At 33.6% G+C, this 211,575-nt stretch overlaps 21 protein-coding genes, 4 long non-coding RNA genes and 1 pseudogene across 64 annotated transcripts; 9 read left to right on the top strand and 17 right to left on the bottom strand.

The window, feature by feature from the left end:
- Positions 1-864: 864 nt before the first annotated feature.
- LOC7459551 (MDIS1-interacting receptor like kinase 2) lies at positions 865-38,723 on the top strand. 7 transcript variants are annotated; one of them, XM_052450297.1, is made up of 4 exons: positions 865-3,391; positions 21,672-21,721; positions 37,124-37,859; positions 38,035-38,723. In XM_052450297.1, the coding sequence occupies exons 1-4, from the start codon at positions 865-867 to the stop codon at positions 38,406-38,408; spliced, it is 3,687 nt and encodes a 1,228-aa protein (XP_052306257.1). In that variant the 3' UTR covers positions 38,409-38,723. The 7 variants fall into 7 exon arrangements, with proteins under 7 accessions (XP_052306257.1, XP_024451484.2, XP_002303118.4 ...); XM_024595716.2 differs by lacking the exon at positions 37,124-37,859 and adding an exon at positions 22,579-23,030 and having other exon boundaries at positions 21,672-22,457; positions 38,487-38,723; XM_002303082.4 differs by lacking the exon at positions 21,672-21,721 and having other exon boundaries at positions 865-2,989; positions 36,666-37,859.
- Positions 1,130-35,372, bottom strand: LOC127904964 (uncharacterized). Its single transcript, XR_008058451.1, has 3 exons — positions 35,108-35,372; positions 19,547-19,705; positions 1,130-1,272 (listed from the first exon to the last, which is right to left on the bottom strand). It is a non-coding gene; the product is annotated as an uncharacterized LOC127904964 (long non-coding RNA).
- LOC127904965 (uncharacterized) lies at positions 26,415-27,300 on the top strand. The gene is made up of 2 exons (XR_008058452.1): positions 26,415-26,537; positions 27,134-27,300. It is a non-coding gene; the product is annotated as an uncharacterized LOC127904965 (long non-coding RNA).
- Positions 38,724-38,902: 179 nt separating the features above from the next.
- LOC7459550 (cellulose synthase A catalytic subunit 4 [UDP-forming]) lies at positions 38,903-43,926 on the bottom strand. Its single transcript, XM_002301820.4, has 12 exons — positions 43,760-43,926; positions 43,461-43,662; positions 43,254-43,378; positions 42,892-42,958; positions 42,645-42,795; positions 41,953-42,565; positions 41,641-41,778; positions 41,423-41,548; positions 41,123-41,335; positions 40,488-40,997; positions 39,843-40,193; positions 38,903-39,712 (listed from the first exon to the last, which is right to left on the bottom strand). Exons 1-12 carry the CDS (start codon positions 43,808-43,810, stop codon positions 39,131-39,133), a joined length of 3,129 nt encoding a protein of 1,042 aa, XP_002301856.3. The 5' UTR covers positions 43,811-43,926; the 3' UTR covers positions 38,903-39,130.
- Positions 43,927-45,874: 1,948 nt separating this feature from the next.
- Positions 45,875-52,926, bottom strand: LOC7459549 (protein PHOSPHATE STARVATION RESPONSE 1). Of its 8 annotated transcripts, none has more exons than XM_002301819.4 (9): positions 52,729-52,926; positions 51,080-51,146; positions 50,340-51,000; positions 50,029-50,239; positions 49,866-49,942; positions 49,703-49,742; positions 49,003-49,060; positions 47,434-47,503; positions 45,875-46,529 (listed from the first exon to the last, which is right to left on the bottom strand). In XM_002301819.4, exons 3-9 carry the CDS (start codon positions 50,991-50,993, stop codon positions 46,161-46,163), a joined length of 1,479 nt encoding a protein of 492 aa, XP_002301855.3. In that variant the 5' UTR covers positions 50,994-51,000; positions 51,080-51,146; positions 52,729-52,926; the 3' UTR covers positions 45,875-46,160. The 8 variants fall into 8 exon arrangements, with proteins under 8 accessions (XP_002301855.3, XP_006386914.2, XP_024451486.1 ...); XM_006386852.3 differs by having other exon boundaries at positions 50,340-50,995; XM_024595718.2 differs by having other exon boundaries at positions 50,038-50,239; positions 50,340-50,995.
- Positions 52,927-54,737: 1,811 nt separating this feature from the next.
- LOC7459548 (acid phosphatase 1) lies at positions 54,738-56,604 on the bottom strand. Its single transcript, XM_002301818.4, has 3 exons — positions 56,061-56,604; positions 55,219-55,428; positions 54,738-55,039 (listed from the first exon to the last, which is right to left on the bottom strand). The coding sequence occupies exons 1-3, from the start codon at positions 56,438-56,440 to the stop codon at positions 54,862-54,864; spliced, it is 768 nt and encodes a 255-aa protein (XP_002301854.1). The 5' UTR covers positions 56,441-56,604; the 3' UTR covers positions 54,738-54,861.
- A 4,546-nt stretch (positions 56,605-61,150) lies between these two features.
- Positions 61,151-64,223, bottom strand: LOC7461495 (60S ribosomal protein L23). Its single transcript, XM_002301816.3, has 5 exons — positions 64,075-64,223; positions 62,712-62,826; positions 62,339-62,623; positions 62,215-62,256; positions 61,151-61,389 (listed from the first exon to the last, which is right to left on the bottom strand). Exons 2-5 carry the CDS (start codon positions 62,722-62,724, stop codon positions 61,307-61,309), a joined length of 423 nt encoding a protein of 140 aa, XP_002301852.1. The 5' UTR covers positions 62,725-62,826; positions 64,075-64,223; the 3' UTR covers positions 61,151-61,306.
- On the bottom strand, positions 63,752-70,248 carry LOC7461492 (probable inactive histone-lysine N-methyltransferase SUVR2). 6 transcript variants are annotated; one of them, XM_024594659.2, is made up of 11 exons: positions 70,072-70,247; positions 69,646-69,835; positions 69,533-69,559; positions 68,914-69,448; positions 68,481-68,692; positions 67,464-68,276; positions 66,262-66,536; positions 65,944-66,010; positions 65,792-65,842; positions 65,283-65,379; positions 63,752-64,375 (listed from the first exon to the last, which is right to left on the bottom strand). In XM_024594659.2, exons 2-11 carry the CDS (start codon positions 69,826-69,828, stop codon positions 64,353-64,355), a joined length of 2,283 nt encoding a protein of 760 aa, XP_024450427.1. In that variant the 5' UTR covers positions 69,829-69,835; positions 70,072-70,247; the 3' UTR covers positions 63,752-64,352. The 6 variants fall into 6 exon arrangements, 3 of the variants coding, with proteins under 3 accessions (XP_024450427.1, XP_024450426.1, XP_002301851.2); XR_008058450.1 differs by having other exon boundaries at positions 65,676-65,842; positions 67,464-68,692; positions 70,072-70,248; XR_002980144.2 differs by having other exon boundaries at positions 65,286-65,379; positions 65,676-65,842; positions 67,464-68,692; positions 70,072-70,248.
- On the bottom strand, positions 64,834-65,276 carry LOC112326511 (uncharacterized). The gene is made up of 2 exons (XR_002980146.1): positions 65,104-65,276; positions 64,834-65,073 (listed from the first exon to the last, which is right to left on the bottom strand). It is a non-coding gene; the product is annotated as an uncharacterized LOC112326511 (long non-coding RNA).
- An 8,669-nt stretch (positions 70,249-78,917) lies between the features above and the next one.
- Positions 78,918-80,877, top strand: LOC7459545 (plasmodesmata-located protein 1). Of its 2 annotated transcripts, XR_002980132.2 has the most exons (3): positions 78,918-80,068; positions 80,241-80,381; positions 80,592-80,735. XR_002980132.2 is itself a non-coding variant. In XM_002303078.4 (2 exons), the coding sequence occupies exons 1-2, from the start codon at positions 79,312-79,314 to the stop codon at positions 80,732-80,734; spliced, it is 900 nt and encodes a 299-aa protein (XP_002303114.3). In that variant the 5' UTR covers positions 78,928-79,311; the 3' UTR covers positions 80,735-80,877. The 2 variants fall into 2 exon arrangements, 1 of the variants encoding a protein (XP_002303114.3); XM_002303078.4 differs by lacking the exon at positions 80,241-80,381 and having other exon boundaries at positions 78,928-80,068; positions 80,592-80,877.
- Positions 80,496-84,436, bottom strand: LOC112326502 (uncharacterized). 2 transcript variants are annotated; one of them, XR_002980133.2, is made up of 3 exons: positions 82,660-84,431; positions 81,094-82,554; positions 80,496-80,967 (listed from the first exon to the last, which is right to left on the bottom strand). It is a non-coding gene; the product is annotated as an uncharacterized LOC112326502 (long non-coding RNA). The 2 variants fall into 2 exon arrangements; XR_008058620.1 differs by having other exon boundaries at positions 80,496-82,554; positions 82,660-84,436.
- Positions 84,437-85,505: 1,069 nt separating this feature from the next.
- LOC7461491 (mitochondrial import receptor subunit TOM9-2) lies at positions 85,506-86,085 on the bottom strand. Its single transcript, XM_002301814.4, has one exon. The coding sequence runs from the start codon at positions 85,991-85,993 to the stop codon at positions 85,667-85,669; it is 327 nt and encodes a 108-aa protein (XP_002301850.1). The 5' UTR covers positions 85,994-86,085; the 3' UTR covers positions 85,506-85,666.
- A 7,011-nt stretch (positions 86,086-93,096) lies between these two features.
- LOC7461490 (pre-mRNA-processing factor 39-1) lies at positions 93,097-102,976 on the top strand. Of its 7 annotated transcripts, none has more exons than XR_002980273.2 (15): positions 93,115-93,378; positions 93,573-93,988; positions 94,867-94,976; positions 95,370-95,599; positions 96,223-96,390; positions 97,829-98,192; positions 98,680-98,823; positions 99,103-99,255; positions 99,340-99,456; positions 99,664-99,744; positions 100,741-100,890; positions 101,416-101,718; positions 101,879-101,992; positions 102,336-102,506; positions 102,639-102,976. XR_002980273.2 is itself a non-coding variant. In XM_024595008.2 (14 exons), the coding sequence occupies exons 2-14, from the start codon at positions 93,592-93,594 to the stop codon at positions 102,741-102,743; spliced, it is 2,439 nt and encodes an 812-aa protein (XP_024450776.1). In that variant the 5' UTR covers positions 93,097-93,238; positions 93,573-93,591; the 3' UTR covers positions 102,744-102,976. The 7 variants fall into 7 exon arrangements, 5 of the variants coding, with proteins under 5 accessions (XP_024450776.1, XP_024450777.1, XP_024450778.1 ...); XR_002980272.2 differs by having other exon boundaries at positions 102,636-102,976; XM_024595008.2 differs by lacking the exon at positions 102,336-102,506 and having other exon boundaries at positions 93,097-93,238; positions 102,636-102,976.
- Positions 102,977-103,976: 1,000 nt separating this feature from the next.
- Positions 103,977-108,790, top strand: LOC7459544 (nuclear transport factor 2). Its single transcript, XM_006386846.3, has 9 exons — positions 103,977-104,232; positions 104,340-104,474; positions 105,071-105,422; positions 105,730-105,986; positions 106,353-106,536; positions 107,042-107,163; positions 107,240-107,308; positions 107,804-107,885; positions 108,301-108,790. The coding sequence occupies exons 1-9, from the start codon at positions 104,188-104,190 to the stop codon at positions 108,435-108,437; spliced, it is 1,383 nt and encodes a 460-aa protein (XP_006386908.1). The 5' UTR covers positions 103,977-104,187; the 3' UTR covers positions 108,438-108,790.
- A 1,371-nt stretch (positions 108,791-110,161) lies between these two features.
- Positions 110,162-112,304, bottom strand: LOC7461489 (uncharacterized). Its single transcript, XM_002301813.4, has 4 exons — positions 112,100-112,304; positions 110,909-111,781; positions 110,537-110,709; positions 110,162-110,449 (listed from the first exon to the last, which is right to left on the bottom strand). The coding sequence occupies exons 2-4, from the start codon at positions 111,767-111,769 to the stop codon at positions 110,296-110,298; spliced, it is 1,188 nt and encodes a 395-aa protein (XP_002301849.2). The 5' UTR covers positions 111,770-111,781; positions 112,100-112,304; the 3' UTR covers positions 110,162-110,295.
- Positions 112,305-114,879: 2,575 nt separating this feature from the next.
- LOC18096566 (hypothetical protein At1g04090-like) lies at positions 114,880-116,705 on the top strand (annotated as a pseudogene).
- Positions 116,706-117,361: 656 nt separating this feature from the next.
- LOC7461487 (uncharacterized) lies at positions 117,362-120,092 on the top strand. Its single transcript, XM_024594582.2, has 4 exons — positions 117,362-117,594; positions 117,676-117,813; positions 118,985-119,172; positions 119,647-120,092. Exons 1-4 carry the CDS (start codon positions 117,536-117,538, stop codon positions 119,838-119,840), a joined length of 579 nt encoding a protein of 192 aa, XP_024450350.1. The 5' UTR covers positions 117,362-117,535; the 3' UTR covers positions 119,841-120,092.
- A 5,463-nt stretch (positions 120,093-125,555) lies between these two features.
- Positions 125,556-130,770, top strand: LOC7459543 (auxin-responsive protein IAA11). 4 transcript variants are annotated; one of them, XM_024595370.2, is made up of 5 exons: positions 125,556-126,189; positions 128,652-128,962; positions 129,551-129,686; positions 130,184-130,266; positions 130,371-130,770. In XM_024595370.2, the coding sequence occupies exons 1-4, from the start codon at positions 125,834-125,836 to the stop codon at positions 130,251-130,253; spliced, it is 873 nt and encodes a 290-aa protein (XP_024451138.1). In that variant the 5' UTR covers positions 125,556-125,833; the 3' UTR covers positions 130,254-130,266; positions 130,371-130,770. The 4 variants fall into 4 exon arrangements, with proteins under 4 accessions (XP_024451138.1, XP_002303110.1, XP_052306378.1 ...); XM_002303074.4 differs by having other exon boundaries at positions 125,558-126,189; positions 130,184-130,255; XM_052450418.1 differs by having other exon boundaries at positions 125,560-126,189; positions 128,655-128,962.
- A 500-nt stretch (positions 130,771-131,270) lies between these two features.
- Positions 131,271-135,081, bottom strand: LOC7461486 (MDIS1-interacting receptor like kinase 1). Its single transcript, XM_002301812.3, has 2 exons — positions 132,022-135,081; positions 131,271-131,909 (listed from the first exon to the last, which is right to left on the bottom strand). Exons 1-2 carry the CDS (start codon positions 134,672-134,674, stop codon positions 131,503-131,505), a joined length of 3,060 nt encoding a protein of 1,019 aa, XP_002301848.1. The 5' UTR covers positions 134,675-135,081; the 3' UTR covers positions 131,271-131,502.
- A 2,622-nt stretch (positions 135,082-137,703) lies between these two features.
- LOC7459542 (photosystem II reaction center PSB28 protein, chloroplastic) lies at positions 137,704-139,008 on the top strand. The gene is made up of 2 exons (XM_002303073.4): positions 137,704-137,940; positions 138,155-139,008. The coding sequence occupies exons 1-2, from the start codon at positions 137,865-137,867 to the stop codon at positions 138,622-138,624; spliced, it is 546 nt and encodes a 181-aa protein (XP_002303109.2). The 5' UTR covers positions 137,704-137,864; the 3' UTR covers positions 138,625-139,008.
- Positions 139,009-139,117: 109 nt separating this feature from the next.
- Positions 139,118-142,041, bottom strand: LOC7459541 (subtilisin-like protease SBT1.2). The gene has a single exon (XM_002301811.4). The coding sequence runs from the start codon at positions 141,775-141,777 to the stop codon at positions 139,468-139,470; it is 2,310 nt and encodes a 769-aa protein (XP_002301847.2). The 5' UTR covers positions 141,778-142,041; the 3' UTR covers positions 139,118-139,467.
- A 4,145-nt stretch (positions 142,042-146,186) lies between these two features.
- LOC7459540 (xyloglucan galactosyltransferase MUR3) lies at positions 146,187-148,875 on the bottom strand. Its single transcript, XM_002301810.4, has 2 exons — positions 148,755-148,875; positions 146,187-148,450 (listed from the first exon to the last, which is right to left on the bottom strand). The coding sequence occupies exon 2, from the start codon at positions 148,317-148,319 to the stop codon at positions 146,523-146,525; it is 1,797 nt and encodes a 598-aa protein (XP_002301846.3). The 5' UTR covers positions 148,320-148,450; positions 148,755-148,875; the 3' UTR covers positions 146,187-146,522.
- A 10,736-nt stretch (positions 148,876-159,611) lies between these two features.
- Positions 159,612-167,367, bottom strand: LOC7459538 (NADH dehydrogenase [ubiquinone] 1 alpha subcomplex subunit 9, mitochondrial). 11 transcript variants are annotated; one of them, XM_052450412.1, is made up of 7 exons: positions 167,223-167,367; positions 166,723-166,893; positions 166,395-166,645; positions 165,661-165,994; positions 165,303-165,435; positions 164,513-164,589; positions 159,612-164,385 (listed from the first exon to the last, which is right to left on the bottom strand). In XM_052450412.1, exons 2-4 carry the CDS (start codon positions 166,840-166,842, stop codon positions 165,937-165,939), a joined length of 429 nt encoding a protein of 142 aa, XP_052306372.1. In that variant the 5' UTR covers positions 166,843-166,893; positions 167,223-167,367; the 3' UTR covers positions 159,612-164,385; positions 164,513-164,589; positions 165,303-165,435; positions 165,661-165,936. The 11 variants fall into 11 exon arrangements, with proteins under 11 accessions (XP_052306372.1, XP_024450111.2, XP_052306368.1 ...); XM_024594343.2 differs by lacking the exon at positions 167,223-167,367 and having other exon boundaries at positions 166,395-166,436; positions 166,537-166,645; positions 166,723-167,213; XM_052450408.1 differs by lacking the exon at positions 167,223-167,367 and having other exon boundaries at positions 164,513-164,678; positions 166,723-167,216.
- Positions 167,368-168,169: 802 nt separating this feature from the next.
- Positions 168,170-172,713, bottom strand: LOC7459537 (NADH dehydrogenase [ubiquinone] 1 alpha subcomplex subunit 9, mitochondrial). The gene is made up of 12 exons (XM_002301807.4): positions 172,512-172,713; positions 172,329-172,425; positions 172,097-172,161; positions 171,806-171,891; positions 171,579-171,663; positions 171,421-171,491; positions 171,065-171,196; positions 169,565-169,680; positions 169,350-169,473; positions 169,209-169,277; positions 168,626-168,746; positions 168,170-168,533 (listed from the first exon to the last, which is right to left on the bottom strand). The coding sequence occupies exons 1-12, from the start codon at positions 172,603-172,605 to the stop codon at positions 168,394-168,396; spliced, it is 1,200 nt and encodes a 399-aa protein (XP_002301843.1). The 5' UTR covers positions 172,606-172,713; the 3' UTR covers positions 168,170-168,393.
- Positions 172,714-174,145: 1,432 nt separating this feature from the next.
- On the bottom strand, positions 174,146-182,991 carry LOC7459536 (ABC transporter C family member 5). Its single transcript, XM_024595799.2, has 12 exons — positions 182,508-182,991; positions 180,004-182,278; positions 179,554-179,874; positions 179,391-179,477; positions 178,203-178,898; positions 177,889-178,053; positions 176,983-177,277; positions 176,666-176,880; positions 176,121-176,426; positions 175,663-175,726; positions 175,327-175,566; positions 174,146-174,768 (listed from the first exon to the last, which is right to left on the bottom strand). The coding sequence occupies exons 2-12, from the start codon at positions 182,107-182,109 to the stop codon at positions 174,656-174,658; spliced, it is 4,608 nt and encodes a 1,535-aa protein (XP_024451567.2). The 5' UTR covers positions 182,110-182,278; positions 182,508-182,991; the 3' UTR covers positions 174,146-174,655.
- A 22,210-nt stretch (positions 182,992-205,201) lies between these two features.
- On the bottom strand, positions 205,202-208,175 carry LOC7459534 (MADS-box transcription factor 3). Its single transcript, XM_002301804.4, has 2 exons — positions 207,848-208,175; positions 205,202-206,563 (listed from the first exon to the last, which is right to left on the bottom strand). The coding sequence occupies exon 2, from the start codon at positions 206,553-206,555 to the stop codon at positions 205,338-205,340; it is 1,218 nt and encodes a 405-aa protein (XP_002301840.2). The 5' UTR covers positions 206,556-206,563; positions 207,848-208,175; the 3' UTR covers positions 205,202-205,337.
- Positions 208,176-211,575: the final 3,400 nt, after the last annotated feature.

Genomic DNA, 211,575 nt, shown 5'->3' with positions numbered 1-211,575 from the left:
CTATTTTATAAATATATATATAAAATAAAAATATATTTGATTTGAAGAGATACATAAAATAAATTTATTTTTGAATATTTTTAAAGTAAATTTTATATTTTCAAAACATAAAATATAAGAAAACATGTTATCTTTACCATCTTTATTTATTTTGTAATAATAACCGAACACTATATAAAGATTATTGTTAATTAACCAAACATTATGTACTAAATATTCGTTAAAAAAATGGGTACTAACAAAATTAATGTTAATTTGAATATTCATTTAAAAGTGTTTTAAGGCAAATAAAAACATCCACCGGGTTTGATATTGAATTTATTAAAGAAAAATAAAAATGCTTTATGTAATACATATAATAGTTCATTATTTTTAGACTATACTTTTATTTTGCTTTGAAGATTCATTTAATCCAAATTATTAATGATTTCCATAAATAAAAGTGTTTTACCTATATTAACGAATGCGTATAAAAATGAATTAGACTTAAAATATATTATTTCTACCACCATTTAACCATACAAGGGCCCATGTAGGCATATAACATAGACTTTTCAGAGTGCCTTTTTACAGCTTTCAGTCAATTTATATATCGGTAGCTGTTATTTTGTTATTTTTTTAAAAGTATTTTTTAATTAAAAATATATTAAAATAATATTTTTTATTTTTTTATATTAATACATTAAAATCTAAAAATACTAATTTAAAATATATAAAAAAATAAAAAATATAATTAACGAATGCGTATAAAAAATCAACGAGACTTAACTATATTCACACACACACCCCTACCACCATATAATATAGTTGCAGCTTGAAAGCAATTCCTCACTCTAATTGCTATATAAGATCACTGCCCAGATCATGTCCAGCTTGCATAACCCAAGCATGGCAGCTTCTCAAAAGCTTTATGTTGCTCTCTTCCATGTTCTCCTTCTTTCCTTGTTTCCTTTGAAAGCCAAATCATCTGCAAGAACACAAGCTGAAGCTCTCCTCCAATGGAAAAGCACCTTGTCTTTCTCACCTCCTCCTCTTAGTTCATGGTCTCGTTCCAACCTCAACAACCTCTGCAAGTGGACTGCTGTTTCCTGCAGCTCCACCTCTCGATCAGTCTCTCAAATAAACCTCCGCAGCCTAAACATAACTGGAACACTCGCCCATTTCAACTTCACCCCATTTACTGATCTCACCAGGTTTGACATCCAGAGTAACAATGTCAATGGAACGATACCATCAGCCATTGGCAGCCTCTCCAAGCTCACTCACTTGGACCTCAGTGCCAACCTCTTCGAGGGCAGCATACCTGTGGAGATATCTCAGTTGACAGAGCTTCAGTATCTTAGTCTTTACAACAACAATCTCAACGGTATCATCCCCTTTCAACTTGCCAATCTTCCCAAGGTAAGACACTTGGACCTTGGAGCAAACTACCTCGAAAACCCTGACTGGTCCAAGTTTTCCATGCCTTCTTTGGAATATCTTAGTTTTTTTCTCAATGAACTTACTGCAGAATTCCCCCATTTTATAACCAATTGCCGGAACTTGACGTTTCTGGATTTGTCACTCAATAAATTCACAGGCCAAATACCAGAATTGGTCTATACCAATCTGGGAAAGCTTGAGGCCTTGAATCTCTATAACAATTCATTCCAAGGACCATTGTCATCCAACATTTCGAAGCTTTCCAATCTCAAAAACATTAGTCTACAATATAACCTGTTGAGTGGTCAAATTCCCGAAAGCATTGGTTCGATATCTGGTCTTCAAATTGTTGAGTTGTTCAGCAATTCTTTCCAAGGAAATATTCCATCTTCTATAGGCCACCTTAAGCATCTTGAAAAGCTTGATCTCCGGATGAATGCATTGAACTCAACGATCCCTCCTGAGCTTGGTCTTTGCACTAACCTCACCTACTTGGCCTTGGCTGATAATCAGCTAAGTGGGGAATTGCCTTTGTCTTTGTCCAATCTATCTAAAATAGCAGATATGGGTTTATCTGAAAACTCTCTCTCCGGTGAGATCTCACCTACCCTTATATCCAACTGGACTGAATTGATCTCGCTTCAGGTTCAAAACAATTTGTTTTCTGGAAATATTCCTCCAGAAATTGGGAAATTGACAATGCTTCAATACCTTTTTCTGTATAATAACACATTCTCTGGTTCCATTCCCCCGGAGATAGGAAACTTGAAGGAGTTGCTAAGTCTAGACCTTTCAGGAAACCAGCTTTCAGGCCCCCTTCCTCCACCATTATGGAATCTCACAAATCTTCAAATCCTGAATCTTTTCTCAAATAACATCACCGGTAAAATTCCATCAGAAGTTGGAAATTTGACGATGCTGCAAATTCTTGATCTCAACACCAACCAGCTCCATGGGGAGTTGCCACAGACCATTTCAAATATTACTTCTTTAACTTCCATCAATCTGTTTGGCAATAACCTCTCTGGTAGCATTCCAAGTGATTTTGGGAAGTACATGCCTTCTCTAGCGTATGCTAGCTTTTCAAACAATAGTTTCTCTGGAGAATTGCCGCCTGAATTGTGTAGAGGTCTGAGTCTTCAACAATTTACTGTCAATGAAAACAGTTTTACAGGGTCACTGCCAACCTGCTTGAGGAATTGTTCGAAGCTAACACGAGTTCGGCTTGAAGAGAACCGATTCACTGGAAACATCACTAATGCATTTGGTGTCCTTCCAAATCTTGTTTTTGTTGCCCTCAGTGACAATCAATTTATTGGTGAAATCTCACCAGATTGGGGAGAATGTAAAAACCTCACCAATTTACAGATGGACGGAAACAGAATTTCTGGTGAAATCCCTGCTGAGCTTGGGAAGTTGCCCCAGCTGCAAGTTCTAAGTCTGGGCTCCAATGAACTGACTGGGAGGATTCCTGCTGAACTGGGAAATCTGAGCAAGTTATTCATGCTCAATTTGAGCAACAATCAGTTGACAGGGGAGGTACCTCAGAGTCTAACCAGCTTGAAAGGTCTTAATTCTCTCGACTTATCTGATAACAAGCTGACTGGAAACATATCAAAAGAGCTTGGGAGTTATGAGAAGCTATCAAGCTTGGATTTGAGCCACAACAACCTTGCTGGTGAAATACCTTTTGAACTGGGCAACTTAAACTCGTTGCAGTACTTGTTGGATCTTAGCAGCAACTCACTCTCAGGAGCCATACCTCAAAATTTTGCGAAGCTATCGCGGTTGGAGACTCTGAATGTCTCACATAACCATCTCTCAGGAAGAATCCCAGATTCGCTGTCTTCCATGCTTAGCCTGTCTTCTTTCGATTTCTCATACAATGAGTTGACAGGTCCTATACCAACTGGAAGCGTTTTCAAAAATGCATCCGCAAGATCTTTTGTTGGAAATTCTGGATTGTGCGGTGAAGGAGAAGGACTATCACAATGCCCAACAACAGACAGCAAGTCCTCAAAGGATAACAAAAAGGTTCTTATTGGTGTTATCGTTCCGGTTTGTGGCTTATTAGTAATAGCAACTATCTTTTCTGTTCTGCTATGTTTCCGAAAAAACAAACTGCTTGATGAAGAGACCAAAATAGTCAACAATGGTGAGAGTTCCAAGTCAGTGATATGGGAAAGAGAAAGCAAATTCACATTTGGGGATATTGTCAAGGCCACTGATGACTTCAACGAGAAGTACTGCATTGGAAGAGGAGGATTTGGTAGTGTTTACAAAGCAGTATTATCTACAGGTCAAGTAGTTGCAGTCAAGAAACTCAACATGTCAGACTCCAATGACATCCCAGCAACCAATCGCCAGAGTTTCGAGAATGAGATTAAAATGCTGACAGAAGTTAGGCACCGGAACATCATAAAGCTTTATGGGTTTTGCTCCAGGAGGGGCTGCTTGTACCTGGTTTACGAGCATGTTGAAAGAGGAAGTCTGGGAAAAGTGTTGTATGGGATAGAAGGGGAAGTGGAGCTTGGTTGGGGCAGGAGAGTGAATACAGTGCGAGGAGTTGCTCATGCAATTGCCTACTTGCACCATGACTGTTCTCCGCCCATTGTGCACCGTGACATATCACTGAACAACATTTTGCTAGAGACAGATTTTGAGCCACGTCTTGCGGATTTTGGCACAGCAAGACTCTTGAATACAGATTCCTCCAACTGGACTGCAGTTGCTGGGTCTTATGGCTACATGGCTCCAGGTAAGACAACAATCCTATGTTGTTGATTTTTGTTCTTGTCATTTGAGTATCTGCTCTAAAATTATAAAAGCTATAACATGTGTACAACAAGGAAATGAGAAACATGGCATGATGTTAAAAACTTTCATACTGGATGTTTCAAATGTTCATTTTGATTGCCTGGTGATTTCAGAACTGGCACAAACAATGCGGGTCACAGACAAATGCGATGTGTATAGCTTTGGGGTGGTTGCTTTGGAAGTCATGATGGGAAGGCACCCGGGAGACCTCTTATCTTCATTGTCATCAATGAAACCACCTTTGTCAAGCGATCCAGAGTTGTTTCTAAAGGATGTGCTAGACCCGCGGCTCGAAGCTCCCACAGGCCAAGTAGCAGAGGAAGTTGTTTTCGTAGTTACAGTGGCCTTAGCATGCACACAAACCAAGCCAGAGGCACGGCCCACCATGCATTTTGTGGCACAAGAATTAGCAGCAAGAACTCAAGCTTACCTGGCTGAGCCACTGAACTCGATAACTATCAGCAAGTTGAGAAGTTTTCAAAAATAGAACAAGATGGACCTCGTAGGATAGGCTACTTTTGATTTTGGTTTGACAGAATTCCATGGCTTTCACGAATTACAATTCAAGGAGGTGGGCTTTGCTTCCTTGTGGCTGTCTTAGTATAAAGATTATAGTACCAGAGTACGGATGCATGTTCCGTATCATGTATTACTAGTGGATGCCCGTGCTATCTTTTTATTTTTATAAAAAATACTGTAAAAATTTATAATATAAAAAATAATATATTTATAATATTAATAATATATTTTTTTCAAATTTATTAATTATTTTATTAATAATATTAATTATAATAAAAATAATAATATTTATAACACAAATAATAATATTTTTTATATGAACACTTTGAATTATAAGAGAAATAATAATATTTATAACACACATTATTATATTAAGAAAACTGAAGAATATTTATAACACAAATTATTTGGGTCCTAGCGAGGACCCAAGCGAATTAAGTCTTGAGGTAAGATCCATTATCATTGGATTCTGCGGAAGACCCATTGTCATTAGGTCCTGCACTAGACCCATTACCATTAGGTCCAGTGCAGGACCCATTACCATTAGGTCTTAGCGCAGGGTCTAAGCGAATTGGGTCCTGACAACAGCCAATTACCATTGGATCCTAACACAGGCGCATAGGCAGGGCAGCCCAAGCGCCAGGTCTCGCCACGCGGCGCACGGGTATGGGTGTGCGCTCTTGGCAAGCTAGCCCCAGCGCCACGTAGCACTCGGGTCTAACCCAGCGGAAGGGCGGGCAGCCAAAACACAAAACAAATTTGCAGAAATTGAACGCTTGGGTTGCCCTGCCTGTGCGTCTACGTTATACGATTAAGATAAAAGGTTATACGATTGCAGAAAATATTATTATACGATTACGCTAGAGATTGTAGAAAATACCAAATTGCAGAAACTGAACAGAGATTGCAGAAACTAAACAAATATCTTCTTGAATTTCTACGATTACGCCAAAACACAAAACAAATTTGCAGAAACTGAACGCAAATACCAAATTGTACAAACAGAAGGGAAGATGAAATACCAAAATAAATATAGAAATTGAACGCAAATATCAAATTGCAGAAGCTGAAGGAAAAATGAAATACCAAATTTTGTAGAAGCGAAAGACAAAATATCACTCAAAAAAATTTGTTTATAAATACGCGAAAGTTGTGTTTGAGATTAAGTCTCGTTCTATAAAACCAGCTCTGATACAAAGAATTCAATTAACACAAAATAAATACGAACACGAAAGAGAGGGAGGCTAGAATTCTCCTTTTGTTGATATGTGAAAAGTATATTATTTAACCTAAATACAAAGAGCTTATATATAGGTTAAGCTAAAAATATTATTCTACCATTAATAAATAAAACAAGATAAATGTATTATTTAACAGGAGGCTCTCTAAGATTATTAAAAGAACTCTAAAACGCGTGGGGAAAGCACTGTAGCTTTCCCCACAAAACATTTTTTTTATAGTTATTATTATATTATTACTACACTGTAGCTAGCTGTCTGGTTTTTTTTTAGCTTGGAAAGTATTTGACTTACAGAAGCGAGATCATCATATTGATGCATTAAATGCTTTGAAAATTTACATTGTCTTTTGTCTTTCTCTGCAATTGGGTCTTCCCTTATTCTCTACAGTTGAGGGGGTTGCTAGATTTTCTGACTTGCCATCAGCTTGAAAATAATTAAAGGAACATGCCAAGAGACAATGAGCTTACACAACTGATTTTCGCGTCTTGGAAGCTGTGTTCACCAATGGTTTAGGCATGGGGATAAAATATATGCATAGCTAGCCGTGGAGTTGTGCATTAAATGAATATGACATTGACATCATTATACATACATACTTGCCCTTACCTCTTCATTATTTCTTGTTATGATTTAGTTAGCACTTCTATTTTGGTTAGTATAGTCGGCAAGCCTTTTTTGTTTTTGTCTGTAATTGCTTTATTGCATGGGGTGGTGCTCTTCTGGAGTGTTTTTTAGTAATTCAATTCTCTCGACTCCTAGCTCTCTTATGATATTTTAAGGTGATTTTTGTGCAACTTTTATTCTTTGGGTTGGGTTAGCTTTTACCAGCAAGTAGCGTTTGTTGAGGGTTCAGGTGGGATGTGCTTTTTTTTTTAGTGCATGCCAATTTGTCATGCTTTCTTATTTTTCATTTGCATGTTTTTTCAGGGTAGTACTTTCTTTTTACCGTGCATTGGTTCTTAGGTTCTTCATCGTTTCTTCTTTTTTATTTCACTCATAGTTACCTGTTGGTTTGTTGTCGATTTTATGCATTAGTCTTTTTTCCATTCCCCTGTTATTTATCATTGGTTTTTCTTAGTTGCTACTGTTCTTCATTTCCTCTATCAGATCATCTTTCAGGAGAGGACTTAAACTTCAAGGTTAGAACATGCCTCTGTTTTTTGCTTTTAAGATTGTGTTGTGAGGAATTACTATATTCATGTTGTTGTCTGCATCTCAAATTCTTGTGCATGGGAGGGCTGGGAGGGCACTTTGTCGCATTTTGTTTCCATAATACTTAATATGTGGCTTTCGACTTTTAGCACATAGAAGCTATTGGCCAACTATTTGTTTAGTGCATGAGGCATTTGTTATGACAAGCAAATGTTGCAAAGATTTTATCTTGCCCAAAAAATGTTAGCCGTTCAAGTCATCCCAGTTTCTTTCAAGAAAATAGGATCCCGCAAGATATTTTTGTTTTGTTCCTATTTTATGCCTCTCCATGTAAACTTATTTTTCAATGGTGTATTTTACAAGTTTTAATCCTGCATTCATGCACTTTTCCTTATAAACTCTTAACATGCAAGCTCTGTTGTTTATATTTGATGTCTCTTATTTTTTTTTTTCCTTTTTGATGTACAGAGATAGTGTTTATGTTGTCAAAACAAAACTTAATGAGCAAAGGTTTTTTTGTTTTTTTGCCTGTAATGGATGGTCATGCAAATCGTTTAAAAATTAGTACGAAAGACCACTTAATGAGCAAAGGTTGCTTCTTCTTTTTTTGGCATAATGGGTGGCCATACAAATCATTACAAAAATTAGTATGAAAGATCTGTTGGGCTAATTCTTGATTTTTGTTGTTTCTAACCATTGATTTATTTCGTATACTAATTTCACCTCTGCGATGTTTCTTGGCGTTGGAGAAGAAAACAAAAAAAGAATTCATATCCTTTCTAGGTTTTTTCGGTCTACTATTATCTTTATATTTAGGAATTCAAGGTCCATTTATGAGAGATTATTTAATTGTCATGAAAAAAAGACACATATGATTCATGATATTGTATATTAATTTGTATATGTTTCTCAACATCACAATTAAAACTTGAGTTATATATTTATTAAGACATGTTGTTTTATTAGATATAATTAAGCATTGGTTTTTATGATGAGGTTAGGTTAATTATTCTTCGTTTAAGAACATGAGCTTACAACGAATTTGGCATGCCTGAAGATCATATAAAGGAGGGAGGTCATAATTCTCTTTTTTTAGCGGTGTTTATATATGTCAATCTACGAATTATAATTGGGTTTTATCAAAAAAAAAATCTTACCCTATTTTTTTAAAATCTTTTTAAAGATGACAAAACATAAGACACTCTCATTAAAAAATTACAAAAATTATTGTCCTTCTTCTTTGCAGATTTTGTTTTTGTTTTCTTGCCTTTCCAATATGTCCTTGCATATAGCATAACTTCTTCTTCTTGGCGCTTGCTAGGATCGTCATGTTTCTTTCACCTGAATATGCCTTTCCATTTCCATTTCCTTGCATATATACGGCATAACTTATTTGCTTTATGCCTTTCCATTTCCTTGCATGCTTAGTCATGGTTATGGTATTTCAATGTTTAACAACACGTAATGTTCTTTTTTAGCTCCTTGATCTTTTATTGTTGTATCTTCATCACATTTGTTCAACTTATTTCTTCAATTATATATCCTTTAGAGCGAGAAGGGGGTTTGTATTTCCAACTTATTGTTGTCAAAACAAAACTACTTAATGAGCAAAGGTTGTTCTTTTTTGGACGTGATGGATGACCATACATGACCCTTGGAAGATTATGCAGGCTCATCAAGTGAACATCTTTGTGGAGATATTGATGTCGGTCCTGCACCAGCACTTCCAAAGAAGCAACACCTCTCCATTTCATCACCTGAAAAGATTTGCATCTCCAATATCATTTAGTTAGTTCTCTGTAATGCTTCACCATCTCTTTGTTTAACAAACAATCATCTATATCATTCTCCTTTTCTAATTGCCTTCCTTTCTTTGTGAACTCATGTACTGAGCAATAATTACATCTTTATTTCTCATTTCTTATTTATCTTCAAGAATATTTGATGCTTATTGCTTTAAGAATAATTTATAGCTTAGGAAAAAAATTAACATTTAGTTAATCAATGCTTTCTTATCCAACATCGGAAGCTGATTGAACGTCTTCATCACGTGCTTTTTTATTACAACCTGTTGCTCATTGACGTCTACTTTTCTATCTATATGTATAAATTAAGCATAAAATATTTAGCTTAGGCACTTTTATTCTACTTGGATTTAATTGCCTTTACTTAACTTTTGCGATTCACTGCTAACTTTATAAATATCATGTCTTTTGCTGTTGTATAATATTTCTAATTATTTTATCACTGTTTATTATAATAATTAGAACCAAATTTCACTTAAAACACTCGCAGCATCACGCGGGTATCAAAACTAGTAAAAGCTATAACATGTGTGCAACAAGGAAATGGAAAACATGGCATGATGCATGTTAAAAACTTTCATACTGGATGTTTCAGATGTTCATTTTGATTGCCTGGTGTTTTCAGAACTGGCACAAACAAACAATGCGGGTCACAGACAAATGCGATGTGTATAACTTTATAAATATTATATTTTTTGTTGATTGCATTATGCATGTTAAATTTATTTTTAATATAATACATTAAATCAATCTAAAAATTATTTTAAAAAAACTAATTTAAAATTAAAAATAATTATGTTTTTACAAAAACCACTTTACAACTACGAATACGAAAACAAATGGAGCCTAATTAATTCTGTCACCATGCAGGATACTTCTGTTATTTGTAACCTCACATAGAAATGTTTTGCATGTGTGGATGTGCGGTGTGTAGCATCTAATAGATATAACTAGTTATTTCATCTGTTTTTTTTTTTTTTACCGTGATTCAAATATTTTTTTTAAAAATTAAAGATAAATTAGAATATTTTTTTTAAAAACTAAATACACACAATACTATTAAAAAATCTCTATTAAAAAAAGATTAAATAAGAAAAAAATATCACAAAAAAGAGATATTAATTGAAACATAATTTAAAAATTATTTAAGAAAAAAGACATTACAAAAATATCATTTAAAAATAACAATATTAGAAGAAAAAAAATAGCTCAGATATTGTGGTTTAACTCGTCAAACCTATGCTCTGGGTTGTGGACTCAACTAGGTTCAATAATTTTTTCTTAAATTTATATTTAACTTTTAAAAAAAACACCAAAAAAAAAAAACAAAAGAGAAAATATTTAAAGAGGTGGCCCTCGAGCCTATGGCTCAGTGCCCCTGGGCCATTGTAAAGAAAAGCCCAAGTATGTGGGTGACTCTTTAGGGGCCTAGGTCTGTGTGCCTAGACTTGGTTTTATTTTTTTTATATATATATTTGAAAAGGGTGGATGACCTCTAGGTAATGAGACTAGTTGTCTATGGAAAGACGATGACCTCTAGGTAATGGGGCTAGTTGTCAATGGAAAGACGCGTCACCTCCAAAGCATCCTATCTAAGGTAAGTTGCATTATTAATTGATTTTTTTAAGGTCATTTTCTATGTGTTGGTCTGTCTAAAGTTCAAGAAAGGTCATTCTCAGTAAGAAGATTATTTTTTTTTCAGATTAAAACCTAACCATTTTAAAACAAAAACAAAAAAAAAATTCATATCCCAAAAAAAAATCAATTTGATTTTTATGGTGTTTTTGAAATTTTGTTCAAATCCTAATGAATAATCACAAACTTGTTATGATACTAATTAATTAATTTTTGAGTTTTTCAAAGTATGATAAAGATGCAATTTTTATTATTTTTTTAAAAAACATATACATGAAAAGATTTTAGAACTTGGTTATATGCATACAAATAAAAACACATTTTTATATTTTTTTAAATAAGATTTTTTTTTTGTATTTTTCGAAATTTTTGAAGAAAAGCGGGTATATTTAATATTGGATCGGTATCTTTTAGTGTAAGTTTACAACCCAAATATTAAATGAAAATGTTGGAAAACACACGAGAGACCCACAAATAAATTTAAAATAGTCTTTGATTTTTTTCAGAAATTTTGAAAATCATTTGAGATTTGTTTGGAAAAAACATAAAAAATAAAAAAATAAACATTGCTGAGAAATTATTAGGACGTGTTTGCCAAACATGTCCTTAACTAAAAATCAGAGGCTTAAAAAAACATTTTAAGATCGTGTGGCAAAGACGTCTTAAGAACAAAAATATTGTGTTTTTTTTTTCTTTGATAAAATTAAACATGTCTAACATGGTCTTAAACTAACGTATTCAACCCAGCCAAGAAATATAAATTCAACCCAGCCACGTGAGCTAGGTTCCTAACCCAAAGTCCAAGCCTAGAAATATAGTCAAGAAATATAAATTAAAAATTAAAAATAAAAAATTAAACAAGGTTTTGTTTGCTTATATCTCATTAAGAATAATGAGAACAAAATGAAGAACCCAAAAACATAAACTTTAATTTCAACCATGTTATGTCAAATTGAAGGCATGGAGACATGTAAAAAAGGCATTATTGAAACAAGAATTTGAGACTACATCATTACAATGAATACTCAATCATCATAATGAATTGATTTTATGCACACAAAAAAACTGAAGAATAAATTCCTTGATTTCAGTATTTTTAAGTCATTAAAATCCTAAATTAATAATCAACAAGCATGCACATACATGTAAAAACCAATAAATAATCAAAAAATTTGTAAATCAATTACCTAAGATAATCTTCATCGTATGAACACTAAACCCAGGAAATGATGAAGCTTGGAAACTCAGCAGTAAGCCTAAACCTAGAATACGTGGGCTGACAAGATTTAAGACATGAATAAACGGCCCTCTGCAGAGGGGGAAGTCATGAATATGTGGATTGACATGATTTCCTAGGAGCCAGGCCGAAGCATCATCGCTCATAAATTCTTTAGTGTATGCTAGATTATTCATTAGAGTTTATTCAAATTGTTTTTTAGTACTTTTTTTTCAATTCAAATATATATATATATATATATAAACATGCATGTATTATTAATTTTTTTTTAGTAATTTTTTTAATTCTAGCTAAGGTTAACTTGATGTGATTTCATCGATTTGATCAATTAAAAAAACAACATCAATAGCCATAAAGAATATAGTTCGACTTGCAAAAATTTAAGACAACATTTTATTTTAAACAAAATATTGAAACAACAATATATTGGATAGATTGAGGACAACTATGGTTAATCTATCAAATCTACAACTCAGATCATGAGACTATGATATTCCATATAAAGAAAATCAAAGTAAATTACAAAACTTAATTCTCAATCAATCTAGTGTTGGAGAATGAAATTAAGAAAAATCAATTAAAAAATCATCCTGTTAAACTCGTAACTTAGGTCATGAGATTGAGATATCTTTATAGAAAGTAAACATAAAAAATAACTTGAGTTTAGTCCAGGTTGATCTACTAAACTCGCGATCAAGATCATAAAAATTTGATAATTTTATAAAAAACAAATCAAAACAAATAAAACTCAATTTTTAATATATTTATTATTAAATAATAAAATAAATAATATTTTATGAGGTGATGCTATTAAAATCACCATCCTTTTAATTCATTGTTAATAATAATAATAATAATAATAATATATTTGCCTGGAGAAAGAGAGAGAGAGGTGTACATAATAAATACTATAAAATTTATATTCCTAGAATTTATACCATCATCTAGGCCTTTTTTTAAAAAACAAATCCTTAATACATGGTTTTTTTCTTTGAAAAAAAAAAAACTCTGGGCTGGCGACTATACCTGCATTATGCATAGTTAAGTTTATAAATCTTTCAATTTAATTTTTTATATTTGCAAGGAATATCTTCAAACTAATTTATGTGCAAAAAAAAAACTAAATTTTTTTACTATATATTTATTTTTATTTGAGGTTAATGAATATCTTCAAACTAATTTATGTGCAAAAAAAAAAAACTAAGGCATATATTTTTTATTCTTATGTAATTTTAGACTCGCGGGGAAATACATAACAAATAAAAATTAACTATAACTAAAAAGGATAAGTGTTTTACTGTAGCGAGAATTACTATGGACTATGAGTGCTTTCACTGTGGATTGCACTGTTATGCACTATAGCGGAGGTTGCTATGAACTGTAAGTGCTTTCACTTTACACTGCACTGTTTGGTAGGGTCATGGTGAGGTTGCAGGCTAGAGGCGCCTAGCTGGAGGCACACCTCCTGAGGTTGCGGACACCTGGTGCGAGGCTACTAGGCCTGGGCATTGGGCAGGCCACCCTCCCCAAGCCACAACCACCTGGCTCTGTGGCTAGCCGAGGCCATGGCATGTAGACACCTGGCGCAGGGTTTGCCTAGCCTTGGGCACTCCAGGAAAACCCGTGAGCCTGGCTGCAGCCTTGCGACCCTAGGGTCTACAAACCCGCGAGGCTGGGTCTGTAAGCTCGAGCGCATAACCTGCAGACCCGCGTGTTGGGTTCAGACATGACCACCGAGGTCTGTTCTGACTGCCCTTGGGTTTAGAGGCCTGCGCTGCTGGATCGGCAGACCTTGTAGAGAAGAAAAATTAAAAAAAAAAACATAATAACAATTATCATTATTATTATTGCTAATGATTTTTTTCTAAAAACATTCTTTATGTAGAAACTTTGGCCATGCAAGTTTAATATTATTATTAATATGGTAAATAGTATTATTTATATTCTAAATAGTATTATCTTTATTGTAATTAAAAGTATTGATATTAAGAATAGAAAAAATTGAAAAAAAAATATAGTAACAATTATCATCATCATTATTATTGTTAATAATTTTTTTTAGAAAAAAAATTATTATTGTATAAAATTTAAGTTTAATATTATTATTAATATGATAAATATTATTATTTGTATTCTAAATATTGTGATCTTTATTGTAATTAAAATTATTAATTAATTAGCTCAGGTTGTCAACACCTGACGCTAAGGCTGACAAACTAGAGCGTTAGGGCCATCACGCGCGTTTGGCCACGACCCTAGGTAACAAACACCTAGTGCGGGGTCTGCCGAGCCTTGGGCACTGGGGGCAGATCCGCGTGCCTGGCTACAGCCCGGGAGGGGGGGCATTCCTCTACTGTGTTTTTTGGCAAAAATTACGGCTAAGGGTATTGTCTTTTTTGTGAAAAACTATTGGGGCTAGCTTGGTAGCGAGACCCAACGTTGTTGGGTCTGGCAGCCAAGTCAGGTCCAAAACACTTTCAAAAGGAGCCACCAACGTTGAGTCATGTTGCTTAGCAAGACCCAATAGTTTTAGGTCTGGCTCAAAACTCTTCAAAAAGGGGTTTGGTCTGTCTGCCTAGCCAGACTCACCGATCTTAGGTTTGGCTTACAGTGAGACCCAATATTCTAGGATCTTGCAGTGTAGCCATACCCAAGGATATTAATATTTGTATTATAAATATTTTAAATTTTATTATTATTAATATTAAAAATATTAATATTTGTATGCTAGATTATTCAGCAAAGTTTATTCAAATTGTTTTTTTAGTATTTTTTTAATTCAAATATATATATATATATATATATATATATATATATATATATATATATATATATATAAACATGCATGTATTATTAATGTTTTTTTAGTATTGTTTTTTAATTCTTGCTAACGTTAACTTGATATGATCTGATCGACTTGACCAGTTAAAAAAACAACATGAATAGCCATAAAGAATATAGTTCGACTCGTAAAAATTCAAGACAATATCTTTTTTAAAACAAAATATTGAAACAATAATATATTGGATAGATCGGGGACAACTAGGGTTAACCTATCAAATCTACAATTCAGGTCATAAGACTATGATATTCCATATAAAGAAAATCGAAGTAAATTACAAAACTCAATTCTCAATCAACCTAGTGTTGAAGAATGAAATTGAAAAAAATCAATTAAAAAATCAACCTGAATTAACATGTTAAGCATGTGATTCAGGTCATGAGATTGATATATTTTTATAGAAAATAAACATAAAAATAACTTGAGTTTAGTCCAGGTTGATCTACTAAGCTTGCGATCAAGATCATAAAAATTTGATAATTCTATAAAAAACAAATTATAACAAATAAAACTCAATTTTTTATACATTTATTATTAAATAATAAAATAAATAATATTTTATGAGTGATGCTATTAAAATCACCATCCTTTTAATTCATTGTTAATAATAATAATAATAATAATAATAATAATAATATATTCGCCCGGAGAAAGAGAGAGAGAGAGAGTGTTGTACATAATAAATACTATAAAATTTATATAACCCTTAATACATGAGTTTTTTCTTTAAAAACAAAAACTAACTCTGGGTTAGCGACTATACCTGGATTATGCATAGTTAAGTTTATAAATCTTTCAATTTAATTTTTTATATTTGCAAGGAAATATAAGAGAAAATATTTTTTTTATTTGAGATTAATGAATATCTTCAAACTAATTTATGTGCAAAAAAAAAAAACTACATTAATTGTTACTAAAAAAATACTTAATAAATAATTTTCATATTAGTCTGATAAGTTTAGAGGAATAGATTCTTCCAAGTGTTGATATTAAAGTTTAAATCCTAAAAATAAAAAGATAAAATATATTTTTAGAGTTAATTATTGACTCTAATCACTATAGGACAACTAAAAAGCAATTAACTAGGAGTTGGAACTTCAAATTTTAAATTTTATGGAAATTGTGTAATTATAAATTTTGCTATTTTTTTACTGTGATGATAGCAAAATTATAATTTTTGAGTTTTTTTTAAATAATAATTTTTTTATACTTGATATTTTTATTATTTTACACCTCGTCAATTCATCACTATTTTTTTATATTTATTCTTTTGTAATATTCTTTATTTCTTTTTCTTTACACTTTTTTTTTTGTAAAAACAAATAACATAAAAATGGCACAATTGAAATTTTAGACTAAGGCATATATTTTTTATTCTTCTGTAATTTTAGACTGGCGGGGAAATATATCAAATAACTATTAACTATAACTAAAAGGGATAAGTATTTTACTGTAGCAAGAATTACTATGGATTGTGAGTGCTTGTACAATGGATTGCACTATTCTGCACTGTAGTAGGGGTTACTATGAACTGTGAGTGCTTTCACTGTGGACTACACTGTTTGGTAGGGGCATGATGAGGTTGCAGGGTAGAGGCGCCTAGCTGGAGGCACACCCCCTGAGGCTGCGGACACCTGGTACGAGGCTGTCAGGCCTGGGCGTTGGGCAGGCCACACGCCCCAAGCCACAACCACCTGGCGTTGTGACTGGCCGAGGCCATGGCATGCAGACACCTGGCGCAGGGTTTGCCTAGCCTTGGGCGCTTCGAGAAAACCAACGCGTCTGGCTGCAACCCAAGGGCGAGTAGGTCTCCAGCCCTGCACAAACCCGCGAGGCAGGGTCTGCAACCTCGAGCGCCTAGCCTGCAGACCCACATGTTAGGTTCAAACACGGTTGCCGAGGTCTGTTCTAACTGCCCTTGGGTTTAGAGGCCTACGCTGCTGGATCGGCAGACCTTGTAGAGAAAGGAAAAAAAAAACATAATAACAATTATCATTATTATTATTATTGTTAATGATTTTTTTTAAAAAAAAAATTCTTTATGTAGAAACTTTGGCCGTGCAAGTTTAATATTATTATTAATATGGTAAATATTATTATTTGTATTCTAAATATTATTATCTTTATTGTAATTAAAAGTATTGATATTAAGAATAGAAGAAAATTGAAAAAATATATACTAACAATTATCATTATTATTATTGTTGTTAATAATATTTTCTAAAAAAATTATTGCTGTATAAACTTTGGTCACACAAGTTTAATATTATTATTAATATGATAAATATTATTATTTGTATTCTAAATATTGTGATCTTTATTGTAATTAAAAATATTAATTAATTATAATTAATTAGCTCAAGTTGTCGACACCTGGCGCAAGAGCTGACAAGCCAGAGCGTTGGGGCCACCACGCGCGCCTGGCCACGACCCCAGGCAACAAATACCTGGCGCGGGGTCTGCCAAGCCTTGGGGCACTGGGGGCAGATCCGCGTGCCTAGCTTCAGCCCGGGAGGGGGGCATTCCTTTGCTGTATTTTTTTGGCAAAAATTACAGCTAAGGGTATTGCTTCCTTTGCGAAAAACTATTAGGGCTAGCTTGGCAGCTGGACCTAACTTTGTTGGGTCTGGCAGCCAAGTCAGGTCCAAAACACTTTCAAAAGGAGTCACCAACGTTGGGTCATGTTGCTCAACATGACCCAGTAGTTTTAGGTCTGGCTCAAAACACTTCAAAAAGAGGTTGGGTCTACCTGCCTAGCCAGACTCATTGATCTTAGGTCTGGCTTACAGTGAGACCCAATATCCTGATGTCTCACAGCGCAGCCATACCCAAGGATATTAATATTTGTATTATAAATATTTAATTTTTTTATTTTTTTTATTATAATTAAAAGTATTAAAATTAAAAATATTATTTTTTTATTATAATGAAAAGTATTAATATTAAAAATAGTAATATTTGTGTTTTAAATATTATTATTTTTATTATAATTCTAAATATTCATATAAAAAATATTATTATTTGTGCTAGAAATATTCTTGGGTTTCTAAATATTATTATTTTTATTATAATTCAAAGTATTAATATAAAAAATATTATTATTTGTGTTATAAATATTCTTGGATTTCTTAATTATTTGTGTTATAAATTTTTAGTTTTGATAAAACCCTAAAGTCTTGACATGCTTTCTAAAGCTTATTAGTTTCAGTCAATTGATTCACCAAAGTTTCTCCAAGTTCATTTAATTTTGATTTTGATTTTTTTTTTGGAAGTTCAAAAGTTGACTGACTTTGTTGGGCAGTTTGACTGGCTTAATTACGTAATGTAAACACGAACTCCCTTTCAGCAGGCCGAGAAAGATCGAAGAAAGCACTGTAAAGAAAAAAAGCATAAGAATTTGTTTCATTGTTTGACTGGCTTAATTTTAAATATTTTTTAATATAAAAAATAAAAAAATATATTATTTTAATATATTTTAAAATAAAAAATAATTTTAAAAATAATCTCCGGTTTTAAAATTAAAAATATTATTTTGATAAATTTTTATTTAAATCACAATTTGAAAACCCGGAAAAAAGCATCAGGCCCCTCAGTAGAGGTGGGAAATCATGAATTTTTGTTGCCTGGAGATAGACAAGAGAGAGAGTCCGTAATAATATATGAACACTCCAAAGAAATCATGACTTCACACTCTCTTGGTTCTCTGAATTTAACCTTAGTTAGATCCACCCTGAAATGGACAAATGAGATCAAGCTGGAGCCAATCCTTTTTTTTGTACCGGGTACTCCTTTTCGCAATTGCATTTCAGAATTATTTTTTTAATTTAAATTAATATTTTTTTATTTTCAGATTATTTTCATACATACTATGTTAAAACTAAATTTTAAAAAATAAAAAAAATATTATTTTAATATATTTTAAAATAAAAAATACTTTAAAAAATTACTATTATTATAATGCGTCCTGAGTGGAAAGACAAAAATAATCCCAGGTTATTATATAGATGAAGGTCCAGAATCTTATAATGTAAGGGCTTAGTGCAGCTGCTCCAGAGATGGGTCCATGAAAAAATTAATATTTTTTTAATTAATGTCCGACCCAGTAATTTTTTTATTTAAATTCTCGGAATGGGTCCATGAAAAAAATACTGTTTTTTAACTAAAACTTGAGTTAACCTGAATGAGTTTTTGAAGAGAATATTTAATAGCTTGGTAGCTTCTGTTTTTTTATATTTTTAAACATTAAATTAATGTTTTTATGATTTTTTATGCTTTTTTAAAAAATTATTTTAATATATTTATTAAAATAAAAATCACTTTTAAGATTACTGTTGCAGAGCAATAACAAGCGCGCATTTAGACTTTTGTGCTCTTATAACCAATGCCATGGCCAACGTATCCAAACAAATAGTTGCAGCTTGAAAGCAATTCCTCACTCTAATTGCTATATAAGATCACTGCCCAGATCATGTCCAGCATGCATAACCCAAGCATGGCAGCTTCTCAAAACCTTTATGTTGCTCTCTTCCATCTTCTCCTTCTTTCCTTGTTTCCCTTGAAGGCCAAATCATCTGCAAGAACACAAGCTGAAGCTCTCCTCCAATGGAAAAGCACCTTGTCCTTTTCACCTCCTACTCTTAGTTCATGGTCACGTTCCAACCTCAACAACCTCTGCAAGTGGACTGCTGTTTCCTGCAGCTCCACCTCTCGAACAGTCTCACAAATAAACCTCCGCAGCCTAAACATAACTGGAACACTCGCCCATTTCAACTTCACCCCTTTTACTGGTCTCACCACGTTTGACATCCAGAATAACAACGTCAATGGAACGATACCATCAGCCATTGGCAGCCTCTCCAACCTCACTCACTTGGACCTCAGTGTCAACTTCTTCGAGGGCAGCATACCTGTGGAGATATCTCAGTTGACAGAGCTTCAGTATCTTAGTCTTTACAACAACAATCTCAACGGTATCATCCCCTTTCAACTTGCAAATCTTCCCAAGGTAAGACACTTGGACCTTGGAGCAAACTACCTCGAAAACCCTGACTGGTCCAACTTTTCCATGCCTTCTTTGGAATATCTTAGTTTTTTTCTCAATGAACTTACTGCAGAATTCCCCCATTTTATAACCAATTGCCGGAACTTGACGTTTCTGGATTTGTCACTCAATAAATTCACAGGCCAAATACCAGAATTGGTCTATACCAATCTGGGAAAGCTTGAGGCCTTGAATCTCTATAACAATTCATTCCAAGGACCATTGTCATCCAACATTTCGAAGCTTTCCAATCTCAAAAACATCAGTCTACAAAATAACCTGTTGAGTGGTCAAATTCCCGAAAGCATTGGTTCGATATCTGGTCTTCAAATTGTTGAGTTGTTCAGCAATTCTTTCCAAGGAAATATCCCATCTTCTATAGGCAAACTTAAGCATCTTGAAAAACTTGATCTCCGGATAAATGCCTTGAACTCAACGATCCCTCCTGAGCTTGGTCTTTGCACTAACCTCACCTACTTGGCCTTGGCTGATAATCAGCTAAGGGGGGAATTGCCTTTGTCTTTGTCCAATCTATCTAAAATAGCACAAATGGGTTTATCTGAAAACTCTCTCTCCGGTGAGATCTCACCTACCCTTATATTCAACTGGACTGAATTGACCTCGTTTCAGGTTCAAAACAATTTGTTTTCTGGGAATATTCCTCCAGAAATTGGGAAGTTGACAATGCTTCAATACCTTTTTCTGTATAATAACACATTCTCTGGTTCCATTCCCCCGGAGATAGGAAACTTGAAGGAGTTATTAAGTCTAGACCTTTCAGCAAACCAGCTTTCAGGCCCCCTTCCTCCAGCATTATGGAATCTCACAAATCTTCAAATCCTGAATCTTTTCTCAAATAACATCAACGGTAAAATTCCACCAGAAGTTGGAAATTTGACGATGCTGCAAACTCTTGATCTCAACACCAACCAGCTCCATGGGGAGTTGCCACAGACCATTTCAAATATTACTTCTTTAACTTCCATCAATCTGTTTGGCAATAACCTCTCTGGTAGCATTCCAAGTGATTTTGGGAAGTACATGCCTTCTCTGGCGAATGCTAGCTTTTCAAACAATAGTTTCTCTGGAGAATTGCCGCCTGAATTGTGTAGAGGTCTGAGTCTTAAACAATTTACTGTCAACAGCAACAGTTTTAATGGGTCGCTGCCAACCTGCTTGAGGAATTGTTCGGAGCTATCACGAGTTCGGCTTGAAAAGAACCGATTCACTGGAAACATCACTGATGCATTTGGTGTCCTTCCAAATCTTGGTTTTGTTGCCCTCAGTGACAATCAATTTATTGGTGAAATCTCACCAGATTGGGGAGAATGTAAAAACCTCACCAATTTACAGATGGACGGAAACAGAATTTCTGGTGAAATCCCTGCTGAGCTTGGGAAGTTGCCCCAGCTGCGAGTTCTAAGTCTGGGCTCCAATGACCTGGCTGGGAGGATTCCTGCTGAACTGGGAAATCTGAGCAGGTTATTCATGCTCAACTTGAGCAACAATCAGTTGACAGGGGAGGTACCTCAGAGTCTAACCAGCTTGGAAAGCCTTGAATCCCTCGACTTATCTGATAACAAGCTGGCTGGAAACATATCAAAAGAGCTTGGGAGTTATGAGAAGCTATCAAGCTTGGACTTGAGCCACAACAACCTTGCTGGTGAAATACCTTTTGAACTGGGCAACTTAAACTCGTTGCGGTACTTGTTGGATCTTAGCAGCAACTCACTCTCAGGAGCCATACCTCAAAATTTTGCAAAGCTATCGCAGTTGGAGATTCTCAATGTCTCACATAACCATCTCTCAGGAAGAATCCCAGATTCGCTGTCTTCCATGCGTAGCCTGTCTTCTTTTGATTTCTCATACAATGAGTTGACAGGTCCTATACCAACTGGAAGCATTTTCAAAAATGCACCCGCAAGATCTTTTGTTCGAAATTCAGGATTGTGCGGTGAAGGAGAAGGACTATCACAATGTCCAACAACAGACAGTAGCAAGACCTCGAAGGTTAACAAAAAGGTTCTTATTGGTGTTATCGTTCCGGTTTGTGGCTTATTAGTAATAGCAACTATCTTTGCTGTTCTGCTATGTTTCCGAAAAACCAAACTGCTTGATGAAGAGACCAAAATAGTCAACAATGGTGAGAGTTTCAAGTCAGTGATATGGGAAAGAGAAAGCAAATTCACATTTGGGGATATTGTCAAGGCCACTGATGACTTCAACGAGAAGTACTGCATTGGAAGAGGAGGATTTGGTAGTGTTTACAAAGCAGTATTGTCTACAGGTCAAGTAGTTGCAGTCAAGAAACTCAACATGTCAGACTCCAGTGACATCCCAGCAACCAATCGCCAGAGTTTCGAGAATGAGATTAAAATGCTGACAGAAGTTAGGCACCGGAACATCATAAAGCTTTATGGGTTTTGCTCCAGGAGGGGCTGCTTGTACCTGGTTTACGAGCATGTTGAAAGAGGAAGTCTGGGAAAAGTGTTGTATGGGAAAGAGGGGGAAGTGGAGCTTGGTTGGGGCAGGAGAGTGAATACAGTGCGAGGAGTAGCTCATGCAATTGCCTACTTGCACCGTGACTGTTCTCCGCCCATTGTGCACCGTGACATATCACTGAACAACATTTTGCTCGAGACAGATTTTGAGCCACGTCTTGCGGATTTTGGCACAGCAAGACTCTTGAATACAGGTTCCTCCAACTGGACTGCAGTTGCTGGGTCTTATGGCTACATGGCTCCAGGTAAGCCAGCAATCGCATATTCTTGATTTTTGTTCTTGTCATTCAAGTATATGTTCTAAAATTATAAAAGCTCTCATACTGGATGTTTCAAATGTTCATTTTGATTGCCTGATGTTTTCAGAACTGGCACAAACAATGCGGGTCACAGACAAATGCGATGTGTATAGCTTTGGGGTGGTGGCTTTGGAAGTCATGATGGGAAGGCACCCGGGAGACCTCTTATCCTCATTATCATCAATCAAACCATCATTGTCAAGCGATCCAGAGTTGTTTCTAAAGGATGTGCTAGACCCGCGGCTCGAAGCTCCCACAGGCCAAGCAGCAGAGGAAGTTGTTTTCGTAGTTACAGTGGCCTTAGCATGCACACAAACCAAGCCAGAGGCACGGCCCACCATGCATTTTGTGGCACGAGAATTATCAGCAAGAACTCAAGCTTACCTGGCTGAGCCACTGGACTCGATAACTATCAGCAAGTTGAGAAGTTTTCAAAAATAGAACAAGATGGACCTCGTAGGATAGGCTACTTTTGGTTTGACAGAATTCCATGGCTTTCACAAATTACAATTCAAGGAGGTGGGCTTTACTTCCTTGTGGCAGTCTTAGTATAAAGATTATAGTACCGAGTTTTATATTTTCTTTGATAATCCTTCTGTGTAATTAGTTACTAGAGTACGGATGCATGTTCCGTATCATGTATTGCTTTTGGTTAGGGTATAGAGAAAAATATATAAAAAAGATAAAAATATAGTTAGTTGGTGATGTAAAAACAAAAACATCAAATAATATGTCTTAGATATAGTTTTACAATGAATTTATATATTTTCAAAGCAAAAGTTACTAAAGACACTAACCAAAGGTATTAAAATGGAATTGTGATATTTTGAAAAAATTAATAGGAAAAGGCAACAAATGTCGCAACCCGAATCCCGGGTTTATAACCTGCAACGCAGAAACGATGTCGAAAGAACATCCCACCTAAATTAAGTCTCAAAACAAGCATATCAAAAGAACAAGTTATTTAAAAATACAAAGCATTTCATAATCTTTAGAAATACTATAATATTCAAAACTAATGAAATCAAATGATAATTGAAAACTTCTCATCAGAAATTAAAATGAAAATAATAATCCATAATACGCATTACACTGTTAAAATCCAAACTTAATTAAAACATGGTAATAGTGGAGCGTCTAAGATATCGAATCAAAATTAAAAGTAAAGCCTCGCAAAACAAGCAAGGCATACCGACTAAAACTGAAGAAGCAGGAACACTCAACAATGTCCACCTGCTATCAAAAACTAAGAACTTGAAATAATATTAAGAATGAAGGGTGAGTTCAACCAACTCAGTAAGGGAATAATATTTAATATACATTTTAAATATTAATAGTTTGCAAGTCTATTTATCTTGATATACATATACATATACATACTAAGCATATTATCATAAAGTAGTGGAATACATATCAGAGACCAGATGACCCCTGAAGGTGACCACTATGGGAGGATCAGTCGCCACAGACTAATGCCTCTCTCACCAGCTAGGTATATAGAATAGTATGTGCAAATAGGTCAACTACTCTCTGTTAGCATAGAGTTACTGTCAAGTCTTATATCAATGCATAATAGATATTCGCAGAATCATCAAAGAAATGTATATCATATCAAATAGAATTTATTTCAACAGAAAGCGAGTGCAAATTCAAGAATAAATGAGTACTCGAAAAATACAGCAACATGTATAAATATTCAAGAGATTAACTAGTTGTAATCATCATATAATCAACATACATATTTATTTATATTATATGTATATTAAATATTATTCCACTCGTCCGAAAAATATAAAACTAAAAGGAATATCAGATGAAAATCCTATTAAGGATCGTTAGGAGAACCTACAACAAATGTATGAATTATACTAAAAAAACCCAAAACAATACAATTTAAAGATTCCAATGCATAAAAGAAAATCAGGTTTAGTCTCCTATGTTTAAGGACTACAACGACAAATTTCCAAAACAGGGACCAAAATATAATTTTACCAAAATTAAAGGACCAAACTGTAAATACATAACCATATTGAAATTTCACCCATAAACCATCCTCAATTCTATCTAGAACGCGCCAGGGATCAAACTACAATTTTCAGGGACTAAAATGTAAATTCTTAAAATTGAAGGACCAAACTAAAAATATTCCAAATCAATTATCAAACTGAGATTCATCATCCTTAACCTCATAATAACACTGTTTAGAATCTCAAAATACATTTAGGGGTCACATTATAATTTTTTCAAAGTTTAGGGACTAAACTGTAATTTTTCATAAATCAAGGACCAAAATGAAATTTCATCATTTTCAACCTCAAGTCTATTTTGTCCAGATTTTCCAGCAAGGTTGAAATGAATTTCTTAACCCATAAAAATCAATTTAAAAACCAACTCACAAATCCTTATTTCTAACAACATGCTCAAAATCAATCACTTAACATTAAACCCCTAATAATCATAAATCAATCTTAACAATATAAACTTCAAATTCTTATAAACCAAAATCTCTTCTTTAATCCTTCCATAAACAAATCAACATGAGAGAGAACCACTTACTTGCTACTTCTACCTTCCTCGAACCCAAAACTCAAGATCAAAACTAAAATTCTTGATTTGATGAGGTGACGGTCACGACGACTACCAAAAATTAGAAAGAGAAAAGTAATTCTCTTACAACTTTTCTTTATATACCTAGGTTAATTTAGGTTGGGTATGGGTTGACTTGGGCTTGGATTTAGGCCAAAAGTTTTGGTTTTACAACAAAACCTGTAATGTTTTGAATATTAATGAGTTGGGAAAATACAATAAAGCCCTTGAAGGCTTAAAAGTTGGAATAAATGAATGAGGGGTATAGTAGTAATTGAATAAAGAGATGATAAATATAAATAGAAGGAAGAAAAAAAAAGAAAGAAGAGATCTGAATATTTTGAGAGAGAAACGGCAGGAGAGAAGGGAGAAAGAAGAGGAAGAAGAGAAAAGAGGGAAATAAGAAAGGAAATAGAAAGGAGTTGGAGGAAGTAAGTAAAATGGTAAGATTATGTATAAATATGTGTTAATTAAGCTTTAATTTTGATTTTGATAAATGTTAGGGTTATGAAATTTGTGTTTTGGGTTTGATTAATGATTTAATTTGAATGTTATAGAGTTAATTGTTGTGGGTATTTGATTATTTGGATGATTTTGAGAGATTGAATTGAAAGATGATGATTTTGAGTTATGATTTTGTTTGAATGGTGAAATTGTGTTAGGAATTTGGAGAGAACAGTAGGTTTCTGTTAAAAATTCTGGGTTGGAGGTTGAAGATGACAAAATTTCGGTTTGGTCCCTTAATTTTGGAAAATTACAGTTTAGTCCCCAAACTTTGGAAAATTTACAGATTGGTCCCTGGATCCTATTCCGAGAATCTGAACAGAATAACATATGAATTATGGACAGAATTACTGTATAGATAAGAGAATTTAACACTTTCAATTTGGTCCTCCAATTTGACAAAAATTACAATTTGACCCTAAAAATTTGATAAAATTCTAGAATGGTCCTTGGAGTATAATGAGATGATCTGGACAGAAATGAGGACTAATTATGGTCAGAAATTCAGTATAGTAATGGATTTATGACAATTTCAGTTTGGTCCTTCAATTTGATAAAAGTTGCAAATTGACCCTTAAAAATATGATAAATTACAGATTAGTCCCTAGCTGTAATATTAGCCTTTGCAGATTGGTTTGATGAATAATTGAGGGTTATTTAGTGAATTATTATCAATTTTATTATTTGTTTTATTATGGATTAGATTTCGGGAAAACCGTTAGATTTTGGGTTTTTAGAAAAATAACTAGTTTAGTCTAAAAATATATAGGGTTATGGAATATACCTTTAGATAAGTGTGTTAAATAGGTTATATGTTCTTTTGAGTCATTCTTGAATATGTCTCCTTTATATTCAGATAATCCTGATATTCTACCGGCGGGACGTCAGTAGGATTTCCTTCGATATCAGCTTTGAGTTTTGTTGCTTTCGAGTCAGGTGAGTGGATAATTTTCCATATGCATGAGAAATATTATAAATATTTGATTTGTTAATATGAATTGGATCATGCTTCTTGATAATATATATGTTGATTATTATCCTTGTTATGATAAGCAAGATCAATTGTTGAATCCGAATTATTGATATGAACCAGTATATATATTTTGAATTGACTTCTGAATTGATAGATCCTCATTTGATTGATGTCATGAATTGAGCCTTGAGATATGAATATGTCTGTTTGATTATGATTATGAACCTATGGTATGTCAGTTAGAATACCCATGCTAACAGGGTAGTGTTAGTCTTTGTGCACATCGTATCTGAACCCTAGTTGGTCGGGGGAGTCACCAACCTGTGTGGACTGATCATCCCACAGTACGGAGCCTCATGCTCATTGCATTTTGATTTTCTGACGAGTTTTACCATATGATATTTTTGTTATGGCCTATTTGAGAAACCTTTCTATAAGAATCTAGAGCCATACTTGTATATATATATTTCTCATTGCTGTATTACCTCGTGTGTGTATATTGAACGTTATCTACTCACTGAGTTGTTGAACTCATCATCTCATTATTTATCCTTTTCAGGCTTATAGCTTGATAGCAGGTCACTTTTGTTGGACCTTCAGAACCTGCTCTTTGGTTGTATTTTGTACCTTTCTTTTATGTCTAGTTAATGCTCCAAAACTCTGAACTTATATAAACTCTTGTATTAAGACAATTCAATTATATTATGAAGTTGATTTTGTTATTAATGTTGCGTTGAACTCTAATTGAGTTAGGATAAATTTGTGTGTAAGTTTTGGGTTCGCATAGGTATGGAACCTTGGAGGGGAACCTTGCCTATGTGCCGGTCATGGATCCGGGATTCGGGTCGTGACAAAACCCTTGGAAGCTTAGACAATAAGTATAAATGGATAATCACAAACTTGTTATGATACCCATTAATTGATTTTTGAGTTTTTCAAAGTATGGTAAAGATGCAATTTTTATTTTAAAAAAAAACACATGCATGAAAATATTTTAGAACTTGGTCGTACGCACACAAATAAAAATGTATTTTTATATTTTTTTTAAATAAGAAATATTTTTATTTTTTTGTATTTTTCTAAAATTTTGAAGAAAAACAAGTATATTTAATACTGAGTTAGTATCTTACAGTGTAAATTTAAATGTCAAATATTAAATAAAAAGGTTGGGAAACACACGAGAGACCCACTAATAAATTTAAAATAGTCTTTGATTTTTTTTCAGAATTTTAGAAATCATTTGAGGTATGTTTAGAAAAAGCACAAAAAATAATAAAATAAACATTGCTGAGAAATTAGTATGACCTGTTTTCCAAACACGCCCTTAACTATAAGTCAGAAGCTTAAACAATATCTTAAGATCATATTAAGCAAAAATGTCTTAAGGACAAAATATTGCTTTTTTTTTCTTTGATAAAAATTAAACATGTCAAACATGACCTTAAGCTAATGTAATCAGCCCAGCCACATGACCTGAATTTCCTAACCCAAAGTCCAAGCCCAGAAATATAGTTTGGAAACATAAACAAAAAATTAAAAATCAAATAAGATTTTTTTGGCTTGAATCTCATCGAGAAAAGTGAGAATAGCATGAAAAACTAAAAAACTAACGTGGATTTTAATTTTAACCATATTACATCAAATTAAAGGCATGAGAACATATAAAAAAACATTATTCAAACAAGGATTTAAGGGTAGATCATCATAATGAATATACAATCATTATGATTAATTGATTTTATAAAAACAAATTTAAAAAATGAACTGGTTTTAATTTATTAAAATCCTAGATTAATAATAAAAAAACCATTCACATATATAAGAACCAATTAATAATAAAATAAATGTAAATCAAGTACCTAAGTTAATCTTCAGCGAATGAACACTAAACCCAGAAAAGATGAAAGCCTGGAAACTCAGCAGTAAGCCTAAACCTAGAATACATAGGTTTACAAGATTTAAAACATGAATAAATGGGCCCTCTGAAGAGGGGGAAGTCATGAATACGTGGGTTGACATGATTTCATAAGAGCCAGACTGAATAACTTCTTTAGTGTATACTAGATTGATTATTCACGGGGTTTATTCAAATTGTTTTTGAATATATATTAAAAAACATCCATGTATTATTAATGTTTTTCTAGTAATTGACGTAATCTAATCAATTTGATGAGTAAAAAAACAACATAAACAGCCATAAAAAAAATATAATTCGACTCTCAAAAATTCAAGACAATATTTTTTTAAAATAAAATATTAAAATAAAAATATATTGGATAGATTGGGGAAAATCTGGGTTAACCTATTAGATTCACAACCAGATCATGAGATTATGATACTCCATATAAAGAAGATTAAAGTAAATTATAAAGTTCAATTCTCAATCAACCTAGTGTTAAAGAATGAAATTGAGAAAAATCAATTAAAAAATCGATCTGGTTTAACTTAAGTCATGAGATTGAAATATATTTATAGAAAATAAACATAAAAAATGACTTGAGTTAGTTTGGGTTGATCTGTCAAACTCGTGATCAAGGTTATGAAACTGTGATAATTCTATAGAAAATAAATTAAAATAAATTATTAAATTTAATTTTTAACTCTTTTAATTTATTGTTGATAATAATAATAATAATAATAATAATAATATATTTGCCTGGAGAAAAATAAAAGGAGAGAGAGAGAGAGAGTTGTACATAATAAATACTACAGAATTGATGAAGACTCCAAGGATACCAAGAGTTCACAGTCTCCTTGTTCTCTGAATTTACCTTGGATTCCTCATAAAAAAAGGATTGATGAGATTCAATATGCTTTTTTTTTAAGCCCTTGACACATGGTTTAAAAAAAATCATTTACTGGTTAACCCTGACTATTCCTGGATTATACATAGTTAAGCTTTCAATTTTAATTTTTCATATCTGTAAGGAAATATAAGATAAAATATATTTTTTTTATTTGAGGTTAATGAATATCCTCAAACTAATTTATATGCAAAAAAAAAAAACTAGATTCTCTTTTAAAAAAATATTTAATAAATAATTTTCATATTAGTCTGATAAGTTTAGAGGAATGGGTTCTTCCAAGTGTTGATATTAAAGTTTAAATCCTAAAAATAAAAAAAAATACACTTTCTTAGTTACCAAACTGATTTTTTACTGTTAATGTAGGACTTGTTTATTTTATCTTGGCATACACAAGTAAATTATCAAATCTTTTAAGGTTATTAATTACTAGATATATAAAAATAATATTTTTATTATTATATTTTTAAGCTAGCAAAAAAGCAATTAATTAGGAGTTGAAAATTCAAATTCTAGGTTATTATTATAGGAAATGATGTTTTCACGTAGAAAATGCATAATTGTAAATTTTATGATAGATATCAGTAGCAAAATTGTAATTTTTGATGTTTTTATTTAAAAAAAAAAACAATTTTATTTTTTTATTCTTTTTCTCTTTTTATACTTGATATTTTTATTATTTTACACTTCATCTATTTATCACTATTTTTTATATTTATTCTTTTGTAATATTGTTTTTAGTTTTTCCTTCTTTTTTTCTTTACACTTTTTTTTGTAAAAACAAACTGTTGTAGAAATGACACAATTGAAATTTTCTTCAAATTTCTTACTATAGTAGTGATAAATTTGTAATTTTTATTATTATATTTTTTTAAAAAACAAGTTTTTCTTAATATTTATCTCTTTATACTTGAAATTTTTATCATTTTATAATTTACCTATTTATCACAATTTGTTTTTCTTATCTTTATTTTTTTAGTTTTTTTTTTCTTCACACTTTGTTTTGAAAAACAAATTCCTTACATTTGACATATTTATCACTTTACAGTTGGTTATTATAATTAAAATTATTAATATTAAAATTATTTTTATTATTATTCTTATAAATAATATTATTTTTATTATAATTAATATTCAAAATACTATTATTTGTATTATCAATATTATTATTTTGAGTACAATTAATATTACTAACATAATAATTAATAAATCAGAAAAAAATATTATTAATATTGAAAAGAAATAATAGATTTGATTTGAAACGTAAAATTAAGAATTATTTTATTTTTATCTTTATTTATTGTTATCATTAGCAAATTGAAAAAAAAATTATTATTTATTGTTATCATTTCAGGTGGGGTTAAATTTCCTTATTAAAGCATGTTTGGTTTTGGTTTTAAAAAATGCTTTGAAAAAAAATTGATAATTTTTTATTTTTTTTCTTTACTTCAAATTAATATTTTTTTCCTTTAATTCATGTTAAGATGTTTTTATAATATTTTGATGTGATTATATATAAAATAGATTTAAAAAAATTAAAAATATTATCTCAATATATTTTTTAAAAATATTTTAAGATATTTCTAATTTTATTTTTTTTACCTCTTGAAACTTTTTTTCTTTTCTTTTATTGAATTTTTTTTCATAGTGTAAAGAGAAAATAAATTAATGTGACTTTTGTTTTCATATTATACAAAATTGGGTGATGATAATTTTTTTTCATTTCAGATGGGGTTGAATTTCCTTATTAAAGTATGTTTGGTTTTGCGTTTAAAAAATGCTTTGAAAAAAAATTAAAATTTTTTTATTGTTTTATTTATTTCAAATTAATATTTTTGATGTTTTGTATTTTTTTTAACTTTTTTTAAATATATTGAGATTGGGTCTGATATTAAGTTGGGTCCAGCGGAAGCATGACCCATCAGCTTGGGTCCTATCTCTCCAAGGACCCATCAATAATTTTTTTTTCATTTTTTTTTCTTTTCTCTTGGGTCAGGCATTCTCTTCCAGACCCAAAAAACTTGGGGTAGGAAAAAGAGACCACACCTAAGGGAGCTTGGGTGTGGCTAGGGCGCAAACCCAAATCCATTGGGTCTGCAACCCCGCCTGACCCAATATTATTGGTCCTTCGTCGGGACTCAATCTCTTGGGTCCTGCATCAGGATCCAAGGCTAATAGGTCATGTGTCAAGATCTAATTCCCTTGACCTATGTCAGGATTCAAAGCTCTTAGGTTTCTAAATATAATTATTTTTATTATAATTATAATTATTTTTATTATAATTAAAAGTATTAATATCAAAAATATTATTATTTTTGTTATAAATAATATTATTTTTATTATAATTAAAAGTATTAATATTAAAAATAGTATTATTTGTGTTGTTATTATTATTATTATTATTATAATTAATAAATTGGAAGTATAAAATTAATTATTATTATTATTATTATCATTAATAAATTTTAAAAAACAATTATTGCTATCAAAGAAAAACCATAATGTTTTTTGAAAGATTAAAAAAAATAAAAAATTTGACAGACAAGTTAAAATAAAAATAAATATTATTGTTGGGTTTTGTGTTGCAACCAAACTCGATGCTCTTGAGTCCGATGTTACAGCCGAATCTAATGTTTTTAGATATTAAATTTTTATAATATTTTTTTATTAAAATGATAGATGAACCCGCAGCGTAACGTTACCTAACTACTATAGACTAAAACAAAATCTATTACGAGTGTTTTTTTCCTTTTTTAGATAAGGCATGGCTACAGGCCACCCACGGAGAAGAAATTGATAGTGGATGGAATTATTAATTAAGATCATAATTACTTTGGTTTAAGTCAATAGAGTTATTAATTAATATCTTCATATGTTGCTTTGATCAAGCCATTCATTCACAAGTGTTTTAAACGTGCGATGGCTTTTATTTTTAGAAGCATTTCAAAAGTATATTGTACTTAACAAAATATTAATTTGGTGTTTTTTTAGTATTAATTTCATGATTTTAGCTTTGAATCTTTAAATTTTATTTTATATATGATTTCATATTTTATTTAACAAAGCATGGTGTTTTTTTAGTATTAATTTAAGGTTTGGCCCAAAACTTGGTTTTTTTTTATTAAAAAGAAATATAAACTAATTTTATTTTGAATTTCTTCTTCTAAAACCAAAACTTGAGTTAACTTTAAATGAATCTTTTTGGACTATTTGAGAGTGTTGTGGCTTTTATTTTTTAGTATTTTTTAAAAATATATACAATGTGGAAAATCATGAAATCGATGATTTTTTTGGTGTTTTAATATGTTGGTATTAAAAATAAAAATAAATTATTTTAATATATTTTAAAATAAAAAACACTTTTAAAAAGTATGGAGAGGCCTAATGAGTTTTTTAACGAAAAAAATATAATTTTATCCTGTTAGCACCATTGAAAGTCAATATCAAGCCAAAATTAGGTTTGAAAGTTGTTGTTTAATAATTTTATTTATTTATATGGTTATTTTCAGATTCATTTCTTAGTTAGGTTTTAAAATTTGTTTGACTTGATTTGATTTTAAATAGGAAAGTTTATTTAGCTATTACTTAAATAGTTTAGTGTGTTGATTTGGTATTGTGATAGTTGTTGTGGTTTGAAAAAATAGGTGTTTGGTTAAAATTGTGGTTGAAATTGAGGTTGAAGAAAAAGTAGTTTAATGTGTTTGGTTAAGAATGCTTTTGAAATTGAGGTTATAAAATAATTTAAAAAATATATATATTAATATTGATGATTTTTAATTTAAATATTGTGGATTTAACTATTGCTATTATATCATGAAATAAATCATACTTTATATTAAAAAAATTTATTGTTCCATTAAACTATCTACAATTCCATTACGTACAAAATTCATTCGACAAGAACTATAAAATTAGGTAAAATATTATCAGGAATAAAATTGAGATTACAGTACGAGTAAATTTAATTCACCTTAAACTAATTTTTTTAAAAAACAAAAAAAAAATTATTGTTCACGTTCACGTTCACGTGAACAGTGTGAGTGAAATCAATTAACTGCACTGGTTTTTTTTTAATATTCATATAAAAAATATTATTATTTGTGTTAGAAATATTCTTGGGTTTCTAAATATATTATTTTTATTATAATTCAAAGTATTAATATAAAAATATTATTATTTGTGTTATAAATATTCTTAAATTTCTTAATATAGTTATTTGTGCTATAAATTTTTAGTTTTGATAGAACCCTAAGGTCAATTGATTCACCAAGTTTCTCCAAGTTCATTTAATTTTGATTTTGATTTTTTTTGAAAGTTCAAAAGTGGACTGACTTTGTGGGGCAGTTTGACTGGCTTAATTATGAGCTCAAATTAGAGTCAATCTTCTTAGCTTTATACTATAGAGTGGGTCCATTAGTGGGAAGACCAAGATAATCCTTCACTTTTTTGAAAACCCTAAACAATATTTAAAAAAAAAAAAAAAGTTCAGTATATTTTTAGTATTATAGTGCAGAGAATTTAGTAAAATTATTTTTTATTTAAAAATATATTAAAATATTTTTTATTATTATTTTTTATATCAACTTATTAAAATCTTTAAAAATTATTAAAATAATATTATAATAAAAAATAAAAAATATCACAATTCTAAACACTCACTCGGTTCAGGTTAGTCCAATAACAGATAAATATAGACAAAGTTTTATAACTGAGTTTTATACATCTATACCTAGATTATACATAGTTTAATTATGAATCTTTAGGTTTTGATGTTAAATATCTACAAGAAAGGTAAGGAAAAATATAATATTTTTTTATATTCAAGGTTAATGAATATCCTCCAAAATCAAAACTAAATTATTTTTTCTTTAAATATTTTAATCTACCATCTTCATATGATTCTAATTAATTTAGAGGAATAGATTCTTCCAAGTGTTGATATTAAAGTTGAAATTCAAAAAAAATAGTTCATAAATTAATTTAAAGTGACCATCATTATCAAAGAGAGGTCTTGGTCATCATGTGATGGAATTAACGAATGCGTATAAAAAATCAACGAGACTTAACTATATTCACACACACACCCCTACCACCATATAATATAGTTGCAGCTTGAAAGCAATTCCTCACTCTAATTGCTATATAAGATCACTGCCCAGATCATGTCCAGCTTGCATAACCCAAGCATGGCAGCTTCTCAAAAGCTTTATGTTGCTCTCTTCCATGTTCTCCTTCTTTCCTTGTTTCCTTTGAAAGCCAAATCATCTGCAAGAACACAAGCTGAAGCTCTCCTCCAATGGAAAAGCACCTTGTCTTTCTCACCTCCTCCTCTTAGTTCATGGTCTCGTTCCAACCTCAACAACCTCTGCAAGTGGACTGCTGTTTCCTGCAGCTCCACCTCTCGATCAGTCTCTCAAATAAACCTCCGCAGCCTAAACATAACTGGAACACTCGCCCATTTCAACTTCACCCCATTTACTGATCTCACCAGGTTTGACATCCAGAGTAACAATGTCAATGGAACGATACCATCAGCCATTGGCAGCCTCTCCAAGCTCACTCACTTGGACCTCAGTGCCAACCTCTTCGAGGGCAGCATACCTGTGGAGATATCTCAGTTGACAGAGCTTCAGTATCTTAGTCTTTACAACAACAATCTCAACGGTATCATCCCCTTTCAACTTGCCAATCTTCCCAAGGTAAGACACTTGGACCTAGGAGCAAACTACCTCGAAAACCCTGACTGGTCCAAGTTTTCCATGCCTTCTTTGGAATATCTTAGTTTTTTTCTCAATGAACTTACTGCAGAATTCCCCCATTTTATAACCAATTGCCGGAACTTGACGTTTCTGGATTTGTCACTCAATAAATTCACAGGCCAAATACCAGAATTGGTCTATACCAATCTGGGAAAGCTTGAGGCCTTGAATCTCTATAATAATTCATTCCTAGGACCATTGTCATCCAACATTTCGAAGCTTTCCAATCTCAAAAACATCAGTCTACAAAATAACCTGTTGAGTGGTCAAATTCCCGAAAGCATTGGTTCGATATCTGGTCTTCAAATTGTTGAGTTGTTCGGCAATTCTTTCCAAGGAAATATTCCACCTTCTATAGGCCAACTTAAGCATCTTGAAAAGCTTGATCTCCGGATGAATGCCTTGAACTCAACGATCCCTCCTGAGCTTGGTCTTTGCACTAACCTCACCTACTTGACCTTGGCTGATAATCAACTAAGTGGGGAATTGCCTTTGTCTTTGTCCAATCTAGCTAAAATAGCAGATATGGGTTTATCTGAAAACTCTCTCTCCGGTGAGATCTCACCTACCCTTATATCCAACTGGACTGAATTGATCTCGCTTCAGGTTCAAAACAATTTGTTTTCTGGAAATATTCCTCCAGAAATTGGGAAATTGACAATGCTTCAATACCTTTTTCTGTATAATAACACATTCTCTGGTTCCATTCCCCCGGAGATAGGAAACTTGAAGGAGTTATTAAGTCTAGACCTTTCAGGAAACCAGCTTTCAGGCCCCCTTCCTCCAGCATTATGGAATCTCACAAATCTTCAAATCCTGAATCTTTTCTCAAATAACATCAACGGTAAAATTCCACCAGAAGTTGGAAATTTGACGATGCTGCAAATTCTTGATCTCAACACCAACCAGCTCCATGGGGAGTTGCCACAGACCATTTCAAATATTACTTCTTTAACTTCCATCAATCTGTTTGGCAATAACCTCTCTGGTAGCATTCCAAGTAATTTTGGGAAGTACATGCTTTCTCTGGCGTATGCTAGCTTTTCAAACAATAGTTTCTCTGGAGAATTGCCGCCTGAATTGTGTAGAGGTCGGAGTCTTCAACAATTTACTGTCAACAGCAACAGTTTTACTGGGTCACTGCCAACCTGCTTTAGGAATTGTTCGGAGCTATCACGAGTTCGGCTTGAAAAGAACCGATTCACTGGAAACATCACTGATGCATTTGGTGTCCTTCCAAATCTTGTTTTTGTTGCCCTCAGTGACAATCAATTTATTGGTGAAATCTCACCAGATTGGGGAGAATGTAAAAACCTCACCAATTTACAGATGGACGGAAACAGAATTTCTGGTGAAATCCCTGCTGAGCTTGGGAAGTTGCCCCAGCTGCGAGTTCTAAGTCTGGGCTCCAATGACCTGGCTGGGAGGATTCCTGCTGAACTGGGAAATCTGAGCAGGTTATTCATGCTCAACTTGAGCAACAATCAGTTGACAGGGGAGGTACCTCAGAGTCTAACCAGCTTGGAAGGCCTTGAATATCTCGACTTATCTGATAACAAGCTGACTGGAAACATATCAAAAGAGCTTGGGAGTTATGAGAAGCTATCAAGCTTGGACTTGAGCCACAACAACCTTGCTGGTGAAATACCTTTTGAACTGGGTAACTTAAACTCGTTGCGGTACTTGTTGGATCTTAGCAGCAACTCACTCTCAGGAGCCATACCTCAAAATTTTGCAAAGCTATCGCAGTTGGAGATTTTCAATGTCTCACATAACCATCTCTCAGGAAGAATCCCAGATTCGCTGTCTTCCATGCTTAGCCTGTCTTCTTTCGATTTCTCATACAATGAGTTGACAGGTCCTTTACCATCTGGAAGCGTTTTCAAAAATGCATCCCCAAGATCTTTTGTTGGAAATTCAGGATTGTGCGGTGAAGGAGAAGGACTATCACAATGCCCAACAACAGACAGTAGCAAGTCCTCGAAGGATAACAAAAAGGTTCTTATTGGTGTTATCGTTCCTTTTTGTGGCTTATTAGTAATAGCAACTATCTTTGCTGTTCTGCTATGTTTCCGAAAAACCAAACTGCTTGATGAAGAGACCAAAATAGTCAACAATGGTGAGAGTTTCAAGTCAGTGATATGGGAAAGAGAAAGCAAATTCACATTTGGGGATATTGTCAAGGCCACTGATGACTTCAACGAGAAGTACTGCATTGGAAGAGGAGGATTTGGTAGTGTTTACAAAGCAGTATTGTCTACAGGTCAAGTAGTTGCAGTCAAGAAACTCAACATGTCAGACTCCAGTGACATCCCAGCAACCAATCGCCAGAGTTTCGAGAATGAGATTAAAATGCTGACAGAAGTTAGGCACCGGAACATCATAAAGCTTTATGGGTTTTGCTCCAGGAGGGGCTGCTTGTACCTGGTTTACGAGCATGTTGAAAGAGGAAGTCTGGGAAAAGTGTTGTATGGGATAGAAGGGGAAGTGGAGCTTGGTTGGGGCAGGAGAGTGAATACAGTGCGAGGAGTAGCTCATGCAATTGCCTACTTGCACCATGACTGTTCTCCGCCCATTGTGCACCGTGACATATCATTGAACAACATTTTTCTAGAGACAGATTTTGAGCCACGTCTTGCGGATTTTGGCACAGCAAGACTCTTGAATACAGATTCCTCCAGCTGGACTGCAGTTGCTGGGTCTTATGGCTACATGGCTCCAGGTAAGACAACAATCCTATGTTCTTGATTTTTGTTCTTGTCATTTGAGTATTGCTCTAAAATTATAAAAGCTATAACATGTGTACAACAAGGAAATGGGAAATATGGCATGATGCATGTTAAAAACTTTCATACTGGATGTTTCTGATGTTCATTTTGATTGCCTGGTGTTTTCAGAACTGGCACAAACAATGCGGGTAACAGACAAATGTGATGTGTATAGCTTTGGGGTGGTGGCTTTGGAAGTCATGATGGGAAGGCACCCGGGAGACCTCTTATCCTCATTATCATCAATAAAACCATCATTGTTAAGCGATCCAGAGTTGTTTCTAAAGGATGTGCTAGACCCGCGGCTCGAAGCTCCCACAGGCCAAGCAGCAGAGGAAGTTGTTTTCGTAGTTACAGTGGCCTTAGCATGCACACAAACCAAGCCAGAGGCACGGCCCACCATGCATTTTGTGGCACAAGAATTATCAGCAAGAACTCAAGCTTACCTGGCTGAGCCACTGAACTCGATAACTATCAGCAAGTTGAGAAGTTTTCAAAAATAGAACACGATGGACCTCGTAGGATAGGCTACTTTTGGTTTGACAGAATTCCATGGCTTTCACAAATTACAATTCAAGGAGGTGGGCTTTACTTCCTTGTGGCTGTCTTAGTATAAAGATTATAGTACTGAGTTTTATATTTTCTTTGATAATCCTTCTGTGTAATTAGTTACCAGAGTACGGATGCATGTTCCGTATCATGTATTGCTTTTGGTTAGTGTCTAGAGACAAATACAAAAGAGACAGAAACATGTCTGGTTGGTGACGCAGAGACGAAAACATCAAATAAATCTGTCTCTGAGACAGTTTTACAGTGAATTTAATCTAATGTTTTTGTCAAAGATGATGGACACTTCCAATTTTGAAACAATCTACCATGTTTGGTTGACTTTGATCCAGAGGGATAGATTCCTTGCCTTGACCTGGAAAATATATATATATATAGTCTGTGGATTGTAAATTTGTAATTGTAAGGATTCCTCCCTCAAGAGTGAATGTTTGGAACAGCATAATTTTTTAGTAATTCTTAATTAATAAAATTCTTAAAGTTTGCGTGCATATGCTTGCTTGCTAACAGAAAAATCTCACTGATAATCCATACAATGACCACTCCACTCCCCCATTAAAAAGGAAAAACAACTGTGCAAAAGTGGGATAACCTGTGAAAGACTCAAAACACAGAACAGAACAGGAGCTGACCGCAAAATTCAAAAGGCATTGACTAGCTAGCACTCCACCCCACATTGTTTGAGAATTGGGCCAGTTTGCTTGGGCAAGAAGGGATCAATTCTAACCCAAATCAATGAGAAAATAGATGCAAGAAGTATAGACCAGAGGACAACAATTGTAGGAGTCCTGTTTTGCCTTCCCATCAGACCTTTGAGGAAGGGATAGAGATGGACAATGACCCAGAAAGCGAAAAATAGCTTCCCAAATAAAGGACCCCATGATCCATATCCGTTGTTTATTGCATCGGATACTCCTGCTACAACTCCAACCATATTCAAGATGATTAGAGTGGTTGGTGGGATGAGGAGGGTGGTCCATTTGAAGAGGTACAGCTCTCCAAACTCGGCATCGTCTGCTGATTTTGATGTAACAGTGAAGTTAGTGTCTACTCCTCCAAGGACCTTGAGGAGGCCTTGGAAGACAGCAAAAAGATGAGCTGAGACACCGCCGATAACCCAAAATTGCTCATTACGCCACAAGTCCTGGATGCTGACTCCACTCCATCGAAGTTCTAACACAGATGTTGCTATGATTGAGATGAAAAGGGCTAGGAACCATATGCTAGCAAGGTTGTTCAGCTGCAAAGAAAAAAAATAAATTTGGTTAAAATTAATACTATTGGAAGAGACAAAAAAGAATAGCTGTGGATGGAGGAATGACATTGTTTTCAATGTGTTAATCTCTGCAATACAATTCAGTATCACTTACAGTAGGGATGATAAATTTTCCTGTCAGAAGGCAGACTGCTGGAATAGTACAGTAGGCAAGTAAGGGAATGGAGGTGAAAGGGTAAACGATGGTGTTGATGTAAGCAAGCCTCTCCAGCAACTTCAACTTTCCTCCATAGCCATACCATAGAGGACAGTGATGACTAAGGAAAATCTCAATAGAGCCTAGTGCCCATCGCAGAACTTGGTGCAACCTATCTGATAGATTAATGGGAGCAGATCCCTTAAAAGCTGGTCTCTGGGGAGAACAGTAGACAGACCTCCACCCTCTACAATGCATCTTGAAGCCTGTCAGGATATCTTCTGTAACAGAACCATAAATCCATCCAACCTGCGATTAAGAAAATTCTTCATTCAGTAATCTTTCAACTCACCCAGTTATGATGATGATATGAACATTGACTTTGCTTAAACATTAATGCTTCAGCTTTTGAGCAGATAAGTAAAAGGAACGTAACTTTGGCCATTTATAAACAAAAACAACAGGAAATTTGTCAAAATGCTGATGTTCTTCAGACTCCATAAATATACGATTTTTCAATAAATGAAAATTGAAGCCAATGTTGCAAGTCTTGAAAGATTCGTTAAAAACAAAGGGCCTTTCGAAATGCTACTCAGTACTCACCTCTTTACCCCATTCGGTTTTTTCTTCATACCCGCAACTTATAACATGAATGGCTTCCTTAATGTGTGATTGAGAGTTAGTTCCTTCAGGCAGGCCACCATTTTCCATGAGGGTAGAGGCAATAAATACCGGTGATTGCCCAAACCGTTTCTCGAAACTTTTTTGTGACATGAGTGATGATTTCTCCAACTCTTCGTAGCCTTCAAGCCCTTCTTCAATCTCTTCAAGATCAAAGACTGGTGCAGATGCTTTCCTTGTGTACTTCTTCCCCATCATTTTCTTTTTCATGGGGTATAGTCCTCCAAGAAGACTTCTTTGCCCTTTCTTCTTAGACTTTTTCCTTGAACCACCACAGCAACAGCAACACCATGAAGGCCAGCAATCGCATGTCATCTTGGGTCTCTTCTCAGACACTGGAGGATCATAGCCATACAAGGACTGCCTGTTGAAGACACATCCAGTACCAACATATACTGGCCCTTGAACCCCATCTAGACCTTTCATGTTTATCTGTCACAGAAAATTAAATGAATGCATCACTCACAAATTCGTTAGATTGAAAAATCAGAAATTGCTGCTATGTTATTTTCTTAACATCAGAGAATATAAGAGTTTTTTAATCCAGCACAACTTACATCAAAGAACACAACATTGCGATTAGCATATCTATCATGGCGATCAATACCATCAAACCTCTGCGGAAACTGGACATAGCAGAGCTTCTTCCCAAGTTGGGGATCCATCAAAAAGCACATGGCTTCTCTTACAGCCTTGCTGTTATTGATGTAATGGTCACAATCCAAATTCAACATAAAAGGTGCATTGGTGAGCACTGCTGAGACTCGAATCTAGAAATGGCATACAATGATGAATTCCATTAGTTATTTGAATTCTCTAGGATCAGAAAACTTGAGATTTAGTAAAGTTTTACTCACCAGAGCATTCATGGCACCTGCTTTCTTGTGGTGGTTATATCCAGGTCGTTTCTCACGGGAAACATACACAAGCCTCGGAAGCTCCTTGCCTTCCACGTCGAGCGCACCCTCACTTCCTAGATATACCTGCAAAGCAAAGCAGCTTTCAGTTGCACTGTAATATGATATCAATTCTGAGGCTAAAAATAATGAGACATATACGGATGATGTTGTTAAACCTGAATCATTCCAGGATGATCACGTGTGATGTTTCCAGGCCATGGGGTACCATCCTGCATCACCCATCCTTCTTCTGGTTTCTTTTGGGCCTTTGACACCAATGCGTTGATCCTTACTTTGAATTCTTCATATTCTCTCTACAATATACCACACGATCAATCCCTTAAAACAACATCTAATGATCATAGAACTTCCACTAAATGTTTCATGCAGTAGAGTTAAGGAAAGGATTATATCTGTTGGAAGAGTGAAAAGCAACACTAGTTATAGAAATATGCAAAGGAGACTATTTGGAAGTTGGTTCTGCTTACTTTCATAGCTCTGCGCTCCTTCACAAAGTTGGGATGCACTTTGTCTTTCAAGTAGTCAATCTTCTGAGTGAAGTAGAACTCAGGAGCCCTTGGCTCAATGTTATGCTTCTTGCAAAATGGAACCCATCTTCTAGCAAACTCAGCAGTTTCTGCTAGGGAGTCGAAAAGGAGCATGGATGCACCATCATCTGATACATAACAACTGACCTTGTCGACAGGATAATCAACGGATAGGATTGAAAGGACTGTATTTGCAGTTATGATTGGTGGTTCCTTGAGAGGATCCACAGTACTCACAAACACATCAACTGGGCCCAGACGATTAGGCTCACCCTCACGCTCAAACCTCATGGATAGGCGATCAAGATAAGTTTCACGTTCAATGGGGTTCCATTTTGGGAACTGGTCAAGGATCCAGGAGAGGCCAAACCATACCTCACATATTACAGAGATAAGCCACAATGCATAAGCATCGTATGCTGGAGTTAAGATCCGAAAACGGAAAAAGAAGCAAAGAATGATAAGTCGAAGGACAATGACAATTCGATACGGGTTGATTCTGCTTGAGGGAATTGGGATTTTTCTCCATAGTGGTTGCCTGGCTTCAGCCATGCTGTAAAAGTATGTTGTTAGTATCGATAGCAGAACCATCTTAATGCAAAGAAGAAGATGAGGATGCAAAAAACACTCACAGGTACTCATCTTCTTCTCCTTGATCATTTCCTCCATCATCTTTGCTCACCAAACCTCTCTTTTCTTGCCTAACTTTCCATTTCTCCACCCTCTCTTGCCATTCTGCATTGCTATAACCCTCTTTCTCGCCTTCAAGATCCTTACCAGCAACTGATCAATCCATACGAACATGAATATGAATGAACAAATAAAAAGCTTCTTCCAAAGAGATCCTAATGTGAAATCATATCATCAAAATTCGCATACCACTTCCTGCTGACGAAAAGGCCGGACGAATGGGTTGCATTTCCTGTTCATTGTAGTGCTCAATTTCCTGCAAAACTCACCCCCACAAGCTTAAAGATCTTCCTACTCTATTAACAGATGGTTATTCTTTGAATTCAGTAAGATATCAACGATAAATTAAACAATAATTAGAGTCTAAATTAGTTTAATTAATTTATGATTAGGAAGCAAATCACTCAACAGGTTTTGAACATTAGATGGGGACAATAATTCTTGTGGACAGGTTTACTGATAACTCCATTCACTGAACAGACATCAATCAGCTAGAAATTCTAATTTATGCCAACAAATTAAGGAGGTTGGTTTCTGTTGAATTGATTTACCGTGTGACTAAAAACATTTTTCTGATTGGATTCGTCATGATCATGATGCTTAATCTGAAATTCGTCTTCAAAATCATCAAAATTGGCATCCTCATCGTCATTATCTCCAGGAACTCTAGGACAACCTGCACAACACTAACCATAGTTAAGAACTAGATTGACATGACATGTTTACTTATAACAAACGAAAATGCACCTTTGACAAACCTTTGTGACGCTTATATCGAGTGTTGCACTGAGGACAGGACTGGTTGCCTTCACTCCTCTCATACTCATAACAAGGCCTACAAACAGGAAAGCCACACACATGACAAGCAACAAACACCTCTCCATCTTCCTTAACTCCAATCTCATCCCCACAAACTCTACATTTTTTCAACGTTGCAGACTGGCGAGTTGGAGGCCTCAGCTGCCATGCACGTACGTTACAAGTATAAAAACAATACTCATTAATTACAAGATTATGATAAAGAACTAACAGGTAAAACTAAGAAGATGATACGCACCTCATCTTTGGCATGCAAGGTCTGTGAACTGCCCGTGACAAGGCCAGCCATGGACAACAGCAAGAAAAAAACTGATGAAGAGAAAGTGAAAGAAGGATGGTGAGAGGAGAGGAAGGAGAGGTGAGAGGGTATTAAAGAGGAGGTGGTTGGAAGCTGATATCAACTGTGGCTTTGAGTGTGTGTAATGCTGCGAGAGATGTAATGCACCAAACTGTGAGTTGAGAAGTCGTGGGTTTGAGTCTAAGAGACGTCAAGTAGAGGGTAGGAGAAGGATAGAGAGAGTTTGCTTGTTCTGTCTTAGCTCGCTTAGACTCAAAGGTGTTTCAGATACCAAACTACTTAATTTCAAAAAAAAAAAAAAAAGCATGCACATGCACATGCATGTAGTGGTAGTTTCTATTTGTTTTTCCAGTAAAAACTGTGATTTACAAAATTTTGATTTTTTTACGTTTAAAATTAAATTTTTATTGCTTTGATTTGTTGATATGAAAATAAATTTTTTAAAAAATATATTATTTTCATGCATTTTCAAGTAAAAAATAATCATTACTTAAATGTCAAATACTACATTGATTCAAAATAAATTTTAAATTAAATAAGGTTAGAATTGATTTAGATAAATCAACTTATCACCTGCAAAATTCATTTAAAATTTAATTTGATTTTAAAAAAAATTAAAATTATATTATTTTAATATTTTTAAAAATAAAAATAAAAATTAATTTAATTTAATCGATTTCACTCGAGTTAATCAAAATATATTTTTTTAATTAAGTTATAGAGAGATCATTTTCTTTTACAATAATTGCATTTGTTTGGTCAAGTGAAGTGTCTTGTTTTACCAACCCCACCTGGCCGGAGTCATAAGTGAATGGATCAATTTATAGATCGGCAGGTTAACTTAAATTTATTTATTTATTTTGGATAAAAAAAATTAAAAAAAATATTTATTGAATAAATCTCACCAGATCCTCACAGATCTGTGAGATCAACTCCCTAATTAATTAAAAAAAAAATCATGACCTAGGCCAGGCTCGGTTTTACAACCAAGTTTATTTCTTACGCCCTGATTTTGAAGGCTTAAACATCATGCACCTTCCTGCTGTCACACTCCACAGTCTACACCCACCTATGGATGCTAACTTTCAAAGAAAGGTCTCGACAAAGAAATTGTAGAAAACAAGATAAATTTAGGAATATTCACATCATAAAAATACAGCCTGCCATCGATATACCAATAAATTCTTTGTTTTTTCCTCCTCTTGTTTTGATTTACTGTAAACTGCTAATCTCTAACAAAACCTGCAAATACCCTAAAGATCGAATGATCTATGATACCTCCATTCCACTTTCGTAAAATTTGTCACAATCCATCGATCCAATGAAGCCCACTTGGGCACAGCCCTCCTTGAGGACAGCAAGGAACTCTGTGCATCAGAAATTCAAGGCCAATTTGTCATTCTTACAGCTGATATCACCATCAAGAAGCGCTTCAATCAGCTCTGATACTAAGTCTCTGATAAGGTTCTGCTTTCGTCAGCGCATGCACAAGAAGCTTGTGCATTTCAATACTTCATAAAAATGGAGTGTTACTTGGCGAAAAAGGGATCACTTTTCAAGCAACTTCAGCTTTTTGATTGGCCATTCTTCTGACACTACTCTTCCCATATGCCTACAACAGAATGCTTCAAACCCAAATGATGAAGATATCATATTGCATGTTTAAAATGGTTTGTTTGATCGGTCTCCTATATGGCTATGTCTGACAACAAGGTTCAAGCTTTGCCTCGTAATCCAATATTTTTAAAGCAACACTGCATTCTTCTGTCAACTGATAGTTACCTATTCGAATTTGCATAACCACGGGTTTTCAGCATATTGAGTGGTTGACCTATACGGCACAACTCAATTGCGTGAAAGGTCATCTCCTGTGCTTAATCCACATGGTTACTCATCAAGACCAGAACAGCTTTCCTTGGTGCAATGTCAACATTCCACAAATCTATCTAAACAGTGGCAGGGGTTGTGTGTACTGAAAGCTGGCCAAAACCGACACTTCTCATGTCCAAGCTTGAGCTAGAAGATCGTTTATAGCTAAACAATAGGAGACACCAATTCAACACAGAAAGAGGAGTCCATTCTCTGCCATTAATAAAATGGTTTACACAATAATTATACACCCTCTAGCCTCATCACAAAAAGGAGTACAAGACAGGAGGACAAAGATTTCGATAAAAAATCTCCCATCTACCTTGTTTATGGACTAATTAGAGTGTGCATGAGGCACATAAACAGAAGCAGGAGAACCTCAAAGTTCTCAAGATCTATTTATAAGTCTGTCCTACTCAGGATTAAACTCCTCCATGAATCACTATCAACCTGTTATTTCAATGCTGTTGGCCTAGGCATCTGTTCTTGGACGTTTTGCAGGCTGCAAACTTGAATCAGTATTGTATGGCTCAGAATTTTCAGGAGTTTCAGTTGGCGATACCTTGTGCTTTCTATTCAGATCCTGTGATCCTCCTTCTAGTGCAGGGTTGGCATAAATTGTGTCAGTTGGTGTCTTGCCACAGTCTACCTGGGCGGTTTCCAAATCATTTTTGGCAGGGGAGTCCTGGATTGCATCTGAGGACAGAGTAGAGGGATTTTCCAAAGCAGATGAAGCTGCCTTCAACTTGTCAACGTCAATACCTGATTTGCATTGTTTCTCAAACATCATTTGAAGGTGCCTCCCCTGTTCTTCTATTCGTAACTGTAAATTTCGTTGGATCTGCCAGAAAGATTATAGAATTATAAATGATGAACTGTAAATCATACACACAACCTGAATCATGTCTTCATGTGCGCATGACATGATTTATACAGTAACAATCATATCTACTGATGTGCAGACTGCATACAGCACTACAATAAACCGAACCAGTTACCATGCCACACATTATGCAGTCCATGGTCCTAAACCACTATGCAATGGGTACATTCTATATTAGACAAGTTCACAGCATAGCATCTGTAGGTTGTATAAGTGAGCGATAACGTAAAGCCAAATCGTAAAACATTTCTAACCAAGGAAAAATCATTTTTTTAGCTCTCAGTATTATATACTTTGCTGCATTATAGAAAAAGTGAGTGCTTTATAAACAAATTAATTCTTTAAGGAAACAATGCATATGTATAAATCTTAAATGCAGGTAACAACAAAAGAGAACTTCATGGAGCTTCTTTGCATCATTGAAGTCTTGATACCAAGGAGAATGTATGGATAATTGTAAACATTTTCATGGTCTAGGCAATTGAAAAGTTGCAGACATTTATTACTTCTATGACGTAAATGCATAATGCAACTTCTATGCAGCAAAGTTAACATGCAGCAAAGATCCTGCACTTGACCAGAAACTTCTAGTGGAATATCTCTCTCACTCGATCAACATGGAATGAATCCCTCCATTTTCAGATCCTTGCTCCTTTTTTTACAAGTAGTGCCTTCATGAAGATGATTTGGTTTTTCAAACAGAATATAGAAGAAAATCAAGACAACCGATTTTCATCATAAAGCAAAAGAACCCTTGTTAAAAGCTGCCAAATCAGGTCACGGAACCTAATTTTTTGAGGTTCCAGAGTCAAAGCCACTAATCAAATCCAAACATAGATCCATTTTCATGGAAAATGTATACCTCAAGCTGTTCATGCAGTCGTTTCTGAACTTCCATCTGTAATCGTAGAGCTTCAGTGATTTCAATGCCTCTGTTGTCCAACATAAAATAGAAAGAGTTTAGCAGGATAATTCAAAATGAAATAGAACACAGATTGAATAATTTAAATATGCAGCTCTTTTCCCAAAATATAAATCATTCAAGAGACATTTCTAGGTTATAATCATACCATGGTGCCAGCCAATTTTCAATCTGAGACGCCATATGTAGATTGAAAGGGCATTAAACAAGTTTTTAACCTAACCAAGTTTCTTCTGGAACTACCTGAATCTCCCAGGAAGTCAACTAACGTACTGAATACCTTCCAAGTTAATTTTGTTGCTAGGTCTTTTCATCAATAAATGACAACCCGTGGTCATTATCAGTAGAGTGATTACAGAAAATGAGACTGTAAACAAAAATTCAACAGATATAGTTTAAAATCCAATCCTTGTATGGTAGGGGAACCACACTCCTCAATCAACCTACTTTAAAGGGAGGTAAAGCAGCAAAGGGAAAAACAAGAGAATTATAGTTGTAGCATAATCCATAAGCAAGTTTTGTTATCATGCGGAAAGTTATTCTCCTTACTTTCCACATGCATAAATCTTTAAGAAGAAACTGGGAAGCAGGCTAGTAATATAAAATTCACAACTTTAGCATTCCTGCCAAATTCTATTACTGAGGGACAAAGAATGCGTCTTGCAGAGTGAAGCCTAACAAAAAGATCACATTCATCTGTTTCTACTCAAGTCAACAAGTCAAGAGTTATTTTTTTCCAGACTTGTTGGAAATTCTGGAAATCAGCAGGTCAAGGTTTCTATTTTAAATTTTAGGTTCTCTAAATGATTGAATGATGTTGAAATTCTTTTGTAATTACATGAATAGTTCTGTTCTTATTTACAAGTCTAGATCCTCATTTAAGTAATGATAACAAGAACTCTGTGTATAGCCCTGTAATCTTTCAATGAGAAGGCATTATTAATTTCAGAAAACAATGATGATTTTTGATGTATGAATTCAAACCTTTGAAAGCGTGATGCTTTCTTCTCTCTAGATTTAATTCTATAAACTTACAGGTAAGATGCTATTCGTCTCTCTCTCTCTCTCTCTCTCATTAAATTTTAATAAAGGAAGAGGACAAAATGGAGGATAAGACACCCTCCTATCTCTTTGCTTGTCTGCTAAAGTGATGTCTCTACATGTATCAGTTGTAGAACACCAAAGCGAAGCTAGAAAAACTATTTTATCCAAAAGCAACAGGAATAGTAGATGCATATCCTGAAATATCCTAAACTCTGCTCGTTCCAAAAGTACAGAAGTAAAGCAAGAATAGCACATTGCCACAATACCTTGCCACCTTGAAAGCTGGTAGTCTCTTATTTCTCAATTATGTGTGTAGACTTTTACAATTAGCCTAATTTTGAAACCATAGAATTTCTTCTCTTTCTTGTCCTTTGTCAAGTTCACAGTTGCTCAAAGCCAAAGAATAAATACCAGCTGATGATGCAGTAACAAGAGAATCAAAATTAATAAATGGTGTAGACTTACGTTTTCAAGTCAAGAGATGATATTTCATCAATAGATGTCAATCTTTTCTCAGAGGATCCTGCAAGCAAAATAGAACAGCTCGTTAAAAAATATATAAATAGGAAATTCCTCATACATGTTTTGATCCATGCAGTAAAATAAAGCAAAGAAATCTCGAGCAGCTACAAAAAAACTGAGGGAGAAAAAAGATGGTCACAGGAAATTTAGGTCATAGTACAACGACAGTTAGGAGTGATCGGAAAATGGTATTAAAATAGGCAGATAGAAAATTGGTGAAGTTAATTTAGAGAGCTTACATTAAGACAACTCAACTGAAGCCTTGAAAAAAAGTATACTTGAGCCGCAAAAAATAGCAGAAAAATGTCTTTTTCATAGATAGGGCAATTGACTTAAATCACAGAAAGGATTGAATAAACAACATAGCATGCAGATCATAATCATGCTTTTGTGGAAAGACTAGATTGAGGTTGATTCAAATGAAAAGGAGATATTGAACAGGGGTATGTGTCATAAATTAATACATTGTCACAAGTTTGCACAGTGCAGCTTAAGACTCAAGTTCATGAGTGAAGATAAGCAATTCAACGAGTTAAAATGCAATCTCCATCCTCTCATTCAGGTTAAAATTCTAAGGTGGAAGAGCAACACAAAATTCAGGGATATGTTAAAGTCTTGGAGTCACTGATTAGTTATTACATACCCTCTGATGACTCTGGTCTGTATCTGGCTGTTCGGTATTTCTGAAATTCAACAAAGAATATTCTCCAATTAAAAACAAAAATAAGAATCCGAAACCATGCCACACAAGAAATGATGCTGACGCATAAAACCAGCCTCGCTTTTAAAGAAACAAAGGTGCATACCTGCAAGTGGCTTTTTACATGATAAATAGTCAAGCTGTCAACTTTCATCAGCTTCAGCACGCCTTTTGGAGTAGCTCCTGCACGTAAGAAAAAGGAAATCAATTGAAGAAGAAGCCTGGGAATTTTTGGCTAGCAATCAGTTAAGGCAAAGATAGTTCCACACTTTCACTACCACCAAGGTTGTTGACAGCCTCCACAAAAGCTTCATGAAGTTCTGGTGTCCAACGCATGCGTGGCTTCGTTGGTGCACTGTTTGCTGAGGAAGTGGGGGTGAGAACTGGGCGAATTTCTGCAGATAGGGATGGAAGCTGCAGGTGACCTTGGGAGTGTTGAACTGGAGTGTTTGAAGATGGTTTGGAGACCTGGTATGCCATCTGAAGCAACGAGATGAGAACAGGAGAAAGCATAAAGGAATATTTCACCATACTTTTGCAAGGGTATCTTATTTGTTGTGTGTTGTGAGAAGATACCAACCTTTGGTTCCATGTCCACAATGCTGGTGTCAGCCAGAAGCTCATTCCAATTAGTTGTCAAAGCATCATCATCAGTAATTAGCTGGTCTGCCCATTCCTGCCAATCATTTCGTTTACCAAATTCTTCTGATGCCATGACACCAGCACAACTATTGCTTTCTATCTGATTATTTTGAACAGTAGTGTTAGTGGGAAAGTCAAGAAAACCCGGCGGTGATTCTGGACACCATGAAGCACTGTTTTCATTTACATAATGACTAGTTGTTGTTGATTGAAGTAATGCTGATGGAGAAGATTGTGACATCAGCAAAGCTCCTGCATTTGCTGATGACTGGGAAATAAATGGAGTATTTCTTGAATGTTTCTCCCGGGGTGTGACAGAAGAGTACTGAAGGTCTGTTGAGAAGCTCGCAGAAGAAGAAAATAAGTGTCCAACTACTCCATTGTTAGAGGGCAAATGACTTGCATGCACAAGAGGCCTGGTCATAAGCTCCCTTTCCATGGAAACCTGTTGACAGCCTGGTAACTTGGAGTATGTCTCTTCTAGAGGTGTTGGAACCACTGGTAAAGATGAAGACAGTGTTCCAGACACCCCAAGGTTACCAAGCTGCTTTGCACCTGCTCTCTGAATGCTAAAAGCTGGGCGTCCCTCCATTGCTATGCTTCAATCAGCACAAAAATAGGGTGTCGGTTATTCAATCAATTCACAGCAGTTTCCCATTTTGACAACCAAGTGAATACCTTCTGAAAGCACCCTTCTTATTGGTTCACAATAGTGGGACACTGGAAAGGTCATCAATTAAAACATCTGTCAACAGGAATGAATACATAAATACACGATGTCACCAATAGGGAATATAGAGATACTCATAGCAATGATCACCATCCTTTCTAAACCTCATAAGTTCACCTATAAACACCGCAATTTTTTGGTTTTTCTCAGAAGAAAGTTCTAGCCACCCATATCATTTCCAAAACTCCCTATTTCTAAATCCTTTATCCCACTTGTAATGACCAGCTCCTCAAGGCATCAGTCCATCTCCAAACTCAACACTACATTCAGTTACAGGCATGAAATGTTTCTACCAGAGCAGAGTTGAAATGCTCATACTAGGAAAATAGTCAAAAGCATGAAAGCTACAGTGAAACATAATGACTTAAATGTTAATAGCAGGCAGCAAGAACATGTGAGGTTGGTTTTCAGCAAATTCCACAGTCCCTAGACAGTTATCCAAAAATTGAAACAAACAAAAAGAAAAGGCAAGCCTTGCAATAAGAGGACTAATAATAATGATTCAAATTCTCATTCCCAATTCTCATAAAAACTTCGTATTGGATAATAGACGCAGGACAGCCATTGTCTAGCATAATACTAAATTCTTGTAATTGCAACAAAGAGTCAATAGGTTGTCATGTTGAAATTATTGACAGGCTCAATTGTTCAAGGCGTGAGAGCATTTAGTTCATGCAAAACTGTTGAAGGGTAGAGCGAGTATGATTATAACAAACCATCAGAAGCAAATTCTCCCCTTGTTGGCCATTACAAATATTCATAGCAAGTACAAGGATTCTTTAAGTCTAAGGCTCTGCCTATCAGTGCGCCATCCCCATCCCCGACCAGTGGGTACTCCTTCCAATTGGTATGGAGATAGGAACATTAACTAAGATGAAGAGTTGTTTAGCAAACCATAATTATAATATTGCGAACCCGTTTGCAGAATGTGTTTTTTCTTCAATACCAATTGGTTCCACGAAATTCATATTTTCAGTGTTCAAATAAATTCTCCTCAGCATCTCAAGGCATACCAACTGCATCAAAAAATCTTCCTGACCACTAACACAAAACCCTAAACAAGCTAGATGCTACATATCATTACTCTCAATCATTAACTATCATGAGCGATGCATTGCGCATGGATCCTGACACCCTCGTCACCGGGACGTCTAAAAACCATATGCTTGTCCTTGGTCAGTTAACTCTAGCTAACTTCATTCCATTGATAAATTATTTATTCAACATCCAAGTTCCAACCTTTCAAAGTCCATGTCCTTAGCTTCAATTCAATTGTATCTGGGACCCCCTACTAAACTAATTTCTTCTCCCCATTTCACAGAGAACTCATGAATTCAGAAATATTAAGCTCAAAAAACCAAAAAAAAAATCCAAGCGAAAAATTTAAAAAAAAAAAAAGGACATGCACCCTACGATGCAAACCAATTATCATTCAAGACCAACTAAACCAAGTCCGATCACCGACGACGCAATTCAAGAAAAGCACCAAAAATTCAATCAATCAAGTAATTATTACAATCAAAACAAAAAAATTAGCTTCAGATTCCATCAAAACAAAACAAAATTACCAAAACGGGGGAACATATAAATTTCTCACCTACGACTTCACATAACCTCGCAGTATTGAAGGCCCTAAATGGCTAGAAATCAATTCTTTAGGCACAGAAACAATTCTCTAAAGGTGTTATGGAAAATTCGGTCACCGGCGTGTCACCCCGAAGAAGTGAACGGTGACAGAGAGTGCGCTTTGCTCTCTTTAGCCCCTCTCTCTTTTTTGGCTCTGTTAATAAGGAACAGTGAATTCCTCCAAGCCTTAAATATAGCGCGTGTGGAATAAACTCCAGAGAGATGGTGGGGTAACAGTGCGTATCGTGTGGGTGTGTGGGACCAGGTTTGCTATTGGTGAGTAGTGTAATATCTGATGGGGTGCACGTGGGGATTGTGATTAGCATATTACGGCCCTGTTTTGTACAATTGCGATTTTGAAAATTTTTATTTTAAATTAATTTTTTTTATTTTTAAAATGTTTTATGCGCTAAAATTAAAAATAAATAAAATATTATTTTAATTTAATTTTAAATAACAAATAATTTAAAAAAAAAACAATTTCTACCACACTTTTAAGACTCTATTAAATAATTTTGGAAATTTATGTTTTATAATTAAAACAGATATTTATATTAAAATCTATAATTTAAATTTCCTTGGAAAAAAATATTTTATTAAACAAACTACTCATTTTTTATTCTATGTATTTTCTATTAATAACATGTTTTTTGAATTAAAAATAAAGGCAATTCAAATAAATTTTCATGAAAACTTTAATAAAAAAAAGTAATCTAAACTATTATTTCTTATTAATGCATTTTTCTATTGTTTTCATTAAAATATGTTTATTTTATCAGAATCATTGTTTTTTAAATAAAAGAAATATCATAGTATAAAAGGCAAGTTTTAATTAAAAAAACATTAAAAATCATGTCTCTAAATTTTGTATGTAATTGAAGAAAAAAATGAATAATTAATATGAAGAAATTATGTAAAATAATTAATAATAATTAATTTTGTATTATTGAATAGTCATTATTAGAGACAATTCATTTGTTTAGTTACTTTCATGAAAAGCCATTAATATTATTATCAGGTTTTGTGTTGCTGGATTATTTACTTTTACCACCAAGCTACACGTAATGGAGACAATTCATTTGTTTAGTTACTTTCATGAAAAGCACTTGCTTTAATTGAGGAGAAACTATTCATTGTTGAAAGGTATATGAAAAAATTAGTTCAAGATTAGATTATAATATTAAAATAATTAGGGATCAAAATAAAAAGAATTTAAAAGTTTAAAGATTAAAATGAAAAAAATTAGTGTTTGAAAAGGTATTTCAAACTTTGTCGGAACATATAGATTTAAGTGTTGATCATATCTTGTTTAAGATATTGTTTGTTTTTATTGTTGCGGTTGCAAAGTGTTTTTATAAAAATTTAAGTATTTAATTTATTTTAAGTTTGACTAAGATTTTATTGATTATTGTAACAGCTGTTGTTTTTTAAAGTATTTTTTATTTAAAAATATATTAAAATAATATTTTTTTATTTTTTAAAATTAATTTTTAACATCAACATATCAAAATAATATAAAAATATTAATTTTAAATAAAATAAATAAATAAAGATTTTCAAAAATATTTTTAAAACGCAAATAAAATCAAAATTCTGAACTACATTGGGTAAAAGCCTAGACGTTAAGTTGGATTCTAAAATTAGTTTATTCATATTCTTTCGTTTAAAAGTCAAGAAATTCATTGATCTTTCTGGAGAAATAACTGAAAATATCAGCTACGATCACTCGACGCTATAAACACAGGTTATTTTTTAAACAGCATTTTCTTTCACTCTATTCGGACGAAATGCCAACCAAGTTCTTCAAGATTTTCTCGAAACAGAGTCTCATGCATCGCAATCAAAATAACTCTTGATGGCTTTATCTATCAGTGGAGGTAAGACATGACAACAACTAGACCTGCCCATTGTAGTGTTCGAAGCATCAAAACCTGCTTCCTTATTCTGAAGCATATTTCCTTTACTGAGATATTTGAGATATCTGATCGAAGCTGAGATTTTTTTTAACAAAAAGAAATCATAGATTAACATGGTTTTTTTCATCAGATAAACAATGACAATGCCTGGTTGAACATATGGAATAATAATGTCGGTAGTGGAAGCTTTAGGAAAGGTAGTACATGGAATTTGGCAACTTGAATGTTCTTTTGGCACCAGGGAGTCCCTCCACACTGCTCCACTGATCTCCTATGATTCCCCATATGCGGTATCCTTCTTTTGTCAATGCTCTCCTTGCCTCGGATTTGTATTGCTGCACTTTCATGAAGTCGTCTTCAAGACCCCTGTATTTATACAGTAAAACCAAGGAAAAGAAATGGTAAATTGCTTGTTTACTCTGGTGCCCGTTTCGGAATATGGGCGCGGCTGTGATGGTTTTGGTTTGGGAACGCGGATGCAACCGCCCACGTTTCCGAACAGGCTAGGCCATTGACACATATATCAAATAGGTCAAGTCATGTACCTCAATATGAGGCTGGACCATCCATGGTATCCAGCATTGATAAGATTCTCGACAGTGGCTGATCTAAGGGTTTCACTTCTGGAGGAAATAAGAAAGATTTTGACCCCTTTGCCTTTGATCTCATGGAAGAACTTGAGTGTATGGTCTAGAGCAGGCGCTTTGCCTTGCTTCATCCATGATTCGAATAAGGTTGCATTGAGCTTCTCTCCCCTGGTTTTATTTCCATTTCACAACCCAAATTGCATTAGTGACTGATTGATCAAAACAGTGAAAAGCAGGCATAGTCTAGCAGTTGTATATTTGATAATATCATTTGATTAAGATATTTTTTGTGGATGCGGTTTGAAAAATCAAGCTCTCAAACCCAAGTTTTTACCACAATTTAAAATGATAAACAGGTTTAAGCAAGTAATGAAAACCAAACAACTTTTGAAGTTGTGGTCAATCTAAAAACATCCTCAACTGCACCATAACGCACCAAAACAAAGCTCGAGAAGATTTGAGTTTCAATTGGTCGAGCCATCTTAAGAAGTGTTTAGAAACGCAGTTGAAACCGTGTTCCCATAAAATTCAAAAAAAAAAATTTTTGCTAAAATTTAATACGGTTTGTATATTTTGAATCGTTTTGATGTGCTGATGTCAAAAATAATTTTTAAAAAATGAAAAAACATCATTGGCATACATTTCGGCACGAAAAGTTATTTGAAAAGCAAACACTACCACACATACCCTTAGAGAATAAAACACTGATTTTTCTAAATTTCCAACAACATCAGGATGTCTATAACAAGTGGAAATGTGATAACAAAAGAATACATGATCTAGTAAATAAACAAGCTTACCCAAAACCATGTTTCTTGTAGTAAGGTATGGTGGACAAGAGAGTGTCATCAACATCAAAAATCCAAGCATCTTTGCCATCACCTTCCAAAGTACAGCAACTGCTGAGGTAGAGCCTGACTTCCTCGATCGCCCTCTCGGAGTCTGCTGTGTACTGAGACGAGGTCATGTAATGTTTGACGTGATCTACACATTCTTGTGGCACCACCTCAAAATCCTTGATGTTGTTTAGCTCAACATTGATCCTCCAACTCTCACAATAATTCTTCAAGCTAGAGGCATCCCTATTTTTCGATTTTTTGTTCAAGATATTCCAGTCTGCGGCTGCTAAGCCAATGTAGAGGCTTGTCAGAGCTAGTATGAACACCAAATTTCTTGCCATTTCTTGCCCAGAGAGAGGGGGGAGGGGTGATTGAATTTGTAGAGCTGGTGGGGGGAACGCGTCACATGTCTGTGGGGTATGGGTGGCCTGTTCTAGCTTTGAAAATCACATGGAATATTTATGTTAATGTTTCACAGCTCATAATCTCAACTCTCATGTGACCTTGTCTAAACCCTGTGTGTGTGTGTGTGTATTAAGATCATTTGGAAAAAATAAGAAAAAAAAAATCATATATGAGTTGATCCGAAGATAACTGTTATTATGGAGAGAAAAAACTAAATCATTATATTTATTTCATAAAAACAAAAACATCAATCATTTTGGCCGATGACACATAATTATAACCACCATTAACGCCACCAGACATGGATTTCTCTTTTCCCTGGTTTCAACATCGAATAATGTCTTCTTCTTTACTCTCTCTCTCTCTCTCTCTCTCTCTCTCTCTCTCGCCCCTTTCCTCACAGCATTGCTGTTTTTACTCTTTCTCCATGGATTGCTATCATGATTGTTCCTGTCTTATCACTCTCATTTTGGAAATTGCTTTTTTCTTTTTGTTTGTTTTCTTCAGTGCCTAAGATTATTTCACTCGGTTTCGAGGGTAGGAAGTCGGTGTCATTACAGCTTTGGGCTGCATTAAACTGCGTGCTGTGGGAGAGAATCTGAAGTTAGTAAAAGACTCGACAGCAATGGCAACAAAGCAACAGTAATTATCGATTTAAAAAAAATATATAAAGAAATAATATTTTTAATTTTTTAAAATTTATTTTTCACTCTACTGAAAATATTTTAAAAAATTATTTTGAAATAAAAATAAATAAATAAAATTTAATTTTAAAAAAATATATTTTTAAAATACAAAAACAAAGCTAGGAGGGTTTTCTTGAGCGCCTAAGATTAGAAAAAAATAACAAATTTCAAAATTTAAATTTTACTGGATTTTACTCTAAGATTTGAAATTATTCCAGGGGAGCCAAGAAAAAAAAATGTATATACATATCATGCAGAGGGATCTGAAATTGAATGATTAGTTACAAGCCAGCTTGTAGGAAGTAATAATTCCATTTTAAATAGTTTTTTTTTTAATTTCATTTCGAATAATGTTTTATGAAAATTTAAATATTTTTTTGTTTAAAATTAATATTTTTTAATATACTAAAATAAAAAATAATATTTTAAAAAATAAAAAATATTATTTTAATGCGTCGAACAAAAACATTTTAATTAAAACTATCACCAAGACACTCTCAAATATCCTATAAATGACCTCTCTCTCGATGATTTTAAAGGAATATTTCTCCCGTCTATCTATATGTTGTATTCATAAAAATTTAATAAATTCTTCCAAGTATTGATTGATCTCAAAATCTAAATTTGAGAAATCAAGAAATTGAACTTAATTACCTCCTTAACCATCAAGTCAGCTCTTAATTAAGAATTGATTTTTTATGTTTTTTTTTTTCTTATAATTTATTGTTCTTCGTATTCATTGTTTTACGATGAATAAAGTATAGTCTAGCTAGCTCACAGAAATCATAGCAAAAACGAGTGGGAGGGATGAAGAGGAAATCAGAGGACCTACCTCCTCCTCTCTTTCTCTGTCAAAGAAGGTAGGATTATTGCTGTTTGGTTGCTGAGCTATCACCTAATTTTCAAAAGAGAATTAAAGTAGAGGTGGGTTGCATGATCTATGTTTTTTTTTTTTTGGTTGGGCAGAAAGAAGAAGAAATAAGTAGTGGGGTGCCATAATCATGGCCCTACCATTAACTGAGCACTGCCCTTTTTCACAAGAATATCACACAGTGCTAGCTAGGCGAGATTGAAAAAGAAATTCACCAGTCATGTAATTTTTAAGATACTTTTTACCATGTCCTAGTATTTGTTTGTTCATGATATGGGGTGGGTAAAAAGTATTAATTTGATGTTTTTTTATATAAAAAGTATAGACTTGTTAGTGCGTTTTATTTTACTTGTAAAAATATATCTTGAATTTATCGATTGTTTTATGATCGGAGTGCTGCTCGTGATATCTTGGTCGAATTGAGAGAAGTTGTTGGTATTATATCTAATAGTTTTTTAAAATGTTTTTTATTTTAAAATATATTAAAATTATTTTTTATAATATTTTTATTTTTAAAACTTACTCATCAAAACAATTAAAAAACATCTAAAAATAAAGAAAATAAAAGCATTTCTTCTTCTTTTTTTTCAAATAATCATAACCATAAACACATGGATATCTAAAAAAGCACTTGAAAAATAAAAAAGTTCTTGCCCAGTGGCAGTTCGAAACACGGTTGATCTCTTATAGACTAGACTAACGGGAAACAAATTCAAGATACAATATTTATATCATTCAAATATTCCAGGGAAATTAAGCTTGATTGTAAGATTGCCTCCCCAGATAATGTAAGGTATTTTTCTCCTAGCTAGGGTCTAGAACTACCAGGTACGTACGTACGTACGTAGAGAATTACGCGAGCATGCAGCATGATTTGCACTAGCATTTGGAAACACAGTTTTACAGAAAATGAAAATGATAGTTTGAAGCTGCCGGGAGGGATGAAAAGACAGAGAGCTCAGCTCAAAAATGTTTACGACAGGTTTCAACAAGCAAGAAACATGAGTGAAGAAGCAATAACTAACGTACAGCAACTGGAGGATATTGGAATGATGAAGAAATTAATACCCCCAGTATCTTATTTCTGTATGCACAAGACGGCTTCTGAAGCGGCAGCGAAGAGTCCGGTGAGACATTGCTGGGAGAGAGGATTTTATTCAGAAACATTCCGATATTAGAGTTGGTCAAGAGTACTCATGGGATCGAGAGACCATCATCAAAGTTCAAAGAGTAGCTGTAAGGATCATAGCTGCACTGTGCACTGCTCCTTTTCCACCCGAAAGCTTGCTTCCATTGAGCCCTGAACCTCGAAGCTAGCTGCATTAAGAAAGATGATTCACAACGTCGACCAAACGGCACTTGTCTTTTCAGACTAACAAGCTTGACTGCAGACCCAGTGCTTGAGATTCTGCTCCCCCACCTCAAGAACCGGATTCTCTTCATTCTTCCCTCCACCATCAGTACTGTACCAGCTGCACCTGGACACAAGAAGACGACGACCTAGCAAGCAACCAAGAGGGAGTGAAACACTTGAAGCAGGACGAGTGAGAGCAAAGCAGGAGTTGAGCTTTAAAGCATCGATTCCCACTAACAGGCATCACTATCAGTGATACACACAGTGTCACCCTCTCATTAGCGGGAGACCATACAATACTGCCTTACCGGCAGTCTTCGGTCAGATTATTCCCAACTTGGAGCAGCGATTGAGACTTGCAGGTAGTGATGTGATGTTAACAGGGATGATGAGACACTTTTCACATTAGATGTCTTGCAAAAGAACAAGCTACTTAATATTCTTAATTACTGGGTTTCCTTGGGTTATACTCCTAGTTGGTGAACCTTCCCGGGAAGAATCTGTGACCAAAAAGTGAGATAAGGTTTTCTCTAGCATAAAAGTCCACACCGTCCATACCTAAAGAGTGAGAGGGGGACACAATACAATCACCTTCGTCCATTTTTGAGAGCTAGCTTTAAGGCCATTGTCCATTCATAGTTTTACACGCCGTGTATAAGAAATTTTATTTATTTAGCCAAATACGTATCAGTTTTCCATCTAATACATCATAATTTTAATATTTTAAAAAATATCATTTAATACACATTAATTTTTAAAAAAATATTTTGGTTATAATATAAACAGGAATCGCTACCTTCTATTACATACCTGTGAAGCACCACTGGGCACCATGCACAGCACGAGATCCAAAAATGTGAAAGGTAGAAAGGCCCGCAAGTGGTGTCCTTTCCTCACTGCAAACAGATGTTTTCAAAATGTTTTAAAAAATGCTCCTACACTTCAATGAAGTACTACAAACCTTCATTGAAAGCTTACATAAAAAAAAATATGTTTTAAAATTTAAAAAAATAAAAACAATTTTAATTTTTCTTTAAATACGCTTTTAAAATATAATAATAAACAAGTTCGTTGACATTACATGGCACCGTTAGAAGTCTAACATTGATTTTTTTTATGTTTTTTATAAGCTCATTTTAAAAATAAAAATATAAATTATTTTAATATATTCTCAATTTTAAAAAAATAAAATACGATCATCCTCTTTACTTTTTAGAGTATGTTTTTGTGATTTTTACTTGTTATATTTTATTTTATTTTAATATTAACACAATGAACTCATCCAGTGGCACACTCTCACGGGCGTGCATTTCATGCAGAAAAGGTGCTTCGAAAATCGTAAATTATATACATGCCTTATTTGCTTTTATGTTTTAAAAACATTTTAAAAAATATTAAATTTTTTTATTTTAAATTAAATATTTTTTTAGTATTTTGAAATCATTTTAATACATTGATATAAAAATAATTTTTAAAAAATAAAAAATATATTATTTTAATATATTTCTAAATAAAAAAACATTCAAACAAGTTAAATGTTAAATGCAATTTGAGAGAGAAAAAATTTGGGAGTCCAATATCAGACGTACTGCAACAGTGATGACAGCATCACCCATGACATGAATGTAATGCAATCCTAAAACAAGAACGATTCTCACTCCCTCCTTGTCATCCATTTGTTCATCTCTCTAACGATCTTGATGGGACAAAAGAGAATTGAGAGGAGAAATAGACAGGGCTCAAAACTTAAACATCTGCAATTTATCAAAAACATAGACAGGGCTCATGAAGGTCCTCCATTCCATTTAATTCTGTCTGAACATAAAGGTAATAACATTCTGAAGACAGCATCAAGTTCTGAAGCCACGAACTATCAAAAACCAATCTCCATTCAGACGATGGCATTGGCAGCACTGGCAATTCTTGGCCACAAATCAGCACATTCCTTGCCGATGGGTCCAGTGATGGCGGATCCTACAAGCAGCAAAACAACAACAATCAGCAACATGAACCATTGCAGAAATATTACGGCAAAAACTAGATGAACCCCGAATCCCCACTTATGATTCTCATGAGGGTATCAAAAACAACAGCCGGGCCCAAGCAAACAACACGTTCCAAAAAAATATTGAGATTGGTAATAATTCGCTCTTCGAACATAAAACCATCATTATACGACATTTGACAACATATTAATTCTTGGAAACTAAACAAACAAACCTACAAAAACTCCAAAACCACATCTAAAATGCCTTATGCTAATCAACAATCATATACCACCCTCCCTTGTTAACAGAGAGCAAAAAACAATTCAAATCTAAGGTAACCATTAATGATCAAAAAACTGCAAAAAAAGTCCTTGTCCCCAGAGAGTTGTGTTCAATAAATGGGTGAAGGGACCATAATCATCCAAATGCTTTCATAATTGGGGCCTAAAAAATATGGGTTAGACTGCTATAAACTCGAGCTTACATGAGCACGTGCTTCCAAGCCATCAGATGGGAATCATAACAAATGGGAAGTCAACATCACCGAGTAGTGGGATTTTCAAACTCATCAAGGGCTAAATATGAGAGAACCTTAGCCTTTCCCGAAAATCAAAATTCAGGGAAAACGCAACCCATTACATTCATAGAAGATCTCAAAACCACAAGCTACTTAATTATATCTCAAGCAAACCACAACAAGTTTCACCACAGCAAGATCACTCATCAGCTACAATAAATGGAGATTTGTAACCCAATTACAAGCTAAAACGCACCAAACTTAACACAGATGAAGTTTAAGAAATAATTTCACCTTTCATTTCTCCCTTGGGATTGACAATAACACCAGCATTATCTGCAAACGCAACAAATAAATTTATATATATATGGTTTTAAAATCTGAAAATCAAAATTGAAAGGAAAATTACTAAACAAACCTTCAAAATACATGAAAACACCGTCCTTTCTGCGCCAAGGCTTTCTCTGCCTAACAATGACAGCAGGCATCACCTTCTTCCTGAGATCAGGTTTTCCTTTCTTCACTGTAGCCATCACCATGTCTCCGACGCAAGCCGACGGCAAACGGTTGAGGCGACCTTTGATTCCTTTCACTGATATGATATAGAGATTCTTCGCTCCAGTGTTGTCAGCGCAGTTCACCGTCGCCGCCACCGGAAGACCCAGCGACATGCGGAACTTGTTTCCGGCCGATCCTCCCCTTCCTGAAAACAGAAGAGAAATAGGTTAGAGCGTTTGGTGTGATTGACGTGTCGTTACATTACTCGGAGAAGGTAGGGTCAGTGGCTTTACCTCGCTTCGACATTTTTTATCGCCTTCTTCGCTTCCGTCTGCGCACCCGCCTTTCCCCCTTCAGCAATAAATTGCAACGCTCTATCTATTATATATCACTGAGTTTCTAGGCCTCCTAGGGTTTTGCAATATTTGCAACCGACGCCGTTTTGATCCAACCAATAAAAGGAGTTAGTTACAATTTAGTAATTGTAGTTTATAAAAATAAAGAAACTAATCCTGATAGTATCAAAACTAATAAATAATTGCTTAAAGGATGATAATTACATAAAAATTATAAATAAATAAACTAAATCCTCTAGCAACAGCAAAAACACAATAAAACAACCGGTATATATGTAATTTACTGGAATAGTATTTTATTTGATTTAATTTAATTTAATGGTTAATATTTTAGGCTAGGAATGGGTATTCAAAATTATTACCTGATAAATAATTAATAAATTTTAATATTGTTAAATTTAATTAAACTTGTATAATATTTATAGTTTTTTAATTCAGTTCCAGGAGCTATTTTCGAAGCAACCCTTTGAATGATTTTTCTTTTAGATTTAGTTTTCTTTTAATTTAACTCTCCTTCGATTTTTTTTCACTTTTTTAATTCTCAACTTTTTATTGTTATTTTTTAAAATATTCTGTTAATAAAATTAAATTTTCTTTTTCAATTACATCCCTCTATATTTAACATTACCCTTTTAATTTATTTGTTTTTCAATTGTATCCCTCTAATATTTTAGTTCATGGTCTTTACTTTTTTTATTTACATTTTTTTGTTTTTAATCATTTTTATTCAAACTTGTCTTTTCAATTTCATCTCTTTATATTTTATTAATTAGAATTTTATTAACTTTTCAGGTCACAAGTTCAAAATATTTAACCAGGTTGGCTAGATTTTTTTTATGTTTTTTTTAAAAATTAATTTTTTTTCTAATTCCACTGAACTTTTTATTTCAGGTTGAAAAAAGTCTAATCCGACCCGCTGCGCTGAGCGAGCGTGCCTAATCTAGTAGCTTCTAAAATTATTAGGATTAATTAAAATGTTTTGATAAACTAAGGAACTAAAATATAATTCACTCCAAATAGCAGAGTAGATGCCAAGGCCAAATAGCAGCAGCTTGTGCAAAAACAAGCCATGCTGCGCTGAATGGCATCTTCTGCCCACCCAAATAGCAGCCGGTGGCCAAACCGTGCTGCCCAACATCGACGGGAAGCAGTCAAAAGCAGATAAAGCAGATTACAAAGACAGCCATAAACCTGTACAATAATAGGAATAGACACCAACCAACATACATGACCCAGTTTTTGTTGCCCCTGCACCACAGAAACACTTCAGCAAAACTAAAAAAAGATCCACAGGAAACACCTGACATAGGGCCCCCTTCCTCCAAAATGCAGCAAAATGTCCAGGATTTAGATGCATAATCCACGGTAGAGACGGTAGATCATGCAATCTGTGCAACCAAAACCAGATTTATAAGGCCGCTGCTGATAAACCACTTCACTTAACAAAATAATTACATGACTTTGACAAGATTACAGTAGGACCAAGAAAAATTAAGCAAGTCCACTTGAAAGCTTTCTTCCCTTGTCATGGATGGGATTCTAACAAAATATCAGCAGTCTCGTCATCCGCGCTCCCAATCATCTTGCTGCTGAATTAGATCCTGCCCCAGTGCAAAAGGTGATATCATTAGAAGGAAAAGGAATACCAAAAGAACAGAAGGCGGGAAGCAACAGGATCACAAGAAAAAAGTCATCCAAATATCAGCACTCTGTGCTCCCCAAACCTGAGTCTTGATAGGAGAATATTACAGGAAATAGGGCAAATAAGCCATGCAAAAGAAATTATTTGAAACTAGAAAATCTAGGATGTATATTATCGGGCTGCCAAGATATGTGGACATCACCGACACACACCTCTCTGAAATATAATGTTGAGGATGTATGGGACATCAGAGTTCTTAACAATAATAATTTCTTTTGATAACTTCAATCCACGTGTTCATTAACTGACAACAGCATATATGGGAAAGCAAGAGGAGCAGAAGCCACTTTAAAAATATTCTGGTTGGAGAACAAAACGAATTTTGATTAAGAAGGAAGAAGAGATACAAAAGTAAAATTGAAGGAAAAAATAAAATTCTAATAGAAGTGCTATTCCATCCTGGAAAATATCAGCTAAATATATCCCTAAGAAATCTCAAATGCGAACACCATATGTGATCAGTGAATGGTTTGAAAAAACCTGCATCACTATCTAAACTAAAATTAATTGCCAACTCAAAGACATATGACCAAACACCAGCGCCTATTACTAGGCTATCCTTGAGACCTGAAAACCATAATAGGCTATCCTTGAGACCTGAAAACCATAATAGGCTATCCTTGAGACCTGAAAACCATAGGTTTTTTATCATAAACATAACGAACAATACAGCTTCCAAGGAAAGCTTGGAGACGTCAAAAGGGCACATGCTCGGAGATTGCATCTCAATATCACTAAAAAGTAAAGAGGTCAAAATAGTTCACATTGCTCAACTCATGCCTCAAAAAGATTTAGAATAAGCTTACTACTTGAACGTTTCATGTTCCTGCAGAACTTGCTGCCACATCGGCAATGGAATAACTCCACAGGTTGATCAGTATCATCAAAATCAATGCCATAATCCTGCAGACATGTCAGACACCAATTTTTAAAACCATAGAAAGATTGCACATGATAAAAAATTTAAAATTGAAGAGCATGGAACACGGCATGATGTGAACTGCTAACTAAGTATAACAAAAACAAGTAGTATATAGAATTTCCAATTGCAAATGTCATAGCTACAATAAATAAAGCTCTCGATCACTAAAGAAAACAAACATTTAGACATACCATCTTTGTAATTTCAGCAGCAGTAAAGGAACTGATATTATTTCTCACAAACAACGACTACAATGTTGCAACACAATATAACTTACCGTAAAACAGTGTAATGTCAACCATGCCTCCTCATTGGAAAGCATCAGAGCAACGATGCTTACATAACTAAGCAAAAACATGGAAAAAATTCATAAACTCGAGTGACATTGCTCACCCAGGTTAACTCTTCCGAAGCATTCACTTCTCTAGTCGTGAAGAAAGCAAGCTGCATGAAAATTAATCCTATGAGAGAAGTACTGTCATTGAGAATATAATTGTATGTTCAATATATACATGGTAATAAGAATCCAAATGAAGCATCCATACATGATAATAATGATGATCAGGGGTCTCAATCTTCACCGGGATCTCGATCATGTTAGCATCGAGACATCTAACAAAAACAAAAGAACATTTATCAGAATGCATCAACTCTCTGATCACCAGCACAGGGAAGATTACTTATGTAGGGCTGAAACTTCATATCATCATTTTTCTCTTTTCTTTTTCTGATAGAAATTAAGAATTTTTCCGGTGCATGTGAAATAAGGAAAACCAACTGAAAAGTTCAAAAAGAAAAGAAAGAAAAAAAGTCTATGGGAGATCAACTGCTCAAAGCAATATGCATCAGATATACAGTCTTACCTGTGGTTGATAAACCTAGCAACATTTCCATAAAATGTCGCATCCAAGCACAGAGCTTCTTCATCATTTACAACTCCTTTCAAGCACCAATCTGCATCAAGTACAGCTGGATAGGCATGCTTTTCAGTTTTGTTGCTAGTTGCCCTTTGCATCTTCCTCTCGTAGAACTCCTTGTTGGTTAGGATCTCCCCTACATACTCACATACAAATGTACCTTTTGGTAGCAATTCTAGAGTTCTGAGACCCCACCCCTTTCCTTCAGGAGTAAAGAAAACCTGACGCACACAAAAAATTAGCAATGAGAAAAAATTGTGAAAAAACAAGACATCGTAAAGAATACTCAAGGAACAATTTATATGATCGTATTTCTTATATTAGGAACCATAAATCAATAATTGTATATATAAGTATGAACTCTGTTGAAACACTTGATTTGACTAAAATACCATTAATCTTTTTCTCATGTGAAGAATTACATACCCTTTATTTATTTACTTATGATTTTATGACCTCTATTACACTTCTATCTTTTTGTGATGGCATTCAATTTTTAACTAAACTATAAGACTAACAAAATACTCACTCAACAAGATTGCTGTTTGTTTCTTTAAAAACAAAAACTACCTTGTAGTTACCTAGCTAATACAACCTGTTATAACTAAACAAATTTTACTAATTCATGTATTTACTTTGTCTTTTTAAACAATAACATGTCCATTAAATAATTTATCTATATTAAACTTTACTAAACTTTATTGCCCTTCCATATTTAAACTAATAGTGTGTTGTGCAAAACCCTAGCAAACCAAATAATAATACAAAAAAATTTCATAGCTAGATAAACCATAGCTAGAGAAAAATAAAAAATATACAAAAAAAAAATGCTACTAAAAGGAATCGAGTAGATTTGAGCCCCTTTTTTTTTCAAGGATATGATTTTAGTTGTTTAATTAATTAATAGGGATAATGAACTATTTTATTATTCCATAAAAAATTTAAAATAAAAGGTCAACAACATGTAGGTTTAGCTAAAACTGGAAAAATGTTTCAAATAATTTTTTTCCAATCATAATTAGCATAATTTGATTAATTATTCTTAAACTAAACCTTAACTTTTTCATAATAATATAAATTTCCCACGTGCAAAGCCCATGCCATAATAACTAGCTGGCGAAAAATGCAGTAGCATATTCTACTCATACCTGCAACTTGCACATTATACCTCGCTGCACGACTCTATTTCCACACTGTTTGTGGCAGCCACATTTGCTCCAACATTCTTTAATATATTTCCTCTTCAAGTGACCCTTGCATGGTTCCAACATCTCATCATTTTTTGATCTTTCCAGTGGGCAATCTCTACAGTAAAAAAGAAATTGTCTTTGAGGATTCCGAGTTAGAGAGATACAATCTTCTAAGAAGTCCTCTTTGACAAGGCCTTCTAAAGTATATGCAAAACCATGCTCACTGTCGCTGGAGCAAACACAAGGCGTAGATGACGACAAACAATTACCAATACAAGCCGAGCAACAATTTTCAGCCCTGATTTGTGAGAGAGAGAAGTTGACATATGCATTTTGAAAAATCAAATTTCGGGGTATGTAGTTAAAAACTGGGGGAAACTCGCTGTTTACTTCATTCGACCATGGAATCTCAAACATTTCTTCTCCCTTGGTAATGTCAGAATGGTAATTAAGGAACCTAAACTCATCAGCAGTCAATTGATGCTGTGGAACCACAATCAAACTACCATACTCAGCATCTTCAAATTCCTTTTCTTTGCCACTTCCAGAACACCCATTCACAATAACCTCTTCACTTGACTGCATGACCTCCAAGCCATTCGAAAGTTGTAGTGGTCTTGGAATTTGAAGAGCGGCCATCCCATCAAAGCAACAGGCATCAACTGATCTGTTTGCAAAATAGGCTTGTATACGGTCATTTTGTTTAATGGCACCAACACCAGCAGATTTCTTCAATAGATCAAGAGCTGGAGTTACATTCAATATCCTTTCCTGCGATTCATGAGAGGAATCAGTTGCCAAGTCCAAGAAGCATTCACACATATCTTTCAGTATTTGCATGACAGAAAAGTTTGGATCGATGATTTTGTAAGATCGGAGACATTTCTCCTGCATTGATTTCAGAAGTTCATCTTGGCTAGGCATATGAAAATTTGGTCTTCCAAGCAAAGAGTTGCAGCTCAGAGAAATCTTCACCTCTCCCATTGCTGAGGTGGCGATCTCTAAGTTAGCCTGAGCTTCCTCTGGAATGGTTGCAAGTTCACGGCTGTCTCTTGTCAGACTTGATGGGACTGGAAGGTTCTCTTCCCTACCTTCACCAGCTAATACTTGGGATGCTGGACGTTCTTGTCGATGCTGTTTGAGTGAAGAAACTCTCTGATTAAAATATTGTTCTTTACTTGCACAATCTGTGAAGGTTGAAGAAACCAAAATCAGCCCACAGGAAAAGCACTAATTGCCATGTCGACATTAAAATCCTTTACATAAGAAGAAACAAAATAATAAGAAAGACATTAATTGCAATTTTGATATTCAAAATAAAAACTTAGAGAGAAAAAAAAAACTTCATCATTTATGGTTACAAACAACACTCCCCGATTCCTTTGCCCCAATGATTGAATCAATTTACCTGGTCGGATTATTGCGATAGGTTGTGGTGCGTTATCAAAAGGCACATCATCAGTAAATGGCTCATCTTTAGGCCTGATAAGAGGCATTTTTTGTTTGGGTGAAAGAACAATGCCTTGCTGAACTATGGGGTCTTTAAGGTGAACTGCTTGTGACGATCCTTTTAAATTAGGTCTTTTCTGTTGTGCAGTAGCCTCGGATAATAAAGGATCTTTTCCCTCGTTGGAACGCTGCTTAGAGTGTTCCAGCACTGCCAAACGACGAGGAGAAACAGTTTGTGAACTTGTGTTTCTATTAGGACTCCAAATTGCAATTGGCTTCGGTTGTGAAATTCTCATGTCCGATGACTGCTGCTCCGATGTTTCACCAGCCAGTCCCTTCCCCTCAACTTTACTCTTCTTAAAAGGGCTTCCACCCAATCCAGCCTCAATGTCACTAGGAGATCCAGAAACTTGCCCATCTTGCCCTCTTCGCAGCCGCTTTAATGGCAACTCAGGTTCACTAGATGCCAAAGTTTCTTCCTCCAAAGTCCCCTCCTGCAAACCAAAACAGCCAATATCCACTTCAGAAGATACAGGCAAACAACACAACATTACCAGCAAAACAAATAAATCACTCACAGCAGCCTCATCCTTCTCTTCCGGAACCTGAATTCGAAACAAATATCAAACACACAGTCACAATATTAAAATAAAACAAAAAAACAGAGAATAAATAAATAAAAGAAATGCACCTTAGCCTCCTCCTCTTCAAAGATAGCATCCGCAAGAGCTCTATAATTTTCCTCCTCTATAAGCTCCCAATTTTTGTCATAGAGCTTCAGCATCTTCTTCAATACAGGCTTAACTTGCTTCTCTGTTATTCCAATCGCTCTCATCGCCCTGAACGCGTTCACCACTCTCGGGTTAGGAGCCATCGGATACCTAAAAAAAATCGCAAGAAAAACTCAATAATTACATTTCTAATTAGGTTTCTTTTTCCTAATTTGATCTAAAACTCAAATGCACATGCAGATACCAAGGAATAGCCAATTTAATTAGTGTAAAAACAAAAAAAAAATCCCCAAAATTTAACGATCATCGAATTCCTCAAACGATGATGATCAAGAAGACGGCGAGCATTATTGATTGATTGGTGAGGTAAGGTGACAGCAATGTACCTGATTATGGAAACGGAATACGAAAAACGATAAACCCTAGCTCATTCGGAGAGGAGAGAGTGGAGATAGTGGCTGCTTTGCGTTTTGGTGTTTTTGAAACAGGAAAGCAGAAATGTAAAATGGATATTAGTGATTCACTAGGTAGCTTGCCAGTGTTCGTTGCGGGCGGATCAATTTTTTTAAAGCGTGAAAAAAGGGGTGCAAGAGTATTTAAAAAAAATCATTAATGACTCTATATAATTAAAAAAAACTCAACAAAAAATAATTATTAATTTCTAATAATCAAAATAATAAAAGATAAAATCAAAAACAATATTAGCATAATTGAGTGATGAAATTGAAAACAAATTAAAATTTAATAAAAAAACAAGCAATAAAAATTAAAAATCAAAAACGTCAAAATCTCAAATATTATCAAATATTGAATTGAAGGGCGGGACTAAAAATTTCTTTGGCATCCAAAACAGAAATAAAAACCAAGAAAGTGAGGAATTATTTTGAAAAAAATCAAAATTAAAATTAAAATACATTGTTTTAAAGATATAATTGACCTAAAGGGTTGACACGTGATCCAGAAGATTCAAGGTTTAGACCGGGCCTAATTTTTAAATGAAATTGAAACAAAGCACGAAAAACATTCGATGCTTATATTTAATTCAAAAGTAAAAATTCTCATAAAATAAATAAATTGGACAACGCATGAAAAAAAAATCTTGGTAACACATATTTTTTTCAAAACAAATGGAAAAACCTATAAAAAGTATGGGGAAACTCAGAAAACAATACGAAGATGAAACAAAAAAAAATTAAAAAAATGAGGGGAAACGAAGCAAATCCAAGTCAACCTTCTAGACCCAAATCAATCCCTCAAACCTCAATATAAAACAAGTTTTAATGTTTAAGGTTTAGATAAATTAATTTAATTAAAAAATATTTTTAAGATAACAAGATCTAATAAAGAGCACAAAAACAAAACCGAGGCAATAACATGTCAATTTAATATTGAATGATAAAATAAATTAATATATTATAATTTAAAAGATTTCCTTTTAAAAGAGGTAGATTTAGAAAAGAAAAAAGAAAAAAAACCTCGATGCAATTCGTGTTACTTTTAAAAAGTCAGAAAAATCTCATCAAAAGTGGAAAAAATATTGGATGATGAAACAAAAAAAATATTAAAAAATGAATGAAAAAAACTAAACAAACCCCGGGAGAACATCATAACCACAAATTAATATCTCAAGTTCGTAATCTGTTGAACTCTTTACCCGACTTAATCAAGAAGTTCAACACAAAACAAAAATGTTGAATGATGACATTATAAAATACAATCAAACTAGAAAAAAAAAATTAAAGTTTAAAGATTCAATAGGGGAAAACCCAAGGAGAATAAAATAAAAAAACAAACTAATTATATAAATCATTTTAAATACAATAAATATAATTAAAAGAATGGAGACCAAATTAAACATATGGAAAAAATCCACGAGGTGAAATTAAAACACAATCTAATTTTATAAATTATTTTAAATAAGAAAAATACTAATCAAAAGACTAGGGTTGAAATATGAATAGAAAAAACAAGTAATTGAAGGGATGCATTGAATTTTGTAAGGACCAAATTTCAAAGATAAAAAAAAATCACTAGGATGAATTATTTCAAATAAAACAATACTAATTAAAAGACTAGATATCAAATATGAAGACAAAAATAATTAAAAGGTTGCACTAATTTTTTTCACGGACAACACGTTTCCCTAGGTAAAGAGAGAAAATGAGAGAAAAAAGAAATGGTTGTTGATAACAAACTAGAGGCGGAGAAGAAATACGCGTCGCCTAGTCATGGAGGCACCGCTGAGAGGATTCAAGGATTTTATCGCTACCTTGGAAGCCACCATTTGGCCACATATCTTAGCTGCATGAGATGCCATAAATTCTTTAGAGCCCCGCACGCCTCTAGTTTAATAATTTAAATAACAATATATGACTGGTAAAAGACGCAACAACCCCTCCTTCAATTCAATAATCACCCGAAAAACCAAAAGAAAAATACATAAATGTCCTAGCACACCTGATTAAGTCATATATTATTATTTAAATTAAAAATACATTAATATTAAATGCCCGCGCGATGCCATGGGATAATAATTATTTTTAATTATATCAAAAATACAAACTAATTATTTTTAATATTGAATACAACAATGGATAATAATTAACTAGATGTCATGCCCGCGCGATGCCGCGGGCTTGTGGCATGCTTGTGCGTTGTCATGGATTTGTGGAAAAAATTATATGGAGAAAAATTGTTGCAATCTATAATATTTTTAAGGAAAAAACTACAAAGCTGAATTCTTAACCAGCTTAATATTAAAAAATAAAATCAACAAAGATAATTTTGATAAAAATCATAAAAAAAAGATGAAAGGAAAAAAAACAAAGCAGGGAAACATTGTAGAAATCTATAGTGTTTCATGAGGAAATCTAAAGTTGCAATTCTCAACCAGTTCAATATTAAAAATAATAAAATCGAGAAAGATAATTTTAGAAAAAATTATGTGGGGGAACACTGTAACAATCCACACTCCAAGGTGTTTTAAAGAAAAAAACTACGAAACTAAATTCTCAACCAGCTCAATATGAAAAAAATAAAATCGACAAAGACAATTCTAGAAAAAAAATCATAAAAAAAAACCATGTGGGGAAATACTGTAGCAATCCACAATGCTTTAAAGAAAAAAACTATAAAGCTAAATTCTCAACCAACTCAATATTAAAAAAATAAAATCAACAAACACAATTCTGAAAAAAAAAAAAACAGAAAAAAAAATGAAAAGAAGAAGAAGACAATTTTGGGAAAAAAAAAGCAAAAAAAACATGTGGGTGAAGTTAAAGCTCAATTCTCAATCAGCTCAATATTAAAATCATTTAGGAAAATATCGTAGCAATTTATGGTGTTTTGTGAGGAAATATACAATTGTAATTATAAACCAGCTCAATATTAACAAAATAAAATCAACAAAGAAAATTTTAGAAAATATCACAAAAAAACGAAAGGAAAAAAGAATCATGCAGGGAAAAACTATAGCAATCTATAGTATTTCATAAGGAAATCTGTAGTTGTAATTTTCAACCAGCTCAATATTAAAAACAATAAAATCGATAAAGACAATTTTAAAAAAAATCATAACAAAAAAAATCATGTGGGAAAACATTGTAGCAATCAACGATGTTTTAAAGAAAAAAAACTGCAAAGTTAAATTTTCAACCAGCTCAGTATGAAAAAAATAAATTCGATAAAGACAATTTAAAAAAAAAATCAATAAAAAAACATGTGAGGAAACACTATAGCAAGGCAAAAATCATGTGGAGAAACATTGTAGCAATCCACAGTGTTTTAAAGAACTACAAAGTTAAATTCTCAATCAGCTCAATATGAAAAAAATAAAATCAACAAAGATAATTCTGAAAAAAAACAAAAAAAATCATTAAAAAAAATCTCAACCAGCTCAATAAAAAAAAAACGATAAAAACAATTATGAAAAAACAAAAAAGAAAGAAAATAAAACAAAAAAAAAAAAAGACAATTTTTTTTTTTAAAAAAGAAAAAAAATGGAAAAACAAAACATGTGGGGAAAGCTAAAGCTAAATTCTCAACCAACTTAATATTGAGAAAATAAATTCAACAAAGATAATTTAAAAAAAAAACATGTGAGAAAACACTGAAGCAAAACAAAAATCATATGGGGAAAACACTATAGCAATCCACAATGTTTTTTTTTAAATTATAAAGCTAAATTCTCAGCCAACTCAATATGAAAAAAATAAAATCGACAAAAACCATTTTGAAAAAAAAAATCATAAAAAGAAAGAAAAAAAAACCATGTATGAGAATATTGTAGCAATCCATAATGTTTTTTTAAAAAATTACATAGCTAAATTTTCAATCAGTTCATTATTTAAAAAAATTGGTAAAAATAATTTTGAAAAAAAATTAAAAAAACAAAAGAAGAAGAAGAAGAAGAAGTCAATTTTAGAAAAAAAAAAGAAAAAAAACATGTAAAACAATAAAAAAGTAACAAAAAAAACAAACACGCGGGGAAAGTAACAATAGTTTTCCTGCACCTTTTAGAGTAATGATTAAATTAATTAATATCATTAAATGCATTGTTAGCTTTAAAGAACGCACTGGGTAGTTATATTTAATATTAATCTCCAATTTTAAATTTAGAAAATTAAAAGAAGGAACCCACATTATGGAGGAGAAATAAAATAATATAGAATGCAAGTTATTTAATGCCAAAAGATTCGAGCGAAAGGGAAATTTGAAGAGACGATGAATAATTTGCAAAACAATTCTAGCCCGTGGGCAAGCATGGTCGTGGGTGTGGGTCAATAGGTCTAAGGAGACGTCCATAGATTTTGCCATTTAGAAAGCATAGTTTTAAAATATGCCATGGGCTGGACCGGTTGCAAGTTCCAGCTAACAATCAACATAATTTTTTAAAAATAAATTAAAAAATATTATTTTAATAAAAAATTTAATAAATTAATAAATTGTTTCTGATTGGATTACTCAATTAACTTTAATTTTTAATCAAATTAATATATTTTTTAATTTTTTTAACTTAAATTTATTTAAAACTTCAACTGTTGAATTTTAAATTTGACTTACAGGATCAACAGGTCAAGTTCAAAAAAATGATAGAAAGGTTTTTTTGGAAGCAAGAGTGGCCATGAGTAAAAAGTGGCTCAAGCGGGTCTGTTTGAGATTGTAGTAGCGGTTGCGGTTCAAAGTGCTTTTTACTTGAAAATACATTAAAATGATGTTTTTTTATTTTTAAAAAAATATTTTTGAAATTAACACATTAAAATAATCTGAATATATATATATATAATAATTTTTAATAAAAAAATATAATTTTAAACAATATATTTCAATCATGTTTTTAAATAATATATAATAATTATTATTTTTCAAAATATTTTTTATTTACGCGAGCCGATATTGTACTGCGATTCCGTTGGAAAATGGGGTTTGAAGCATTTATGTGCAAGAAAACACAGAGCAAGAAACGTCCATCACCTACCGAACACGCATACACGTCTCAACTTTAGTTTTTTATCCATTGAGTGATTTATTTTTTCAATAACAATATAATAAAAAGTATCGATTAATGTTTATTAAAAAATTGTTTGCGTGTCCGTTAAATAATGATACAAAAATAAATATTATACGAGAAAGATCTTCAATGATGTGAACATGAACATTGTATTATATTATATTATATATATATTATTTATTTATTACTTATTATTTATAATTTAAACTGTGTAGGGTCAAAACTGTGAAACTGTATAATTCACCCTTCATGTGTTTGCTGTGCATGTACTGTTTTTTTTTTTATATAAATAAATTTAAGAGGAAAATGTGTAAGGTTAACACTGTATAGTCACACTATTCACCCTATCATGTTTTACTATAAACGATATTATTAATTTTTTTTAAGGTTTGCTATAGATTTAAGGGGAGGAAATATTGAACGTGATTGAGTTCATGGTCCGAGTTCATCCTTAATAAACTATAGCGTGTGGGGTTAATACTATGCACACGCACTGTTCACCCCCTCATGTTTTATTGTGGATGACACAATAAAACATATTGATTTACACCTTTTTTTAATTTTTCAAGTTTTTATTTTTAGTCATCGTTTATGAGTTTTTTTTCACTTATTAACACACATGATTCTCAATTTATTTGTTTACATGTATGTGTAATTTTTTAAATTTTCACTTATAATTTTTTAAATACAAAAACGTGTTGAAAAAGTCTATATATAAGTTTTTATGTTGAGAAAAAAATATATAACCCATGGTGAAATATGAGTCAAATATCTAGTAAAAAACTAAAATGAAAGGCTGTTTTGAACAATGTTAATCGTTGTTCATACACCCATAAAAGCACTTTGGACATAATCAGAGTCTTTTTTATTTATTTTTAACTTTGGTTCCTTAGCTATCTCTTTTTTTTTTATTATGTCCTTTGGCTGCAAAATTTACACCCGATTGCTTTAAATTTATTGTTTGGAGACAAAATTGAAAGACAAAAAAGCAGCTTAAAAAAGACGATGAAAATGGGTGGTGTTTTAGAAGTTGGCATTAAAAACACATTTTAACCTTCAATTTATAAAATTAGACTTTTTTATTGTTTTTGTTTTTCTAAATTCAATTTTGATACACAATTTTATTTTTGTTATTTTTAAGTTTCTAATTTTGAAAGGAGAGAGAAGTTTTTGTTAGATTCCAGTATGGAGAGAGAAAGTCGTCATTCTCATATATTTCGATCACCAAATTAATTGATATTGGTGTTCACGAGTTTCATTTGATGAAAAAAGTTGAATAGTGGTTGTTTCAAATTTGATATTACCTAAAAAAATAGATGAAGGTTAATGAAGATAACTCTAACCTGGTTTGATTTCATATTTTTGGGATATTTTTAAAGTTTCTTAAGTTGATTAATTGGTTTTTAAGTGTTGCGAAGGTCTTTATGAGGTGTTTTTTTATTATTATTATTAAAATGGATTGAAAAAAAGGATTTTAGGGTAAGAAAATCTCTGCCCTAATTTTCCCGCCACCACTGTGGTGGCCGGATTATGGACAGACAGGCGACGTATCACCTGCCCTTAATTTTTTTTAAAGAATATAAGGCCCAAGTAGGCGGGCCTCAACCATTAGGTCCAAGCGTCTAAGCTCTTTTTTTCATAGGCCCGCGCACCTGGGCTCTTTCGTGAGACCTTTTTTTGTAGTTCTTTTTAGTCTTTATTTAGGTGCAACATAAATTTATTAAAAAAATTATTAGATCTGGTTGAGTCCATGACACGAATCGTTGATGTAATAATTTGTGAGGCAACATTTATGACTGCTTTTAATGCATCCCCTTTATTATTATTTTAAAAAAAATACAATTTAGCCATGTGCTATCATTGATTTTTTTTATTTAACTTCAAAAAAAAAATGCAATTTAATCATTTTTTATCATTTAGCTCAAAAAAATCATGCCCAACTAGAATCATATTTTGACATGGGTTCTATTTTTTTTTGTTGATTAAATATGAGTAGGATCAATATAACATGACAGACTTTTAAAGTTTTTGCTTAAATTCTTTCATTTCACTTTTATTCACTTTTAGATTTAATTTGAGGAGTGATAAATTAAGACCAAGTGAAGGTCCAACAAGAAAGAAAATAAAAAAAGAAAAAATAAAGACAAATTATCTAGTTGGACTAACTCATCATGATCGTATTCATTACTTGAGTTATAAATTTCGCGTGTCAACTCGGGTCGATACAGTTTTTCATCGTCTTTTCATTTAAGTTAGAATTAGACAAGACTAAAATGGTAAAGGTGTTTTTTTTTTAAAAAAAAATTAGATTATCATTTAAGTAAGGCAACTAGTTTTCTGTTTACTCGCTTGGTTGAACAAGTGATACTAACTTTTTTATTTATTTATTAACAATTAATTTATTATGATATATTGGTTTTGGTTAAGTTTTTAATTATAATTTCAAATATTTTATCATACACAATAAAAAATAAACATAATATATATATATATATATATATAATTATACGTTTTTTTATCCAACTCTCAGCAAAACACTTGCTAACAGCCTAGTAAATATGAAATACTCGTGGTGGGATGCAACAGGATTATGAAAATATGATTTTTAAAACAATTGATGACATGATAAATGACATCAATCCTGATAATATTATTATTGTTATAAGATTCTAGACTCTCATGCCTTTTTTTAATATATTTTATTTTTTTAATATAGTTTTAATATAATAAATTCCATGTAAAACTATAGTTTTAAAACACGAAGGAGGATCATTTTGGGGCAAGACTATTATCATAAGTTGGAAGGGCTCATCCAATTTTTTTTTAGGATTAAAAAGATATCATTTAGATAAAAAAAAAGGGTTAATATATTTTACACTAGTATTTTGTATTTTTAACCGGGTTAGACTTGATTAATTTCTCCCTTATTTTTTTTATTTGAACTGATTTAAATTTTAGATCGGTCATGTTTTAGGTGGGTTTATCGGGATATTTGAGAGTGTGGTAGCGGTTGTTTTTTAAAGTGTTTTTTGTTCGAAAATATATCAAAATAATATTTTTTTTTATTTTTAAAAATCACTTTTAGCACTAAAATATCAAAATGATTTATAAAACATAAAAAAATAATTTAAAATAAAAAATAAAAAAATTAATTTTTTTAAAACCCTAAGCTCGTCCGGTTTTATAACAAGGTGTAAAACCAACATTTACCATCTGCATTTGTATCCAAAAGCACAACACAGCATCCATGTGATTGTGAGTGCACATTTAATGTTCTTTTTACTGCAGTCAAAAACCAGTGCAGCCGCCCTGCCCTGGTCAAAATTCTCCTGTGTTCCAAAATCATGCATACACAATCAGATCTTTATGTCTTGTCCTTTTCGTTTTACAGTGACATTTAGTTTATATTTGACACTGTTCAAGTTTTTACTTTGCAGTTTCAAGAAATAGATCTTTTTAAAAAATATATCTTCTTTTAAATTAAAACTTTTTAAACTAATTTTATTGGAACTTGTATAAAACTGTAATATATATTAACTAATCCAATATTTTCAAATATATGATTACCTGACTGTGGCAAAACACTATATAAATACATTAAAATTATCATAAAATATTAAAAACATATTAATTTATTTTTTTTCAAACTAAAAATACTCTTAAAATCCGTGTAAACACGAAATCAAACAGCCTTTACACTGTAGAAACAGAAGGAACCTTGGTATTATTAGCAAATATTTAATATATTAACTTCTGTTAATGAACACCTAACCCCTGATTTTACCACTTGAACATGATGTTTGAAATACTTGTTCATGTCTTATCATTATTGTTTAGGTGTCTGTGCAAAGCAATTAAAGCAGGGAAGGAAAGGTAGTGAGTACAAAAGAAAAGAAAAGAAAAGAAAACCAAAACCAACCCAAAAAAGCTACTTCCACCCCAAGTCTAGAGGAAACCTCAGGCTGGCATAGTCAGTCCCTTATATACCAAGCTTCTCTCTTGTTGATTTTAGCCTAAACCCTGGAAACTTCCCAATTCTCACACTCCAAGAGGACCAACCTTTCGTGTTTTGAAGGCTTGGACCGAGAAAAGAAAAGAAATTAGCCTACAACCTCAGATGGGTTTATTCAGAAAACCCTCTTTTCTCCTGTCTAATACCATGTTTGTGATTGCAGTTTTTGGATTTTTAGTGACAGTCGTAGGTGCTGCAGATCACACAACTCTGGTTTTCAAGGGGTGTGCTGACCAAAAATTTCAAGACCCATCGGGGATCTATGCTCAAAACCTCAGGAACCTCTTGAATTCTCTGGTTTCACAATCTTCACAGAAAATTTATTTCACAGCAACATCTGGTGATGGTCAAAATGTCATTACGGGTCTGTACCAATGCAGAGGGGACCTCTCTAACAATCCCTGCCATGCTTGTGTTAGTAAAGTCCCGGACTTGATCGACAAGCTTTGTGGCAAAGTGGTAGCTGCCAGGGTCCAACTCAGTGGGTGTTACCTGAAGTACGAGGTTGCTGGTTTTAAGCAGGTATCAGGAACTGAGTTGCTGTACAAGGTTTGTGGGTCAACTAAGGCGAGTGGAACCGGGTTCGAGGATAGGAGAGATGCGGCTTTTGAAACCATGGTGGATGGTGTTAAAAATGGTAGCAATGGGCTGTTTTACACTGGAGAGTACCAGTCAGTGTTTGTTCTGGGCCAGTGTGAAGGTGATTTGTCAAGCGGGGATTGTGGGGATTGTGTGAATACTGCTGTACAGAGTGTGAAGAGTGAGTGTGGTGACTCAATTTCTGGGCAACTCTACCTCAACAAGTGCTATCTTAGCTACAGCTATTACCCCAATGGAGTGCCTAGCATTTCTTCAACTTCAGGTAAAGTTAAAAAGACAAAAACATCAATGTCTTTGGATCTTGAAGGCTCCTTTCATTTTGCATTACAATATGTATATATCCCTAATAAGTAATGCTATCTTCTACAAGGAGCTTCTTTGTATATTTATTTATTTGCTCCCACTAGGAAGCTTGAAAGGTGTGTTTTTTGCAGAGAAAGAAGAGTGGGAAAAGTGAGATCCTAGACCCTTAATATAATAATTTTGATCGATGATGATGGTGAATAAAAGTAAATAGATGAATACAAGAAATAGGGCGCATGTAGATGGAGATGCTTTTTGTGTGATTGAGACAGGTGATTTTTTTGACTGATTACCTGGTCAAAGTTGCATAGTCTTCTTAGCACTGATTCAAGGGGGCTGGGGATTTTTTCTGTTTTATTAGATTTAGAGATGAAAACCAACCTTGGTCAAAGAAAAAGAAACCTAGGGTTTTATTTATTGCCTCATAAATCATAATACAATAAAAGTCTTCTAATGCTAGTGATGTGTGTGGTGTTTTATAGATGTAGGGACCAGGCAGCGCACACAGAGGACAGTGGCCATTGCAGTTGGAGGAGTGGCAGCTTTGGGGTTTGGAGTTGTTTGTTTGTTGTTTGTCAGGTCTATCTTCAAGAAAAGACTTGGTAAGCATGAAGGTTGGCATTGACTTGTTCATCATCCACTCCTTCACCCTTTCCATCACCACCTTGTTTACCACACAACACTTTAGTCCTAGCTGTGTTTGCATGTAATTGTATGTATTGATTTCAAGGGCAGAATATTAAGAGGATAATGAGCTGGGTTTGAACTTCTCTGTTTGTTTTTGCTGTTGATTGCGGCCGGAGATGTATATTGAGCCTCGTTAGACTTGAACTTTTCAAACCACAACTGCAAAAACTGCTGCAATATGGAACACAATATAAGAAATTGCAGAGAAAAAATAAAAGTTAGGCAAGAATTTGTCTTGGGATTGTGAGGGAAAAAGATACATTCATGTCCCCATATATATATTATTACAATTCTAACCTGAGGAGTTCCCTTTTCATGTACATCCACAGATAGCAGCAAGTCTCCATGCTACTAATCAATCATACACACAAGTCTCCTTGTAGTTTGCTTCTCTGCTCGCCACATGTATAGTCACATTGCATTTGAAGAATCTCAGAGGACTTGCTAGTACTATATGATATTGTTGGCCAAGCCTGCTGGGTTATTTTTTAATCTTTTTGATTATTTCGTTTCTTTATTATACTTCAGAAAGGTGTTAGCATCAGTATTCCAATTAAAACACTCCACTTTAAAAAATTGGATTAGAATGTGTGCGGTGAAAAGTATCACTCGGTGCGTTTCCTTTTGCCTCGCATTGCAAACCACTTGCCACTGACGTTGCTCTCGGCCAGTGTTTTCAAGAAACATGATGGTTATAAAACCACTCGGTCTAAGACTCGATTATCATGTATTAAGTGGATTAATTCTAGTTAATTTTAAAAAATTATTGTCTTAAGATTGTATTCTTTAGAAAAGGGTGAAATAAACTCGGCCACGTAACGGGTTGATCTATCAGGTTTGACTAGGTTAGTTTTTAACATAGTCTGATAGAAAACTCAGCTCAAATATTAATGTGTTAAGTGAAATTAAGTTTAATAATATTGATAAATATATATATTATGAGTGTTTTTTTTTTTATATATAAAAAGATACATTTGAGCTAAAAAAGACTTTAGATTTGATGTTTTTTCATTATCGCTAAACTTGATCTAATAAAATAACCGTGACTCGAAGACTAACCTATGCTAGATAATAAGTTAATTGAAAAAAATCACAAGGTGAAACCAGTTAGCCAATTCAACTTTGAGAATTTTTTTTAACAAAAAATAATTAATCTGGATAAATCAATATCTATTTTTGGATCAATAATTTCTTCACTTGTTTTTTTATAATTTTAGTTTTTTCATAATAAAATCACCTAATATATATATATATTTTTAACCTAAATGTGTTTTGAAAAACTAATTTCAGCTATAATTTCTCATCAAAGACTCGAATCCTAATTGCTTCCAAGGAGACTTTTAGGTTCACCCCATTCCCAAAGTAGAAGGGTCACCTCACCTTATCTTTACCTTTCTTCTGTCGACGATCTCTTTATCACGAACAAGACATAATCATACCACAAGAGAGAGAGCCATTGTCTCCTCCATGCTCAATCCTTGTCATTCTAGGCTATTTTCAAATTAGCCAATACGCCTAAACCCTACTTCCAAATCATGCATAAATCTGTCAATCTTTACCATTGGTGTTGGTGTTACCTTACCACACTCTCTTCTCGTCATCACAGCATTATTCTTCTAAGCAAAATCATCACATTATCATTACTCTTTAAGAAAGATGGGCCCTGTACCACCTTTGATCTTGCTCCTCCATGAAACACAAGCAAAGGCAAATCTTATGGAGGCTGTCACAGGGGTCCAACAAAGTGAAAAGATATCCCTTTAAAAAAAAAAGAAAAATAGAGTTACAAGTTTTAACACAAGCTGAATTAAGCTAAAATCATGGAGTTTTTAAAGAAATGGACACGCATAATTGTCAGCTCACCTTAATTAAACACTAGTTTCTGTTGCAAAAGCCAACAAAAATAGCCTGTCCAGTTCAGGAAAACATTATGATCAGCAAAAGGACAAGCAAGCACAATATATCTGGAATTGTCTTCTTATGAGATAAGGTTAACGAGATTTCTATGAAGACAGGGACGCCACTATCAAAATCAAAAGCTTTCAAGTTTCAATGCACAGTCTTATGGGCTTTGGAGCTCCTAAACCCACTACCAAGTCCTAGGGCCTCCCTGTCGCTTTCAACCCTCTTTGTAATTGATACTTTTTCTAATCTCTTGCGTAAAAGAAATGCTCATTTTAGGTCAGCAAGTTCTTTTCTCCGAATTCACTCTTCAAAAAATAAAAAAATATATTTACTTAAATAACTTAAAATATAATGTTGAAAGAAATTGATGGTGGAACCCATTTGCATAGATATCAAACCAGACCGACCAGTCCAACTAATGAACAGGTGAGCCAAATCTTGGACCAGTTCGGTCTGAGGATATGGTTTGTTTGTGCAATTAACCTAGCAAGCATCGCCAGAACCGGCTAAAAATTGGCTTGAACCAAACAAGAACCGGTTCATATGCAAGTGCAGCAGACTATTAATTATTTAAATCACTGTCTCTTCCCGTGAGCAATCTCGACAATATGTGGTATGGGCATGAGACTTTTCATTGGGTGGGGTACTTAAAACTTCTAAGCCAGCCAGCAGACTTCACTAATACAAACAAATTAAGAAGATTGAATGGATTCACAGAACCCTAAAAAAATCACATCGATTCATAGAACCCTTAAAAAATCCGAGTTAGATTGATTCATTAAGACTGTAAGAAAACCATTTGATAAAAACAACATTTTGATGTGATCCCCTTTTAAAATATGAAAACTCGGGCAAACACAAGGAGAAAAGATGGAAATATGTGCAAATGCTAGCATATATCGGGGAACAGGGGGGGCTTAGCAAATCTGAAAGTAGTTAGATGCTAATAAGAGCAATTTTCATGTTCATGATCTGTGTGTAAAATAAAAGCCATAACCAGAACTTGAAAAATATTATGCATCATAACATAATCAACATTGAAGATAAGAGCAGAAAAAGTGATTAGTTTGGATGGGGGTAAAGGTCTCTCACAAAGTCGCAATGATCATTTTCCATATTAATATATGACGGGAAAATAACATTAAAGATCACCTATGCAAGCAGAGTCCGCTGACAGCACTATCAACAACTACAAGCAGTGAGGCAGATTTACAAAATAAACAGGGAAGCATATTCGAACAGAAGATAGACCAACCACAATGGACTTTTTATCTTCACACTTAAATCCATAAGGTATGTGTGATTCGAAGCAGTGCATCATTTTAATGACAGTATTAATATAAGAAATAATTCAAGTGTGTTTACTCCATTCATTTGGGTGAATCAGAGTAGCCATACTAGCAATTCTACAAGTGAACAGTGGAACCCTATGCATGAATGCTATACCAGCATCAAAACAGTTTTAGGTTGAACGTTCCAGAACTGCACAACAAAAGCTAAACCCAGCATTTAAACCAAAAGAAACCAACCAACAGCTAGTCATCTCTACCTGTATAATTTGAAAGCATCACCAGCCACTAGCTAATATCCCTTACAGCCCTAACCTTCCCTAATTCTATATCCCAATAAACTATAACTTCACCAAGTAAGCCTGGGCTCACACTTGGCTGCCTCCAAGATTTTCAAATCTCAAATTATTGTATTCAAGTAAAAACCAACCTTAGGAGACGCATGAATATCTTATAGGTAACGTTTGATTACTATAACTGAAAAGACAGAAAAAATTGAGACAAAGGGGACATATCTCCTTGTCCTTCTTGTTTTGATAGGATATAAATTTACTCCAAAACTAAACTAGAGATGGATCTATTTTGTCTCTGTCTCCATCCTTGCAACCAAACATGTTTCTATCTCTTATGCATTTGTCACTTCTATCCTAAAACACTAACCAAATGCAACCATATATTCTCTTAAAAGTAGGAACTAAAGTCACCTTCAAGGAAATATATGAGAAACCAAACTCTAGAAAAGCTACTTTACGAACACATTGTGCTTACAGCTTGGCATCTTCAATTGGCTAGATGACCCAAAACTACTTTGAATGCTCGTTTACTTATGTTTTCTCATATGAATCTCTTGTCTCCAACTATCGAAAATCCCATTTCCTTACCAACTTGAATTTTGGGTCAAATTGAACTTAGCCTCTAAAATTTATTTTTATTTATTTATTTGAGTACCTCAAACTAATTTTGATTAAAAAAAACAGACCCTTCTGCTAATTTTTCCTGAAGCTAATAGTCTACAAATACAACAAATATTTGGTAAAAAATCAGACCTTTCTGTTAATTTCGACAGTAAATAACAGTCTAGAAATACAGCTAGTGTAGTGAAAGCATGCAATTTGGAGGGGCATATTTTGTACCAAAAAATAATTATAAGTACTCAAATAAAAAAAAATATTAAAGTTTATACCCAAAGTTGAAGATAGTTTTGCATCATTTAGCCTATTCAATTTCAGTTTGGTTTTGCTTTCACTCGTAAATCAAAAGGTTTCTTACTTGATAAATTACCAGCTTATTATCCATTCAAATTAGTTACATATCATCAACAAATGACAACAACCATCAAAAGTATCAAACAGACATTCAAATCTCACAAAGATAAACCCTAACAATCACAAAATCCTATCACTAATCACCAAAATCCACTTTAATCATCAACAAATGACAATAAACATCAAAAGTATCAATTAGACATTCAAATTTCACAAAGATAAACCCTGACAAGTCACAAAATCTTATCACTGATCACCAAAATCCACTTTAATTATCACTGTAATTGCAAAATCAAGACATTCAATTTCTTTTCCAAGGAGAAAGAGAGAAAATTGCCTTACATCAATTATTATAACAGCTCAAACTCCAGATCGCACAAAAAAATCAAGCACAAGATAATGTAACAATCTCTACTTGGGTAGAGGAGGGCCGACGGGCGGGGCTCCGAGAAGGCTTTGCTGCTGGAGCTCGAGTTCGTTGAGCTGCTGCTCACGGTCCATCTCGATAATCAAAGGAACAGCGAGGATTAAGAAAGTGGTGCCAGCAATCCAGGCGGCCTTGCCTGTGCTTTTAAGGAGCTTTTTGGCGACGAAAACGGCGTCGCATGCTGCTTCCTTTCCTTTAGATACGATTTGAGAGTTGTTGATTTTAGCGAGGATGTTTGGTTCCTGCTTTGACGAGCCTCGTCCTCGCCTCTCGGGGAGTGAGATTCCGCCTCTTCGTGACTGCGAAGCCATGGTGGATGACTGATAGTGTAGGGGTTTTGGCTTCCTTTTAAGGGTTTTATTGAAGCGCTCGAGACCCTATTCTTTTCGGTCTAGCGAACGATCCGAAAGGATACCTGAATTATTACGTCATTGGATTAATATATTTATTTTCAAGTCAATTAAATCCATTGTTTTTATAAAAATAATAATTTCTTAAATTATTTTTTTTTATGGTGACATGCAGTTTGGTATGGTTAAACAGGCAGTTAAAAACTTGGTGTGGATAATCAAGTCATAAAAAAAACCTTGTTAAGTTAATTAACTTTTACTATATCAATGTATTTTCATATTAAATTTAAAAGTCATGTTGAATTAAGTTTTGAATTAATTTTTTTTTAATTAACCTATTGAATCAGGGTTTAATAATTATATTTTTAAATTCTTAATTTACCAAATTACTTTAATATCTCTCAAAGGTGATCGGGGGATAAAAAATAAGGAATTAATAGAGAATATTTAATATATGTTTGGTATTGTAGTATAAAATATTTTATATTTAAAAATATATTAAAATAATATTTTTTTTATTCTAATACAACTATCCAATCTTTTACATCTATTTCACTTTTTATGGGCCTACAAGCTCAAAACATTAATAATGTTTAATCATGGTATATTAGGTAGTATTGCATAGGGGAACCACACTAAATTGCGCCTATTTATTTTTTTTTCTAATAAAAAAATACTAATAAAACAAAAACATTAAAAAAAATTAATACATGAGTCATTGACTCAACTAGATTTAATAAGGTTGATTAATAATAATAAATAAACTGGCAAAAACACTAACACTAATAGTGTAAAAATTATCCAAAAAAATAACCTCAACATATTTAGCTAAGCTACAAAGCTTAATCACAAAACAACTCAATATTAAAGGGGAAAACAAAAAAAATAATTAAAAAAATACAAAAAAAAAATCATGTTAACTCGGATTAACTAGCTAAATTCATAATTATAGGCACATGGTTGAGATATCCACATAGGAAAAAAAAAAGACCTAAGACCATGTCATAGTAAATTAATCATTAAGGGGATGAAGTTGAAATAATTAAAAAAATAATATAAAAAAACAATAATTAACTTAAGTTGACTTTCAAATCCAATAATCATGATCACGAGCTCAAGACCAACTATATTAAAAGGAAATCTTTAAAAAATAGCAAGGTTATAAATCAATAAAATATTAATGGATAAAATTTATAAAAAAATATAATAAAAGAGAACTAAATTTGATATAAAAATAATTTAAAATTAAATATTGAATAGTGAAATTAAAAACAAAATTTAATCATGAAAAAAGATAAAAAATAAACTGGAAATAAAAGAAACCTTTTTAAGTTAATTAACTTTTACTATATCAATGTATTTTCATATTAAATTTAAAAGTCATGTTGAATTAAGTTTTGAATTAATTTTTTTTTAATTAACCTATTGAATCAGGGTATAATAATTATATTTTTAAATTCTTAATTTACCAAATTACTTTAATATCTCTCAAAAGGTGACCGGGGGATAAAAAAAAAAGGAGTTAATGGAGAATATTTAATATATGTTTGGTATTGTAGTATAAAATATTTTTAAAAATATTTTATATTTAAAAATATATTAAAATAATATTTTTTTTATATTAATATAACTATTCAAAAAAATTACCTAAACACATTTACAAAGCTCAATCACAAAACAACGGGATAATTAAAAAAAAAGGGCCCTACAAGCTCAAAACATTAATATTTAATCGTGGTATATGGGGTAGTACTGCATAGGGGAACCACACTAAATTGTGCCTGTTTATTTTTTTTTTCTAACAAAAAAAAATTAATAAAACAAAAAAATTAAAAAAAAATTAAAATAAACTGGCAAAAAAACCTGAAAAATATCCAAAAAAAATTACCTCGACACATTTAGCTAAATTACAAAGCTCAATCACAAAACAACTCAATATTAAAAGGGGGGAATAATTAAGAAAAAATAACAAAAAAATTTTTTTGTCAACTCGGATTAACTAGCTAACCTTGTAATCATAGACACATGATTGAGACAACCACATAAAAAAAAAAACCCAAAGACCATGTCATAGTAAATTAATCGTTAGGAGAATGAAATTGAAATAATTAAAAAAAAGACATAAAAAAACTATAGTCAACTTAAGTTGAATTTTAAATCCAATGATTATGATCATGAGCTTGAGACCAACAATATTAAAGGAAAATATTGAAAAAATAACAAAGCAAGGTTATAAATCAATAAAATATTAAGGAATAAAATTTATAAAAAATATAATAAAAGGGAGCTAAATTTGATATAAAAATAATTTGAAATTAAATATTGAAGGGTGAAATTAAAAACAAAATTTAATCATGAAAAGGGTAAAAAATAAACTGGAAATAAAAAAAAGGACTAAATTCGATATAAAAATAAAATGAAACCAACTAACAAATGACAAAATTGGAGAATTTTTTATAAAAAAATGATTAAAATGAAATAAATAAATGAATAAGGATCAAATTGGATGAAAAAAAATAAATAAAAAGACACATTCATTATTCGACAAGGAGAAAAGATGGAGAAGAAGAAAATATTTGAGCAGTGTTCATCCGCTACTATGGCAGCCACACGCGTAACATCACTGAAAAGAAGAAGATGAGTTATTTTCAATGTCGCTCGAAAGGTGACGTTTGGATATAGAATCACACCGCAAACGCCGACAACTTTTTTAATTAATATTAAAATTATGAAAAGAGCAAGTTGCCCTTGGTCCAACTTATTAACTACAAAAATAAATAACTTAAAAATACACAAATGCCTCTAGTTGTAAATTTTATTTTTTTGCTTCAAAGGATATTAAAGTCTTTATATTGTTACTTGAGAATGTACCAAATCGACCTAATCAACCCGTTGATTACAAAATAATCAGCATGAAAATACATATATCCTTGATTGCAAGTTTAACCTTTTTGCTTATAAGATATTAAAATCTTTATATTGTTCCTTGAAAAAATAAAAAGACCAAATTTATTATAAAAAAACTCAAACAATTATGAATTATCCCTAGTTGCAAGTTTTAATTTTTTTTTTGCTTTAAGAATACTTAACATCACTTATAAAAAATATAAAAAGATCAAATTAACTCCTGGCAACTGATAAACAAGTTTTGTTTTTAAAGGGAATAAGACAATATAATCTAAAAGGTAAAAATACCAAATTATTAAAAAATAATTGTATAAGGACTAGTATCTCATATGAAAAGATCAAATTATCCCAAGAACAAGTTCACCTATTTATTAAAAAAAAATGAAAGCCATGGAGAAAAAAACAATATGGAATATTATTGGTTGGTCGCAGTGGTTAATATAACTCGTAACTACTCCAACTCATGGCAGAAAAAGAGAATCAAGCTGATTCTTGCAAAGCCTTGTTTCGTCACGAACTTGAAAACACAACAAGTTTCTGCATCCAAAGGTTCAATCTCTCCTACATTATTCAAAGACATGGTTCTGCAGCAAACGTATAGGAGAGAATAACAAACTTGAATCCAAGAACCCCTGAGACTCCTAGCAGTCGTGTCTAGTCCTCTGGTGTCTTGTTTACATCGTTCCTGTCAATCTGTCATTCTTGAACTTCTTTCAAGATTGAACTTAGTTTTTCAACTGCATATTACTAAGATTTATATGGATTTGCTTGCGGATAATGACTGGATGATTGGAAAGAGAAACAAACGGAAGGATGAAAGATCCTTCACTTTGAAAAGTTGTAATTCTGGGCTGAAGAAGCAAGCTAAAATCAAGGTTATGGCAGATCAGGGTAAATCAGAGAGAGACACTCCCCTGAACATAAGAAAAGGCTTCAGGAGTTCATATACATCGTAAACAAATACGATTTTCAAGTTGCGTGTGTCTTGAAAAGATAAAAATATATGTTTGATTCTAATCATGTAAGATAAATTATTTTAAAAAAAAATTAATAAATTTATATCTTTTAAAAACATAAACATTAATATATTTTTGATCTTTAGATAGTAGCTCATAGCCAGCCGAGTCACAGAAAGTATTCGTCAGGATATAAAGTATGTTAGGTATCACGCAGTTACTTTTTAAAATGTATTTTTTACGTAAACAAGATAATTATTACAGGAAAAGTTATCTTGAAACAAACTTGTCTTCCATGAAATAAAAACTAAGGATTAACATTGAGGCAACACAATTCATCTGAAGACTCTAATAGCTTGAGCAAAGTTCAAACTGGAAATACACCGCCTCTATTGAAGATGATGTACCTCAGCCACATCGCCCTCTGCGCGGATCTGTTTTGTTCATCCTCTTCCCAAAGCTTCCAGTGCCTTTGCCCTGATTATAAAAGTACCCAAAGTTTCAGCCATTAATCAATTGTTCTCTTTTTAGCTAGCTTTGTAGAACTGGGTTTTGCTTGCTTATCATTGTTCTTAATGTCCGTGTTCTCTACTGGTCGCCCCTTCTGCGATCGGAGATGAAGACTCTTCTTCTATCTGCAGCCGCAAAAACCTTATTTCATTATCACTTTCGGGGAAAAAATGGATGGACTGTGTTTGGGCCTTGTAGTTTAGTAGTTTAGAAATGTTTCATTTTGCTTCCATAGGTTAAAACTTATTTCAAAAATTGAAGATGGTGCGGTCATGACAATTACTAAACTTGACATGGGAATTGTTTGTAATTGTAGTAGTGATTATGGTTTAAAGTATTTTTTATTTAAAATTATTTAAAAAAATTATTTTTGAGATTAACACATCAAAACGATGTAAAAATATAAAAAAATTAAATTAAATTTTGACCTATGGTCTATGACCTAACCCAAATTTTTAGTTAAGCGAGTTAATTTAGATTGATTAGGTCAATCTAAAATGTTTTGTTTAATTTAAAAAAAAAATTAAAATGATATTATTTTTAAAAATAAAAAATAATCAAATTAAGTTTTGACTATGTTGCGGATTGACTTGTCATATCAATCACATCAACTCTATCCAATTTAATTTGAACCTAGATTAAAATTAGGTTAATAATTATTAAGTTATCAGGTTAATTTAAAACAAGTTTAATAACACTAGTTAAATATTAATACGTAGGTACTCATAACTTTATGTCAAACAAATAAAAACGGATGCGCTACGGTTTAGCCCTGGTAGTTTATAAATGTTTTCATTTTGTTTCCATAGGTTAAATTTTTCTAATATTGACCTTTTGACTTTAAGAGCCCGTTTGGCTCTGCGGCTGCGGCTGCGTTTTATTTAAAACGCAGTTTGTAGCCGTTTGGTTAAGGAAAAAATCAATATACTGTTTCACTGAGGCCCATTTAATTTCTGTGTTAGAAACGCAATAAAAAAAAAAGCAGCGAATTCTTACTTTTTTTCACTGTTCATGTTAATTGCATTGTTCAATGAACAGTGCAATTAACATGAACAGTGTATAGTGTACACTGTTCATGTGAACAGTGCAAGAGCATTGCACTGTTCACTTGCCTACGTGAACCTCTTTTTTTTTTTTTTTAAGTAGTGTGTTAATTTTTTTAATATTTATTTAAAAAAAAAGTAGTTTTGAGTGAATTTTATACCAGATAATATTTTATCTAATTTTATTACATGCTAAAAATATTATGGAAACTGTAGTTTTTGCTGGATGTATTTCGTACGTAATGAAATTATAAATGGTTTCATGGAATAATAAAAAATATTTTATATAAAGTATGATTTATTTCATGATATACTAGCAATAGTTAAATCTACAATATTTAAATTAAAAATCATTAATATTAATATATATTTTTAAAATTATTTTATAACCTCAATTTCAAAAACATTATTAATCAAACACATTAAACTACTTTTTCTTCAACCTCAATTTTAACCACAGTTTTAACCAAACACCTATTTTTTCAAACCAACCTCAACTAAAAATACTTTTTATAAAACAACTTTTTTCAAACTACAACTACAACAGCTACCGCAATACCAAACACACTCTAAAAATTGAAGATGGTTGGTCATGGCGATTAAAACGTAGTTGAGTGATTGATCTGGGTTGATTACGTCAATTTAAAATGTATTTTTTTTAAAACAATTAAAGTTAAAATAATATTATTAAAAAAATAAAAAATAATCAAATTAAGTTTTGACCATGCGATTATCATATCAATTAAATTAGCTCCATCCAATTTAATTTAAAACTCAATCAAAATTAAATTAATAATCAAATCAAATTAACCTGTTAAGTTTAAAACAAGTTTAATAATAATAATTAAACATCGAGACATAGATAATTATAATTTTATGTTAAACAAATAACAACTGATTGAGTTTATACCGAGTGTTACAAGATTCATATAATAAGAATTAACCTGGACGTCGTTTATATGTCATAAATGTATAATTTTTATTTGAATTATATATTTTAACATCTTTTTTTTAATCATTAATTGATTTTATATATATAACAAAAAAATTTCATATTATTTTAAAGCTACATTAACTTGAACCATTATTCTATATATTATATTACAGCTACAATAATTATTTTATATTAATTTGAACCATTATTCTATATATATTACAATTATATATATTCAAGCTATAATGATTTTAATTGTGTGGTTAGTATTGTGATGCAAAATTCTTTTCAAATGAATTTTTTAATTAAAAATATATATTTTTTATATTTTTCATTAATATATTAAATTTATATAAAAAAAATATATATATAAATATTAATTTAATATTTTTTTAAAGTTAAAAGCGATGGAAAAGGTAACAATGCAAAAACAATCACCACTTTGTCGAAGCTGATGGATAGTTTAATCGGCCCATATTCCGGCCCATAAAGTGGGCCCACTTGGTAAGTCGGGACTTCCTTTCCTAGCAACGGCAAACAGGGAACCCTAACTCATGATGACGTGGCAAGTACCTCACAAAAAAGACCATGAAATCACACGGTCAAGATTACACCAATCCGCACTCAACAATCTAACGGCTCAAAGTTAGAGCATCACGGAAACTAGAATCGACAGCAACACACGTCACCCTACTTTCTCAACTGTATAAAACACTGACCGCTAGCAGCTCTCTCTGCTCTCTTGGCGTCCCAGGAGTTTAGTTACCCACCAAAACACGAAACTCAAAACACACAACACAAAACCCAAAGCTCTCTCAATAGAAGACAGAACGAGACGTCGTCTCTGCACCACCAGGTTCCTCCATTCGCTCTCTTGCCTCTTCCTCTCCATTTCCGCGTCCTCCTAAGGTCTTGCGTTACAAGTTCGTCAAATTAGGGTTTATCCATTGTTCTTATTGCTTATTAACTGCGAAGCTACTAGCGATCTACTTTTAGGTCTGTAACTGAATCGAACGGTGGTGTAGTTTTTGCAGTCTTATCTTCGAATGAACTGTTAGTTTAGCAATTAATTAATTGCTGTTTATGCTATCGTAATAATGATTATGGACTTGAATGCTTTGATTAAATCCTTGTGATTTTAAGGCCGAAACGAATTGACAATAGAATGTGTTTTGTTTGTATCACTGCAGACTGTATAAGCTGTAGAGTATGGGAGATAGTGAGACAGTAGTAACTGAACCGTCGGCAGTCATGGATTATCCGGCAGCTGGGTATGCGTCTACTGGCTACGCTGATTCTGGTTCAGTTGTTGTTCCTGGCCCTGGTGATTTTAATGTGGAGGGCACTGGAAATTTTGCTGCTTCTACTGTTGCAGCACAGGGAGGTCATACGGGAAATACGTATGGTGCGGACTCTAGTTCTGTTGTACCAGAGGCTCGTGTTGGAATGAACAGTAGTGCTGAAAACGCAGCTGCTGGTGGTTATGATTCGGCTGTGAATGGAAATGTTGGAACTGAAGCTGGAGTTGCTGTATCAGTTGAGAATGGAAATGCTGGAGAGGTTTTGGGTGGAGCTGCTGCTGAGCAGCATTTTGTGGATGGTTCTGGTATGGCTTCTCTGGCATGCTTGTTATCTGTATATGTGATGGTTGAGGTTGTAATATAGGCTTTTAAAGAATTTAGGTTGCACAACATGGTATGCTTGCTATGTAAGATCTTGTTGTGTTGATCTTGTTGTGTTGATCTTGCTATATGAAAATAGGAGGGGTTTATTGATTCATGGAAATTTACATGATTCTGAAAAAAATCAATTAGGTAGAATCTCCTTTGTTTTTCATTTCTTGAATAAGCTCACAAATTACTGGTAATTTTCCTCATAAGGTCATCCAATCTCAAGTAAAAGCAAGGTTTTTATGATTTCATGTGACACTTTATTGGTCCATGCGTCTTTTTACTCGCACTGAGACACTTAAGTATTATCTTTTCTTTTTCAAATGCTCTTAGGCATTTCAACTTTCTTTTCTTTTCAAGGCATCTTGGTGGTTTACATGATGGGTTTGTTCCCATGCATGAAACATCGTGGAACTTGGCTGGTCACAAATGCTTCAATCTAAAATTAAATGTGAACAATAAATTGGTTGTTGAGCACAGGAAGCTGTTCACTCATATCTGGTTGACAGGTAGATGTAACATAGAATCCTCAAAAAGTTTGTGTAATTTTATTTAGAGTTTATGACAAATTTAGGAGTCCTTAAATCCTTACTCCGATAATCAATGATGAATGATTTTCTTGAACTCATAATCTCGACTTCCTTACTCTCCCTTTAAGGGTTGACTGGAGTGTCTGTTTCCTTGTGAAGTAAATGTTTGTGATTGTTATTGTTTTTCTATTTCCTCTTCTCCCCTCCCCCCACAAATCTCTATGCAGACGATTCTGTTTAGCAGTTCTTAGGTGTTACCTAATCAATTTCCCCAATCTCTTTAGTGCCAGAAATGTCAGCTGAAGAGGACCACCTGTGGAGCATTGTGAAGGCTAATTCTTTGGATTTTGATGCATGGACTGCCTTAATAGATGAGACAGAGAAGGTGGCTGGGGTATGAACTTTCAGACATGTGATGAACTGCTGGTTCCTGTGCACATATTTTTACCTCTATCATGTTTTCTCATGAGAAATAAAGATATTTTGATTTTTCTGGAAAAATTGTGTTTGTTTGATCTTCCTTAAGTTGGATGAAAAGCAGTTGACCTTTAAGGCATCTTTTTAGTTAGATCCCAGCTGTCCTCAAATGACTGAGCTATCAATAACTCTGTAGGATTCTAGCATCTGACATTTGAATGATGGAGGAAAATGAATTACATGCTACATCATTTATCAATGGAAGCTAATTTCTATCCTTTCTGAACTTACTTATTCTTTGACGTGTATGTATCTGCAATCTGATTTCTTGTTCTAGTGGAGCTAACATGTTCACCTATAAACTATGCAGGACAGGATATTGAAAATTCGAAAAGTATATGATGCTTTTTTGGTGGAATTTCCTTTGTGTTATGGTTATTGGAAGAAGTATGCAGATCATGAAGCACGCCTTGGTTTTATGGACAAAGTTGTTGAGGTATATGAACGGGCTGTTCTTGGGGTCACATATTCGGTGGACATTTGGTTGCATTATTGCATGTTTGCCATATCCACATATGGAGATCCAGAGACTGTTAGAAGGTAATAGCTGTTCACATATTTGTTTTTTTATCTGCCCACATTAGAATCATGGTCATGCGGTTTCTTGTGTCACAAGGATTTGGTGATTTTTTTTGCTCTCTAACACTATTTCAGTATGCCTGCAACAGTGGCTTCTCACATAATGGCGAAAGGTTTGATGGCGATGCTTTAGAAATACAATTATTTTTTGTGCAAACCTTTTGATTTTAGGCTGCTCTATGGGTAGCTATTTGATTTTTAAGAATGTCAACTCTATTTTTTTGGTCTCATCATACCCCATCTCTCCTTCCTCCTTTCAAGGGCCCCGTCATAGTAATGTAGTTAGTTATGAATTATGGCTGTCTTAAACTGAGACTCTGTGGTGCATCAATATGCAAAATGCTGCTGGGAAGATCTCATCCAGTAAGGGCTAAGATGGCCTCATTCAGTGCTCCGTTTTCAGACATTGTGTGGTTTTATCAGGAAGGTAAATGCAGCATTTGGAAGTGTCATGCTGTTAAGAGTGAATTGTTCCTTCTCCTTCAGCATATTCCCGGGTCTCCGATTTATGAATATGTCTGCATTGGCTGTATTGCTGTCCATATTTATATCTTAACCACATGTTCACTTTTCCTTGGCTTCAGGCTTTTTGAGCGAGGATTAGCTTATGCTGGAACAGATTATATGTCTTATCCCCTCTGGGATAAGTACATTGAATACGAAGAGGTGCATGCAGAGTGGGGCCGTGTTGCCATGATATACACACGGATATTGGAGATTCCTAACAGAAAGCTGGATGATTATTTCAATAGGTAATATTCTGTTCCGGCATCTGCATTGTACTTGCTGGCCTCATTTATTGAGTTGTTGATTTGCATTATATAATTATCAGATCATTATATTTAACCACTTATGCTAATAACAACTTTTTCATGGTGAAGTATGTCTGTAGCTGGCATAGTCTTTTTGTATTTGTTTGAGCAGACAACTCTTTGTGTTGTTATGCATAACTTTTAGTCCAGGTGTCGTTTGTACTCTATATCTTGTGGTAATGACTGTGCAAGACACGGAATAGTCTTCTGATTAGGTTCAACTAGTTTGGGTGCTTAGTTTTGTTCTTTTTAGCTGCACACAATGAAAGTTTGTGTGCATTAGATTCGATGTTGTCCCATATTTTGAACTTGACAATTAGTGGGTTTGGTTGCAAACTAACTTTTGTAAGACATAATGGGTTCTTGTTTCTCTCTTTGTGAACTTCTTCTTGAATTGAGTGATGTCCCTAGACCTGTATTGTTAGCTGCATGAGCATTTTTTTGTGTTTCAAACAAAAAGGTCTTTCTCAAGAAAGCAAATTCATGCTGTTTTTTTCTTTAAATTATTGCTGCATTTTACTGGGAAAGCAGGTGGATGTCAACTCTTGGGGAGTTGCCATGACTTGTACTTACCTAGATGTACTCATGTCAGAAATATATGGATGCCTCAGGTTGACATGGATGCTCGGGTTGATCCTTCAAATATTAGAAACTCAACAAAAAAATGATATAGTTATATCTGGTTTGGATGTTATCCTACTCCTATATTTGAGTATGAGTAACTTGCCTTCTTGCTCTGTGTCCAAATTTGCACTTCCTTTGGTGTTTGAGGCCCTAGAAAAATGTTTGCTTGTATGCTTCTAGTAAAGTCCACGTTCCTGCATAGCATGTAGCATTTGTGGCACATTTATTATTTCAACTTTGCACTTTTTTATGGGCGGGCATGTGAAAGGTCTCTGGGAATGGCAGACTGCAATTCCTCTGCATTAAATATCAAAATTTTGCCAATTATGATATTATTGGATTTTTCGACTGTGGCTTACCAAAAAGTCTGCTGATTGGTTAGCTTTGATATAGAAGTGCTTTTTGTTAATATCTTCAGTTGCTCTACAAGGTTCTTGTCCGTTGCAGTGGTTGTTATGTGTTGCTAGATGCTGATAAATTTCAAATCCCTTGTTTTATATTTGTTGGCGATCTTCTATCATGGATTGTAATTATGCAATGCAAATAATCTGCTTTGTTTCTTAACATGGATTTCACCTTTGTGCTCTTTGACAAGGTTTTTTGGCTTGTAAAAAGAAAAATAAAAAATGAGAAGCGATGCTTAAATAAGAATGTTGAATGCAGATACACGACACAAGCATGACATCTTTTTTTTTGTTGTTGTGCAGCATGATATTTTTGTAGTTTTATATATATTCTTTTTGTTGGTTTTCAGATTTAAGGCTTTTGCTGCAAGCCGGCCTTTGTCAGAATTAAAGACTGCTGAGGAAGCTGCTGCTGTAGCACCTGTACTTTCGGAGGATAGAAGCCAAGCAGACGAGGGAGAGGTTCATCCTGATGCAGCTGAACAGCCTTCTAAACCTGTAAATGCTGGCTTAACAGAAGCAGAGGAGTTGGAGAAGTATATCGCCATTAGAGAGGAAATATACAAGAAAGCTAAAGAGTTCGATAATAAGATCTTTGACTTTGAAAATGCTATTAGGAGGCCCTACTTTCATGTGCGGCCCCTTAATGTTGCAGAGCTCGAAAACTGGCATAACTATCTGGATGATATAGAAAGAGAGGATGACTTTAATAAGGTATTTGGGTTTGTTTACTGTTGTTCATTGATCTTTTTGGTTTTTAGTTTTTAGCTGTACCTTGTTATACGTTGGCTTACAGTTAAATAATATCTGCTGCATCATATGCTTCATTGGCTAAACCATTGGATGAAGCAACATTTTTAACGGGAAATTGAACTGAGACTAAAGCATGGGCCTTCGATTTGGTTTCTATGAGGCTAAGTACTTCAAACCCTCGTTTGTCAGTGGACTAGGTTCCTGTATGTGATCAAATTTTATTATTCTTAAAATTCATATGTTATGCATGCAGGTATCTTCTTGCCTTCCTAACCATCTTCTGTCAGGCAAGGAGGGTCCCTCCTTTCGTATTTGAGGGGCCTTTTTGTTCCCCAATGGAGTATTTCTTATGCATAGCTCCTTTGTGCTTTGTGCATTTCCTTTTGTTAATAAGTTGATGGATTCAGTTGTACCTTCTAGACCGTGATGACATGTTTTCTTGAGTCAGGTGGTCAAGCTATATGAAAGATGTGTAATTGCATGTGCTAATTATACCGAGTATTGGATACGCTATGTCTTGTGCATGGAAGCCACTGGGAACATGGATCTTGCAAATAATGCTCTTGCTCGTGCAACTCAAGTATTTGTCAAGGTATGAAGTTTTTGAGACTTGTTCTTTCACTTTGTATTATCTGTTGTTTCTAGTTCAATTGAATGTCATGGTAAACTTTTGGTAATCACCACAAGGAGTTGATTCTGCTTTTATGTTTCTTGTACAAACCTGAATGTTGAACCATGCTATTTGTCTAATACATTGATCAAAACAAGCTTGCATGGCTGCATGTTAGCAGTGTTGTTTGCTTTGTCCCTTACATAACTTTGCCAACTTTCATAGTTATGCTTTTAACTTTATCAACTGAATATCTAACAGAGACAACCAGAGATTCACATTTTTGCTGCCCGTCTCAAAGAGCAAAATGGAGATGTATCTGGTGCTCGAGCTGCTTACCAAGTTGTACATGCTGAAATTGCACCTGGTCTTCTTGAAGCAATTATTAAGCATGCAAACATGGAGCATCGATTGGTAAGATAGTTTTAGCAAGTCTTAGGTCCTGTCAATTTTGATTGAGATGGCACATGTTCTGACTTAGCCATTTCTCCTACCCAGGGGAATCTTGAAGATGCCTTCTCCTTGTATGAACAGGCCATAGCCATTGAAAAGGGAAAAGAGCATTCACAAGTGTTGCCAGCATTGTATGCACAATATGCTCGATTCGTATATTTGGTAGGTCCATATTTGCTGTGCACATTGTGAGGCCTTTATCCTTTTTTTTTCTTAAAACTTCTGCTTCTAATGATTGTGTATAACTTCAGAAATGATTGCCTTACATGCCAGTTGTTCTCTTCTCTTTACCTATTATTCTAAATGCCTGATGTCTCGGGCCAGTATTTTGAAATTTTCATTCTCTACAATGCTTTCTTTCTAATGCAGGCATCAAACAATGTAGAGAAAGCCAGGGAGATTCTATTAGAAGGACTTGAGAATGCCCAATATTCAAAACCACTTCTCGAGGTTTGCTCTCTCTCTCTCTCTCTCTCTATATATATATATATATATATATATATAAGCCAGTGTTGTCAAGAGGTGCTCCAGGCGAGGTGAGGCCCTAGCACCTTTAGTAGCCTCAGGCGTTGGATTTCAATGAGGCGCTGCCTAGGTGAGCGTCTTGTGAGAGGGTGCAAGGCGCTAAGGCTAGCGCCTGCTTGAAGTTCTTCCTTTTCTGTTGGGTCTTTTTTTAAATGATTTATGTTTTGACCTATTTGTCTATTTTTTTTAATTTACCACAAGAAACAACTTGGGGGTATTTTTGTAAAAAACAAAGATTAGGGTAAAAAAAATATCATTAAAGTGGGAAACAAACAGACATTGAAGGACACTTAGAGAAACACCAACTACACTTTCTTTTTTCTACAGTGGGAGTTGAAGAACAACACTTCTGTACAGCTAATACTTTAATTTTTTTCTAAACAAGTGCAATATAGTTTGAAAGATAAGGATTTCGATTATAATCATGAAATGGAGGATATGGAGGATTCAAGTGAAGGAGAGGAAAGCATGGATCGAGATGGTTTTGAAGATTAATTAATAATAATGATGATATTTAATTTTGCTTTTTAATCTATTTGGCTACGTACTACTTTAAATTATCTTATTTTGTTTTAAGGGTGAAAATATAACTTTATATGACTATGTTATGGTATTTTATATTTGCTTTTTAATGTTATGGTATTTTATATTTTGTTTTGATTTTCTAGTGATCTAATCTTAATCGGGAAGATATATATTTTAGATTTATATAATATAATATACATATTTTAATTTATAGCATATCGCCTTGGTTAGCGCGCGCCTAGCGCTTTGGGCATTTTACAGGCTTGTTGCCTTTTAGCGCCTTTCACCTTTGACAACACTGATATAAGCATGAAAACACTAACTTTTTTCAGCTATAACTTCTACATTGATCTCCTGGCGCACTAACATGCTGTCTGTTGTTCCATTTATATGCAGGCTCTGATACATTTTGAGACATTTCTGCCACTTCCAAAGCGAATTGATTATCTTGATTCACTGGTAGATAAGTTCATTTTGCCCAGCTCAGACAGCGTCAATGCTGCTAGTGCTGCTGAGAGGGAAGAACTATCCTGCATTTTCTTGGAGGTAGTCTATATTTTTCTTTTCTGTTTTTATCTCTTCTGATACAAGAATTTAATCAGATGTTTTGCTTGCAGTTAGCCTTATTGTTAACAGTTATACGACTTTATGCTGCCATGTAGAATCTCACTCCATTGATATGAGTCCTAATGTGTTAGAAATTAGTGTTCCACTATTCTGTTGAAGAGGATGTTAAGTGGTTCTTTGTGGTATTGTGGTGTATGTTAAGGAGATATAAATAGACTCTGTAATCTAATTTGGTTTTCATTTTGTCAAACTACAGACTTCCTTCTGTTATATAATCTAGAATACTGTTCTATATTTATTATTTTATTGAAGCATACTCTAGTTCAGTTGCTGCACAATGAGTATACGTTGTCTTGATTTCAATTTTGCATATGTTTTGGCCAATGACTGTCCTTAAAAGATAATGAGTGTCAGAGCTGAGAATTCTGGTGTTGGAATGGGCTGAGCCTAGTTACATTTCTCATCACATCTCTTTTATGTTTTTGTTGGTTTTTGCTCCTTCAGTTTTTAGGTATATTTGGAGATGCTCAATCTATAAAGAAGGCTGCTGATCGGCATGCCAAGTTCTTCTTACCCCACAGGAGCAAGTCAGAGTTGAAAAAGCGCCACGCGGAGGATTACCTAGCTTCAGACAAGGCAAAAATGGCCAAACCTTACCCTGATGCAACTTCACCTGCACAGTCTCTGATGGGTGCATATGCAAGTGCACAGAACCAATGGACAGCTGGTTATGGTGTACAGCCTCAAGCTTGGCCACCGGCTACCCAAGTACAGACTCAACAGTGGGCTCCAGGCTATAACCAACAAGTAAGCTGCCTTTTCTCGATGGTTTTATTGAAGTTTTAACTCAAGGACACAGTAATTTGATAATGAACTCTCGTCTCCAATCATTTAAGAAAGTTTTTTGCAAGCAGTATTATAGTTTACCTCAAGAAAGTGATCTTTCAAATAATTTTCATGTAAATAGGCTGCATATGGCGCATATAGTGGTTATGGAGGCAGCTACCCGAATCCCCAAGCTCCTACATCAGTTGCACAAGGTGCAGCTTATGGTGGCTATCCTCCTACCTATCCTGCCCAGGTTTCCATTTAACTATGTTTTGAATTCATGTTATATTGTTGCATGTTCTTTTTCTTCACTTTTTTCTTACTCTTTTCGCCTTGTAATTCGTTTGTTGTTTCAATCAGTGATACTAGTGCTAGTAATTACTTGTTTTATTATTTGGGCATGGAAGGGATTAAGGTCCTGTCTTTCCTTGTCCCATCAAAATTCAAATAAGTTAAACAGTGGGTTGTTACATAATCCTATTAGGAGACACTTCATTACCATTGCTTTCGACCTCGCCTCCCTCCTGTTATTTGGCTACACAACTATAGGCATGATCGAGAGTTCATTTTTTATTGTTTACCCTGCTTGTCTACAGTAACTTCGATCTGGACTTTGAAGGTCATTTGCGTTATGTTGCTGCCTTTTCGGCATGGATTCACGTTCAACTTTAATAGTCCAGACAAATTGACATCGTCTACCTTCAAGTTTCTTTGCAAGTGTCATATCCTGTGTCATTGAACTTTGTTTACGTTCTCAACGGGCCTGGGTATACCTTTTTTCAGTAGCCTCTGTGTTGTACACTCGTCTATTGTTATCAGGGATACTGCTGGAATGGAAAAACTGCTTTTCAAACATCCTACTGTTTCTACTGCTGACAGTGTTTTTCTGATCTCAGCAGGCCTTCCCTCAACAAAGTTATGCACAACCCACAGCTGCGGCACCATTGACTCAGCCTCAGCAGCCCGCTGCTGCTCCACAACCTTACTACGGGACTTACTACTGATCTGGCAGGAACTTCCTGCGTGTAATTTATCTTTGCCGAATCTATTTGTAACTTGGGGTTTTTTCCCGGAACCACAGACAGCATGGTGTAAGCAAGAATGCACACAAGGGAGAGGAAGATGAGAGAGTAAACTTGTAGGTGCAATGGTAGCAGTTGTTCTTCAGTGAATGATTAAATCTTTTGCCATTCTTAGGCATTCTTTAGTAGATTCTGCTTCTTACGTTCTTGGTTCACACCACAAGTTCAGTTGATAGTGGCTGTGCTAGCAGTGCAAGAGTAACTGGAGTGATTTTAGTCGGCTCGGCCGTGCTCACTCCATCGTCAGGACATAGCACTGCTGTGCTCGAAATATCGATTGAAATCTCTCTGATTTGGTTCATATGATCCCGATTTTAAAATTTTCGAAACCTGTCTTGAAAAGCTATAAAGTTTGAAATTACACCAGATATTTTGTAAGAAATAAAATAAAATACTATGGCATGATAAATTGATAAGCTGGTCGTTCGAAGCTTGCAATTGTTTTCTAGCACAATTTAAATTAATATAATTAATCTATTTTAATAATAGCACATGGCGATCACGTGGTAATTAGGTTTTGATTTCAAATTTAGAGCATGTTTATTGAACTTTTTTTGCTTTAATCTTTGTTTTTTATATTTTCAGATTGATGATTAAATAAATTTTAAAAAATAAAAAAAATTATTTCAATGTATTTTTAAATAAAAAGTATTTTGAAAACAATGAATATTACAATATTTAAATCTTCACTTGAAAAAACCAAATAAAAATTTTAAGCGCAAAATCACCTACAGTTTACAATTATATTCTAACATGATGTAAATTAATTAAATTAACCTGTTATAATAAACAAGTTTACTTAAAATATAAGTCATGTTAATTAACAAATTTGTAAATTCAAATTTATTTCTCAACCATAGAAAAAAACCAAATAAAAATTGTAAGCACAAGAAACAGCAATAATCAATACAAAAATTGTAATGGATGTAAGAGTGTTTTTTAATTAAAAAATGCATTTCAACATTTTTTTTATTTTTTAATATAGTATTTTAAAACTATAAAAAAAATATATCTAAAAAATATTAATTTTAAAAAAGAATTTTTTAATTTGTTTTCTTAAAAAAAACTGAAAATTACTTTAGCGGTAAACGGGCACAAAAACCCAAACCAAAACACATGTACTCATCCTACACATAGGATGAACGGTCGCGACGGCTCAAAGTGTACATCTATGATTTCCTGCGGTCATCCCTATATCTCTCTCTCTCCACAGATCTATCTATCCAATCTAATCTTCTTGAATCAAAATCAGTAACATATCTATCTCAAAACCCTAATAAAATCCTCTCGCTCTCTCTCACTCACTTCTTCTCCTCACCAACATCAATCATAAACCCTGATTCGCTAAATATCACTCAGTATAAAAATGGCGAGTCCATATCCACCGCCGGTAACCGTAAAAGCAGTTCAGGTACGTACGTACTTACGGTTCCATATTTCTTCTTGTAAATATTTATGCTTATAAAACCCTATCTTCTCTTCATTTTGATGGATAGTTTCTTGGGTGTGGCTCGTTAGGTTGGTTCGTACTTTGTTGGGCAGTATTATCAGGTACTTCAACAGCATCCAGATCTCGTGCATCGATTCTATGCCGATGGCAGCACCATCATTCGTATCGATGCCCATTCTACCGATTCTGCTAACACAATGCTGGTACCTCTTCTCGTTTTTTGGTGATTTGAATTTTCATGGTCTTTTGTTTTTTTTGATGGACATGAGCTGTTCCTATAAAAAGCCCACACTTGTTTTTTTTTTGTTTGTAGAACCTGATTTGATTTGGGTAGATGTGCGTTTAGCTTTCCATGAAGGGTTTTCTTTACTGTTTATATTTAATAGTTGGTGCCTTAGTGGGTTCACTACTTCACTTGTATTACTCTACTGGGTGGCTGCTTTTTTTTTTTTTTTTTAGATTTTTCATCTTTTTTTGCTTTCAATGGATGCATACGCTGGCTTTTTTTGTCTATTTTTTTCGTTTTTATTCAGGGGTTGTCGGGCACGACCTTTTTTGAATTGTTTAGTGTTTCTGTTTTTTTATAGCAGAAATGTTGTGTATGTTGAATGGAAGTAAACACATGTATTATTGTGAATTTGTTGTTGAGGGTAAATGTTTTTTGTAGGATGACCAGTGTTGAAAATGAGCACGGGAATAATTATTTATTATGCTTGGAAATTTTTCTTACCAATTATGGTGCTGTCTTTCCTCCTATTGTAATTATTCATTGAATTGTTTTTGCTTTATTTCTCTCCAGCAAATTCATGCGCTTGTCATGTCTTTAAACTTTTCTGCTATTGAAATCAAGACTATCAATTCGCTCGAGTCGTGGAATGGAGGTGTTCTGGTTATGGTGTCTGGTTCTGTTAAGACCAAGGATTTTGTTAATAGAAGGAAATTTGTTCAGACCTTTTTCCTGGCTCCACAGGAGAAAGGTTACTTTGTTCTCAACGATATCTTTCACTTTGTTGATGATGGAGTTGTTTACCAACAAAATCTAGCACCCAGGCCATCTGAAAACATGTACATGCAACATCCAGTGGCTGTATCATCTGACGAGACTTTTGATGCGCAATTAGATTCTTCTCACTCTCCTCCAGAGCCTCCAGGTAACAGGATGATGATGAGTACAGTGAAGTATTAAATTTATATTGGTGTGGTGAATTAAAAATTTCCCTTTTTTCATTGTCTGCTTCTCCTTGGGCTTTGGTTTGAGCTGTGAAAGGGTGGGGGGAGTTTATAAGTTTGGATCTAATAGTTTAACTGAAAAAATAATCAGGATTGTATGTGTGTACACTTGTTTGTTAATTTTAAAGTCAATGAACTTTTAATCTCTCAGTTTGTAGTTTCTGAGGGTCATTTGATATTACAACATACTGCCTTGTATTATTTGGTCTAATCTGTGAGTTTTGGCAGTTTCTGACTATGTTTTGGAGGAAGAAGCTAGAGAATATGTGAACTCAGTTCGCATAGATGATGATCCAGTTGACAAGTACAGTCTCCCAGAGCAACAAGAGCAACAAGACTTTGAGACTGAAATTGTAGTAGATGAAACTCCTGTAGTGGAAACACCTGCTTCATTTCAAAGTGCTGTAAATGTTGGACAAGATTTTCCAACTGCTGCTCCAGAAGAACCCATGGAAGAGCCTCAAAAGAAAACTTACGCTTCAATAGTAGGCATCTATTCTTTGCTTGTGTTTGTTTCTTGTTTTGTTTTGCATGCACATCTGCATCTTTGTGGTTTTGGTTTTTAGCCATACAAGGCATATCTAAAATGATTTAGAAGTGGTTACTTTAAAATTTGAGTACAATCAATTCTGATGAAGGCCTCTTTGTTGATGCCTTCTTAATATACAAAGCTAGGCATAAAAGTTGTGAAAGATCAAGGTGATGATAGTATTTGCATAAAATATTACAGGAACATAGTTGTTTTTATTTTCATGTTTTCCCTGTGGTATCTCTTGCTGTTAACTTATTCTTGCTGGGACATGGAAAGTAACTTTTAATCTGTATTTTTTCTGATGGTGGACATGTGATAGCTACTAGTTTCCAAGGGGCCGTCTTCTTCATCAGTTGCCACCCAGCCACCTGTTAACAAGAGTGCCCCTACAACTTCTGATTGGAATCATATGCCAACAACCACTGCACTGCAGCCAGAATCTGTATCATATGCAACAGAAACTGGAGTTGAGGCTACAGAGGAAAGCTTTGGAGTAGACGAAGGTCAAGCATGTGATTCTATCTTAAAAGCTCATCCTTATAACATGACTTACTGTGCTCTGGTGATATTGTTCTCCCTTGTCTGGATTTTTCAGTGATCTTGCTTAATTTATGCATTCTACCATTTTTTACTTTTGGATGGAACTTTTGAATTTTGTAGCTAATTATACTCCGGATATGACTGGTGCCTTGGAAGGAGTTGATGAGCTCAATGCCAGCAAACACAATACCTTGATTTCTTGTTTAATTGCCACACAATCTTTATACATTTTGCAAGTTTTTGTGAGAAGTTTTCAACACGAACTATTTTGTTGGCAGCAGCACAACTGCCTGGGCAATTTTTCCTCACTGCACAGTGATTTTTGTAGCTGATCACTTTTTTCCCTTGAATGATATTTATATTTGCAGTGTTGCATTCTATATATTTGAAACCTGGGAGAACATATTCCTGTAGCAATTAACATAGTTGGAAAGCATCAAGTTGATTCTTGATCATCCTCCCATACAGGTGAACCAAAATCTGTCTATGTGAGAAACTTGCCCTCTGATGTTACTGCTGCAGAAATTGAGGAGGAGTTTAAACACTTCGGTAGAATCAAACCTGATGGTGTTTTCGTTAGGAATCGCAAGGTGAACCTTCTGTCTTCTCCTCTATATATTGGCATGTAACGTTCACAGTGGCTGAAATAGCAATTGATTCATGCAGGATGTTGTTGGTGTTTGCTATGCTTTTGTTGAGTTTGAAGATCTTCTAAGTGTTCAAAATGCAATCAAGGTTTGAATTTAATATCATTTAAGGATTGTTTTCTTTTTATCGTATTTGCTTGCCAATTTATCTCTATGCTTAATGTCAATGCATTCCCCTTTTTGATTGTTCGTAGCCTTCAGCATCTATAAGGATGAAATTTCTCAATCATTCGATTTAATTAATAGTTCTAGTTTTGTTCAAGTTTCATTTGATTTTCTTTAGTCCTTGTAAATATTTGGTAAGATGCTATGAATTGGTTTGTCATGTTCCTATGATTTGCTTTTGACGTGCAAAACATGGACTGACAGCCATGGGAAACCTTCTAAGATGAATTATAGAATGAAAATTAAATCCATGCGTGTTTGTATTTCGGAGAAATATAGACATGTTATTTGATAGTATTGCTTTTTTTTTTGTGATGCAAACAACAGGCACATTCATGTCTGGAGATTTCAACATTTTCTGATGCTGTATTTTTCTTACAGTATTTCTTCTGCTCAACTGTTTTTTTTTTTAATGCAGGCATCTCCAATACAGCTGGCTGGAAGGCCAGTCTACATTGAGGAGCGAAGACCCAGCACCAGTATTGCATCTCGAGGTGGAAGTATGTGCATTCATTCATTCCTTCTCTCTCTCTCTCTCTCTCTCTCTCTCTCTTATTTAGTTGTAATTGTTAAGTGGAGAAGTCTTTTTTGTATTGAGATCAAATCCATACAATAATAGGACAAAGGTAGGTATCTGATTGATGATTGTTTTTTTTAAGCAGTGGCAGTTTAAATAGAATTTGACGCCACAAATAAATGTTTATGTGGTGGTTGTGAAGTTATCCATTACAAGTGCGCGACAACCTCAATGGATAGGACATGGATTATTCCATGTTGCTTTTGGAAAGCAATATTACTGTCATAACATGCCATATCCTTGTGTTTTGTATCATGCTTAGGGCAGTCAATCAATGCTTTTGACCTTTGTGCTATTGTAGCCCTGTAAAAAAATTGCTTGATTTGTGCTCTGTGCAGGAGGAAGAGGGAGAGGTTACCAAACAGATGCACCAAGGGGGCGTTTTGGTGGCCGTAGTTTGGGAAGGGGAGGCAATCAAGATGGTGGTGACTACAACAGAGCAAGAGGCAATGGTTTCTATCAGCGTGCTTTCTGATAGGACGAAGGTTATCAGGGAATGAAGTGTGAAAAGGATGAACCACTCTGCCTGGACCTGGGTTTTTTGATCTGAAGGTTATACAGGTTTTTTGAGTTGTTGATTCCTGATTGAATATTTTCCTTTGATTGGTTTCAGGAAAGATATGTACTTTTTAAAGTGTGTCATTTCACGTGAAAGGAGTTTCAAGTGTATTCTGTGTTATTTGTTCTTGTTTATATAGATACGCTTCGAATCCCCTTGAATGGTTTTTATCACACAGTTCGAGTGGGAAAATTTTGATTCAAGCTCAATGTGGTGAATCGATGTGATCTGCTGATTTTATGGTTTAGAAGAGCAATTTTTCTTTTGAACGAACGTTTTTCTTTGTGGGATTGTTTGTCCTTCTGCTATATGCAGAGCCCCAATTAGCCCTCCTCCCAGCAGCCTAGCTGTGAGTGCTCATATACCTTTCAAGCACACACTAGTGTTTGTAAGCATGTTCATAACTTCATATGTTTGATAAAATTAAACCCATGTCCAACTGTAAGGTCTCTTCTATGGTTTAAGCGTAATAGTGTATGAAAATTGCATTAAGCCCTGAAAATAAAAATGAAACCACTGTAGCATTTGTTACTTTTCACTCTCTTACAAATTGGAATGGTGATATTTAAAAAAAATCGAAGTTTGGTCCTTGTATGCTTTTTTTTATGTACAATTGAGTGTTTTTTTTTAATTTTATTTTAAATTAGCATTCATAGCATTTTTTTAAGATATTTTTTTATTTGGAGGAGGGGTTGGATTAAAAGGTAGAGGATCAAAAAGAAATTTAGGGGTAAAATTGGTGGTAATTCTGAATTTTGTTTGGAAATTTTATTCTAGTTTTTTATTTTTTGTAGTTATTGGATGGTCAATTCCTTTGGTGGATCTAAATTTAATTTTAGTATAAAATATTATTTTATTTATATTTCCTAGTTTTTTAATTTTTGAGAGGTGATTTGAATTAAAAAAAAGAGTGTTGAAAAATGATTTTTTTTATTGAAAAAACTAAACCTGTTCAGGCCCAGGCATGTAAACCGGAAGCTTCACGCGCCTGGGCTATTTTCTTTCAATACCAATGCCCACACAGCTAAGCTTCTTTTGTTTTCAGTTTTTTAGTTTTTTGCTATTTTATGTTTTTTTTTTAAAAAATCAAAATTGAGAAAACAATTTATTCAATCGAATTGAGTGTATTAGCGGTCACAAATTTAAAGAGTTAATTTATAATATCCAGATTATTATTTGTTTTTTTTGTTTGCTTGATGCTTTTTCTATCCTTCAATTTAAAAGAAATATAATTTTTTTTTTTATTAATGATATTTTTTTTTATTTAACTCAAACTAAAAGAATATAATTTAGTTTTTTGTTATTAATGATTTTTTTTGCTATCTTAGCTTCATGTGTCTTTTACAATTTTTTTTTCACTTTTCAAAAAATATTTCATACAAAATGCATTTTATTCTCATATAATTAAGAATAATATGAAAATTTTATTTTACTAAATAAAAATAATATTCTAAGAAATATAGTTGCTAGTAAATAATTAATTTGTGATTGAATTTTTTTTTATAACTAAAAATACATTGCGCCTGCGTTTTCATTTTTTTTAAGCGCTCCGCGGTGTGGCGCTGAGTACAAAACTAGTGTCTACCAACTGCTGTCATTCACCACAGTTGACAGAGTGCTTGAATGTTGAGCAATTCTAGTATTGGAATCGAAGCCATTTATTGATAGACACGATGATCTTGATTATGATACAGTTTTTACATAGCTGGTGCTTTTCGCCATGGATTCTCTTCTCTTGTACCTTCCTCCTCTCTTTTCCATAACCACAACGCCTTCAGTTAACAGCTTGACCTCTGGCAAAAGCCACTGCTCCTTCATGGAAATGTGGTGGCTTAGCATCGAAATCTTTCGGCGGCACCTTACATTCGACATCATCATCATCATCCTCTGTTTCCCATAGGAAACTAGCATATGCTGCGTGAACATGGCTGTAAACAAAGATCGAGAATTTGTTAAGCTGAAGCGCCTTGATGATCATAATCTGATTCTAGGACATAATGTTGTGCTTTTCTTACCAATCTTCTGGAGAAGCTTGAACTCCACGCTCGAAGTAGCTCGAAGCTCTATCTTGGTCTTGATGCAATTCCCATACTAACTTTCCATATTGTGACAGTATTTCACCATCTTTAGGATCTGCTAAGATAGCTCTGGAGTAATACTCCTCGGCTCCCTGAAGGTCTCGCTTTGTCTGCGAAGTATTTGTGGTTTTAGCATCAGTTTTGAGCAAGTAACAATTAAAAAATTCCATGTGAGGGATGTGTTCTTAAGATCATCCGACAAAGAGAGAGACTGATCGATTGACGCCCAAGCTGATTTAAACTATACTCCTTACCATTGAACCAAATAAAAAGAAAGAATTAGACTTGAAGTAATGGAACAGGACTCACCTGATACAAAAATTGAGCATAGTTCCTCAGAAACAAAGGGTTGCCGGGATTTTCCTGCACCATCTTCTTATAATACTCCTCCGTGCCATGCATGTCTCCACCTCCTGAATCAAACTCATCACCACTACCACCTCCACTTCTGCCACCATAACCTCCACCACCACCATTTCCATTACTACCATAATCAATGCCAGGCCCTCTTGCAAGGTGCATCTCTTCACTAATCCACTCTCTTTTCCCTTCAAAATTGACGCTCCAAATCCTATCCATGACTCTCACCTCCTCAGTCAAAACCATGTTCTCCATCTTATTACTTAAACCAAAGTGGCCATTTTCCGCCGCCACATTCTCTTCTAATTCTGCTCTCTCTTCCTCATCTTGGACGTCACTCTGATCTTCATCTTCCTCATCCTCATCTTCATAGCGACCTCGCAAAGTACTATAAGAAAATGATGGTATAGTTTCTAACATCAAGCACTTTGATCTCCCGGAGACTTTCCTGGTTTGGTTCGGATTGTAGTGCTGTGCATCGTTGTTGTTAGAAGAATAGTCTAGTAGCCCTTGAAGGTTTCCCTCAGACTGAGCACGACGAAAGCCTTGATGGGAACGACCAGAGAATTCAGAAATGGAAGGAGAGATGGGAGAGGAGTTGCAGGAGATGGTGCTGAGACAGAAGCAACCAGTTTGGTGATATGGAAGTTTGTTTATGCTTTGGTGGTGAATTGGGCTGTGCTTGAATGTGGGGTTAATATCATGGTGGTGATTGCTGCTGCTGTTGTTAGGGCTGTCGGAGAAAGACGAGAGCAGGGATCCAAGAACTGGTGTTGAAGAGCTCCTTAGCAACATGGTTGCTTGTGACATGTAGCCCTTCAGCTGTTAAAACCAAGGGTAAGATTCCGTGAATAGATCAAGAAAAAAACAAAACTCACATGGAAGATAAGATTTCAAAGGCTCAGAACAAAAGCCAGAGGCCTAAGCTAGAAAGCTAGCCATGCTTAAATGTCCAACCCCCAGAAGACAAAACTCAATACAAACTGCTTTACAGTTGAGCAAATGCCCTGAAAGTAGTGTCCTATAGGGTGGGTATTGGCTTTACAAGCCATGGTGTCTATGGACACGGGACAAAGTTAAATCAAGCCAAACTACACCCTTGAGCAAGAGCATGACAAGCAAAATGAGAAAGCACTGTACCCTTTTGAGATGCAATCACGCAAAAGCGAAACAGTCCCTTGAGCTGGAACACCTCGTATGAGATTAGTCGAAGAGAAAGAAGCTAGCTAGTCCAGAAGGATGACAAAGACTAGATGAACAAAACCATCTAGAACTTCGTCAACAACCTGCATTTATAGCATAGTAAAGAGGGAGGGAGGAAAAGGTATTTGACATGATAGATTATTTATGCGGTGGAGAAATCTTTGATGCTGTGAGATGGGCTGGCATGGGAAAATATCAAGTCGTTTTCCTTGTACAAGTTGTTAAAGCAAGTCCATTCATTCTAGAGGGGCAGGACACATGGAAAGTTCTCGTCTTTGAACTTGAAAATTAGGAGGCGGATGCCTCTTTGGATGCCACCACCGTATTTGAAAAGTCTACATTGCTTTTTCTTGTATAGATCATTGCTTCGAACCGGGCGGGTGATTGACTCGGAGTCTAAACAGGTTTGAATTAAGAAAATAAGGTGAGAAACTGACCCGATTAAAAACTGGAATTGACTCTTGATCGGGTAAGAAACTCATTGATTGTTTTTTTAAATAAAATGATCAAAAACCATATATTAAGGTTTTTTTCTTAGAAAAAATATATTAACTTGTTTGATTCCTGATTCGAGTTGGGTTTTAACTTTAGACAAATTTGTTTTAAGTTTAATAAAAAAAATATTATAGATAGTTGAGCTATTGTCATTTTTATGATATATTAAATTATTTATTTTTAATTTACGGTAGTTTTACAAGTCTTTATTTTAAAAACTTTAGAACCTATTTTGAAAACTATAGTCTATTGATTGAAATAGATGAATTATTCATCCTAAAATTTTAAAAAACAATTATTAATAAATTATCAAATCAATTATTCAAGATTTACGAACTAGTAGTATTACTATTATAATAAATTTACATTTCAAATTTATTATTTAAAAATCATAAAAAATTTAATAATTTAAATTTATAATATGATAAAACTATTAGCAACCTACAACCTCATGTTAGCAACAATCACATGAGTCTATGGAGTGAGAAGGAATCCCACAAATTATGAAGTGATTATGGTGAATTATGGAGTGATAAGAATGATTATATTCACATATATATTAAAAAAATATGACTGGTGAGAAAGTGACCCGATTAAGAATTGGAATTGACTCTTGATCGGGTAAAAAACTCATTGATTTTATTTTTAAAATAAAATGATCAAAAACTATATTTTAAGGTTTTTTAAGAAGAAATATATTAACGCGCTTCATCCTTGCTCCGGGCTGAGTCTTAACCATAGGTAGATTAGTTTTAAGTTTAATAAAAGAAAAAAGACATGATTGATAGTTGAGATATTGTTATTTTTATCATATATTAAATTATTTATTTTTAATTTACAGATAATTTTATGAGTATTTATTTTTAAAAACTTTAAAACCTATTTTAAAAAGGTATATAGTCTCTTGATTGAAAATGATGAGTTATTCATCCTGAAATTAAAAAAAATTAATTATTTTTAAATTACTAAATCAATCATTCAAGATTTACGAACTAGTAGTATTACTAGTATAGTAAATTTACTTGACATCACGATGATTTCGAATTTATTATTTAAAAATGATAGAAAAATTAATAATTTAAATTTATAACATGATGAAACATGGCACGAAAGAACACGCCGCAGCTGTGTCATGTTTAATGTTTTTGAGTCTAGCTTGACACGTGTTCTTTACTAGCTATTGCTGTCTAATTTGGCTTGTTCTTTTGCTTCTAGCCGTCCACGTGGCGCTCACGGTTGGATTATTCCATGCAGAACGCGTGCGTTTTATCGTTTGTCTGGGTGTAGACAACTAGCAAGTTCATCTTTTGTCCGGTTACTGAATTTCTCTTGGTACATTGTCGTGTCCCATGCTCTCAAATTTGTGTTTGCTTCTCATTTCTTGATGGGTATAATTGCATTTGCTTAACGTTTTTTTTTTATATATAAAAAATAGATACTGAAAATAGAAAAACGCGTTAGAATTTAAAAGATATGAATAAAAATGGAATTCTAGAATATATATATATATATATATATATATATGTGTGTGTGTGTGTGTGTGTGTTCGTTTTATATGTTGCCGACGGGGCAGAAGTAGAATAGAAAAAAAAAATAAGAGAGAAAGAGAGAAAAATAAAAAAAATCATAAAAAAATTTAAAAAAAAATAAAAAAATAAAAAAATAACCTTGTAAACTTACAAAGTCTAACATATAAAACACTAATCTAAAAAAGAATCAACTGAAGGAATGAGGAATTGAGAGAGGGAAAAAAAATTAATTACTTTGTTTCTCAGTTGACATGAAATTGTTATTTTATCCCAGTTGAGGGCTTGTTACAATATAAATTCAGATTTAATTATAAATAAATTATATTTCACAAAATATCAAAGGATGTAACTTTAATAATGAGTTTATTTTCACTTTTATTTTAATTTTATGTGCTTTTAAATTTATTTTTTAATATTTTAAATAGTGTATTTAAATTAAAATTTTACAATTAACTTTAAAAATTCATGTATATAAGTTAATAATTAATCTTAAAAAAAATTATATATTTATTTTATAGTCCAGGAATGGAAAAATTCCTGGCTACACCCTTGTTGATATGTACAGAAGCATTTGATCAAGCCTGAGCCTGATTGCTGATGTTGCATTTCTCATTTGGATTGGAATATAACGAAAAAGAAAGAATTTTGAGAGTGGCTTCTCATGACTTTGCCTTGTCATCTTAACAGTGCTAATTTGTTAAGTTGGACTCTGTTGTTTTGTTTATAGTCTTCTATTTGTTGGCTAATGTCTTGAAGAAACGTTGTCCTTCATGCTTAATTTGTAGTTTGAAAGAACCTATCAATTGCTTTAATGGTGTGGTCTTTTGTGCAAAGATTTTTGTCAACTTGTCTCTAGAGGCAAAACAATGCTGCCAATCTCTATTTCCAACTCAATTAGAAGCCCTTGAGGGGTTTTGTTCTCGTTTTGAGCCAGAGGCTGCTAATTCACCAGCTCTTCTAAAGCCCCTAGACTATACATTAGTTTGGAGCACAGATGATGGAAGTGAGGAGAGGTATGGCGGATGTGGTTTCTTCAGGCTTCCTCAGCTTCCTGAGGATTATAAGCCCTTGGGGTTTCTAGTCACCACAGACAAACCAGGTTTGGATGAAGTGCGATGTGTTCGAGCTGAGCTGGCAGATGAATGTTAACCTCATCGCCTACCGCTTGAATCATACTCTGAATTTTTTAGGTATAACTGTTCGAGTTTGGAGTACAAGGCCCAGCCAACGAGGAATGCGAGGGAAAGGTGTTTCAGCTGGAACATTTTTCTGCGGCTACTGGGCCTCTCAAGAGGAGATGAACATTGCTTGCTTGAAGAATTTTGATCTGATCATCAACTACATGCCATGCCAAACCTTGAGCAAATCCATGCACTCATCAAGCACTACGGCCACGGGCCTTCGGTTTTCTTTCATCCTGATGAAGTCTATTTGCCATCTTCTGTGTCACGGTTTTTCAAAAATGGAGCACTCTTGTACAGAGCTGGGGATTTGTCCGGCGAACCCATAGATGCTGGGGGCACTAATTTTCCAGGCGGGGGGGAAAATGATGGGCATTTTGGAGAGACTTGCCTTCCAATGACAGAAGACATATTGTCAAACAGGGCAACTTGGAACGTGCTAAACTTTACGTCCATGCGAAGCCTTGCTCTAGTTGGGACTTTCACTGATCTTGCAATGTGGGTTTTCTATCCCTTCAATGGACCAATTGAATATTGCTCTAGGCAGAATTGGGCAGCATGTAGGCGATGGGGAGCATTTCACTCCCGCGTATGCAACTTTACTGGACAGCTATGGAACAGTGGCGGTGAAAGTGTTGAAGCTTATGATTTGGAGTACATAGCGGGGAACAGAGCTACTGTTTACTCGTCAAAAAGTGGACATGCTAGCTTCCCTCATTCCGGGTGTTACATTCAGGGTTCCCCTAAACTTCGGACAGGAATAAGGAATGATGCAGCACGTAGTAGTTTATACGTGGATTCAAGCATCCATTATGAAAATATTGCAGCAGAGTATCTTCAAGAACTGAGCTAGATAAGATTATTAATCATTTGCCTGAGAGGATAGATATTCAGTGAGAACATATTTGATAAGTTACCAGTGGAGCTCTATGGAGAAGAAGGTCCTACTGGGCCGAAGGAGAAGAACGACTGGGTGGGAGATGGAAGAGGCTAGCTGTCCTCCTCCTTATTGCAGACTCTACCTCATTGGCTCTCATTACTCTCTGTCCTATTTTACACTGCTATAGAATGATTGACCTTCAAGAGGTATCCCTTTGTGTGTTTATATCTCATTGTTGTATAGATTTATAATCGAGTTAGAGTATGGTTCCTCATCAAGCAAAATTTTTCTGGGACACAGAAATCTGGCTGACATATATCCTGTGTGCAGGTGCAGCAGCTCTTCCACATGCATCTGCCCTGTATGTTGCTGTTTTTTCTGTAATTGATTCAAATGGCCAGGTATAGGATCATGAAGGCTTGTGATTTGTGAATGTAATAGATGCATCATTACCTGGATTCTTCGTGTAGCTTCACTTTTTTTTTTTTATCCTCAAATTTTTTTAATAATTTTCTGGTTAACTAAGTTGATTGAATTATATTAGAGTAACTTTTATGTGATTTAAATTTAAATTTGGGTTAGTTAGAAAGTCGGTTCAAGAGATTTTTTTCTATTAATTTTATTTTTTTAATTTTATCATCATATTTTTTTTATAGGGTGGTCGGGTTATCTTTATATTGGTTAAGTTGACTAGATCATGTTAAAACAACCCTTACATAATTTAATTTTAAACATAAATTTAATTTTAAATCTAAATTGAATAAAAAGATAAATTAAAAGGTTACAAATTGATCTATTAAACTACGGTTAATAATAATATCAGATAATTTTATATAATTTTACATTAAAAAAAATCAAATAATTTTTTATATCAATTAATATCTTTAGCGTTCATGAGTTTTTAATTAAAAGCTTTTTAATATTCATGTTTTGTTCGAGTTCTAATTTTTTTTTAATGAAAAATGACATCATTATTATATCATGATATAGAGAATTTAACCGTTTATGTTAAGTGATTCTGAAAGAAATTAAATTAAAAAAGCTTTTTTAAAAAATAGTTTAGGTGCAAACTGACACTACCCTGCAAGCTTGAGGGTCTATTTAATGCTTGCCCTTCTCTCTTTCTATATGCGTTCCAATCCAGTCCATGAAAAGCTAAAGCTCTGAGTTCGCTGCAGTCTCTCGGTAAAACGGTGTGAATGGCGGCTTAGACAAATCGGTGCAGCTAATCCACTAGCTCTAACCCCAAACAGCACTTGTGCAAATCCTAACAGTGACAGACAGACAGATGTTGGCAAGAAGATTTATTTCTTTGTTCAAGAACTCCCCAAGTTCCCAAACTTCAAGGTAACCGACGCTTCTCTTCTACCAAACCAAGAATCCACCTTTTAAATTTTAATTTAATTCAATTTAATTTTGCATAATTAGTGGAGGGAAGTACTTGGATGAAGGAAAGAGCAACAAGTCTTTTGGTCGAAAGGCAGTTACTTTTGTGTTGGTTACGGTTACAGGTGGTGTGGCCTTGAGTGCTCTTGATGATCTTGCTATTTATCATGGCTGTAGCAGGTAATTTACATTTTTTACTGCGTTGATCAGAAAAAGTTGATTTCTTTTTTCTTTTTTTGTTGTGGGATTTGGGGAATTGATGCCTTGATGGGGTTGCTTTTGTTAGATGAAGATAATGTTTGTTTGAACTAAGAAATTAGAATGGTCCTTAAAATTGGTTCAAATGGAGAAGTAAGATGTTTTGACCCCCTCTATTGGCAGTTTTTACTTGAATATGATTATCAAGGAGGATTTTGTAGATTTAATGTTTCTTTATTGGTTGCACCTTCGTTAGGCATGATATCCATTTAGGGATCGTCTGTGAATGCAAGCAAATCGGTTTGTCTCTTCTTAGTTTCTTGGACAGAATGAATAGATATGTAAAGGTTGCAATGTTAGGGACCGGTGAATCTTGTGATTTTCAAGCTATTTTGCTTCAATTGTTAAAGATTGAATAGATACGTAAAGATTGCACCTTCTTTAGGCATTATCCATTTAGAGATTGCCTGTGAAAGCAGGCATGTTGATTTGTCTCTTCTTAGTTTCATGGATGGATTGTGTGTGTGTGTGTGTGTGTGTGTGTATAAGGTTGCGATTTTGAGCACTGGTGCATCAAGCGTTTCTTTTGCTTCATTTGTCAAGCAGATAACCTGCAACATTTATTTCTGGTTTTATGCATTCCTAGAGCTTAAGAAAGAAACCTTTTTATCATGATTGAAACCCAAAGTTGCTTTAATGTATAAGTCAACACCACAGCCATGCTGAGATCACCAATGCCACCACAAACACACCACTGCTGGCTTTACTGCCCCCTCAACTAGCACAAGAGTACTGTTACCTGTATCAACATCTCTTGTATCACAAACATGTTAATGATGCGTCAGTACTGGACTGTGTTGATTATTTAAAATCAAGAAACAGCCAGCAATCTAATTGATAGAGAATTTCACTAATCATATTTAGCGTGATTGAAGGAAAAGGGCAGTTAGAGGAGGGTGGGTTTTTATGTGGATGGTGAGGGTTCGAGGGTTGGGTTGGAAGGAGGATGCTTGGGGAGGTTGTCATAGAATTGTCCAATCAACTTCGGAAATTCAAACTTTTCCTGCAGTATTTGATTGCTGCTTGGTCAATTGTTGCCTTGTGTGATTTCTCATTCTGGTAACATTTTTTTAGTTCACTATTAAATTTTCAGCAAGGCCATGGAGAAAGCCAGTAATAGTCAAGCAATCAAAGATGCTATTGGGGAGCCGATTGTCAAAGGTCCATGGTACAATGCATCTCTTGCTGTAGCTCACAAGAGGCAGTCTGTGTCTTGCACATTTCCTGTGTCTGGACCACATGGCAATGGAGTATTCCAATTGAAGGCAGTTCGTAATGGAGGTTTGTGCATTAGTGATCTACTATTTTTCCTTTTACAGTCTTTGTGTTTGATTTGTACTTTGAGCTTTTCATACCTGCCAAGCTTATCCTACAATGCTCAAAGACTTGACCTGCATATATGCAACCCTTGCTCAGATATGTACATCATTGCTAGTTTTTCGCTGCTAATCCTTTAGAACTCTCTGCACTGATCCCAAATGTAAATTCTGTCGAGGGGCTCTTCTGCTACCACCGTGTGCGAGTGCATACCTTAGGATGGACTGTCCATCACCTCCTCCCATGCTCATACTGGGGCTAGCTGCCAAGACTACAGGCTGTCAGCTGTTATATTTCATTGAAATAAGAAAAAAGTTACATGCCCCTTTGTTGTTGGAGTCTCCACACACACATCTGGGGCTGCCTATGTATTTGGTATTTGTAGCTTATACCTTCTATTTCTAAGCTAACAGGCAAATAACTTTTTTTCTCTATCAGATGACAGTTGGTTTTCATTTTTCCTTCCTCGGGACTGGGAAATCCTGATAATGGAAGCTCTCCTTCATATCCCTTCTAATGAAGAAAGGCAGCAAACCATGCGGATTAGTCTCTCAGACAGCTTCTCATCTCCAGCTTGTAACACATGCACTGAATGCCCGCAGCAGGAATCCCAAAATCCAGAGAAGAATTGAGAAGTTGAATCCTATACAAGTCCCTGTTCTTTCTTAAATCGCATCAAATGAATGAAGCTAGATCTCATGTGCTCATAAGAATTTACGCTGACTGTCCTAAAATTTTGTAATTTTTTAGGGCAAAACGTTAGTAAATTGTAGTTATGGGGTTAAGTTATTGAATTTAATTTATTCTAGTTTGTAGTTGGTGGAATTTGCATATTATTTTGATGTATTTTTAATTAAAAAATATTTTAAAAAAACATTACCGTACCTTTAATCTTGATACAAGTGTGTATAGGATAGTCTACCTAATTTTTCACTTTTGTTGGTAAAAAAATCCTTTAATCAAAATTGGGTAGTTGCAAGACTTGGCATAGCCAAATGGCTCTAGATTTTTTTAAAAAAATGATGTCATTTAAGGGTTTTAAAAAAAAATTGAGTTAATTTGGGTTAATTAACCTGATTTATGAATCTAATTATATTTTTAATTAGTAATTATATTTTTGTAAAAGTATTTTTTAATTTAAAATATATTAAAATGATTTGGTTATTTGAATTCTTTTAATTTATTATTTGGTTATTTTTCTAAACTTTCTCTAATATTTAATACCCTTCCTAGTTCAATTTCCTTTCTTTATATACAAAACAATCCTTCGAATCATTATTTATTTTTATTAGAATAAAATTCTCATGATATTTTATTTATCTATTATTTATTATTTTTATAAAATATTTTTGGGGCTATTAATATCAAAATAATCTAAAATAATAAAAAAATATTTTTAAACAACAAAAAATTGAACTTAAACAAATTTCTATTTGGCCGCACTGAGGGCTTACTTTGAGTAATGTTAATATTAAGAATATATATATATATATATATATATATCCAACTATCCATTTGTGTTTTTAAGCTCTTTTTTTATAATATTTTCTTAATATTAAACATGACTCAAACTAAGCCCTCAGTGCGGCCCAAACAGAAATTATATATATTCACAATTAATTATGAAGAATAAAATTTAAAACATAAGTATCCGACTCATAAAAACATCTTATTAATAATTATGTTTGTTCATATACATGCATCAATAATAGAGTTTGAATTTTGCTAATACATAATTAAATAAGTTTACAATTCATCTCAAAATAATAAATATTATTATTTATAGTCTATAATAATAAAATATTAATAAAATAAGATAAGCAAAAGACTACTAGTGCAAATAAGAAGGCTATGCAAAAAAAACATAATTATTATGAAAATACAACAATTATAACAATGTTTAATCTTATAAATTATTAGTTATACATCCTTGTTTTATTTCTATTTAATTATTATTATTTATTTAATACAATTATATTATTACAACTTCTTTGATATCCAGTCCACGTCATTTCTCTTGGAAATCTACAATCTCCTAATGTTGTATTTATACTATTATTTTTCTCAATTCCTAAATTTAGTTAATGCAAATCCCCTTTTGTATTTTTCTCCATCCTTGAAACCTTGTCTATGCTAGTAATCTTACCAACATTATTAGTCTTTCTTATCTGGGATCTACTAATCAAAACTAAAAATTTATGCCGATATCAATATGTTCTATTGATATCATTAGTTGTCTTGATTCAGAATAACTAATCAACCACTTTCCGAGCATCTTAAGTCTATTATTTGAAAATGATGATGTCAAGAAAACCCCTAGATATAATTAGCCTCTCTTTAAAAGCAACTAATCAAGTTTTAATAAAAATATCGATATCAATATAATTCATTGATATCATTAGCTATCCAAATACCTAGAATAGCTAATCAGGTTTTTTTAAAATGCTTTAATTGTATCCTTCCTAATGTCAATGCCAAGATTCCCTTGACATCATTAGCTCCCGTTCAGGAGTAGCTAATCAAATATTCCTTTCATGTATTTTCTTTTTTTTCCATCATTTATTTATTTACTTACTTACACAATAATATTAGAACAAATAAATAAATTTCACGATAACAACATTACCATCACATAACAATGTTATAAGTATTGGACACCTATCTGCTGTGTTAGAAGCTCCTTCGGTTTGGGTTAGTGACATAGGTGCCAAGATATCCCATGCGAGTCAATTTTCTCATTAATAAGCAATACTCTTAATAGACTCGATAATAAAAATAATCACTATTATATTTAACTTTTTATTTTCAATGTTCTATTTTGATTTCTAATGGAATAACATATAACTTCATCATTTAAATTTCTTACTAATAATCTAAATGATTAATTACACATAACCATTTCATCGTACTTTTATTTTTATTTTTTCTTGTATATTTATATTTTAATTACACCATATATCATATATTGATAAAATCCTCTTATTAACTTAAAACATGACTAATTTGACTTTCCCTTCATCATTGTCGGCCAACCCTAAAGAAGAAAACATGAACCTGTTGATTTCTACATTTTTTTTCTTGTTTAGGAACCATTTTCTTTATTCTTTTGTCTAATAATTTCTTCAATTATACTAAATTTTTTATTTATTTAACTCATCATCATGAGGTGAAATTACATCAAATACTCAAAAATCATTATTCATAAGATAATTACAACACAAACGGAACACAAATGGATTCGTTGGATTATATATATATATATATATATAAATTAGAGTAATGTTAAATATTAAAAAAATATAAAAAAAGAAAAAGCTTAAAAACACAAATGGATTGTTGGATTATATATATATATATATATATATATATATAAATAAAGTGAAACACATGGGCAAAAAATAAATAGTGACTTAGCAAACATGATTACAATTACTAAATTTATTAATATTAAATTCAAATTTTACGTAACATATGTTTAAACATGACTTAATATTAATGATTTTCAAGAACACATGTAATTTAATAGAATTAATAAGCCTCCAATCACTCGGACACGTGTATATATATAAAAAGATATCAAACCCAACTTGGCTAATAACCCACTCAAAGATCTAGTTCTTAAATTACATGGATTAGTTAGGATCAATGCAAAATAATGTTATTTCATATATTTTAAGAAAAAAATTAAAAAAAATCAAATTAAATTTGGACCGGTTCACAAATTGATTTGATCAGTCAACTAGATTTGACCAAATTAATTTTTTATTTTTTTAAAAAAATTTAATCGGAGTTAAATCTAGATTTATGATTGTTAAATTAACCTGTTGGGATAGATCAGGCGAGTTTAAAAAAAGTTAGGCATATAATTAAATTGCATTACGGAAAAGGAAATACGAGACTTGTGTCTGCCTGGTGGACGACATAAACTAAATGGGGTCGTTGTTTTTAAGAGGAAAAAATTGTAAAGAAAGGGTCGTCGTGGCACACGGGAAAGGTGTTAGTGCTCATTACCAGAAGCAAAGCAAGCCACCATTTCTCTTTTCGGACTCCAGAGCCTTTTATTAACCACGGACCTCAAAGCTTGCTCATTTCTATTTACTATTTTTTTTTTTTTTTAGAAGCATTGATCTTGTTGATTCGAGGTGTTCTTAGAATATTTCACGTGAGAATTAAGTCTTTTTTATACTTCTGCGTGATATGTTTTTTTATATTGGCTTTAAAATTTGAATTAAAAAAATAAAATTTAGTTTTTTAATTATTATTTTAAAACTCAGTCGAGTTTAATATGATTAATCAGAGACTCATTTAAATCAGATTTTTTTAAAAAATTAATTTTTATATTCATCTGACCATGACTTGATAAATTAACCATCTAAGCTGAAACCCAAAAACCCAACCTAATCTTTGTATTTTTTTTATATATATTTGTTTCATGGTATGCATGCTTTGAGGCTTGGCGTAAATGAGATTTCTCCAAAGCACCACTTCTGTGTTGTTGGTCACAAACCTGAGATTCGGGTTGTGACAAACCCACTGCATGATTGACCTGATCAAGTTAAAACCAATGGTTTAGAAAGAAAAAAAAAACTGAACTAATGTAGTTTTGAATAAAATTAAAAGATTTAGGTTAATATAATAATACATGATTTAGTGAGTGTTTGATAGCGCAATAGCTTATACTTCGGGATGCATTTTAAAAGTATGTTTCACTTGAATAAATATTAAATTAATATTTTTTAATTTCTTTTGACATTATTAATATGTTAATTTTAAAAATAAAAAATTATTTTAGTATATTTTTATGTGGAAAATATTTTTAAAAAGCACTCAATATTAACAAACAGACATTAAGATGATGTAATAGCCTATTTGTTTTTGTATTTCAGAAGTTTTTTGAAAAAAAACTTTTTTATTTTTCTCTTTACTTTAAATTTTTATATTATTTTGATGTGTTATTATTAAAAATAAATTTTAAAAATAAAAAAATATTATTATAATATATATTCATATAAAAAAATACTTTAAAGGCTTTAATAATCTATCCTAGACCAGGCCCGAGACGAGATGACAAGTGGCGGTCTTTTGTGGTGAAAGCTTTGTTGATGGGTCGCCATAGGGACGGTCTTAGGTGGTCACAGAATGATCGTTCGATTTGATTAAATTTGATTTGATCATGAATGAGGGCGGGCCCCGCGTGGTCCTATCTCTTACTTGTTGTTGAGCGGTGGGATGTTTGGTCCCACCCTTGTCGGCTTGTCGTTTGGAGGAGCATCACCAATGGGTCCCGCTTCTCAACCCACGATATTAAAGCTCTTGATAGTAGACGCGTTCCACAATTTATCGTGATATGAGTGATAACAACACTTTTGGGCTTCATGGGCCGGAAGGACTTTATATATATATATATTATTAAAAAAAATAAAAAATAAAAAATTAAATTGACTTGATAATTTGTTTAAAATCTAGTTATTAACCCACTAAATTTTTTTAATTAATCTAAGTTAATTCAATTTTTTATTATTTATAACTCGAAGATTGTCGGGTATCAAATTTCAAAACTATGGTTAGTATCTGGCCACTTAAGGAATTATATTATTATTATTATTATTATTATTATTATTAGTGGTGTATTGGGAATAACAGATAGATGGCAATAAGCCTACAAGAACGAAAAAATAAAGAAGGAATAAAGGGATTGCAGCATGAAAACCAGGTGTTGGTATAAGATGATAAGACATGGAAGAATAGTGTTTAAGGATTGTTTTACACGGTTTTTCTGCTTTTAGGTTTTTTTCAATAATATTTTTTGTTTTGAAAAATATTAAATTAATTTTTTAAATATTTTTTATGATTTTGACGATGTTAAAAAAAGATTTATGAAATAAAAAAAAGGGTATGAGGATGTGAAACATTCCCTGGTGCTGCTAGGTGTGTGTGACGAAGGCCGAACAAACAATCATCAAGAACAATGGGAATGGGGTTGCCTTGCCTCTAAGGCTCTGGAAACTTTCCTAAGAACATCATTTATTGCACTGCTGTGTTTTGTTTTTATCAGGACAGTCGACAGAAATGACCAAGTCTGTTTTTCTAGACGATTCCCTTTTCCTCCTGGGTTTTCAAATATTTCATCATATATAGCTGTTATCTTTATGTGTGACCGACCGACCACGTTGATTCAATGATCTACAATAGTTTTTCTTTTTTTTTCTTTCAATTTGAATATTAATTTGATAAGTTAATTTACGATTCAATTGATCCTCAAAAAATCTTGGGTCGACCCTTTGTACCGTGACTTGAGCCTTTTCCTGTCGACCCCGCTCGGGTTTTAAAACAACGGGAAAGTGGAGGAATTTTCGAGGGGCAAGAAGGTAGAGGGAGGCCTAAAAGCAGACAGGGAGGACCCACAATCATCATCAAGCTCTCCTTCCTCGTCCACCCCACCAAACTAAACTAAAAAAATGTTACCTTTCCCCTTTGCTACTCTTTCCAAGCCAAGCCAAACCAAACCAAACCAAATATCAATATCAAGCCTTCAATTTTGTTGTTTCTCCTCTCATATATTTACGATTTCTTTGCTTCTAAATTAACCCTTTCGTGAACCTCTTCTTTCCCTTTCTTTTCTTTGATGCAAGGTGGTTTTCTTGGTGGAGGAAGTGGTGGGTCGGTGTGTATGTCGACGGTGTCAATGGAGGATAACGTGTTGATGTCATCTGAGGACTCGTCAAGCCCGGATGAGGGTGAACTTGAACTGGGTCTTGGTTTGAGTCTTGGTGGTGCTTCTGGTTTTAAGGATTTTGGTCAGCGTAGCAGTCAACAATATGCAAGGATTTTGACTGCTAAGGATTTGCCTTCCAAGGTTTCTTCTTCTTCTTGTTGTTCTTCAACGACTTCGTCTTCTTCTTCTACCTTGAGTAGAGCTAATGCTACTGCTGGGACTAAGAGGGCTGCTGATTCTGTTTCTGCTTCTAATGGTGCTGCCAGGTAGCAATCAACACCCTAATAATCTTTATATATATATATATATATATATATATATATTTAGATATTTTGTTGTCAAGTATTTACCTTTTTTTTTATTTTCTCTGGTCTTGGTATTGTTGACTTGACTGATTTTGATGTTGAATTTTGCTTTGTTATGTTCTTGTTTCCTTTTTCCTCTTGCTTTATTTGCCATGAAAATTTGAGGTGTTTATGCATGTGCTGTTGATCCCATGATTCTTGTGCCTAGAATATTACTGTGAGTGTTCGTGTTTTGCCTTGATTAGGATCTTTTTCTATGTTTTCTTTAAATTGTTTTTTCTTAGCTCCCACGTTGGCTTGAATGAGAGACAAAGTGGAATTTACGTTTCAGTTTTTTGGTTATGTAATTTGTGGAATTAATGAATCAAATAGATTAATACATAATCTCAATTGTGAAATTTCCCCCCTGAAAAATGATTCCTAGTTTAAAATGTAAAAAGAATTATAGATTGTGACATCAAGTTGATTCTTAGTTTAACGTACTAATACATGGTTTTAAGAAATGAAGGCTGGTTTCACACATCCAGATCTTTTATGTCTTTGATGTATAATCTTTAAATCATCTGTGAATATTCTCATACCTGTACGGATGAAGGTTTGGCAATGGTGCAGTCAACAAATTCTCTGCCTTAGCAAGTGACTATCATTTTTTTGCTTTTTAATAGAAATTGCATAATATGTTCATGTATATGCATAAATATTCACGGGCATCTTGTTTCCTGGAATAGATCAAGCTCAAGTTCGAAACTTGTAGTTGATGTGATGTCCACCGCTACCCTCTTATTGTACCTTATAACTAAAGAAGTCTCACATTCCTTCTCAGCCATACTTGATTTATTTGTTTTTCTTCTTGCCTTGCTAAGAAGACTCATTTGATGGTGCTAGAGTAACGATTTTAACTAGTGTTAGTTGTTGTGCTGATGGTACAATAATGGTTAATTGAGATGTTGTGTGGATTAGATCATACAACTTAACTTGCTGTTTTTGCTATCAAAAACTCTTTTTTTTCCCCCTTTATAATCTTCCAAACCATTAAATTTCTCGGGTTCCCCTACGCATACCCTATCATTGTTTAAACACTGCCAAGTTATGTGTTGGAATTTTGTAGATTGACCGTGGAGCCATGTAATTTTATTGTTTTGTTTCCCTTAGGAAAGATTTATACCTAGACTGATCCCAAGTCACTCACCCCTTATCATTGAGCCAGGCCCTGAGACATGTTTAATATTTTTTTTTTATACCTACAACATGTATAAGAAGCTATTTGATCCCATTTTTTTTTATGGCACCTGGTAATGCAAATATTTTCCTTTCTGTTTTGGTAAGGTACCCTTGCCTTTATTATTAACTATACTTGTTCCTGCCTGCTGGGCAGGTTAGATAACTTCAGTTTGTGCAATGTATTTAAGTTTTTAGTGTTTTAATTTTTGATGCTATTATACTAATGATTAAAATATAATCCTTAGATGTCAATTATATGCATCTAGCAACAATATTTTATATACATTTTTCATTTTTTTGTAGTAGCAACAAATCTAATTTACATACACTGATATTTTTTATATAGAAAAGATCATATTTGTTGATCTCAACTAAAAAATCCCCACATGCATCATAAGTGGCTCACTGAATCTGATCTTTGAGCTGTTCTTGTTATCTTTATTATTAACGTTTTGCATCTATATTCCTGACTCAAAATTTAGCCACAATCCTATGTGTGGAACTCTTATCCGAGTACTAATCTTGATAAAACAATAAATAGTTCTTTGTAAAGCACTATTATGTTCTCTTCCAAACTATACAAACAATCAATTAAATACTATTAAGTCATAACCCAAAGTTTTTTGATGAGAAGTTGAGAAATTAAGCTTGATGAAGGAGATTGAAAATACATAGAAAAATACATATAATTTTTTTTCATAATTAAAAGTGCCTTAATGATTTAGAGATGAAAGAGAGATGATAGATAGCTTGCAACTTTTATCTGCAGCTCAGGTAATAAGAAAAGTTATAGAAAGAAGAAATACACGAGACCACATTAATTAAAACAAATGCATTACTCGAAACATAAACTATCACAAATATACTATATAAGACTTGTTGTTCTAGTGTCTATATAATTAAGATGATTTCTAGTCCAAGCATCTTATAGAAAGTTGGTCAAATTTAAGTTATAAATATGATTCATATTCTTATTGGTATGCACAATCTTATTGAGATTCATTTGAATACTATACCACATGTAAATTAAATATTATGTGAAATGTCTAACAGAGGCAGTGACTACATTAATTCTAGATTGCTTGCTCTCGTGCCTCAATCCTTAGAATTTATAGATATATAGATGTAGATATAGATATTCTAAATTTACTTTCAGCTACTGATGGCTTTGTTTCTGTATCATTTCATTTTGAATCTTGAAGCAGTCAAGTTGTTGGGTGGCCTCCAATAAGATCTCATAGAATGCACATCATGGTTAACCAGGCAAAGTCACAGGCTACTGAAGAGTTCAACTCAATGAATAAACGCAAGAATGCTGTGGAAGAGAAGGTGGGCAACAAAAACATTAATATTGGTAATACCAAGACTAGGACTTCCCTATTTGTCAAGGTGAATATGGATGGAACCCTGATTGGTAGAAAGGTTGATCTGAATGCTCATGGCTGCTATGAGACACTGGCTCAAGCCTTGGAAAATATGTTCCTAAGAACTACCACAACTTTGAACATGGCACGTGAGTTTCTCTCATCCTTTCATCTGAATCTTATAAATGATGACTAAACCCTTTTAATGGGACTTAATTCTGGATTTTTAACCTATGTTAGTTGGAACTAACTAGTGGCATTGGTCTTTCGGGAAATTTGGGATTATGATGCTCAACCTGATTTGAAATATTACCCAATGTTACTTTTATATGAATGCTTCGCTAATTGCAAACCTGACTTTGTTGGTTAGATACATTTTTTCTCATTTTAGATGCCCATTATAGATTTTGATGACTGATAATAAATGTATGTGAGTGTCTCATTTGTTTTGCTTGTTCTATGTGGAAAAATGTCTAGGCGTCACTTATAAGCTTCTGCATTCATACACGCAATAAAATTCTTTTTGATTCCAAACTTGATTTTTGAAGGATCTTCAGCAATATCAAGTTTCTTGGGTAGGGAAATTGAATATTTTTCAACGCAGCATATAAAAGTTCTAAAATAGCTGATTCAACTGTATGTCCAATCATAGAATTGCATTCTTTTATTTGAGTAAAATCATTAAGGTAGATACACCATATAATAATCTAATTGCTGGTGATTATATGTGTTCTTAGGATTGAGCACACCTGAACATAAAATAATGATAGATGCAAAAAGACACTCACAATTGCTGGGCGGGTCATCTGAGTTTGTGCTCACTTATGAGGACAAGGATGGGGATTGGATGCTTGTCGGAGATGTTCCTTGGGGGTATGTACCATTCACTCAATATGATCATTTTGTACTTGATTGCTACAATTAAGGAATTACGAGGAAAACAAATTATTCTGTTATTGGATCAGACATTGATTGATACTTGCATGACATATAAATGTATCCATTTACAGAAACTGGAAGCCTAAGCAACAAATTATTCTGTTATTGGATCAGAAATTGATTGATACTTGCATGACATATAAATGTATCCATTTACTAAAACTGGAAGCCTGAGCAAGAGAGGCCTACTGATATTTTAAGAGTGACCAGATGGCTCTGACATCTTATTTGCAGATTATGATGGAAAAGTTTTCAACTATTTAAATTTGAAAATTACATCTGTTGGTGTTCTGTTTTCCTCCCCCCCCCTCTTCATGCCTCATTAACAATTCATTGTCGTGCACTTTTGTAGTCTAACAAGTCATTTTATATGGCCTGTTGGTGATGTGAATAATCTTCTTGCTTTTAACTTGTGTTTTGCATTCATTCAGGATGTTTATTAGCTCTGTGAAGAGACTCAGAATCATGAGGATGTCCGAGGCAACTGGACTTGGCAAATGAATGTAAAATCAACGTTATGATTTACCTCTAGAAGTTTCATTTTTCTTTAAACTTTTTTTAGATAATACAATAATCTTCACAAGTACTAATTATATTCTATCATTTCTTCATTTACAGCTCCAAGCTCGCAAGAAAGGAGTGGAAGACAAAGAACCAAGCCTATCTGGACATCTATCCCTAAATATAAGTAATGAAGAAAAACTTTGGATTGAAGAGTGATATACAAAGGAAAAAACAAAGAGTGTTTATAGTCAAAACATTTTGATAAAAAAGTAATTAATGGTCCTCAGCGGCCTTGTGTTGGATTTGGTTGCTGTATGGTCTTATTATACTATTTGTTCATTCTTGTTATACCTCTGAAAATACCCGCCTTACTGTTTTGGAAGCAACAAGCACCTTACCTTTTGCTGTAATATATACATGCATAGTCACTGAATGGCACTTACTGACCTGTAAATTCCTGAATGCTTAATCTTTTTCTCATCGTTAAGGAGGTGAAGAACCTTTCGCTCTTGAACGTCTTGAATATCATGTGTTAAGCTCATAGAATTTGGAATGCTTAGCCAATTACTTAGATTTATAATTTAGTGTTCATGATTATGTGGAATTAAACTCCTCGGAGAATAAATGGAGTTGGTTTAGCTTTGCTGTAATATCTGATCTGATCTTTGTTATGATCTGGTCCTCGGGATATCACTTTCAAAGTAGTTCATATACTCAGCAGGTTATTTTTGAAGTTGCTCTAATGGGAAATGCTTGTAGACAATTAGTTCAAAAAGATTTATGGACTTCAGAGTGATGAGATTTGTCCCTCATTTTTGCATCTGGGTGTGCTTTGTTTGCAGGCTGGATCCGAAGGTAACGCCAAAAAAATAAGCTCTTGTAGTTTTTTGAGATTGATGAGAAAAAAAATTCTCCCTTGGAATTTTAAGCTTTTGGATTTGCTCTCCTGTTGTCATTTACTAGGGAATGGTGCACCAGTGTAGTAATTCATCAAGAGATGATGGGTTGTGAGCATTTTGTACTACAAGAAATTGATTGTTCTTGATACTCGTTGCTTGATTAATTGAAACCTTGGCTTACAGCACAAAAATGACTGTGTTCTACTGGTTGTGTGAGTCAAACTTCATATACCCATTAAACTTCTGGGCAAATAATTTGAACCTTTGAGTACAGACATTAACAAAGACTAGATACAAAAGAAGAATGATGAAACAAAATAAACAGCAAGGGAACTCAATTAATGTTCCTATACAAGGCCATTTACAGGTGATGTGTTAAAGACTGGCTTATCTTTGTTACTATCATATCCACTGCTGTTGCTACTGCTTTTTCTCCTCGGTTTTGCCTCTCCAAGCATTGTTATCACATCTCTCATTGATGGTCTGTCCTTGGGGAGCTTGGCAGTACAAAGAAGTGCTATTCTAAGAACCAATAGCATCTCTTCTTGAACATGCTTGCAATTTCCTACATTCTGGTCTAATGCTTCTTCTAATGATCTGTTGTCTCTAATCTTTCTCCGAATCCATTCAACGATGTCGACAGATTCCCCAAACTCAGGATCTAAGGGCCGCTTTCCTGTAAGAAGTTCTAATAAAACTACTCCATAGCTGTAAATGTCAATCTTTTCATCAACTTTCAAGGTGTATCCATATTCTGCAAAAGGATGGTGTAAGAACGTTGTTATTTACAGAGAAAACATCTTGAAGCGAATTGGGATTGTTTAAATGTTCGTGGGAGAATATAAGAGAACATTTCTCTCACTTACCAGGGGCAATGTATCCGTATGATCCTGCCACCATGGAAACTGTCTCGTTCTTCCTAATCATCACTCTTGCCAACCCGAAATCAGCGATCCTTGCTTCAAGATCTGTATCAAGCAGTATGTTATTGGACTTGATGTCCCGATGAATAACTGGTGGGCGGCAATCATGGTGAAGATAAGCAAGTCCTTGTGCAACTCCAAGTGCGATATTATATCGCGATACCCAGTCTACAAGCAATCTTCCTGCTTGTTTGCCATGCAAGACTTCTCCAAGGCTGCCATTGTGCATATATTCATATAGTATCATCATGTCGGAATCATTATGAAGAAAGCCTAATAACCGAACAATATTTCGATGCCTCAGCTTCCCCAAGAGGTTCACCTCTCCGACAAAATCACTGCTGCTTCCTGTTTCGATGTCTGCTCCTGATCTCCATAGCTTCTTTACTGCAACAACCGTGTTCGACCTAGGCACCTCAGCTTTGTAAACAGTCCCAGTTGCTCCCATTCCAATCACGTTTGATTCCTTTAAGCAAGCTAGAATGTCAGAACTAGTGAAACCAAGCCTCTGGTAAGCCATCAATCTCCATGGCCACTCTCCACTGCCCATTTCATAACTTTTTTCGAAGCAGCTTCCATTTGAATACCACCTTTTATAGAGAAGTTGAGCACCGACTAATGCAATCCCAACTGCAAAAACTGATGAAATCCCAATGAGCCACCCGGCAACTATGCGCTTTGTATGCACATTTCTTTGCCCCGATGCATTTAGCAAACTGTGGCTACATGGAGGCAGGACACCGCCACAGAGACCCACATTCCCGACGAGATCATCTGGATTGATGGCTCTTAGCACGCCATTTGCAGGAACAGGACCTTGTAGCTTGTTATACGAGACATTCAGCATTTCTAAGGCAGGGGAGGAGCCAAAATTCTCAGGTAATCCACCAGTTAAAGAGTTGTTTGATAGATCAAGAACGGCCAGTGCAGGCATCATTGCAACTGCTTTTGGGATTTCTCCAGTCAATCGGTTGTTCTTAAGATTCAAATTTACAAGTTTCTCACATGAAGCAATGCTAGCTGGAATGGAACCAGAGAAATGGTTTGAAGAGAGATCAAGCGCAGAAAGTGAAGGACGGTCCTGGAACTGGTCAGGGATCTCACCTTCTAAGTTATTGTTTGAGGCCATGAAGGTTTGTAGATTTTGAATGGAAAGAACTGTGGAAGGAAGAGAGGATCGGAGTCGGTTTCTTGAGATATCAATGAAGGAAAGTGATGAAGAAAAGGCTAGATCAATTGGGATTTGACCAGTGAGGCTATTATTTGCCAACTCTAACCTCTGAAGCTTCCCTAATTTGCCAAGTCCAACTGGAATTGCCCCAGAAAGAAAATTGTTTTGCATCCGTACACGAACAAGAGAGAAGCATGTTGATAAAGAGTCAGGAATCGGACCTGAGAAGGAATTGTTGAAGAGAATGAGCTTGGTGAGATTACCACCATTACACAAGCTTGCTGGAATCTCCCCAGATAATGAATTGGATGATACGTCCAACCATTGCAATGGTGAATTCTTGCCGAGATCTCTTGGCAGTGGACCTGACAATGAATTGCTCCACAGCTCAAGCACTGATAACTGAGTCAACCCTCCAACTCCAGCAGGAATTGAACCTGAAAGCTGGTTGGACATCAGATTCAAGAGCTGCAGGTTTTTCAAATTAACAATCTCAGCAGGAATTTCTCCTGATAAATTATTGTCAGACAGGTCTAATAGTTGCAGTGAAGTGATGTTTCCAATCGCCGCTGGAAGTTTGCCTTCAAGATTATTCTGATACAGGAATACAGTCTCAAGTGCCTTAAGTCTCCCCAATTCAGCTGGAATCTCACCACTAAGATTTCCAATTGCCAAATCAAGATACTTCAGATTAGTGAGATTTCCAAACTCTGCTGGGATTCCACCTTCAAACTCATTGTATCCTATAATTATTTTCTCCAGTGATGAAAGCAGCCCCAGCTCTGCTGGTAATTGACCAGTGAGACTATTCCCAGAAAGGCCAAGAAACTTCAGCTTTCGCAAGTTCCTGAAAGATTTTGGAATGGAACCTTCAAAGAAACTCCCTCTGAGATCAAGAGTCTCTAGTGAAGTCGCATTGCCAAGATCCTCAGGAATAATTCCAGAGAAATTATTGCTTGAAGCATTTAGCAAAGTCAGACCAGCTGCTCTTCCAAGACCAACAGGAAAGCTACCAATAAAGAGGTTCTGACTCACATCAATGTCTTTCAGTGAAGTGAGATTGGATATAGCTTTTGTCAACGATGAAGAGAACCCATTGCAGCACAAGTTTAGAGAAGTCAAACTCTCTAGTCTTTGGATGTCATCGGATACATGTCCAGTGAGATTCATGTGGGAGAGATCAAGCTTTTCAACAGCTCCATTAGAGTTGCACCAAACTCCAGCCCAGTTACAATGAGCTGAACTGTTGGACAGTTTCCAATCTCGAAGACTATTCGATGGATCTAGAAGACCAGCTTTTAGAGACAGCAAAGCTGACACTTCATCACCGAACACATTTTTCTCAACCACCACAGCAGAACCAATCCCAACGCAACAGTAGAACAACAAAACCAGGACTTGCAACCGCAAATTGTTCTTGTCCATTGGCTTTGTAGGCAGCTTATCAGTTCTCCACCATTTCAGTGACAGCAGTTAGTGAAGGTTGGAGTGCCTCAGAGAGAGGCAGAGAGCTTTTGTGGGAAGAAATGGAGAGGAGATTAATTTGCGTAAGAGTAGTTATATAAGTAGCAAAGAAATGGTGATTAGTATAATAATCATAGAGGGAGCTCATGAGCTCGTGAGATCTTGGGTTCCGCAACAGCTGTTAATCAGCAAGTAATGACAGGGAAGCTTTTGGACCCATTGGAAGCTTCTCCGACATTAAACATGGCTAGAGAATGTGTTTTTTGATTCTTACTCTTGTTATATGTAAGCACATTCTTCTACTTCTGCTGTAGTAATAGCCAACAACTTGAGGTGGCAAGTCATATTTTTTTCAGGTGTGGATATCTTTTAGCTTTACAGGTACTTTTTTCCACCATTTTAAACCATTTTTATTGAACCTGCTACGAACTCCGTCGATTAACCCGGGATCCGGTTAACTAAAAACCATCTCGCATCGAGTTTTACAACTATGATTTATCCTTTGATTTGGTGCTGTGGAAGGGTAACTTTTAAGTATTGACAAGAATGTAGGAATCATGGTATTGATGTGCATGTGAACAATATTTTGCCAATAAAAACCCACATGGTGTCTACTAAATCATGCTGCTCTCTCTCCAAATAATTCATTCAAAGAAATCAAAACCAACCGATGATCACATTGCTTGGCTCAATTATTATTCTGAAGGCTTCAGATCAACATCACAGTTCATGGATTAGTTAATTAATTAATTAAGTGGCTCTAATTACACCTTTAGTGGGTTAGTTATTTGTTATGATTGAGTAGGAAAGAATCTTTCCATGTTATGTGGTAATCCCATCACACAAACAAGGCCAATACCACCAAGGCCTTTGTGCAGGAAACTCTCACCGGTTCATGGATGACCAATACCCGACTCGATTTTGTTTCGAGTTGGATTAGATATTAATCTACCCGATTCTTGAAACCCGAACGCGGATACTATAATTTATGTTATTTAATATATAATTAACTTGGTATACATATAAATTTTTTTGAACTAGTTACTAGATGGGTGTTTTCTATTAAGAAGATTGACTATGGAAACGAAAAATGTCAAGAGGAGATAATTAAATAGATAAAACAAGGGAAGGAAACATGAGGAAATGGAAAGAAGTGATCGACATTACCCCACCAACAGCCAATTCTTTTTAAGATAAAGTTTTTTTTAATGACAACTGAAAGAGAGAGTGGGGAATTATGTCAAATTTCACATGCACACATGTGGAAGTAATTTTATTTTTCAAAGTGGAGACAGAGAGTTAGTGACATAGTAACAGCATTGCTTTTATTTTTTAATTTGTATTTGTTAAAATAAAGTAAGAAAATGGGGGCCATGTGAAGCAGCAGCTTCCTAGAGAGAGAAGCCTATTCCCTGCTTCCTATTATTAGAGAGAGAGGGGGGGGGGGGCATAAGCAAGAGCAGCACTGCTCATATTTATTTACATAAATAAATGGAGAAGAATACAGACAGACATGTATGGATTGAAAAATGCTAGAACAGTGAATATTTGGAGAGTTCATGGGAGTGAAGGGCATGAGGTGCTCCACATGGATTTATGCCATGGCTAAGCGTTGCCAGCCCTTTTATGATCCTGAAATACAACAAGGATGGGACAAGGGGAGGCTGCCCATGTGCCACATGCTTGAGGTGGATGCTGTGCCTGGCATTTGCCAATTACATGGCATCGGAAACCATAGCCAATCAACCATATATCCTACTTGCTATCAGGGACGAAGACGAGAGCATGGTTGCAAATGTTTTTTATTTTATTTTAAATATAGTATAATTATAACCGTAACCTTGTTTCAAAACAAAGTTAAAGGATAGATATTAAATCTGAACTAGTCTTGCATGTCAACTTGGAACTCGGTTAACTTGGTGATTGAACCGGTTTGAATAAAGTAAAAGACCAGCTAGTGTAAAGACTCGGCAAAACCCGGTCGACTAGGCGAGTTGACCCATGACGCGAGCAAACCCAGACGAGATCTTTTTTTTTCAAATGTGATTTTCTTCCTAAACCCCTATTTTTCATATTTTTTTAGCTGGTTATTAATCCTTTTCAAAGTTCATTATATAAATACTAGAAGAATGTTTTATTTTTTCAATGTGGAATTTGAAACCTTTTAATATGTGTACTCTATGTTCCCAAGAAAAAAGTTATTTTTTCAATACGAGATTCAAAGTCCTTTAATATATAACTCTATGTTCACAAGAAAAAAAAGTTATGTTTTTTCAATATGGGATAAAAAAAATTTTTTGTTTAAATACTTCAATGTAAAAAGATAACATAATATTTTTTCAATGTGGGATAAAAAACTTTTTAATATATTCTTTTAAACTTTATTATTTACAGTATATATAGCTTATATTCACATGAATTTTTTTCATATGAAATATTAAAATTTAAATATTTTTTTTTTAATTTTTTCAGATTGACTTGTGTAACCCGCAACCCGACCTCGAGGGTGGTCAACCTCCTGTTACATTTGATACCTATGCTTTAAAGTAACGAGAATATATATATATATATATATATATATATATATATATATATATATATATATATAGTTTTGAAGTGAATTCTCATGATACACAGATCATGAAGAGGCGAGCACTATGATTCAAAGCACCCTATCTTGTGTTTTAGACTTTTAGTACCATCAAGAATGAAATATTTGGGCTAAAATGTAGAGATAGAACACGATAGGGTGCTTGTGGGCAATATTGTGTTGCAAGAGATGGGCATGCAATTAAGTAGATTTTTCCACCTCAAGCAAGCCCATGATTTTAGAATGGCTTACATGGCTTGATCCACCTCCAAAGCAAGCAGACCCATCAGGTATCAGGCCCGAATTAGAAGCAGAGATTTTTCCACCTCTGCATGGCCAGGCTCAAGCTGCAGTACCTAAGCTAGGAAAATCTTAACCATGTGTTGGCGACCAGTCCTTGTGGTTTTGGTGCTAAGAATGTGAATGGCTGTCATTGATACACACCATCTCTCCTCTCTTGACACCATACCCATACAGCAAGCACTGGTCTGAGGTCTCTTTATTATACTCTTTCTCTTTCTCTGTCTCTATAGAGTCTATACGTTCATTACTCGCACTACAATGGCAACCCTGCAGTCTCTTGCATTAGCCTCTCCTGTGGCACAGCACTTGCAGCACCAAACCCGTTCTTTCTCAGGTACTTGGTTACTTGACTCTTGCAAAAATGCTTGAATTCATCCATCTTCTTTGTTAGAAATGTGCAATACGGTAGAGGTAACTTCGTGGTTTTCCAAATCCAAAACTGTAAGTTAAGGGTATCCTCGAGTCAGCTTGAGACTAAGTCATCGTATTTCAATTTGCTAGTATTTGTGAAACCTCTAATCTCTGAGTCTATCCTGTTTTTTTGGCAGGCTCAGGATCTTGGGCTGTGAATAAGAGTTCCTACTCCCTATTCAATGGCCAATCGTTGTGCTTGCCTCGCCTGCGGTTGCCCTTGATCAGGCGAAAGTTGCGGACCTCTGGACTTGTTACTATGATGGTGAAACCAGCAATTCAGTTTGTTCAAGGAGCTGATGAACAGACTGTACCAGATGTAAGGCTTACTAAGTCGAGAGATGGAACGAATGGTATGGCGATATTCACCTTTGATCAACCTTCAGTTTTTGACTCATCTGCTGAAGTTGGTGATATCACTGGTTTCTACATGATCGATGAGGAAGGGATTCTTCAATCAGTTGATGTTAATGCCAAATTCGTCAATGGCAAACCAGAAAGAATTGAAGCAAAATATATCATGCGGACTCCTAGAGAGTGGGACAGATTCATGAGATTCATGGAGAGATATGCTAATGCAAATGGCTTACAATTCGTCAAGAAATGAGGCAATGCATATCCTTTCCCTTTCCCTTCTTTCGTTCACCTGTCCTCTTACTGTTTTCTAAATTACTCAAAAGCAAAACTTGAAGACATTGGTTGATGCTCTGTTAGGTTGTCTGCAACATCACATTCTGCCTCTCTTTAACAAACTTTGCAGTTCTTAATTAGTGGTGTACACTTCCACTTCCTTTCACTACTAATTCATATGCGTAAGTGAGATGGCTAGGGTTTTAGAACCTGTGTCTCTCATGTATAAAATCTACTGTTTCAAATTCCAGTTTGAGATAAGATGGATGGATGGATGGTCATTAAGGTAAAGTTTGTAATTGTGGGGTGCAATTCAGTGATTGATTAGCCATGGATATGTATCTTCTTTAACATTGTTTTACTTCCTCGCATCTCTTTGCAAGTCACTCCCCTTCAATATAGAAATTTAATGGCACAAATTCATAGTCTCTAGGCCTGTTTATCATGGATAATCTGCTTCGTGTGTGTGGTTTTGTTCAAGAATGAAGGGTAGTAAAACTTTATTACCTTGAAAAAATGCACTCAGAGTTCAATTGTACATTAAACTTCAACTTAAAAAAGACTAACTTTCTTTATCAATGAGAACTCCAGCAATTCTCGATGATCATGATCCCCTGAGGCAATACTAATAGCAAATAAAAGCAGACTACTGTAGTTCACCAAACGCCCATGTCACTTCCAGGTCACTGCAACTTATAAGAGATTAACTTTCTTCATTAATGCAAACTGCACCAATTCTCAATGATCATTATCCTCTGAGGCAATACTAATAGCACGTAAAAGCAGGCTGTTGTAGTACACAAAACCGGCACCGCCCATGTCACTTCCAGGTCACTGAAATGGGGCTTCTAACCTTGTAAAGTCCATGTTGAGAGTGCACCCATGTCAAATGCCCTTGTGCGAAGTCTACCTCCCCTCTTCCTGCTTTCTTTCTTGATATGAACCATACTTTGTAACTCAAACTTTGATTTATGTGCTTGAAAATTAGCCTTTGAGGTCTTACTCTCACTTTGACTCCTTCAGGTGCTGTAACTTCAACTGAGTAGATGGAATTAGGGCTTCCAACATTCGTTACGTGCCTCTTTATCATCTTACTTCTTGTTCCGTGCTTGAAGATTATGGAAATGGAAGGATAATTGAGGCTGAAACCCCTATTCATCTGCAATAAATCATTGCAACTAACATTCCTGTGTGTGATAGCAAAAATGTCTGATCTTGTGTATCTAAGTGTGCATAGATGAGTGACGTAATCATCTGGCCTGATATCATATATTAGTCCTGGACTCAGGGCTCTTTCTGGGTTTACATGTCCAGCTCCAATGGCGAAAACTCCTGCCGGTTTATCTCCATCCATTATTGGGTGTCCTGAATGGTCAGTTACATCTGCAGTAGTCATTATTGCAGATTTAACAGCTGCAGGAGTCCATTTGGGGTGAGCTGAGCGGATGAGTGCAGCAATTCCACTAACATGGGGACAAGCCATGGATGTCCCTGACATGACTGTGAAATTTGTCCTTCTAGTATCTTCCGGGAGACTGGAGGGACCCAAATTTTGAGGCCAAGCTGCAATTATGTTGACTCCTGGTGCAATTACATCTGGTTTGAGGATTGAGGGGTTGGAATAACTTGGTCCTCGAGCTGAAAACTGCGCTACTGCTGGTGCTCTAGATTTCCCAATAACAGTTCCTCCATATACAATTCGAGCTTGAGGTTTACTAGTAGAGTTTAAGTAAGCTTTCAAGCGAACTGCTTCATTAAAACCAATTGATGTTGCAGGCAAGACATGGACATCAACCGAGTCCTCCTGCAGATTGATTGCGGTATTGGCTAAGATCATTGCAGCCCCACCAGATTCCTTCACAGCAAGTCCTTTTTCTGTCCTCCCATTAACACCTCTGTCACAAACCACCATTTTCCCGAGAACTTTTTCCCTTGGGAGTGAACCTCTGAAACAAAATTCGCTCCCATTGTCCCCGCCTGTTACATAAACCAGTTCAAGTTCTTTTGTGGTGCTTGATAACCGGTTCCCGGGATACATGGATTGTCCATGAAGGAATTGTCCATTGTCCAACTGGACAAAAGCTGGAAATCTCCTATCAAGTGTACTTGCACCAATAGTAGCAATCCATGGAGCTTCATTAGCAACTGAGTTTTGGATAGGGCCATTGTTCCCTGCTGCACATACAACTGAAATTCCATGCTCCATTGCCCGAAAACTGCCAATCGCAATGGTATCTGCAAAAAGTGGCAATGGAAAGCCACCCAGAGAGAGGGAGAGGACGTCAACTCCATCTCTAATCGCAACGTCCATTGCTGCTAGGATATCAGAGCTGTAGCAACCGCTGAACCAGCAAACTTTGTACATTGCAACGTGTGCTCCAGGGGCCATGCCTCGAGCCACACCAGAACCTAGACCAAGCACACTCGCCATCGGGACTGAGACTCCTCCAGCTGTGGATGTTGTGTGAGTGCCATGTCCATGCGAATCTCTTGGTGATGCATATTCCTGGACATTTTCTGGTGAGGCTGAGGTAGAAGCCATACGGTGACCTTTAGTGAAGAACCTTGCACCAATGAGTTTTCTATTACAGTTCGACGAATTAAAGTCTTGTCCTTTTTGGCAAATCCCTCGCCACTTCTTGGGAACCGGAGGCATTCCTTGATCATTGAAACTTGGACTCTCGGGCCAAACTCCAGTGTCAAGCACCCCAATTATCACTCCACGACCAAACCCAGACTTGTACCAAGCATCTTCTCTTGTGGGGCCAAGTCCCAAGAACTTGTAGGAATATGTTGTCTGGACTTGGAACCTCATGTCCGGTCTAATAGCAACAACATCAGGCAACTTTTGCAATGACTCCATCTCTGATTCAGAGAGCATAGCCGCAAAACCCTCCATGGCAGAACTGTAAGAGTAAAGAAGCCGAGAGGAATGGTGTTCTTCAGACGAAACAGTTCTTTTAAGAAACGAGAGATGCCATCGAGACTTGGAGGAGAACAAGGGCCGTGTGGTGCCATGTGGATGGAGCTGAACAATGTAGGTTTGGAGTGCTGTGTGTGCATGGAGGAAGGCAAAGAAGTTGAAAAAAAGAATGGAAAAGAAGGGATGTATTTTGGATTCCTTAGACATGTTAAGACCACAGTTCTGCAAGGATTCTGATGCATGATTTGGCGATAGAATTGCGGGGTATTTGAAGGAGCTGGAGAGAATTCAAAGATGAGAGACTCGGGCAGCAGTTCTTGGCTCTAAGAATACGAAACTCGTGAAATTTAAGAGCTCTTCATCACGAGGATCCTTTGTTTATAGACAATAAGAGCAAGGCTCTCTTGTTTCCTGAGGATCTATACATGGAGTCCATATCCTCTGGTTTCACGAGATGTTTTTGCTAGCTTTAATGCATGTTATATCCGTTAGATTCCAAGTCTTTGAATCTTGGTCTGATCTTGAGTTTATTGGCTTTGTCTCTGTCCTTTTGGTTCGATGATTTTAAGCCAACCTGCGTGTTAACTGAGACTGGGATTTCTCATCAGACGACCTTAAAAAGTACCCAACATCGACTCGATGCATTCAAGGGGAAAATACTTCTTAATCACAAGTTTAATCCTTGAACATATAGAATTTGTAATAGATAAGAGTAAGAAGCTGCAAGAACGTATTAGGAAGGCGAGAAAATGACAAGGGACTCATTAAATGTCGTTCGAAGTGCATTTATGCACACGCTCTATGCTTGCTTTCTCTGGCTTCCCTCTCCCCGTGCAGCTTGTGCTTGACTGCATTTATTGATTTCTTCTCTCCATGCTCTTATTTTCTTTTATTTTGCTCCTTATTAGTTGTGTTAGGGAGCGGGAGCTCTTTGTATTGATGTTGGGATTCTATGTCCCGAACTTGCGTGCTCGAGAATTTACATACAATGACAAACATGTATTCATGTTAGGATATAACATCAAAATATGGTTGATTTTTATATTTTAAAAATATTTTTACATTGTTTTGATATATTAATATTAAAAATAATTTTAAAAAATAAATATATTTTTAAATAAAAAATATTTTAAAAAATAATCATTACCATACTCACAAATACTTTTTCAAGTTATGTTTAAGTTATATGATGAGGTAAGCATCTAATTAATTTTCATCTACAAAATATGCTTGCTCGTATTAAATTTCCTACACCATCTTCTTGAATAAATCCCAATAACGAGGGTAGAGGGTGGTCTCATGAACCGGACTGTACCTGTTGATTTGATCAGAGAATCGATGAACCGAACCTAGAACGGTTTAGTCCGTCGCAGGGGACAAAACACACATTACAACTGACCTGGTAACAATTGGCCTAAACCTACTGGCTAAACCAGGTTGGACCGGAGAGATATAATGGTGGCACATTCGTGCTTGAAGATAAAATAAAAATGCAGTGCTGACGCTTGGTGTCAAACCAAGCAGCTCTCACGATTTCGGCTCAAATAGACAACCATTTTTCTTTGTAATTGTCAGAGGGAAGAAAGGCTGACGGATGCCCCTTGCAGGACTTTAGTAATCCAACAGCTTGTTTGCTGGCACAAAACAGTAGAGCAAAATTGTGATAGGACTTCGTCTCTTTACTTTTTTGAATGACTGAAAATGCTAACAAATCATGGTAGGACTACATCCTATTGGGTTAAGCTTGGTCTTACTATAAAGAATGTATTTAATCCAAATATTTAGAGGAATTATTTAAAAAAAATATCACTATATATCTCTACTTATATATATATATATATATATATATATATATATATAGAGACATAATCTATATATAAAAAAAGCTTTTATTGTTAAAAGAATATAGTTTTTTCTTTATCTTTTCCTATCTTGGATTCTCTGCATTAACTTGACAAGATTTACATAAATATTTGTATTGTGAAATATCTTTTTAGTTATAGTAACAAAGTAGTACTGAAGCATTTGAACCAGGAACAATAAAGCGAATTCTCACGTCACAAGTAAGTTTTATTTATATCTACAATAGTATCAGAGCTTGGTTTTAAGATGTGTTTTCTGTTAGATTTTATGCAATATATCTATTATTGTACAAACATTTTTTTTTGTGATACATATGAATACATGTTAGTTCTTTGTTTGTATTGATGACTGCACCATGTATTATTTACAAGAGAGATTCTAAAAACATTTGTTAGATTTGCATTTCGAAGATAAAGAGATTGACTTTTGACTATATTGATTATATCATAATTTTTTTTTCTCATTTTTTTAAAATGATTATGATGGCATTTGAGATTATGTAACATAAATGCCTTTATTATTATTTTGAAATTCATTAATTTGAGATAATTAATTAAATTTTTAGAATCAATTAATCTGATAATTATGCATGACACCTCCTGCCAAATTGTTCAAATAATTTGTTTGAAGAGGTGTGCCTTTTAACTTTACATACACATTGGTCTGAAGAGGTGTGACTTGTAACTCTACAGACATATTAGTTTGAAGATGTGTGTCTTTAAACTCTATAGATACATTGGTGTAAAGAGGTGTGCCTCTAAACTTTATAGACATATTGGTCTGAAATGATGTTATTTTATTTATTAATATTAGTTTGATGTTGACAAAAAAAAATATATAAGAAACAATCTTCTTCTCTCCCTAAGTTTTCTCTACAAACTCTCTGTTTATGTTTATCAGAAACAAAACAGAACTTCTTAATAAACTTATAGAAGTTGTTGTCTATAAATTTAAGGCTTTGTTGTATCCTAAAATTATATTGCTTTAACCCTATAACAAATACAATGGGGGCAATTAATATCTTAAAGATAGTCATTTTCACGCCTTAAAGTCTATTTATTATACCATTGATTGTTATATTTATGTGCTTTTGAAATATTTTTTGTTGTAGTGGATAGGCAACAACAAATTGATTTATTGGGTTATATCATTAATCTTGTTCACAAAATTCAAGAGCATATTGATCATATGTATCATTGGATGAGTAGATTGGCTATGAGTGGTGTTTATGAGTTCTACATAGAACATCAAATGTTAATTGTTCTCAATTCTCTGTCTGATGAATAGATGTTGGTGCGACTATCATTGGAATATAGGCTGAAATCCTTAGATTTCAATAATCTCGCTGATGTAACGTTACTTGAGAGGGAATGTCAGTAACCAAAAATGTTATACGATGCACTAGAAGAAGCGCATGTCGTTTGGATGCTACTGCTAAATTCATTCCATGGTTCGAGTAGAATGAACTTGGAGGAGATGGCTTTGATAAAGTAGATGACGTAATTGGAGACCCTACTTATATACCTACAATATAAAATAATTCTGAAATTTATTATTCTTAATTTTTTTATTTCAATATTATTTTTTTTATTTTGCTCCTTATTAGTTGTGTTAGGGAGCGGGAGCTCTTTGTATTCGGAGAGACATTGGGATTCTATGTCCTGAACTTGCGTGCTCGAGAATTTACATACAATGACAAACACCATCTAATGTTTTGATGTTAGGATATGTCACTAAGATCTGTTTGTTTTTGTTTTAAAAATATTTTTAAAAAAATTTAAATTTTTTTTATTTCAAATTAATTTTTTTAAAAATATTTTTAAATCGTTTTAATATCTGATATCAATAATAATTTTTAAAAAATAAAAAAATATATTATTTTAATATATTTTCAAATAAAAAATATTTTAAAAAATAATTATTATTATACTCATAAACACCTTGTGCTCTTGAAGTTGTATATCTTGGGGTAAGCATCTAATTAATTTTCATCTGCAAAATATGCTTGCTATTATTAAATTTCCTACACCATCTTCTTGAATAAAATCCCAATGACGAGGGTAGAGGGTGGTCTCATGAACCGGACTGGACCTGCTGATTTGATCAGAGAATCAATGAACCGAACCTAGAACGGTTTAGTCCATCCGAGGGGACAAAGCAAGCATTACAACTGACCTGTAACAATTGGCCTAAACCTACTGACTAAACCAGGTTAGACCGGAGAGATATAATGGTGGCACATTCGTGCTTGAAGATAAAATAAAAATGCAGTGCTAACGCTTGGTGTCAAACCAAGCAGCTCTCACGATTTCGGCTCAAATAGACAACCATTTTTATTTTTTTTTGTCATTGTTCGAGGGAAGAAAGAGGCCAACGGATGCCCCTTGCAGCACTCAGTAATCCAACAGCTTGTTTGCTGGCACAAAACAGTAGAGCGAAATTATAATAGGACAATTATCTAGATAGTGATCCAGTGGTAAGAGTTTGAAATCAAGAGATTTGCTCCTTCTGTGGTCTCAGATTCGAGCCCTGTGGTTGCTCATATAATGGCCACTAGAAGCTTACATGATCGTTAACTTCAGGGCCCGTGGAATTAGTCGAGGTGCGCGCAAGCTGGCCCGAACACCCACGTTAAACTAAAAAAAAAATTATGATACGACTGCGTCTCTTTTCTTTTTCGAATGACTGAAAATGCTAACAATTTATGGTAGGGCTACATCCGATGCCTATTTCCCACACTACGGCTCAAGATGTTTATCAACACTCATTTATTATTTCTTGTATTTAATAATCAGAGAAACAAAAAATATCGATATTTCACTACAATACAGTAAAAAAATTGCTGCTAAGCAAAACAAATAATGCAGAAGGTGAAGAAAACCTGTAATATATGTATATTAGAAGCAGTGATTGTATATTTTGGATTAAAACAAGGATCTGTGCCTGATAAACTTCATTATAGTTTCCACAAAGTTTTCATCACCAGGTCTTGACAACGGTCCATACCTTAGCGGGGCCGGCTTGCTCTATGCTATGTGGCATCCATTGGAGATTACTCAGACTTCTATTGCTATATCATCAGCTCTACATCATGACTGACCTCTTCGCTCATTCTCCCATGAATTTTTTGCAGCTTCAGCAGATGAACCACCAGAATCAGCATTGCCATCCTTTGGTTTTGAGAAGAAAGGATCCCACTCATGACCCCCCACCTCACGCTGTCCTTCATCTAGCAATGCATATTTCCAACTGTTCTCCTCCACAAAATTATCATATTCTGTACGGCCTTCAATAATGTTCTTCCTCAACCTTGTAACTTTGTCAATGACTGCCTGTACGGCGACATCAAAAGCATCTTTAAGAGTCTCCAATTTTGAGCGAGGATCTGCATATATAAGCGATGGAATGAGGTTTATAACATTATCCCTCATGATCTTGACCTGCTCAGGAGAAATTTGACTAAGCCGTTCTTCAATGCTAACATTTCTCTTACGGATATCATCCTCTGGAATGAACACTGAATATGTCGTATAATTCTTTGGAAGATGCCAAGTATACTGTGTGTACGCCGAACCAGGATGGAAGAAGACAGGAATGCAACCTGCCAGCATTGAGTCGAAAGCTGACCTCCGCGTGTAAGAATCACCTTGAGGCTGGAGACAGAAAAGAGAACTCTGAAACATCTGCATTATGCTGCTTGGTGAATGACACTTGCTCTCCCCAAAATCACATTCCAACAGCTTGCCCACCTTTGACTTCTTGCACTGATCTATGATCTGCCCTCTGATTGATTTGGGGTTATCAGGGCGTGGTGCCCCGGCAAAAGAAAAGAGCCATTTCCTCTCTAATTTCCTCATTCGGTCTTGCCAAGTAAACACATCAGCATCCTTTGCGGGATGAAAATAGGTCGGATAAGGAATGCCAAAATCATTAGCATTCCATGGACTTGATTCGACCACAAGCATTGACATATTTTTTGCAGCTGGCAAAAATAGAAGCTTATTACCCCAATCCGATTCTTCATCCGTTAGCCTCCTGAAATCCCATGTAATCCTCCCAGCAACCAAAAAATGATCCCTGCCTTGCATAATCCCCCACTCTGGCCTCTTCATGAGCCAGTCAACCAAATCAAGCGAAGCAGCATCCCTCCTCGAAACATTATGCCCCCAAAGATACCTAGCAATATCAAACCCCGCATAAAATGGCACAAAAATCGCAGCAGCAACAGAAGAATCATTTGTCAAGCACTCGTACTGCTTCATCCTATTACTGAATATCACATCTACTGCGAACTGATTTGTGGCATACCAACCTGTATTTGAAAACACCCCTTCAACATTCTCCAGTGGGGGTCCCATCCCAGCATTAGTTGTGAACTTACACATATTGGTCCAAAGACTCAAACTCCTACACTCCTTCAACATATCCTCATTAAACCTAGAAGGCAAATCATGGACATAAATATACCTCCCTCCACACGGATCACTCTTATTTTCCACCGTTCTCAAAGCTCTCGTAAAAGGGAACTTCTCAATCTTTTGACTACTAGTAGAGGTAGTTTTCAATGGGGTGGTTTCAGTACTACTAGGAGTAGCATTTGATGGGATGGTCTCACTAGTACTAGGGCTACTTTTCAAAGGGTTGTCTGGTAACCGATTATCGGTTACAAAAGCAGGGGTTTTTGATTCTGGGTTTAACGGGGTTGGATCCAATTTGACAGATTTATCAACAGTGCTACCTGCTAGAACAACAAAATGAAAATACAATAACAAAATCCAAAAGAAGGCAGAGAGCGAAGCCAACAAACAAAGGCGGTTATGTTGATTCTTTCCTCCCCCTTTCTCCATCAGCTCAGAAGAAACATTTGTCGGAGACCGGCGTCTCATTGCAAAATCCTGAACACTCCAAACCTCAAACCCTAAATCAATCACTACCTAAATTCAACATTTTTAATCTCACAACCCTCTAACACAAGAAACCCGGTTCTCAAAATCCCAACAGTAGAAACCAGCTAAAACTGAAAAAAAAAATCTAAAATTTATCAGTACTTATGCTGCATCTAGTACTGATAGAAGTACAAAAATTGAAGAGAGATCACAATTTGAGCCCAAGCTATGATTACAAGAACCCAAAAAAAACTGTGTTTCTATCCTGAGAATTCGATTTACAAATAGAATAAGCATGAATCACTCTATATCACTGATCAAGTAGACAATCTTTCACCATTTTTCGCAGAGAAAAAAATAAAGGAAAAGGCTTTTTCATTGGCAAATCAAAAGGGAAGAAGAAGCAGCTTTGGTGAAAGATAGAATGGGACTTACAGAGATTGGATTGGCAGAGAATTGAAGATGAAACAGAGAGTGGAGGAGAGGGAGGAGAAGACGAAGTGGGAACTGGGAAAACAGGAAAACAGAACGCGTAAAATAAGACACAGTGATGGAGGCGCACGTTGGATTTTATGGTGAGACGAGGAAGCTGTCTTTTGTCGGTAGCCGGTGGGATCTTGCCACGTGGAAGTAAAGAGTTGATGTGTCGGTTGATGAAATGTGATTTCACTTCCTGGAATTGCCTTGTATGGAGTTGAATTGAAATCATTTTCCTTGTATGTTTAATAATTTGAGTGTTTGATTTCTAGTTACAACCTGTTTTTAAAAATATTTTAAAAATTATTTATTATTTTAAAAAAATTAAATTAATTATTTTAAGTTTTTTTAGATGATTTTGAATTATTATATTGAAAATAAAAAAAAATCTAAAACAATTTAATCTTTATAATAATACTACTCCTCTACTCCTACTAATTACTAACGTCAACTCTTCAATTATCAATTTTATAATAATATGAATTTTTTGCCTGATATTTGTTTTGGTGGTTAAACTTATGTTTTGCCTCAACCACATATTGATCCCATTTAGTTATTAGTATCTATTGGTTTTGCTATAATTTATAGCTTTTTAAAACCTGTTTTTTTTATAATTACTAAAACTATCGAATGTCAAATACACAATATCTAATAATGCTAACTCATTAATTGCTTAATTAATTAAAAAAAAAAACTAAACCATGTGGGTGTTTCACTATAGCTCAGTCCATAGTAAAATAATTCTTGAGTTACAATGAAATTATCAATTTACTCTTCACCCTTTTTATTTATAAGGTTTTGCTTAAGGGGTAAAATGATATTTGCACACGGTTGATTTATCATTCTTTATTTGTTTAGGGGCAATGATGCCTTCTATTTTTTTATAATAGTATAATTATCGTATTGCTCTTAAAAAAGTTAACAATAAGAACTTTTGGTCTAGGGATCTTATAGTAATTTTGATTTTTTTAATGAGTAGTTGAATTACTCTATTACCCTTACCATTAAAATTTGTTACCCTTGACTTCAGGAGCTTGATTATAATTTCATAATGGTTTTTTTATTATTGTTGTTGTTTAGTTCTAGGAGTATTTTTATTTTTTTACAAATTAACAGTGCGATCACTTCATTACCCTTTCCATTCAGAATTTTTAACTTTGGTTTTAGGGGCTTGATTGTAATTTTATAATGATTTTTTTTGTTATTATCATTTTTTGTAAGAAAAAAAGTTGATGACATGTGTCTCGCACACATCAACGTGTTAGCCGCTCCTCCGTCTTCAGGCGTCATTTACGACTGACTTAGGTGGCTGGGTCTGGTTTGACGCCAATTTTGTTTTATTTTTTTTCTTTCATTTCCTTCTCTTTCCTCCTTGGATTGCATGTTGGCCATGCAAAAAATTATATCAGCCCTTCAATTTTTTTTATTTTGATTTATTCATTCTTCTCTTAATTGCAATTGTTTTATTTACATTAATTATTTCTAATTGGATTTTATTTTTGATTTTATCCCTGGTGGTTTGATTTTGTTAATTTTTTATCAAATTTAGTCCTCATTCTTTTAATCGCTATTTTTTTAATCATTTTCTTGATTTTTTTTTAATTTCATCCCTAAACGTTTATTTTCATTTAACTTTTATGTCAGATTTGGTCCTAATTTTTTTAATTGTTATTTTTTAATTATTTTCTTAATTGATTTGTTTTTTTTTTTAATTTCATCCCTAAAAATTTAATTTCATTTAATTTTTATGTCGAATTTAGTCATAATTCTTTTAATTGTTATTTGTTTTATTTTGCATTGTTTTTTTTATTGACTTTTTTTTTCTCTCAATTTCATCATTCAATATTTATTTGATTAAGAATCTTGGTTCTTTGTTTTTTCAGATCTGCCTTCAATGGGGTCACCCTGATTTCATGACCCGGGTCATAAATATGAAAGATTAGCCTGAGTCTACTTTGATATTTTTTTAAAACATTTTTTTTTCAAATTTTGTTTTTGCAGATATTTGTTTTTGCTCCCTATTTATAAGGTCATCCCAATTTCATGTCCTAGATTATGTGTTTAATTTGTTGACCTGGGTTAGTTGTCGGGTTCGCTAACCGAACCATGAAAAAAAAACCAATTAGAATATTTAAAAAAATATTCGACTCAATTTTGTAAGCTTGAAACCAAAAAACCGAACCGGAAAAATAAATCAAACCAAAAAAATCAAACCAAACCGAAACCGAACCCATTAGAAAAGTCCAAAAATACCCCAAAAAACAATATAGTTTTTTGTTTTTAATATAAAATAACCGAACCGAAACTGGTCGGTTGTGTTTATGTTTTTAATATAAAAAACCAAACCGAACCGAAACCGGTCGGTTTGAATTTATTTCAGTTTTTTTTGTATTTTACAAAATTTTGGTTTGGTTGTTTTTTTATAGGTAAAAATCAAACCGAACCGAAAATAATCATCCCAAAACAAATCATTTGGTGAGTTTGTGAGCGTACACGTGGAGATCATGCTGGCAAATAGAAGTGAGAGCCGCCTGTGTGAGAAGTAGAAGATGAGACTCAATTCAAGGGTAATTTATAAATGTTTAGCCATCCAATGATGAACTTACAACGTGGGATTTGGTTCTTTCCAGCAAAATCTGTGGAATTTTGGCCACTTCTTCTACTTAGTCGCCATGTGCTGATATTTTCTCACCACCTTCTTCTTCTTTTTCACTGTAGATTGAATTAAACACCATTTATTTCCAAAAATAAATAAATAAAGATGGATGAAATGATATATATATATATATATATATATATATATAATAAAAAATTAAGAATACAAAGATAAAATTAAATTTTCTCAACAAATACATGGATGAAATGATGGATTAATCCAGCCAAACACCTTTCTATTTAGTTAATTTCTACACCTAATCTCCATTTATGAACCATAAACTACTCATAGCCGCTTTATTGGACGAAGAAATGTTCAAATCATTTAGCTGGCAAATAGTAATGTTTGTCTTCGATTATATTGGAATAATGAACTTGGATCCGTTTATTTTGCTGCTATAGACTTAGGGATTGATTGGGAACGCGATTTAACATGTATTTTTAAAAATTTTGATTTTTTTTAAATTAATATTTTTTAGTATTTTTTTATCATTTTGATGCGCTGATATAAAAAATGATTTTTTAAAAATAAAAAAATATTATTATGATCCATTTATGAGTGAAAAACACTTTGAAAAACAACAACAACAACATTATTTCTGTTTTTAAATGTTTTTTAAAAATATTTTTAATTTAAAATATATTAATTTGATTTTTTAATGCTCTTTGATGATTTTGATATACTGATATTAAAAATAAAAAAAATTATAACAAAATTCATTTTAATATATTTTCAAATAAAAAATTATTTTAAAAAATACTTTATATCAGAATCTCAAATGAAACTGCTTGCCTAATATCTTATTAGAATACAGGAAGCATGATTTCAACATAGAAGGGTATAATCTTCTAAAATGTCAAATACTAAACTTGTGTTTAATAATGCAATGTAAGTGTTTCATAGAAAAACATTTTAATTTTTAATTTAAATAGTATCAAATTTGATGGGTTTTTTTTATGTTTTTAATACATAAAAAATAGTAATTTGATATTTTTAATCTAAATAAGTTTTAAAAAACGCTTTTAAACACTCATTATTAAACATATTTTTAAAATTAGAATTATTTGGACTATATAATTAAGCACGCAAAAAGACAGCAAGCGACATAGCAAAGCATAAAAATCAGAGGAGAAACAAGAAATGGATTTAGTGCGCCCCAGAAAGCCAAAAAGGTGGCTAACTGATCTACTCAAGGAGTAATTACGGCGGAGATGGCGGCGTCTGGAGGAGTGTGACCGCTGAACGTGGTTTGTATGAACTCGTGATCCTGAAACTACGTTGGGTGAGGGAGGCAGGATCCTTATCATTAGGTAAAAATCAAATGCATGCATTATTATTATTATTATTTCACATGTTCATGGAGCCTCTCTTAGTTGATTTCTCTTTTCACCTTTAAATTAACCTGATTTGAAAGAAGAAAATAAATAAATTTGGTTAACGTTAGAGGAAGACAGTATGGATAAAAAAAGATACATGTCTTTTTGTATTTTATATTATAAAAATATATAAATTTATTTTAAAATTATTTTAGATACATATTTATTTTATATATCTATCTATGTTTTTTTTAACCAAACATTAATTATCTATCAAGTTAGGGTTTTTCTTAGAATTTTCAAAATTCTGACCATCTACTAATTGAACAAAATGAAATTCTAGCTATTGAAATTCAAGTCAATGGCTTGAATTTTCTTGAAATAATAGATCATGTTATCCCTAATTCGACAAACCCCAATCCCTTATGATATAATTAATTTATATAAAACCATAATTTTAAAACTCGGCATATCTCGACGGGTTAACCCAGGACCCAGAACTAGAGTTGGGCCAGATTTAAAAAAAATAAAAAAAGCGAAACCTTGATTGACTTGATAAAAAACCCAGTAAGATCCATTCAAAAATCTAGTTCCAATTCATTGACTATTTATTTATTTTTAAGAAAAATAATATTATTTTGATTTAAATTAAAAAAAATTAGAATTAATTTAGAATGATTATGTCAAAATCCATAATCCAGATCTTAGATCAGGTTAACAACAACCGAGTTTAAATTTTTTGAATAAAACTAGTTTTTTTTGGCGAATGCTGGCTTCATCATTGCGCTTAACTTGTGCCTTTGATTTTCCACCATGTAAAGGCGCAATTAGCACTTGCATACCATTCTTTTGACCAACCAGTCATCGAACTTTATCAAATATAGTGTAAAGTTATCTCCCATGCCCCTCGAATTTTCTAAAGCAGGAATCTTCTTTCAAGTAGACTATATATATAAATAAAGGGGGAATCTTCTTTCAAGTAGACTATATATATAATTCCTCTACAATACAACGAGAGAAACTTGATTTCTTTTTATTGTTTAGTAGGAGTGCAGTAGTGGTTGTTTTTCAAAGTATATTTTTTAAATTATTTTTCGTTTAAAAATACATCAAAATAATATTTTTTTTTATTTTTTAAAATTGTTTTTGATAACAGCACATAAAAATAATCTAAAAATAACTAAAAAATATTCATTTAAATTAAAGAAAAAAATAAAATAAAAATTAATTTTTTTTAAAAAAACGTAAAAATAAACAGGTTGAAGGTTTTTTTTATTTATTTTTTTATAATATTATTTACAATCTTTAATTCAATATTTATTTTAATCAAACATACTTTTTATAATTATATTTAGGACCACAGATAATTAGGTAGGCAATCACTCCCTTCACATCTTTTCAAAAGTAAGTCAACCTTAATTCCAGGCAAATACAAGGGGATTAGTGACGGTACATACAGTGTGCCGGCCTCGTCGTGTAAACATTGGTCGTCTATGGCTATGACTCGTCGCTAATGTAATATTATGTACCTTTATTTTAATGTTAAAAGTATCTCGGGTTAGTTTATATTTCATTGAAAAACAAAATTTATTTAAAATGTTACGTTGCAAGTATAAAAACAAATTTTAATATAAAAAAATACTTAGACTGTAGAGAATTTTTTTAATTTTTAGTATTGTTATTAAATCTAATCTAATGAGTTAATTTTAAAATCTCCCAGCTCGATTTTTTATCTAACTTGAATTTCAAATTAAACCATGTAGAAGTTATCTTGACGTTAACTGATTGATTTGATGAATTCAACGGCAAATCAAATAATATATGAAAATTTTTAGTTTGGCTTTAAAATATTTCCAAATTTATATTTTTTTTAATATTGAGATGGTGATATATTAGATTGACTTGAATTTCATGGTTTAACTATTAAATTCATAACTCGAGTCATGAATTTCATTTGATTTAATATTTTTTTAATTATTATATATTTAATTATATAATAAAAAAATAAACACTTATAAAATTAAAATTAGAATATTTATTTAAGATTATGATAATTTTATAAAAAATATAATAAAATAAATTATAAATTACAATTCAAAACACTCGATTTCACCTCAAATTTTTTTAATGTTTTTAGTAATAGTAAAAAGCCGGCCTTGGTATAGGATTCGGAAAGATAAATCCATCGAATAAACTATGTTTTCGTACTCTCAAATACTTTTATTGTCTTGTCACCATCTTACATCAAGGTTCCATGCATGTATTAATTGGAGGCCTTAGAAACTTGAAGAGTAGTCCATTTTTAGAGGCTCTCTTTTACACACACACACATATTTATATATATTATGTTATTATTAATCATTGTAAATATAAAAATATTATATCGTGGATTGTATTGTCTTGTCACCATCAAGGTGCATGGAACCTTGATGTAAAATGGTGACAAGACAATTGATTTATATGTATATGTCGCGTTGCTATGTTACTATATTAATTATTGTAGATATAAAGATATTATATCAGAGGTTGTATTCATGTAATAATGATTTTATCACTTAAAAAGAATTTTAGTTATCCTGATTTTAAGGGTAATTTTGTCTTTTCAAAAACATCAATTGATCATTAAAAAGATTTCTAAAAATTGCTCTTGTATTTTCAATTTTTTCAAAACAATATAAGTATTTATTTACCCCAAGCTAAAAAAGATGAATTAATAAGCAATGTTGTTTATGCCTTTATATTTTTTACAAGATCATGAAAGGAACTTTTTATCCTTACATTTGAGGAAAAATAAGGAAAGGGTCTAGAGACAATTTCATCTTTTGATGTTGGTTTTTCCATGAATGTTGTAATCACGAGGGGCGCTTTGGACTTTTCACTCTGATTATTAGTTTTTTAAATTAAAAAATAGTTGGCATGTGAGATGCATCTGCAATCTTATAGCGGTGTGTGCGGTGTATTCCCGTGTCCAAATATTTTGTTCCGTCGTGTCATCAGAAGCGCCGCCTCACCCTCTTTCTTATGGTGCAATGCATGATGATGGTTGATTGATGGTTTTTTGCTGGTGGTCGTTTTTTTTTTCCTTCATGCTTTTCTCTTTCTCCTAGAAAAAGTGCATGCATGTCCTCTTTTCTTTTTTCTTATCAATTTTAGTGCTTAGGTTTTTTATTCCTTATTTTAGTCCTTGGCTTTTTTGAGAAAATTTTTGATGTTTTCAATTTCATCCTTAAATTACAATTTATCATGGATTATTGTTTCTAATTCGGTCTTTATTCTTTTGATTTCTGACTCTTTTTTTAAAGTTTTGTTGTTTTTGATTTCATCATTCAATCAAAGTTTATGTTATTTTATTTTTCAATTTAGTCCTCATTCTTTTAATTTTCTTTTCTTTTCTTTAAAGTTTTTTTCCCTTTTGATTTAACACTCTAATGTTAATTTTTTTATGCCCTCTAATTTATTTTTTATTTTGATTCTTAGACTTTTGATTCCCTCATTCTTTTAATTATAATTTTTTGTATTATATATTTTTTTCCTGATTTCATCCTTCGGCGTTTGATTTGTTGGGGATTGGGCTTCGTAGTTTTTCTATTTGTTGTGTTTCCGATCTAATGATACAGGTCATGAGTTTTAAGAGTTGGTACGATTAGAAATTCCTTTTTTTTCTCATTTGTTTTTACTGTTTTATCATTTTGCATTATTTTTTTCAAAAAAGATTAGTTTTGTGGTTATATTCAAAAAACTTTCTGTCGATTTATCCCAGTATTTTTTAATAGTTTTTTTTTAAATGTTTTGTTTTGTATTTAATTTTTTAATTCTTTTTTTATTTTATTTTATGGTAATGAGCTTTATTTTATAAGAAAAATAATTATTTTCAAATAATATTTCTGATATGGCCACCCCTGCATGGTTTTTTTTCTTTTATTTTATTTACTTAGTTTCATATATGTTTATATTTCTATTATCTTTTATTAATTTTAATAAACAAATTTGGTTGACACAAACAGATAAATATCTTATTTTGTGAGATTAAATATCTTGATCTACATCCATCTCTTACTTTTTCTAGCTTCTCTTTTAATTGTTGTTAATAACTTCTTTTTTTTGTTTATTTACATTAGTTATTATCAATTTATTTTATTAGATATTTGACTCTAAATTTTTATGTAAAAAACCAAAATCAAATAGCCTATATAACTAGATTTTTTAAAAGCATATTAGGGCACGCGGGTCAAATATCTATAGAGTGTACACACACATATGTGGTATGTCTCCTGCAATAAATTAGGGCTCCATGTTCGAATGGAGATAAAAATATTGCCTATAATTAAGGTGTAACAACCGTACAAGTGGGGAGGGTTATGCCAGGAGGTTGAGCACCATGCAGTTAATGTTGAAGCCTTCGAAGGCAATGGTGGGCAGCCACTAACATGTTCATCACCACACGACAATATTGGCAGCTCCCATGTTGACTATGCATTATTACAGAACCTTGGCTTGTTTGTGGCCGAGGTTTTGCTGCATTTTAACTTCGAATTATGGTTATTTCTAACACTATTCAGCTACATATATAACCTAATTTTATGGAGCATCATGCACTTACAAGTATTAGGAGAATTTCAGAAAAAAAATACTATATATTCAAATTAAGATGTTGCTTTTTTTTTTTACTTGATTCATGGATATTCATGTATCAATTTAAATGTTGATTGAGATTAGTTTTTTTTCTTTAATAATTTTAAGAATATATTTTGACATTGATTCGGTGCATTTAAAAGGATAAATTCTTTTAAATATTGATCTTAAGATTCAAACTCAAAAAAAAAAAAAAAAACATCCATCACAATCATGCCAACCTTTTTGAAAGTTAAGATGTTGAATGCTACAAAATAATGTTCATGATTATTGTAATAATTAATCAATAAATTTAGTAGGCTTGAGGTTTTCTGGAATATAGTTGACTTGGAGGGTATGAATTAAGTTTTATGATCATATCATACAAAGAGAAAGGTTGTTTAAAGAGTTGTTGGATATGATGAGTGTCAACCGACTAAGGAACCGTTTATAAACACGGTCCAACCTGTGTTTTCAAAAAACTCAAATTATTTTTGTTAAAAATTAATTTTTTTATATTTTCGGATTATTTTGATGTGCTGATCTCAAAAATAATTTTTAAAAAATAAAAAAAAAATATCATTTTGATGCATTTCTAAGCGAAAAGCACTTTGAACCGCAACTGCAACCATAATTCCAAATAGGCCCTAAATTAGTCAACTCATCAAAAAGCATGGTTGATTATCATATTCTATTTATTTTCAATTTTTTAATGAACATATCAATAGTAAAGTCTCAAAGTAAATTTCTCATCTTCTAATTTCAAAATAAATTGTATCTATCATCAAAGTTAAAGGCATTGTAAACATAAAAAAAAAAGTTGTTTACTCATGGGAAGTTTTAAAATTCAAGATGTTTAGGAATAAAACTGATATGTTGAATAATTGATTGATTTTTAGTTCAAGCAATCTGATCTATTCTTCATAGTCAAGATATCTGGTGATTTGATATGAAAAGCCCAAAGAGTTGGTAAATGGTAACAAGTGATGTCTAGTAAGGCAGGTGGTGCCTGGTAAGTCAGGTGACCGGTAGCTAATACCTGCAAAAAAAATTTTTTGATGGATTTGGATACTCTTCGATGGTAAAATCATTAATTTTATAGAGAGAGAAAGTGTAATGATATTTTAAAGAGATAGACTCTGAAAATATATATGTAGTAAAGAATGAAGATTGTGAACCTTTAACTTGAAGGATTCATGGTGTATTTTTAACTTGAAGGATTCATGGTGTATTTTTAACCCATGAATCTTGTCATTTTATGAAAAAGAGGAACTGAAGTATAACTTCACCATTGTGATATTTTGAGTTGTATTTTACTCGAAATAATATGTATTAGATCAATATAAAATACTGAGGGACTCACGTGGGGTTCGGGAAAAATTCCCTGACAAGTGTTAGGGTCGGTCTTAGTAGAGGTGAAAGTGGGTCCGAGCACGTTGCTTGGACCCAAACACGCTAAGCTCGGGTGTGACAACCCGAGCTCATGAGGGGTGCAAGTTGGTATGGACACACTATATGAACCCAAACATGCTTGGCTCGGACGTGACATCTCGAGCTCATGAGGGCACTGGGCGTACACCCACTATGGTGCACTAGGGATGATGTACACCCAATGCATTGTATGAGCACACTGCATAACGCCCATGCACTGGGCATCCAAGCGCCCATGTTCCTTGGATGTTTTTGGATTTTTTTCTCTTTTAGAAGATTCTTTTGGATTCATTTTTGGAATTTTTTTAATCCGGATCCATCAATTCACTTTTTTTTCATAACTTTATATAAAGATTTTTAATTGTATTATTTAGCAATGTTTTGTAATGCTCAGAATGGTTTGACTCTAATAGTCTGATTATTTATAAATAAGCAATTTTTTTTACTATATGAATACTTTTTATGGTAATTTTGTCAAAATATTATGCTAATTGATATAATTGATTTTGCTAAAATATTATGTGATTGATATAATTGTTTTCATTTGTATTATTTTTGTTATATTTAAATGAGAATGGTAATAAATTTGATATTTATGAAAGACGCATATTGATCCAAATGCTAAAGTTTATATATAAAAATCTTGACAATCTAAAATCATGGGAACACAACCTGGAAGGGTGTAAATGAAGAGATAATAAAGTTGATGACCAAATTGCAAGGAAGAAGAAATATTAGAGACCAAAAATAAAAGAATTAGCTATGTAAACAGTGACATGAATAGTGAAATGTGAGAGAAACTAAAACATAACCAAATAAATTAGTTTGAATATATCAAAAACTCGGAAATCTTTACGATAGATACATCCAAGTCTATATATATATTCTTGTGAATTATACGATTAAAAACATATTTTGACTGCACAAACTTTCTAGATTCTCATCAATACAACAAGATCTATGAAAATAAAAACAACAAGAGCAAGATAAATGCTGCTAACATAGCCATCCCAAGGGACCCGAGCTTAGAAGAACCTGATGCATCATCTTCATTTCTTCCTTTTTTCTTTGATTTCAGCTTCATATCTTCCAAAAAGATGCTAACTCCAGGATCTCTCATGCTCACCTCACTTTCAAGCAGAATGGAATTGTTAACCCCTTGAACATTGTTGTTTACGAAAATGTTGATGGAATAACTATCTTGTGGCTCATCATGGACACCATGACGGATGAACATTGTAGCCCCAACATTTCTTCCTTTCAAGTTAACTCGATCAAACGAGGCATGGCTGCTTTCTGGGGCCATGAGATTTTGATGGGTTGGTCACAGCAATGAAGCTCTTATCGAATGAAGAGAGGAAAGCTCGTCGCGGGTTGATCCTCCCAGCTTCTTGGTTCTTTACTTGCATTGTTTTGAGTGGTATATTTTCTCTTTTCTTATGCTACAAGGAAAGGTAATGTTCTCATGGAATGACTTGAGTCACAATCTAGTGCTTCTTGTGTTGCTTAAGCCATTGGAAATTGGGAGATTTGCACATATTCTTCAACATTTCCATGCTTCAATTGAAGTATGTTACATAACAAATAAAATCATCTTATAAAAATACATAGATACCATAACCATAGTTGAGTCTAATCATAGTCCATAAATCCAACCCAGCACATGACTCAGTCTAAGATGAGTTACAGGTTAGCCAAGTCAACTTGAATTGACCCGGGATAATCAAACGATTTTGTTTTAATTTTTTTAGATAGATCAACTAGATTACAGGTTGACCTGTTAGCTCGACCGAATCACACCGGTCAGCTTTCTAATAATAACTCATTCACCGATAATAACCATCCACCCGGGTTTTTTTTTAAAAAAATCAACATGAAAACCGTTAAAAGAGCACCATTGCTTTCATTGATTGCAAAGAAAACCATATAGCATTAGACAACGAAACCTTTCTGAATTCGGTTGCCCAATCGATTGAAAAAAAAAAAACGAATTCCTTGCTTCTAAAAATGGGAAAATAATCTCAAATGTGTAATACACCTACAATATTATATTTTGTATTATGTATCATGTGAAATATAAGGGAATGGAATGAAATTCTTCATTATATTCGATGTTTTGTTGCAAATTTTTTAATAATCTAATGGAGACTTGATAAATTTTTATTTTAGTTCTTATAATTTTTTATTTACAAATTGGTTCTTATTTGCAAGTTTTTATTCCTATATTTTCTAAAATTTACAATTTAATCCTTATGATGGGAAACATCAATTGAACCCCAAGCACATCACCTCATTATTATCGATCTGAGTCTCAAGTCTTTTGATTTTATCAAATTTACCCTAAAAACATAATGAAAATTAGACATATACTCATTAAGTGCTTGCATCCAAAGCACCAAAATAGACCTTAATATGCAATAAAATTATCAATCGAGTCTCAATCGTTTACTCAAATATTTATGATATATCATAGTTTATTTAGAAATATATAATGAAAACACTTTAACAATTTACGGTCTAGTTCAATTTGGATCCAAAAACCCAACTAAACTAAGAGTTGTTATTTCTTGAAATTATAATTAGATCGAACCAAAAAATAGTTCAAACCAAACTGATTTAGTTCGATCAAGATTAGTAATTTTACATTAAAAACCAGAAAACCTAAGCTTGTTTCTAGTTTTTTAAATAGACATATATTAAATTGAGCTTTAATAAAAAAACAATTGTTGAGTTCAGTTTTTATAGGCTTTTAAATCAAATATTTTTTATTAGGCTTTTCAACAAAAACAAGTCCAACTCCATTACTCATTTGGAAATTGAATTTAATAGAAAACCTTCTTTTCCCCTGCCCAGCCAAATCTTTCCACCATACATGATCAAATTTGCTTTCCTGTGACTTTGATGTGCACAAAAATAAATTTGTGGAGTTAGGGAAATACGGGCACATCAAATTAATAGAAGTGTTAGCATTTTTTAATAATTAGATGCATTAGCAACACATTAACAAATCTAATTCGAATAAATCCAGATTAGAGAAAACTAAATAAAAAACATCCAGCATAGTTTTAAAAAAAATAATCAAGAAACAACATCTAGAAAATCCATCAACTACAAAAGCCAAAAGATCTTGCAAGGTTAATGCTATAAAAAACACAAGCAAATTAACAACTTATTAGCGTTTGACTAGTAAAAAAATTAACAATGCAAAATTAAAAGGGAATTAACAAGATACAACACGTCAAATATTCTAGCATTTCACCAACATCACCAAAAAAAAAAACAATTAATAGAGATTTTCAAATTTTCCAAGTTCTACAAAATCATAAATTAAACATGTTAGATTAGACATGTAAAGAAACGATGATGTAAAATAACTAATTTTAAATTTATAAAACAAATTACTTATTCAATCATATAAGAATTTTATATATAATCCATGAATGCTCTAATATCAATTGGAATTGGTGTTAACCATAACCAATTCTGATAACAAACAAGTGCTTACATTGTTGTTGTTGTTGTTGTTGATGAAGATAAAAAGCTTCAAAATGGATTTAATATACAACTGCTAGTGTTGAAGACTGCTTTAGAAACAATTGTAGATACCGGGATATCTAACACCTGTTATGCTACATTAGAAAGAATCTTGTATTTTGTAGCATTATATCTCCACCAACCTAAAATATCTAATTTAGAATCATTAATATCCTCGTAACCATCACTTAAATATACATCTTAACATCATTTTTACTCCCTGCGTCATCTTTCTCCTTTAAGAATGCGTTTGTTTTGCTTATAATATTTTACAGATGTAACATATTTTTCCCATAAAATGTTTTCCTGTAAAATGTTTTATGGAACTTCTTGAGTTAAAAATATTTTTAAACAAATAAACTAGATTTGAAGGTTATTTGTAAAATATTTTACGGGAAACAAACACAAAAAAGCATTTTCTAGAAAATATTTTTGAAAATAAACATAGAAAACATTTGGAAAACATTTTCCTATAAAATATTTTACGCAAAACAAACAAACCCTAAATGTTTTTTGAATTAAAAAGTCAAGTCATCTGACATATCATCTATCACCATTGAATTAACAACATTAACATCTTGGTTAAATACAAGTTGTCTAGAAAGAGAAAATCTAACAAAGTTAACTGCATTTCGAATATTTTTCAATCTCGCACATGCAATAAAACTAACAATATAGGCATAACATGACAAGATATTACTTCCCAACCATTTGTTGCTCTCTTCAAATATTTAATAGTAAAATTATTTGAATTTCCATTGTCTATTGTAACCATTAAAATCTTATCAATTTCTTATTTCAACCAACAACTCTCAATCGCTTAGCCAATTGTTTCACCTTTATAATTATAAACTTGATAAAAGTTTAGAATTTTTTTATTCAAAGACATAATTAATATTTTGGATTAATACCTAGATATCAGTTATTAAACATACTCATTAACTACCCATTGAAAGCTTTCTTAAATTTACCTTCTCATCTATATAAATTTTCGAACAATCTCTTTTAAATCATTAAACATCAAATGAGAAGGAACATTAAATTTAGGTTGCACTATCCAACAAAAAGATTTAAATAATTGATTTTCTACAAAGTTAAATAATTTTTGTTAGGGCTTTTCAACTGCCTTAATAGTTATCAAATTTTCCTCTCTTACAAACCCCCTTTATTTTAGGACTCAGGTTCTAAAACCAAAGTTTTTTGCTTTAGATCAATCATAAAAAAAAAAAAAAATTATGCATACCTAGATGACAATCATAGTCTTTCTTTAAAATCACCATTAAGTTTTTTAAAGTAATTCTAAATTTGAGATTTTTTTTTTAGATCTAGAAGGTGAATGATTGTTACCTTTAATATTATTATTTATACTAGAGGTAGTAACCGGAACAGGTGAAGGATTGGGTTCCAAATTTAAAGGATTTGATTTCTTTAATGTAGGATCTTTCTAATTATCTATCTGAAATAAAAAACAATGATAATATGAATTAACTAATAATTAACAGCAACCAATTAAGTAATAACAATATATTACAAGCTAAAAAATTCCAAAAATTACAACCACCCAAATGAATCTAGCTTAATATCTATTAACCTTAGGTTAGTCACTAAAATCCTTCATCAAAACCAAAAAAATTATATTAATAGTAAATTTAATCAAAAAATAATCAAACAATCTAGTATTAATATCTATTAATATTATGTTGGTTTATTGTCATGGATCATCAAAACCCAAAAATTTATATTAACAGCAAGTTTAAATAATCAAACAATCTAGCATTAATATCTATTAAGTTAGGTTAGTTCATTGTCATGGATAAAACCTGAAAATAGGTTGCACTGAGTCACTGAATACTTCGTTTTTTCTTTTCTTTTTTTGGTATCAAAACAAAAAACTTCATCAAAACCCAATTTGAACCTGAAATGCCTTTAAATTACAAAATTAAAATCAGCAATCAATTAAAATTAAAAAAATAACAAACATACCATGTTCGCAAGAGAATAACAGAACAGAGAAGAGACATGAATCATGAACTCATGGCGACTGTCAAGAGAGAGGAGAAAAAATATTACAGTTACTCATTAAGAAATTTCAAAAGCGAGTAAGAAAAACCCTAACTACTAATTACAATCCAAATTATGAGAAATTAAAAAAGAAAATTGAAGATTACCTTGAAATTGATGGATTGGGTCTTCAATCAAAAAGGAAGAATGACAGAGAGGGAAGGGGGGTGGGGGAGTGCAGCTGCTGCCAAAAAGGAACAATCGATGGATTTAAGGTAATCTTTCAAGGGAGAATGAGAGATATATGATAGGAGGAGATGCATCTAGCAGCTGCTGTCAAAGGAAAAGGGGGGAAATATTTTAGGGTTATTTTGGTTTTTAAATTGGTTTCTTCAGTTTTTTCTTGCAGTTCGGTGCTTTCAGTTAATTTTTTTTAAAAGGTTTTCTCGGTTGGTCAGTTTTTTTTTACACTCCTAAAAGTATAAGTAATAAGAGAAAGAGTTGAAAGGAAAGGGAAGAGAACAGCCATCGTTCCGCAAGTATTTCCATGGGAAATGAGCTTCCCCTCCAAAATAACAAAAATATTTCCATGGGAAAGTGGATAGAATAGAGGGGAACACATACTTTTGTTGGATCAAGGTAACAAGTAGAAGCAAAATGCTCCATTCCAGAGGAATGGTGTAAAATATACTTAAATGTAGGATGGAATTTTGATCCACCATTGGGCTTAACAAGCTAAAGGACAGCTCCAAAATAGCCATTCTTCTTCAAAACCAATTTTCACAGCCTCTATTTTACATTAAGAAACACAAAGCACATAAATGGTGATAACAAAGCAGTGTATGCATCTAGATCGCTGTAGGGTTGAAACTTAGCTCCCATGATATGATCACTTTAAAAAACCCAAATAATGCATTATTAGCATGGGCCATAGTAAAACCAAGACTAAATATTTACCTCGATGCATTTCTCTCAAAACAGCTTCCTCTCCAGCAGCCTTAGCTCTTAGCACTCTTGATGGAGATGATGCAGAAGCTCCAAAGCAAGAAACTTGAATGAATCTCATGATACCTCCCTGTTCTCTAGAAATCTGCAGAAGTCGAGAAAGATAATGCAGTAAATGGGTGGGAAGGAAAAAAGAAACTTCTGAATGAATTTCTCAGAGAACAGGGTCACAAATGACAGAGACCTAAGATAATAAGATAACATAGGACATACTTTGCTTCCCCAAAATACACACCCAGGAAAATCAGAATACCCACAATATCATAATCCAACAGTAATATCATGGTTTAACAAGAAGAGAAAAATATACCATTGCGAATTGCTCTGCCATGCCATGGTTCAATTCCTCAAAACTGTAGTTTCCCCAATTTTCATGTTTATGACAGCATGAAGAGATTGTTAGCACCGGCACAGAAACCATTACTCAGATTTGCAGAATATTTCAAGAACATGAACATGAATGCATCTGCAAAATTTTTGCAGTTCTAGAACTTCAGTTCCTTTCTCTGAACAAGCAAACAATCTAAGCAATCACATAAATTCTTCAATTAAGGGCTGGTAGAAAAGCTTGTACGCCTCCATAACTTCAAGATACCACATTGCTTCTCATCCGGCAATGCCGAAAGATCAACCATCTTACGAACCTAAAATTAGAAATTAAACTGTTATTATCCACACGATCAAACTCTGTTCAAAATGAATTCTTTGCAAGTATTTTATTGAAATTTGAGGGATTAATTAGTAAATTTTATCAAACTATGTAAAAAAACAAATTGTTCGCAAGTATTTAATATGTATTTGGTAATGTAGTGCATGTGTTTTTTACAGAAGTGCTTTTCAATTGAAGATGAATTAAAATAATATTTTATATATATATATATATATATATATATATATATATATATATATTTTCAATATTAGTCCATCAAAATTATCTAAAAACATATTAAAAAAAATCAATTTAATATTTTTTCAATGAAAAGTTACTAAACAGAAAGCTCGGGCGATCAATTCGTAAATTTATCTTAATCATAGGAGTCTCACCAGGACGGACAAAGTACCCTCCAACTACCATCACATACATCCCTGTACAATTCAAAAATACACCCAAGAAAAACAGAGCGGTCTATATATGCTAAAATGTGCCAAAAGAAAAAATAAATAAGAAAGGAAAAGGGGTACGTACCTGAGTCCCAGTGACGGAGACGGAAGTCGCCAGAAAGGCAAAGCTCGATGACACCAGTGCCGTCATCGAGAAGGAGACGGCCGTCACCGTCGTTGGAGACCAAAATTCCCTGGAGAACAACAACAGAAAGGAATTACATGGAGGAGGGGTAAAATGGAGAACCGGTAAAAAGAGAAGAGGAGGAACCTGTAACCAGGCGCGTTGAAAGAGAATGCCGCCGAGAGTCAAGGCGTTTTGAGAAGGAGTCTCACTGGTGTCTTTCAATTGGACACGCAGTAGCTTAAGCGCTGCTAGACTGTAATCCATCTCCTGATCTCCACCGATTCCTCCTCCTCCCTCTCTTCTATACTCTCTTCTCTGCATATAGAAATTTTAACAAAAAATACCCCCCAAGAAACAAAAATCAATTTATGACACCAATTATAATCATTTGTCACTGCAAATTTGCAATCTCGACTCAAAATCAACAACAAGAACAACCCATTTGAGCTTTCAATCACTTTTACACATAACAATAAGGATTAAAGAAAACAACAATTCTGAAAAGAGAGAACAATTTTTCCCAAATAATGTAAAACAAAGCAAAGTACTAAACCGCAAGAGACCATTGACAACTTAAGAGACAATAAAGTGACCGATGAACATACGGAAACAGAGAGAGAGAGAGAGAGAGAGTAAGAAGTTACCGTTAGGATTACAGCTGGAAAGAGAAGTGAAAGATTAAAGAGTTGCGGGCCTTGTAGGGTTTATGTTGTCGTTGAAAACTAGAAGCCTATCAAGTAGAGAACTTCAAAGAGATAAAATGAGAAAATGGGTCCTAGACTAGACTAGACTAGATGATGTGGTAATAGTGGGCCGGGCCTTCATGGTCTAAGTGGATAACAAGAATAATTTTCGGTGGTTTTTACTTTTCGTTCCGATTCAAGGTTTACTTATTTTATATTCTAAGATTCTTTTATATATAAAAAAAAAACACTCATTTCATCCTCGAGGAATTGATGGCGTCACGTGTGTTCCAAGTTTCCAAATAAATGAAGGAACATGAACATTTTAAAAGGAAAGATCAAAGAATCTTTATGGGAAAGAATTAGGGGAAACCCTTTCACTGCTTTCATTGTAAACTTCAAATGATGTTGTGCTTGTAACTTTTACATGGTTTCTTCTATGGTCTCATGATAATAAGTTGGAAACTTTTACATTATCCTTGAAAAGGATATTTTATTTTTATTTACAAAATGGTTCTCATTTGCATGTTTTTTATTCTTATATTTTATAAAATTCACAATCTAACCTCTACCATATCACCTTATTATCAATCGAGTCTCGAATCTTTTGATTTTATCGATTTTACCCTAAACACATAATAAATTAGACAGTTAATACTCAATCTAATATACACAAACTTGTTATGTGCTAGATATACATTATTAAAAATACAATTTTAGTTTCAAAGCATAATAAAACTTTCTCCAAAAACCATCCACCTTTTTTCTTTTCTAAAAGTTGCAAAAATGACAATGGAATGTCAGGCAATCATACAGCCCTGAAGCTACTGCTGGGCATCTACAATTCAGGTTATTCCTAACTACACAAACAATTAGGGAACTGGACACTCTTCAGACACTTATGATGCTGAGGCTATGAACTTATTATGAACTTCATAAAATTTATAAACGATGCAGCTGCAATATCCCAAGTAAAACATGGTTTATTCAGATGAATGTTTCTTTCACCGTGAAAACAATGTCATTTCGTCCATGTCTTAGTTCCCTCAAGAAACCGATGGTGACATATGTGTTCCAAGTTTCCAAATAGGTGATGGACCATAAACATTTCAAAATGAAAGATCAAAGAATCTTATGGGAAAGAATCAGGGGAAACCCTTTCACTGATTGTAGAACCAAATTGTGGGCCACCCTTACGATATGAGATGAGAAACTCAATAGGGTATCCCTTCAGCTTATGCGGTACAATCCCAAGATCATTGAATGTTAAAGCTGCAAGCCAGACCCAGAGGCAAGGAACACAAAAGTGAGAAAAAGAACGAAACAACGCAGCAAAAAGGACAACCTTAACTTACTGAACTAACCATTTTCTGACACAACTGAATCGATAGTAAGGGCATTGATCTCATCCAGGTTGAAGATTTTTGGAGCGGGTAATGGAAATGGAACCTTATTAATTAATACTGCTCGTGGTGTTGCAAGTGCCTGCAAACATTCAATATGCAGGTGCAATTACATGAAATTAAGATGTCAACTAACAAGAAGTTCAAAATTTCCATCTAGAAAAGATAGGCAAGAGGATGCATAGCCACAAACATATTGGTGAAAGCACGCCCAAGGTATGTTTATTTGACATTGTGCATAATAGAAGATATCTGCTGGGTATCAGGAAGTGTGAGCATGTGCATGCACACTCGTCGTAATAGTGATATCTGCTGAATATTAGAAGTCTGTTTGTTCCAAGACAAGCATCTTTGTATCTTCAGTACAAGTGAGTTTCAGATCAAACAGCTCAAACTCGAGCAGTATCATCTCCTCAGTGCAGGTGAATCAGATACTCAATTTCAAATGACCAAGAGCCTTATGGGTAGTTCAGAGCAGTAATAAAAGCACTTTCTTCTTTGGAGTAAAAATAACTACCAGCATACAAAAAGCTCACATATTTACCTTGGCAATGGGAAAAGGAACTTTCACATATCGAGGCCATTCACGAATCACGTCATGCATAAGGTCTGCCTGCATTGCACAGAAGACTTCAGCATTTCGAGCATCACAGTATGAAAATTAACAAAATGGGAGAGAGGTTACCAATTCATGCACAGTAAAGATTTCTGGCCCACCAAGCTCATATACTTTCCCCATACTGCTTCCATCATCTTTCAAGGCTGCAATAATTGCAGCAGCAACATCAACAACATATACAGGTTGGATTCTGCAAACAAGACCCTATTAGGAATAGAGACACAAAAAGTTCAGAAAGGTTTTTTTTTTTTTCATGCTTAATTCGAACATTATTGACATACTTGGTAGATCCATCTCCAATGAGTGGAAGAAACGAATATTTTTTTGCAAAGTGGGCCCACCGGTTCAAGATCCGATCCTCTGTACCAATCATCACAGCAGGTTTCATGACTGTTGCCTGTAACAAGTCAATGTATGTAAAAACTTAACTTTCAAAAAAACAGCATGCTTACAACCAAGAGGGGGAAAATTGTAGAAGGTGGAGCAGTTTCTTGAATGGTCTTAAATCAGCTTCGATTTGCACCTTACAAAATGGTTGTCCAACTAATTTTTTTCCCTTCCCCTCTCCAATATGTTTTGGATACCAAAGCGGACAAGTTAACCTAAGGAGGACATCTATGTATTTGCATTAGGGATGTCCCTGGGGGGAAATGCTAGAAGGTGGAGCAGTTTCTTGCATGATCTTAAATCAGCTTTGATTTGCACCTTACAAACATGGTTGTCCAACTAATTTCTTTCCCTTCCCCTCTCCAATATGTTTTGGATACCACAATAGACAAGTTAACCTAAGGAGGACATCTACGTATTTGCATTAGGGCAGTTCCTGTTATGGGAACTTTAGAAATCTGTAAAACAAATTGTGCAGTCTCCAGAAAAATACATGACATTCTTATAGTACCTTACATCACAGGGTACATAGTTGAAGTTATCCAAAATCAAAGGGGCTGTACCATTCAAACCAGATTAAGAGGTTATCAATTCTAACACCCAAAATACTTCTCTAATCCCACATAGCGTTCGCAAGCACACACAAGTATTGTGTGCAATAAAGAAAATTTGATCTTCAAATAATTATGTCTGTGATTGCAATCGGCTCAAGAAAATATAAAAGCATATCAAACAATCAAAACATGAATCAAACAGGTGCCAAATGCAAGCAGACAAAACACAATATATGCAACAAACCCTTGTCACTTGTGCTTTGAATCAACAAAAAACACATTAAGACACAAGTGCATGCACAATGGAGGAAATTGGAAGAGAAGATAAAGAGGTGAAAGGAAAGGGAAGAGAACAGGCATCTCTCTTTGTTTGGCAAGAATGATAAAAGGGAAAGGAGCTTCCCCTCCCAAATAACAAAAATATTTTCATTGGAAAGTGGATAGAATAGAGGGGAATGCATACTTTTGTTGGATCAAGGTAACAAACGCTTTCCACCAAAAGTACAAGCAAAGTGCTCCACTCCAAAGGAATGCTGAGGATACTTAAATGTATGATGAAATTTTGCTTTTGGAGTTTGATCCATCATAGGGCTTACAGCTAAATGACATCTCCAAAATCCCCATCTTCTTCAAAACCAAATTCACAGCCTCTATTTAACATTAAGAAACACAAAGCACATAAAAGGAGTATGGGTGATAGCAACTCCTGTGCACATAAGCCATGTATGCATCAAGATCGTTGTAGGGTTGAAACTTAGCTCCCATGATATGATCACTTAAAAAAGCCCAAAGGATGCATCATTAGCATAGGCCATGGTAAAACCTAGACTAAATATTCACCTCAGGCATTTCCCTCAAAACAGCTTCCTCTCCAGCAGCCTTAGCTCTTAGCATTCTTGATGGGGATGATGCAGATGCTCCTAAGCAAGAAACTTGAATAAATCTCATGATACCTCCATGTTCTTTAGAAATCTGCATAAGTCAAGAAAGATAATGCAGTAAATAAGTGGAAAGCAAAAAGAAACTTCTGAATGAATTTCTTAGAGAACTGGGTTACAAATGACAGAGACCTAAGATAATAAGACAACATAGGACATACATTGCTTCCTCAAAATACATATCTAGGAAAATCAGAACATCCACAATATCATAATCCAACAGTGCTATCATGATTTAAAAAGAAGAGACAAATATACCATTGCGAGTTGCTCGGTCATGCCATGGTTCAATTCCTCAAAACTGTAGTTTCTTGTCTCATGATCCCTTCCTGTCAATAATAATGCAAAACTGAGTGAGTAGATTTGCAAACTCTAAGCACTAAAAAGCTCAAAGATACAACAAGTGAAGTACTTACCAATAAGATTAATAACAACATTGGCCTTCGCCATTACAGCCTTGATAGAATTCTCATCTCTTGGGTTGTATTTCATTGGTACTATCTGAGCAAGTCAAATGACAAGATACCAACGTTATCAGGAAAATCAACATGACAAAATATCCCGAAATATGCAACAATAAAAAACCGTGCTTCAGCCAGACAGTTTACATAATGAAAAACTCTATATTAATTCACCACTCTACCTGACCCAAATCACCCATCAACTTGAGGTGGCGATGACTATCCTCAGAACCTCTAAAAGGAACTAACACTTGAGAACCCATTTTTGCTGTAGTACAATCAAGCAACATTAAGAATTACTGACCAACAAACACGCTTCAAGAGAACGATAACAAACTAATACTGCTGAAACGTAAGACTTGAATCAAGGGTAAAAAAACAAAAAAGAACACATTTTGGATAGAAATGATCATATTAGTAGTTAAGTTACAGCCATAATAGAACCACAGCAATGTACTTCCCATTCAACTCACCAAGTTGTTGCACAACATATCGACCCAGGAACCCTGTTGCTCCAAACACCGTAGCAACAATTCCACTGCACACACAAAAAAAAAAAACTAAGCATCAAAACACAATTAATTAACCCTAAGCATCAAAACAAAATTAATTAACCCTATACATTAAGACACAATTACTTAATCATAATTAGCAAGAAAACATCTTTCTTTATCATTTCAATCGTAAAAAAAAGGAAAGGGAGACCTGACAGAGGATCTGCCACCGGTTCCCTTGCGAATAAGGTGGCCTACACCTTTGGCAGCGAGAGAGGAAGCGTGTCGTGGATGATCAGCTCCATAATCTGAAGATTAATGACTAAAAAAATAAGGAAATTGAGAATTAGGGCATCGTAAATGTTTATAAAAACCTTAGAATGTGGAGGATTACGGTGATCGGAGAGCGGGTAAATTGACTTGAAAGAAGATAGTGAAGCAGCTGGCTTCAGCGATTGGTGCCCTAATCGCCTCGATATGGCTTGCATCCTTCTTGGTTAGAGAGAGAGACTTGAGAGTGAGCGTTCGGCACTAGAGAGATAGAGAGAGAGATTGGAGAGAGATGTCGTCACTCGTCAGAACTCAGATGTGAAAGATTTTGGATTTGGATTTCTTATGTTGCGATCCGGCCCAACTTATACGGGCTGGGTTAACAAACGTAGGCCCATATATGCATGACCTGCCTGGTTTCCGCATCGTTTTGACATCGGGATTCGATGTTTTTGATTTTTTACTAAAAAGCACCCATGTTTTTTTTATATAGTTTTAATATTAAAATTATTAAAAATCACTTAAAGAAAAGTATTAGATAAATATTTTTTCATATAAAAAACATTCTTAACCACGTAATCATACACACATTTAAGATAAAATAAAAAGTCAAATTCTTTTTATTTTCAGTTCAGCAAGAAGAAATATTATGAGTCTAGGGGTATATTTGGGGTTATGGTAGCACTGACAATTTAAAGTACTTTTCATTTAAAAATACATCAAAATAAAACTTTTTTATTTTTTAAAAATTATTTTTGACATCAGCATATCAAAACGATATAAAAAAATAAAATAAAAATTCAAAATTTTTGAGAACATGGTTGGCACCGCGTTCCCAAACACATCCTAAATATTGTCTACGAATAATCTTAAAAACATATATTTTACATTAACATGGTGCATTCATAAGAATTTAATAAATTTATTTAGATTTCAATCTCAAGATTTAAAACCAAGAAATAAAATTCTATTTTAGATATCAATGTTTATTAATTTTTGTAATGGTTTAAAATTGACTTTTAACTAAAATAGATAATCTTTTTTTCTTCTTTAAGATAAATTTTACTTTTATTTTTATTTTAAAAATTATACTTGATTATTTGTAATTACCTCAATTATTATGATATTAAAATAACGCCTCGAGCTAGCTACTATAACCACAAGGTGAGTTTAGGTTCCATACCATTCTGCCACCTCAGGTTTAGAAGGTAGTGTTTGGAAATAAATGAAATTATATTTAAAAAAATAATAAATATTTTTATTTTAAATTAATATTTTTTATATTTTCAGATTATACATTAATATTAAAAATAATTTGTTTAAAACAAATATATTATTTTAATATATTTTTAAATAAAAAACACTTTAAAAATATTTAAAAATAGTTATAAATATTTTTTAAAATATTTTTTACTTGAAAACAACTTAAAATTATTATTTTTATTTTTTAAAAATTATTTTTGACATCAAAATATCAAAATATCTAAAAATACCAAAAAAAATATTAATTTAAAACAAATAAAAATATAAAAAAAAATTAATTTTTTTTAAAATATTTTTAAAATATAAAAACAAAAAATCCCCTGAATCTCGTTTCATAGCATGAAAAGCATATCAAAACAGGAAGAAGAAGAGAGACATGTCCCTTTGTACCATTATTTCTACCTCTTTTATTCAGACAGCAACCAAACACCAAAGTAGATACTAATGAAAGATTAAATACATGAATAAAAACAAAAAGAGAAGCAGCAGAGAGAATTCAAGGAGAAATTGGCGGACAAAATTTCTTAGCATCAAAAAGTTTCTCTACCCTAAGAACACTGAATCAGGGTGGAATGAGTGGGATTGGCAGTTGACTAGTTCAGCTCTAATGATTTTGAAATACAAAAGCTTGCCTCAACCTAGACCCTACTTTATGGACATCATTGAACAAATACAACTGTTCCCTCCTCTTATTTGTTCTCTTCTCTCATGTAATTATTGCCAACTTTCAATTGCCCCTTCCCAACTAAACTTATTCTCTGTTACAAAATATGGTAGCGATGCATGCTCGAGGGGAGTGAATTGCCTTGCCTTTGCCATGATAAATTACTTATTCCTAAAGGGACTTTGTGCAAGCACCTACACCTGTGCCTTCAGCCTTCCCATTTGTCTTCCAGTTTGCTGAATGCAACAGCTGCAAGGAAAGCAGCACCAGCCACTTTATTTTGGAACCCTTGGCCTGCTCTTGCTGACTCTCACCTGGAGGTTTTGGGCATGCCATCTTGTTCAAAAATCCGGTATGCCACTTGACCTTGAAGAATACTCTGTTACCAGCTTTAGAAACATGGATGATTTATCCTCTAACAGCCGTGTTGGAGTATCAAACTCTGCAACTAGACCTGCACAAAAGAACATGTTTCATGAGTATTTTGTAGTGGCTCGATTATACACATGGGATACCCGTCTCCAAATGTTGCTTAATAATGTGACTACCACAGCAGTCCCAGACAGTTGTAAAGAGTTCACTACGAGGGGCAATAGGGATAAATAACCAAATTAGTCCCCGAAGATTAAGTTGTCAAGCTTGTGAACCCAAAGCCCTGAAAAAAACTGTTTTGCAGACGAAATTGGACAGGTAAAACAGACAGGACCATTCTGATCTAATGACGTCGTAACTAGATTCTCAGGAGAGAAAAAAATGACGTCCTAGCTAGAGGTTGTGATTGAAATTGTTAACCATGTCAAGATTCTGAGCCACATTTACCAAGTAACCTCTTGACTCTGAACCCAAGAAACATTTAAATGGTTCTCGATCCAGATGAAAGGTTAGATTTTCACTTCATAAAACTCCTCCCAAAAGAAATTTTCACTTAATCAAAGTTGTTTATGTTAATTGTTTCATACTACTTGGAGTTAAAAAAAAAAATATATATATATATATATATATAGACACGCACCATCACTGAGAACCAGAACAAGGTCACTGTCAATGACAGTTGGGATTCGATGTGCAATTGTGCACACCGTGCAATTCTTAAACTCTGTCCGGATAATCTTTTGAATGAGATTATCAGTAGCTGTATCAACAGATGCTGTCGCTTCATCAAGCACCAGAATTCTTGCCTGCTTAAGCAAAGCACGACCCAGGGCAACAAGTTGCCGCTGTCCCACACTCCAGTTATCTCCATTTTCCACAACTGCAGATTATGCACTCAATTACAACCAATCATTTATTTGAATGCACCAATAAAACTTTGACAGTACCACTACATTAACAACTTCTTGTTACATACCTAGTGAGTCAAGCTTTTGCTCTTTCTGTCGGACTATCTGTCCTAGTTGAGACTTATCAAGAGCCTGTGCCAAATAGTTGAACTGTTAATTGGGGCACATCATCATAAATGCATACACGTAATTTTAAGATTCAATGCAGTTTATGTTTTGGCATACAAGGCAACATATTGTTAAAGGCTGGAAATAAAGTCATCAAATCTACAGTGATTTAAATTGGACCATTCAGTACATGCTTTGGGGATTGTGGAAAAAAAATAGAATTGCAATTTGGAAAGAAAAAAAATTACTCTTGAATCTCAATTCCAGAACAAACTAAATAAATTTATAATAATAACAATATCACGCAAAGATTTCTCAGAATTCTTAGACATTTCAAGATCAGTCATAATTTTAATAATTCAGGCACCACTGAGATTTTTTTAAATTCTTCGACATTGTTCAGGAAGAAGAGAAAAACCTGCCAAATTTCCTGATCTGAATGCTCTTCAAGGGGATCAAGGTTTCCCCTAATGGTCCCTTCGAATAAAGTAGGATCCTGGGGTATGATACTCAGGCGGCTACGAAGATCATGGAGGCCAATTGAAGAAATATCGATGTTGTCTATAATGATCCTCCCACTAGCTGGTTCAATTAACCGAAATAATGCTTGTATCAGTGTAGATTTACCACTTCCAGTTCGTCCCACAATTCCAATTTTGTTCCCACCAGGAAAAGTACAGGATATCCCATGAAGCACCATAGGAAGATTCTCACCATAACGAACCTTCAGAAAAAAAAACAGTGCTGATTGTTAATAACAGACTCAAATCAAAATGATCATGGCCAAAGGATAAGGGAAATCAATTCCAGAAAAAAGGGATTATGATTCTCCTTTAGGAAATGCTTTGCAAATAACAGAACATATAACAGATTAAGAAATCTGACTCGAAATAATATTGAGCAATTAAAAGAGTTCCTCAACATGACAATGCACATGCATACTGGAATAACTTAACAAAATACCTTTAAATCGATCAGATCAATTGTTCCATTCTCTGGCCACGAGGATGGAGGGCGAGAATCCTCTATAACTGGTGGGGCTTCACCAGGAAGTTGGCTGTACTGATAGATCCTTTCAATGGAAATAATTTTATTTTCGAGCTTGCAAAAGCTAAGTATCCACCGTGATAAGCGTGCATTTAAATTAAGGCCATATGTCACAGCAAGCCCTGCCATGCCTGTAAAAAACAAGCAAATGTGAATAGAAGAACCATAAATTCACAAATTCCAAATGTTACATATTATCAGATAGATCAAGTAATGCACAGTAACATCCTTACTTGGATCAATACTTCCCTGGGGAAAGCTAACAAGTAAAACCATGCAGAAAGCAAATACAAAGGTTGAAAGCAATTCCATGCGTAGGCAGAGCCACTCGATAGCAGCAAGACTGCAAAAGAATGGACGAGCAAAACAATCAAGAAGATACAGATTCCTCTTCAGGAACCTCTTCTCTTGCCCAAAGCCCCTTATTGTGGCTGCTCCTGCTATTGTCTCACCAAAAAGATGGATGATTGGAGATTTCTGGATGCTAACAATACGGACCAGTTCCCTTGATGAAGCCATGTAGTATTTCTGCAATCATGGATACTAATAATAAGGCAATTTATCCTTCAATATCATTTATACAATAGATTTAACAGAATATGAATCCTTAAATGGGTAGTTAAAGTCAAAATGCTATAGGATTTATGTTCATCATCAACAACCTCAGTCTTTTCTAATTATTTAGTGGAAATTAAATTTCTTCAGTGATGATTGGAACAGCTCAAGGTACTGGCAGAGAAATGATGAGGTTTCAAGCATTTGAATCATCAAACCAAAAAAAAATCAGTTTCTGAAACCATACAGATATCAATTTATACAATGGGTACAGCGGCAATGTGTATTGACTTTCAGTTGCAAAAAAGGTAATATAATGTTTAAAGACGTAAAAGACTACATTGAGTGAACCTTGAAGGAACAAAGGATTGTTACTGAAATGGAAGTCAAGAAAAAGATTGACAATTAACTCCCAACATCCACCTTATGGATTTTATGCTTTACTCAAAATGAGGCTCTTGTGAATGCCTAGTGGTCTCTAGAATCAGTTTGCATAATTACAAAGCAATATCTGTTCATTTCCCTAATCTTGTCCAACAACCAACAATGCCATTGTTAACTCAGGGAAAAGGATAATTAATCACCTGCATCCAGAAGCAAGCAACAGCCATTGGAACAACAAGCAACAAAACTTGCCAGGTGACTTTGGTCATTACACCAACAATCCCAAAAAGCTGTATGGTAGTTGAAGCAAATCCACCAAGCCTGAAAGGAATATCAAGATCCACTACACTTTGATCAATTGACACCTGTAAGGTTGTAAATGATCAGCACAAAGCAAAGTGAAAGACATAAAAGAGAGACAAAGGAAGCAAAGAAAAAGAAAATAGTTGTCTACCATATATGGGTGGAGAACATGTATAGGATATATATTTCCAGCAAAAAAAGATGAACTTACACGATTCAAGATCCGTCCAGCTGGAGTAGAGTCAAAAAAAGACATTGGTGCTCGGAACACACTTCTAAGCATCTTCAGAAACAATTTCTGAGCTGCTGCTAAACCAAATGTAGCAACCAGAACAGCCCTGACAAATATAAACCACGAGCTCCCAAAAGCAAGGGCCATATAAACACCAAGAAGGACCATAGGGCTCACTCTAGGCTGGCCTCCTTCCATTTGGGGATTTGCCCAGGCCATCCACCAATTACTAGCTATTTGAAGAAATTGAAATGAAGCTTGAGCAAGGATTATGAGTGGAATCAATAAGCCTTTATATGCTGCAGCCATATAGGACAAGTAAACCTTCATGTTGACTCTTCCTCTTACTCTTTCCTCTTCCTGAACAAGCTGCTTTTTCCTTGAACGTTTTCCTTTCTTTTTCTCTTTGATTGCTTTCTGATCTGAAGCTGATGCACTCTCTTGCACTTCCTTTGCTAAGCTTTCAATACTACATTCTGACGCGTTGCATTTTTTATGTAGTGTGGCAGATCCATCCAACAACAAATTTTCATCTGATTCATCTGATGAGTGATTTAGAATATCCATAGCCCCAATTGCTTCATTGTGAGCTGAGACTAAGGTGTTAAAGTCAGTTCCTGCTTGCAAAAGTTCATCATATTTCCCTGCCTGTATTATGCGGCCTTCCTTGAGAACCTGGTGTGATGAAGATAGATATCAGAGAATATTTTTTTATGGAATAAAGAAGGGAAAAGAGAAGCATCAAGCATCAAATACATGGTCTCTGATTTACCTTCTTTAAAGCCCCCCTTCCCCCAAAAAAAATATATAGTGAGGGTCTTACAAAATGAAGTAAGCACAAACATGATCTAATACTTTTGTTGAAATGTGTTACAACATTTTATGCAAACATGTGCTAATATTCTACAAAGTGACGATGCCCAGTTGTAGATGCTAAGAACCTATGATGCTACCAGAAAATTGGTCGAGTTAAAAAAGGTGAGATGGCTATCCACGAATGTTAGAATGGCTATCCTAGTCTCTAATTAAACACAACATGGTATTTAAATCAAGCTAAAAGGGAAAAATGCAACTCTATGAGATGCAAAACGTAAACCATAGATACCAAATCAGTTCTTTCATTACACAAGCATTACATAGAGGAAAGATATTAAAACAACTCCATACCAGAATTAAATCGGCGGCGGGTAGAAATTCAACCTGATGGGTCACAAAAACCACAGTCTTACTTGCTAATGCTGTCAATATGTATTCCTGCAGTTCACAACACATTTAGGCAAACTGCATTCATTTGAAAAGCAACATTGATTTTACACAGGGAAAGTCCAACCTTGAACAACTCTGAACCAGTATGCGCATCAACAGCACTGAAGGGATCATCAAGCAAATAAATGTCTGCATCTTGATATAATGCTCTTGCTAGTTGAACCCGCTGCTTCTGGCCACCGCTCAAGTTTATACCTCTATCACCAATAATTGTCTGATCACCATGTGAGAAGAGTTCCAAATCCTTTTTCAGTGAACAAGCATTGATTACGTTTTTATACTTTGCTTTATCCATTGGACTTCCGAATATAATATTTTCTTCAATATTTCCAGATTGTATCCATGCTGACTGTGAGACATAAGCAGCGGTGCCACAAATTCTCACCTGGAAAAGGAAAAGGGAGAACAGGAATGAATCTTCAATGCATAATAGATTCCAGAAAGAAATCACATTTAACCGGAAATATCATTTAAGCTACGAAATTAAGAAAATAGGTCCATGAATCTAACTTACTTCGCCAGAGATTTTGGGAATCTCGCCAAGGATGCAGGAGAGAAAGCTTGATTTGCCAGAACCAACCACGCCACAAACAGCTACCCGCATCCCCCTCTCGACTTTCATTTGTATCCCTGATAATGTGGGCCTTGAAGAAGAAGAAGAAGAAGAAGGGTCCCAGCAGAATGCAGCATCTTTAATTTCTATGGCCAAGTTTGTAATGCTTCGAGGCAGAACAATGGTTGCATCTTCCTGCAACTCTTCCTCCTGCAGGAATCCGGAAATTCTATCAAGAGAAACTTTAGTCTGGGCCATCATCGACACCAAGTCAGGGAAATTCCTCAGTGGTTCTTGTAGTATTCTGAAGGTGGCCAAAGCAGAAAGAACACCTCCCGCTGTGAGCTGATCACCTAACAATATAGAAGTACCAAAAGTGACAGCTGAAACAAATATGGGAGAGCTCCAGAAAATGAAGGTAATAAAAGCTTGTGAATAGAGGGCTTTCCGAAGCCACCGGAACTCCACACCTCGCATCTCCTCCAATTTTACTCTATACCTGTCCTCCCAAGCCTGCAACTTCAGAATCCTCATGTTCCTGAGGCACTCTGATGTTTTCCTCATCCTTTCATCCTTGGCAGCCATTAATTTGTCTTGATAATCTTCTTGTATCCTAGCCACGGGGATTGTGATAACAATGGAGATAATGGTGGCAATCAAAGTTGCAAAGGAGGCAATTCCAACATTCTTATACAAAATTGCAAGAGCAAGAACTATTTGCAGGGGAAGCATCCATATATCATGGAGATACCAAGAGTAATCCCCTATTCTTTGGACATCAATTGCCATGTAGTTAACAACCTCTCCACTGGTGTGATTTTGCTTGGCCAAGCTCGACAGCTTCAGTCCCTTTCGGTACACCATTGCTGTTAAAGCTGACCTCACTTGCATACCCAAGATGTCAACCCCAAGATACCATTGCCGGGTCGTTAACGTCTCCACAAGCTTGGCTGAGAAGAATATCCCAGCAAGAATATAGCCCTCGTGAGGGAAAGTCTCCTTACCCCCCAGATAATCAACAAAATAGCTAATCATGTACGGACCAACGTATGAAACAAAGGTATTCAACAAGGCAAAGATGGCATTGCAAGCTGCTTCCTTCCAGAATGACTTCAGAATTGCCCAAGCTAAAGACGGCTGCTTGGAAGGATTTTCAGCTTTTCTTCTTTCCCAATTTGAATTCAAAATCTTATAGTTTGTCTTGGCACGATCTTTCGGTGCAAGAAGGGGAATGTCCTTAAGCTCTAGCGGTCTCTTTGCGCCAATAGAAAGAAGGGGGTTTAACCAAGAAAGGGTTACTAAGCTGAATAGCCCAGCATCGCTATAAGGAGTGACCTTAAGACACCCTGCCTCTTCTTCAAGAAGCAATGGCTCCTGAAGGTCAGAGTTCCTACAAACTTGTATACCAGTAACACCTCTAAATGCAACAAAACATAGAAAAGCAAGAGCTGGGGTTGCAGCAAAATTCGCCACAACATGAGAACTCAAATGCTTTGAACCTTCAGTAAAAAAACTGCTCCCGTCAACATACAAAGTACACAAACAAATCAAAAATGAGAAAAACCACCACACCCTCAACAAGACAGGAAATTTCTCAGACAGCTTAAATTTACATTGAAGAGCTGAAAAGCTCAAGACAAACCAAGCCAAACCTTGTGCAGCAGGTACACAAATCTCAGACCAATCCACATCGTTCCCCTTAACAGCCTCTCTAACCAGAGCAACTCCATCAAACCCCAACACCAAGAATTGCAAGAGCAAAACATAGAAACAACAAAACAGACACAACTTAAAACCCGTACCGATTATAACATCACGAATCTCTCCGTCTACACTAGACCTTCGAATTGGAGTCGGATTGGGAACTGTAGAATCATCCTTAAGGATTCTAACTCTGCCAACACAGACAAATATCTGTCTTGCAGAGATAATGAAGAGAGACACGATAAAAAGTGTCAAATTCACACAAATGGAGGCGAGTTCCAACGTGGGCAGGCCTTGAATTGCCTTCAAAACACGGTTGGTTGATTCTGAGCTGATATTATTAAGCAAGAAAACGATACCCATTATTGGAAACAAGAGGTAGTGATTGAAGAAAGTAAGCCCTCGTTGTGGTCGTCAATGAAAGGCAGCAGCAATTTGATGAAGAGGAGAAAAGATCAAATCGTATAAAGAAGAGGGGCATTTCACCATCTGGGTTTTGAACAGAAAGGTGTTGCTATATTGGAAATATAATCTGCAGACACATTGCACAAAGAAACAAACAGGTTTTCATCAACAACGGACACGAATACAGAAAGAGAAAGATTATAAAGAACCCTCCTTTCGTCTTTGCTTTGAATCCTTTGATCCTTCTACCTACAGACTCTCTCTCTCTCTCTCTCTCTCTAAAGAAACAGTAGGAGACAGAGAGATGGACGGCAAAAATCTCGAAATCTGAAAGGGAAAACACCAAAGTTACTGACCTCGAAAATCGTCCAGGGTAAGCCGGTGGCGATTGTCGAGGTAAAACCAGCCTGTGATTGATAGGAACCTCTTCGTATCACCTTAAACACCCAAAAAATAAAAATCTATTTTCCTTCCCCTCCTCCTACACCACACACGCGCACACATATAAAGAAACAACGAGAAGCAAGCAAAAAGGACTTAGCTTTCAAACGCAAAGATGGAGAGAGAGAAAAGGAGAGAAGTAGAAAGACTGCAACTTTTGATCTCTCTTTCTCTTATCTTTTATAACGATAGGAAATAAATGTAATTGACTAATGTTTTTATCTCTTGGTTTTCACATATATCTATAATTGAAGTTTGCTGCTACCTTGGACGGTTGCTGGTAGTAACTATAGCACTTGCCGTGTTGGATGTTTCAATGTGCTGTGAGTCACTCGTGGTGACAGAAATGGGAGGTGTTCCTTTAGACCAGAGTCTAAAGGTTCTACCTTTTCCTTGATAATTAACAACGTTTTCAGGTTTTTAGCTTATGCTATCACTTCGCTTGAGTTCACATATCACATATATACATAGACATATATACATATATACATATATACATATATATATATATATATATAAAACCAAAAAAAAAAAAACAAAGAGATAGCCAGCCAGACGACAGGGGTATGAGAGAGCTTGAGGCTGTGGAGGAATAATGAGATGGGAGTGTGAGAATAAGAATATTAATTGCTACAGCATATTTGTGAGGCAGAATGTGGATCAAAGTATGTGATAAGATCTTGATGGAGATCCAGTTAAGAATGGGTTGAAAATAAATTATATTATTTTAGATTAGAGATAGAGTTGTTTGTTTATGCTTTACAGTGGAAGATGACGTTGGATTTCAAGTGAGAGTGTATGAGTGTGATGCCCATGATGGTAAGCTTTTGAGGTCATTGATTTTTAATTTCTCATGCTTTCTACATCGGACAACCTTTATTTATTTATTTATTAGCATATAGTATACGTATAAATAAAAAAACGTATTTGTTTGGAGATACATGAACATAAATTAAATATGTTTTCACAATATTTTTTATTTAAAATAATAAAACATGTCTTTACTATCTTTATTTTTTTCTATCTAGACAAAGTAATCAAACACTACTCAATAAGTATTTTTGTATTTTTTTGAGATTGTGATAACTTCTACATTTTTTATGTTTTTCAATAACACACTTGCTTTTAAAAGATTAAATTAATTATTTTTTTAATATTTCTTGGTGATCGTGCTGATAAAAAAATAAAAAATAAAAGTATCACGACACTAAACACATCAAGTGCTTATATAGAAGAGGAAAAATAAATTTTTAAATGTTTTTAAATGATTTTAATACCTGTATATTAAAATTAATGAGAGAAAAAAAATCAAATATAAACATTTGCGATCAAACTCGAACTATATATCATCAAACAAGAGTGAGTGTGTTGCATGGTAACAAAGGACACCAATTAACAATGTATACAAAGACAAGATCGTGCATTATTTATGTCACAACTCACAAGTGTTCATCAGACAAACTGGCATTGTCAGTGGGACCCAGCTGCGTAGGAATGGAGGGAGGGCTGGTAATATTGTAAATAAACATTTTTTGTTTCTTGTGTTGAATACAATCAGCTACCCACTTATCTCAAGTTTCTCGGCTGCAGTCATGAAAATAAAGTTAAAAATGGCGACCTAACTTTTTGTGCTTGCTATATGACCGTCTACATAATTATTATTTTTTTTACATAGAGTATCCGTTTAGAAATGCTAGTGTAACTAGGGTGATTATTTTCGATGTAGTTTAGTTTTTATTAAAAAAAAGGTAAGTAGATCAAAAAAATTTAAAAAAAAACCGAAACCGAACCGGCCGGTTTTTTAAAATTTTAATTGGTTTTTTTTCACGGTTCAGTTTTTTCGATTATTTTTTTTTTGGTTTTCTCGGTTTTTTTACTCACCCCTAGTTGTACCCTATTTTTCTAGGTTTTAAAACTTTTTTAAGAAAATAAATTTATATTTTTTTATCTTTTTATCTTTTTGATATCAAAATTAAAAAATATACTATTTTAATATATTTTATTAAAAAAACACTTTAAAAAAGACTCTACAAATGTTAAACACGACTGCAATTGGGAGCTTCCAAGGATTGGAACGGCATGATCTTTTGCTATTGTAGTTACGAGTCCGCACTCGAGAACTAACTCGGAATTACTAGATCATCGGAATAATTCATGGGTTATTAGAACAATCTTGATTAATTATTTTTTATTAAAATAAAACATTTTGTTTTTTTATCCCTTTCATTTCATGTTAACTCCACCAAGTTTAGATCAGGTCAAATATATTATTAAAAATCTGAATATATCAATTAGTATTTTTCAAGTAAATATTTTATCCATTCAACTAAAAATCTAAACCGAATCAAGATAGGATCACAAATTTCTCGGGAGATCCAACAATCATGCTTCCTAGCTCTCCAGCATTACATAAAACGACAGCGCACCGGCAACACTACCAGGGAAAGAAAATCAGCTTCTCGCAGTCCGCATGAACCAGCAATTATCTCCTGGTATGATTGGAATTTAAGGTAATTCCAAAATGGCAATTAAAGCATCTAATTAATTGCCTTGATCCATTATGATCACTGTACAATTATTGTTAATTAATCAAAGCATCTAATTAATTACCAAAAAAGGTATTAAAAAAAATAATGCAAGACATTAAAAAAATATAACAAGAAGAAATTCTATTAATTATTAATGTAAATAGAATATTCAATAAAAATATGATAAAAACATATTTGCTCGGGTTAAAACATATTATTACTTATTGAATATTTTATTTATTTACATCTTATTGAATATTTTTATTGAATGTTCAATAAAAATACGATAAAAACATATTTGCGCGGGTGAAAACATATTATTACTTATTTATTATTTTAGATGATCATTTTTTAGTTGTTTTTAATTACTATGAGTTTAGTTTTAATTCTATTAATCATATTTTTTGCTTATTGATTGGTTAAATCTGTATAAGAGCACATTATGTTTGGTAGTGTGGTACCGGTTGCTTTTCAAATAACTTTTTCGTGTCGAAATACATGCAAATGATGTTTTTTTATTTTTTTAAAATTATTTTTGACATTAGCACATCAAAACGATTCAAAACATATTAAATTTTAGCAAAAAAAAAATTAAATTTTTTGGAAACGCGGTTTGCACCGCGTTCCCAAACGGTTTCAAAGTGAAAATTGATTAAGTAGATTTATCGGATTTTTTTCCATTCTGTAAAAAAATAAAAGATTTTATATTATATATTCCAATATCATATGATGTATGTTGTGGAGAATTCTCACTGGATATAAATTATTGTTTTTTATTGAAATCTTCTTATTACCAAGTACCGAACGGTGGAGAATTGTGAAACCATGTTCCTTCTATTATATTAATCATTAAAAAAAACACTCCGTTTTTTAATTAATTATTTAAATAAATCGAGTGAGGTTTTATTTTATTTAGCAAGGGCATATGACACTACGACAATTCGTTTTTTAATTAATCAGATATAGTCTCTGGTTATACTAAACCCGGCCTGGTAGGGTGGAAAAAATCAAATCAAAACCAATCTATTTTGATTCCTTTGATTTTATTAAAGCTTGTTATAATATTTTTTCAAAATACCTATGTTGATATCATTTTAGTATGTATTTAATATTACAGTGTAAAGAATTTTCTTTAAAACAAAATTATTTAAAAATATATTAGAATATTTTTTATTTTTTATATGAGCATAAAACATTGGAAAAAAAATTTGAGTTGATATATTTTAAAGCAGACACACTTTTAAAAACAATCTGAAAATAAACACTACTGCATTTTCAAATAGGTTAATTGATTCGGTTCAACTTGCCCAACTTATAACCTGCATTTTAGAGTGATAGAGTAGCCATGTTTAATAACTTTGTGATATTTTTATTTATTTTTTGCTCAGATCTTGTCTGGTATTATGGTAATGATTACTTTTTAAAATATGTTTTAGAAATATATTAAAATATTTTTTTATTTTTTAAAATTAATTTTTGACATTAACACTTCAAATATATATGAAAACAAAAATTTAAAAATTTAAAATAAAATTAATTATAAAAAAGGGGATTTTAGACGGTTTGCATGAATTGATGCTGGCTTGAGATAATGATTTTTATTATATATTTTATTTCACAGTAGTGTAATGGGAGCAATCACATCAAAGTTGGCAAACCATACGTCACTGGACTTGTATAGGGTTGCTCAGCAATTTGTCTCCTACTAGAAACTTCTTTCGTACGTATAATTGTACTCCTTATCAAAATTAATTATCACAAGTATATAAAATATCTTTGTATAATCATACTTATTCGTTTTTAAAAAATGTTTAAGCACACCAATATATATAAATATATAATTAATGTAAAAAAAAAAGATAAGCAAAACTCTCTAGTGGCAGGGGCAGGGCTGGCAGCGGCCCCGGCACTTGCAAGAATTTATTTTTCAGCCCCTAATGATTTATAGTCTTAGATCTGAAGTTAGAGAAATTTAAATCTTGATTCCCTGAGAAAGAATTTTTTAATTTAACCCCTCTAATTAAAAAATTGAAAGTATGATTGCAGTTGCTTTTCAAAATACTTTTCGTGTTAAAATATATTAAAATATTTTTTTTATTTTTAAAAAATTATTTTTAAAATTAACATATTAAAACAATCTAAAACATCAAAATAATTAATTTTTAACTAAATAAATAAATTTGGGGGAACCGGTGCCAAACGGCTTTTGTTGTGGCTTTTTCTTGAAATCAATGGCCGGCGTGTTGCATCCTCGTCATCAACCAACCAGTGGTCTGGAGTTAGCAAGTAGTTTACGTCTGTTGGCTTTTGTTTGGTTCTCACTGTCGGGTTTTAAAACCGGACGCGAGACTCTGAGTCATAGTTCAGAAAGGTGGTCCAGACTTATTATTTTTTTTAATAATAAAAGAGAAACTTTATTTAAAAAAATTAAAAAATTTGACGACTCAATTTAATTTTTAATTTTTTCTATTTTGTATTGATCTAGATTAGTTTATATTTCGGGTTAAATCACCAAATCAATCTAAATTTTCAAACTACGATTTAATTTATACAATTATTAGATGAAGAAATTGATTTTTAAATAATCGATTTTTTCTTTATCAGAACAATGTGGTTTTATTTCATTCTTGATCAATCAAGAATCTAACTTGGTGAGGGGATAAAATGGTTGAATGTTACTTACAATCAACTTAATAAATCCTCACATTATCATCTAAAATTCAAAAAATAAGTTGGAGGATGAAAAAAGAATTTATTAATATCGATCGTGAATGAACAATTTAATTTGGACAATACTTGTAGATGTAGGCAGTGTTTTGAATCTGTTTTTTTTTTTAATTATTATTTTTTAAAAATAAATTTTAGGTATTTTTTATGGTTTTGATTTATTGATATAAAAAAATATTCTAATATGTTTTTAATTTAAAAAACATTGATAGTGTTTTCTGATTTTTAAGGGAGGAAGAACATTCATGTTTGTTTTTGCGTTTTAAAAGTGTTTTTTTTTTTAAAATTGAATTTTTTTTTAAATTAATATTATTTTAATATATTAATATTAAAAATATATTTCAAAAAATAATCACTAATATACATTATCAAATACTGATGACTGGTGAGTTTTCATCATTGGCAACGTTGCTTTCATTTTGACACAGGGAATTGGACCAGCAGAGGACAGGGACGACCGACCAAAGAAAAAAAAGGTCCTAGAGCGTGTCTCATGACAGGTTGTAGTCAGTCTCAAGGTGTGAAAAACACTTCAAATTTACTTTGATTTTAAAGGAGTGTTGTTTACTAGGTAAAACTTGTTTTTTAAATTAATTTTTTATTTAAAAAATATCAAATTACTTTTTAGATATTTTTAATAACTTTGACATGCTAATATAAAAAAATAATATATTTTTAATTACAAATTATTCTTGTAAAAATACCATGCATCATATTACTAATGTATATAAAAAAAAACACCACTATTTGTTCCAGAAATATTTGCTTGACTTTATTTTTTCATGTTAATAATATCCTCAAACTCAAACTAAATATTTTGAATTTTGAATTTTTTATAAGTTTTTATATTAAAACATGTACGTTTATATATTTTTTTTACAATTTATTTTTAGATTTAAACTAAATGATAGTACGAGAAATAAATAATAAATACAAAAACTATACAAGAATATCTATAAAATGTCATTTTAACTTTTACTATCACGAAGAAGGCGCAAATTAAAAAGTTCAACATCCAAAAAAAAAAAAGTTTTTATGTAGAGAAAAATAAAAATTCCATGGAAAAATAATAAAGTTAAAATATGAAGCACCATGAAGAAACACGAGGTATTCATTTTTCTCTATTCACCACCACGTGTACGTCTCCATCATTGCTCCAAACACCACAAATTACCTGCAACAATATTCTCCGCCGCAGGAAAGGCAGAAATTATCAAAATCTACAAGTATTTATGTTCACCGGGTAAAATATTTGAAGCAGGATAAAGATTTATTTGGTTTTTATGATTTAAAAGAATTTTTTAATTTTTTTAATTAATATTTTAGTATTTTTAGATTATTTTAATGCGCTGATATTAAAAATAATTTAAAAAATAAAAAAATATACTATTTTAATATATTTTTAAATAATAAATATTTTAAAAAACAATCACAACCATGTCTAAAAAGCTCTACATGTAACTTATTCAAAACACACATTGCTACTGCTCATTTCCTATGCACTTTTCTCATGCTCTTCGTATCATTTTTTGTTCTATATATTATCTTCTTCGGACAGTTTTTTATTCTGTAAAGAAATTTGTGCGGCAAGAAATAAACACCGAGCCTGTAGAAAAAAATCCAAGTTGCAGCCTGTAGAAAGCCCATCGCGGGCTGAAGTTTTCACGACTTCATCATGATTAATTTATTTTTTTTAAGTTGTTGCAGCAAGTTTTCACTCATTACATGTTTGCTGGGTATTTAACTATTGATTGTGTTAAAAATATTCAATTCAGCCACCATCCCCAATAGGTTATAGAATAATAATGCGTTTATATGATTATTAATTTTAGAGTTTGTATAATTAATCCGAATATTTAATCAAGATACATGTAATCTAATCCGAATATTTATTTTAATAGAAAAAAACGCACTAGAGGAGAAATTTATAACCATTCTTTCATTATCTACTTATTTTGTGGCTATGTGATGTAGTGATTTTTGTTTTTTGCCTGGCCATGAAAAAAAACATTTGATCAGTTAAATAGTTTGCACTGACCTCGTATATAATTGTGTTTTAAATTTTAGTTTTGTAAAAGTTAAAATAACATATTTTTTATTCATAAACATCAATTTTTTTATTTATATTACACGCAAAAAATTATCTCTTAATAGTTTTAAACAAACACATTCTTAAACCTCTTCTTTTAAAACAACATTTACAAGTTTTTTTAAAAACTTTTTTTTAAAAAAACACAACCATATAAACAATTACAATATCCAACACAAAATTAACAAAACAAACCCAAGCCAATTTAGAAATTAGAAGATCCACTACATGCACATCTCAAAACACCATGTTTTCAACAAGATGATAATTTCAACCACAAAAAAAAAATAGAAAAAAACAAAAAAAAGTATTTTTTTTTTCATTTTTTTTGTGTGTGTTGATGCATCCACTTGAACAGATTTGATGCATCCACTTGAACAGATTTTAAATTCAAAGTTGGTGAAATTATAAATGAAATGAGCTGCCTTGCAACGTATTTATTACATTCGAATCTCAAAATACCATGTTTTCCATGAGGCATGAATTCTGACCATAGAGAATAAATAAAAGAAAAACAAAAATAAATAGCATCATAAATTTAAAATATCATATTACAAGTACCAAGTATGAGTACTATTTATCTCCCCACCACAAGTTAGAAGTGAAATGTTGCAACTTCTGATTAAATAAAAATCTTGACTTAATTTATGAAAAACATTTAATTTAAATAAATAATTATTCCCAGTCGAATGTATATATAAGTTTTTTATATATAAATTAAACTCTTAAAAACAATTTATTAAAAATATATCTAACAAAACTAAATCATTTACAGCTACACCAACCCGATATGTGGACAAGATAGCTCTGGCACTTATGCAGTGGCATAGTCAGCTCAGAACGGGTAGCTCAGTGGCTGCATCATGTGTGACTGGTCGTTGGGTGTCCAGCTCTTCTATCTTTAATATTTTTGTTGTCTAGTTTATGTAGCATGTCATTGATTAATTTTATATTTTTGCAAAAATAAATAAAAGAAAAGGGCACGCCTGACTCGTACCATCAAATTATTAGATTTTGTAATGAGTTATTGCGACTGGACAAGATTATCTATATGTGTGGTAGAGTAATATTAATTATGGTTTAAAATATATTTTTTAGAAAATAATATATATTTTTATTTTAAAAAAAATTATTTTTAATATTAGTATATCAAAATAATCTGAAAACATAAAAATAAATTAATTTTAAGCTAAAAAAATATTAATTTTTGAAGAACATGGTTTCAACCGTGTTCTCGCACATATAATTTAGTGTTTAAATAATTATTTTTTGCAATGAAGCTTTTACATGGAAACAATCATTTTAATAAAATTGGTCAAATTCTAGCTAATTAAATTAAAAAAAGGTGATAAATAAAAAATAAATAAAATAAAAAACCGAGAAATAACGGTTTTTTATTTGTTGTATTGGACAAGCTTGTTCCAGGAAATATACATGGAACATTTCACAACTTGTCCTGTCATTTTTTAAATTGAATACATATTCTATTTTTTGAACGACTAGGAAGACTTAGATTCTTCTTCTAAGAAATATCCTTGGAAAAGTATTTTCTTTCGAAGACTAAGAGAGTATGGATATGGTAGATGTTGGCTGCCATGAGAGGCACCTTGCCTCTTTGTCATTTTAAGCATGTGGGAGATTCTATCTGAGGTAATTATCTCTATAAAAAATAAATAAAAATCAATAATGTAGTCTATTTCTTATCCAATATAAAATTAAAGAATAAAATTAAAAACAATTAAAAGATAAAAAAAACCATATCTTATAGGTGAGTAAATTCGTCAAACCTGTGATAAGTCGGGCTAGTACACTAAACCTGTGAACTGAGTTATGAACTCTAGTAAGATTATAATTTGTTTTTTTTAGTTTTTTTATTTAATTACATGATAACAGATGATTGTGAAATTAAATATCAACCCAATACTTTTTTAGATAATGATAATCTCATAAAAGACGGAGCGAAATCAATTATAAAATTGAATTCTCAATTAACTTGGTATTTAAGGATGAAAAAAAACTAATTAAAAAAAAATTAAACTTGCCAGACTCGTGAACCAAATCAACCAACCAAACTTGTGAATAGGTCCATGGACTTTATAAAGTTTGATAACATAATTTTTATCTGACACTATTTTTTTTAACTATATAAGAAAACAAATATATGATAAAAAAAAGTCAGATTCAATTAAAAAAAAAAGACACCCCACCAAACTCGTAAATCAGGGCAACTCAGGTTAACCTATCAAACTTGCAAACCATGCTAACCTTATGGAAAGGTAAAATAAAAAGAAATAAATTATAAAACCAAAATTTTAACCATTCCAATATTAAAGGATGAAATCGACAAAAACAAATTTGAAAAAAAATTCATAAAAAAAAAAAAAAAAAACAAAACACTATAAATTACTATTATCATTCATAGAGCAATATTTGTGGGTGAACAATAGTTTTCTCACATCCTTTAATTTTTATTAGTTTATAAAGTTTAATAACTTGAATAAAGATAAAATGATTTCCCGAGCATGCTTTGGCTTCTCTTTTAATTAATGTTGTTTGAAAAAGTAAATAACTTTAGGTGGAGAAAGAATATATGTAATGATTTTTCATTTGTGTGTAGCATTGATTCTCAAATGTGGGGGTTAAGTAAGAATATATGCAGAGCTGTTAAGTCCGAAAATTTGAATTATCAACTTTGTAAAATATTCATTTTGATAAAATTGGTCGAATTTTATTTAATCAAATTAAAAAATAAATAAGTGATAAATAAGAAACGGATAAAATTGGTCCGAAATTTCCTCGGGACGTATTTCAGACAAAAAACAAGGATTTTAGTCCTTATTCTGTCCTAAGTATACATATTCGATTTTTTGAACGACTAGGAAGACTTAGATTCTTCTAAAACATATCTTTGGAAAGGTATTTTCTTGGAAGATTTTTTTTTCTTTCATAGACTTTAAGAGAATATGGACATGGTAGATGTTGGCTGCCATGAGAGGCACCTTGCCTCTGTCATTTTAAGCATGTGGGAGAGGCCCTTTTTCCAAGGAATAATGGATAATAGGCGCACAAGAGTGACATGTAATTTGGATACATAATAAGAATATACATAGCAAGAGTAATTTTTTTTTATTCGGTTTAATTTTTATAAAAAATGATAACCAAACTGATTTTTAATTCAGTTTTTTGGATAAAAAACCAGTTCAAACCGGTTTGACTCGGTTTTTTTGGTTTGGGTTTGTTTTTTTGGTTTCAAACTTATAAAACCGAAACCGAACCGAACCGAACCGGTCGGTTTTTTTAAAATTTTAATCGGTTTTTTGGTTTTTTTGTTCATCTCTAATACTCACAAAATAATTACATCATCTTAAAATAATTTTTTTAAAGGTAAGAGATATGTGCTTTAATCAAAACTAAATTCTAATTTTAAAAATATATTTCATATTCATTCATAAAATAAATTATATTATCAGCAATTGATAGTAGATTCTATCTGGTCAATAATTAAGATTATCCTCGCATTGGTAAATTACAACCATGCAAGTGTATTGATTTTTTAGCCAATTAGTTACAAAGAATCAATGCAAAATGATGATTTTCTTCCAAGAAATGAAGGCACAAAGACATAGAAAGAATCAGAAGCTGAAACATAGAAAGCGATCTTTTGTAGAAAAATTCCTTGTAGATTGAATATTCTTATCAAACAACATGAATGCACATCAATCACCAAAATTGACCTTCAAAAAACCTTCAAATGAACACAGAAAGGTCCCTAATGGCTTGTTTTTTTATATCCTTGTTGCCCATCTTGCTCACAATGTGTGTGTGAAATGTGTGTTCTATTTTCCATCTTTGATTTCAACTTGTTTAGGATCATTTTGAACCGGCGAGGGGAATGTTTTTTTTTTTATATAAATATAATTTATTTTTCAAAGTGTTTTTTATCTAAAAAATTATTAAATTAATTTAGGTTTAGATGATTTTCTGTGTTTTTGATGCGTTGATTATACAAATAATAAAAAATTATTTTAATATATTTTAAATTAAAAAATATTTTTTGAAAACACTCTAGACATACCATACCAGGAGTGATTCTACATGTTAAAAACCTCACGAGCCTCTCTTATTTTATAATTTTGATAATGTAGCCCCTCCTCAATTAATTTTCATAAGCAACTCGGTATTTAACATCTGAATTTGGGTGGAAGGACTTATTGAAGTAAGAGGGGCATGTCAAGAAAATTAATCGGTGAAGGGCTACATTAAGAAAATTATGAAACTAGAGGGACTTCTTAAAGCTCAATTTTAGAAAAAAATTGTCTCTTTCCAGGTACTATGTTGTTTGAAAAATTAAAAAAACTGTAGGTAGAGAAAGAATATATGTAATGATTTTTCATTTTTGTGTAGCATTGATTCTCAAATGTGGGGTTAAGTAAGAATATATGCAGAGCTGTTAAGTCGAAGTTTCTCATGGATTTGATCTTATCATATATGGACCAAATCAATTTGATTCCTCCTTTGGTTTAGCATAATCAGAAGGGTTCTGTAATTTGATTGATTCTGTTACGATAATAATTTAGGTTTTCTGTATTAGAAAATAATATAAAATCATTTTCAGGACGGAATATGTTGTTGTGGACAACAAGTTTTTCGTTTGAAATCGTTCAATGACAGCTTTTTGAATAGGATCTAGTGTCGGATTTGACAATCAATCCCTTTGCTTTGCTGAGCTTGGATATGCTCTGGTGGGAAATGATATGCCTGAAGTAACAATTCTAATGCTCACAGGACTATTTCCCAGGTTCAGGATTCCGAGAGAGGATAAGAAAACCTGACAGGTCCTGTCTGGTGGTGAGAATTGAAACTTCATCTGAACGTAACCAGGCTGATTGGGACTACTTTTCAAGAATTTTAGATTGGATATTCCCAGCAGATAATAGCAGAATCAGCATTGGTACAAACTTTTTCAAGTTGATTATGGTACCCATCCTCTCTCCTTTAGATCACAATTCGATAGAACTTGGTAGAAATGTAAACAATCAGGATGGTGATTGAACATTGAGGCAAAATATCATCCTGGCTTCTACGCAACTTAGCTTGGTCACCCCAAAATCTTGAAAAAATTAATTATTCTCCATCTTTTTAAGCTTTGCCTACAAAATGTCTGTTACCTTTTTTTGTGTCCTGTCAAATTTGGGAATCATACAGATTCGAGCATCAATTTCATGATGGAAAGAAAAAACCCACAAATTTTTTTTCATCCCCCCCCCCTTCTTTTGCTTGTGTAAAATAAATGGCAATCAATCATGAAGCTAAGCAAATTCACCATCAAGAACATTTTACAATGTTGTTTCAGGTTGATTTGGAGCAGAATCTGGTATATGTTTGCAGGAAAAATTAACGTAACCGCATAAACAAACATGCCCCACTATGTAGAGGTTACAGTAAAAGAGAGACCAAAAAGATTAAGGGGGAAACTGGAAAGTGTGAAAGTAGTGGCTTTAGCCATGATATTTTTTACGATGTTCATAGGGCAAACAGCAGCAAGGTTTGACAAGTGGTATGCTGCATGAAACTTTGAGTGCATCCTGGATATGAAGAAGATAATTCCATGCTGAGAACGCATATGCCTTTCTTTTTCTCAAGTTCAGGATTCCGAGAAAGGATAAGAAAACCTGACAGGCCCTATCTCATGGTGAGAATTGAAACTTCATATGAACGTAACCAAGTTGACTAGGACCACTACAAGATTTCACAGTTTTACCGACGGAAAAATTCCGTCGGTGTATGATTAGAAGTTTGTCGGTGATTTTTTTACCGACGTCATCCCCGACGGAATACGTCCGTCGGCTTTACCTTCATCGGTGATTCCCCATTCCGTCAGTATATCAGTCGGAAAAACAAAAAAACCATTTACCGACGGTTTTACAGACAGAAAGTGCGCGCTAAAAAACAAAGATTCCCACTTGAAATATACCGATGGATTTTAATTCCGTCGGTGACATTGAAATTACCGACGGAAAATATCCGTCGTTAAATCGGTCGGTGAATGTATGAAATACCGACGGAATATGTCCGTCTGTAAATGCGTCGGTACTGGTGGAAGCTACTGTTAAATGGCGACGGATTAATTCCGTCGGTAAGTCTGTCGGTGAAAGTTTAAAATACCAACCGAATTCATCCGTCGGTAAAATCCTTGGTAATAGTTTTTTTCTTAATTTGTTTTTTAAAAATTATTTAGGATATATAATATAAAACTATATAAATTAATTGTTATACAAACCAATTATGCAAATAAAATTTTTATTAAACATAAAAAAAAAACAAAGTTAAATAATATTCATTACAAACTGAATATGTTTCAAGAAAAATAATAAATGAAGTTTTAAATGTAAATAATGTTGATTACAAATTAATATAAAGATGATGGAGCTTGAGGAGGAGGAGGAGATCCTGGCGGAGGCTGGTGGTTATACGGCCAAAAAGGATTAGGCGCACATGTTCCGCTATTTGACAATTTCATAATCATTTCGTAAAGCTGGTCATAAGCCGCTTTTTGCTGTTCCTGAGCCGCTTTTTGCTGTTCCTGAGCCGCTTCATACTCCGCTTTTTGTTGTGCTTGAGACGCTTTGAATTGCTCAGACTCCGCTCTTTGTTCCGCTCTTTGTTGTGCATGAGACGCTTTGAGTTGTGCGTACTCCGCTTGTAGGTTATCGTATTTCTCGGTGAGTTGCTGCAAAGCCACGAACTCCTTAGATTGGGAGCTCGATATTGATTGGGAGCTCCCAACGGTTGAAAAACTACGGGTCGACCGCAAGTTGTCGGCCGTAGTGTTGGAGAGCCCGTAAACCCGATTTTTATCGGGTCCACCTGACGAGCCAATCTCCATCCACAAATCCGGATCGAATTCCGGATGGGTCAAAGTATCGTCCCCGTATCTCTCCCTCAACCGATTATTATAGGTCTCCTGAAAATAATAAAAAAAAGTAATCATCATATTCAATACAATAAACATAATAACTTACAAAATAAAATGGTTGAACAAACATACCACGAAATACTGAGCACGGTTATCAACGAACTGTTGCGCCCCCTTCTGGCGGTCTTGACTCTGCACGTGCGTCTCCACAAACAGCTCCATCGGGCTCGGCTCACGTCCAAGAGACGCAGCCTATAATGAAAAAAGATATATTAACAACAACTGAATTTAACGATATATTTCATTTAAATTAATCTCACCATCCGTTTCGCATGTGCAGCAAACGGAACGGAGCCGCCAGTGTGAGTTGTCACCCCGCCATGAATTGGCCGATTCCGGTTGCCAGCACCGGATTGTGAGCGTCGTGTGAACCGCTCAGACGTCACGTGCTCAAGATAGTGCGGCCATATATCTTCCAGGATGTATATCGGTTTGAAATCCCTCCAAACCGCAACATCGTTCCAGCCTTGAAAACCCCTATCCCTCGCGGTTTTTTTTTGCCTTTTTCTGTGCTTCATACCAAAAATCACGCAACCTGCTTCACGCAACCAAAAATTACATTTCGAAACATAAATTTTTGTCTAAAAAAAATCCTGTATTGTTTTCGATCTTACCTAGTTGCCGCGTGATTTTCCCACACCCTCCTCACAACAGCGTTATGCTCAATGTCCCAGCAGAATTTGTGCTTTGTATAAATAAACAAGTTTAAATAAAAATAATAATTTATTTACAATTATATTAATAAGCTGAAAATTATAAATTAATACCAACCTCAAACCTGTTAAACCATGCATTGATTTGAGGCATCCATTCAGGATGCTTGGATATCTGACTCCATTGAAACAATGGAATCTCCATCGACGATTTAAACGCCGATGATATTACTCGGGCGGCTTCAATGTTTGTGAACCTGAAAATAAATGAAATAAATTCAATAGTGATTACTTGATAAATTATGTTGTAATTTTTTTTTAAAAAACTAAAACCTTAACAAACTTACATTGAAAGGTCGTCCTTCCACTGTGCCTCGTACTTGCGGGTAAATTGATTTCGCTGCGAAGGCACGCCGCCTCTGCGCTGTGAAGTACCGCTGGAAGAGACAGCATCGGTTGACGGCGCAGGTGGTGTAGGTGCCTCTTCTTGAGAGGCACCTAAGGAAATATCATCCTCGCTGCTAGACGAACTAGCTGCGACCGCACCTGAGCGACCAGCTCTGATTTTCGTTCTATGCATCTACACAATTTGATACAAATAATTATATAATTAAATTCAAATGTAAAAAAAAAATTCGACAGCACCTCCCCTATACCGGATACTACCCAAATCCACAAACCTGCACATATTAACAATAGCCACAACCAATTTACCCAATCTAAACCAATTATTCCAACATATTCAATTACTAATCCTAAGGTAAATTCAACATTAAGAATTACAATTCAAGTAATTATTCAATAATTATGCCAATACAACAAAACAATAAATAAAAAAAAACTCTAGAATAACAATCAAAATAAATGGAAAAAATTAAACACAAAGCATGCAATAATAGAGTAAAACTAATAATTATTCCAACATATTCAATTACTAATTCTACGGTAAATTCAACATTAACAATTACAATTCAAGTAATTATTCAATAATTATGCCAATACAACAAAACAATAAATTAAAAAAAAAAACTCTAGAATAACAATCAAAATAAATGGAACAAATTAAACACAAATCATGCAATAATAAAGTAAAATTAATAATTATTCCAACATATTCAATTACTAATTCTATGGTAAATTCAACATTAACAATAAAAATTCAACAAATTAACTAATAATAATTATGCCAATACAACAATAAAAAATATTCAATAAATTCAAAAATAAAAACTATATACTTTAGCACTGAATTATGCAAAAAAAACTATAGACTTTATCTACATTACAAAAAATACACCAAAACAAAAAAAATAACCAAAAAAATAGCAAAAAAAAACTATTAAAGTAAAAATGAAATAGAGAAAACACTAACCTTTTAAACTGATGAAGATGATGAAGAAAACTTGCTAGAGATTGGAGGTGAAAGCTTTGAAGAATGGAGAGGAAAAAAATCAAAAGCTTAAGGTGAGAAACGAAGGAGAAGAAAAAATGAACTGAACGGGCGGTCACTTGAACTTATATGGCAGTTTTATCGACGGCTTCACCGACGGATATAAAATTAATTATTATTTTAATTTATTCCGTCGGTGATGTGTTAAAAATCTGTCGGTAAATTTTGAATTTCGCACCAAAATTTTTAATGACCCTCCATATTTTTCGTGGTCCGTCGGTAATTCCGTCGGCAATATTACGCAGTCAGAGGCGCATTTAATGCGCAACCCTTTGAAATTCACGCGGTCCGTCGGTAATGTTGTCGGTAAAATTGAACCGCCGACAACTTACCGACGTATTTAAATTCATCGGTGTGGCCGTCGGTGATTGGGTGGCATTTCAAGTAATTATTTTCGAACTCTCTGTGAAATACCGACGGACTAATTCCGTCGGTGTGGCCGTCTGTGATCGGGTGGCATTTCAAGTAATTATTTTCGAACTCTCTGTGAAATGCCGACGGACTAATTCAGTCGGTGTGGCCGTCTGTGATCGGGTGGCATTTCAAGTAATTATTTTCGAACTCTCTGTGAAATGCCGACGGACTTAAGGCCGTCGGTGATCGGGTGGCATTTCAAGTAATTATTTCATGTCACAAAATATATCATCCATCATAATTGTGGCATTTCAACTAATTATTTCAAGTAATAAATATTTTGTGTTTCAAAATATATATATCATTCATAATCTAAATTACATGAAAAAAAGGGTTTTACATAGGGCTTCATTTTGGTAGTTAGTCAGAATTTTCTTCTTTTTCGTCATCAATTGAATTGTCATCACCTTCATCACAATCTTCAATATGAATATCATCTTCTTCATCGATATTTGGTTGTCCGCTAGAGCTCAAAACAAAATTTAACTCATCTGCGTCAACATCAACAAGACTATCATCGAAAACACGAAAATTTGAATTTTCTTCCAATTCAATCGAAGGAGCAACTCGATATGGTTCAACCACCTCACTAACTTGAAAGACTTCATCTCGCACACTTGTGTCTTCGTTCTCATCCTGAACAACCTCGACACGACCCCGGGGTTTCGTTTTTAAAACGGACAACCAATCCACTCTTGATCGATCCTTTCTAAATGAAGGGGTGTATGTGTAATAAACTTGTTGACATTGCTTTGCGAAAACAAAGACATCGTTTATGTTGCGGAGTCTAGCTTTTGAGTTGATTTCGACCAGACCATAGTGCAGATCAACTCTGATTCCTCTGTTAGTCGTGTCATACCAATAGCATTTGAATAAAAACACTATATTCTGCTCGTTATGATATTGCAGTTCGACGACCTCTTCTAATCTACCATAGTAGTCAACTTCTAACTCACTACTAGTGGATCCCTTAACACAAACACCGCTGTTGTATGTCTTTCTTCCTTGCCCGTATTCTTCAGTATGGAAAACATATCCATTGACAAAATACCTGTTGTAGCACTTATATTTTCTTTCAGGCCCCAGGCTTAGTAAAGACAATGACTTAGGTGCACTCTTTCCCATTTGATAAACCTTGCATGTAATGTACATCAATAAACAGTAAATGAACGAGAATCTCGTAATGACATGCATACGTACAGTAATTTTGCAAGTTAGAATGAGTTTGTGATAGTGCTTACATGTGTTCTGAACCACGTGGCAAACTGCTCATCTTGTAATTGAAAGATCTGGGATTCAGTCAGCTGTGAGTTATTGGAGAGCAAATATTGACGATGTTGCCTGCAAGTGATAATGAGTGTATGATATTACAATATATAATTAACAGTATATTACTAACAAAGTTTAATTAGTATAAACTTACTGAATAAAAGGTCTCAGCTCATCACAGTTAAATAGAACATAGTTGTGTGCTTGTTTGAACTCTATTTCCAACAAATATCTTCCTCTTAAGGTATTTTTAGGTGTGGGTCGTCCAGTATTGGAGAATATTGACAAGTTCCCACTGGAAGGCACTTCACTGCCATCATCATGCCGTGGAACGCGATTGATTCTCGTTCTCAGATGAGGTTCGAAATAGTACGAGATAAATGTTGAGATCTCCTCAACAATATAGGCCTCACATATCGAAGCCTTAACATGCGCCTTGTTCTTAACCTTTTTCTTGAGATTAAACAAGTACATGTATTGAATTAATTAAGTATTTTCAATTAAGAAAAACATAGAAAATACTTTTATATATGAATTACATTGCAACTGTAATATCTAACCGTTCGAATGGGTACATCCATCTATTTTGGACTGGTCCTCCAGCTTTTGCCTCGAACGGTAGATGTATAGGGAGATGTTCTATTGAGTCAAAAAATGATGGAGGGAATATCATCTCAAGTTTGCATATTGTCTCGACGATATTCGTTTGAAGCCCCTCAATGTGATCAACATTCAACTTGCTGGAGCATATATCTCTGAAGAAATGACTTATCTCCGTGAGTGCATCCCATATTCCCTTTGGCAACAAATCATGAAAAGCTAATGAGATGAGTGTTTGCATAAACACGTGGCAGTCATGACTCTTCATTTCATACAATCTGCAGTCCTCTATATTAACCAGCCTTGATATGTTCGATGCATGTCCATCCGGAAAACGCAGACTCTTAAGCCATTTGTAGACTAGCAGTTGTGCGTTTTTCTCTAACACGAAGCTTGCTCTTGGTTTTGCGACCCGTGACTCATCATAAACCAACTCCATATTTTTACGGTTACAGTATAAAGCTATATCCAATCTAGCTTTGATGTTGTCCTTTGTCTTCTCCTTCATATCCATGACGGTGTTGAAAATATTCTCAAACATGTTCTTTTCGATGTGCATGACGTCAAGGTTATGGCGAAGCAGATTGGTCTTCCAATAAGGAAGCTCAAAAAAGATACTTCGCTTTACCTAATTATGGGTCAAACCAAAACCAGGAAACTTTTGCTTTCCTGATTGAAGGCCAAACACAATGTCACCGTACTCTGAGACAACATCATGCAATTCTTCACCAGAAAGACGCGGGGATGCAACATCTTTTTCAACTCTGCCAACAAAAAAATCTTTTCTGTTCTTTCTGTACCTGTGATAAAGTGGCAAGAAGCGACGGTGACAGTCAAAAAAAGAAGCTTTACCTCCATTTGCTAGCGTGAATGCCTTGTTGTTTTCCATGCAGTATGGACATGCGAGTTTCCCATGCGTGCTCCAACTAGAAAGCATTCCATAAGCTGGAAAATCATTGATAGTCCACATCAATGCCGCCCTCATAAGGAAATTTTGTTTCCTTGATATATCATAAGTCAGAGCTTCGGAGGACCACAACTGCGCCAACTCATCAATCAACGGTCGAAGATAAACATCTATATTCCGCCCCGGGCTTCTTGGACCGGGTATGACAGTAGATAAAAGCATAAACTCCGGCCTCATACACATTCCCGGTGGCAAGTTATAAACTGTGAGTATGACCGGCCAACAAGAATAAGGAGCAGCAAATGACCCAAATGGGTTGAATCCGTCTGTACACAACCCAAGACGCACATTCCTTGATTCAGCTGAAAAGTGAGGATGAACACTGTTAAAACGTTTCCATGCTTCGCCGTCAGAAGGATGAACCATTACTCCATCAATCGCATGATGTGCTTGGTGCCATGTCATGTGCTCAGCAGTCCTTGGTGACATGAATAACCTCTGCAGTCTAGGTGTGATCGGGAAGTATCTAAGTTTTTTATATGCCACTAGAGTCTTTCCCCTGCCAGTTCTAGGTTTGTAACGGGAATGCCCGCATGTCATGCACTCGGTCATCTCAGCATTTGCAAGGTAGTATAACATGCAGAAGTTAGGGCACATGTCAATTTTCTGGTATCCTAAACCGAGGGGTTTCATCATGGACTTCGCAGCATAAAAGTTCTCTTTCAGCCTGTTCCCTTCAGGTAAAATGCTTCTTGCCCATTCAATAATCTTGTCATACCCGGCCTCACTCAACCCGTGATCTGACTTGATGGTGAACACCTGTGCTACGACCGATAATTTACTGTGGTTCGTGCAGCCATCCCATAATGGTTCGTCAGAATCTTTCAACAAATCAAAAAACCTAGCTGCATCTACATTAGGTTCTTCTTCTACGATTGGACATTGACTGCCATTACCTTGATTCATTCTCATTGCATCCATAACCATATTTCTGTAAGGATTAGTGTTGTCATTTGCCGTTTCATGCACGTTGCTAGCACTAGAAGTAGACCCAACCACCGTTTCTTCCATTCTCCTCTCACTCTCGCTAACAAATACTTCTCCATGTGCATACCAACACTGGTAATTCTCCATAAACCCTTTGTGTAGAAGATGCATCATTACAACATCTGGATGCAGATACTTTTTATTTTCACACTTCCTGCATGGACACCTAATACCGCATCCAGTAAAATTTCTGGGAATAGATGTTACGAAATTAATAAAACCCTGAACCCCATTACAATAATCCATCCTCCGCAATCCTTGGGGTGAATCTCGATACATCCATGAACGATCATCCATGACTTATATCGAACCTCTATAAAATTATGATGACATCATGTATTAATTAACTAAGTTAGGTAAATAAACTTGTAAAAATATTACTTTAACTCGAGATTATCCAACAAACCAATCACAACTTCTCATAAATATTAAATATTCATTATCATTTATCAACGTCCATACGAATTAAAATATATAAATTTACAGAAATTACCACTCCGCAATACCATTGATAAAACTTTAAACGGGCCCATTAAGCAAGCTATTAATTATTTCAAAATAGCACATGTAATTCGGTAATTCCATAAAGAAATAACAATTTACAAACAAATACAATCTTACAAAATCTAAAACAAACCATAACAGGTACAAAATTATACATTCATATATTACAAGTTTGTTTGAGAAATAACAATAAAACATGTACATCTACTAACAAAATACATATACTAAAAAAACAATAAAATTGACATTTAATTAAATGTTAAAATTTAAAAAGATATAATTACTTACAAAAATTGATAAAATCCGTCGGTAAATCAGAACACGCGCGGATGCTGTGACCACAAAACTTCAAGAAATATAACTTGTTGTGCTGATATGAGGAAGATTTTTTTTTTTGGGGGGGGGGGGGGGAGGGGGGCTGGTTGTTTGCAGATGGGGAGAGTTGGGATGAGGAAGAAGAAGGAGAAATAGGGGATGAGAGGGTCGGCAGAGCTGTCATATATTAACTTTTTCCGACGGTTTTACCAACGGAAACTCCGTCGGTTATTACGCCGGTGATTCTGACGGAAACATAGACATTTCACCGTACGGATCTGCCATTTCAAATCCCTCGGTGAGTCCGTCGAAAATTTAAACGGCGAACCGGTCACATCACTTTACGGGCACTGTACGGGCAGTCGTTTTTGAATCCGTCGGTGATTCCGTCGGAACAAAATAACCCGCCAAAACCTCCACGTCAGCGACCCGTCTTTTTTAAAATTCGGAAACTTTTCCGTCCGTAATTCAGTCGGTAAATACCGACGGAAATTTTCCGTCGGTATTTACCAACTGAATTACGGACGAAAAAGTTTTCGTCGGTTTTTACCGACTGAATTACGGACGGAAAATGTCCGTCGGTAATTTCGACCTCAAAATACCGACATAAAATATTCCGTCGGGAAATCCGTTGGTATTTAGCGAATTTCTGGTAAAGGACCATTTTTCAAGAATTTTAGATTGGATATTCCCAACAAGCTATAGCAGAATCAGCATTGGTACAAACTTTTTCATAATCTGGTTCAAGCACATTAATATCAAGTTAATTCAGCGTTAAAATGCATAAACACAATTCAAAATCAAAACATTTACTACTACTGTAAAACTTTCAATTAAGACGTGCATGCATAATAATTGGTTGCTTCTTGATTGGACATGGAAATGTGTACTGCTAGAGCTAGAACTCGAGGGATGGGTTTAGACTTCAGACTTTGCTCTTTATAGAGAAAATGAAATGCACTACTGCACTAGCTAGCCAGCTAGCTGATAATAGACAGCTACTGGTGGGTTTTAAAGGAGAAAACAACGTTTTTGCAAGGGACGTGGGAGAGAGCTTCGATGGTCTCTTTCTCTCTCTATATTTTTTTTGGGTTTTTGAACTTCTTTAAACGTCTTGGTCTCCACAAATATACATCAAAATGTAGAACTAAAAATCACTGTAATTAGATCTGGGCTATTGTTCAAAGCTGTTCAAGAAACCTGAAGTGGTAGCTTACTGTTATCAAAGCATAATTTGTAAGAAAAAATTTAAAATCCTGCATGCATCTAGTTGTAGCCTTGACCCTTCCCTTCAAACTCAAGGTTACCAGTGAAATCACTTGCTTCAGAAGACTGCATCTGATGAGGAAAGCTTGACATGGGAAATTGTATAGATGGCATAATTGGCTGCTTGGTTGGAGCAATATAGCTCACTGAGGAATCAGCATTGTTGTACCATACATTATCCCACATCCATGGTGTGCGGTTAGCACAAGGCAGATTACTACTACTAGACAGCTTACAACCAAATTGATCGCTGGTATTCGGATCGCAAGCCATCTTCATAATCGCATCTTCCATTGCATGTAGATATGACGAAGTCCTATGAGCATTCTGCTTAGGTTGGAAATGCATTGGTGGTTGAACGTTCAATGGATTTGGTTCTAAGTAAAGTTGCAGGTCTGTTGAATAGCAGTTGTCATTGTTGCTCTCCCAAAAACTTGCATTCCTTGTAGTCCCATGAGAAGTCTGTTTAGATTGGAAATCGACTGGTAACTGATCATCTAAAGGCCTTGGTTCATAGTAAACCTGCAAGTCTGTTGAGTAGCCATTGCTATACTTCCTCTCCAGTAAGTTGGTCACGTGAGAACTCTGCTCAGGGTAGAATACCATAGGTGGTTGAGCATCAAAGGGATTTGAATTGTGAATAAGCTGCAGGAAATTGTCATCTCTGCTCTTCATGTAGCTTTCCATGTCGTGAGAAACGCTTGGACTAAGCGAGGCAGCCTGCACCCCTGGTGCACCCATGACATACTGATTTACGTTGAAACTTCCAAGTTTCTTGTCAGCAAGATCGATTTTAGCATCCAAATGACCAACAATAACCCTTAATTGATCTGCATAAAGCCTGTTGAGACGATCATCCCATGCAGGGTACTTAGCTTTGATAATTTGCTTGTGCAATCTTGCAAGCTCAGAATCAATCTGTTTCTTTTTATCAGCAAAGTAATCAGAAACCTGATAACATCTTCTTGGTTGATCACTACCCTTGTACCTATTGATAATACACCTAACCTCTTCAGAACTTGGAGGCCAAGTCTCAGGAGCTACAGGCTGATGATCATCCTTCTCCTTTGGTCCAAAGATTATTACGCATGCATCAACACCGCAAAGAATAGAGAACTCAGAAGCCTTTTTAAGCAAACCTGCCTTCCTCTTCCTGAATGTAAGCATACGAGATTTCTCCTTCCTTATCAATTCCATTTTGATTCTTTTTTGACCCATTGTTTGATCTAGCACAACGGTGACAATTATCAGAAACACAGAGCATAAATGACATATAAAAAACAAAAACATAAATATATTAAGATGTTTTTACTATCTTTATCTCTTCTATATATTCATCTCTTTTATATCGATACAGTAACTAAAATTCGTATTGCACAGTAGGGAAAATTAATATCAATCACTATAAACTGGGATAAATCACTATCTTAATTTAGGGATGAAGGTTTCTTATGCTCTAGGAACTCTGAATATATCCATGCAACAAAAACTGGGATAAATCCCAGTTTACACAACACGCATCACTTAATAATGCAACTTGATTAAAAACAATCATCGGCAAAACATATTTTTAAAATAGGAGGAAAAGAAAATATGATATGATAGTTTGCTGTGTAAAAAAAAAAAACATTAACACTCCCACAGAATATGCTTGATTTTTGGACCAAAAAATACAAATGTAATTTTTCTTAAGCACAAAATACTTTTTACTGTAGATTGAGCTACAGTAAAACATGCACACCAGTTAGTATTTTAGGTAACAGGGGTGGAGGAGACATTACCAATTAAGAAAGGACAGAAACCAAAGAAAAAAATGATTTGATGTAATTATACGAGTGAGTGATATAATTAATTATTTCTCCACAAACAGTGCACTAAACCACACCATAGAAGCACTTATTCAAATTTAAATAATAATAAAAAATAAAATAAAAAAATAGAGTCAATACATCACCAGCATTGAAAGCAAAAGAGCAACAGAAGCAAAAGAACACTTGTGTGTAACGGAGAGAAGCTTTGTTCGGTTGTTGTTATGATATGTATCAGGTTTCGCTTTTGCTGGGATTTATCCCAGTTTTTGTTGCATGCATAATCGCGGACCAAAAAAAAAAAAAACATACAACAAAATATATATCCCTTTTTCTACCATTAAATTGAAACAAGAATTGTGGTAACAAAATAATCATTACACCATAAATAATTAAATAAATTAAAAAAATAATTATCTCTTTCTAGGCATATTTTCATCTTCCACATCAACCTAAATTGTCATAAATTAGAATTAAAATCAAGAAAAACAACTCTATAACCCTATAAAGCATATGAAAAGAAGAGTTTAAAAGGTAAAAAGCTCTCATGCAACCCTGAAATAGAAGCTAGATTTTTTCCTTCCAAACAAAAAAAGAAGCTAATTTTCTCATGAAAAATAACAGTTATTATTACTATAAAAGATACAAAGACAAAGAAAGAAAAACAAATCAAAAGAATAGAAATTAAGCAGAAGAAAGTACCTTTAATGGCAGACTGCTAAGAACTCCAAAAACCTAATACAACACTCAATGTAACAATAATATTTCTATAACCCTTTTGGCCCTTTATTATATAGGAAATATAAAAGATTTTCATGACCACTAACATTGATTTTCTTTCCAAATCAAGACACAAATTAGTTGCTGTAATAATTTTTCCTGTTTTTTTATTTAGGAAACAAAGCTAGCTATAGCCATAATGTCTCCGGAAGATTTTTTCTTTCTTTCATAGACTTTAAGAGAATATGGATATGGTAGATGTTCGCTGCCTGCCATGGGAGGCCCTCTTTGTCACTCTAAGCATGTGGGAGAGGCCCTTTTTTCAAAGAATAATGGATGATAGTCACATAAGAGTGCATATATATATATATATATATATATATTTCCTCGTCAAATAATTTTCTTAAAGGTAAGAAATATTCTCGTACCAGTTTGTGCGTTAATTAAAATTAAAGACATATTTCATATTCCCTCATAAAACAAATTAGGGTGTCAGCAATTCATAGATTCTATATTCAATAATAATATCTTTGCATTGTTCAATTACAACCATGCAAGTGTATGAATAATTTTTTTTAATATTGAAATAATGAAAGATTGGATTGATTTCGGACTTCGGCCTTCCTATGACTTGAGTTATAGACTCTATTAGGTTCAATAATTTTTTTTTTATAAACTTTTTTATTTAATTATATGATAAAAATGAATGCTCATAAAATTGAGCACAAACTTAAAAATAGACACTTATTTGAGGCAATTATCCCTATAGAAAGTAAACAAAAATCAATAATACAGTCTATTTCTCAACTAATTTAATATTAAAGGGTAAAATCGAAAAAGAATAAATTAAAAGAAAAAAAACCATATCTTGTGAGTAAACTTGTCAAACCTATGAATCGGGTAAGTTGGGCTAGCATACCAAATCTATGAACTGGATTATGGACTACATTAAGATCATAATTTATTTATTTTTTTCAATCTATTTTTTAATTTAATTATATGAAAAAAATATACGATTGTGAAATTAAACATCAATCCAATACCGAGATATGTTTTTTAGATTGTGATAATCTTATAAAAGACGAAGCGAAATTAATTATGAAATTGAATTTCCAATTAATCTGGTATCTAAGGATGAAAAAAAAACTAATTATAAAAAAGTTAAACTTCTAAGACACGCGAACCAAGTCAGCCAAACATGTGAATAGGTCCATGGATTTTATAAAGTTTAATGACATAACTTTTATCTAAAACTATTTTTTTAACTATATGAGAAAAAAATAGATGATAAAATAGTCAAGTTCAATTAAAAAAGAAGACACCCCTACCAAACTCAAAAACCAGGGCAAACCGGGTTACCTTGACAAACTTTTAAACTATGTTAACCTCATAGAAATGTAAAATAAAAAAAAGCAAATTATGAAATCACATTCTCAACTATCCCAATATTAAAAGATGAAATCGACAAAAACAAATTAAAAAAAAACATAACAAAAACTAAAGAACATAAAGAAAAAGAAAAAAGAAAGAAAGCAAAACACTATGGAATACTATTGTCATTCATAATGCAATGTTTGTGGGTGAACAATAGTTTCTTCACACCCTTTAATTTTTGTTATTTTATAAATTTTAATAACATGACTTTTCTCAAAAAACAATTTTGTTTAACTATATGTGAAAAAAAAATTTTATATAAAAAAGTCAAGTTCAATTAAAATAAAGACAATCCACCAAACTTGTAAACCGAGATAACCTGGATTGCCTTGGCAAACTTGTAAACCATGCTAACTTCATATAAAGGCAAAATAAAAAGAAGAAAATTATATATAACGCTAAATTCTCAACAATCTCAATCTTAAGAGATAAAATTGACAAAAACAGATTTAAGAAAAATATCATAACAAAAATTCAAAAAAATAAAATAAAACATTGTGGATTACTATTGTAATCTACAGTACAATGAGTGTTGGGTGAAAAGTGGTTTCCCCACATCTGTTAACTTTTGTTATTTTATAAAGTTTAATAACATGTTTTTTTCTCAAAAAAAAGTATATTTTTTTAACTATATGAAAAAAAAATAGACTATAAAAAAATCAAGTTCAATTAACAAAAGAGAAAAAAGAAGAGAAACCTCACCAAACTCAAAACCTGGGTAACCTCAATTACCTTAACAAACTCGCAAACCACACTAATCTCATAAAAAAGCAAAATAAAATGAAAAAAATTATAAAACTAAATTCTCAATTATTTTAATATTAAAAATTAAAATTAACAAAAATATTTTTTAAAAAATTATAACAAAAAGAAAAGAAAAGGAAAAAAAACCATGTATTCAAGGGAAAAAAAAGAGAAGATACTATATTTTATGAGAAGATAATATACTCATAAAAACAATATATTTTATGAGTTTTATGAATATTTTACGAGGAAAACTAAAGTAATTACCCCGCATGCTTTAGCTTCTCTTTTGATTAATGTTGTTGGAAAAAGTAAAATAACTTTAGGTGGAGAAAGAATATATGTAATGATTTTTCATTTTTGTACAGCACTGATCCTCAAATGTGGGGTTAAGTAAGAATATATGCAGAGCTGTCAAGCCCGAAAATTTGAATTATCAACTTTTTAAAATATTCATTTTGATAAAATTGGTCAAATTTTATTTAATCAAATAAAAAAAACAAATAAGTGATAAATAAGAAACGGATGATATAAAAAATCAAGAAATAATGATTTTTATCCATCTGTTATGACGGGACAGGAAATTTGCTTGGGAGGTATTTCGGACAAAAACAAGGATTTAAGTCCTTGTCCTGTCCGAAATATTATATTATATTATACAATATAATATACTAAAACGGCTCGTTGTATTATTTATCTAGACACCAGATATTATGAATTGAAGCAGTGTAATGATAATCTAACCTTTATCATAAAAAATTGCAAAGGTAGCGAGGAAAGAATGAGTTTTTTTTTTACTAAGATGCATTTGACATTGATGGAATGGTTGAGAAAAAAATGATCAGCTCAAGTTTTGGTGGGGCTGTCTTGGGTATCAGTTAGCCCGCACCCCTACGTCAAAACACCTGGCGCTCGGGCTGCCCTGTCCTTATGCTGAGTCAGACCTTGGCTTGCATTTGTCCTGAATGTGAGCTAGACCCACGTCCTCACGTGAGGATACTTGGTACTTGGGTTGTTTATTCTTGTGCTGGGTCAGACCCGAACATCATTTTGTGCTGGGGGTGGCTTGCCCTTACTGTGACCGGGAGCCAAGTCCGCGCCTCCACTTGGGGACAGCTTGGGGACAGCTAGCACTTAGGCTACAGTAGTGCATTTCTCCTTTCTTATTGATTCTTTTTTGACTCATTGTTTGATCTAGTACATTGGTGACAATTATCAGAAACACAAAGCATCAATGACATAATCCAAGCTGTGTTTGTTTTCGAATCGAGTTAGAGTTGAATTTATCAAACTTAAAGGACTTGATGAGTCTCAATCAAATAAACTTTAAAATTATTTTTTACTTTTTGTTTAAAATAATAATGTTTTATTTTTTCTCAAATCGATATTGTTTTATTTATAAAAAAATTAAAAAGATATTATTTTATTATTTAAAAAAAAAACTCTGAAATAACATCCTAACACGCGACCAAGTCTGGGATATAAATGGTGAATTGCATGCTAATTTGCTCAGGTCAAGTTTATATATATGT

The sequence above is a fragment of the Populus trichocarpa genome, chromosome 2 (genome assembly GCF_000002775.5).
Source record: "Populus trichocarpa isolate Nisqually-1 chromosome 2, P.trichocarpa_v4.1, whole genome shotgun sequence".
In the NCBI taxonomy this organism is placed as follows: domain Eukaryota; kingdom Viridiplantae; phylum Streptophyta; class Magnoliopsida; order Malpighiales; family Salicaceae; genus Populus; species Populus trichocarpa.
This window is presented reverse-complemented; position numbering and strand designations above follow the sequence as displayed.

Bases quoted from the DNA above. Each gene is read 5' to 3' on its own strand.
- LOC7459543 (XM_024595370.2), top strand. From the start codon at position 125,834: ATGCAAGGTGGTTTTCTTGGTGGAGGAAGTGGTGGGTCGGTGTGTATG. The intron at 128,963-129,550 runs GTGAGTTTCTCT...ATGTGTTCTTAG, and splicing joins CACAACTTTGAACATGGCAC to GATTGAGCACACCTGAACAT. The intron at 129,687-130,183 runs GTATGTACCATT...GCATTCATTCAG, and splicing joins GTCGGAGATGTTCCTTGGGG to GATGTTTATTAGCTCTGTGA.
- LOC7459541 (XM_002301811.4), bottom strand. From the start codon at position 141,777: ATGTCTAAGGAATCCAAAATACATCCCTTCTTTTCCATTCTTTTTTTC.
- LOC7459538 (XM_052450408.1), bottom strand. From the start codon at position 166,899: ATGCAGAGAAGAGAGTATAGAAGAGAGGGAGGAGGAGGAATCGGTGGA. The intron at 166,646-166,722 runs GTTCCTCCTCTT...GTTGTTCTCCAG, and splicing joins TTCAACGCGCCTGGTTACAG to GGAATTTTGGTCTCCAACGA. The intron at 165,995-166,394 runs GTGAGACTCCTA...TTCTAATTTTAG, and splicing joins AGGGTACTTTGTCCGTCCTG to GTTCGTAAGATGGTTGATCT.
- LOC7459551 (XM_002303082.4), top strand. From the start codon at position 865: ATGTCCAGCTTGCATAACCCAAGCATGGCAGCTTCTCAAAAGCTTTAT. The intron at 2,990-36,665 runs GTCTTAATTCTC...CCAGCTTGGAAG, and splicing joins GAGTCTAACCAGCTTGAAAG to GCCTTGAATATCTCGACTTA. The intron at 37,860-38,034 runs GTAAGACAACAA...TGGTGTTTTCAG, and splicing joins TTATGGCTACATGGCTCCAG to AACTGGCACAAACAATGCGG.
- LOC7461489 (XM_002301813.4), bottom strand. From the start codon at position 111,769: ATGTCACAAGCAACCATGTTGCTAAGGAGCTCTTCAACACCAGTTCTT. The intron at 110,710-110,908 runs GTGAGTCCTGTT...AATACTTCGCAG, and splicing joins ATGCTCAATTTTTGTATCAG to ACAAAGCGAGACCTTCAGGG. The intron at 110,450-110,536 runs GTAAGAAAAGCA...CTTTGTTTACAG, and splicing joins CAAGCTTCTCCAGAAGATTG to CCATGTTCACGCAGCATATG.
- LOC7461486 (XM_002301812.3), bottom strand. From the start codon at position 134,674: ATGGACAAGAACAATTTGCGGTTGCAAGTCCTGGTTTTGTTGTTCTAC. The intron at 131,910-132,021 runs GTAAGTGAGAGA...ATCCTTTTGCAG, and splicing joins ATACGGATACATTGCCCCTG to AATATGGATACACCTTGAAA.
- LOC7459536 (XM_024595799.2), bottom strand. From the start codon at position 182,109: ATGGGTATCGTTTTCTTGCTTAATAATATCAGCTCAGAATCAACCAAC. The intron at 179,478-179,553 runs GTTGGACTTTCC...TGTGAACTGCAG, and splicing joins CTGGTTCAGAGTTGTTCAAG to GAATACATATTGACAGCATT. The intron at 177,278-177,888 runs GTGATTAATTAT...CCATGATTGCAG, and splicing joins TTGCTTGCTTCTGGATGCAG to AAATACTACATGGCTTCATC.
- LOC7461490 (XM_024595008.2), top strand. From the start codon at position 93,592: ATGGGAGATAGTGAGACAGTAGTAACTGAACCGTCGGCAGTCATGGAT. The intron at 96,391-97,828 runs GTAATATTCTGT...GTTGGTTTTCAG, and splicing joins CTGGATGATTATTTCAATAG to ATTTAAGGCTTTTGCTGCAA. The intron at 99,745-100,740 runs GTTTGCTCTCTC...ATTTATATGCAG, and splicing joins ATTCAAAACCACTTCTCGAG to GCTCTGATACATTTTGAGAC.
- LOC7459542 (XM_002303073.4), top strand. From the start codon at position 137,865: ATGGCAACCCTGCAGTCTCTTGCATTAGCCTCTCCTGTGGCACAGCAC. The intron at 137,941-138,154 runs GTACTTGGTTAC...TTTTTTTGGCAG, and splicing joins CCAAACCCGTTCTTTCTCAG to GCTCAGGATCTTGGGCTGTG.
- LOC7459544 (XM_006386846.3), top strand. From the start codon at position 104,188: ATGGCGAGTCCATATCCACCGCCGGTAACCGTAAAAGCAGTTCAG. The intron at 104,233-104,339 runs GTACGTACGTAC...GTGGCTCGTTAG, and splicing joins TAACCGTAAAAGCAGTTCAG to GTTGGTTCGTACTTTGTTGG. The intron at 107,164-107,239 runs GTGAACCTTCTG...TGATTCATGCAG, and splicing joins TTTTCGTTAGGAATCGCAAG to GATGTTGTTGGTGTTTGCTA.
- LOC7459534 (XM_002301804.4), bottom strand. From the start codon at position 206,555: ATGGGTCAAAAAAGAATCAAAATGGAATTGATAAGGAAGGAGAAATCT.
- LOC7459540 (XM_002301810.4), bottom strand. From the start codon at position 148,319: ATGAGACGCCGGTCTCCGACAAATGTTTCTTCTGAGCTGATGGAGAAA.
- LOC7459548 (XM_002301818.4), bottom strand. From the start codon at position 56,440: ATGGCAAGAAATTTGGTGTTCATACTAGCTCTGACAAGCCTCTACATT. The intron at 55,429-56,060 runs GTAAGCTTGTTT...AAATAAAACCAG, and splicing joins TACAAGAAACATGGTTTTGG to GGGAGAGAAGCTCAATGCAA. The intron at 55,040-55,218 runs GTACATGACTTG...GTATAAATACAG, and splicing joins TGGTCCAGCCTCATATTGAG to GGGTCTTGAAGACGACTTCA.
- LOC7461492 (XM_002301815.4), bottom strand. From the start codon at position 69,828: ATGGCTCCTAACCCGAGAGTGGTGAACGCGTTCAGGGCGATGAGAGCG. The intron at 69,560-69,645 runs GTGCATTTCTTT...TTTCGAATTCAG, and splicing joins TTGAAGAGGAGGAGGCTAAG to GTTCCGGAAGAGAAGGATGA. The intron at 68,693-68,913 runs GTAAATTGATTC...CAACCTTCACAG, and splicing joins TATCGCAATAATCCGACCAG to ATTGTGCAAGTAAAGAACAA.
- LOC7459550 (XM_002301820.4), bottom strand. From the start codon at position 43,810: ATGGCTGGCCTTGTCACGGGCAGTTCACAGACCTTGCATGCCAAAGAT. The intron at 43,379-43,460 runs GTTTGTCAAAGG...AGTGTTGTGCAG, and splicing joins TCGATATAAGCGTCACAAAG to GTTGTCCTAGAGTTCCTGGA. The intron at 42,959-43,253 runs GTAAATCAATTC...TGAGTTTTGCAG, and splicing joins AAAATGTTTTTAGTCACACG to GAAATTGAGCACTACAATGA.
- LOC7461487 (XM_024594582.2), top strand. From the start codon at position 117,536: ATGTTGGCAAGAAGATTTATTTCTTTGTTCAAGAACTCCCCAAGTTCC. The intron at 117,595-117,675 runs GTAACCGACGCT...TTGCATAATTAG, and splicing joins CCAAGTTCCCAAACTTCAAG to TGGAGGGAAGTACTTGGATG. The intron at 119,173-119,646 runs GTTTGTGCATTA...TTTCTCTATCAG, and splicing joins GAAGGCAGTTCGTAATGGAG to ATGACAGTTGGTTTTCATTT.
- LOC7459537 (XM_002301807.4), bottom strand. From the start codon at position 172,605: ATGCAAGCCATATCGAGGCGATTAGGGCACCAATCGCTGAAGCCAGCT. The intron at 172,426-172,511 runs GTAATCCTCCAC...ATTAATCTTCAG, and splicing joins TTACCCGCTCTCCGATCACC to ATTATGGAGCTGATCATCCA. The intron at 171,664-171,805 runs GTAGAGTGGTGA...TGACTTGCTCAG, and splicing joins TGATGGGTGATTTGGGTCAG to ATAGTACCAATGAAATACAA.
- LOC7459549 (XM_006386852.3), bottom strand. From the start codon at position 51,134: ATGACCTTTCCAGTGTCCCACTATTGTGAACCAATAAGAAGGGTGCTT. The intron at 50,996-51,079 runs GTATTCACTTGG...ATTGAAGCATAG, and splicing joins AAGAAGGGTGCTTTCAGAAG to CAATGGAGGGACGCCCAGCT. The intron at 47,504-49,002 runs GTAAGTCTACAC...GTTGGACAACAG, and splicing joins TCATCTCTTGACTTGAAAAC to AGGCATTGAAATCACTGAAG.
- LOC7459545 (XM_002303078.4), top strand. From the start codon at position 79,312: ATGGGTTTATTCAGAAAACCCTCTTTTCTCCTGTCTAATACCATGTTT. The intron at 80,069-80,591 runs GTAAAGTTAAAA...GGTGTTTTATAG, and splicing joins TAGCATTTCTTCAACTTCAG to ATGTAGGGACCAGGCAGCGC.
- LOC7461491 (XM_002301814.4), bottom strand. From the start codon at position 85,993: ATGGCTTCGCAGTCACGAAGAGGCGGAATCTCACTCCCCGAGAGGCGA.
- LOC7461495 (XM_002301816.3), bottom strand. The intron at 62,257-62,338 runs GTTTGTTTAGTA...TTGCGTTTGCAG, and splicing joins TGTTTTCATGTATTTTGAAG to ATAATGCTGGTGTTATTGTC. The intron at 61,390-62,214 runs GTGAAATTATTT...TGCTGCTTGTAG, and splicing joins TCCCAAGGGAGAAATGAAAG to GATCCGCCATCACTGGACCC.